The sequence below is a fragment of the Sceloporus occidentalis genome, unplaced genomic scaffold (assembly GCF_023333645.1).
Source record: "Sceloporus occidentalis isolate IW3139 unplaced genomic scaffold, rSceOcc1.0.p SCAF_1, whole genome shotgun sequence".
NCBI classification, from domain to species: domain Eukaryota; kingdom Metazoa; phylum Chordata; class Lepidosauria; order Squamata; family Phrynosomatidae; genus Sceloporus; species Sceloporus occidentalis.
Genome location: NW_028316981.1, coordinates 77,536,577 through 77,768,237, shown reverse-complemented (window position 1 = coordinate 77,768,237; position 231,661 = coordinate 77,536,577). Strand labels below are relative to the sequence as shown.

The 231,661-nt window shown below is 41.7% G+C and overlaps 3 protein-coding genes across 4 annotated transcripts; all 3 read right to left on the bottom strand.

The window, feature by feature from the left end:
• Positions 1–15,394: 15,394 nt before the first annotated feature.
• Positions 15,395–53,652, bottom strand: RHOA (ras homolog family member A). Its single transcript, XM_089526121.1, has 5 exons — positions 53,509–53,652; positions 28,004–28,161; positions 21,946–22,066; positions 20,628–20,758; positions 15,395–16,657 (listed from the first exon to the last, which is right to left on the bottom strand). Exons 2-5 carry the CDS (start codon positions 28,157–28,159, stop codon positions 16,484–16,486), a joined length of 582 nt encoding a protein of 193 aa, XP_089382247.1. The 5' UTR covers positions 28,160–28,161; positions 53,509–53,652; the 3' UTR covers positions 15,395–16,483.
• Positions 53,653–58,989: 5,337 nt separating this feature from the next.
• On the bottom strand, positions 58,990–107,340 carry TRAIP (TRAF interacting protein). 2 transcript variants are annotated; one of them, XM_089526098.1, is made up of 16 exons: positions 107,266–107,340; positions 105,327–105,481; positions 104,123–104,180; positions 102,054–102,137; positions 91,366–91,405; positions 88,042–88,169; positions 84,502–84,596; positions 78,669–78,782; positions 77,611–77,698; positions 75,359–75,448; positions 72,989–73,077; positions 70,090–70,245; positions 69,167–69,212; positions 65,829–65,951; positions 64,947–64,997; positions 58,990–63,778 (listed from the first exon to the last, which is right to left on the bottom strand). In XM_089526098.1, exons 2-16 carry the CDS (start codon positions 105,422–105,424, stop codon positions 63,653–63,655), a joined length of 1,386 nt encoding a protein of 461 aa, XP_089382224.1. In that variant the 5' UTR covers positions 105,425–105,481; positions 107,266–107,340; the 3' UTR covers positions 58,990–63,652. The 2 variants fall into 2 exon arrangements, with proteins under 2 accessions (XP_089382224.1, XP_089382234.1); XM_089526108.1 differs by lacking the exons at positions 58,990–63,778; positions 69,167–69,212.
• Positions 107,341–114,854: 7,514 nt separating this feature from the next.
• On the bottom strand, positions 114,855–215,888 carry LOC149321642 (caM kinase-like vesicle-associated protein). The gene is made up of 11 exons (XM_089526086.1): positions 215,649–215,888; positions 141,396–141,504; positions 140,035–140,166; positions 132,305–132,379; positions 131,126–131,268; positions 130,604–130,720; positions 128,839–128,914; positions 128,063–128,199; positions 125,717–125,795; positions 124,442–124,529; positions 114,855–118,815 (listed from the first exon to the last, which is right to left on the bottom strand). Exons 2-11 carry the CDS (start codon positions 141,488–141,490, stop codon positions 118,453–118,455), a joined length of 1,305 nt encoding a protein of 434 aa, XP_089382212.1. The 5' UTR covers positions 141,491–141,504; positions 215,649–215,888; the 3' UTR covers positions 114,855–118,452.
• Between the last annotated feature and the right edge of the window lie 15,773 nt (positions 215,889–231,661).

Here is a 231,661-nt window from a genome sequence, read left to right as displayed (position 1 = left end):
AGGTGACCAGATACCATAAAGGAGGACATGGCTACTTCCATCTGAGGGTGACCCAAACCTATCACGGGGGTTTCTTGGCAAGATTAGTTCAGAAGAGGTTTTGCCATTGCCTTCCGCCGACTGACCCAAATGAGGACATTCAGTTACTCCTTTCATTTCTCCATTGTGCTGAAATGAAGGAGGAAGCCCTTTCAATATTTGCATTGTGCTTCTTAGTCATGCTCAAAATGGAGGATACATTGGAACTCCTCCTGGACAGAAGGCTGAAAATGGAAAAGGGAGACATCTGGTTGCCCCAGGAGCAGGCCTTCCTTCTTTGAGCTGGCAGGAGCCAGAAACATTTTCAGCTGTTCCGGGTTCTTCTTTCTCTTGCTCTGTCTCTCTGGGTGGCAGAATGGGGGCCTCTGCTGCTGCCTAGAGAAGAAGGCCCCTTTCCCGCTGCACTGTTATAGTGCTATGGTTCCACTTTTAATTGCATAGGTCGCATCCTGTGCCCTCCCTCCTAGAATTTCAGTATGAAAAAGGAGTTGTTACACCTTTGAGAGTAACTGAAATAAGTTGGCAGCATGAGCTTTCCTAGACTTGCATGCATCTGAGCAAGTAGGCTCAAGTCTAGGAAAGCTCATGCTGCCAACTGCTTTCTTTCCGTTAGGCTCAAAGGTGCTACAAGATCTCTGTGCATACTGATTTTCCAGACTAACACAGCTATGTCTTTGGATCCTGGAATTTGCAACTTAGCCAGAGAACTCAAGGAAGTAACCATGACAGTTAAAAGCGGTATCATAGCATTACAACTGTGTCATGGGAGGCAGACAGAAGGAAAATCAACTCCTTTGAGATGTGGTGCTGGAGCGGAGCGCTTAGGATACCGTGGACAGCCAAAAAGACTAACAGATGGGTCTGGGAACAGATAAAGCCAGAGATCTCCTTAGGAGCCAAGATGATAAAATTGAGACTGTCATACTTTGTCGATACAATGCAAAGGCATAGATCGATAGAAAAGACAAAGATGCTAGGAAAGGTAGAGGGTAGAAGGAGATGAAGACTGCATGCCAGCTAGATGGACAGGCAAGGGTTTGCAGGGTCTCAGCAGAGCACTGGAGGATAGGCAGTCTTAGAGGTGTCTCATCCACACAGTCGCCATGAGTCAAAGTCACCTCAAGGGCAGATAACAACACAGTGGGAAAGGGCCCAAAGTTCCCAAGGCACTTTCTCTGGCCATGAATGGTCAGCTGAAAAAGAAGACAGAGCTTCTGTACCTTTAACAAGAAAGCAGCAGAAGGCATTTCTACAGGTGTGCCTTTTCAGGCAAGCTGCAGATGTGCTGAAATCCCCACTTTCCCACAGCTATTAAAGGTACAGGAGCCCTCTTTTGTTTTGCAGCTGGCCACCCTACTCTGCCTCCTGGCACATGCTTGCACACATGGATACACACTGGCCAATAGAAAATCAAGGGTTTGTCATGGAAGGGGTAACCACTGTGATGTCTGCTGTTAGAATCCAATCTTATAAAAATCCTCACAGAGTCCAGTCTTCAAGTAAGAGCAGTAAGTTTATTCATCCATGAGCTACAGAGCACAGCCAGTCTCAGGAGAGTGAGATGAAGAGAGAACAATCAACCCCTCTCCAACCCTCTTAATAGTATATATAGACTGCAGCTGATATCACTAAGGGCTGTGTCTTAAAGGTACCTTACATCACAACCAACGCATCTTCTCCCTTTAACAAGAAGCCCAGTCTCTCCCAGCACGGCTACTCAGTTAGAGATAGAAAATAACTGAGGAGCAACAATGTGCTGCTTCTGAACGGTGGCCAGAAGGTTCAAACTCTGTGGTGCAGTGAATCTGCTCGGAGTTTTACTCCAGAGTTTAAAGGTGTTAGTCAAGGTGTTTAACATATTTGGAGGATGGTATTCAGATAATTCCTTTATGCCTGGGGAGCAGACAGCTTTGGGCACTTAATCCACTGAACTCTGACTAGCTATATGCATATGACTCAGAACTGAAACACTGTTGAGTCGGAAAGGAAGGTTTAGAGGAAATGGAGCTCAATTTATAATAAAGCCAAAGCATTATGACCTCAAACAAATTCATATACAGAATTAGGTAATTACAAATTTCAGCATTACATCACTTATTATACCCGATTATAGTGTGTACAGATTCTTTCCAGATAATTCCTTTAATGTCTGGATCTACCATACCAACAGACATGGGAACCATTAGTTGCTAGTGCTTGGGGGACCAGTCTTCCTTGTTGAACCCCTGCCTCTGATCTCTTTCTCTCCACCCAAAAGGGAGACACACTGCAGGAACTGGAGGCTTCCTGGATGGGAGTTCCCTGACTGCTAATATCTGCCAATGTGCGGAGGAAGGAAGAACCAATTTGTATTTCCTAAAAGAAAAATGATAAACTCCATCTGGACACCACCATATCTTGAATTAGGCCATCTTGAAAATCCTGAAACACTGTGCATGCTACATGGAGAATGTTAAGTGCCCTGACAGGCTAGATATAGATTTTGGCATTTGTCTTTAGGACAAGGTATCATGTACCTTCACTTTTTAAAAAATGCTACCTACTCCCTACAGTCCCACTCCTGCCTCTTCATATTTTTCTTGCATCCTGTATTTTTAAACAAAGTCCATTCAATTAGAGATAGAATGCTGTGAAAACACGATGGTTACAGAATTGACATACAATGGACCCTTGTTATACCCTGGGGTTTGGTTCCAAGATGAATAACAAAATCCGTGGATGCTCAAGTCCCATTAAATATAATGACATAGCAAAATGGTGTCCCTTATAAAAAATGGAAAATCAAGGTTCGATATTTGAAATTTATACTTTTTTTTAACATTTTCAAACTCTGGATGCTTGAATCTGTGTATAAAAAATCCATGTATAAGAAGGGCCGACTGTACAACCATTTTTGCTCTTTTTCTCTCCTTTCTTAATACCAGAATCTGTGGTTTCTGTTTCATAGTATAAGTTGGGGCGTTTAGTACCAGATTGACTTGAAAAAAGGAAGTGGAAAACATTGCTCCATGTGTTAGTAATCATACTAGGTGTAAGATAATATCAATTATTGTGATCCAACATTTTTGAAAGAGTGTATAGTATGTAAAATTAATTTTGTCAAAGTCTTTTTTTCTGCATCAAGAGATAGCACTATCATTCTGAAGCAGCAGGGCTCTCCTTAGGTTCATATGACTACAAATCTAGGTGTCTGCGCAATAACTTCCTCATTTTGATCTGCTTTTAAAGGAACCCACATCTTTGCAGATGCGGTGAGCAAACACTTGTTGCAAGTCTTGGATCAGATGTTTGCATCACATTTTGCTAGTGAAATAGTCAGATGGGTAGCTGGGTGTTTCTAGAAAAGCATCCTTGCCTTAAAAGGGAGCAAATGTTTACTGTATCCACTGAAGGGAAAACCCACTTCCTTTGACAAGCTGTGGGAGTTGCATATTCTTAGCTTCAGCCCATGGGCCAAGGCTTTGTTCTTTGATATTGAAAGAGACTGCTTTTCAAGAGGCAGGCAAGCTTAAAAGGCTTCAATGCCAAGAGGCTGTGAGGAAGGAATAGTTGGGAATGCTTTTACTTTGAGGTCAAAACCAGTGGAAATAGCAAGGACCTACATGACCTCTTCTTAGGATGATAGCAAGCAGGGGACAACTGGTCAGTTAGATGTTTATGCTTTCTGAAACATTTGTACACTATTGAACTGTGTTTCAGTAAGCTGTAATAAATCATTGTTGAGTATCTGGGGCCCTTTCATACCTTATAATTATAGCACTATGACGCCACTTTTAACTGCCATGGTTGCATCCTATGGAATCCTGAGGGTTGTAGTTTGGTGAAGCACTAGAGCTCTCTGACTGAGAACTTTAAATGCCTCTCCTTAAAATGCAGATCTCAGGATTTCATAAGATGGAACCATGGCAGTTAAAGTGAAATCATAGTGCTCTAATTATATAGTGTGATGGGGTGTGTACTGTGGTTTCCCATCTTCAAAATCCTTCTCAAGTGATTCACAGTTAATACAGGGTGCCCAGATAGATAGAGCTCCTGTACCTTAAGTAAGACATTTCAGCAACAGCTTGCCATGCAAATGCTCTATTGAAAATTCCCTTTTCAATGCAGCTCTTAAAAAATGCAGGTGCATTCTCCTCTTTTGCATCTTGCTATCCTAGAATTAAGTGGCCATTTTTGTAATCCATTCCCAGGGAGGCCGGGATATCTGGCACTGCTCATTGGAATGGAATGACATGAGAGGGCTTTTCCCCCCAACCATAATTGATATCAAACATCATTGCATGATGTATCTATAGCCCCATTGCAAAGTCAGACTGACTGAGGAGCACTGCAGGTGCTATACTAGCTTCCATTGTAAAAAAAGGGTTCCTTATTACCATTTTAGAATTTGAGAACTGTGTAGGGTCCAAGGGCACCCCAAGGTTATATGAACCTCATGCTCTGATATGGAAATAAGAAATTTGGGGTAGTGATCAGAATGCTTGACTAGCGTGAACTGGAGATCCAGGTTCGAATTCTAAATCAGCTGTGAGGCTCATCAGGGGAATTTAGGTAACTCCATTTCCTCTCAGCTGAATCAGCTTCACAGGGTAAGGTTGGCAGACTGAAAATAGGAAATACCTTCTTGTCCCTCTAATGGTTGTGTAGTAGAGGGGATTTCAGTAGGTGATGCTTGTTACTTGGTTGAATGGCAAACAACAGCTGCTGAAATTCTCTCTTCTGCACAAACATTAAAGCCCTCTTCAGTTTTCACTTCTATATGAGAATAAAATGGTGGAGGGGGGGGGGAGCAGCACTTCTGGCCTCCTTGTAGAGATGCAAGGATGAGATAAAAAATGAAATAAATATTGTGGAGGCTTTCATGGCCTGCATCCATAGGTTTTTGTGGGTTTTTCAGAGAAGATGCCAGCCACAGATGCTGGCGAAATGTCAGGACTAAACTCTTCTAGAACATGGCTACATAGCCTGAAAAACTCACAAAAAACTATAGAAATAAATATTGTCTCCACTTAGTTCATTAAAATATATTGCAAATCAAAGTGATATGCCCCACCAGCTGTTCAGTCGCTCCAATTTCAGGCCAGATTCAAATTATAGAGAAGAAAAACGTACACTGGAGAGGATTATTAATTATTTTTTATTGGGAGTTCATAGACAAGAACTCTTAGTTCCTGGTCCTGCCACTTCCTTTGCAAGCTTAAGGGGTTTTCTCCAGTTACATCAGGCTCTGCTTATCTGCCAAGGTCACCACCCTTTCTTCCTTGCAATGTTCCCATGACTGTTAAATTAAGCAGACTGAACTTCCCTGTCTCATTGAAGGTACAAGCAGCCTCCCAAAGGCAGGGTGTTGTGCAAACATTTGTCTGAGTTGTCATACATACAACGTTCCCTGGAAGTCAAGGACTCCTTATTTTCCAATGCGCCCTCCATTACCTTTTGATGTCACCAGTTCTCCAGTGTACATTTAGCCTTTGACTGAGAAGCAACTCCTCATCTGCTAAGGGAGAATATTATCTGGGAATATGATGTGAGAGGCAGTGCGATGTAGTGGTTTAAGTGCTGAACTGGGAGTCTGGGGGACCAGGATTCGAATCTCGCTTCAGCCATAGAAACCCACTGGGTGATCTTAAGCAAATAACACTCTAAGCCTGGGACATACAAACCTCTGAATAATGGAAAGCCCTAGGTTGAGGTTGCCATAAGTTGGAGTTGATTTGAAGGCACAAAACACGAACAGTGAGGTGTAAAAATGAAAGGTAATTGTATTGAAATGTCTAAGAAGCCCTGTTCAAGCTACAGCTATATGTATATCTTATGACATTAACTTCCACAGGGTTAGGCTTTTTTTCAACCTCTCTTCAAGCTAGTGTCACAAATATGAGTACAACTCCCATCGCCCCCAGACAATGGGGCCTTTGCGCAAATGTATCTTATGACATAAACTTCCACAGGGTTAGGTTTTTTTTAAAGCAACCTCTCTCCAAGTCAGTGTCACAAATATGTTACATTTGAGTACAGATCCCATCACTCCTAGACAATGGTCCCTTTCACACTATGCAGTTATAGTGCTATTGTTCCACTTTGTCATGGCTGTGCCTTATGGAATCCTGGGATTTGCAGTTTAGGGAGGGGACATTTAAAATTATCTCCCAAAGGACTCCTACAGTGCCACTACAAATCCCAGGATTCCATGGGATGGAACCATATGAGGGAAAGTGGAATAATAGCACTATAATTGCACAGTGTGAATGAGACCAGTATGTCTGTGTCAGAAAAAAGTTGCATCAACATGGAAACCTGGCACTTTTAGAATCAAAGCCATACAGAAATATTCTGCATGGCACATGTTGCTCACATATCCTCCGGCTGCCTATCCCCAATTGCTTGTTGACTTGCAAAGATTTCTGTGATTAGCATTTCTGCTTGGAAGAAGTCGCTACCAATGTCACTTCCTCATAGGTGTGTCCTTGGAACAAAAAGTCCCTCATGTCTCTTGCTTCAAACTAACCACTGTTGAAACGGTTGCACAGAAGTCCATGGGCAGCCAGTAAAAAAGATAAATTGTTCAATGTATTTCCTGCCAGGTTTGTGCTGCAAACATGTGCCCCTCCCTTTTAAAGCCAGACTGATGTAATGAGACGGATGACAATGCAGACTGCTATACTGTAGAAACACCTTATTCCTACTCTGGGCATTCAGTGCTTTTCTGAATTATTGAGGGACAGCTTGTACAATGCCCATACAAGTACACTTCCAAAAACTTGGAAACAACTAATTACAAATAACTAGTTGCTTGTAACTGGTTCTTCTTCCCAATAGCAAAGTTAGAAATGCATTATAATTAGAATGTTAACAAGGAGATAGCTTAATTTATTTTGCGATATAACTTTGCCACTTTAATGGTGAAGGAAAATATTATATTGTGCAGCTGCCTTTTCCAGTATTGCATACACTGAAGTAACAAAGTACTGGGAAGAATATTTTATACATTAGTATCTTGTAGCACTTAAATGTGTGTGTTTAAAAAAACTATTTACTTTTTAAAGAAACTGAAAAGTAAATAGTTACTAACAGTTATTAACCACTCAGGGCTATTTTAAAAAAAGTACCAAGCAGTAAGTAGCTGTGTCAAGAACGTGTTGTCCAGTATAATACCAAATACATTTGAGGAGCATGGGGAAGCCTGAGGATGTATCTACACTCAGCCATTATAGCACTTTGATACCCCTGTAACTGTCATGGCATCATCATCTGGAATCCTGGGATTTGTAGTTTGGTTAAGTGCTTAGAAATCTTCACCACTGTGAGCTTTAGTAGCTTAGGCGAGGCTCATTTCCAGACCCAAGCTTGCAGTCCTAACCAAATGGGAATTAACCGTACCCATGGAGTTTCTCCTATGTTCTGCACTCCCAAAAGTATGGTTGGGAAGCCAGCTGCTCCTATTGGGATTCAGCTGACATCTGCAAATGCCAGTCTAGAGTACATGGTTTTTCTTCCCTCCTTCTCTATCTGTGGAAGAGAGGAGAGAAGAGAAGCCAGTGTAGGCACATTCTGGCAGAGTCTCAAAATAAGAACTTAGTTGGTGCTAGCAATTCTCTCTCTTCCTCATCTGGAGAAGTGGAGATTCCAGCTGAAGGACCAAGGTGGAGAGAGTCCATCTAGAGTTTTGTCTAGAGGCCTGATGACTTCATATCTCTTGTGTATCCACAAGGGATATGAAGGTGCCATTGATATCTTCCAGTCCATGGAGAGCTACAGGGAGCAAACCACCTTCCCCCTCCTTGCACTAGAAGAATGAGGAGGAAATGCAGTATGTGCTATTTGTTCTGTGACTCTGCAGAGCTTAGTTTATACAGTTCACCTACACCTACAAACTCTGAGCCAGCATGACATAGTGGTTTGAATATTGGCCTATGAGTCATGACTCTGGAGAACAGGGTTCGATTCCCAGCTTGGCCACAAAACCCACTGGGTGACCTTGAGCAAGTCACACACTCTCAGCCTCAGAGGAAGGCAATGGCAAACCGCCTCTGAATACATCTCGCCAACCAAACCCTATGATGCCTTAAGGTCTCCAGAATTTGAGAAACACAACGAACAAACCCTGAAGCATGTTTAATATTTATTGTAGTCTGTAGAGAAAACTGTGGTCTAGTACAATAGATGTGAAAGGATACCATATTTATATATAAATAAAAAGAATGCCCCCATGCTGATTATCTTTATTTTACAGTGGCCCCTTGGTATCCGCTGCAATTTGGATATCAAAATCTGTGGATGCTCAAGTTCCATTACGTACAAACTTGTAGTAAAATGTTGTCCCTTATATAAAATGGAAAAAGCAAGGTTTGCTTTTTGGATTTGTTAAAAAATATTTTCAAGCTGTGGACTGTTGTATCCATGAATGCAGAATCTGTGGATATGGAGGACTGACTGTATTTTATTTTTATTTATTTATTTTTTCTTAAAAGAACAACAGACCATATTCTGCTAACCCCTTTTTCTGTATGTACAGAGATCCTGTAACACCTTTGAGACTAACTGGAAGAAAGAAATTGGCAGCGTGGGCTTTCGTAGACTTTGGGCTACTTCCTCAGATGCATTTTTCTGTAGATAGGTCATGCAATGTTTTCCAATATTTTGCTACTGTAATTTTTGCCACTGCTAGAGAAATAAACACCCTGTGACATATCCTTAATTCATTCAACAAATAATAATAACAGAAATAGAACCCCCCCCCCCACACAATTTTAAGAAGTGATTTGTGAAATAAGGTTAAAAATCTGTTTTTTTGGTACTGATTAATCTTTAGACAGATCTAAATATATATGATTTAGGGTTCCTTCCAACAACTCTTCCAACATTATGGTGACCTTTCCTTAAAAACAGGTGATAATTTAGATGGGTTAATATTCCATCTATGTAGGATCTTCAAGTTAGATGCTGTCATGCAAGCAGTAACTAACATATTTGCGTTATTTTCTTTTTAATTCAAAGGAATACAGTAACTCATTGACCTGTGGCATATTATTTCCCCTTGTGATCATTTGTCCTTCGATTATTTTTTTCTTGTTGATGATTGTTAATGTCAATTGTCATCCATAATGTTATAAATAAATAAAACTCAGGTGTTTTTTTTTTAAAAAGCTGTGGTGGAGAATTTCTAAAACATGGGATAATATATAATATGGTATAATATACAAACAAGGACATAACAGGCGACTGGGTTCTCTGCATTCTGCCCCAAGATCCCTCAAAAATACATATAGGAGAACACCCTTCAATAAAAGGAAGAATAAAACAGCTGCATCATATGTCCTTGAAGGCGCCCTCACTCCCCCTTCTCCCACTCTTTTCCTGACCAGATTAGACTAGGTATTATGACATACTATATAACATGTGTTGTCCTTCAAATCTTGAACATATTTGTTTTTATGTAGCTGCTGAAGAAGGCCACTGAAATACATACATACATGTTGGGCTTTTGCCAAAATTAAAACAGCCATCCATTAAGCACTTGCAGGCAGGTCTCCCCTTTTTTCCTATACACATTGCAAGCCAAAGAGTTTGGCCAGCATCTGCAACACTCTCTAGGGTGTATCAAAGGACTTCACCAGGGAGTTAAAACAACCTTTTACCCAAGCAGTAAACTCCCATGTTGTATCAAATGCAGCGTGGGAGAGTGCTGTTGTTTACAGCCTAAATCCATCTGTTAGTCTCACCGAGAATAAGCCAACGGAGTCAGTGGAATGTATGTGCTGACTTACCATGTTCTAGTAATTTATTTAATTGGGCCTACTCTAGCAAGGTTGGATTTAGACCCAATAAACAAATTTAAAGCAAGATGTCCCTTCACCTGACTGCCCAGGTGAATGCGACGGTCAAGAGCACCTGTCATCAGCTTCGGCTTATTCGCCAGCTGCGTCCATACCTGGCCCAGAGGGACCTTGAAACTGTGGTACATGCTCTGGTAACCTCGAGACTGGATTTCTGCAATGCACTCTACATGGGGCAACCCTTATACCAAACCCGGAAGCTACAAATGGTACAAAACATGGCAGCCAGGCTGGTCACTGGTACTTCCAGGGCCAGCCACATTACACCGGTGCTAAAAGATCTGCATTGGCTGCCGATTCGCTTCCGGGCGCAATATAAGGTGTTGGTGATGACCTATAAAGCCCTAAATGGCTTGGGCCCAGGATACCTGAAGGACCGCCTCTCCCCATACATTCCGTCCCGCACCCTCAGAACATCTGGACAGCAACTACTTAGGGTTCCCGGGGCCAGGCTTGTCTCCACGACTAGGAAGACTTTTTCCATCGCCGCCCTGGCCCTTTGGAACACACTGCCCATAGAGCTCCGCTCGGCCACCTCCCTGGCCCAATTTAAAAGGGATTTGAAGACCTTCCTTTTTGGTAATGCATTCCCCGATTAAGATGTCCTATGGACCTCCTTCCTCTTCACTGGCAAGAGGACTGGCTAACTCGGGGCTTTTTTGTTTTTTATTGTAATGTTTATTGATGTTTTTAATGTAATGTTTTTAAAACTGCTGTAAACCGCCCTGATCTGAGGAAGGGCGGTATATAAATAAAAAATTTATTATTTATTTTATTTAAAAAGATGGTTGTTTTGTTAGTAAATACCCAATGTGTTTCAGCTTATGTGTAGTCTTAAAAGCCTTCTTCATTTAGCACCAAACTTCAGACATTTCTGTGCTAGGAAATTAACCACTAAATGGTCTGAGAGTTCCCAATCCAAAAATATCTGAACGTTTCTTTCTAAGTAGCCCCAAAGAAGGAATTAAGAGTATATACACACACTGAAGACTGGACTTTTAAAAAACTAATAAAACAGGCTGGCATCCTGTAGGTTAGTCCTAACTAGAGTAGTCTATTAAATCAAAAGTTGAGTGGTGAGTCACCATATATAGGTGAATCCCACCGACTGAATAGTTCTATTCTAGTCAAGATTAACAACTGGATTTAGGTCATCTTTTCAGCGTCTTGAAATGTGTCTTGTTTCTTCTGTGGATTTAATTGTACACTGCCCAGTTTCTGCTTCTTTCAGAGTGGGGCCAGCTCTGACTGATCTTCCAGCTACAGTTTTTCCTAGGTTGCATTTGCACTACAGAAATAATCGTTTGCCACCACTTTACCTGCCATGGCTGAATGCTATGGAAGTCTGGGAATTTTAGTTTTATGAGACTTTTAGCTTTCTTTGTCAGAGAGCCCTGGTGGCAAAACAAATTACAATTCCCAAAATTCCATAGCATTCTGCCATGGCAGTTAAAGTGTTGTCAAACTGGATTATTTCTGCAGTGCGGATAGCCTCTAAGTCACACTAGACCACGATCTGCTAATTTTCCTGTAGGACTGCTGTAGTGCACCCTTGGTGGAGCTGTTATTGAAGATGACTTGGAAACTACAGCTATTGCAAAAATGCATTGGTTAGATTGCTGTCAGGAACAATGCGTTACAACCATGACCATGTAATATGAGTTTTAAAGGAGTTATGAGGGCTGCCAATACAATTCTGGTTTGATTTTAGGAATGTTGGTGATGTAAATTAAAGCATCAATGTCTTGGGACCTCAGTCCCTGAAAGAGCACCTTTCTTCATATACACATAAACAGAGGATTGAGGTTTGCAGGACTGGCCTTCCCCTGTATTGCACCAGAATAAAGATGTGAGAGGGCCTCCTTTGCTGCCATATCCCAGTTTGGCATATCTTTGCTTTAGGGACCTGACTGGTGTCAACACTAGTATAATTCCAGCACCAAGTAAAAACATTGCTTTTTACATGGCCTTGGGGGCCAGGAGGCAAAATTGACCCCCCCCCCCCAATTTGTATGTGCTTGTGATTTCAAGTGGTCTTAACCTGTTTTTGCTGGTTTTAAACTTTCATAAACATTTAAAATTCTTATTGTTTTTACTTGTTTAATTGTACTGCCAGCCCTCCACATTGGCAGCTTTGACTTTTGTGGCTTTGATTATTTGTGGATTTATTTGATATGTTCTCTTTAGGAATCTCTAGGTCCTTCAGCGTGACTTAGCTGGAACCTGATCATAGAGTCATGCTGGAGGATCTAGAGATTCCTTCAGAAAATGCATCGCTAGGAATTTGTAGGTCCTCCGGTGCAATTCTATGGAAAACATCTGGCTGATGCTGACCACAGAGGTGCACTGGTGGACCGAGATATTCCTAGAGGTATTTTTTTAAAAAAGTGTTTATTTACAGTTTTCCCACTTTCATGGGGATTCTGTTCTCCCAGGCCCAGGGAATGTGGAGAGCCTGTATTTCATTGATTGTATCCTGACATCTTTAGATATAGGGCAGGATTATTTACTATTACTATTTTAGTGTGGTGTAGTAGTTTTGGACTATGATGCTGGAGAATAAGATTTCAATCCCCATTCCGCCATGAAACCCACTGGGTGACTTTGGGCAAATCAACTCTCAGCCTCAGAGGATGACAATAGCAAAGCCGCTCTAAAGAAACTTGCCAATAAAATCCTGTGATAGGATCACCATAAGTTGGAAAAGGGTTGAAGGCACACAACAACAGCAATAAAATAAAATTGAATTTTTAAAGGCTGAATGCAAATAAAATTGAAAGGCTGAATGCATGCATATAGTCTTGCAGTTAAAATGAAATGAGCAGAACCATAATCTTACAGTAGATATGACAAACTGCATTTAGTAAAGAGTTCTCAATAAATCCTTTAAAATATTCAAAAATGCATAACACTGCAAATTAGAGCAGAAATAACCTTTTTTCTAAATGTATAAACCTTCATGCCAAAGCCTAACAGTAGTGCTGCTGTGGTGTACCTTCATGTCATTTCTGATTTATGGCAACCCTAAAATGAATCTATTATATGGTTTTCTTGGCATGATTTGTTCAGTGGGGGCTTGCCATTGCCTTCCTTTGAGATTGAGAGTATACGTCTTGCCCAGGGTCACCAAGGGGGTTTCCATGGGCAAGTAGGCATTTGAATCTTGGTTTCCCAGAGCCTTAGAACAACACTCAGACCATTATATCATGCTGGCTCTCACAAATTAGCAGCTATAAATATAAAAGCAAAGGCACAGATAAATAGTTAATTAATAAAAATGGAGATGAATCCACATTAAAATTTACTTTGAGTTCCATAATGGAGGAAAGGTGAGATATACATAAAATAAATAATGATTAAATAGCAATTCAGAAGGAAATCAAACACTGTAGGAACAATTAAATAACACTGTAAACTTGTGAATGTAGAATGGGTTTTGCCAAGCACCTCAACAGTAATGAGAGCATCTGACAACCATGATTCAGAAGTGAGTCCCACAGTTTGGATGCAAGCCTCACTCCAAGAGCCATCTATTCACCCTCAGATTGGGAGAAGGGCATCTGCCAAGGATCTTAATAAGTGAGTGGGCTAATGTAGCCATGGACTCTGGTGTGAAACTGTTCAAGGTTTTAAAGACAAGTAAAATTGAGGTTGGAAGCAGACAGGTAGTCAGTTACACTCTTAAATGCTAGCACATGTTAAGGGCAGCCAGTCCATTAAAGCTGTTTGTTGACTGCTGCCATCATTTTATATGAGAAGCTAGTTGTGTACCATCTTCAAGGACCCCATGCAGAATCCATTACAGTCATCCAATCTGGATGGTACTAGTGCATGGATAATCACTACCTGATCGCTTTTCCAAGAAGGGTTGGTTCTGGTCCATAGCCAGAACTGGCTACTGGTACTGCAGGCTATTAATACAATCTGAATACCTGGAAGCAGGGTTTGATTAAGCAGTATTTGATTGTCAGGAACTGCAATCACCATCCAGTACCGACCAAAGGACATTCACAGGGATTCGTAGGAAATCTCCCAACATCACTTTGTTTTGTAAGGATAAGTAATTGATGAGTAACCAGTAATGCAGAGATAAACGACTACTGTAAAATTCCTTTGCAAATTAGAGAACATAATTTTTCACTTTTATATTTCAGTCTTCACAGATGCAACCTTGAATATATTCTTCTGTATCAACTAAGCTTTTATAAACATTTTACAAAAATAAAATATGGATTTTGTGGATGTCTTCAGTTTACTCTGAAACCCTACCTACCCCCTTCCCAATATTAACTTTGCTTTCATTAAGAATGAGGGGGAAGGATGAATGGTCCAACCAGTGAGACAACTTCCCACTGCACCTGTGTATACTATAATCAAGAGTGCTGGCTTCCACAGACTCTTTATCTTGACTACGAGAGTAAAGTCAAGGACAAAGTGGATCTCACTCTGGTCTGTCTGCATGCCAGTTTGCTATTTACTCCTCTTAGCATAGCTTGCTATTCTGTGGGCAGACAGAAATCTCTTTCACTATACTGCTTCCTCCTTGTACCTTGTTACAATGGAATAAAGCTCAAATATATTTATTATGAAATGGTAGTACTTATTTTTCCACTTTGAAGGGTTCCCTATGAATAAAAGCTTTTACACAGTAACTCTGGCCCTAAAAGCTCTTTTCCTATATGTGATTTTTCCCTATAAAGAATTATGACAAATAATACAAACTTACTGCTAAGAAATGGAATTCATATTACATATCTTCAGGAGGCGATACTGTACATCGGCTGCATGCATTCTTACTCCTTTCTATCTGTCCATAAATCTCATCAACTACAGCTCAGCCAAATATTCTGTAACGCATTATTCCCCTTCACTAGATTCGTCAGATTGGAAAGCACAGGATCAAATTAGTTTTCAGGTATGCCTTTGAGCACCTGACAACAGCTAACTAGAAACAGCTGCTGTGTTACTTCTTTTCAAGTAGGTTTTTCCCCTATCAGAATCTGTCACACAAAATACTTGAAATGCATTTCCTAACTATCAAGATATATAATTATAGGTACAGCATGAGAGTTCTTGCTCATATGTATAACTGCGGATATGCTAGGTGACTACCTGCTACACGACTGACTTTCTGCTTGGCACTTCATATAAATTACCAATGTGCTGCATAGTTCTCTTGTCAGTCATGTTTTAATTTGGAAAAATGGGGCCTTCCTAAGAAGAAGGCTCTGCCCTACTCTGTCCCACATTCCCATTAATATCTGCTTTGACAACTTTCTAGAAGCCTTGGGTGCTCTTAAGAGTCACCAGCATTCAGACTTTTTGTTTTGCCAAGAGCTCATTATGGAGCAAGTAACTCATTACCATATTGTGGTATGGCAGTTTACAATCTACAAAACAGTTCTGTTGGCAAACACAATGAATCATAAAAAATGCTTCTGTTAAAATGTGGATTATTTAAAGCTCAAGTCAGTATTTTCAAAATCCTGCACAGTGAAAAACAAACACCATACTACAGGGAGCTTAGAAAACTGCCTTTATTCTATTAGTTGTTGGAAACAGGAAATACAGAAGAGTTTAGTTTCCTGCAGAACAGCAAGATGTTCACAGGATGGGAATTTGGCCAGCAGGTAAGCAAGACCTTGCATTTTCAGGGTGGAGCTGGATCCAGCAGGGGTTAACTTAAAGCTTCTGAAACATTCAGTTACCTTGACCGTAGGACAGCTGCTTTTCCCTTGCTCCGGAAGGAGGTATTAAAGATGAGCTGTCTGGGCACGTTTAAGTAATACAAATGGATCAGACAGTTACAAATGGGGGTAGGGGGTAGGGAATAACTTGCCATTTGACTTAATTTGCAAGTACACTCTTAAAAAACCCAGAACACCTTACGCAGAAATTACAAGCAACAGTATTAGGAAATCCAATTATACAAAAAATACTACATCTAGGCTGGGATATATAGATTTATTTTTGGTAACATACATTTAAGTGGCACTAATTACACAGTAACTATAAGGTAACTAACATGAAACCACAGAACTGCCACTTTTCATAGCTGGATGGGAATTTGATCATTTCAGGGTAATCACATTTCCCAACTATAACTTTATGCATTAGAGCCTTTCAGTAAGGAGAATGGAGGGAGGGAATCAAATCCCCCTCACCTCAAGTGAAAACACTGAAGTTACTCAGGATCTCATCCACAGCTATGTCTGTTGTACCTGAATAGGCTAGAACATGTTAGTTATGAAGTAGTTACAGCCCAATTCTCAGTGTGACCAGCTTCCCCCACCCCCCATTTCTAAAAAAGCAAGAAGTTAGAGAATTGTCTTGAATTAGTGCCTGGCATATCCTGCAAATGCAGAGAAACTTTTGTTAAAGGAATGTTGAAGTTAACCGTTGTGTGCACAGATGTATTTGATGCAGACCATTATAAAAAAATCATGGTTGGCTTCTAAATACTGGTAGCAAGACTCGATTTTAAATCTTTTAAGTAAATTATAGATAAATGAAAAAGGCTGGTAATCATACACTAAGATTAATAAACAGCACTTCAAAAATTTATCAAGTGTGGGGAACTGCTTCAGCCATCTTCCCCTGGCCGTGCTTTACAAGAGAAGGCACCCAGATTTTTTCTTGCCACGCCGAGCTTGTAAAGCAGCTCTAGTGGCCATTTCAAAAACTTCCCTCACACCGTCTTTGGTCTTTGCACTGCACTCCATGTATCCGAAAGCACCAATGCGGTTTGCCATATCCCTGCCCTCTTCAGGTTTGACTGGTTCCTGTGTAAAGAGAAGGACAGACAGTTACTATGGGTGAAAAACAAATCAAATAGGCATTCTTGTTTAATCATTTCAGCTCAAATACAGGCAGCTTATTCTGTGACCATTTTGAATGGAACAAGCCTTTGGCACTTTTGTTGCAAAAACAAATATTAAAAAAACTGAGGTAAACAATTTACACAGGTTACCACCTTACCAGTAGTTTAAAGCAAACAAGCAAACAGATATTTTGAAAATCAATAGAAAATTTGAATTAGTTATGTTACAATAATACCTCTTCCATTTTCACATAGGTCACTTCATCTGTTAAGAATGTGTAAGACACCAGAGTTCTGTTAATGACTTATACAGACATATACACTCATCCCTTCCTGTTCACCTACCTCGGATCTGTGGGTTTAATCCTTCATGGACGACAAGCAGGGAGGGACAAAATGGAGCTTGTGCCAGGAGTGCCCCACAACAACAACAACAACAACAACAATAATAGGATTTATTTATATGCCGCCCAATCACTGGGAATCTGGGCGGCTTACAACAGAGGGGATAATAATTAGACGGTTATAACTAATGGAGCTTGAAAATCTGCCCTATTTCTGATTCGCGGGGGAGGGAGGGGTCCAGAATGGATCCCTCACAAATCAGAACGAGTGTACATGCATTGCATTTATGCTTGCATATGTCTTCCCTCCAGTTCTTGCAGAAGTTAGAGTTTTCTTACTCCCTCAGCAAAAACCAAAGTCCCTTCCCTTCCAGCCAGAACACACAGTTTAGCTGCTGCAGCCCCTTTCTCATTCAGTGGCTGGTGATGGAGAGTATAGGGGGGATTAGAGAGGGTCTGGTTATGCCCCATAGACAGGAGCAAAATGATCACATCATTTTCTGAGCCCTCTAGAGGAGCCTGGGCAGATCTCAGCAGATACTGTCACATCTACTTTTTGATACATTGCTTAGCTTGCTGTATGACTACTATGTATCCTCCATACTATGTTAAAATGTATCTCCTATTATCTTTCCAGAAGTTTATGTTACAATTTGAAGCAATCTACAATTGGCCCTCCATTTTTGTGGGGGACCCATCCAGACCCCCCCCACGAAAATGGAGGCTTGCGCATATCCAAGCCTCATAGGCTTGAATGGGCCGCGCCCCTGCATGCGGGGGCCGTGCGCACACATTATTGCAAATAGCGGAGGTCGCCCCTACGCAGATATTCAAGGGTGCGGATCCCAGATCCGCAAGTTAGGAGGGGCAACTGTAGTTAAGACACTTCTTTCAGCTAAATCCAGAGTAAATCAACTGAAATCAACGGGGCCTTGTGTACATATGCTTTTCATTCATTTCAATGTTTCTACTATAAATAGTACTAAAATTGGGTTTAGTTAAGAGTGAGGAAAATGCAACACATGAGTTGCAATCAGCTCCTAAATCTCCCTGACAGTACACAAAGTTCCTCAAAATTAAAAAAAACAAACACACAACAAAAATACAAAAAACAACAAACAAACAAACAAACAAACAAACAAGATCAATTTTCAAGCCATTTCCCACCCAGAACAGCTCAAAGAAAGACACTGCTTACAAACAAAACCATTTTGCCTTCTCACTGCCTCCCTAATCCTTCAATTGCAAAGGCCATTTTTTTGGCCAGAAAATGGCAACTGGAAGTTATGTGATGTTACTTCTGGTCCACTACAGGATGCAAGTACAGTCTGCAGGAATGAAATTTACCCCCCTAGCTTAATAGCTGATCCTGATTTAGACAGCACTGTGTGAGAATGCATTTTTCCACACAGAGCTTCGTCATGACGAGCAAGTTTTTTTTACTGTTGAGATGTTTCAGTCCTGAAGAGTGAGCAATATTTGCCCACAGAACACACTCCAAGAATGTAAAAACTATTAGTTTTTCTAGGTACACAATGATCAAAAACCACTCAATCCACACAGTTTTCTGAATACCACTCCAAAACTGCTCAATTTTCTATCCAGAGGCAACTTATTTGTATGATGTCAAATGCAAGAAAAGTGAAAGAACTCGGAAGAGAGAAGGTGTTCAGATTTCAGTGGCTGAAGAAATGCTGCACAGAGCTAGGACAGCTGGGAAATGAGATGAAGAAGACTTAGACAAATGAGCAAAACAATACAAGTGATGTGATCACTCCCTGAAAAACACACATACTTGCATTGCTGCTCTGAGTTTTATCTTTCGAAAATATTAGAATGAGAGAACTAGAGAGAGTACAACTAGATTTATTTCCTGTTTCAAGATCAGAAAACTCATAGAGACTCTTGTCATGTAGCTATTTCCTTGCCAGATACAATTAGGAAAGATATTCTCTTTCCTTAAGGGTCTAGTAATATGGACTAAATCCAACTAGTCTCGCCTTGAAACAATTTATAGCAGTCTCAACTATTTAAAAGTGTTCACACTGCCCTAATTAAAAGTAATACTTCAAAGTGAGTTTTAGCTTATCTGAATTATAAACCAATTAAAGAACAGAAGATGGCTTTGTACATACATCTAATGAAAAATACAAGCTTTAAAGGTTTTTTAAAAAAATGTACAGGAAATGGAGTATATGCAATACATTCCAAGGCACGTGCATGAAAAGACAAAATGTGACTTTTCAATGAACTTCAAAGTTTCACATATTCACATAGAAAATGTTTTTTTATTCAAATAATTGCTGACATAGTTTTTGCAGTGTTACAAATTACTAGGACAGAGTAATCTTGCACTCTTATAAAAGAGAGAGAGATGAATTTGATCATTCCTTGGAATATTTTTCAAGTCTACCCAAGATACCACAAATTAGCAATAACTGATGGGGAGGCAGGCATACAAGCCATGCTGTTAGCATTTTCAGAGTTATTTACCAGCAAGATGACATCCTCATATAGTCAGTGGCAAATATTTGCACCCTAATATTTTGCTAATATTTGCCACTGACTATATGAGGATGTCATCTTGCTGGTATGTAAGTCTGAAAATGCTAACAGCATGGCTTGTATGCCTGCCTCCCCATCAATTTTGCTAATTTTTGATATTTTGGATAGACTTGAAAAACATTCCAAGGAGTGCTCAAATTAATCTCTCTGTCTTTTAGAAGACTGCAAAATTACTCTGTCCATTTGTAACGGAATGCATTTTTAAAGTTGCAGAACAAAGAAATGAACAAATAAACTCTTTGAAGATTATAAGCATCACATCCCAATTTGGTTTATATTCTCCCCAACCTTTGCTAGCAAAACTACTAAAACAAAAATGTATTTATCTTGTCACAAAAGCTTAGTGTGTTAATCAGGTTAATCCTGACACTCTACCCCATACTACTTTCTTTGCTAACAAATTCACTAGACATGAAGGTATGTACAGTACTGCTTCCTGAAGACATATCACAGACTTGAATTCTCATCCTCTGACAAATCCTGACAGCAAAGAAGCCACCAAGAATGTCTTTCTACACATTCTTCATAGTAACTAAGAATACATTTTTCTTTTTTTTAAAGCAGACATCAAAGCATCTTTTAGAGTAGGTAATAGATCCTATATGCCAGTGCTTGTCAAGCTATCCCTAATATGCCAGGGGCCAGCACCATATTTTTGCTACCTGATTTATTATTGCATATTATTGTATTTAATTGATTCAGTCAAGGAAGCCACAGCCCTGAGTTTGCAAGAGCTGAGCACAGCAGCTGACTAGGGCTCTTGCAGGTTTCTCACTCTGAGGATCACCTTAAGTTGACTCGATGACAAATAACAACAAATTATTATATTCACAGTTTTCAAGGAATCTCCTGCAGCCCAGTAGTTGGAACAGGTGTGGACTAACACTAATTTGCAGACCATCACTTTAAGCAGCACAACCACAAGCAAATCAACAGCTTTATTCATAAAACGAAGAGTTCAAGCCCCACCTCTCAGCACAGCAACAAACATTCTATAAACAATTAAACAGAAAGAAAACTTGCCTGCTTCATTTTGGCCAGCTCTCGTCTTGTGTGTTCGTCATTCCTCAAGTCCTTTTTATTTCCTACCAAGATGATGGGTACGTTGGGACAGAAGTGTTTCACCTCTGGAGTCCATTTCTCTGGAATGTTTTCTGAAGTAAAACAAAATCATGTTAAGAATGATTTTTAACCAACGAGCCAAAAACAACAGATTCCTCCCCCCCCCCAATTTAAATACTAGAATAGGGAGCCTCTCTCCATTATCTCTCACCACCACAAAGCATAAGTTTTATTAACTGAGCTCGCTGGAGTTTAATTTACTGAACAGACTTGACAGCAGCTAAAAGGCAGGGCTGGAAAAAACTTTCAAATTCTTAGGCCCCAGCATCCTTTAATGGTTCCAAGCAATAGGCTACATTATGGTAAATAAAGTACTCGCCCTCAATATTTTTTAAAAATATATTTGCATAGTTTCAAAAGTATGGCTGATAAGGTAAAATACATCTCCTGAAGCCACAACCTTTTAATGCTAAAGCAAACTAATCTGATGCATGTCTCTATGGAAATACAACAGCATTATTAAACAGGACCAATGTTAATCTTTCAGGGCAAGATCCTAGGAACATCAAGTTCTGCCAGGGGAACTGCTATTACTATGATCGCCACTTAGATATATTATTAGATATGAGAAGTGGTACAGAAACTGACAGAACAATCACCATCAACTAGATCAATTTTAGTTCTGAAAAGGTGGACATTTCGTTCCTTTTCGTGTAGGTGACTGGCTTAACTGCATGAAGCACTATCTACATGCCATCCAAATGGCTAATATTACAGACTATGGATACTTTCTGTGAAGGTAATACTTCCTGGTAAAGAAGTGGATAAAAAGGAAATATTTACACAAATGTTGTATAAATGGATATACAATCTTGTTCACAGTTATAATTCATCAGTCAGTTTAAACCCCATTCCACAGAAACCAACATTTTACTAAAAACGTAGAGCTCAAACAGACAGGCCAAAATAAAGCTGCTTCAGGTCACTTTGAAGGTATGCTTTTTAAATGACACTCACATCTTAAGAGGCCAGAAGCTGCGCCAAAGCTGCGCTCCAGTCCTTAGGACTGGCGAATGGCTTTGGCATGGCTTCCGGCCTCTTAGGACGCATGCATAATTTAAACAGCATACCTCCAAAGTGACCTGAAGCAGCTTTATTTTGGCCTGTCTCTTTGGGCCCTTAGTTTACTAAAGGTTTAGTTTTAATCATGGCACTGATATTCTGCTGGCAACAAAATAATTTAAAGTATATGCTATGAATTTCAGTTTCGTCTACTTACCTAAACTATCAGGACTATCAATAGAAAAACACATAAGTATAACATCAGTGTCAGGGTATGAAAGAGGCCTAAGTCGGTCATAGTCTTCCTGTCCTGCTGTATCCCATAAAGCCAGCTCCACCTACAGGAAAAATAAGGGCATTCAGCCAACAGCAAAAGGTATCTTGATAGATAAGCTTCATCAGAAAGATTTTAGCGCTTGCTTCACTCTCTATTAGCCCAAATCTCACTTAGTACCCTGGGAACACTGTGCTCTACAGTAGTGAGAAGAGTGGTGTGAGAGGAGCAAGGCTTCTCTGTAATTGAACCTGAGGCTTTAGAACCACTTTCAAAGGATGTTCAGAGCTCCTTTTTGCTGGCTTCATGAAACAAATATAAGGACATCTATTTGTTCACGACTTCAATGGTTAGAATGATGAGTTTGAATGTGATGGTATGAGCTAGGGTGGTCAAACTCTGAAGGCCAGTTTTCAACCTTCCATAGGCTGGAGCGGCTCCAGAAAACAAACCAAAAATCATTCCAGAAGTGGCTGCAGAAGGGGCTAGGAGGCTGCATATGATTCATAGACCAGAACCACCCCCTCCGGCTTTAGAATTTATTAACTAAATTAAAAAAATATTTTCACTGGGACTGAAAACTTTCCTTACTAGTGAATCTGACATATATGAATGTTGGCTGGAATCAAATTTCACTAAATCAATGATGGGAATCATGTGGCCTTCTGGATGTTGTTGGACTGCAACTGCCAGCCAAAATGGCCAATGGCATAAAATGCTGTTGTTGTAAACAGCAACATTCGCAGAACCACACAATTCCTGCTCTTGTGCTAAAGGGAATGGAGAACAGAAAATGTAATATATTACAATAGAAGAGGAACTGTAGGCTAGAAGATGTGCTTTCCTCTGTTATTCCCTGTCCAAAAAATGTAATTTGAACAGTTCCTTAAGAAATTGTATTATATTTTAGGTCACACATAAGGAATAGTTTTACTGAAATATCAGAATAATTCAGATGCATACAACTCATCTACCAGAGTCCTGGATCAGTATGTAAATTATTTAACCCTCATCCTACCAGATTGGGCATTTTAGTAACACACACATTTAAAGTCACATTTTGTTGCAGAGTTCATAATGTAGACATTTTTTGACATTGTCACAAGAGTTTTCAATGATATCCTTAAGTTTCAGCTAAATGTCCTGTATTTTTTTTTAAACAGGCAAAAAACAATGGAACAAAACTGCTTAAATCTATTCCATTTTGCCATGGGTTTCATTTTGTTCCACACAATGAAATATACTGCGACCAAAAAATAAAAATAAAAATAAAAAAAATGTCCCATACCATTTTGTAGTTAAAATCTGATTGAGAGAAACAACTGAAGGTGTTCAGATGAAACTTGATCCTGTCCTGGAAGGACCAAGTGGGGATACTGATGTCATGAGAGACAAGGATGGAAGGCCCTGGTGGTGACATCCATGGTCCATGGACAATTTAACACAGAGCAGCCAAAGAAACCACTTAGGCCAGATCAGCCCAGAGAAGGATGAAACAAACAAACAAACAATCAAACAAATAAAAAAGCAAACCTTTGAACTACTCCTCTGAGTTTTTTACCATATAGATCAGGAAACAGGCCAATATGATGTATATTTAGGGGATAGAACAAGAGCAAAACTGCCAATCTCAAAATGCTGCTTCAGAGCAATGATAAGCCTGAAGCCATATTGATAAGCCTAAAGAGATATTATAAGATACTTCAAGTTCCATAACAGAAAAAAGAAAAAGAACTGTGTACAGAATCACTGATGAAGCAGCTTTGAACGTGGTACACAGCAGGGATGGGTCTAGCCACTGGCAAACACATGCACAAGTCCAGAATGACCATTCTGGCAACATATACTAGTAAACCAAGAATAAAATGTAGTGATGCTGCAATGCACATCATGTCATCTGAAGGGAGACTTTCATCTGGGCAAGCAACATGACACACCACTGGAATCCCAGCTTGGTTACAACATCATGGCAACATTAGTCTAGCTATATTTCCACATTGGACAAAATGCGGTGGAAGTGCCTCCCACCTCCTGTTTAGAACTGAAAGGATGTCTGTTAACCATGTCTACAGTGGACCTCTCAACAAAATAAACCATAAGAGTAGCACTTCTCCACTGTAAACTACTTATAAGTAAGCAGGGACATAATGCACCACGTCTGGGAAAATTTGCTTGCAAGTGTTACTCCAGTATCAAAATAACATGCTAAAACTATTTACAAGGTGGCTAGCACAAATAATAGCTCTTCTACAGGGGACATTTTCCTTTGTGGATACTTTATTATTGGGGTAGAAAATTACCCCATTATACCATTAATGCTGGGTCTTCTTGCAATTAAGTAAGAACTGTTTTCCAATAGAACTGTCAACTTTTTCTTAATTTTTTGGATTTTAACAAGCTATTTTTCCCCCACTTGGAAACAAGGGAAGTATTTTTAAGACATAGAAATTATGTCTTTTGCTTTGTTTCACAAAAATATAATTGTTAGCTACTCAGAACATGCTAGGTCTACAGCGCTATAAATCTACAGCGCTATATAAAGTATAATAATAATAATAAGTATAATAATTTTTTGGTGCAGTGTTTGGGCACTGTGCAATGGCCTTCACTCTACACTAGGGATTAGAACTGTGCACTGTCCCAAATGTTCTTGGGCTATAACTCCCAATAGCCCCTAAGCTAGCACAGCTAATAAGGAGGAATTCTGGGAGTTTCAGCTCCAGGACCAATTTGCACTCCTCTTCCACATTCAGAAATATTATTGTGGGCATGGGGAATATTATACCCTGAAACACATGGAATTGCTACGTGGTCAGAAAATACACCAGAATCACCTATGGATGAACTTGAGACAAATTTAAGGATCACCCTATTTTATATTTGGATATTCAATAGACATGCATACCCTGCTTCAGTTGATAATACACACACCTTTAAATTGATGCTGCTCTTGGTAAAATAATAAAGAGCAATTAATGGAAAGGATTAACCCACCACATTTGTATATAATGCAGAAAAAGGAGAATTAATTCAAACATAACTTTCTCAAATTGACATCAGGTATGCATATTTAATATTTAGCTATCCATATTCAAGTATAAACAAGTAGCAGCAAGGGGTGAGAATCAAAAGAGAGAAACGGCACAATCTGCCTCCAGATAATCAGCTTTTTCCTCTTAGCACAATAACGGTGAATATTTTTGTGCAGAAGGAAGAAAAACTGTAATCCTTAGCTGAAAGAGGATATCCCAGATATAAAAAAAATTAACATTGCCCATCTAAAAAGTGTAACTTCTGAAAGCCCTTTTCAAATGATTTAGTCCGCATCTGATTTTATCAGGAAAATCAGGTAGGACATTCAGTACTTTTTAGGAGGTTACCACCTAATAACCTAATGCTGTACAGAAAACTGTATTCCAGATGTTTTGGCCTAAACCTACCATTCTCAAATACTGATCAAGATGTCTGAGGATGATTAGAGTAAATAGTTCCAAATTACTGGAGAAACCTAGGTTGAAGAGGTCTGTCCTAGGTCTTTAAACTAGCCTTTTTCAAAATGCCAGGATCTCTAAATCAAGAACCAATTCTTATGTTTTTTAAAATGCTACAGTCTTCTGTGAAGGATACAAATACAGTATTCATGCAAGAGTTGAATTGGCAGAATTGTTCTGAAAAGTGTACTAAAGCACTAGCCCTCTCTTAGAAATGAGTAGAATAATTCATATCCTTTGAACATTTCATCCAAGAATGTATCTTGGAAGAAGTCACACTGAGCCTGAATTAATACAACTGTTCTCATCCTTACCCACTGGTGGTGGTGGTGCGGGATTAAACTAAGCTGTTTAAAAGTTATGTCCCACTGAGTTCAACAATATTTATTATTAAAATTATATACCACATATTTAATCCAAAAAGAATGTTAGAATGAAGTATATTGAACCTGTTCAATCTGTCCATGGTAACCATCACCTCACAGGTACATCTGCTAGTAACACAGGAGTGTTACGGAACTCCCTTCCCAAAGAGACTAGCCTGACCTCTGTTCCTTACTGTCTGTCCTTCTGCAAGCAGGTAATATCATCTTCATTCTGGCAGGCCTTTGATAATTGAATTTTATTTTATTTAAAAAAAGGAGAAACAGTCCTTGTATAATATGCTGGACTTTGTTTTTAATGCTTTTTGTTTTTAACTGATTTTAAATTCATGTTAGTTTAATTGTTATTAAGTATTTGTATCCCTTGAATTTTGTACTGTGTTTGTTTTAGTTGCTGTAAGATGCCTTGTGTCCAATACTGGAAAAAAATGGGTGGCTATAGATATATGAATAAGAAGAAGCAGTATTAGTTTCATCCTACTGGGACTACTCTAATGTGAACACTTTGAAAAGTGTTTGGAAAACTAAGCTGGTCAGTCTAGCACGCAACCTACATGATGCAACAGTTTCACTGATTATTGGTTGGTTTCTGCAAACAATTCTATGTGATGGTTATGATGCATAAAGCTGACACAACTTCAGACAAGGCTATGTGACAAAACATATTCTCCCATTTAAAAAGGCAGGGCTTTTCCGTTTGTTTACTTATTTTTAGGTACTTTTATTTAGTATTTTACTTATTTCAATCTATTCATATGTTTTAATTGTGACTGTGTTTGTTTGAATGTTATTACTGTTAACTGCCATGAGAAACTTACTCTTTTGGCAAAGATGGGATATACATTTAATGAATAAAAACTCAGAAGTTACCAAAGGCCTAATTAAGAAATCAATACTATTTCTTCAGTTCTTTGACTTCATCTAAATCAGCGGTTCCCAACCTTTGTTGGGCCGCAACCCCCATTGGGGACGAAAGTCCCACCCGCGGCCTCCCTGACCAGTTGGGAGGCTGGGAAGGGGCGGGACTTTTGGCCGCCTACAATCCCCAGCAGGCTTTGCGGCCAGAAGTCCCGCTCCTTCCCGGCCTCCCAACCAATTAGGGAGGCCGCCAAGGGAAAAGGGGTGGGACCTCCGGCCGCAAAGCCCGCTGGGGCTTGCAGTCCGGTCCCCTTCTCCCTGTGGTTGCCTGGCAGCCACAGGGAGAAGAGGAGGAGGCAGCCCCTACTGTCCCTTCCTCCCCGCGGGTGCTGCACCCGCGGGAAGGAGGTGAGAAGGCGGCCCCCACCATCCCTTCCTCCCCGCGGGTGCTGCACCCGCGGGAAGGAAGGGACACGAGGAGGCGGCCCTCACCCACCCCTTCCTCCTTGCGCGTGCCTGCGCCAGCACAGGCACTTGCAGAAAGAAGGGAAAGGAGGGAGCACCGCCCCCTTCCCTTTTCCCCACGCGCGGTGCCTGCTCCAGCGCCCGCACCCATGGGGAGAAGGAGAGGGAGAAGGGATTCCCAACCTGGCGACCCCCAGGTTGGGAACCCTTGATCTAAATACAGGAACAAGTCAAACTAACATTCAGCGTCAATCCTTCAGTTTAGCAAAAATCATGTTTTTACAGAGTTGTAACAATACAGGAACACTTTACCTAATCAGGGAACTACACTCAACATGAATACATATCCCTACGTCAGTCTTGCTGGTTTTAATATATCTGGATCACAGCTCGAGAAGCGAGTTTCAACCTAAAGTGCCCTTAGTTACACAGAGCTCTGAAGTTGTTTTGGTTTAGATCCAGAGTCTCTGTTCATACTCCACACTCCATTTACAATATGCTCCTGCTTAAGGTGTTTTTTGCTAACTCTTCCTTTTCCCTGGAGCTCCTTGTGCCCCTTCAGGGTCAGAGGACCCATTAGAACACTATGGGAAATGGCACAGGGAACTGTAGAAGGAAGAAAGAATTAGTGAAAAGCTACTGCTGGATCTTGGTTTGCTGTGCAACTGGATGAACCTTTATGTTTATACAAAAGATACTCTGGATTTAATCAATAATATTAAATCTCTTAAATCTCATCTGTGTTAAAACAGATGGTGTGTAGAATAAAAATAAACTATACAGTAATGATGAGTGCATACTCACCTGCTTTCCATCAACTTCAATATCTGCTACATAGTTTTCAAATACCGTTGGAACATAAACTTCAGGGAACTGGTCTTTACTAAATACAATGAGCAGACAGGTCTTGCCACAGGCACCATCACCGACTATAACCAGTTTTTTCCGAATGGCTGCCATAGCTGCCAAGGAGAAACAAAAGGATCATTAGGGTGCAGCAGAGATTCTTTTACTAAAATATTTTAGATGGATATGAGAGTCAAAGAAAATTAACATCCTGAGACTATTTCACACCAGTTTCTATAACTGTTAAACCAGGGAGTCAAATTCAAATCTTATGGAAAGTTGAACTCTCCCACCAAGTAGTGTCCTGGATTCACACCCACATTATTACACTTAAAAAAATAAAAATAAAGATTTTTCTGAGTGTCAGAGGTGGTGGTAGAAACAGATTATCACCTACCGTATATACTCGTGTATAAGTCAAGGTCAACTTTTGGGGCCAAAAATGTGGGTTTTTATATGACCCGTGGATAAGTCGAGGGTCTGACTTAAGGGGGAGTCCAGCTGGGGAGAGGCTGCTGGCGAACGTGTGCCCTTCAAGCCTGTCACCAGCTGGGCTTTCCCCCGTGGAGGCAGCCCAGCGATGGAGCAGTCTCCAGGGCCAACGCGCGCCCTGAGAAGCCTGTCCCTTGCTGGGCTTCCTCTGAGGAGATAGCCCAACGAAGGAGAGGTCTCCAGGGTGAAGGCTTGCCCTGGGAAGCCTGTACCTCGCTGGGCCTCCTCTGAGCCCAGCGAAGGAGCGGTCTTCCAGGGTGAACGCGCGCCCTTCCCGGGCTCTCCCCAACTGGGCTGGCCCTTGCGGAGGCAGCCCAGCTGGGGAGAAGCTTGGTGAAAGATCTATTGCCCCTTGCATAAGTCTACCCAGGATTCTGGAGACTATTTTGGGGCAAAAATTTCTTGACTTATAGTCGAGTATATACGGTAATCAGAGTGCACAGCCCTTTTGAAGCTTTTTGTACTTTGTAACCTCACCAGCACCATCACTGCCTCAGACTGAAACCAGGGATAAGGGGACCTCAGGCTTTTAAAATCTACTTTAAAATAATATCCAAGGGAGATATACTCAGAATTAATTACCTCTACATCCAGAAACTTGTTTTCCGTACTAGAATTGAGCTCACAACAATCCCCCATGAACACCCACTTCTAGTTACCCCAAACTGTTTTCAGCTCTACTTTTGGGAGGGAGGAAGAAAGTGTCATTTTGTTGCTGTTATTGCTCAATCACAAGTTTGGTTAATAATTTCCCACTATTGGCCATGCTGACTGAAGCTGATTAGCGTTGCGGTATGACATGCCTGGAAGACACCAGGTTGCCTATCCCTGTGTAAAATAATTAAAAGTAAAAAATCCTTACTGATCTGCAAATCAACTTTCTGAACAAGGCTGACCTAAAATATTGTCCTACAAGCCACTGCCACTCATCTTGCATTCCTCAGTGTCTCAGCCTCTTTTATCTTTGGCAACTGGCTGCTTACTACTGCCATATTTAAAGATATAGCTGTGTTAGTCTGCAGAATCAGTATGTAGCGAGATCATGTAGCACCTTTGAGACTAACTGAAAGACAGAAGTTGGCAGCATGATCTTTCGTAGACTTACGTCTACCTATTTGGGATAACTAATACTTATTAGTCTGTTAAAATTTTATAATGATTTCATGCATTTATAATTATCTTATCTTATTTTACTTTTCCCTCTTTGTCTTTTTAATATAATTTTATAAGTGAAATTTTAATTATTAACTATTGTATGTGATTGCTGTTTGATCAGTTGATCGTAATAAATAAAATGAAATAGGATAACCTGGAAAGCTGTGAATGCCATACACCAGGGGTAGGCAACCTGCGGCCCGCGGGCTGGATGCGGCCCGGCGAGGCCTTGGGACCGGCCCCAGCCCAGTCCTGCTGCCGATTGCCGCCGGGGCCTTTGGTGTCTCACGCGAGGGGCATGGTGGGGCAATTGTCTATAGAAGCCTCAGAAATATGCATTTATCTTAACATTTTTTAAAAAATCAGCAATTTTTTTCACGTGTCCTCCATTTTTTATAAAAAAAGTGCCCTCCATTTGAAAATTTTGTCCTACATTTGTCCTGGTTTATTTATTTATTTAATTTTTTTTAAAATTACTTAATTATTTATTTTTTGGCTTCGGCCCCCCAGTTGTCTGAGGGACAGCAACCCGGCCCCTGGCTCAAAAGGGTTGCCTACCCCTGCCATACACAGTTCTACTCTTCTCCACTGTACTGCACTTCTTATACTCTTCTGTACTCACATTAGAACAGTCGGCCCTCAGGGGATCCTGCAGTATCTGCAGGGGATTCCATGGATGCTCAAGTCCCATTGTCCTCAATGGTGGCATGGCTACACAGCTGTGCCTCCACTGGGGTCAATGTGACTTTGTCTTCTCACCCCCCTGAGGCCAGCCTTGCTGCTCTCATTAAGGCGGGTGGCAGGGGGCTGCCTCTTCCTCTCCCACACTGCCTCCTCCTCCTCCTCTTCCTGCCGCCACCTCTTCCTGATCCTCTTCCTCCTCTGCCTTCCCCCCATGTGGGCTTGTTGTCTGTGGATGCTGGAATCCGCGGTCTGCAGATATGGAGGGCCTACTATAATTGAAGATACACAGTGGACATGTTTGTTAATGAGTGTAATGACCACTCCTGGATCAACCTCTTTGCTCTACAAAAAACATCATTTCCTAGTACTGTAGACAAATCAATAATTATGTGGAGTTCGATAGGGTGTTACAATCAGCATCTGGAAATCCAAAATCTTGAACAGCTCTTGTATATGATGCCCCTGCTGTTCTTATTAAAATTAGAGCTTTTTCCCCCACACTCACACCAACAACTGTATCTTAGTCTGTCACTCTCCTACCCCCAGCTAGTTACACTGCATCCTCACCTCTGTACCTTTACTAAAATGAATTCAGTGCGGCCCCCAATAAGGTTCAATGGTTTGCCAGTTTTGCAGTGCTGAACATTTTTATAAAGAAACTAATTACATATTCTTTTCTGTCGAACCAAACACATTTTAGACACATATACTAAGAAATATTCCAAATAACGATGATGCTTAACAGGCACACCTTTCTATAGTTCAATGGATCACATTGCCTTTGTTCTCCCTGCTTCATATGTTTCTTTTTAGAACAAAACAATATAGCCTGGTAACTTCAAATGTAGAATGGAAGCCCATACAAAGGCAACCCAGTACAACATGAAATAGAAGACTAATTTCCAAAGAAGGATTACAGTAAAGGCATTTCCTAAATTCCAAGCAAAGTTTCTAATGTCAGCCCAAGTGTTTTAAGACACAAATCACTTTGCAGGCCACAGGAAATTACACCACTCAGTAGTTTCAATTAGATATTCATTGTGCATAAAACTCTCAAGCAACACCTTTTATACTAATGTACCAGTAAAGCTTTTTACAGAAGAAATGTACCGTGTACCATGTATTGTATTGTATTTTTAGATTGATTATTAATTCTTAACTGATTTTATGATGGATTTTAATGATGTATAGTTGTGTTTGGTTTTATTTGGGGTATTTTTCATAGTTAAATTTGTTTTCTTTTTTAATCTGTATTGTATTGTATTTGTATTGTTTGTAAACCGCCGTGATCGTGGGAACGGCGGTATAGAAATAAAATTTCAATCAATCAATCAATCAAATAAAATGGCCTTACACCTTCCTTTCTTGTCCATGAATACATTTCAGACACAATTAAACGCGCTGGATCTAGGCAAAACTGCAGGATGTTTTTGGAATAATCGTAACATTGCAAAATTATATGTACACAATTTATAAGCAAAAAAATCCAGTTAGGGAGGAGTGACTGGATTTGCAATATATAATTTTGGCAATATAAAGCTGAGCCTTCTCAATCATTTGGTGTAGTTAGCCGCAATCTACTGTATCATATATTGATTGAGATAGAACCACAACACTTATTTAGTTCTGCCTCAATACTTTAAAGGCATTAAATCTGTCTGATCTGATCTTGGAAGCTAAGCAGGGTTAGCCCTGGTTAGCACTTGGATGAAAGACTGCCAACAAATAACAGGAGCTGTAGGGTATATTTTAGAGGAAGGATCTGGCAAAACCACCTCTGAATATTCCTTGCCTTAGAAAATGCTGAGAAATTCTTGGGTTCACCATAGGTCAACATGTGACTTGAAGGCATGTGGACAGGTACAAACACAAACAGAATTACTTTTCATCTAGCCATTCAAATATCACCTCACAGACCAGGGTTTCTCAGTGTTCCTGGGAACCTTAGGATTCCATGACAGACTGTGATGGGATTAAAACTTTTTCCCCAGCTACAGATATACAGTCCTCCCTCCGTTCTTGCGGTCTTCGGACTCGTGTCCCTTGCTTATGCACGAGGGATGAACGGAGGGAGAATGAATGGGGCGTGTGTCTGTGGCGCGCCCCTGCGCCTATATTCAAGCCAATGGGGCTTGAATATAGGCGAAACTCCGTTTTTGCGAGGGGGTCTGGAACGGATCTCCCGTGCAAAAGGAGGGGTGATACTAATAGTTTTTAGGCAGGGGTTCCCTGAGACTTGAAAATTTCCTCTTGGTAGCATCCTCCCTGGTATGTACATTTGATTACTGTTCTCAGATTGTTTTCTGTCCACTTTATACCCCAAATTTAAACAACATTTCACTCTCTTCACTCTGATGTCCTCCTCATCCCCTCTTCAAGATTTCTCAGAAGATAAATTTTCCCAAGTATACATCAACAAGTGAACTCCAAGCATTCTTGGAATAAGGCTGAATGAGCGTCAATAAAATGAAGCCAAATCCCCCCAAATGGAGGCTCTCTGGACTGGCAGTTCTCAGGTCCAGGAATTGTTCTGGATGCGGTTGCACTGAAGGAACAGATACATAGCTTAGGAGTACTCCTACATCCTTCCTTCTCTGGAGGTCCAAGTGGACTCTGCAGCTTGGCATTGTTCATATCCACTTCAACTGGTACACTAGCTATAGCTTTTCTTGGATGGAGATAACCTAACCTCAATAGTTCATGCACTGGTAACCTCTAGACTAGGCTACTGCAATGCATTCTATGTAAGCCTGCCCTTAAAGATGTCTCACAAGCTGCAGCTAGTGAAAAATGCAGTGGTTTAACTGCTGACTGGAATACCATATAGACATCATATAATGATAATCCTAAAAGAATTATACTGTCTGCCAATTCACTGCTGGTATGAATTCAAGATGCTTGTGATGACATTTAAAGACTTAAATGGCTGGAGACCTTGAAATGTGAGAGAGTGGCTTTCTTGTTGGAGAGTTCGTGTGACCAGCAGTCCACACCTGTAGCAGGACACCTGGATCAAACCCCAAAGAGGCACTCTGAGCTTGTGCTGGCTGGAGAAATCCTTCTCCCACACAGAGAAGCAGCAAATGAAACCACAAGCTGAGCTCTCACTCAGAAGTATTTTATTCTTCATTCCACTGTTTACAGTTAGTGCTCAAATGGACAGAATTTCACGCCTATACAAAACACCATATGACATCCACACTGAGCACAAGAGCTCCTCCCTTATATACATTTACCATCTCTAGGCATTTAGTCCAGCCTCTTCCCGGTGTGTCACATCTATACATGTCCCCCATGTGGCATGACTTTGCACTTTCTGCTACTTGCTGATTTTACATCCTGCCATGACTGCATCAGTGCCTCATGAGTCTAAATGCTTACTCATCATGGCTTCCTTTGACTCATAGTAACCTTGTTACCTTTGTCCCACATCTGTACATTTTCTAGGATGCTTAAATCCTGACATTTCTCTACATGCACCTTCCCAAGAACTGAGGCCTGCTGAGGATGGGGGCTTCTCCATGTCCCATCAGTGAGGTCAATATACTGTGTGCGGGAGAAGGACGTCTCAGCTGTGGCTTCCCAACTGTGTAGTCCCTGATCAGCCTCTTGGAATTCCAGTTAGTATCAATGCTGGTTTCATTTAGATACCAAGTTAAAAGCATTGCTATTTATTAAAGCCTTAAGCTTCACTGATTTACTTTAAATGCTATGCATAAGATTTTAAAATTGTTTTACTATTTTAAGCTTTTATAATTTTGTTAATGTGTTTATTATGTTTTAGTGTATTTAAATTATTTTACTGTTTTAAATTATTTTAACTGTTAATATTAATTTTACCTGTATGCTGCCCGGATATCTTTTGATACAGGATGAGTTAGAAACCTATCATATAGTTTTCATGACCAGATTTGTTCAGAGAAGGTTTGCCTTTGCCTTCTTCTGAGGCTGATAGTAAGTGACTTCCCAAGGTCACCCAATGGGTTTCCATGGCTGATCCTGGTCTCCAAAGTCATAGCCCAGCACTCAAACCATGACACGATGCTGACTCTGTTTCTATCATGCATTTATGTGATACTAAGAGTTTTAGATAACCATTTTAGATTGTAAGCCTGAGGGCAGGGAGCCGTCTAATTAAAATAATAATTGTAAGCCGCTCTGAGAGCCTTTAGGGCTGAAGAGCGGGGTATACGTGCCGTAAATAAATAAATAAATAAATAAATAAATAAATAAATAAATATTATCTTGTAAAATGCTGCTTCTTTTAATTTGAACTAGTTGTCAGTAGTTCTCTTTGCTTTGTATTTCATTTTCTATTTGTATGGTATGGTTTTCCTAATAAAATACATTAAAAATAAAGAAAATACATTAAAACTATCCACTTTATCTGGCTGGTTTTAAGCAGTGAACTACTGGAGAAGTTGTATTCTGCTCTCAGTGAGAATATAAGGAATGTAAAGAAACAAATATTCAGTAGGGATTCTACTGGGTAGGGAAACATACGTTTCTCAAGTGCTATTTTATTAAATTGGACCATATTTAGACATAATATTTTCAAGAACTTTTATTTATTCTTCTGAGGAAAGCTTTTACAACACAGCCTTTAGGCAGTAAGTAAATAGGGTTTTACGTACTTAGAGGTCAGATACTCAGACATTTATTAACTGATACTCCAGAGTATCTTCAAACTATAGCTGAGAGCATTATTTTACTGCCCACTGTAAGCAATCAGTAGATATGGCTTTCTGTTAGTGTTTAACATTAAGATTTCACATTTTAAAAGACAGCTTACTTGCTGACTGCTCTGAACAAATGTATTATGCAATATCGTACTGGTTGCTGTTGCTATGAAAATTAGCATTCAGTCTGTCCTAACTATTTTTACCGTGTCATAAAGGTTATTTGATATAATACAGAATACAGTATTAAATGGCATAGCTATTACATAATATAATTCACCAGGTTTTAATCATGGCAATTAAAGTGATACATGCATGTTTGGATGTTAACAACCCCATGAGTGAACCAGAATACAGTTTTGTGATGACATAGTTTAAAAACCATAACCAACTATCACTGATGACTTTTCCTCCAATAAAATATACTAATATTAAAGCTTTTCTCAACTCCACAATACTCCTCATCCCCAGCAAGCTTGATCAACTCAGGATGATGGAAGTTCAGAGAGTCATAGAGAGATGAAAGAGTCCAAAAGAGCCACTCAGTCCAATCCCCACCATGCAAGAATACACAATCAAAGCACTCCTGACAGATGGCCATCCAACCTCTGTTTAAAATCCTTCAAAGGAAGAGACTCCATCACACCTCAAGGCAGCATATTCCACTGCTAAACAGCTCTGACTGTCAGCAGGTTCTTCCTAATGTTTAAGTGGAATCTCTTTTCCTGTAGTTGTAGAAACACTGGAAAGATTGGAGAAAGTATGAAACTCAGGGACTGCAGTTTGACCACCCATGATTGATCTGTTCCAGTATTCCATCTCTACAGTGGTCAGCCAAGTAACTATGGGAAACCCACAAATAAGGAACACCTCTTAACCTTTTCTTCCCCAGGCTAAACATACCAAGCTCCCTAAGCACTCTATTGGGATTGGTTTTCAGATCTTTCACCATTTTGGTTGCCCTTGTCTGGACATGCTCAAGCTTGTAAATATCCTTCTTGAATTATGGTACTCAGAAGTCAACACAATATTCCAGGTGAGGTCTGACCAAATCAGAAGAGAGTGTTATTATTATTTCCCTCAATTTAGACACTACATTACTACTGCTGAAGCCTAGGATCATTTTGACTCATGTTCAGTTTGTGGTCTACAACCTTGTGGCAACCCAACATCTGGGAAGGCAGATCTAACAGCTGCAACTTAATTTTGCTCTTCAGAACCTCTGAGGTAGCTCTAGCTTTTAATCCACTACTGGGAACATCCACTCAGAAGTCATGAGGGAGAATCAACAAAAAGGAAGAAATGATCTTTGTTGATTTTTCTTTGTGCTGCAGCCCATGCTATTAAGATACCTCAAATCTCCAGAGCAGATTTTCAAGCAGCTAAGAGGGAACAGTAAGGAAGGGAGAACTTAACAAAGAAGCCACTTCATTCACTAGGTGATTTATTGCTGAATCTGAAAAAATACACTGTTCCCAGAATGATACTTTCAGTTTTGGTTCATGGGCTTCAGAAAATGGACATGTTGTATCAACTGTAACAAGTTTCAACTTCTTCCTGTTTGTTTGTTCCTTGATTGTGTATATTCAAACATTTCATTTCATTTGTAGTAGGAATATTAAACTAGGAAGACAATCAGACTAAATTTCTGGATGACAAAATACTCTGTATTATGCAAAATTTAGAAGTACAGTGTGATTCCCATATCTGCAGGCTCAGTACCCATGGTTTCACTTACCCATGCTTGAAAGGGGTTGTACTGTACTTTAGAAACATCAGATCCTAATAATTTATTTGTTTAGTCAGTTGTAGTAGCAATGTGGTCAGTACCTATATTACAAGTACTGAATTTTGGATCCCAGAAATTTGCAGCAGCACAGAGTTTTAAAATCCTGCTTTAAAGCATTTAACTTCTTTCCTGTCTGAAAAAAATCTGCTAATCTTTAGAGAACAAACATCACCAGTTTAGCTGGAAATAAGACATATTATGGAATCACAGTGCCAAAATAAGAGCAAAAGGAACACTGCTGAAGAACTAAAAGGCCATACAAAGAATAGATTTATAATACTAAGACTAACTGACTGAGAACCAGAAGTGAGAGCTGAAACCAGGCACATACTGCACCAGGAAAGAATGCAAAAAGACTATACCTGTAATGTGCTTAGAAGGGGGAAAGAAAAGTAAATGACTGGAGAAACTCTTCTAACTACTTCTTAAGGACAGGTAAGAAGCAAACATTAAAAAGTGACAGATAAAAGGTTAGAATCTTGAGCACAACTATTCAGCAAAGTGTAAATGGGACAAAGAGAACTATTACAATAATCAGTGGAAAGAAACAGAAGGTAACAAAAATTTTAGAACAAGAGGCTTCTTGTAAAGGATCCAAGAAATAACAAGAAAATTAAAACCAAGAAAAGGAAAGCTGAAAAATCAACAGGGGGACATATATGATCAGGACAAAATTAAGATGGGAACAACATACAGTGGACCCTCGATTTATACGGGGGATCCGTTCTGGACCCCCTGTATAAAAGTCCTGTTTTCAATGGCGGCATGCTACTGCGTGCCGTGCCATGCTTGCATCACATGCACCATTCATTCAACAGGGGCTTGCCATCTGCATGATGTCAAGCTTACATATGCTGATCCCACGTATGGTGCAGGTGTGCTGTACTAAAGAACTATACAGACGAGGCAAAAGGATGACAGATTCTTACATAGAAGAACCTTTGGTCAATGAACTCAGAATTTTAGAAAGTGAAGTGGTAGCTGGTCTCAAAGCACTTGGGAGAAGTAAATCACCAAGAATAGATGGTCAACCAATAGGGCTCTTTCAAGCTACAGAGATATGATCTATTCAAATTCTGACAATTTACCAACAAAAAGCAAACAATTGTCCATAAACTAGAAATGCTCCATATAAATTTTCATCCTAAAGAAAGGGGACATCAGAGATTATGATAACCACCAGACCCTTGTATTAATTTCCTATGTAAGCAAAGTGATTTCACAACAAAGTTTTTTACCATATATGAAGTGAGAAATACCAGATGTCCTAGCTGGGTTTAGTAAAGAAAGAGTCACGAGAGGTAACAGTGAAAACATGTGAATATATTGCTAATCAACAAATTTAGAACAAAATTCATCTGTACTTTACAGATTGCAGAAAAGCCTTTTGACAGTATGGGAAACTATGCATCATTATAAAAAAATGTGTCAAAAATTTGACTGTCCTGTTGCATAAGCTATACTCTGGACAGAGGCTTCTGTTGTGATGGAAAATGGAGAAACAGACATCCCCCAAATGGTCAAAACAGAAATAAATGTTTAAGTTTTTACAAACCTTGGCTCAACCATCAATATGAATGGAACCTCTGGTTAAAAAATCAGAAGAAGACCAAGCCCTGGAAGGGCAATTATGAAAAAACTAGATAAAATTTACAAGTCAGAAACCATGGTAGTTCCAATTTCTGTTTATGGATATGAAATATAGACAATGAAGAAAGCTGACAGGGGAAAAAAATTCACTTCACAGATGGTACTGGAGAAAACCTTTACAGTTCCCATGGATCACCAAACAGACAAATAAATGAATCTTAGAATAAATTAAGCCTGGAAATTCACTAGAAATCAAAATGACTAAAATGAAAGTATTTTATTTGGGACCTATCATGAGAAAACAAAATAAAATATTTCATAAGAACTATTTCCGGATTTCCCCAGATTTTCAGTTTTTCTATGGGAAAAATTGGAGGTCCTTCCTTCCTTCCTTCAAGATCTGTGTGTCTCTAGGCTTAAAAGGAATATGCAGGAAGAAATACAAGTCAAAAAGGGACTTTATGAAACAGGATTATACACAGTAATGCTTCAAAAATAATCCCAGTTTTGATTGTTGTGGTATAGGATGTATAGATGGTATTAATGCTTTAAAAAAAATCAGCCGTGTCTGTCAGTAGCCTAAAACCACACACACTATTAGGCAGGCTTCAAGACATTTTGTAGCCTCTAGCAAATAAGGAATTAAATAAACTAACATTAATGACCTAAAATAATGTATTTGGACTCTGCTGGCTTTATGGAATGTTTTTTCTGTCAGGTTGATATAAAATACTAGGGAGTGGAAAGAGGTTTGTGAGAGAGTTAAAAGCTGCTTCCTGCAGTTAAATTAAGTGCATGAGGTAAGCTGTTGCCAGCTGCCAAATGCTACGTTAGCTTTCTAAATTAAAGACTGAGGACAGAACAGAACTTGCTTTCAAGTGTGGTATTTTGGTGACTTATGTCAGCTTTTCAATTACAACTGAACACTGTGACTTAGGGTTTATAAATCATTCCTTCCAAGTCACACACCAAAATACAGAGCCCTTGACATTAACAACATTTATTCAGAACAGATAATACTTATTAGGAATCAGGGTAGTTTTTAAATTACACTTAACTGAGTCACTGTTTTCCTCAGTTGTGCAAGTTCAATTTTTTATTTCACAAAATAAGAAGATATTAAGATTCTATTAAAGCCATATTTTCTTGTAATTATTCATAACTTCAATATTCCAGCACTGGAAAACATTTTTAAGCACGTTAGAAAAATAATTCACACTGGCACCTGTGCTGCCATTTCAGTTAAACATTTCAACAAAAGGTAAAATATTGAATTTGGCTGCTTCAATAAACAGGGGAATCTTTTCATGTTTGTACATCACTAAAGAAGAAAGTCAACCTCCCACGGCGCATCAAAAACAGCTTTTAGAACTCCCAGAGCTTTTAACATACGGAGCATCTATTTAAGAAGCTAGAATGTATCCTTCCATTAGACATGCACAACTAGTTAAGAGGTTATTTGGATGTGCATGTGCCCAGAGGGAGGTCTGACTTTAACTGGGCCTTCTGTGCAATTTGTATTACAGATTGGATTTCCTATTCTGTGTTGTGGCACTTACAACCTCAGCACAAATAGCTATAATTATGGCAAACTGGGGAGGCAAGAATACTTCCTAGGAATGTTGAATTTGAGTCTTATGGTCAGAGGATGGTCATAGCTTTCCAGTAGACAAATCCACTATTTCTTCCAGTAAGAGAGCTACCTTGTAATGCATGCTTTATCTGTAGGGGGAACCCCCCCATTAAATTTTGACTCAAGAGGAAAAACGATGGAAGTTAAAAATAAATGTAGTGATAAGTGACCATATTCTGAATTACAGAAGGGCAACAGCTGCTTCCAATTTTTACTTTATTGGATGCATTAAAAGGAATTAGGTTAAAGGATCTGTCAGGATATGCAAACAACATATTTCATTTACTAATCAGTTCCTGCAACACTATAATTTCTTTCTCATCAGTTGCTACTAGGATTGCCATAAGTCAGGACCTCCAAACCGGGACAAATGTAGGATAACATTTTCAAATGTAGGACACATTTTTTTAAAAATGGAGGACACGTAAATTTTTTTGATGATTTTTAAAAAATGTTAATATAAATGCTTCTTCCTCCTCCTCCTCTTCCTTATCCTCCTCCTCCTCCTCTTCCCTCTCCTCTTCCTCATCCTCCTCTTCCTCCTTCTTCCTCCTCTTACTTCTTCTTCCCTCTCTTCTTCCCCTCCTCTTCCTCCTCCTCCTCTTACTTCTTCTTCCTCCTCTTCCTCCTCCTCCTCTTACTTCTTCTTCCCCCTCCTCTTCCTCCTCTTCTTCCTCTTACTTCCTCCTCCTCCTCCTCCGCTGTCTCTTCTTCCTCCTCCCTTGGCACTATGCGCCAAGAAAGGACGCTTTTCTCTCCCCCCCGGGTCGCCATAGGTCAGAAATGACATGAAGGCATACAACAATAAAAAAACATGCATTTGCCTTTCTAGACTTCAACTTAAGATATCATTCCAAAGGCCAACACAAGAATTGGGTGGATAAATATTTTCCGTTTCTATTAATAAAAGAAATAAATGGACCAATCTGGTTCAAAGGAGGCATCATGGTGTTTATTTCTTGAGTCATGAACCTGCTGTGCCAGGTTTTTTTCCATGACACATCACAAGTTCTCAAACCAACAATCCAAAGATGAATTGTGCAGGCTCTTCCAATTCTGAGCAATCATCAGACAAGCTGCTATACCAAAACTGATATTACAGTTGTCCCTCCATATTTGCTAGGGTTAGGGGAACAAGACCCCTGTGAATATGGGAAAAACGCAAATAACAAAAACACTGTTTTTAACTGAGAGGACACCTCTCTAGGAATCTCTAGGTCCTCCAGTGCAACTCTGTGGTCAATGTCCAACATACACTGACCATAGAATGGCACTGGAGTAGCTACAAATGGTCTTTCAGTGCAACTTTTAGTTAAAGTTGACCACAGAGTTGCACTAGAGGACCTAGACAGTCCTAGAGAGAACATATTAATGAAATTCGTGAATAATCAAATCCGCAAATATAAAATCCGCAAATATGGAGGGATGACTGTAGGTTTTTTACTGGTGAGATTTTTGATAAAGATAGTAAAGAAAGCAATAGCAATTGCAAGTACATTTCTTTACTGCTCATCAGTATACGGTTCACAATGTGTAAGCTAACTGCCCCCAACAAGCTGGGTACTCATTTTAGCCACCTCAAAAGGATGCAAGGCTGAGTTGATCCTAAGCCCCTGGCTGGTATTGAACTCACAACCTTGTGGTTTGCGAGTAAGTAGCTGAAATAAAGGCATTTAACCTCTGTGGAACCTAATGCGGGAAAAACTATAGTTTGATTCTTTTTTGTTTCCATTTCGTTTAAAAAACCCAACTTCAGTCTCTCAATTTTTGGACACAGCTAAACAGGCCAGGGTGTATCCGTGTGTGTGTGTGTGTGTGTGTGTGTGTGTGTGTGTATATATTACAGTGTGCCTGTGTTATATGCGGACGCACTATACGTGGCTTTCAGCATATGCTGAAAGCTGTGAGGGAGCCACATGGGAGCGCGAGGGGTGCAAGGGGCGGTGTATCCCATTTAGATGAATGGCGCGCGCACCTGCCCCCGTGCCACTGGGCTTGAGCATACGCGGTTTTTTAATACGGGGGGTCCAGAACAGATCCCCCACATAAAAAAGGGCGCACTGTATATATTGAAAGTGGAATAGAAATAGCCTATAATAAACACACAACTTTCTGGAAAACGCTAGAACATGCCAATTCTTCCTACCAAAATAGAATTCTCCTTGGAGTAGGTGTTGGGAAAGCCTTGGTGTTCCCTAACAGCACAGCCAAGAAGTTGTCCTAGAAGCAAATGAGAATGCTCTGGCAGTAAGAGGGAAAGATAGAAGGAATCATTCCTGAACCATAAACAAAAATGCAAACAGTGTAAGACAAATCCAGATGTTTTCTAATTCATGTAGAGGAAGCAAAAAATAAAAGTCTTAGAAATGAACTTGTGAACATGAGTCATTGGTTGATGTGTATGTTTAAGCAAGGAAGCACATCTAATATTGCGCCCCTCTTGTTTCTACAGGTCTTCAGTAGTATGAATGAAATTTTGGGCGGGTATAGACTAGCAAAAAGAGATGGCTTCCCAGAGGCTTGGGGGCCTGGCGTGTACACACCGCACACCCCAAGATGCCAGAAACATGCCATGAAGCAGCTCCAAGCAACCACATGGCAGCAGAGTTGTGGTATTTAGACACCGCAAGCCACCAAAACACAGAAAAACTGCCACTGTGGCAGCAAAGGCACCTTTTTCCTGGTGCAAAAGGAGCGGCTTTCTGCTGCTTCTTTTTGCGCTGGGAAAATGCCAGGTTGGGGGTGTGGTGTGCGGTTGCTATGGCCCCAACCTGGTAATCAAAGGGATGACAACAAGCTACTCCTTTGGGGTCGTCTGTTTCATCCCCTTTTTAGATAACACATAAAGTACATTAAAAGCAGGAAAGAAAAGCAAGACCGAGGAAATAGAAACAAATACCAATACAATTCTCAGTGTGAGCTACTACAAGTACAGTAATTGCAGTTTTCCTAGATAAAACAGAACACTGCTTCATAAAATACAAATATATTTTAGTCTGATAATAGATATACAGGCAGATACAGTAAACTTTGTTTGTTTATAAACTGAGTGCTGTACACTCAAAAATTCAAAGTTAATTTTTAGTAAAATACAACATCTGCCATCATCCTCTTTTGGTTAAAAAGATTATTCCGAAAGCCAAAAAGATACTGATCAAAATACATGAGTTTTCAGGAGTATCAGACAATTCAGTAGTTGAAAGAACAGCTTTGTACCTTAAAGACTAACAAATTATGGTATAAGGCCATGGTGGCAAACCTATGACATGCGTGCCAGAGGAGGAGCAGGCTGTCCCTGGTCTTCAGCTGTCTCTGGAGGCAGCACGCCTGTTCCTCCTATTCCCTCCCAGTCCTTCAGCTGTCTCCGGGGAAGTTCTGCCCCCTGATGGGCTGCTCACCCCACAAGTCCCCCCCCCCCCCAGCATCAGATGGCACTCGGTGGGGGAACATCTTTGAGTTGGGGCACTCTGTCTCTAAAAGGTTTGCCATCACTGGTATAAAGTTTAGTGGACAGAATTCAGTACACAAAAGTTCTGTGTTGGCTTACAAATATATGTACATATATAGTTGAAGAGAAGGAACTGTGAACAATGAAATCGGGGAGAAATGAAATGCAGAAAGTACAGATAATGATAGTTAATGCTGGACATTCACAAAACAGTTGTAGGTAATTACAGAGACATTTTGTGTTACTGAGCTGACTAATATGACAAAAAGATCCCACTTTCTACTGTTTAAGACAGAGTATATTGAAAATGAAAATTTAGATTCTTTGAGCACCTTATCTCTAGTCTGGGGCATCAGAGGTTGGGGCATTGTGGACCATGTGTGTAATTATCGAGTATGTATGCAAGGCAAATAAGAATACAACTGCAAGGAAAAGAGGGGTCATCAACAACAACATTAGGATAATGGAGGCAAAATACTCTGAGCACTTCTTATGTTACAAGGCAAAGGGATCTTATAGCACCTTTGAGACTAACTAAAAGAAAGAAGCTGAAAGAAAGACGCTGGTAGTGCAAACTGTCATAGACTTGAGCCTACTTCCTCAGATACATCTTTGGAGTAGAGAGTCCAGAGACAGACCTATATAAGCCAGTTGTGTGTGAGAATGTCAGTTGAAATCCAAAGCCTTGAAGATGCGGTGGCAAGTTCAGTTTTGGGGCACAAAGACAGGAGAAAGGATGTTGTCTGAAGCCAAGGAGAGTAGATAACCATATGAATGAGTATTTGAATGTAATCTGAGCATCACCCACCCACCTTCACAGTAGGACACAACTTGATAATCAGGTCAAAGGGGAAACTTTTACCTTTAGATTTACTACAATAGGTGTATGTCATGAAGGCAGCAGATCTCTGCACAGCCAACTACTTTTCAAAATACAACGGTAGTGTAGTGCAACAATCCAAGTGCAAGATAATGATCCTGAGTATACATCATAATATTCATATCATATTTATTTCTTACCCACCTCTCCCCATTGATTGGGGAGGGGAAGAACAACAATTAAGAGACAAACAATATCTGTTAAAAAAATCTGTTAAAGCGCACATCAATTTAAACGGACAAATAAGACGAACATATATTTAAACAATCCACATTTCAAATTCACAGTTTAAAAATAATCTGGATAAGCCTGCTGGAAGAGACGGGTCTTTAATGCTCATTTAAATTCAGACAGAGTATTCAGGTATCAAATCTCTTCTGGCAGGTCATACTTTTTGTTTGGTGTGGGAAATTTATAATGGCAAAACTGAACCAGTTACTAAATTGCCTCCTCTCTTCTTACATGTTTTATCAAAGTTTTTCAATTTTATTTCCTTTCCAAGTGTAGCATCATTTATTCTGAGAAAGAAAAAATGTCATCTGAAAGAGAGGGGGCCTCGAGAAAGGTGAGAAACTGTGACTGCTGAGCATGAGCGTAGTCGGAGACGGAGTGGTCTGCTGATTCAGCGGAAGCTGACCTGGTCCTGATGCGAGCCGAGAGGGCCTGAGTGGTTACTGGTACCAGAAACGAGGGACGCACTTGCAGGGGGACAGCAGAAGTCGACTGTATGGGTCGAACTGGTTCCACTCGGGAAGCTGAGGAGAGGCGAGACTGAAGTGGAATGGATGCAGCAGATGACCTTGGAGGAGGCAAGAGAGGTTCAACAGGCTGGAAGGTTGAAACAAAATGGCCTCCACGGACTTCAGAAAGGTCTAGATAGAGGCAAAAAATAAGTGCCAGGAGCTTGATCAAAAACAATATCCTGTCTGGGGGGCTTAGCAAGGGCAGAAGATGCGTCATAGTCCTGTAAGTCCTCGAAACAAACAACCTCCGAAATCTGGGAGAATTGGTCCGGTATCACCACTTGGGTGAAAGGGGAAAACTTCCTTTTCACTCTCCGAAAGTTGGTAGGGTTCAGACAAGGAATGCAGGAAGGTGGCTGTGTCTGGTCGGGCCCGAGAGTCAAGATGAGGAGACAACTGAGGTTCAGGCGGTGGCTGGGCGCAAAGTACTGAGCTCAGTTTGGTGTCGGCGGGCTGGGTGGGTGCGTCAGTATGGGACTGGTGGTTGGAGTCGGAGTCAGGGCAGGGACGGGACTTTTTTCTGGAGTGATGGGATGAGTCCTTGGACTTGTCCCGAGACTTGTGCTTTCTTTTTTTTCGGTTTGGAGGAGTCTGAGGACTTCTTCCTCTCTGGGGAGGATGGGTGGCCAGCCACATCATGGTCTGTGGACTTCCGTTTGTCTGGGGTTGGTGACCCAGAAATTTCCGAAGAGGGTTTGCCCTCGGCAGCAGTAGCCTTGGCAGGGACCCCTGAGGCAAAAGATGAGAGCTTGCCCTTGGCAGTGCCAGCCTTGGCAGAGGCTCTAGAAGTGGAGGGAGATCTCAAAATTGGTGCGTAGAGCATGGATCTAAGGCGCATCTCCTGGCCTGCAGAGTTAAGGCCATGCAGCAGGGGCAGGAAGCAGGGACATGGCCCTTGCCCAGGCAGAGGATGTACAAGGAGTGTACATCGAGTGCTGGGATATTTGTCCCACATTCAGAACACTTCTTAAAAGAGTGTGCAGACATCTTTAGACCAAAGCCCAGGGATGAAGAGAGAGAATTGTCAAGAAGTCAAGAGTGTTACTGTTAGTCAGAGTCCAAAACCAAGTCCAAATCACAATTTAAAGAGTAGTCAGAGTCAAACCAAGTCAGACCAAACGCAATAGACAAAAGCAAAAGCTAAGGAAGGAGCGATTCCTGAGCGAGGTTCCTAAGCTGCTCACGCGGCAGACAAAAGGAACTGAGAAAGGGTGGGAAGACATCCTGCCTATATAGAGGGTGGGCGGCGCTACCACCAAAAAGTCTGTGGAATAGATTACCTTGGAGGATAGGTACCATCTTATTATTATTATTATTATTATTATTATTATTATTATTATTAACCTTTATTTATAAAGTGCTGTAAATGTACACAGCACTGTACATACAATCTTCTTTGGAGGTTGGGCACTTTTCAGGACTGCTAGAATTATCTATTCCTGGATGGCAGGAAGTTGAACTAGAAGGCTCTTGTGGCCCAGTCTAACACTAAGGATCTACCATATTTTTCTATGTATCTAATGGGGCTGGAGCATGCACGCCTTTTGCCTTACGCGGGGTGGGGCGGTTTGGAATGGATCCCCAGCATAATGCAAGGATGGATTGTATTTACACAAGACAAGAGCAGTAATATAAAATGGTTGGGTTAAAAAAAAACCTTTGGGGAAAATGTTTGAATCAATGCCTTTAGATCAGTTTATGAGCTAGTTTCCTGGAGAAAAAACAGTGGAAATTAAGGTGAAGAAAACCTGACATAGTTCATTTCACTGTTTGTTTAACTAAAAAGGGGTGATGATAACATGCAAGGAAATACTTTTTCTGGACAGGGGGCATCAGTCTTATTATTACAAGTTTTAAAAAACATCCATCAATGCCACAGTACATCATGAAAGCAATGTGGGATGCCAACACTGTACAAATCAATGTCTGTTTACAGAACAGGACTTCACCTTTCTCTCCTCTCCTTAATCTGTTATAAAGACGTCTCCAAATCTCTGAGACAATTTTAGGACATATGGAGGACTGGAGAAGGAATCTAATGTACCAGAAATTGTATTTTTCATTGCTAGATATGCACAATTGGTTACAACCCAATAACAAAGTCCAGAAATGACAGTACATACAGACAGCACATGCATATTCCATAAATTGGAATCGACTTGAAGACACACAACACACACATATCCGGGTCCAAAATATTTAAAGATTTGAAGGCAAGCATCAACATCTTGATTTGGGCTCAAATCTGAATTGGCAGACAGAACGGCTCCATCTGAATTGGTATAATGAGATTAAACCTGGATATACTGACTGTCACATTCTATACTACCTGAAGTTTCTTCATCATCTTCCAAAACAGTGTCAAGACCAATGTATTGCAGCATGAACAGATAACATAGGTGGGATACAGACCGCCCCTTTGGGGCAGCCTGCACCCACCCCTTTCCCAGACGGATCGGGGCCTCAGCTGCCACAGCGGCAGCCCCAGAGGCCCCGATCAGCCACTTTCCCTGGCCTCGGGGAAGGGGCAAAATGCCACTTCCCCACGGCCTGGAAAGGGGTGTCCTTGGGGCTTCATGCCCCAAGGACACCCTGACAGCGGTGGGGAAAGGGGCCACTCAGCCCCTTTCTCTTTGTATTGCTGGCGTGGCCATTTAAAGACTGCGCCAGCGATACATGTGGCCGAAGGAGCTCCAAAATGGAGCTCCCTCTGGCGCCGCTGAAAGGGCGCCACAAGTGCCCGCCAGGACATCACGTGATGTAGTAATGGTGGTGCCCATGTAGAAAGGGCGTCGCCATTACAACGTACTAGGGTTGCCATAATTATCCACTAACACCAGGGACAAAATGTAGGACAAATTCTAGACCAAACTGTAGGACAACTGCAGGACAAAACTCAGCCCAAAATGTAGGACATTTAAGGTCCTCCATTTTTCTGGTCTAGATTTGTTCCACATTTTGTCCCTGGTTTTAGTGGACAATTATGGCAACCCTAGTTGCGGGACATCTGGAAAGGACGCCCTGAGGCAACTCTAGTACTTATCCAGGCCGGCACTTTGTGCTGGTCTGGATACTGCCATTGTCTCTCCAGATAATATGGATTTTTAGTATGGCCAATGGTGAAGGACTGAAGGAGCTCCAGTAGAACACATCAGGCTGTCGGTCTAATTCATGGGTGTGCAAAGTGCAGTATGCCAAATGCTGGACAACTCCCAGCAATTTTCACCACAAACTATGCTAGCAAGGCCTGATGAGATGCAATTCAATAACATCTGGAGATCTACACTTTATCAACCTATGGTAAGGATACTCAGCTTCTTCCAAAAGCATCAGGAAGTGAGCTGTCACTTCCGTTTCTGAGACCTTGCCAAGGAACAGGATATTAGCAACCAGGAAGTAGGTGTTAAAACCTCTGTTCCAAAAATGATTTCTTAAACAAACAGCTTCATTTATATACTGCTTCACACTGAACTAACAGGGTCTAAGCAGTTTACAACTGTAAGCTAATTGCCCCCAACAATCTGGGTACTCATTTTGGCCACCTCGGAAGAACGCAAGCCTGAGTCGAGCTTGAGCCTTTTTGCTGGTATTGAACTCACAACCTTATGGTTTTGAAGGAGTGGCTGCAGTACAATACATTAAGGAGTGAATGTACAAACCCCAAGGTGTAGCTCCCATAAAAAGAGAAACTAATTCTTGGCCCCTTTCAGATAATCCCTGCTTAGCCATTTCACAATGGCTACATATTAATAGCCAAGATGGACAAGGATCTTACCATGAATTTTCAACCTTTCTAACATTCTAATGGGCATCAGATCCTGTCTGATATTGGAGGCTAATCAGGGTCAGCCTTGGTTAGCACTTGGATGGGAGATCTCCAATGAATACCAGGTACTGTAGGCTCAGTTTCTGAGGAAAGAACCGGCAAAACCACCTTTGAGTATTCCTTACCTGAAAAAACCTATGAAATCCATGGGGTTACCATAAACCAAAAAGTAATTTGAAGGCACATATGCACACAAGCAGATATTCTGGGACCTCAAAACAGAACAAAACACCTTCTGATGATTTAGTTTAAAACTATGTTTGCCTTTTAAACACAGAATATTGCATAAATGCTTCCTCTAACTGTAATTACACAGTTCTCCCTTCGTACACACAACATTGCCATAGCAACCCTACCAATCACAACCACCTCTTTAGAGTCTTTCAATATAATTTGACAGGTGGCTATCAGCAAAAACTATATTGATACAGAATGGGTTCTTTGACAGCATAAATGTTGACAAAGATGTAGTGCTGCAGGCCTGTAGTGTACACCTTGCTTATTCATCACAACCAGACTTGTAGAATTAGCAGTGTTTCAATATATAATTATGAAAAAGTGTATACATCTGATTGCCTACTCTTTGTCGCTTTGATAGTGGGAAGAACGCAACAGACAAGGCCATTTTGCTGGCCCCATCTTTATGGCATGCCCTAGCCCAAAACATCCCCAAATTTCCTTTCCTAACTTTTTGTTCCAGGCTGGTTTTGACTGAAGGCAGGCCCATTTTTAAGTGTTTTATTAACACTGTTATGCTGATTTAATTAATTGCAATTATATTTCATTTTTTACATTTCTTTCTGGGTGATATACCCTTGGGCTTGCCAGAGAAGACAGTGCTGAAAAAAATTAAATGTCAATACGTAAACAAAAGTCTGGCAGGCAGAATACCCAATTTTTCTATCAAATATTTTCTATCAAATATTCAAAGTGGTTGCCTTTGTTACAGTTCTACTATTTTCAAAGTTTTGTGTTTAATTTCTATTATAACTCACATATTGATCAGTACAGTTGGTCCTCCATTTTCACGGGGGATTCGTTCCAGACCCACCCCCTGCAAAAACGGAGGCCTGTACATATTAAAGCCTCATAGGTTTGAATGTGGCGTGCTCCTGTGCATGTGATCTGGGTGCGTGTGCAGGCGCATACCATTGGAAATAGCGTGGGTTGCCCCTCTGTGGATATTTGAGGTTGTGGATCTCAGATCAATGAGTTAGGAGGGGCGACTGTATTTGTTCATGGGATCTGGCACATAACTGATCTCTACATTGCATTGTTTGCATAGCTATGATAAATAGATCTCGGGGTTCTTCAACACAACAAAACAGGCCTCACAGGCCCAAAGTTTGCCTAACTTTATATTAAAAGAAAGTTTTAATTCAGTCACCTTATAGTAAGTCTAGTGACAATGAATGTACATTAGAACATATCAACCTCCACATATTGCTTAAATTAGTTATCACATCATAACTTTAATGGAGACTCATTTCAAGCTAAACACGTCTTTTCTACTTATTTTAAAGAATCCTCTACTGGAAAAACACTTCTTCAAAAGAAAGTTGCTCAGATAAAATTTGGAAGTTTGAAAAATGCATATTCAGTATCTTACTTAGTAAAATACAAATGCTGCCCAATCATACACACTGTGAATTTTCCTCCACTCTCAGAGCCCTAGAAAACAAAGTACTATACTACTATGATACTGTGTGCCTTCAAGTCGTTTCTGACTTATAGTGACCTTAATGCTCATGGGGTTTTCTTGGCAAGACTTGTTCAGAGGGGGTTTGCCAGTGCCATCCCCTGAGGCTGAGAGAGTGTGTCTTGCTCAAGGTCACCCAGTAGGTTTTCATGGTCAGGGAATCATATCCTGGTCTCCAAAGGTGTCATCCAACACTCAAACCACTACACCATGCTGGTTTGCATCATTACTTTAACTGAGACTCATTTCAGGCTAAACCTTTCTACTTAAACAAATCTGAGATTGTGAAGTCGAAGGCTCTGAAGATGCCAGCCGCAGATGCTGGCGAAATGTCAGGAAGAAACTCTTCTAGAACATGGCCACATAGCCCAAAAAACCCACAAAAAACTATACATTTGAGATTCATTTCAAGGCATACATGTATTTTCTACATAATTTTGACATAACTACTACTACCACTACCAAAAAGGTACACACATACCATTAAAGCATAAATATGTGTAGTAATTTATCTGAAACACTCATGTCCAAGCCAGGACTGGAGAAATTCCAGTATCCACCACCAAGAATGAACCATATGATGCTTCCCTCTAGAACTCTCTTCCATGGGAGGCGAGGCTGGTCCCCTCCCTGTTTTCCTTTTGCCAGCAAGCAAAAATGTTTTGATTCAATACATAATTATGGGATGGCTTTTATACAGTCAGGCCTCCATATCCATGGATTCTTACATGCTTGATCTTGCCATTTACTATGCCAGTGTACCTAATAGGAACTGAACATCCACGGATTTTGGTATCCACAGGGGCCCTGGGAACCAAACCCCAGTGAATGCCAAGGGCCCACTGTATGGGGTTACATGGGGTGTGTTATAGTTATGGCTTGTTTTGTTTTTAACGTATGTAATCTTATTCTGTTCTCATTTGAATGTTTTTAATTGCTTTAAAACTTTTAGTGTCAAGTGTTGTTTTTTTTAAATGTTTCTACTTCTGAGTTGTCTTGGGTCTCTCTCTCTGGGAGAAAGGTGGCCTAAAAATGAAATACGTAAAATAAATAGAATTACTATGCAATGTAGAAGCCGGCACACTCCCAACTGCCTTCCCAAGATTTCTTTAAACTTAACAAACACTAGGAAAAGTGGAAGAGAAAGGAGCAGAGACCAAAGGAAGGGATGGGCAGGGTGACCAGATGTCTCTTGCCGCCTCCCCACAAAGGAGGACAAGGCCCTACAAGATTTGGGACTTTTCAGGAAATTGGAGGACATGGCCAAAGAAAAGCTCTAAACACCTAAAGAGATATAAACTCCTGATTTTCAGTCCTGCCTCAAATGGAGGCCATTTGGTATTCTTCCAGAACAGGAGCCAGAGAAGGAGGCCATGCCTCGGAAAAGGAGGACCCCTGGTCACCCTGTTTCCACCAAACTGGACTGTCTCTCCCTCTGAGTTTGCTACATCATATGTGACTGATTTGTTGGTTTTTGGTGTTCTTGATGTCCGAGGATAAATTGATGCTGATTTTAATGCTTGATTTTAAATTGTTAATGTTTAATTATGTTTTAGGGGAGGGTGGGTTATGGGGATATGGGATGGTATGTGAATTTTTAACTTGTAAGCCGCCTTGATTGTCATTGACAGAGAAGTGAAATATAAATAAGTTTTTATTATTATTATTCCTGCAAGGCCCAGAGAGCCAGGGTGGGCAGATGCCCTAACAGCAAAGGAGGACAAGGCACCACACAATGTAGGACAGCCAAGGAAAAATGGAGGGATGCGACCAAAGAAAAGCTAGAAATACAAATTCACCAAAATAAAGTCCGAGTCTATTGCCTCAAGTCTTCATTTGGCTCCAAACGGAGGGCATTTTGGTATTCCTCTGGGACAGGAAGAGGAGGAGGGCATGTAGGATGCATCCTGGCCCTGTACACCCGTCCTCCACATTTGCAGCTTTGATTATCCATGGATTTGAGTAACATGTTCTCTCTAGGAGCATCTAGGTCCTCCTCCAGTGCAACCAAAAGTTGCCCCCAAAGACCCAGAGAGAATACTCTGCTCGGCCTTTGCAGCTCCTCCAGGGCAGCTCTATGGCCAGCGCCTGTCGGATGTTAGCCACGAAGTTGCACTGGAGGACCTAGAAGAGCTTCCTAGAGAGGGGCCCTCTCAGGTCAAAACAGTGCATTTTGCCATTTGCGGTTTCTCCATCTTCACGGGGGTCTTGTGCCTGGGAGGACCCTGGGATCCCATGGGGAACGTGTCAGTCAAAGCCGTGGATAAGAAAACCCACAAGTATCTAACCCTAGTGAATATGGAGGGACAACTGTGTATGTGTATATCTGCGTGTATATATGTGCATATGTGTTTATATGTATATATGTGTGTCTGTGTGTATAATATACCCACCCATAATATCTACATCTATCCATCCATCCCTCCCACTAGACCACCACCATTCCTGAGCCGGAGCCTGCGACGTAACGCAAGAAGAGGTTGTGTCAAGCTATGCTTCTTAAGCTCCTGCTCAAAATGGAGGCGCCGTGGAAGTCCTCTGGGGCAGGGGAGGGAATGTAGGACGCGTCCTCCTGGGCCCCGCCCGGGAGAAGGCTCCGCTCCCTGGGTCCTGGGGGTTTCCTGCAAGGGAGCCCCCAGCCCTATCTGCGCATGCGCGATCCTCAGGGAGGGAGGAAGGGAGGGAGGGAGGAAGGGGCAACTGCCACCCGATTCCCGCTCCCTCCGGAGACGCCCTCCTCAGCGCCAGGCCCAGGAGGCGCAGGGAGCGGCCACGCACAGGGCCCACAACAACAACAACGGCCCCCTCCTTCCTCCCCTCTCCCTCTCCCTTTGGGACCCTCTACCTGCGTCTCCCTCGCTCCCTGATCCTGCTCCGACTCAGGCCCACTCTCCGGCGGCGGCGGCGGCGGCGGCAGCCAAGAACGGAAACAGCGGCGGGGCGGGGTCCTGGGCCAAGCAGGCGCGTCCTCGCTCTCATTTACCAGAGACGCGACGTACGCACGCACAGCAGAGCAGGCGACGTGCGCGCCCCCGCCCTAGCACCGCCCCCTCCTCCCCAACGGCCAATCCGCGGCGGCACGCGCGAGGCATGCTGGGAAAAGGCGCTATAAAAGCCCGAGGTCTATTTGTGTGAGCGGGATTCTTCTTCCCGGCAGCGAAGAGCAGGGAGAGGGGCGGGGCTTGGGTGTGTATTGGCGTGTTAGTTGTCCCGGGCTTATAAGGACCATCAGATGAACCTTTTCTTGGCAAGTATAGCGTCTAGATCAAGGGAAGTAATAGTGCCACTGTATTCTGCTCTGGTCAGGACCCACCTGGAATATTGTGTCCAGTCATGGGCACCACAATTCAAAAAGGACATTGAGAAACTGGAGCCATGTGTCCAAAGGAGGGCGACTAAAATAGTGAAGGGTCTGGAAACCTTGCCCTATGAGGAACGACTTAGAGCTGGGGATGTTTAGGCTGGAGAAAAGAAGGTTAAGAGGTGATATGATAGCCCTGTTTAAATATTTGAAAGGATGTCATATTGAAGAGGGAGCAAGCTTGTTTTCTGCTGCTCCAGAGACTAGGACCCAGAGCAATGGATGCAAGCTCCAAGAAAAGAGATTCCAGTTGAACATTAGAAGGAACTTCCTGACAGTAAGGGCTGTTCGACAGTGGAACAAACTCCCTCAGAGTGTAGTGGAGTCTCCTTCCTTGGGGGTCTTTAAACAGAGGCTGGATGGCCATCTGTCCCAGGGGCTGCTTTGATTGAGATTTCCTGCATGGCAGAATGGGGTTGGACTGGATGGCCCGTGTGGTCTCTTCCAACTCTATGATTCTAAGATGTTTATCACACTATGCTCTTAAAGAGCTACTATTCCAGTGTGACTCCTCTAGCTGCCTCCTGTTGCATGCTGGGATTGGCAGTTTTAAGGAGGGGTATTTAGAATTCTCAGGCAGAGAAGTTCAGCTCCTTAAAACTGCCAATCCCAGCATGCAACAGGAGGCAGCTAGAGGAGTCACACTGGAATAGTACCTCTTTAAGAGCATAGTGTGATGAACATCTCTGTTTTGTTCAGAGGCTGTTTCCCATGGCCTTTCCCTGAGGCTGAGGCAGTGTGCCTTCTTGCCCAAGGTTGCCCAATGGCTTTCCTTGGCTGAGCTGGAAATCAAACCCTGCTCTCCAGAATCCTGAGGCTGAGAGAAACCCATCAGTGATACCTTTGTTGGTCAACCGAAATACACAATATACTCATTGCAAGCTTTCAAAGCTCACTGGGCTTCTTCATCATAGAATCACAGAATGAGAAGAGACCCAAAGGGCCAGCCAAGGAAGGAGTGTGTTCCACTGTCAAACAGCCCTTACTGTCAGGAAGTTCCTCCTAATAATAATAATAATAATAATAAACATTTTATTTGTATACCGCCCTTCCATAAGATCAGGGCAGTTTACAGCATTTAAAAACACACAATATACAGACTAAAAACCAAATCAAAATTACATAAATCACATTACACACAAAAGAAAACAGGACAAAAAGCAAACAAAACAAAAACCAAAGCCCCCGGGTTAGCCAAACCGTTGCCTGTGCGGCGAGGGGGCCTGTAGGGACTTAATCGGGGAATGCAAATTGGAACAGGTAGGTCTTTAAGTCCCGTTTGAATTGGGCCAGGGTGGTAACTGAGCGGAGCTCTATGGGCAGCGTATTCCAAAGGGCCGGGGCGGCGATGGAATAGGACCTCCTAGAGGTGGAAGATAATCTTGCCCCGGGAACCCTAAGGTCCTAATGTTCAGGTGGAATCTCTTTTCATGTTACAAACCAAACAAGAAGAAAAAAGCAATTGGGGATGTTAGATTTCAGCATTATTTCAGTCCTTAGTTAAGATGTTATGGAAGATATATTTTGTGAAGGCAGGCTCCTCCTGGCCATGCAATACGGAGATTTTCCATTTAAATTTAAAGTCCATTTGCATTTCTTTTGCAACCCAATATGTCTCCATTCCACAGGCCTCTTTGCAGGTAGAGATCAGTGAACAAGAAGTTTCCATGTTTTTGCATCAGGACCATTTGGGTGGTGTAGAGGGGGGGAAATGCGAATTCAGTCTAAATTTGGAGGGGGAAAAGGCTGAGAGTGTGTGGCTTGCCCAAGGTCACCCATGGCTGAGCCGGGATTCAAACCTTGGTCCCCAGAGTCCTAGTTCTCCAGGCCAGGGCCACAGCTCAGACTCACATCCAGCCGTCCCCTGATCAGACACATCCACTTTTGTTTGGCCACCTAGGCTTCTCTCGCAAGGCGGCATTGGAGGGAAAGGCAGTTGGGCAGCCAGGGATATAGTCAACTCTCCAATGTCAAGTCTTAGGTCCTTGCAAGATACTTTCAGTTGTTTCCCAATCACTGCTTTTAACAACACATGGTAACTGTAACCCAACCAAAGATACTTGTCCAAACAAAAAGACTTTCCCGCACACCCTGCTTTTAATGGGTTTCCCCAATAGCCAGTATCCTGCACTGGTCACTGTTTTTTCCTGGTCAGATTGTGGAATGCTCTGTCATCTCTAAAATATTCATCTGCTGCTAATAGTCATAAAATGCTACTAATAATCAGTGATGTGTTCAAGTCTCTTAGTCCAAGTCTCCAGTTAAGTCTCACATCTCTACCTTCAAGTCTCAAGTCGAGTTTCAAGTCCTTGCAAGATTCATGTTGAATCTCAAATCCATCAGCTAAATTTTAACAGAAAAAAAGGATGTGGGGTGCAGTTTTTGGAGGAAACAGCAAGTGCATTAGCCAATGGGCTTGAGGCGGGGGTTTAGGTCTGCTTGGCAGCCTGTCTCTGCTGTACATCAGAGGAGCCTTCTACAGTTTTTCAAAAGCTTTAGAAGGATCCTTCTGCCTCCTTTCAGCCACTGAGCCATGAATCTCAGTGGGTGAACTTGTGTCAATTTCACTTTTTCAACATGACCTACTTCACAGGCTTGTTGTGCAGATAAAGTTTGCAGGAGGGCCATGTGCACTGCCGTTACTTCTTGGAGGAAAAGCAGGACATAATGGTAACTAATGATGAACAAAACAGAGTTTAAGAAAGTATCCCAAAGTCTGACCAAAGGGGATTGTGGGATGGATGCCTAGTAGAAGTAATGGTGGCTCTGTCATGTTGTTAACTGCCCTTGAGTCAACCTTGACTCATGATGACCCTATGATGAGACCTGTCCAAGACTCCGTTCTCCAATGCTCTGCTCCAGTCCAGCAGGCTTGGGCCCATGACCTCTGATGGGTTTATCCATCTGGTGCATAGTCTTCCGCTCTTTCTACTGCATTGTTTCTTCCAATGAGTTGTGCCTTTTCCTGATGTGGCCACAGTATGACATGAGTTTAGTCATCCCAGCTTCCAGGGAGTTTTCAGGCTTGATCTTTTCTAGAACCTATTGGTTTGTCTTCTTGGCTGTCCATGGTATCCTCAGCACTCTTCTCCAGCACCACCTCTGTCATTTCTCCTTGCAAAGGACTTCACAGTATAATCATTGGAATAGTGCAATCATTGGTTAAAATATAAAAAGGTTCTAATGAATCAGATCTTTGATCTACCTAACTCAATACAGACAAGAGAATGCAGAATCTGCCAGGGAGGGAAACTTTTCCCAAAACTGAAAATAAAGTTGATATTCTGCAGTTAAATATGTACAAGGTGTAGTCAGTGCAGACCCCTACTTTTGCCTCTGTTGCAGTTTGCTAGTAATCCTCCTCATGAGAAATTCATGAGACTACTTCAGGTAGTAGAGACAAGCCCTCCCTTGCTTCCAACCTCTAGCTCTCCTGAGAACTGGATAACACTGTGCTATGTGTATTGAGAACTAGGATCCCTGTTTCTTGAGGTATGGATTCTGCCATTCTTTCTCTGAGGGTCTGGGATCTTTGGGATGGAGGTCTGCTTATCAGTGTCCTCTGGCCCAGGAAGTTCTGATGCCTTTATGTGAATAAAGATTTATGAAATAACATTAGCACAAAACCCCATTACTAATGATTCTGTATGATGTGGTATGGGAGGAGGTAAATAGGGAGGATGGGCAACACCATGAGTTCCTGCACTGGGTGACACCAAACCTAGTGACATCATGGCCTGCAGCCTTTGGAACATGAAGAGCAGCTTTTCCTGCAACTCCTTAAAGACTTTCAAGCAGAATTTATACAGATTCTGAAAATGATTTTAAGGATTAACAGCCTCCTATGGGAATGTTTACTTTAAAATTCCAAAAATAGTATGGGTGTGACTTGAGCAGGGGAATAATTTAATGGACTCCTAGGATCTGATATCTTAGAGTGACAATTTTCATAGAAACAGAAATGGTAGGTTCAAAATAAAAATCACTTACTTGTAAATACAGCATGAAAACAGCAAGCTAGAAAGATTGGCTTCTAGTAGACCTATTTGAGTGATGTTACCCATACTGATCAGTGCTTCCCAAAGTCATTAAGAAAGAATGTTGTAGCTATTCAGGCTTTTCCAGGCAAAGAGCCCAGTTGCCAAATAAGCCTCTTCCACATTAGTTTCTGAAGGCAAGCCTCATTAAAGAATGCTTCATATGAACTCTGAAGTCTGTTAACTTTTCAGTTAAGTCTAATAGCTAGGGGAGCTGTGAAGGCATAACTATAATGAGTGTTGATATTTTGACAAGTAGAGCTTCCCGAGACAGATAACTGCCACCTGTTGCCTTTGTCATAAGACAGAGCAGAGGTGGGGGGGATGTTGGAGTGCAGTTCCCATCAGCCATAGCCATCAATGAAGGTGATGGGAGTCACAGCCCAACATCTGGAGGGCCACATGGTCCCCAATTCTGCTACAAAGGAAACTGGGTAAAGCATCACAACTTTCTTTCATCCTTGGTTGTCTTGCTAGCTACAAGGGTGCAGTAATGTTTGAGCTTTGTAAATGTATTGTTAATAAATAACAGAATGAAGGTAAAGAACAGGGTGACATTTCCATCCCCTTCCTGCTAGCAAGCAAGGCTGCAATGAGGAATTGCGACAGAGTCCTGCTTCTGTCACAGTCCCTCTTACTGGCAGGAGGGGATGGGAAACATCCCTCTCTATATATATCCCAGTTTCCAGCTGAACAGACCTCCTTTGTCAGTGTGTCTGCACAGAGTTACTGAATACAGAGCAGTGATGGATCTGCAATTATCTGTATATGTAAATCTGTAAATGAAATATAGAATGCCAGCCTATAATTCTAAATGTTTTTAAAAATGAACATTGACAAATAGTGCTTTTGTCTTGGTATGGGGTAAATGGAAGTTCTTATGAGAAAAGGGAGACACATACAAAACATTTACTATTTCAGCCTTCTTGCAATTTTTTAATTTTGATATTTAAAACAATAACAATTATAGCAAATAATAGATATACTACATATAAACAGCCTTCTTGCAATTTTTATATGTCAAGCTGCATCTGCAGTTTGGTGGCAACTCCTCATTCAAGTAATTAAGTTTTACTTAATTCATCATTGAAAGAGCCATTTATTATGCATTTCTGATGAACTGTGTGCAGTTTTTTCAATAGAGTTTTAAAAACTGTGCCTGTTTTATCAGTACGGAGAGAATGATCCGTCCATCTCCTTAAGTGCACCTGAACAGCCTTGAAATAAAATTTAGAGTGAGCAGGTTTTCAAATCCTTGCTTTCCAGTACCGTGTTTTTCAGAAGTACTGCAGGACTCAGGGGCTTGTGTTGTTGGGATCCAAGGCAGCATAGAACAAGTGCTGTGAAAATGTTGCACAAAGCTAGCCTCCACAAAACAACTGTATCGTATTTAGAGATATATTTTACACAGCTATATCCTACATAGGCCACTGGATGGCACCAATACTTCATCATTGAAAGAGCCATTTATTATGTAGCCTCTGCCCCACTTATCTGTCAAGCTTTAAAGAAAGCTGGCCATTTCTTCATTAAATGCATTATTAAGAAACCCCCCCCCACCCCAGATCTGTTGAGAGTACCACAACCTCACACACAAATTAGATCAAGTAGCAACAGGTTGTGGACACTAGTCCACAATCTAATTTGGATATAAAATACAGGAGACCAAACAGGAAGCGCTGATGAGATTCTATAAAGGAGATAAAAAAAGTTTTAACAAATTAAAAAAAAATACAAACAAGAAGTGGAGAAACCAGTGCCAAACTGAACTTATGATCATGGCAGACAGATAAAAAAACAATAGTTATCCAGCTTGCAGTAGCAAGAAAAGGAAATTACAGGGAATATTAATTCTCATAATATCTTGATAGAGATCCAAATTTACAAAGCTCTATATAGTTCTGATCACCCTACCACAGAAGGAACTTGAACAGAGCAACCACAGAGGATGAAGCACCCTCTCTGGAAAGCTGGAGTTGGCAAATTTTGTTCCTCCTGTTTTAAACTCTCATCATTGCAATGCTGGCTGGCTTACTGAGGGTTTTTTTTTGGGTGGGGGTGCAGTGGGGTGGCTGAAAGTTGTGGTATGAAATGTAAGAAGCACAAATTGCCCGCTCCTGTATTTAAGCAAAAGGTAAGGAAGTTGGAACTATTTAGGAAAATGATGATTAGGAGTGTGAATAAATGCAATCTGCGTTTCTATCATGGCTTCTCATGATATGTCCAAAGTACAACAGTCACTTTTGTAATTACACCCATTTCTGTCCTATCTAGCTAGTTTTTTTTTAAATCAGCATCAGTACTGGGGGGAGGTGGAGCTGGAAAAATACACTGGACTGCAAAATCATGTCTGCAGTGAGCAATGCAATAAAGCTTGAACTGAACAATGGGATTCTACTCTGAGTCTACTACAGTATAGAGAGCAAAACAGAAAAACAGGGAGATGTCTCATCAGCTCCCCCAGCATGTGAAAAAGAAAAGAACCAATATCCAAGTTTGGCCACCCAAATAGAAATTATAATAAAAGGGGAGGCTGGTAAAATCAAAACAAAACATTCGAGGATGCATTTTTGAAGCCTTCATGTGGTCTCTAGAAGATTCCCATGTTTTGTTTTGTTTACTCAAGCAAGGCTTACCTGACCTGTTGTTTCAAGTCATGTGTTCATATCTTTTGTTCTGAATAAAAAGTTTTTTGGAACATGTCCAACTGCTCTTCTTTTTTTTGGAATAGGAACCATATATTCTTTCTATGCTATTCTTGCCTCCAGTACCAATACTAATGCTCAGGAGCACATTTATTTTGTTAACTGTATCTGTATTCAGCAGATTGGGATACGAAGGGAAGTATTTTCATGCTTGAGCAATATATAGCAGTGAGGGACAATGGAAACTGCAGGCCAACATCTAGAGGGTGACAAGTTGGTCATCTAGAAACTAACGCCATTACTGTCTTCTTCCCTTGAGGTTTCTGACAGTAATTCTAAGCAGACTAGAAAAGTAGTTCAAGAAGGGGCAGATAGATGCCCTTGCTCACTCACAAGTTATATGGAAAAATATTAGAGACAAAAAGTTTTAGAAGCCTATTTTGTATAAATATCTGGCAGTAATGAGCTGAGGGGCGCTTGATAAAGCAAAACTTTAGCTTTAATCAGTTAGAAGTAAAAGGTTATGTTTGTTATGCAGTTTATTCAGCTTTGGAAACATTGTTTTTCAAATTCTATTTCACATCTTCCACAGTTAAAGCTTCCAAAGGATACAACAGCAAATACTACAGACAATTCTTGTGCAAACAATAATACTAATTCCCCTCCTCACAGCATAATTGCTCAGCTCTGTAAAAATTTAAGCTTTGAGGCCAAATGAGATTTGACACTTTCCATTTAACAGAGAAGAATCAATTCTGAGAAAATATATGCAAGCCTTGGGGAAAGGGTAATGACATTTTATTAGAAGTGAAAACTAGGACTGCCCTTGTCTTTGTAATTTCCTTGCAATAGAAAATGCCTCTGGTCATTGACTTAAAGAAATGATAGCATAGCCTGAATATCCCCTTTCACTCAGGATCATTTTCTCTCAGTTCACCTTTATGCTACAATGCCTCCTTGCTGCATAAGAACTGAAGAAAAAGAGGCTGCGTGTAGAGCAGAAGCAATACTGAGTTTGATGTACATGAGCCAAAGTAGAGAAAGGACTCCTCCCAAAAGCAATACTTTCTATGCTGGCTTCTACAGAGGGACAGAGAATGCCATAATTCTCCGTAAGGCGTACCCATTGCCTATCTGGAATTCTTATGGATTTAAGGCTAGTATTTAAAACAGAAAAAGCCTGGTAATAATACTTGCTAAGGGTAGGTGCTTAATGCAGATGAATCAAGTGAAGCTTCAGTAATACTGGTCAGCGGGGACTGTGAAATAGGGATGTAGAAAATAATGTTCTGATGAATTCAATTGCTCTAAGAAATCCAAGAAATTCTAATTTTGCCACTATAATGAACCTTTTACCTAAAACCCGAGTAGACTTGTTAGTCCCGAGTAGACTCACTGAATTATATATTGATTTACCAGGTTTCCAATGACTGAACAGACCAACTCTACTTGGGACTAATAATTGGATTTAGGGCCTTTATTGGGGGGGGGGGGGGTGTTACTTTCTCTAAGTATTTCTCTGATGTACATCCATTAATTTATCTGCACAGACCCTTTGTGCCGCAGGAAGACTTAGAAATCTTACCTCTCTAGCTTCAGTTTAATAAATTAGACACACTCAGCATTATTCATAAACATAGTAGATATGTTTAATTAGGAATTTCAAGTTGTATCCATTGACCCATGTATGGGCTCTGGTAATCCTGTGCCATGGCTAGGTTTGTGACATAACCCATAGTGAAGGTGGGGCATACTGAGAAAATGCTTTTTTAGCACAAAAATTCCTTAAAAGGAAATAATTGGGTCACCTCTAAGTCAAAAGGTGTCTTCTGCCACTGTCTATTAAAGTAAACAATCAAACAAATGCCCCTGGCCATTGCTTCTGAAAAACAATAAATCTGCACTTGAAAACACTTGGCATACTTTTGAGCTGGAAATGTTAAGCATAAAATGTGATTTTGACTCCCAAGCTTATGCAAGACAGGAGCAGTAATTAAGAAGCTAGCATTTTCATATCCTGAAAAAAAGTATCTGAATCTTTCTATTTTCTAAAGTCATCTCAAGCCCAATTATATGCCCCATGAAAGCAAGGAAAAACATTCTGGGAAATAGCACTTATTTTACAGCTAACAGTTTTAGGAAGGAAGTAAAATATCTTGGGCAAGAATCAAACAGAAAATCCAGGCCAAAGTATTAGAAACAACTCATTCCAAGCATCTCTCTATTAATTATACTCCAGATCAAACCCCAGATCATGTGGAAAAATAGACTAATTCACCATTATTCTAGCATTGGATCCTGCCACTGAAAATCAGGATCAATAACTAGAGAATCTAGGAGAGTTTTCAGGTAGTAGTGATGTGAAAGGCTGGATGAAGTAAATACTTTTCCATCCATTTCTCCAACCCTTCTAATTTATAGGCAGAAGTTACAACTTTAATCCCCAATGTGACATCAACTACAAAAGTTGTTTTCCTAGGCACATAATTTGTCATCAGATACTAACACAACTTGACAGCGGCAAACAAATTTCTCTCCTTATATAAGGCAGGACTGTGTCCACGGGACACATGCTAACATAGTTACTGACATACCTTACTGAAGGAACACTTCCAAGCCATTCATAAATCCTCAGATAATTTCCAGATGCTGCTGCTGAAGGAGCTGAAGGAACCCCCATAATATAACAGATTAGATTAGAATATGGACTTGTAAAACAGCAAACATATTCTGGAACCCAGCATGTTCAAACTTTCTTTCCTCAGAGCTGACAGCATAGGAAAACCAGTGCTCCATGTTCAGTTTTGCAGGAAAGGTGTGGGGAGATGAACACAAAGTCAGCAACCTCACCCTTGGGCACTTGTTCTGGATTGTTGAAGTCATAATGCTGTTTATGGATGAGACCAGGTCTCTGATTGTTTAGGTCCAATCTACAGAATTGCATAGTTACTTAAGGAAGTTATCTAATTTAGTCTGGCTGATTCCAGAAACAGAAGACGTTGTAATAGTTCGTTTAGAAGCACTCTTTTTCTTGCTCTTCACAGCCAGGGGCCGAATTTCTCCTGGGATACTCTGAAACGAGATAGGTTAAAGAAAATAGTGGCCAAATATTTAATTTGGAAAACTGATACAGAAAAGGAAGCAGGTATTTCCTAGGATACTTCATGTGTACAGACCAAGATCTGTACACACCTGAACATCATGAACGTCAGGAAGAAACTCTTCGAGAAGATGGCCACATAGCCTGAAAACCCCACAAAAAACTACACCTGAACATTATTTGATCCTAAAAAATATTCAAGCCTCCCAGTTCAAAATGCAGATAAGAGAACAAACTGTATTTGTTCATACAGTCAAGCACTCCTAATTCCCATTGTTCAACCAGAACCTCACCGAGACATTACTAGTAGTTAAATTGATTTTTACCATTATTTCTACAAACCTATGGCAATGTCACTGGGATTACTCCATACACTGTGAAGCTGGTTACTTCAGTGCCAGCTGAAATATACTGTAGTTCCTTATGAGAACACAGACCCTTGATGACAAATCTTTGATACTTGGCCAAGTGACTCCAGGCAAAGTTAAAATATCAGCCCCAATGTGAACATAGCTGTGTTACAAACTCTATTTCCTGAAGCACATCTGCACTCATGGTATTTTCTGAAGAATTTAGCATTCTGCTGCAGAAAATGGAAGATAGAATTAGACTATATATGTTATCCCAGCAAGCGGGGAAAACAAAGTTTACATAATTAAACAGTGCATTTTTACCATTTCCACAGTTGGAGCAAAGACACAGTCTCACAATCTTGATCCATATTTCCTGGGATTGTCTCTTCTCCCCATTTCTAAAGAATCTGGCAGCAAGACTTGATATTTGAACAAATCTGAAGTTATTTACCCCCAAGGGATAATATCCTCAAATGGATTCTGCTTTTCCAGCTGCTTTTCACTTTAAAATTAACTGCAAGTCAAATCATAGAATCATAGAGCTGGAAGAGACTACAGGAGCCATCTAGTCCAACCCCCTGCCATGCAGGAACTCTCAATCAAAGCAATACCCGACAGACGGCCATCCAGCCTCTGTTTAAAGACCTCCATTTTGTTTACACCAGAGCTCTGTTTCAGGTAAATGCATCTTGTCTTTTGGTCTCATCATTGCTGATATTTAATCATCAATAAAAACTGCAGGTGGAAATTACTTTAGCTTTTATTTGTATAATATCTGAAAGGATACAGGTTGAATGAACTTGGTTCTGCCCCCTAAGCCATCATACCCAGTTCTCACCTAGAAGGCAAAGAATTCAGTAGTTACATACAGACAAATATTTTCATCCCCTAGAGGTATGTAGTCTGACTATGGGATATACATACAGATTAATGACTGATCTGGGTATACAAATTAATGAACTGGAGAATCTGGTGGTTGAAATAGCCAAAGATGTGCTTGCTTCTGGAAGATATTTCTAAACCAGCCTACTAATAATAAGCAGAGAATTTACCAATTTATGTTAAACATTTGTATCCCTCTCTTTCATAAGCATACATACAGCAGTGAAGAGCAGAGCAACATAAAACCATACAGTACACAATGAACATGCAGATAACACAACAGACAGAAACAAGGTAACAGATTATTGCAACATTGAAACAAGATCATTTTTGATAACTGTTGTAAAGCTGGCCATGATGGGGCCACACACAACCTTTGAAGAAGGTTGTTCTACTGTAGGCACCCAAATGGAAAACACTCAGTTCCTTCCTCCCACAAAATGAACCTCTGGCAATGCTGCCAATTTCTTTTTTTTAGTCAGTCTCAAAGGTGCTGCAAGATCTCTCTACTCTGTCAGTGGTGTGTGTGTGAAAGAAGCCCCAGGAACCGAGAAAAGGCTGGGGAAAATACACATGTGAGGAGATCATTACTAATAGTGAACTAAGTTGCTGAGTACTGACAAGAATATGGCCAAAACGGGGAGAAAGGAGGCACATTATTTCACATGTTCATTTCTAAAGGGGAAGGGAGAATGAGATGGAGTTTCCTAGAAGAGGGCATGGCTGGCATATTAAACAGAAATACTCCATGTTGCAACACTGTGTTGTATGTTCCATTTGTACTTACTATCCCTGTGCTCCTCTGTGGCACAAGCATGTTCATAGGTGGCCTCTTAGACAGAATTGAGTTTCTGATGAAAGCAGGTAAAAGATCTTCTGGGTGCTCATCATTTGTGTCATTTGAGCAGTTCTGAATCATTTTATAAAAACAAGTTGGAGAATCAGACCTAAAATCCTTATATATCCAAACTCAAACAACACTACAATAGCTTACTCAAATGCATTAAGCTAATCTATTTTACAAAAGGAAAATGATTCTGCAAATATATCATCTTGTAAAATTGTTAAGACAGAACAGGCACTTTTAGGCAGAGTTTTTAGTAACTGAACAGAAGTAAATAATAATAATAATAATAGTAATAATGATAATAAAATGTATTTATATCCTGCCCCAACTGCACTCAGGCAATCAGGGCAGCTTATAGCAGATAATTATACATATCTCCCAACCCTCCCCACTTTAAAATAGAATTAAGCACTTTACAATTAAAACATGTTAAAAAGATCAATAACAATTTAAACAATAAATAAAAACAAATCACAATGGATAGGCAAACAGCAACAGGATCAGTCCATTACTTTCTCTCTTTGGTGGCCAGGAGTCTATTCAGGAACGGCCTGCTGGAAAAGAGCCGTCTGAACAGCTTTTTAAAAGGCTCTCTAAGGTGGTTATATGATGGATGTCATCCGGCAGGCCATTCTATAGTCTGGGAGCGATAGCTGAAAGGGTCTTTTGGGCAGTTCTAGAAACCTGGTTTTTATTGGTTATAGATTTCCCCTAGAGAAATCTGTCGCTCTTCAGCTCCAAGTGGTCTTGGATGAAACAGATTTTCTAGATCCATTTCAAACTGGCTTCAGGACAGGATATAGGGTGGAGATTGCCATGGTCGGCTTAACTGATGACCTTTGTTTAAGCATCGACAGAGGAAGTGTGACCCTGCTGGTACTATTAGACCTCTCAGCGGCATTTGACACAATAGACCATGACATTCTCTTGGAACGCCTGAGAGAGTTAAGAATTGGAGGCACTGCTTTGCAGTGGTTCCGTTCCTTCCTCTCAGGTAGATTCCAGAGTGATGCTTGGGGACAGTTGCTCTTCAAAAACGGAGCTTAATTGTGGTGTCCCTCACGGCACCATCCTGTCCTTGATGTTATTCAACATCTATATGAAGCCGCTGGGAGAAATCATCCGTAGACATGGAGCGGGATGTTATCAGTATGCTGATGACACCCAAACATACTTCTCCATGTCTCGGTCATCAGCAATTACGACAGATGGGATTTCTCCTCTCAATCAATGTCTTGCAGCAGTAATGGACTGGGATGAGGGAAAACAAGCTCAAGCTGAATCCAGACAAAATGGAAGTACTTATGGTAGGGGCCCCCAAACCAGGTATCGGGCTGCAACCTCCAGTCCTAGACGGGCTCCCCTCAAAGGACTGTGTTCGCAGCTTAGGGGTGCTTCTTGACTCATCGCTTCAGATGAGAAATCAGATGAATGCAACAGACAAGAGTGCCTGTTATCAGCTCCGGCTGATATGTCAGCTGCGTCCTTTCCTGGAATGGGGTGACCTAGAAACTGTAGTACATGCACTGGTAACCTCAAGACTTGATTTTTGCAATGCGCTCTACATGGGGCTACCCTTGTGCCTAGTCTGGAAACTAGGCAGCCAGATTGATTACAGGAACAACTAGGAGTGACCAAATTACACCTATATTGAAATCACTCCACTGGCTGCCTATTCGTTTCTGGGCACAGTACAATGTGTTGGTCATTACCTTTAAAGCCCTCCATGGCTTGAGCCCAACCTACTTAAGGGATTGCCTCCTTCCGTACCATCCGCCTCATACCCTCAGATCCTCTGGGAGGAATTTGTTGCAGGCCACAAAGACCTGATTGACGGCAACCTCCCAGAGGACTTTTTCCGTGATCACTCCCACTTTATGGAATGGCCTGCCGGACGAGATCGGTCAAATTGCCAACCTAGAGCTTCAAGAAAGCTGTCAAGACGAATCTCTTCCGGCAGGCCCTCCCGGAATAGAACCCAGCCATGTAATGCTCCCCCCACAGACATATATAAGCGAAGACTCGACCCACCGTTATTTTATTATCTTACTGTTTTTAGATTTTATAATTTGTAATTTTAATGCATAGAATTGTTTAATCTTTTTTTAAGGGGGGGGGGAAGATTGTATATATTGTATTTTTTAAAAAAGGTTGTACGCCACTTTGATTGTGGTAACAAAAAAGTGGGATATAAATTAAAGTTTTATTATTTATTTCTGGAGGACCTAAACGTGCAGGGTGGATTATACGGAAGGAGGCGATCCCGGAGATATTTTGGACCCAAGCCATTTAGGGCTTTAAAGGTAATAACCAACACCTTGCACTGGGACCGGAAACTGATGGGCAGCCAGTGAAGAGATCTTAAAATTGGTGTAATATGGTCTCTTCTAGATGTACCCAAGACCAGTATGGCCGCCACATTCTGTACTAGCTGAAGTTTCCGGACCAAACACCCCATGTAGAGTGCATTACAGATATCCAGACATGAGGGTACCAGCGCATGAACTACGATTTCAAGATCCCTGACTTCCAGGAAAGGGTGCAGCTGGCGTATCAGCCATAGCTGATAACAGGCACTCCTGACTGTCGAATTCACCTGATTTGTCATTTGAAGCAATGGATCTAGGAGCACCTCCAGACTGTGAACACAGTCCTTAAAGGAGAGTGTGACCCCATCTAGGACTGGAGGTTGTATCTCACTGCCTGGGTTTGGGGCTGCTACTGTAAGTACCTTTGTTTTGTCTGGATTCAGTTTTAATCTGTTTTCCCTCATCCAGTCCATTACTGCTTTAAGACAGTCACTGAGAGAGGAGACGTCATCTGAAGTCAGAGCTGAAGACCAAGACATGGAGAAATATATCTAGGTGTCACCAGCATACTGATAACACCCTGCCCCAAGTAAGACAACAGTAGTAGTTAAGATTCTATCACCATTCAGTTATGTATTGCTTTAGCGTGTCATAGTATTCATTTCCCTTAAAAATAACTTTCCAGGCACTGGTTTTAAAGTTTTTTTGAACATCACAAACTTTGGTACTAGTAAATGGATCTGTAGAGAACAGCACAGAAAATTCTTTAAGAATTCAGAACATACAGTCTACAGTGAGAACACTGGCTGAAAAAACCCTCAGGACTTAGCTGTAGCAGTAAAGTCAATGCAGGGCTTGATTAAGACCGTTTGGAAAACGATTGGCTATGTTGATAGCTTTTTAAAAGGACATATGTTGAAGGGACTCTAGGCAAACTGTAAATATTACTTAAATTATCAGTTACTGTACCTCCATTGTTTCTTTCAGGGCTCTTGATAAATTTGTCACAGGTGCCCTGAAAAATACACACCACAAGTTAGCTACTGCTCCATCTGTACCTTTGAGAGGGCAGAAACAGTTAGTAAAAATCTGAATAGGAGACAATGTGGCTAGAATCTAAGGCTTTCTCAAAAATGTTATGAAGAAACTGCAAGAGTGTTGGGCCCTTTAGATTCATTCAAATAAATAAATACTATAATATTACAATAATGTATTTATTATAATGCTATAATTATAATATTGTAATTTATTAAAATAACACTGTACAGTAAAAATATTATCTCTTCCCATTTTCCCTCTGTTTTAGCTAGGCAATAGAAGAAAAGCTTCTCATCTCTATCAGGAGGAGGAGCCTTAATTTATTCTGCCTCACTGTCATTCCTCATTCATGTAATATTGCTTCAGTCATACTCTTAATATGGAGTTTAATAGACTTCTCTATAGCCTTTTATGTTCACCTAGAACAAAACTAAAGCACAGATTATAAATAACACAGTTGAAGTACAATAAACAAGCATATCAAATTGCTTAATAAGGACATTATGGCTTTCTAGTCCTTTTTCTTTTCCATTCCTTCGCCTTTATTTCTGTAAGTTTTAGATAGTGTGCTTCCAGGTCAGGATATGTCCTTTTAAAGATCTATGATTATATAAAAGCTACTTATGTACTTTATAAATGAGCTATTTTGTGAATTGTGATGGATGATGAAATGGACAAGCCTGCTTGCTGTGACAATCTTATGCAATAATGAAAAGCTTCTAGATGAGACACTTGAATCAAAACAAAATGGATATAGAATTTAAAGTGGCGAGGGAACTGTATCCATGTGAAACTGGGAAAGCCAGGCAGACCAAAAGCATGTGTAGGGAAAATAATAAATGAACACAACTTACGATTTTTTATCTAGTTTGAATTTTTTGGCAGGTGCAAGGCCTGTCTTGTGAGGCTGATGCTTTGGTGTTTCCACATCAAATGTAGCATTCAAGTCAATCTCATCACTATGTGGTGGCCGATGGAGCTTTGGGTTTAGCAATTCAGCAGGAGCAGGACTTCAAGAACAAATGCGTAAATATCATAATAAAACATTTACTGTCAGTTCAATGGTGAGACAAGTCCATATATTTTAGCTTCCAATCCATTCCACATGCAATACAGCAGAAGGCAATGTGTAGGGAATGTGTAGCTGTTCAGATGCTGCAAGACTACAATTCCTATCATCCCTCATCAGCAGCTATACTGGGAGTTGGTCCAAAAACATCTGAAGGGTCTCACATTCCAAACACCTGTCATACACCCTAGTTTCATATTAGCAACAACACTGGAAAGAGATAGCTTTTAAAGATATACAGGCATCCTATCCCTTTTGATAGCTCATTTTTGATGACTCGCTCTTTCAACACTTTCAAATCAGATTCCATTATTTCAATGAGGGGACCATTCTTTCATCAGGTTCATATGGGACTCCTTGCGCTTGCACTGCTTAAAAAACTAGCTGAGAGTTGGGGAAAGGCACCAAGCTGAGCATGGAAGCTTGCTTGGGACCTGCCTACAGAAAGAGCAGACACCTAGAATCATAGAGTTGGAAGAGACTGCAAGGGCCATCCAGTCCAAACCCCTGCCATGCAGGAAATCTAAATCAAAGCATCCTCAACAGATGGCCATCTAGTCTCTGTTTAAAAACCTCTAAGGAAGGAGACTCCACTACACTCCGAGGAAGTTTATTCCACTGTCGAACAGCCTTTACTGTCAGGAAGTTCCTCCTAATGTTGAGGTGGAATCTCTTTTCCTGGAGCTTGCATCCATTGCTCAGGGTCCTAGTCTCTGGAGCAGCAGAAAACAAGCTTGCTACCTCCTCAATATGACCTGGTCAAATTAATGGAACTTTTCTGTAAAGTTTTTTGCCTACTGTACATGGGCATATTGCATATGCACCTTCACTGGTCCTGTCAGCCTCTCCATCTCCATCCCTAGTGCTGGACAGGTTTGGGAAGGAGAATATCACCAAACTCTGCACAGTGTGTATGTCTCCATCTTAACCAGTCCACTGCCCTCACTCACCACCACATCATGTCTGGTCCCTTTCTGCTCTCCTCTCTCTCTTGACAGGGGAAGGGCAGAAATATCTCCTGCAGAATGTAAGTAGTCAGCTTATGCCATTGGGAAGTGTGGAAAGTGGGGGAATGGAGAGAGGAAAATCCCATCTCCTGCCTTCAAGGAAAGGATTCTCTCTCTCTCTCTCTCTCTGTGTGTGTGTGTGTTCCCTTCTTTTCCAGGGAAGGTTTATCCCCTACTTATTAGATAGGTTAGGGGGACAGAGCACATAATGGTACCATACTTTGATGATTTCTGCTTTTTGATAACACTGTGGTTCCTAACCTGTTGAATGGGGGGGGGGGCACTCCTGTAATTTAGCAAAATTAAATTTAGAGAGTAAATTCCCTTCTGCTATCTACTAACATATGCCGGCAATTTAGATTATTTGAAATGACTGCCAGGCTGCTTGGGATCTCCATACCTGACTTAATATTCTGGTGAATCTCATATCCTCTAAAGTTACTCACATTTTTATAGGAATTTTATTCTTAAGAAAATTTGTTCATTCATCCAATTTATACCCTGCCTTTCTCCTAGCAAGAGTCTCAAAGTGGCTTACACATTTTTTAAAAAAAAAATTCCGCTAAAATCATAACTAATTCTTTGTATTCTGCCAGAAGCAGACAGATAGGCATTGAAGCAATGGGGACAGGGTTATATGTTCCCTGTAACCATCCCCATTCAGCAGCCTGGGCGCAGCATTTTGGATTTGCTGAAGTTTCTGAACAGTTTCCAAAGGCAACCCCACATAGTGTGTGTTACAGTAATCCAAACAGGATATAATTAAGGCTCATGTCACTATAGCCAGATCTGACAACTCCACAAATGGAAGTAACTGGTGCACAGCTTTTAACAGTGCAAATATATTCCTGGCCACTGCTGAAATCTGGGCATCCAGGCTCAGATTTGAGTCCAGGAGTAAAACCAAGATGTGAACCTGAGATTTCAGTGGAAGCATAACGCCATCTCCACCATCCAGACTATCCCAAAAACATTTTATATGGTAATAGCTACAAGCTTTGGCACGTTACAGACCGCCCAGAAGGGGCAGTCTTGCGCCGCTGCTGGTTGCAGCGTCCAGGAACCGTAGCAGCCAAACGGCACGGTTCCCAGACACTGAAAAGAAGGAGTGTGAAAATCGCGCTCCTTCCTGCGCCCCGGAAGAGACGCTGCAAATGCTGAAGCGCGCACTTGCGGCGTCATTTCTGGGGTGCGACGTGCGGACGCAGCATCCGCTACGTCAAGATGGCAGCGGCCGTGTGGAACGGCCGCTGCCATTTCATACAGACTCAGTCAGTGCTAGGGTTAGGGGCGTCTGGAAGAGACGCCCCTTTCTAACCCTAGCACGGACTGAGTCCATCCTAGGGTGCCCGTCTGTAACAGGCCTTTCACTACAGTTCTGTTGGGCTGATACAGATAAATGAACAAATATATGTATTTATATATGTATATGTATAATCAAATGTGACACAATCCAATTAAAAAGATTAGAAGCAGGTGATGCAGAGGAAACCTCTAGCTAAAAACCTGGAAACTCTTTGTCAGGGCATACATTACTGAGCCAGATGGATAAATATAGTGAATTTGGTAATGAAGGAATCCCATGCATTGAACACAATAGATATGCTCAATATTTGTATGCTGTTTGGTATAAACCAATTCTGATAATATCAGATCCTATTAATCTCTTTAACCAACCTTTCAGAGACAAGTCGGTTGAGTGTTTCACTGCTCAGTGATGGTACTTTTATGGTATCTTGCAGGACTCCTATCTTCTTTTTCAAACTCTTTGGAAAGAAAGAAAGAAAAATTCAGACTGTCTACCAGGATCAAGATTTTCCTCTTGGGGAGGTATAGATAGATCCCACCAAAGTATTTTGTAGTGAAGAAAGGTGGAAATAACCCCTTACCACCAACTACTGACAACAAACAAATGTGCCACATCAAATTATGTACGGCCAACTAATTTACAAAGTTGTGGAATGCACTCTAAGGCAGGTAATGCATAATTACAAAAGTGATTTTCACTAAGCCCAAGCCCTAGATGAACAGCACAAAGTTCAAATTCAAGATAGTGACGAAAGAGGTGTCCATCAGAGAGGTGAAATTTCTGGAAATAAACCAGTTTTTTTTGGGGGGGAGGGGGGGAGGAGAGGAAAAAAAGGATTATTTTTTTTTGAAAAATTGAAAAATGCAATAGTATAAGATTGAAAGCCACTTTGTTATACCAGGAACATAAAACATATTTTGTATAACTTGATCTGGCATAAAGTGATAATGTTTGATATAAGACCTGTTTATTCAGAAAAGAATTACAAATAATTTTTTTAAAAAATGTTCTTTGTTAGGATGGGACCTCAAAGCCCTCAATTTGAACTATAAGGAACCTCTTTGGTTTTGTCCATTTATAAGGAGCAGAGAAAAACAAAAGCAATATTTTTAAAAACACCAGAAGAAACTATCAATATAACTAAAGCAAAGAAAGTTATTTTGTCTCCCCAGGTCCTCTCCTCTACAGTGCCAACCAAACATCAAGCACTCACTCCAACAAAAAGGAATCAGAAAAGGAAACCAAGACCAGAAATTGTAATAATGTGAGATATAACACATACTTTTATCCGAAGGTCTACTTGCTACATAATTTTCAGAAATAATGTGACAGAAGTAAATATAAGAAAACCTTGTCTTAAATTTGGTATTTTAAAAAAATTGTTCTAAAAGAAAATATCACATCATCCATTTTCCAGGGTTTTTTTGGAACAAAATGGCTTAAAAACAATAGCGGAAAAGGTTTGTTCTTTACTTCCACATCTCTACTGTTCTTTCATGCCTGTATTATCGATTGCATCTGCACTGCAAAAATAATGCAGTTTGATTCCACTTTAACTGCCATGGCTCCATACTATGTAATCCTGAGAAGGCTAAATATTTCACAAAACTTCAAATCTCACAATTCTATAGCATTAAGCCGTGGCAGTTAAACTGGTGTCAAACTGCATTATTTCTGCAGTGCAGATGAAGACTCAGAAACCTATCAGATACGGCAGGAGTGGGAAAAGTGTGCCCTCAGGCTTCATGCACCCTCCAGGGCATTTTTTTCAGGCTCTCAAGTGTTGCTGTGCCCATTATATCCATATCTCAATTTTGTTTCTCTAAACAGTTCAATGAAGTTTTGACAGAATGCAATTAATGACTGCCTCCAATATTCTTCCTCTGTTACCCGAGTTAGGGTCATACAGGTCTTTTTCTGAAAACAGGAATATCATCTAGTCAATTATAGTTTTGAAAAATGATGAAGATCTGAAAAATGAAAAGATCTGTACAGCTCAAAATGAAGTGAGAGAAGGAGAAAACTGGGTTGAAATCTTAATCACAACTTCCAGAATACTATCAGGTATTTTTAGCAGGGAAAATGGAGATAAGTGGACAACTGAGGGAGAATGTTGGGTAAAATGGGGGTGCAGCACTCTGGGTCTTGGCAGAACACAGATGTTGCATCGCAGCCCCTTGAAATTATCACTCCTGATCTATAGGCCACTGTATTCCAAATCCATGACCAAACTGAGTCTTCCCATCCATTATAAAAAATGTTTGCATGCACAATATCCCCCAGTAGCTGAACGAACAGATCTCCTCTACATATCTCTGCTGATTCAGAGCCCCAAAATCTCACAAATCATTTTCCATGGAAAAATCAATTAAATCATTTCCAGCTATTCCTCCGCAAACAGTAAATAAAAACAAAGTCAGATTTAACCACTTGGACAAAATCATTACAATGTCAGGTTTTCAATCCTTAGCCTTCTCCAAAGCTAACAAAATATCCATCAGTTCAGTTGTCTTTACTAATAAGACAATTTAACAATTTTTACCCTCTTCAAAGTTCAAAGCCTGGAACACAAAAAGTTTCACCCACCCAACCATCAAAGATTTCCCAAGAACCATCTGTATAGATCAAACAACAAAGACTCAACTGGATTCCTGCTATGAGAAAGATTACAAAGGCATCTGGATTGTACAATGTGAAGGCAAGGAGACATTGACTAGAAATCAAAAGAAGATTCTCACCATGATCTCTCTGTCTGCATTTCTCAGATCTGTATGGGCGTTTTTCAATTCCTCCACGTTTTTCTCCAAATCTAGAAGAGTTTTCTGTAGCTATAGATTAAAAATTATGTATCAGAAGGCCAATACGTGAGATGAGAAGCCCATTAAATAAAGTTTTAAAGGTTCTAAATATTTTTAACAATTACGTTTAATAGAGTTTTATTTTAAAAATTCAGCATTTTAAAATGTAGCCAATTATATGGACAACTGAAAGAAGGCCCCTTAGGTAGAAACAGGTTCTTTGTGAAAGATCTTTGTATTGTCAAACCACCTGCAGAGGGAGCTCCAGGGTGGCTCATCTCTTAAGATGTCAGTGAAAGGAAATTAATTTACCTGGAATAATTCAGAATGTTTGTAAGCAGCTGGAAATGGATGTAAGCAGAATTAAACTAGAAAATTTACTCCAATACATTTTCAATAAATCCACTCTCACCCTTCTACCTACCTGCCATGGCAGGGGTAGGGAACTTTTTTCAACTCAGGAGTGAAATTCCAATTTGGAATGTGTCAGAGCCAAAGAAATTCCAGATTTGGAATAGGTCTCAGAACCACTTAGCAGTGGGTAGAACTAAGGATACTGAGCATGCGGAAGGAGGCAATATGCAAAAACAAAGCAAACTTTGTACACCAGGAGCCCTGGTGGCGCAGTGGTTAAATGCCTGTACTGCAGCCATTTACTCAAAACCACAAGGTTGCGAGTTCAAGACCAGCAAAAGGTCCCAAGCTCGACTCAGGCTTGCATCCTTCCAAGGTCGCTAAAATGAGTACCCAGACTGTTGGGGGCAAATTAGCTTACTTGCTAATTAGCTTACTTGCTGTTCACCGCTATGATCTTTGGAATAGCGGTATATAAATAAAACAAATTATTATTAAAACAAATTAAACTGTGTGGAGCCAGATATAATTCTTACTAACATTGGACATCTCACCAAGCCTACAGAGCACAGCTCAGTTCTATGTATGCAAGCCCTAGTGCTTTAGCTTTCATAGCTGTCTATGAAACATGACTCAGTTCTGTAAAAGACACCATATATACTCATGTACAAGTCGAGGAAAGATTTTGGGGCCAAAATCATGGATTTTGATGTGCCCTGTGGATAAGTCAAGGGTATAACTTATGGGCATGTAACAAAGGATATAAAGGGGAAGACACCAGTTCCTTGCCTCCTTCTTCTCCGGACCTCTGCCAACACCTAAAATTACTTCCCTGGTGCTGGAGGAGAAGATTTTAACATTGGATTGAAAAGAGAAGGAAGTGAAGTTAAATGTGGTGTTTGTTTGATGGGGAGAGAAGGCTTTAACATCAGATTGGGAAGGGAGGGAAGTGGAGTTAAATGGGGTGCTTGATGGGGAGAGAAGGCTTTAACATTGGATTGGGAAGGGGGGAAGTGGAGTTAAATGGGGTGTTTGTTTGGTGGGGAGAGAGATCCAGAGGAGGATGGGGGGGGAGAGGTTTTAACATCAGATTGAGAAAGGAATCACCTCTTTCACATACTGTACTCACACACATTCCCTGCCCCTCTGCAGCTCTTTCAGAGATAACTATCAGGCACAGAGAGTGGGGCATGGGAGAGCTTCTATCAGGACCTTTCTAAGCAGTATTATTGTACTGACGCATCTATATGTCGACCCAGGATTTTAGGATCAATTTTTGGGCATAAATTTTTCTACTTATTGTCGAGTATATATGATCCTTACAATCTGAACAGCTCTGAATACACTCTTCTCTCTAATCAGTTTTCAGAAATAAGGAGCACTGTATGGATCAGATGGAGAACTTCCATAGGCTGCATCCAACCTACACACTGGAGGTTCCTGATCCCAGCTCTCATGTTTTCTGTGCTAACTTTTGTAATATAAACACCAAAGAATATTGGAGACAGACATGCATTGTGTTTTAATACAGTAAATTATGTTTCTGCACATTTTTATGTGTAACTCCACACTTCACTAATAGCTGTTTCTTGCTGTGGAAAAGGTTAAAAAACAATAACCGAGAACAGAGAATGTTATTCTAGCTGTATAAATTATGAATGTTATGGCTACATATTGAGCAAGCTCAGGGAACCTGTAAAAGGATTTCTTAGTTAAGAGGTAGCTACCAATATGGGTAAGATCCAGATGAGCAAAAGAGGAGGTGATAATTTTAATTTAGCTGGTTGTACACAGATGCCTCTATGTCATATTTGCAGGGATATCTGTAAGCCCTTTACCTTGTGATTAGCAGAAAACAACTCCTTTCTTAACTTCTCTACTGTATCATTTGATGCTTTCCGGGACTCCTTCAGATTCTCATATTCCCTAGAAAACATCAAAATTAGTTAGTTAATCTGTGGTAAGTGCTTTCATGGAAGTAACTCTTAGCTGAAGCCAATAATCTAATCTGGCCAGAAGACATCCAATTCACATCTTAAGTTGCTGCAGAAGTTCCTGTCATATACACATGTGCTATCAGTGAGGAAGCAGTACTGAACTAGTCTTTTCTCACCTGCCCTGTAGTATGCCAGTGTTTTAGCATTGACTTGTACAGTGCTAAACACTGGCACACTACAGGGCAGGTGAGAAAACATCCTTTCACAAAGCAACACTATTTCACTTGGGAGAGGGATACAAACTACCAAAAAGTAAGTACCATATCAAAATCCAAAGATTATTTAACCATCTGGAGTTAAATGCCATGTTTTACATCCTCCATGAAAGTGAAATGCAGCAGGGTCTTTATCTAAGCATTTAATGCTATTATAAAACAGTGCTGAAGTTACAGATTATAATGTAGGTACTTTGTGCTGTAGCTCATTATTTTGATTACCCACTTGCCATCCAGTGTTGCCTGTACAAGCTGTGAATTAAATGTGGTATAAATAGAAAGATCTCTAACACACTGTAGCAACTGATGACTGCACTATACTTATTACCCACAGCTGCATAACGCACTCTGCTCTGTTCAGGGGAGATATTCAGGGGCCATGCTGCCTTACTCAGAATCATGACAATCATCCATCCCCTTCATTCCCATCAAACAATCACCTCTTAAGAATGCTTGCAAAACTCTGAAGGCTGTTTCCACAGCAACGGATGTGTCACTAATGCAACAATAGTGTGCTTGCTCTGTTGAAATCTTCCATCTATGCCACCTTTATTATATTCCCCAAACCTCAGTGTTGCCTTTTGATTAATTTTTCCCACTCTTTCCACCTTGGGTACATGCATGTTAGTGCAAACACACAAGCACACATATACTCTAAAACAATAAACTATTAATTTGACACACTTTTTCAGAGAGATGCAGTAAACTGCAAGCTGTTCCATCGCTGCCTGCCCCACACCTATTTCACGGATCATTTCTTCCACCTCAGGACGCTGACCGTGTAGTAATGTCTCAATCCTGGAAAATATGAAGAAGAAAAGATTAGGGGTTTTTTTCCTCCTGATTCAGCGACACCTAGCCATTGTGACCCAGATGAGAACAGTTACTCTTGGCAAGGATTCTTCCCACAATATAGTTGGGCTCAGATGCACATTCAGGTGTTCCATTTGTATGGGAAATTTTACTGCTGCAGCACTGGAAGTTATATGCTTTAACTAAGTTTCCTGTAACAAGCTAAGACAGTTTCCAAACTGTAATAAAGGAGGACACATTGGGTATGGAAGAAGGAGACATTCTGTATTGGGTTATGTTCCATCATAACCCAATACAGGCTCGGCAAGGGTGATATGACAGGAAGTAAGAGAGATAATATCTTACTTCTGGATCCAACTCCAGTTCTGGATCATAGCCAAATTGGATTCAGATGGAAAGAACCAAAGGAAAAAGAGAATATAGGACCAGGCCAAACAAGAAGAAAACAAAACTTGTCTTAGCATCAAGGTCCTGATATCCAACAAAGTCCTCTCTATCCAGCTCATATTAGCCCTAGCAATGATAGAAGCCATGGAAGAGGCTCTGATGCAAAGGGCTAAGACATTATGCATATGGTTCATGGCAGTGTCTGCTTTTTTCCCATTGGGATTCTTACATGTGGGAGTCACTTTTCTTGGGGGCCAGGGCCCCTGAGATAAGTGCCAGAATTGAAGCATTCACCAAGGGGATTTTCAGCATGTCCATAGCCTGTGTGAGTGCATAAAATGTTTGAGTGAGGTTAATACCTTTCCTAACACAGAGAAAGAAACCATTCATCCTGCAGGAAACTATGAAAATCAGAAGGAAAGGGAGGCACTTTGGAGGAAGGCATAGCGTTAGGAAACTTGGAGGTGCCTGAAAGGTCTACTGAAGAACAAACCATGTCTGAAGATGAAGTTGACTGACAGAAGCATCTGGAACTTGAAGGTCTAGAACCTGCACTGCCTTTGACAAAAGTGGAAGAAAATTATTAGAGTCAAATAGTCTGTCATTAGTTTAATAAGCCCAGTTGGGGTATCTGACCACTCAGTCTCCTTAAGATCAGAAACACTGTGAGCAGAGATGGCCCAGAATGTTTCAAATCAATGTTGGGAATGTCAAAATAAGGAAGGCTTCTTTTGTAGAGGACTTGTTAAAGCGAAAAGTTACTGGTCTGAGATGTATATGATAATTGAAAAAATTCTGAAAAGTAGATTTTATAATGTTATCAGAAATGTTTGCTAGACATTATGGATCAAGACCTGTATAGTAAATATGGATCACTTATTCAAAATGTGACAACAGTAGCAAGAATGTTTGCTCAAAGTTGGAAACACACTGAAGTATCCACAATGGAAGAATGAATTACTAAGGTTGCTGAGGTAACTCAAATGGCCAAATTAATGCAGATTTCAAAAAGTAAGCCATTTGAGGAATTTTTGAAAGACTGGAAACTGTTTATGGAATTTTGAGCAATAGGAAATCTAATGATATAATAATCTGTGCCTATGGTTATGAGTAATTATAGAAGAATTATTTAGATGGATCTGTAATAGTAGAATAACTTGTTTATTTTTATCATTACAGTGTTAATGTGTATTAGTTATATGGCCTTTCCCCCCTTTTGTTTCATCTTCCTCTATCTTCCATCTTGTTATCTTTGATTGTACAATACTTTGATTGTAAATTAGACTGTATTAACAATGCTGAATACTACAATTCTGAAGAAATGATAATTTCCCCCTTAGTTACCCTCTGCACAGCCCCTGCTCCAAACTTTAGAACTTCCTGAGCCAAGTGAATCATGACATTCTCTTCCTCCCCCTTGTTGCCCAGATGTAAAACATCCTTGTCTCGCAGATCTGCCAGCTGGGACAAGCACAGAGGCCACAAGGGGATTTGCCTCACAGGAAATCTGAGATCCTGCTCTGAGAGTTGCAAGAATCATCCCAGTGAAAGAACTCTCTGCTGTAGCTTCTAAAGGGGTGGTGGTGGTATGGTCTACGTGGCTGCTCCACACTATGCATATGTACCTGTGAAGGAGCTGGTGCAATTTAGAGACTAGAGTCTTAGAAGATTTCCCCATAGCCTTCCTTGTGCTGAATAGGGGTAGGGGTGAAATGAAGCAAGGAGAGCAGTGAGGTATGGAGAGAGGAAAGAGGAATGAGGCTTTTATTTAAAGGAGGAAAATAATGTGAATAAAGCAAAAGAGGGACCTAACCAGGGCAAGGCAAGGGAACAAACTGGTTGTGGAGCTGGGGATCACTTATTTCCTATCGTGTAGCCTGTGCAGTGACAGGATGACAGTTACATGCAGCAATTAATAACAAAGATATTTTTGCGCAAAGATTACAATTTAGGGCAGTCTTTAAGAAATATTATGAAATCAGAGTGTTTACCAACCTGAAGATCCTTTGTCTTCATCACAGCACTTCATTTATTATGCCTTGAATTTCTTAGTTTCAATGTTTGCATTTTGCACACATGCCTGTCTTATCTATAGGTAGAGGAACTATTCCTAAATTGGGTCTCTTGTGGCCTGCTGCCAATGCCATTATAGATTTTCGGGGGAATAATAATATGGTAAACCTCAGGCTATACACACAAAGATCCAAAGACATGTGCAGTATTCTGCTATAAAGATTTCACTTTCATTTTTACTGTTTGCCTCTCTCTCTTCACACTTAGCCTCTGCAGATCTGTTCAGTTCCCAGTCTTCCAACAATCTATTCATTGAATGTTTTGAAATTTAGTTCTTAAGAGGTAAGGGGTTGATTCTGTGTACATAGATTTTCAAAAGAACCATGGGACTGTGATCTCTGCAGACACAAATTCAGTTCTGAGAACTGTAAAACTAAGCATCTGTTGTAATATCCCTCAGATAGAAAAAATGCCTAATAATCTTACAAAAACCTTTGGAAGAGCATGACGTTCTGAATGAATTAGTGGAATTCATTTATCAAAAAATGTAAACATTTCATGAATATACATTCTCATGTTATTTAATTAAAAACTAATCTCGATTTAATGATGAATAACCTTTAGACCATAATGTATCTTATACATAAAAATAATTTTAGATAGATTTTTCCTCAAAAAGCATTTAATTTAAAAAATCTGATTTAAATTTTAAAAATCTGATTTTTATTTTTTTTAAAAAAATGATTTTTATCCACCCTGGTTTCCAACTGGCAAGGTGGACGGGCAATGCTGTGTTTTATTATCCTATCTGTTTCATTTATATGCAGAACATATTATAGAGATAGTTGAATTAGACTTGGAGGAAAAAGTTGTGAAAACTGGATGACTGAACATTAACACTTTAAGTTATGCAGATGCTACTAGCTGATAATCTCAAAAACGTGGAATAACTATTGAGGAAAGTCAAGGAAGACAGTGTAAAAACAGTGTTAGAATTGAACATTAAGAAAACAAAACTTATGAGACGATTAAGTAACTTTAAAGGAGATGATGAAGAGACTGAAATAATATTTTTTTTCTATATTCTGGCTTACTCTTAAATCATAATGGAGATGTATAATTGAATACCAACGCCAAGATTATGTATATTATAGTATTTCCAGTTACTATTTTTGTTTGTGAAAGCTGGACACTGAAGAAAACTGATAGAAAGAAGATCAACACATTCAAAATGTGATATTAGAAGAGAGACCTATCAATATATGGATCGCCAAAAAGACAAATAAATGGGTCATAGAGCAAGTGACACCTGAGCGTCCCTAGAAGGCAAAACAGACCGAGTCTCTCATACTTTGGCTATGATATAAAACGACTCATTAGAGAAGACAATAATTCTTGGTAAAGTAGGAAAAGAAAACTGCCATTTCAAATGGATAGACTCAATCAAGGAGGCCATGGAACTGGTTTTACATGACGTGAGCAGGCTTGTTCATTAGACAGTATCATTCATAGTGTTGCCATAAGCAAAAGCTGATTTGACAGCAATTACTAACAACAATGCATGAGAGGTAAATCAATACATACAGTGGGTTCTTGGTATCTGCTGGGGTTTGGTTCCAAGACCCTCGTGCATACCAAAATCAGTTGATACTCAAATTTCATTAAATTTAACGATACAGTAAAATGGTGTCCCTGATATTGAATCCGTGTATACAGAGGGCAGAGTCTGGTTGCATGTGGGTGGGGGTACACACACACACACACACACTAGCTGATGGAATCAGAGATGTCTGCAAAATGGCTATTGCTTTAACTGATGAAGAAACTTTTTAAAAAAAAATTATATGAGATTAATATAACATTACTGTACATACCAACAAATTATTCACACCCTATCTCAGAAGTGTCCTCAGCTATTAACTAACCCCTCATATATATACATATTTCCTTTATTATTATTTTTGCCCCCTCCTTCCCTCCTCCCAGGAACGCTGTTTCCATTTTATTTTTTTCCTCTTATGTGGAAGATCATTTTAACTGTTTCCTTTACATTTTCATACCCCTTCCTTTCCTCAACTAACTCAGTCATTATTTTCCAGTTATTAAACCAAACCTATCCTTTCAACTGACCAAAATAAATCAGTATCTGATTCTGTTTTTTTCTAATTAAAGCTGTAGTGTCAAAAAACTATTCAATGCCTCACTGTGGGTTGGGACAACATATGCATGAGTTAATTGGAAAAGAATTAAGAATTAAATTATGATAGGCAGTAAATTCAATGGGCAAGGAGAGTTAAAAGTGAAATTGCATAGAGATCATGTAGCACCTTTGAGACTAACTGAAAGAGAGTTAGGTCCAAAACACATTGCAGAAATAATCCAGTTTAAGACTGCTTTAATTTCCCTGGTTCAGTAGGGAATCTGGGAATTGTAGTTTATTGTGGCACAGAGCTCTCTAACAGCAGAAGCTGAATGTCTCACAAAATGTCTCCCAGAATTCCTGAGCAGTGAGCCAGGACAGTTAAAGCGGTCTCAAACTGGATTATTTCTGCAGCGTGTTTTGGACCCGTTTCTACAGCACTGGGAGCCTGAAATAGGGGAGACCTTAGTCTCAAGGATGCTACAAAATCCCTTTGCATACTGGTTTTCCAGACTAAGACTAGTACTTTAATTTTTTGTACTTTAAAAATTGTTTTAATTATGCTGTGTTTTTAACTGATATATTTTAATATTAGCAAGATTTATTTTTAACTTTTATAATTAATGTTTTAGTTCTGTTCTTTTAAAATTATTTTAAACCATTTTGAATCCCATTTTGGAAGAAAGGCAAGATATAAATCAAATAAATAAATAAATAACACAGCTATGTCTCTTAATTCTATCTCCAAATTTGAAGATATTTGGTTCATCATTCTATGGTTCATTATCCTATGGAAAGTAACTCCTTTAAAGGAAAAACAAACTGAGGTGCTGTGGTGGTGACTGGATCAAAAGTATAAATATAAAAGTTATTTTATAGTTATTTTAAAAGTAATTAAACAATTTATAAAGTTAAAACAATAAACATTTAAACCATTTAAATTAAGCAAATAATCCTTTAAGATGCTGAACCACTAATTTAATTGAGATATTCACATAGGAGGTTAACAGGGCAATCCTGTCCATGTTTACTGAAAGGTTAGTACCAGTATATTTTACAGAACAGACTCCTTTGAGGTGTGCACAAAGCTGAAATCTCACATTTCTAGAACATTAACTTTTTCTATGAGAGAATAAGAGAGACAAACAAAGCTTATGTTCTCACCTCTCAACTGTTTTCAGCTTATTTCGCAGTCTCCGGGCCTCTTCTTTTGCACTCTTTGCATCCTCTAGCTCCTGTTCCAAATACTTCATTTGTTTCTGAGAAGAAACATCAGTATGTGCAGGAGGTAGTTCAATAGAAACATGCCTTCAAGCCATCTCTAATGCTTTTGGAACCCCAGTTACCCATAATCTAGGTTTTACATGATCGCAGTATCTGCCAACCGCAGTATCACTAGCCATTACACTTCTGAACAATGCCTCAAATCACTGAAGCAAGAGAAGCATTCTAGTTTCAAGATAATTTCTTCCACCACAAATCCTTAAAAACAGAATATTATTATTTTTTAAATGGCCTCATACTGTGTAATGTATATTATCTGTATTTGCCATCTCAAGCAAGTAGCCTACTCTGGCTGGAATCTTAAGGTATTCAATCTATAGGAAGAAACCTGGGTCATATAATGGGTCTTGTGATATTTGTAGAGCCTGGAAAAATTATGGGATTGCTAAAATGCTTCCCACTCAGACTTTGTAGAAGTGACTGATTTTTATACAATTCCTGAAATCCTCCAGTCAGTTCTGGGTGTTGATTCTGTTCTTAATTATAATACAGAAAGGTAAGATTCCAAGCTTGGGATGAGGGCTAACATGGAAGGAACCCCTCCTTCACTAATTCCCACCTTTTACACTTATTGCTGATGCTTTTGGTTTTTATCATCATCTGTGTATACTCAATTGTGAGGCTAGAAACAAATCAGCAGCATCTATCTTTCAAGTATATCCCTAACACACCAAATACCAGGAAGAGCACATATTTATACATCAGGAAAAGCACTTAATGTGGTGCTTCTCCCTATAAACATCTTATTCCTCCTCTGTGTTTCAGCAGTGGAACCTATACATTGTGTGAAGATGTGGGAGAGGACCTTCTGTGTTGCTCTGGTTCTGAAATGCTGATGCCAATGCCAAGTTAAACACAGCTTTTTGTTAAATCCTTTGGAATTTAACCATCCATCCATTGTTTTATTTATGCCCTGCCTTTCCCAAGTCCCAAGGTGGGACTCAAATTATTTGGCAAAAGAGAATTATAAAGAAAAACATGCATGGTTAAAAATATATAAAAAGTTGTGAGTAAAATACAGTCATTTCTCCCCATTCGCAGGGATCCGTTCCGGATCCCCCTGAACAAGAAAGCCCCATTGACTATAATGGCTACACACTCCCTTGCACCCCATTTTGTCCCTCCTGGCTTGCCGTCCATGGAAACTCAAAATTGCGAATAGGGTGGGACTGAAAACATTAACTGAAGATAAAGAATGCAAAGAAGATAAAGAATAAAAACACTAAAAAGGCCTTTTCGTGTAAAACAATTCCCAAAAGTTTGCTGGAATGAAAAGGGAGCAAAGAAAGAGTCAGTCTAGCCTCCCAAGAAAGACAGTTCTAACAATTCTGTCCAAACCTGCAGATGTACACCGTTTTAAACTGTTAAATTGTTTAATATGTTTTATACAATTGTTTAATATGTTTTATACTACCCTTTGATCTAAATTTTAAAAATTGCTTAAATTGTTTTATTTGGACACTGTCCTAGTATCTTCTGAATTAGGGCAGGATGCCCTAGGTGTTTTTTCTCTCTCTTTGTCTGTATGACTACCGTTGCTCCTCCTTTCTCGCAGACTTGACGTACGCGGTCTTGAATATTCACAGAGAGGCAACCTTCACTATTTTTGATGGGGCACATCACACTCATGCTCACAGGCACGCATACCATTCAAGACTTTGGGGCTTGAATATAAGGCGAGTCTCCATTTTTGCGGGGGAGTCTGAAACAGATCCTCTGCAAAAACAGAGGGCCGACTGTATCTCAAATTAAATATTTAAAGGGTTTAGCTCAAGTGTCTGCATTTTTTGCCTCTTTAGCAAACAAAACAAAAAAAACAGATAAACATTCGGGGAGAAGTTAGAACATGGAAAAAGAAGGAAGAGATTGCATGAATAATTTGCATATTTTTGCCTCCCTCTGAATATGTAAGCTAAAACTGCAGCTTAAGATGATGCAACTGTTAAGAAGTATCACAGAAGATAAATCTTTTCAGCTTACCAATTCATAAAACAGCATTCATTTCAACAAGAGATCTAAAAGCAAAATGCAAGTACTATAGTCATAACCAATCAAACTCGCTTTCAAAAAAGACATCTTGACATGGAAGTGCTCAATTGGCACAGTCAAATCATATTTTGTGTTCAGCCACTTGTCTCAGGTTATAATGTTTGATTATGGACATCTTGTTCATCCATCTAGAGGGTCTATTTGACACTACAGTAGCAATCTATGAAATGATTTTAATTCTTAGAACAAAAAGCCCTTTTTATTGTTCTTAACCTCTCTAGCAAGCCTGAGTTTATTCTGTGCTTTAGCTTTTCTGACTTTACCCCTACACATGCTAGCTATTTGACTGAATTCCTTTTTGGTGATTTCCCCCTTTTCCCATTTCTTATACATGTTCTGTTTAAAACTAAATTTGTTTTTAGTCTGTTTAAATTACTTCTGAAGGTATTAAATTTAAATTGTTCTAAGCTGTTTTAAATTGATTTTATTGCATGCAGTCTTGAAATCCTATAGTTCAGGGTGGCATAGAAATAATTTAATATTTATTAAAATAAATAATAATGTCTGCAACAAGTCCTATATCAGGAGTTATAATGAAAATCAGTTTAGTATTTAATGTAGTTTCTTTTAGATGAGGTAGAAGATAACACGACCAGTACTTATGTATTAAGAAAGCAAGCCACTTCTTTCAAATCTAATAGCAAACAGTTAACTGAGGTGATCAACCGTGCTTTCATTTGGTATTAGGATCATATTTCTAAATGCTGTAAAGAGATATTCTCAATAAATATGCTGTCAAAACAAATCTAGATCACTGTAACAGTGGTAAGGAACTTGTAGCTCCCTAAATGGTATTGGACTACAATGCTCATTCATCCCAGTCATTTGCCATATTGGTTCAAGATGATGGGAGGTGGAATCAAAGAAGAGCCAAATATTCTTTACCTCTGCAGTATAACTTCAGTGGGAGTTTCATCAGCTTCACAGGTGAAGCACACATTTTCCTCTCATTCTACCCCCTCAGTAAGTATGGATGACACTAAAAAGTGATTTCAACTGAATAACAAGAGTCTATTGCTGTATCTGCACTATAGTTCTATCAGTTTCATAACAGCTATGTTGGTTTGATCCTAAGGAATCTTGGAATTTTCAGTTCAGACGAGTAAACCAAGATTCTCTGGAAACATTCTCAGTACTCTATCAAACCACAAATTCCAGATTCCTTAGGACAATTCATGTGGTATGAATCTGAGATGCTGGATATTGCACATTAGAACTTGAAAGTGATACCATGAGATTTGAACAAGATATAAATTAATATAAATGCTCATATTAGATATAAACACTCATAGCTTTTCAACTGTAGAGATATGGAAATCAAAGCACATTATAAGATTATAACAAATCAAATCCAGACCATTCTGAACATACCTTGAGAGTAGAACACAAGGACTCCACTTCAGAGAGATCTTTCTGGAGTGTTTCAATGGAAGCATTACGAATATCCAGGATATCTCTTAGTGAATTCACAATAGATTGGCAATCTCGCTTTTCCTTTTCTTAAAAATAAAATAAAAAAAGCACTGATATTTTACTTGTCTGAGTTCTGCAAGCCTTTGGAAATAGTGGCTGAACAAACTCAACAGGCAGAATATTCAAAGATCTGGAAATGAGCTGGGGAAACTGCAGCCTCAAGGAAGCAAGTAGCACTTTGTCTGATTTCATGTAGTCTTCAGCATCACCCAGCTTTCCAGATTTTGACCACTCTTGTAACTTTCTTTTACACTTTGCCCACATGTGACATAGACAGAGTTGCATACAAGGAAGAAATGGGTGGGACACAAACTGAAGGAGCAATCCAGTTAACAAATCTTCTAACAAAGAAGCTCCTTTTAAAATCAACGTTTTACACATATTTAACCCCACTCTTCTTCCTTATTCTTTGTCTAGCTTGGTATTTTGTACCAGCATCAAACTAGGAAAATGGTAAAAGATGGTTGGAGAAACACAGACTTTCAGTGTCAGGCTTCAGCAGCATAACTGGAAAAAACAGGATTCTGCTTTAAGCTAATCCTACTGTAGCTGTTTGGGCCTGCCTACAACAGACACAACATACAGCAGCTGCCTCCTGAACTTCTTAGAAAGCATGAATGAACACAGAGAGAAGGAACACCAAACCAGAGAGAGCAGATAAGCCTGTCTCACCAGATACCTCCAAGCATGTTTTTTTTTTTTAAAATACAGATCTATAAGTTTGGCCACCCCTCCCCCCAAAAGAAGGAAATCCCAAGAAAAGTACAAGCTAATAAAAGAAAAGTCATTCCTGGATGTATTCTGTAAGAAGCCTTTAGATGGTCCTAGAAAATTCAGAGTTTTTGTTTACTTATGCAACACTCACCTGACCTTGTTGTTTCACTTCACATATAGTCAGATCTTTGTATCCGTGGGGAATCAATTCCAGCCCCCCCCCCCCATGGATACAAAAAAAGCATGGGACCACAAGTGCCACTGTCCCTAATAGCGGCATGATGTGCTTAACGGCCACTAGCACAGTCATGTGCATGTGCCACCACTAGGGACAATGGGGCTTCCCATCCATGGATGCTCTAATCTGAGGATGGCAAGGTCACCAATGGCAAGGTCCCACTGGACATACATAAGCTTTGAATGAAAGTTTGCTGAAACATATTAAACTGTTTTTCCATTTTTGTGGCACAGGAACCTGTACCTAGTCTTTCCATGGCATTTCTGACTCTGGGACCAAATTTTCTATTAAAGAATTACACATCTACTTTGTTAACTAAGGTATACCTGTACAGTGCTGCAGTTCTACTCACATCTGGCTCTGGCACTCACAGTCACAAACCATTAGGTCTGTAGCTGGTCACTACCTTTTTTAGTCTGCAACTGATTTGTCCTGTAAGTCAAAAACCCTTCAAAAGAAAAAGGTTCTTCAAACCTGATCTAGAAACTACATGGAACTCTGTCAAAGCTATTGAACTGACACCACTGAATCTGGTAAACCAGAAAGATACGTTGCATCAGATAATCCTCATTACAAGTTTTACTAAGCTTCAAAGTTTTTCCAGTACATGAACAACAGTGTGCTCTCTTCAGAGCTTGTTCAGTTGGCAGTGCCTACAGCAGTATACTAACCCCACTACAGAGAATCAACTCAAACACAGGCATAATGGAAGTACTGTGAAGAATGTAAGCATTATCCACAAAGGAACATTTTTCAGATCATGAAGTTCTGATGTCCAACCCTGTAAGATGTTCTATTCAGCTCTCTCAGTATGAATCCTTGTGTGCTTGGTACATGGTTAGATAAGATTGTCAGATACAGCTGAGCATAGTGAAATTCACCTGACACACAGAATGATTATATTGCTGCATATTATTCTGTATTATTTACTTTTACGACAGCTTGTGCTGTTCGGCCAGGAAATCAAATATATTTTGTTAAATTTGTGCATAAACGTTCTCTATTCCGCAAAACCTTTCTCTAAAAAACTCTGTTTTGTGTATCTGAAAAAATATAGTACCACCAAGAATGCAAAAACAAACAAACAAACAAAAAACATTTACATCTGCAACACTGGTTAGGCAGACACATGACCTTTTAATCCTCTCAAAGAGAACCTTTTAAAATATACCAGAGGTTCAGAGATTGCTTAATAAGCCACAATGTTAACATATAACCCTCATGGTACTTCAGTCGCTACCATCTTTATATAAAATCCATAGGGTAAGTTGTTCAAACTTATGCCTGTCTCATATAAACAGATCTACTGTATTTTTGGCTGCTTAATTTGAATGTGGAAAGGAAACAGTCCAATGGTAAAGAAAGCGCCTTGGAAACAGAAAAAACCTCCCTGTCTGCACTTTTCAAATCTTTTTATTTACTGCACTCTCATGTTTTAGGATTTCTGTCATTCAAACTGAATGACATTTTCCTTTCACAGTCTATGACTCACAGCTGCCTACAGACAATCCTTTTAAGCCATCAACAAAGTCTCCAGGGCTTTCACTTACCTATCTCCCTAAAGCATTTCTAAAATTAAAGTTATCATGCTCTTCAAATCAGTGGGAAAATGGAAGTGCATGAGCAGGCAAGGCTTCATGGACCATCATTTAGATTTCTGACTATAACCTCTTTCTCTGGTTTCCTACTTTTACTTGGTTTCTCAATTATGTGCAACATTCTTCTATTTCTACTACAGAACCACAGACAGTAGGCAGATATAAGTTTCTTAAAAGAGAAATTAACTGTGGCTTTACACCCAAGGTTTTCTGCAAAATGCCCTGACTAGTATAGACTTTTGCTCCAATTTAGAAAAAAAAAATCATATACAGTGCACCCGTGTCATACCAGGACACACCATACGCAACTTCAGCATATGCTGAAAGCCGCCAGGAAGCCCGCAGGAGCACTGCGTCCTATTAAGAGTAATGGGATGCGCGCCCATGGTGTATGTGCACTGCCGCGCAATGCACAAGCCCCATTATTTTCAATGGGGCTCAAGCATATGCGTTTTTATGTGGGGGGGATCCAGAATGGATTCCCCGCGTAAAAAAAGGGCGCACTGTACTTTTAATCATATGAAGGGGTGGCCAGTAGCAGCAACTTTACATCTCATTTCTAAACACAGATTTAGAAGTAAGCACCGGATAAAGCCATCATACTATCTTATCAGCTATATTTTTCTCTTTAATGGAGGGGAAAGGTCTGTTTGGTAGTTTTTTTAAACTCACCTTTCACAGATAGCTGGGCTTTCACTCTGTCCAGTTCATTCTGAAACACAGTATATATAGAACCAAATTAGTTTTTTTTTCCAGGTATTGCTTTTGCAAATTCAGAAAATATTCTAGAAAATAAATTAGCCCTTCTTAAAATTAAGTTGTAGCATAACATACAATGTTTCATCCCAGTTTTAAGAAGGGGCATTATTTAAGTGCTGTACTAGGATTCTGCAACACCTGGGTTCAAATCTCCGCTCAGCCATGAAAACCCACTGGTTGACCTTTAGCAAGTCACACTCTCAGCCGTAGAGGAATGGCACACCCCTTATGAACTAATCTTGCTAAGAAAATCCCTGTACAGGTTTGCTGCTTTAGAATCACTAGAAGTCAGAATCAATCTGAAGAACAAATTATAAAGTGTTCTTATGCTACTCCACTCAAACATTTTGTACCCAGTTGACCAATTAATCAATTAAAAGCCATCACTATTGACAAAAATGTTACTTTCTTTGACACACACATCTAATTACACTAGAACTACAGGAATGCCTGAAAAGTAGTAAAACACAAAGGGCTAATGAGATTACAGGAGAAAAAAATCTGTCTCATTTTACCCTTATAAGGCTGTTTCTCACACAGTCATTTTGTGTTTGTTGAATAACTTTAGAAGTCTCATAGGAAAAACAGTGCAGAAAATTTTCTCATAGAATCACAGAGTTGGAAGACACCACAAGGGCCATACAGTCCAACCCCCTGCCATGCAGGAACTCTCAATCAAAGCACAAAAGAGGAGCCTGGTTTTCTGTGTCCACTTTGCTTGGGTAAGAGCTTAAAATTTTAAAAGTGTCAGCCATTTCTTCTGGTCACTGGGAGGAGGGGGAGCTAGAAGATTCATTCTACAGAACAGCTCTTTTCACATTCATTTTTATTTTTTATAGTCAAAGAGAGTTTGGAGTACAGAGAAGGTCACCTGGGCACAGTGTTGAAGGACATCTCCTTCAATTTTACACCTTACTGTTCACTACTCCCTTAAGGGGCATGTGGGGACTTACTCAGAGGAAGTGAGTCAGAGACTTGCCTCTGGAAGGAGCTAGTAGCCAGGAGCTCTGTAGATAAGTAGAGTCCCAGTTGACTGAGTTCTTTAATAGAGTTTGAGAACAAAGGCCAAGCCCACAGGGGTTCTTTACACAGGTGTTTAACAGGGGAAGCCCACAGTCTTGTTCAGTGCCTCCTTAAGACTTTTCAGTATGGACACTGAAGGACCTGCTGCAGTCACCTGCAACATTTGTGGGATGTTTGTCTTCCTGCCCACAGATGTGGGGAACTTCACCTGCACTAACTGCATGTTTGTAGCCCTCTTAGAAGAGAAAGTACAGCAGCTGGAGGCCCAGGTAGCTACACTTCCGCATCATAGGGAGCGAGAGGTTTTCCTGACCAGAATGGACCAGATGGTCCTGGACGGGAAACACACAAGAGGAAGCTACTGGGGAGGAGGAGGTCACTTCACATACAACAGAAGTAGATAGTTGGAGGAAGGTCACACACAGAAGTAGGGAAACCAGGGAACGTTCTGAGAGCTTGCAGCTGCAGAATCGATTTGACTCTCTCTCTATTATCACAGATGATGAGGAACAGCAGCAGGGACAGATCTCAGAGACAGAGCAGGGGACCCTGAGAGTTTCACCAAAGGGAGCAGCCGCTGCCAAGCCTTGGAGGAGGCGTATGGTGGTGGTGGGGGACTCCTTCCTGAGAGGCACTGAACCAGTGGTTTGTGGGCCTGACAAGAAGTCTTAGGAGGTGTGTTGTCTTCGTGGGGCAAAGATCCATGATGTGACAAACAGGCTGACAAGGCTTGTCAAGCCTACTGACTGTCACCCCTTTCTTTTGGTTCATGTGGGAACCAATGATACTGCAAGCCAAAGCCTTCAGAATATCATAAGGGATTATGAGGCTTTGGGTAGGAAGTTGAAAGTGATGGATGCACAGGTTGTCATCTCATCTCTTCTCCCAGTTGAAGGGCATGGTTCAGAAAGGGAGAGGAAAATAGCAGAGGTGAATAACTGGCTCTGCAGATGGTGCTGCCAAGAATGATTTCTGAGGTTCCATGAGGAGGGACTTCTGGCAAGGGATGGGTTGCATCTCACGCCAGTTGGCAAACATGTTTTTGCCAATAGTCTCAAGAATTTGATCAGGAGGGCTTTATACTGAGTTATGTGGGGGAGGGAGACACTATTCTGGAAGGCAAAAGGGCTGGAGAAAATAGTCAAACTGTCATAGAGGGAACAAGACAAACAGTTCAAGGACCCCAAAATGGAAGGCAAAAAAACTTGCACAGGCAGCAAGTCAAAGGGACACATGGTTTAAGATGTCTCTACACTAATGCACAGAGCATGGGGAATAAGCAAGTTGAACTTCTAGCACAACAAAGCAAATTTGATATGATAGGCCTCACTGAAACCTGGTGGGATGAGTCTCATAACTGGAATGTTGAAATAGAGGGGTATAACCTTTTTAAGAGAAACAGGCCAAACAAGAAAGGAGGAGGAATAACCTTACATGTCAGGGACATTTACACCAGGGAAGAGATCCAGGACACCAATCCTGGAAGCCAGGTGGAGAGCATCTGGATAAAAATTAAAGGGGAAGGAAATAGGGATGTTACTGTGGGAGTCTACTACAGACCCCCAAGTCAGATGGATGATGTCTTTCTAGAACAGATGACCACACACTCAGATAGGAGAGATGTAGTAGTGATGGGTGACTTCAACTATTATGATATTTGCTGGAAGTCAAACTCAGCCAAATCCTTAAGGTCTAGCAAATTCCTCACTTGCCTTGGAGACAAATTCATTGTCCAAAAGGTGGAAGAGGAAACAAGGGGATCAGCTATTTTGGATCTGATTCTAACCAACAGGAATGACCTTGTTAATGGAGTGCAAGTGGTGGGATCCTTAGGTGGGAGTGATCATGCACTCCTGGAGTTTGTTATACAATGGAAAGGAGAAGCCAGCCATATTCAGACACGCATTCTAGACTTTAGGAGAGCTGAACTTAGAGACCATTCCCATAGTCAAGAATACTAAAAGAGAAGGGTGTTCAAGACGGATGGGAGTTTCTCAAAAGTTCCAGTGAGGAAGAAAAATGGGAGATGTGTCAAGAAACCAGGATGGATGACTAAGGAACTTTCAACTGAGCTAAGTTTTAAACGGAACATGTATAAGAAATGGGAAAAGGGGGAAATCACCAAAAAGGAATTCAGTCAAATAGCTAGCGTGTGTAGGGGCAAAGTCAGAAAAGCTAAAGCACAGAATAAACTCAGGCTTGCTAGAGAGGTTAAGAACAATAAAAAGGGCTTTTTTTTATATGTCCGCAACAAAAGTAAGAATAAGGAAATTGTAGGGCCACTGCGTGGAGAAGATGGCAAAATTACAGAGAAAAGGCAGTTACTCAATACCTTCTTTGCCTCACGTCTTCTCAGAAAAGGAAAAGGGTGCTAAACCTGAGGATAATGGAACAGAGGACAGAATAGGGGAAATTCAGCAAAGAAGTAGTAAAGAGATAGTACAGGTATACCTAGTTAATCTAAATGAAAATAAATCTCCAGGACCTGATGAACTACATCCAAGAGTATTGAAAGAACTGGCAAATGTAATATTGGAGCCATTGTCAATAATCTTTGAGAACTCCTGGAGAACAGGAGAAGTACCACCAGATTGGAGAAGGACAAACATCCCAATCTTCAAAAAGGGGAAAAGGGAGGATCCCAACAATTATCGTCCAGTTAGTCTGACATCTAGACCAGGATAGATTCTAGAGCAGATCATTAAACAGTCTGTGAACATCTAGAAAGCAATGCCATAATCACAAAAAGTCAACATGGGTTTCAGAGAAACAGGTCATGCCAGACAAATCTGATCTCTCTTTTTGATAAAATTACTAGCTTGGTAGATGAAGGGAATTCTGTGAATATAGTATATCTTAATTTCAGTAAAGCCTTTGACAAGGTTTCCCATGACATTCTTGCAAACAAGCTTGTAAAATGTGGGCTAGACAAAGTAACCGGATTTGTAACTGGTTGACTGGATGAACCCAAAGGGTGCTCATCAATGGCTCCTTTTCATCCTGGAGAGAAGTGACCAGTGGGGTCCCACAGGGTTCTGTCCTGGACCCAGTGCTATTTAACATCTTTATCAATGACTTGGATGACACAATTGGGGGCAAATTTGCAGATGACACCAAATTAGGAGGAGTAGCTAATACCCCTGGGGATAGGATCAAAATTCAAAATGACCTTAATAGACTAGAAAGCTGGGCCAAAGCTAACAAAATGAAATTCAACACAGAGAAATGTAAGGTACTGCACTTAGGGCGAAAAAATGAAATGCACCGATATAGGATGGGTGACACCGGGCTGAACGAAACGACATGTGAAAGTGATCTAGGAGTCCAAGTAGACCACAAATTGAACATGAGTCAACAGTGCAATGCGGCAGCTAAAAAGGCCAATGCAATTTTAGGCTGCATCAATAGAAGTATAGTGTCTAGATCAAGGGAAGTAATAGTGCCACTCTATTCTGCTCTGGTCAGGCCCCACATGGAATATTGTGTCCAGTTCTAGGCACCACAATTTAAAAAGGATGTTGAGAAACTGGAGCATGTCCAAAGGAGGGCAACTAAAATGGTGAAGGGTCTTGAAACTATGCCCTATGAGGAAAGACTTAGGGAGCTGGGGATGTTTAACCTGGCGAAGAGAAGGTTAAGAGGTGATATGATAGCCCTGTTTAAATACTTGAAGGGATATCATATTGAAGAAGGAGCTAGCTTGTTTTCTGCTGCTCCAGAGAACAGGTCCCAGAGCAATGGATGTAAGCTACAGGAAAAGAGATTCCACCTCAACATTAGGAAGAACTCCCTGACAGTCAGGGCTGTTCGACAGTGGAACAAACTCCCTCAGAGTGTAATGGAGTCTCCTTCCTTAGACGTCTTTAAACAGAGGCTGGATGTGAAGTCAAAGGCTTTCATGGCCAGCATTCATGGTTTTTTGTGGGTTTTTCGGGCTATGTGGCCATGTTCTAGAAGATTTCCTTCCTGACATTTCACCAGCATCTGTGGCTGGCATCTTCAGAGGCTGGATGGCCATCTGTCGGGGTGCTTTGATTTAGATTTCCGCCATAGAAGGGGGTTGGACTGGACGGCCCTTGTGGTCTCTTCCAACTCTGTGATTCTGCACTGTTTTAATTTGACAAGGCAATAAGGCAGAGATCCTGCCAGACCGAATTTAATTGCCAAGTATTTTTATTAATATTGTAATCAAAAGTATGGTGTAACTAGTGTTTGAATAAATCCAACCAGCAATTCACAAATGCATATGGATAGAAATATAGGAGTCATATCCAAGAACTGTTTAATGTTCATTCAAATTAGCTTGGATGTTGATCTTGACATTGAACAGCAGCTGGATGAAAGGGCAGCAATGAACTGATTGGCATCAATCTGGCAGGAAAAATGCCAAGTGAACACCAATGGGATTTTTTAACAGCTGGCAATATTTAGTATTAAAAAGGAAATAAACAGCATTCCATCTGAATTTACAATACTCAGTGCTGCTAGCAACTGCTTTCTTCTGTATTTCTGTTTAAAAACAAACCCAAAATTGATATGTCTTTGGGAAAACTCACAAGGGACTGTGAGAGCTGTGAAAAGAATCAAGGCTGCATGAGACCAGCAGACAATAAGCTGGCCATTAACTGAACATTAGTAAAACAGTCAAAACTCCCACCTTTCCTACACTGAAAATGTTTATGCATAAATATCACACCAGTGAATAAATAGCCTGTCATTCAGTGAAACCTACAATAGTAGGAATATTTATGGCAGATCTCATATTTATCAGACTCCTTTTTATTCATGGCTTATTGTTTATTTTAATACTGTTATTCTGTTTTTGTAAGCTGTTTTGATGATACCTGAATTCTAAGTTAGTTGTGGTTTGAGGCTCTGGTATGTATAAATATCTTAAATAAATGAAATCTATAAACAAAACAGTTCAAGAAACAATAAATCAAAATTAATGGGCAATAAAGAATATGCACCAAAACATAACAAGCAGTGAAAATATGATTGTGTATATACACTTGTATGTTATAAGAGCTACTGTCAGTCATAATTAAATATTATTGACATTCTGAGGAAAACATACTTCTGTATGCAGTGAGGCTTTTCTGATACGGCTTTTATTATTGTGCAGCAATATGAAAAATATGCATAGTATGCTGTCCACTTGAGGGAAGCAGAGATTAACTTTATTGGACACTCAACAATGCAGCTTACCTTACATCATAAACTCTGACAAGGCAAGGACAGACAGTTTATGTTTGCCTCTATTCATGTGTACCTGTGTCAAAGCATTATAATTCTTGTAATGTGTGTGTGTGCATATGCATACACAGAGAGAATATCTATATTTCAAAATAATGGTATGCTATCATTTTTTAAAAAAAGATTCTGATGTTAATTGTATCTGTCATTTTAGGTACATTTAGTGACCCATTATGGAACAGCACTTCAAGTGTTGGACTAGAACTCAGGGAGACATGGATTCAAATCACCACTTGGCCAAAGAAACCAACTGGGTGACCTTGACAAATCATACTCCCTTCAGCTTCAGAGAAATTTGAACAAATTATGACAAGAAAACATAATAAGCTTGTCTTACGTCAGAAATGACTGGAAAGCACACATAAAAGTATAATATTTTACATTTTTAATATGTGAGCCACTTCATTATTCTAAAGAGTGTCATAGAAAAGACCATATAAGTAAAATGGGAAGACTGGAATGTTTGATTCTAGAATAAAACATGGAAGGACAGCCAAGTAAATCTGGATCCAGAAACTGCAGCAGCAGACGTAGCATGGATCAGTTTGAATTTATGAAACCTGACCAGAAATCAAAGTTGTTGTGGTGTACCTTCAAGTTTTTTCCAACTAATGGTGACCCTAAGGTAAACCTTAGGTGGGTTTTCTTGAGTATGTACTAATTATTGGGGAAACTGGTGTCAATACAAGACTTGTAATGGGGACAGGAAGGAGAGAGTACCATCCAGTGTTGCACTGGGAGAAGGTAGTGCCAAGAAGCTAATTTATCCCAGAGTGCCCTGGAACTGTTACACAAAAAGCTAGGAAACACCCCCCCATGGGAGACACTGTAGTATGTTGCAGGGAACTCCAGATGCGTGGAGGGACATGGGGGATTCATATTGGTGACCCCCCAGAATTATGCCAGCCTGGGCAGAAGAGACTATGTTCCAAAGATCCAGCAACCCACAACTAATTTAGAATAAGGGTCATTTTGCACTTTTGCAAACTGAGTACCATATATACTTAACTATAATTCGACCTCATGTATAAGTCAAGGGCAAGTTTTGCGGCAAAAATTATGGATTTTGATATGAGCCGTGGATAAGTGAAGGGTAAAATATAAAGGCATATAACAAATAATCTAAAGGATGAAGCAAAGGAAAACATGCCCAAAAAATAACAAAATTCCAGCAGGCATAGCTGTTTGTGCTTACACTAAAAGCTTGATGGATGAGAGAGTAGAGAGGTATCAGTGCTTCTAGAACAGATTACCCTTGCCTTTCACCAGGGGGTGGTTCTTTTTGCATTTAAGAGTTAAAAGTACAGTACAGTAGAGTATCGGTTATCTGACTTCTGGATTACCCGACGTCTCATGGTTCTTTGTGAGCACGCGTGTGCGCTCATGAAGAACCATGAGACACTGGATAATGCCGCAGTTTCCCTCAGCCCGAAGGGAGTCTGCGGACTCTCTTTGGACTGAGGAAAGCCAAGCCTCCGAGAAGAGGCCTGGGCTGAGTGCCCAGACCTCTCCTCGGCGTGGCATGGACTCCTTCTCTCCGAAGATAGTCCGAGGACTCCCTTCAGAGAAGGAAGGTAAGCTGCATTGAGGAGAGGCCTGGGCCGACGGCTCGCGCCTCTCCTCGGCGCAGCTTGGACTGCTTCTCTCTGAAGGGAGTCCTCGGACTTTGAAAGGATGTCACATTGAGGAGGGAGCAAGCTTGTTTTCTGCTGCTCCAGAGAACAGGACCCGGAACAATGGATGCAAGCTACAGGAAAAGATTCCACCTCAACATTAGGAAGAACTTCCTGACAGTAAGGGCTGTTCGACAGTGGAACAAACTCCCCCGGAGTGTAGTGGAGTCTCCTTCCCTGGAGGTCTTTAAGCAGAGGCTAGATGGCCATCTGTTGGGGATGCTTTGATTTGGATTTCCTGCATGGCAGGGGGTTGGACTGGATGGCCCTTGTGGTCTCTTCCAACTCTATGATTCTATGATTCTAAGCCGCGCTGTGGAGAGGCCTGGGCCATCAGCCCAGGCCCCTTCTCTGCCCTGCTTAGCTTCCTTCTGTCCCCAATGGTGGCGCGTGTGCCATCATTGGATTATCCAACGTTTTTGGTTATCTGACGCTCAGTCGGCCCCTTTATGTCAGATAATCACGACTCTACTGTACTTACATTGGCCCATGGATAAGTCAATTCAGGTTTTGTGTCAATTTTTTGGCTACAATTTCTAGACTTATACAGGAGTAAGTACAGTAATAAAAAGGGATGTTCTTATGCATACTAACTGTTAAGTGCTTTCTAACAGCAGCAAGTATGAACCAAGATACTTAGGGTCTCCTTAATCCACACTGAGTTATAAGTACCACACTGTAAGGTTAATATAGCACTATATGAAAATAGCTGTTATTAGCTATTATCATGTAAGAATGCTATTGTTATAACATGCTGCAAAAGTAAGTACACAACATATATTCAGGCAATCCGTTCCAAAAGACCCATTTTTTCAACATCTGACAGTTTGAGGTGATGCACGACAGCCCATACCTCCTTTGTTTAATGTCAGTTAATGAACTCTGAGGCTGTTAGGCATGTTAGCACAAACCATTCTCTTGTAAGAAGTGCTTCAGTTTTCATTTTGCCAATTGCACCAAGATATTCAAGAACATGTTCTTTCTGCAATAGGCACACATTTAACTCTCTTATCAGTAATAGCTTTCCTTTGTGAATGGCTCATCTTATTGGAACAGCATACTCAAATAAATCCTTACAAGTGTAAAAGAAGATTTTACGTGCTTCAATCTATTTTTGAAACTGCACAACTACCTTGATTATTCAGCACATTTGTGGATGCTTTTTGTCTCTTCTGTGTGAGCATTAAAGCCTCACTTCCGTTGAAACTGAAATCACAGCAAATTAGGCATATATGCACTCAAACACTTATTGCCATGGCAACACTAATTATGATGACCATTGCACATACTAAATTTAAACACAAGAGGGTAGACATGCCCCATTATGTTGAGGTCAACCTAATGTGTTTAATGACTAGTGTATATAGATACACTGGGTCCTTGTTATTGGCTGCGGTTTGGTTCCAGGACCCCTTGTGGATACCAAAATCTGTGGATATTCAAGTCCCATGAAATACAGTGGATAATAAAATGATGTCCCTTATATAAAATGGCCAAAACAAAGTTTGCTTTTCAGAATTTATATATATTTTTAGTATTTTCTAGAAGTGGATGCTCGAATCTATCGATATAACATCCATGGATATGGAGGGCTGACTGTAATAGCCTTTGCTGTGGATACATTATTACCATAGTAGTAACAAGTCCAAAATTAATACACACATATACAAACAGATAACCTGTACTCTTATTCACAAAAACCAGTTCAGCAATTTAAATTTCTCTTTTTCCATTTTGGAATAGCAGGGCTGACAGTAGAAGCTGGTTGATTATACTGAGTAAAAGGAAAAATGCAACTATGGGCCAGTACACACTGGTGACAAAACACCACCCCTTTGTTGCACAGCGTTGCCGCAGCAACCAAACCGTGGGGCAATGCTGCGCAGGAAAAAAGAAGCTGCCTAGACTGGCTTCTTTTTTGCAGTGTCTCAAGCAGTAAGGGTGCCGCCAGGAAGCCATTTCCTGGCAGCAACGTCTGGTCGCTGTACGGTGGCAGCGGCATCATGGAGGCCCCCGTATGCAAGGGAGGCTCCCATGATGCCAGTGTCCATATGTATTAGGGTTCAGGAGCATGTGGTTGCTGTGCGCTCCTGAACCCTAAAATTGCTGTCGCCATGCCACAAAATGCCCATGTGTCCCGGGCCTATGTTTCAAGAAATGTCAAATGCAGAGTGTAATCTGACAGCATTCCCTTAACAACTTCCTTACAATGAGCTTTGTAAAATCTGCAAAGTAACCTCCTTTTTCTTTGTATCTAGAGACAACCAAATAGCACATATTCCTCTCAAGCTCTAGATGTTAGTACATCTAAAGTTACCTAAAGCACAGTATTTGAGGATATAAAGTTCACAGAGCAAAGCAACTGAAAAGGAAAAGGTCATGGTTCTTTGCAAGGAGTTCAAGATTGGTGAAGAGATGGAGATAATGGAAATAATTCCTTCCATTTCAGCCTACTCCTAAAATGAAAGCATTTTCAAAACGAAAGATACTGAGCTGCTCATGCAGGATTAGAGAGAAGCAGGCAAGTTAGTGCCAAAACTGTTGCACCTATGATTTCACATGAACTAGCAATGAGAGGTATCTACTGGGGAGAGTGTTTTATTAACCTAGACAACTGCAACATGCTGCACTGCAGTCAAATTTACATACCTGTAGACTTTCAGGATCCAGCGCTGACTGCTCCTCCAGAGCAACATCAAAGAACAGTTTGTTGATTATGTGCCTTTTGCCCACCTACACACAAGACAGAAAAACTGAAAGGTATGGTCATCAGATACCTACTAAAACAGTATGCTTCCCACGCAATACTGCAAATATTGTCATATTGGAAGATGAAAGAATAAAATAAGGGCCTTGAATCAAGATGATTGCTTGCACTTACTAGACGTACAAATTATATAATAGAGATAACAGTAATTTTAGGGACCAAGCATAGCAAAGGGCACTGTAACCCAACTAGTGCATTGTAGTGATACAGTTCACATGGCTACTGCCACTAAGTGGTCTCTCAACTCATCATTCCAGTAACAGACTTCCTAATTTTCAGCCATCGTTCCAACACAAAATTCTGGAATTTTGACAGAACAATCCAAGCACTTTGGCACAGAGAGCAGTGTGTTCTTTGGCAGCTTCAGCTCAGCAGCTGAGGCTGAGCTCTTGCTGTGCCAAATCCAAGTATGTGTTTCTTGCTTTATGGGGGGGGGGGGGAAGAGTGTCACTGAAATTAAATTTGATAGCATTTCCTACCTCCCCCACGGAGCTACAGCTTTGTCTTTTAAGTATTCTATACAGTCAGGACACCAGCTAATTACATAGTTACTGCTACATAAAATGTTATTTTGCAACAATGCCATGGTAACCCAGAGATGCAAGAGGCGGTGAAGAACACAGTGAATCAACAAGTCAGAAGAGCAAAGACCTGGCAAAGAGAGAAAGAAGTAGACACCAGAATAAATTGCCAGAATATAGCTTGGAACCAGCAAAATAATATTTCCCTGAAACTTTATGTAGCAACTAAAACTGTGGAAGCCAACATAAACAGTCTCAGAGTTAATTTATTTCTATATAAACAGGGCACACCACGCTAAGGCCACCATCCCATGCATGCAGAAGGACTTTATTTCCATGATGCAATGAGCACGGCTGTTCTAGAAACACAAGTCCAGAGATGACTGGAATTTGCTGGAAATTGTGTGGCTTAGGCTTAGCAATGTCAGTAACTGCAGTACTTTTAAAAAAAATACACAAAACTCTGAAAAACTTCAAAGAAAGTAGTCAGACTCAAGTCTCACTGAAATGAACGAGGCACAAAACTAGCCAAGCCCTACTGATTTTAGTAGGACTTCAGCAATGCTAGCTTTCCTTGGATTTGAGCCTTTGCACCCAGCCAAGCAAAATACTTTACCAAAGAATGCAGAATTGAGTCAATTGAAATCTAATTTCACATTACTAAAGCTGAACCAAATTAAGTAACAGTGAATCTCCTAATAAACAAACATTTCCCAGTACATAATATTCTTTAGCACAAGAGGAGCAATGGGAAAGTTTATTGTAGAGAGATACACTAGCAGTAATATCAGTCACAGCTTAATGGTAGAGTGGAGCCATCTGTCTGCATTTAATCATTTATTATTTCAGTGCCAGGTTCAATACCCATTATCTCCTGATAGGGCAGGAAACTCCAGTCCGAGACTGAATAGCCACTCTCAGTGTTGATAAGATGGATAGATGGACCAATGATTTGACAATCTTTAAGTTCATTCTTGAAGGATATGAGAGTGGTGGGTTCTCCCTCCAAAGTGGGAAGGAGTCATTCACCCAGTCATTTCTTCCCACCCTCCAAGCTGGAGCAAGCCTATTGCAACTCCTTGTTCTAAACATACTACTTTTCTGCAAATTTCAATTATAAGCATGTCTGTTTCCTTAACACTGATTCATCAGCTTTACAATTATTTCATTAATCATGCTTGCAGAAATTCTATCACAAACATTTCATATGGCTCATTAAAGATTTGCTTTACTAAAGCCAGAACATGGATTGAAGGTTGAAGAGAGATTTATACCCACAACCACAACTGATTTGAGCATGTTTAGCTTCTTTGGTTATACAACACTGCAGCTATAGTGCAGTACTGTATTGCCATAAGCAGAACTGCAAAATACTTTGTAAGCTAAAAAGCAGTTGAAGTGGCTGATTATTTGAGATAACACAAGCTTACCTGGATTCTGCATTGTGGACAAGTCCGGCTTGGTGCAGTGTCAAACCACTGAATAAGGCTAGGAGGAAAACAGATAAAAGTGATTGCTGACAAATTAATTATATCTTCTTAACATGAGCTACACAGGTAGCGTCAAGCAGAAAAGGAAGCAAATTTCAGTACAAAATGTGCCATCATGTTATCAGAGAAAGTGATAGCATTACTCATCTTTGTACTGTATAATATATAGTGCTGCAACCCACCTATTTCCATTTAACCCTGAATTGGTTCAATGTAAATATGCACCATAAGTTACTTCATACCACATTTCAGCTACCATTCAAAACAGAAGGATGTTTTTGCTGAAATTTCAATTTGCGACCTCACAGTCCTGAATATTTTTAGTAGTATTGCTGGTGCCAAGATTGCTATGGGGGCAGCATTAGTTTGCTAGACTGTGAGGGGTGCAAGACATACAGTCTTGCTTCTGAAACTACTTTTAAATCAACATATTGCTATGGTAGATTAATAGAATATAGACATGCCTTTTGAATAAACAGCTTTTACCGTTTTTAACTCTAATCTTCTAGTAAACACCTATATGCTTCCTGCGCACAAGAAGTGCTACAGTTAGTACTAGAATGGTACCAGTATCACTTTGACACTAGTTCCTCAAAGTATCTCAAACCTTTTGTATTGCAGGCTTTCAGGGAATTTCTATGTCCCTGGTCTTTTTGTCCTAATACTAACATTGAGAACATTCTAGTAATAGTCATTGAAGTACAGGCATATTAACTTGCAAACCCCAACAAAAGAGGAAGATTTGTAAAAGCACAAAATAAATGAGCTGAGAAACTTAGGCCTCTTACAGACTGTCAAAATAAAGCTACTTTGGGTCTCTTTGGAGGTATGCTATTTTAATGATGCATGAGTCCTAAGAGTCCGGAGGTCGCGCCAAAGCCACGCTCCATTCCTAAGCACTGGAGTGCAGCTTTGGTGCAGCTTCCGGATTCTTAGGATGCATGCATCATTTAAACAGCATACCTCCAAAGAGACACGAAGCAGCTTTATTTTGGCAGTCTGTAACAAGCCTTAAATTATCCAAAGTATTGTTTCACAAATAAGATGTAAAGCACAGCCTGGATAAAAGAAAGTAGAATCAAGACATTTGTTCTGGTTCTTAAAGAACATTCCTCCACTAATTTTACTATTCATTTTTACTCACCACAAATGGTGAAAGGTATGTCCACAGTGAATAGCTGCAACATCTCTGTCATTGTCAAAGAAATCAGAGCAGATAGTACAATAGGCACGAATAGGCATCCTTTAAAACTGCAGCATTAAGGGGAAGGTGCCAGGGTTGAAGAATGGAACCAGTCTCTGAAAAAAGAAACAGTAACAGCAGCTTTAAAGGTCCCACACAACATTCAGGCCATCTTAAAGATATATTTATATGTTGCATTCCTCACATATTTATTACTTGATGAACCAAATTGGCACATTGAGTTTTCTGATATACACTAAGCTGAACTCTCAGTATTCTGCATTTCAGTCCAGGCAACTGAAGATTCAGTAGTTACACAGTGGCCATAAAAGCAAAAGCAAAACGGTCCACAATATGGTACGTTTTGTTCCCCCAAAGGGGAGCTGGGAGAGAATTTTCCTGAACATTTGATGTTTGCTCTGAAGCAGGAGTGAGCAACTGCTGACCCTTAGCCTTATCTAACACAGTGGATGTTTGCTGTGTGCCTTCAAGTAATTTCCAACTTATGGCAACCATAAGGTGAAGCTATCATGGGTTTTTCTGGGGATCAGAGTGTTTGACTCTTGGCAGAGCAGGCAATTGGGAGTCTAGTCCAGTGCTCACATCATGCTGATTCTGATCTAATCCAGGCCTAAGATGAATTTCAAAAGCCCTCTGCAAACAATCAGTTCAAGCATCTCTGACTGGCCTTTGCCCAGAATCCCAAAAGGTGAAGAAGTAAGGAAGAGGAAAGTGGGGCCTTGCAGAAAGTGAAAGTGGGGCCTTGCCACATCTTGTCAAGCACTGGCTTCAGCCCTACCAATACCTGATATACAGCCCCAGACAGATTATCCGTTGCTTGAAATTATGGCTGTCCATCCTTGCTCTAAGTCCACACACAGAGCACAAACATACCCTTGTTTGGTGCACTTTTATTGGCACAGCCAGTCCACCGACTGCGATATACAATGTGCCATATACCATTGTGGTTGGGATGTTTGGTGCCAATGCCATTATCCAGCAACACATTCGCAATACGCATCTCAAAAAGGGGGCTTGCGTCCTTGAGTAATGTGTCATCATTCTTTTTTTAAAAGAATTACTCACATTGCTCAATTTAGATTTGCATTTTATTCAATGAATTAAAAGCTTATTTTTTAAAGTTCAGTTTGTTCACTGGCAGTTCAAAAATGAGAAAATAAACTTAGTCTTCAAATGTGATGTGACCTTTGTGGGGTGCGAGAACATTAATCAGGCATTTTCTTAGGGGCCCAGGGCATAAAAAAGTCAGAGAACCACTGGCCTACAGCAACTGGGATTCATGGAGCAGCTCCCCAGCCAAGTACTAACTAGGGCCAAGGCTACTTGGCTTCAAGATCAGAGGAGATTGGATGCCTTTAAGGTGTTTCCTCTAAAAGCGGAAAGCCAGCTGGTGTTGTGGGCTGAGTGCTGGACATGGAAACCAAGTGAGCGACCTTGGGCAAGTCACACTCTCTCAGCCCCAGAAAACCCCAAGATAGCAGAATTGTCTTGAAGGCGCACAATACTAAGCTAAGCAGAAGGTTTCCCCTTTGACAAAGTTGTCAAGTCGTGTCCAGCTGCGGTGCTCATCTTCGCCTTCCCAACTGCCTTCTCCTCCTCTGAGGTGAGGACACCTGCTGCGAAAGAGGGAAGCAGGGAGCGTGAGCCTTGTAGATAGACTCCAGGTTGAAATGTGGGGCAGGTCCTGGAAAAGGAGGGCGTAGGGTCGCCCTGGTTCCTCCTGGACAGAAGGTGAAATGTAGGACGCGTCCTGGAAAGGGAGGACGCCTGGTCCCTCCGGGCTTCCAGTTAGTCCCCCGCAGGCCCAGCCGCTCGCCCTCTGCAGCGCCCTTCCCTTCCCTTGCTCTCGGTTTCCCACCCAGAGGACTGCATTGTTAACCTGTGGCTCCGTCCGCAAAGCCGGGCTCGCTAGACCAACGCTTTCAAACTTGGTTCCTTTCTTCGTCACTTCCGGAAGGGAACGGAAGTGACGTTCGGGGAAAGGCGCGGGAGTTGAAAAAGCAGCGAGGAAGAGGGGACGGTTTCTTTTTATGGGCGGGGCGGGGCGGGGCCAGCGCGCGCCTGCCTTGAAAGGGGCGTGGCTGAGAGTGCCGCGGGGGGGGAGCTCGCGCGCCCGCCTTTCTTCCGTTGGCCCCGCCCCCAACGGTTAGGCAAAGCGGGGTTTAATCCTGTTTGTAGGGAGAGGTTCTAATGCAAAGGAGGACAGGGCCCGCAAAATGGAGCACGTTCAAGCAAAAGTATATGACATGACCAAATAGAAAGCTCAAAACACTCATATAAATACACAGCGCTGGTGCTTAGTCACGCACAAAATGGAGGGCGTTTTGAAATTCCTCCCGGACATGTGGCTGGAATGGAGGACACGTCCTGGAAAAGGAGGACCTCTAGTCACCTGTCCTTCCCCCATTTATTAAGGCTGCATCCACACCGCTTTAACTGCCCTGACTCAAGGCTATGGGATTCTGGGAGTTGGAGTTTCTTGTACAAACTCCAACTCCCAGAATTCCATAGCCTTGAACCAGAAAAAGAGTTAAAGCGGTGCCAAACCGGGTTATTTCTCCAGTGTAGATGCAGCCTGTCACTACTTTTTCTAGGAAACGACTCCTGATTATGTTTATTGGTTTGTGTATGAGTAAATGTTATTGAATTAATTAAAAATAATTAAATTTAAATCATTTTCGTATAATGTATGCCATGGGCAGGTTTATTTTATCTGTTTTGACTGTATCTACGGCACTTTGTAAATTTACAGCGCTTTATGAATAAAGCTTCATAATAATAATAATAACAACAATAATAATGGAGAACCTAAGAATGGGAGACCAAGGTTCAAATGCCAGCTCCCTCCGCCACATAAACTCGCTGGGTGGCCTTGGGCAAGTCACACTCTCTCAGCCTCAGAGGATGGCAATGGCAAACTCCCAGTGAAGAAACGGCGGCTTACAAAGATTAAAAAGCATATATTCCAACACCCTCAATCCCCCCTCTTAAAATACAATTAAACGATGTAAGAATTAAAACATACATAAGAATAAAATAAATTTAAAAATTTTTGCAACAAACTATAAACCGTGACTAAAGTGCGGTCGGAGTTCTTAGAGTTCTTCTGATGGCTGGAGAAACTATTCAGGAACGGCCCACCGGAAGAGATCCGTCTTTATAGCTTTTTAAAAGCTGTTTAGGATGGTAATATGACGGATCTCATCCAGCAGGCCATTCCACAATCTGGGCGTGACAGCTGAGGAAGTCCTTTGGGAGGTCATGGACAGCCTTGTTTTATAAGGCTGTAGCAAATTCCTCCCTGAGGATCTAAGTGTGTGTGTGTGGGGGGGGGGGGAGGATTTTATGGAAGGAGATGGTCCCGAAGATAGGTTGGACCCAAGCCATTTAGGGCTTTAAAGGTGATAACCAACACCTTGTACTGGGCCCGGAAACTAAAGGGCAGCCAGTGAATTGATTTTAGGATTGGTGTTATATGGTCTCTTCTGGCTCTAAATACAGGGCTTGTTGGCAGATGGTTTCAGGTGCTAGAGCAATTCATTAACTTTCTTCTGAAGATGTCCCCACCCCAAGCAAACAATGAATTAGCTGGGATTATGGTTTCAAGAGACTGTGATGGGAGTACTTCTGACAAAAATAATCTGACAGAGCTGTTTGCAAGCCTTGTGAATGGTGTAGATAGGTGTCCCCTTGTTACTTTAAGGAAAGAGCGGATGGGAATCAGTAAACATATATAATCTGGAATAAGAAACAAATATCACCTTGGGGATTTGGGCTTTGATAATTGTTTGTAGTGAAAGCCAGTGCAGTGTAGTGGTCTGAGCATTGGACTATGACTCTGGACATCAGGGTTCAAATCCTTGCTCAGTCTTGGAAACCCACTGAGTGATCTTGAGCAAGTCATACTCTCTCAGCCCTGGAAGAAAGCAAAGGCAAGCCCCCCCCCCCCCCCCCCGAACAAATCTTCCCAAGAAAACCCTGTGATAGATTTGTGCTGTTGTTGTGTGTCTTCCAGTCTTTTCCTAAGACAAACCAATCCCAGGGTTTTATTTTTTATCTGTGTTGTTTTAATTGGTTTTTATTTGTTCATTGCCTCAAGAGCCCTTCTGGATGATATAAAAATACTTTAAATAAAATACTAACTATAAAACATTTGTTGCAGCACTCATTATGCTACTTTTGAAATGTAGTTTCTAAGAAAAAGTAATGTGTTACAAGTAATTATATTCCTTATAAACACACCTCACCACTTTTCCCCTGTAGTTGGCCTTAGTTAGCCTGATAAATATAGTATAATAGTGTGTATCTATGGGCCCGTATAGACTGGCTAAAATAAAGCTGCTTCAGGTCACTTTGGAGGTATGCTGTTTAAATAACGCATGTGTCCTAAGAGACCAGAAGCCACGCCAAAGCCATGCTCCAGTCTTAAGGACTGGAGCGCTGCTTTGGCACAGCCTCTGGCCTCTTAGGACTCATGCATCATTTAAATTGCATACCTCCAAAGTGACTCGAAGCAGCTTTATTTTGGCCTGTCTGTATGGGCCCAATAAATCCAGTTTGTATCTCCATTTAGTTATTGTTCTACCTAAAGTATTAGATATGCACATCATTTAACTTTACTTGTAAGAAAGATGCTTCAGCTTTGGTCCCCCTACTTTCATTCAGAAAATTTCATGGCTGTGTGAATATAGAACCTGGATGTCCCAAGTCCTACTCCAGAATTTTAACAACTGCACCAAACTGGTTCTAACACCTCTACCTCTTTGGAATTCCTTTACCCATTTCTTCCTTTTATTACTATGGATTTCTGCAGATATCATAATCTTCACTCTCTTGTGAAACTACATGCAGGTGGAAAGTTGAGTCATTTTCATTCGTTTTCATTTTTATTTTTCCCAAAAGAGCATTTACATAGAGTAGCACTAGTGCACATGGTAATAGGTGAAAGAAAATCAATCCACTAATGAGTATGCAATGGGATCATGTAGCACCTTTGAGGAAACAAAGAAGTTGGCAGCATGAGCTTTCCTAGATCTGAGCCCATTTCCTCAGATGCAGAGGAAATAGGCTCAAATCTACAAACGCTCATACAACCAACTTCTTTCTTTCAGTTAGGGGTGGACCAGACTGGCACAAAGGAGCAGCCTACCGAAGACACCTTGGGACTGTGGCAAACATATGTCACAATCCCAAGGCACCCTCTGCCACCGGCCCAAATAGGGGCAGAAAAGATCCGCTCTTATTTGGGCTGGGTTTGGGCTGCCTTAGGTGCTCTGGTGGCATCAAAATGCCGTGCCCCCAGAACGTCTTGAAGCTGCTCCCATCTGGTTGAATGAGCGGCTTCCAGGCAACTTGGGGGCATGCGGCATCAAAATGCCACACCCCCAAGCCACCCAGAAGCCAGCTTTTCTGGCTAATTTGTTCCGGCCTTTCGTCTCAACAGTACTGCAAGATCCCATTGCATACTGATTTTTCAGATTGCTAGGTCTTTGAATTCTACCCACTAATGAGGCATTGGTATAGCTAACAACTTGATAAGGTTTTCCCTATACAGTAGTCCCGCAATTATTCGACAGGGTAGGGACCAGAGCACTGTCAAAAGATGGAAATGGTTGAAATGTGGATCCCATTATTACTGTACAGTATATATTACATTGCTGTATAATGAAAAGATGGTGCTGAGTTGAAGAAAAAGCATTCTGTGGGTGCAAAAACATTGTGTGAAGCACCCTCTTTTTGTTTAGTCTGTGTGAGCTATATAGTGTAAAAGTCATTCGTGCCCTGTGTTTACAATACAGCACTGTACAGGTATTCACACTTATATTTGTGCTTATATTTGTCAAAAGAGTCAAATATTGTCAAATAAATGGTTTTCGCTAATAATTTAATAGCACTGAAAGAGTGAATCACGGAAAAGCAATCTGTCAAAAAGTGGGGGAAGACGGTACCTTTGGGAAAGGGGAAAGAGTACTACACACTGTTGTGAAACTTATATGGCATTCCTTCTGAATCCACCTGGAGGGCTGCATGGCCCAGCAACTTGGATATGCAAGTGGAAATAATCACCTCTGTGCCAGCTGATATGGTGGCATTTAAACCATGAAATGTGTGAGTTCAGAAGGACATTAAAAAGGGGAGTAAGGCGGGTTATAAACCGCTGCTTTGAGGCGGTCTGCCGCCGCCGCCGTTTGCTCCGTGCGGGAGCCGCAGCAGCCACACCGCGCGGCTCCCGCACGGACCGAAAAAGAAGCTTCAAAATGGAGCTTCTTTAAGCGGCGCCTCTATGACGTCGCGAGGCGCCAGGGGCGGACTCGCGACATCATAGACGCCGCGACACGTGCGGACGCACAGCGTCCGATACGTAAACATGGCAGCCCCCATGTGGAAGGGGCGCCGCCATGTTGTATGAATGGAATACGTACTAGGGTTAGGGGAGTGCGGAAGCACCGCCCCTTCCTAACCCTAATACGTATTCCATACGTATTTTTTGGCGGTTTGTAACCCGCCAAAGATCCCAAGTGATCCTTAAAATCTGATCTTACCTTTGATTGATTAAATTGTTCCCTTTTCCATTTTCATGTCATGCTGAATCAAGAATGCTTCCCCCTCCTAGCAATGGTAACAGGCTTGCTGAACAGACAACCTCCCATGTTTGTCTTGCTGGAAGGAAGCAGGGGATGAAAATGCTCCTCCTTGTTCCTGCTCCAGAGCACCAAACCAGGAGATAAATATAGAAACAGCTTGCATGAAACAAAGAACAAAGATAATTTCGGAGACGCTGCTGCTCAAGAAGTATCTTGTGTATGGTGCAACCACATGGAGGATGAAAAGAGGACTCCATGGGAATGTGTAGTCTCTGGACATTTATGAACTTTAAAACCAAGTATAAAGTTGTGGTTAAGATACATCCCCTTTGTTTTGCAATAGATAAGCCAATACCATTAGCAGCCCTAGTATGAGTTGGGAAAAGGCAGTGGGGACAGAAATGAACAATACAAGAGTAAGTGGTCTCTCAAGTTATCCGTAGAAGGTCTTTATTTATTTTTTCCCAGTGATACAGTGCGGCAATAACACAGGAATTTCTGGGTGGCTGTAGTTGAAATAAAACAATTCAATAGACTGAACTCAAACTTACAAACATGCAGCTGCTTGTGAGGCAGGAAAAAGGGAAAGGAATGCTGGAGGCAGGACCTGAGGCAGGCAGGTGGCTGAGAAGGCCTCTCATTGAGGAGGTCTGTCATGTTCAGACTACTCACAACTGACAGGCTTTCTTATGTGGGGCTAAAGCTGGGATATTGGTAATGGGGAAAGAGGGAGGGGGTGTTTGGTTCATGTGAAAAGTTGACACTTATTTTCCTGAGAGAGGCTCTATGTTTTAAGAGGTGTGTAACAGACAAACCTAACAGGCATAGCATCTGTTAGCATTAAGATGCAGTGAAGGAGAAAGCATTGCTCCAGGATTTATGTGAACTGAGTTGATGTTAAAAATCAATGGGCCTCTGTCAGGAAAGGAAATGACAACTAAGCTCTCATCTATCCTTGGATATAGCTGACATGAGTGCACCTCTGCCCCATTAGTGATGCTAAGTATTACTGTAAATGTGGGTTTTACAGCTCTTTCCATTATAGGAATAGCTGCCCATGTTTCTGAGCCTGATGTAGCATTTGGAATGAATGTCTAGAATAAATGAGAGAATGAATACAACTTGTGTGCTCCTATTTTAGCTGTCATACTTAAGGCTCTTGCACATACATGGAAACAGCTTCCTGCTAAGATCAGTCTGCCCAAAGCCATCATTTCCATTTAAAATCCATTTGAAGCCAAATTGCATGTGTCTGCTCAAAAGCAGGTATAGGATTGCAGCCTGGGAAATTAAGGCAGCCTTCCTATGCACATGCACCTGAACGTTAAGTCTCACTGATCTCAGTAGGGCTTTCAGAGAAACGCACAGAACTGTACTGTCAAGCAAGGCACAACAGGAGAGCTAGGGACTATGTACTTGTGGAAAACAAGGTCCTGGTCACTACATAATATATACTATTCTATAATGTCTTTTTTTTTTTAGAGAGAGTGGGCATATATTTTTGAATAATTAAAACGTAAATACACACATAAAATCCTTACTTTCAACATTGGCTTCCCTTGAGACTTATCTCAAATCTTCTTCAGGGACAAGTATAAAATTATACTGAAAAAAATATATAAAGTTTCTGTAACCCTTTGTATTTCACCAGCAGCTGATACAAACATCAGACTCTACCATTTTAATCTTCAAAATGGTTACACATAAGACAAATCAGGGGCAAGTCACCTTAGCTGCCTTTCTTAGTATAGTTGGCCCTCCATATCCATTGATTCTTTACCCATGGATTCAACTAGTCATGGTTTGAAAATATTTAAAAAAAATAGATTTCAAAAAAGCAAACCTTAATTTGTTATTTTGTATTTTACTGCATCATTGTATTTAATGGAGCTTGAGTATCCAACTCCAGTGGATACCAAGGGCCAATTGTATAGGTCACTGTGATGATCAGATATTACAGTGGCCCAAGAAGTGGACCTCCACTACAAGTGAACTACTCTGTTTAAGAACCAAGAGTCCAGTGTGAAATATCACATTGCTTCAATTTTTATAACAGTTCTGTCATAACAAGCCATCATAGAATAAAACAGTGAATTTCAGAAGAACTAGTATTTGCCCTGTACTGTGCTTCTAAGAGGTAGTAAAAACACACACCACATAACGCTGTACATTATAACTGTCACTCGCTCTCTCACACATACAGAATGTAGCTTAATGCAAGACATGAATGTACAGACTGAGAAGTTCAGCACAATAGCATACTACAAATAATAGACGGTCTCCTGTTAATCATGTACATGTCCTGCAAACCATACTAGGGTGATGTATTAATTTCACACATACTTACTGCATGACTCTCCTAGACACTAAATGCACCCAGTTCACAGCATTTCTTTTCCCATGGCAAAAGCTATCGTACTATAATGCTCACATCAACAGTCATACATGTGGCTTGCACATTCCTTTGGAAAATACAACCACAGAGAGGGGGCTCAGGAACCAACTTGAAGCAGGAACAACTACTAGGATGGTTGATGACAGCTGAAAGTTTAATAAATAGAAACCAGCAAGACATCTCTGCTTGGGGTTGTTCTTTCCTCCACATCAACCCCTGCTGATCCTAGCTTCTTTTTTTATTGCACAACTGTGTACCAACAGGAGACTGCAGCATGTTGAAGAATAACTCTGGAGTAAAGAATCTGAATACTAAATAGGTGCTAATGGCCCCATACAGACAGGCCAAAATAAAGCTGCTTTGGGTCACTTTGGAGGTATGCTGTTTAAATTATGCATGCGTCCTAAGAGGCCAGAAGCTGCACCAAAGCTGCACTCCAGTCTTTAGGACTGGAGCATGGCTTTAGCATGGATTCCGGACTCTTAGGACGCATGCATAATTTAAACAGCATACCTCCAAAGTGACCCAAAGCAGCTTTATTTTGGCCTGTCTGTATGGGGCCAATGTTTCTTTTCCTTGTGGGAAAGAGAACCTTAAGCTTCAAAAACATGTACAGATTGAATCTTCCTCATCTGAAATTCTGAAATTTAAAATATCCCCAAATCGAACATTGTCCACACGTGTAACTGGGACAGTGAAACCTTTGCTTTCTGATGGTTCAGTGTACACAAACTTTATTTCATGCACAAAATTATGTAAAATACTGTATATAAAATTACCTTCAGGCTATGTATACAAGTTGTATATGACACACATATAAATTTCATGTTTAGACGTAGGTCCCATCTTCAAAGATAGGTCCCATCTTCAAAGATACATATGCAAATACTCCATAATCTAAAAACACATTCTGGTCCCATGCATTTCAGATAAGGGAGACACAGTCTGTATATCTAGATCCCATTATAACTGGCAAAAAAGAAGATATTTTTCATTATCTGAGACAGAGAAATGGACAAAATCAAAGGTTACATAAATCCAAGTCAAACAATCACAAATAATTTCCTTGAAACCAGCCAGACTGAAGATGTTCCATGTAGTAAATTGCTTGTGTAGGTGGCTCTTTGCATTGTTTTAGTGATTCTTCACTGTGCAATTACTAATAGCAATATAATCAAGAATTGTGTTGGCATATTGTGGAATTTTTCACATAACTACTGAATGTATGATTTAAACCTTTGTCCAAGGCTTATAGTAAGGAAAATTTGGAAAGTCAGTTTGTCTGGCTTATCTTATCATGCTATCTCTCACCATGTAACAGCAACTTTAAAAGGAATAAGATAAGCCAGACAAGCCAGACAAACTGCAAAATAGGTATGGTTAAAAAAGAGAGTGATTTGTCAGACGTTGTCAACTCAGATGTCATAGGGACCCCAGCTGTCTATTATCATGCAGCATGAATGCCTCCCATCTCTTCCATCAAGGGGCCAATATATAAGTCAGAGGTGGGCAACTGTGGAGAGAATGGGGGCCAATTTTTACCCCAAATATCTCTGTAAGGAGCCACATCGGCATACCTGACATGTCCAGAATTTATGGTTTTTAGTTTGGCTGTTTTTTGTGTGTTTTGTGTGTGTGTTTTTTTTCTTTCTTTTTTTGTTTGGGTGGGTATGTAAGGGGCTGCAGAGCCAACACGGTGTAGTGGTTTGAGTGTGGCACAAGGATTCTAGGAGGATGGCATTGAATTGGGGTTTTAAGTATTTCCCCATCTGCTGGTTCTGTCCTGAACCCTTCCGCCTCAAACTCTTCCAGTTCAGTCAAACTACAGATAGGGAAAAGACAGCATGCCTGCATATATCTCATCTACAATTGCATCCTCTCTCTCTGCAACTTTTCAGTGTTTGGTGGTAACCCACATTGCCTGACTTGGCTATTATTGTATGTTTGCCATATGCTTACCTAACCTGACACTTAGGTGCGTTACAGACTGCCCCTTTGGGGCGGCCTGTAGGCGCACCTTTCCCTGGAGTATCGGGGCCTCAGTGGCTAGAGCGGCAGCCGCTGAGGCCCCGATCCGCCGCTTTCCGGGCTGCGGGGAAGCGGCAAAAGGCCCCTTCCCCGCAGCCTGGAAAGGGGTGTCCTTGGGGCTTCAAGCCCCAAGGACACCCTGCGGCGGCGGGGAGAAGGAGAAAGGGGCCACTTGGCCCCTTTCTCCTTTGGTCCGCTGGGCACAGCCGTCTGAAGGCTGCGCCCAGCGGACCAAACCAGGAAGGAGCTCCGAAACGGAGCTCCTTCCGGGGTTGCGGAAAGGGCGCCCTAGGCGCCCTGCTGCAACCCCAATACGTCACAACTGCGCCGCCTCGTTTGGAGGCAGTGCGGCCATGACGTATCAATGACGGCGGCCGTGCGGAACAGCCGCCGCCATTTTGTGCGCACGCAGCGCGCACTAGGGTTAGGGCGGTGCGGAAGCACCGCCCCGCCTTAACCCTAGTACATGCTCTGCGCGTACTTTCCTGCCCGTGTGTAACGGGCCACAGTGCCGTTAAACTCAGTGAGATTTACTTTTGAGTAAAACATCCACAAGATGGGGGCTAGTCATCTGCTGTTACTTAAGCTACAACAGCTGCTCTCCATTTAGCTGATCTCATCTTCACTCATGAACTGGTATGATCATTTCTCACTGGTAAGAACTCTGGAAAACTACTTTGTAGTTCATATGTGTCTATCTCTTTTATAGTATGTCAACCTTTTGCAACATCTCTTGTAAGAAATATAGAACTATTACATTTCCCACTATGTAAAATATAGGGCACCATTATTTCTGTTACATAGGTGGGAGAACGGCAGTACTGAATAATATATAAAATTGTGATTGTAGTATTTATTATACAAGCTCAGGACTGCTAGTTTTTGGATTACAGTGCCAGGGTGAAAAGAACACCCTTTATTGTCATATACTAGCATGTCAGCTACTTGAGTACTCAGTTCTGGAGGCAATGCAGAAAAATGTGACAAGTCTAAAATATAAATAAATAGATAGACAGACAGATAGACAGACAGACAGCCTACCATGTGCCTTTAACCTTCCATGGCTAGCGTGCTTGCAGATGGCTTGCTTTCCATCTTAGCCCAAGGTCCCAACTGTGTCCATATATGGACAGTTCTATGGAAGGTCACATACCGCACAAACATACTAAACATGGGATAGCGTTAGCTTTGTGCATGCATATTCAGGTGGTGGATGCAGAGGTGTAAATGATGTAAACTGTTGAACACATGAATTCCACATTTACTCTGCACAGCAGCAGTGGGTTGTCTTTCTAGAGGTGACTGGACTACCAGTTTCATCAGCCATTGCCACCAGGATCAATGCTGAGGGAAGATGGGAGTGGCAATCCAACTGCATCTGGAAAGCTACCCTTTCCTCATCTTTGCTGTATAGGTATGTCTAACATAGCAGATCCATTATGGCCATGTGTGGACTTCTGTATCTTTCAGTAAGCTAGCAACCTGACTTGGATGTCTGTTTCATTCCCTGTACCCCCACCAATTGGATAGGTATGCCTTCTGTGGCTGATCTGAGTGCCCTGGCTTCTCTCAGACAGGCCCAGACAGCCCAGAACCTGGACAGAAAATGAGAATGGCTTGGGAAGAGTGCATTTTTGAAAGGCAGCTAAAGTAAGAAATGCATAAAATAAATGAAGTAAAACAAATGCCCAATTAGGAATAAGAAATATAAATATAAAGAAATCACAAAATAGGACAAAACAAAGGAAAGCTATGGAGGACAATTTGGGGAGGGGAAGTGGGAGAGAGGGAGAGAGAATATTTCATGCAATGGGTTGTAGAGGCCCAGCCATCTGTTTACCTGAGCCCATCAGGGTCACATTGGACTCTGTCACATAAAAAATAGAAACCCTGCTGGCACCTAGCTGAAGACACATAGAGTCAGACTACTGACAGCCAGACGCAGAAGGGATTTTTTGAGGAAGCTAGGACAGTTTGGGGTACCATGCCAGTGACTATTTACAAAGAGAAATACAACAAAGAGAGGTACAACCCTGCCCTCACCCAGCTCCCCTTTGACTCAGCCAGTCTCCTCATTCCAGGACTCTGGAGTGGCATTGGGAGCAGTGGTGTTTTCCCCGTTACATGTAGCTGGGGTTGCTGATGTCGTAGCCGGAGTTTCTGCAGTAACAGCTGGAGCTGTTGATGCTGTTACTTCTGGGCTTGTTGTTGCAGGAGGGAGTGCTGTTGCTATTGTAGCTGGGGCTGCCTCAGTTGCCACTGGAGCTTTGCTGTCTGCTTCTGGTTTGACCTGCGAGGTGCTGGTGGTTTCTGTTGGGGCAACACCATCTGTCGTTGCAGCAGCGGGAGGGGCGGCTTTTGCTGCATCTGTGTGTTCTGGTGCTCGGAGTCTCTTCATCATTGTGGTAACTCGGACTGCTTTCTGCAGATAGAGAGGGGCAGAAAGGTAGTTGTCCACTTGATCAAAGAGCAATTTAATACCCTCTCCATGCTTCAGTATGGAGAGAAAAGACCAATACAGTGGGCCCTTGTTATCTACTGGGGTTTGGTTCCAGGATCCCCTGTGGATACCAAAATCTGTAGACACTTAAGGTCCCATTATATACAGTGGCATAGTAAAATGATGCTCCTTATATGAAGTTGCAAAATCAAATTTTGCTATTTGGAATTTATACTTTTTTAATATTGTCAAACATGGATGCTTGAATCTGTGGATAAAGAAGTCTAACTATATCTCCATCTGGCTCTCTCCCTGCTTTACAAAATGGTATTATCAATTTAAAAGCATAGAAAAGTCTTAATAAAATAATAATAATAATAATAATAATAATAATAATAATAATTTGAATTCCGCTTTTTCACAAAGGGATCAAAGCGGATTCTAACAGTATAAATAAAATATCAAACAATTTTAACCCCCCCAAACCCCAACCCTCCCCCAATCATAAAAACAGCGATCAACCCATAAAAAGAGATTAAACATCAAAGAATTTTAAACTATCCAATAGAAATACATTGAAATTTCAGGCAGATTAGCGCAAGAAATGAGTCTTCCTTTAGAGGAGGGGGGTTGATGGGGGTGATAGTATCAATCAATTTTGGTATCGCTATCAAGAGAGGGGAGAGGCAAGTCTAATGGATCTAATGGATCTAACCTAGTCTGGAAAGGCCTGCCGGAAGAGATCCATCTTAATAGCCTTTTTAAAGGCTTACAAGGTGGTAATATGGTGGATCTCGTCTGGCAGATCATTCCAGATCCTGGGAGCAATTGATGAGAAGGTCCTCTGGATCACTGCTGAAGGTCTAGTCTTCTTAGGTTGTAGCAGATTCTTCCCAGAGGACCAAAGTGTATGGACTGTATGGAAGGAGACGCTCCCGCAAGTAGTCAGGACCCAAGCCATGTAGGGCTTTAAAGGTTAGAACCAACATGTTGTACCTTGCCCGAAAACTGATAGGCAGCCAGTGGAGAGATTTTAGAACCTGTGTAATATGGGCAGTTCTGGATGTGCCCGTGACCAGCCTGGCTGCCATGTTTTGTAGCAACTGAAGTTTCCAAACTTGGCACGAGGGTAGCTGCAGAAGTCAAGTCGAGAGGTTACCAGCACATGTACTACTGTTTCAAGGTCTCCTGGTTCCAGGAAGGGGCACAGCTGGCTTATCAGTCAAAGCTGATAGCAAGTGCTCTTGACCTTTGCATCCACCTGAGCTGTCAGTTGAAGCAACGAGTCCAGGAGCACCCCCAAGCTGTGAACAGAGTCCTTCAGGGGAAGTATGACCCCATCCAGAATTGGCTGGCATAACTCCATTCCCGAATTAGGGATCCCTACTGCAAGTACCTCCATCTTATCTGGATTCAACTTGAGTTTTTTTTCCCTCATCCAATCCATTACCAAATTCAGAGGAGAGATTCCATCCTTAGTCACTGCATCAGTCTTAGACACAGAGAAATTTATTTGGGTGTCATCAGCGTACTGATAACACCCCACCCCATGTCTCCGGATGATCTCGCCCAGCGGTTTCATGTAAATGTTAAACAGCATTGGGGACAGAATCGCGCCTTGAGGGATGCCCGACTTGAGCTTCCTCTTGGCTGAACAACTGTCCTCAAGCAACACCATCTCGAATCTGCCAGAGGTAGGACCGGAGCCACTGGAGTACACTGCCCCCGATTCCCAATTTTCTCAGGCATTCCAGAAGGATGCAGTGGTCAGTGGTATTGAAGGCCGCCGAGAGGTCCAACAGCACTAGCAGGGTCACACTTCCCCTGTTGGTACCCAGACAGAGATCATTGACAAAGGTGGCCATGGCGGTCTCAGCTCCGTAGCCCATCCTAAATCTGGTTTGAAATGGATCTAGAAAATCTGTTTCTTCCAAGACTGCTTGAAGTTGAATGGTAACTGCCCTCTCAATTACCTTGCCTAAGAATGCTTGCCTATGGCGCGTTACAGACCGCCCCTTTGGGGCGGCCTGTAGGCGCACCTTTCCCCGGAGTATCGGGGCCTCAGTGGCCAGAGCGGCAGCTGCTGAGGCCCCGATCCGCCGCTTTCCGGGCTGCGGGGAAGCGGCAAAAGGCCCCTTCCCCGCAGCCTGGAAAGGGGTGTCCTTGGGGCTTCAAGCCCCAAGGACACCCCATGGTGGCGGGGAGAAGGAGAAAGGGGCCGTTTGGCCCCTTTCTCCTTTGGTCCGCTGGGCACAGCTGTCTGAAGGCTGTGCCCAGCGGACCAAACCAGGAAGGAGCTCCGAAACGGAGCTCCTTCCGGGGTCGCGGAAAGGGCGTCCTAGGTGCCCTGCCGCGACCCCAATACGTCACAACCGCACCGCCTCGTTTGGAGGCGGCGCGGCTGTGACGTATCAATGACAGCGGCTGTGTAGAACGGCCGCCGCCATTTTGTGCGCGCACAGTGTGCACTAGGGTTAGGGTGGTGCGGAAGCACCGCCCTGCCTTAACTCTAGTACACGCTCCGCGTGTACTTTTAAACCCGTGTGTAACGGGCCTATGAATGCTAAAAGCGAGACTGGCCTGTAATTGTTTCTGTCCAGTCTTGGTATTTTAAAAGAAATAGTCATCTTGGCATGTCTGCAATGAAGGATCTCAGCTTTGTTTTGAAGTGTGTTTTCAGTGCTTCTGATTGCAGACAAACACTTGAGAAGAGAGGCTGCCTAGGACAGATCCTCAAGGCTAAGCCATCAAAAAACAAACAACGAAGTCCAGAAAATTTATTGAAAAATTTATTACATATCATGATAGCTAATTTCAACTGTATGAAGTCTACCGTGTTTTACTGAAGACCAGCAGTCTTCTAAAACTACAGTACAGGGCTAGGAATCATCTTCTTGAAACTTTGCTATAGTTAGCCAGGGCATAGGCACTGCATGTATGTATGTTTGCATGTAATTTCAAATGTAATTAGTAAAGTCTTTTTAGCTATGAAACTTGCATATACCCACTGCTACCACCATGTGAAAGTTCTCTACGATTCCCTTCCACGAAGTGGATGGGACCTTCTGAGATCACCTTTTTAAATCTAAAACAAACCTTGCTGCCACCACCCAATGAATAACCTATTACATCTTAGCAATGCATTGGGACATTGCTAGGGATTCTACTGGTACTTGCAAACCCAGGCAGGAACTAGCCAAGCTAAGGTACATGAAGAAGAGTGCAAAAAGGCACTTTTGGTACTTAAAAGAAAAGCTTTATTCTATCTAAAGTTGCTCTAGAGCAAAAGGGTATCACTGCATGCAGGACACACTTGACCTACAGGCGCAAACAGAAAGTTTAAGTTACAGAGTACAATCATTTCAGCCAAACTAGTAAAACAAATTAAAAAATCCTAATACAACTGACTAGTACATGTTCTTAATTTTACTCCCAGTGCCAGGTGTTTCTGGGTAGCTGGGAGCCTGGACTCCGTTGTTCAGCTCTATCGGCTTCTTCATGATGCACCTCAGGAGAGCCGGAGACCACTAGCCAACAGGCAGGCAGGCAGACCCCAGACAGACAAAAATTTTGTATTGCATCCAGGCTTTTAAAGACCTCTCTCTCAGAAACATCTCAAAGGTTCCTGCTTCTCCCCAACTCCTCATCTCATTGAACAGTTGCCATCTCATCAGCTGTGATGAAATCCCTCATTAAAATGTAACTCCCCTAACATTTAACTCTTTGTTATCTGGGAAGAAGGCTCTGATAAATGGAGGGACTTCCATTTAATGCACAGCCAGTTTGCCTTATTTTGCTAAAACTAGTCTCTGAGAGAACTGAGAGATTCAGTACTTCCACTTGTGAACTTTGCTAAAGAAGATTGAATCTTAATCGAACCAGTCTCCAGCTTTCCCAGAAAAGGTGCTAACACCCCAGAAATCTATTTCTAATCCAACAAGTTGGATTACTGAATAATAAGACATGGAATTAAAATAAAAGCTTTTATCAGAACAAACGTATAATATCTATTCAGATGCAAGACTTTTCATTATTAAATGCTTATTATTTTGTTATATCTTATATTATGTTGTTATATCTTTTTGTGGCTTTCAACTGAAATAATTTAAAATACATGAAACCATTTAACAATTTTTAAAAGTTAAACAAATTTAAAACCTGTACAGATTTGGGCAAAATCCTTAGACCTCAAAGGTGTTGGCATCAATCAGGACTCTAAGGAGTGGGCGGTCCACTGCCAGGGACAATGATGGGCCTCTCCTACCTCCTGGCATAGTGTAATGCTCCCACTGGTTTCCTCCAGCAGATCCCAGTCCTCAGGCAGCTGTATTTGAGGATAGGTGGCTTTTTCATGACCTTTAAGGATTTCAATGTTACTATAAACACCTTGAATTCATACCAGAAGTTTACTGAAAGCCAATTCAATTTAAAACTGGCCTTAGATGTTTTCTATGTGGTGTCCTAGTCCTAGACTAGCAGCAGCATTCTGCAGTAGGTGAAATTTTCAAACCATCTTGAACAGCAGTCTTACACAAAGTGCACTGCAGCTATTTAAGCAAGAAGTTACTAGCACATGAACTAGTGTGCCTAGATCATCCATTTCCAGGAAAGGTAATATCTGAGGAATTATGCCAGACTAACCTCAGGCATTCTGAGCCAGCTGAGGGAGATGGATCTAGGAAAGCTGCCAAGTTACATTCTTGCTCCTTCAAGAGGAATGGTACCCTATCCAGGACAGGTCATATATCCAATTCCCAGACCTGGGAAAAACCTATCCAAAATGTAAAATTGTGACCCAGCTTTAGTTAATTGGTCCGCATCCAGCCCCATATAACATCCAGGTGCTAGTCCAGCACCTGCACACCTCCTGCTGACTCTAACAGTAATATGTTTTAAATTGGTTTTAATCTTTTTCTGATTGTGTCATAGGTTTGCCATCATGGCCCTATCAGAATAAATCTACTGATTGAATTTAGCCAAGCGCTTATCAAATCAGTGCCAGTGTGGTATAGTGGTTTGGGTGTTGAACTAGGACTCTGGTTACCAGAATTTGCATCACCACTCAGCCATGGAAACACAGTAGGAGACCTTTGGCAAGTCACACTCTTTCAGCCTCAGAGAATGGCAATGGTAAACCCCTTCTGAAAAAAAATTCTGTCAAGAAAACCATGTGATAGGGTCACCAAGGCCTGTTACATACTGCCAAAATAAAGCTGCTTTGGGTCTCTTTGGAGGTATGCTGTTTAAATGATGCATGCATCCTAAGAATCTGGAGGCTGCACCAAAGCTGCACTCCAGTGCTTAGGAATGGAGTGTGGCTTTGGCGCGACCTCCAGACTCTTAGGACCCATGCATCATTTAAATACCATACCTCCAAAGAGACCCGAAGCAGCTTTATTTTGGCAGTCTGTAACAGGCCCAAGATCCAGAAACAATTTGACAGCACACAACAACAAATCTCTATTAAATCAATATTTCCTTAATATTTTGGGGAATAACATCCCCAAAAGACAATGGGCTGTATCTCCTCAAGTTCTGAGTCTTAGACTGCCTTGAGTCTTGCAGCTATTTCAGAGCAAGAGAGGATGCTTGTTAGCATCACTATTACCTTCCATTTTGCCCTGGCAAAGTTCTTCTCAATCTGAGCACATACACCATCCTTTATGTTCTTGTCTGAAGCTGCATTGCCAGAAATCCTGGAGAAAGAAAAAGTGACAGTGAGTTGTGCCACCTACTTAGCCTGATTAGTTTCTTGATTTGTTTTGCTAACTAGCTACTTGGACCTAAATGGGAAGGTTGCAGCCAGCCCTTGCTATGAAGATGAATCATCAGCTAAAACCACTCTCAGATGCCTTACTAATCACCCCTTTATCAACTTCATCCTGTGGACAAATTGTAGAGTGATTTAAGTTTCCTAAGCTTTTGGTACGGAAACAAAAAATATTTAAATATCAATAATGTCAAAGCCAAGCCTGTTGGATCCAGCTTCAAATCAGCAGACTAACAGAAATGTGCCTGTGTTTAACTATGCTTCCCTAAGAACTGAGACTGACTCAAAAAACAACACAAGTCGCTTGTAGTTCAAACAAAAGTTTACTAAAGGCTTTAATCTATACAGTGTGCTTGCTCCACATGCGGGCACAACATATGCGGCTTCCACTTTACGCGGAAGCCGTGCTGCAATTAAATGAATGGGCCGTGCAATGGTGGTGTGCGCGCCCCGCTCCGAGCACAAGCCCCATTCAATAGAATGGGGCTTGTGTTTACGCGGAATTTGCCTTACATGGGGGGTCCGGAACGGATCCCCTGTGTAAGGAGAGGCTCCACTGTATATATACATAAAGGCTATATCCTAATCTACCGTATCTATCTAAGGAGGGGGAAAGAGAATGCAAAAATCTTCCAACACTGATTAGATTTGTGCTTTAACATTGTGCTCCCCAAGAGAGGACTCAAAGTAGCTATGGATAACATTAAGCCAGCAATGGACCAAATCCTATTGTGAATTCCAAGCTGTGAATCTATCTATCCAGTTAAGATCCCCCTCTGCAGATTTGTTGCCAAAGGACTTTGTCAGCTTTCTTGCCAAAGGACTGCTGGAACAAAAAGGTATTTGCCCACTGGCTATAGAATGTTAGAGAGGGAATGTTAGAGAGGGAAGCCTGCCAAATTGTCTTTGGAAAGAAGTTCCACAGTCTCTCATTTGCCTTACTAGTCACCCCTGACCATTGAGAAAAATCTCATTCTGTACCTTAAATCTTCTGATCCTTTTCTCTGATGTATATGACCCAAGACCTACTCTGCTTACTTTTCTCTTCACTTCCTCCCACTCTACCTGAGTTCTAAGTCCACCCTGGAACAGGAGCAGTTATGGGGCACTTACCATTCATGGGAAATAGCCTCCTCTGCTGTAATCCTCTGGTCCTGGTCCACCTCCATCAGACGGGCCACCAGATCCTTGGCTGGAGAAAAGAGAGAAAAAGTTGCATACAACTGCTTAGGTTAGGATGAGTGGCACCACAGACAGTGCTCTGACTCTGCAGTGTAGAGGGATACACCTACCTAATCATGGATAGGGGGAAAGTAATTTATCTATCAAATCATTTATCTTTGGCTCAAAAACCTTGTAGTACAAAGGAGTCTGTGTAACTGTTTCCAACTTGTCTTCAAATGAAAAGCAGACCTGGGACATTGCAATTCTAAAAGAATCAAGGGGAGAGATGTCGCTTAAATGTTTTCCTCCCATTCAACATGAAGATGGTTTCCACCTGTGAGCGGAAAGTCCACCCAAATGATGGGAAATAAACATGCTGATTCTGAAGGAAAAAATTGCCATATAGAAAAAGTTGAAATAACCTTGGTCCAATAATAAGCTTTTTGTGACTGTTCTATGTTAAAATCAATGGTTTCAAAACGATTCTGGTGTAATATTTATCACAACCGTTTGTGAGTGAAGTCCTGGGATAATATACTAGGGATGCAAATTTTCATTGTCTCATGCAAGAACAAATAATTTTAGAACACCTCTCCCATGGAGAAGTAGGCAGAGGCCTAGTTTCAGGCTTCCTTTGTCTGGCCAGGCCTGGCGGTAATGATGGCCGATTGAAAGAAAACATACTGGAAATAGAACATGACAATATTTCCTCTGAATCTGGAAGGTTGCCATCTGACCACAATGTAGAATTGGAGCTCTGCTGTACAAACTACAGTACTTGGGATCTTTAAAAATATGGTACAAATACATTGGAAGATGGAAAAACTATGTCCAACAACCAAAGAGATCTATGATTTAGAAACATACCATAATGGAGAGCATGTGACACCATTTCCCCTATTTCTATGAAGATTCTGTCAAGCTGTTGGACATGTATTTAAATGAACTAAAGCTAAAGCAAACCATTGTGCAAGAGACTGCTCATACTGCTAACTAAGAACTTCTGATGGTTTACTTATCATCAATGGTTATATCAGCCATACATCTAGAACACCAGCAAAGTTCTACTAGAAAGTATGTTATTGGACAGAGGCTTGTCTAACGCTTTCTACTTGAAAATCACCTTAATGAATGTTAACTTCACCATTAAAAACACATGCCTGGAACTAAAGCAGCAGGACATGCTATATTAATGTCATTAGTGACTTCTTGGCACTGTATTTTTGCTTTTATGTTTCCAAATGTTTTTAAAAATCAGATTATTTTATTTTTTTAAGTCTGTACCCTTGGAACTCACAAAATAAAACAAAATTCCAGGGGGGGGGGGAGAACACCTCTCCCACTGTATGAGATTATTAGAGCTCTTGCACATTTAAAGTTTGCATATTTCGGAACATTTTCTGCAGAAACAATTAATGTTTCATTGTGTATTTTGGGATTTTTTTTGTGGAAAATTTGTGAAATACCCCCCTCTCCCAATTTGCTTTTTGTGCAAAAACACTATGTTCTTACACAAAACCAAATGTTTTGGAGCGTGTCCAAAGGAGCGTGTCCGAAGGAGGGCAACTAAAATGGTGAAGGGTCTGGAAACCATGCCCTATGAGGAACAACTTAGGGAGCTGGGGATGTTTAGCCTGGAGAAGAGAAGGTTATGAGGTGATATGATAGCCCTGTTTAAATATTTGAAAGGATGTCATGTTGAGGAGGGAGCAAGCTTGTTTTCTGCTGCTCCAGAGAACAGGACCCAGAACAATGGATGCAAGCTACAGGAAAAGAGATTCTAGGAAGAACTTCCTGACAGTAAGGGCTGTTCGACAGTGGAACACACTCCCTCGGAGGGTGATAAGTCTCCTTCTTTGGAGGTCTTTAAGCAGAGGCTGGATAGCCATCTGTCGGGGATGCTTTGATTTATATTTCCTGCATGGCAGAGGGTTAGACTGGATGGCCCCTGTGGTCTCTTCCACCTCTACGATTCTATGATTCTATGAATAAAAGCCCCCAACTGCAAAAATTCTTATGGTAGCCAATCATTTCCTTGGCAAGATGCTTCTGTGTGTTGAGACACCATTCCTGGTTAGGATCGGTAAATTTCTAAGTATTCTTTACATCCTTAGGACATACAGGCAGAGGCTTCTCTACATGACTTGTCCTAGAATGGTACAAATTATGACTTATGCTTCCATTCTTACCATCACAGTTTAAGTGGGGAGATAGCTCCTATAAGCCACACACAATGTGCATTTTTCTTGCTCCCATTTCCTCTCTCCTCAGCCCCTTATCTTCACGAAGCCTTACCTGCCTGGGAGATGTCATCCCAATAGGGTGGATCAAACTCATAGTCACCAGCCAAGATCTTACGGAACAGGTTCTTGTCATGATTCTCATAATCATCCTCATCCATTTCCTCATAGAAGGGTGGGTTCCCTGACAAGCTGTAATACAGGGAGGGAGGAGCGAGAGGATTAGCTATAGAATGTACATCAATTACAAGAAGTTGAAGATCTGTGGTTTCATCACTGGGTGAAGCCTCTTAGCCATATACTATCTCCTCTTTGCAATTCCGAGGGCCCATACTGGTCAGGGTGATGTAGTGGTTTGAATGTTGGACTATGACTCTGAAGATTCAGTCCCCTGCTTGGCCACTGAAACCCACTGGGTGACTTCTGGCGAGCCATATCCTCTCAAGCCCAGAAAACCTTGTGATAGGGTACCTTAGTTGCTATAAGTTGGAAATGACATGAAGGCATATGAGTTACAAGTACGAGTATGAGTTTGTTAAAAGCTAAAAACAATAATGCCCCAGCACTGGCCAAATTGAGGCCATCCCAAGATATCGCTAGATGCCAATCCTCATCATGTCTCACCATTGTCTATGTTGGAGAGGAATGACGGGACTTACACTCTCCCGTGACTTGTTCTGTAACCAAGTTCTTTCTCTTAAGCCATAATTTTCCCAGGTATGTCCTGTTTAATTTTCTGGCCTCATCCTCCCCTCATTGCCACTGCTCCCCACATTGCCAGCATGACAGCCTAGGCACCACAAAGCCTCCCCTCGCCCTCCCCTTCCTTACAGAATATACATGATCACTCCAATTGCCCAGCAGTCCACAGGCCGTCCATATCGCTGGCGTCCGACTACCTCAGGAGCTGTAAGATCAGAAGGAGAGGGTGAGTGCTCTCTATGGATATGAGACACCCCTTTTAGGATTATGCCACTTCATAAGACAGGGGTAAGAATTTATACAACTGAATATGTAAACAGTCCCTGCATATTTTAAGTGTCTTACAAATGCAAAAGAGGAGAGATCAAAAATGTAATTTTCACTGGATGTAATTTATTTAGTTATTAGTTAGATCTAGATCTTGCCTTTGGCCCCAATATAAGATTCAAGGAAACTCAAAATGATAGCAAATAAAGGAAGAATATGCTTAAAAAATAAAATAGAACCTATCACTTAACAATTTTAATTGCTAAATTTAATTATCGTATATACTAGACTATAAGGTAACCTCATGTATAAGTTGAGGACAGGTTTTGAGGCCAAAATTATGGATTTTGCCATGACCTGTGCATAATTTGAGGCTAAAACTTGGAGGCTCATTCAATGTGTGTATGCGTGCATGCGGTGAGAGACTCTAATTGAGTCTTTTTGCTTCAGTGTTCTAGCTTTCATTTCATCCTTCGCTTCCCCAGACAGCAGGTGGGAGAGGCAGCAACCAGTCACCCAGGACTCCTTCTGCTTGGCGAAAGAGAGCAATAAACTGCTCTGCTGAATGCATGGGGAAATCTGAAAGAGCTGCTATCACACTACCATACAAACTGACCTGTAAACAAGTCAACCTGGGATTTTGGGGTCAATATTTGGGCATAAATTTCTTATAGATTAGTATATACAGTACAGTGGACCCTTGTCATACCCTGGAGTTTGGTTCCAAGATCCCCCATGAATAACAAAATCCATGGATGCTCAAGTAATGTGACATAGCAAAATGTTATCCCTTATAAAAAATGGAAAACCAAGGTTTGATATTTGAAATTTAAACTTTTTTTGAACATTTTCAAACTGTGGATCCGTGTATAAAAAAATCAGTGTATAAGAAGGACTGACTGTACTATTAGATGTCCAATACCCCACTATATTTAGCTATGTTGGATTCTGCTTTTCCTATCCTGAAACCTCACAAAACTATCTCAAAAATTGTAAGTTTGCTGAAGAAAACAGCTCCTTCTACCTTCTTTCCATCTGCACAAGGGATCCACATGTGAGGTAACAAAGATGTTTAGCCAAGAAGCAATTTGGCAAATTGTCTGTATGCATCCCCTCTGCTGGAAAGCAGAGGGCTATTGCCCTCATGTTCTCCTCATCTTCCCAAAAGCGTCTGGCTGGCCACTGTAAGAAGGGGATGCTGGACTAGGGAGGCCTAGCAGGACCATTCTTAAATGATCTTTAAAGGGTTTGCGGTTATTACCTCTTTTCTCCCACTGGGTCCTTGCATCAAAACATCCCTCTGGTTGTGTTCACTATATAAGGGTAGTCATACCAGTAGCTACCAGTAGCCAGTAATGTCAGAGAGGTGGGGAGGGCAGCAGTGACAGCCTCCCAGCCAGCCTTGTAAACTTTCCAGCCATTCTATGTCGGAGGACAGAGCTATCTATGTATGTCACAAAAGCAGTCCTAAGCCCTGAAGTCAACCTCCTTTGCCAGGAGTGAAGTAAGATTTAATGCTAGCTCAACCAGCTTCTGTATATGTACTGGGGAGAGGAGGGTGCCATCTGAACACTTCCTTGAAGTGGTGAAATGTCTTGGGATGGCCTTGTATTTTGCCATTTTTTACCTAGATATTCAGGGGTTCCACAGGGTTCCTTGATGAGCCCATTCTCCAGTTTGGCCAAATGAAAGTCGCTGATCACAATCTTGGAGTTCTTCAGGCGGTTGTAATACACTAAATTTTCTAGCTGCAGGAACACAGTGAGAAAGAAGAGATGAAGGAAGGAAGGAAGATGAGAGGAACCCACTGCTTCCAGATTAACAGTCCAGTGTCAACATGATGACATCCTCTAATCCCTAAAGATTTGCTGTAATTTTTGGGATTGCTAGATACATCATATTTGGAATCAGTCTCTCTGTCCTTCTGTATGTATGTTTGTGAGAGAGACAGTGAATAATGTGAATATATGTATAACATAGATGTGTCATTCTTGCAGAGCCACAGATAACAGTGAAGAAGGGAGACAAATTGTTGTGTTGGCTTCTCTCTACTTTGAAATGGAAGCAAGAGTGAATAAGGATGGGACAGGTGGCAAGTAATTAGCTTAGGTGTTGGTGCACCCCAGGCCTAGCAGGGCAGCTGACGGACTTGCCTTGAGGTTCCTGTGAACGATCTTGAGGGAATGTAGGTATGCCACAGCTTCCAGAACCTGCCTGATGACATTACTGGTGTCACGCTCAGAGTAGTAACCCTGATCTAATATCCAATCAAATACTTCCCGACCAGTGGCACTGTGGATGAGAGAAGAACAAAGGGAAAGAAGGAAATTAGATATCTAATATTGCATTGCTGCCACAGAATGATATGATAGCATCATTCCTGTATAACAATACAAAGATTGCTACAAACTGAGCCTCAAGAACTTTTTCACACTGCACAATTATAGCATTATGATCCACTTTAACTGCCATGGCTGCATCCTATGCAACCATGGGATTGATAGTTCAGTCAGAGACTGAACTCTCTGGCAGAGAATTCTAAATTCCCCTCCCTAAACTAACAACCACAATATTCCATAGGATGAAATCATGGCAGTGGAAGCATAGTGCTTAGTATTTAGTGCGAAAGGGCCCCAGAATATAAAATAGAAGCAGGTCTGGTTCTACCATTAGGCAGAGTGAGATGGCTGCCTCAGGCAGCAGATGCTATGCACAGGTGAACTGCTGAGAATACAACAATGTATTCTGAATGGCCTACTCTCTGTCCCCTTAGCCAGTCCACTGCCCCCAGATTTGCTGCAAGATGGTGTCCCACTGTCAGTGCCAACCCTCAATCAGTTGTCTTTTATGTGGAAAAATTGGGGTGGGTAGTGGATCTTGCTTTCATTCAAGGCAGCAAAATGTTTTGGGACAGCCCTGAATGAGACATATAGAGCTGCTTAGACCAATGGTCTCTCTAGTTGGTAGACCAGTAACTGGCAGCATTTCTCCAAGGTTTCAAGTGGAAGCTTTTGCACCTACCTGTAAAGGAAGATGATGGGATGTGACTGAGATTTTTTTCCATGCTCTCCACCAATGAACCATGGTCCCTTCCCTCAAGTGAACATAAATTTATGAATGGCAAGTAGATAAAGCAAACCAAAATTATTTAAACTCCCTCCCTCTCACATTTGTTCATGAAAAATCAAAGCAGCTTCTGATAAATATTTGGGAAGACAACTTGTAAAGTGGCAATAAGGTGATTCAGAGCCGAGCAGGCTCACAAGAAGCCTGGCAGTGGAAAGGAATTACTAAATATGTGTCTTATTAGTAGAGTATGCCTACTTACAGCTCCAAGAAGAGGAAGTACTCTTTCCGGGTAACATACACATCCACCAGTTGCAAAATATTGGGGTGTTTCACCCTGCAGGGAAAGAAAAGCAAGAGAAATACAAGGGGTTGGGAGAGCTCTTGTGACCTACCTAATCCAAGGATCAGAAAGGATTCTTGTAACACAGGAGCGGGCAACACATGCCCCCTCAAGGTTGTTAGATCACACCTGCCATTGGCCCTAGTTTGTACAGCCAGTGGGGAAGGAAGATAGGAATTGCAGTATGAGAAAATCTGAAAAGCCACACATTCTCCATATCCGTTGTAGAGAGAGCCAGTGTGGTCTAGTGGTTTGAGCATTGGATTATGACCCTGGAGAGAAAGGTCTGAATCCTCACTTGGCCATGGAAACGCAACAGGGATCTTGGGCAAGCCACACTCTCTCAACTTATGAAGAAGGCAAAATGAAACCCCTCTGAGGAAATTTGCCAAAAACCAAAACCAAAACAAAACCCTGTGATAGATTCGCTTAGGGACTCTATAAGACAGACAGCAACAATAGTAGTAGCCAAATTATTTCTGTCAAGTATCTGTCCAAACTTTTGGAGAAGGAAACTTCATACAGCAGTCACATCACTCAGGGTAACTTCTTCCATTCCTTTACTGTTTTTGTAATGAGGAAGACACTTCTAACCTAAATCTGCATTCATGCAGCTGAAAGCATAGTTCTTATTTTATCCCCAGCAGCTATAGGGAACAATTCCCCCTTTCTGTAACCTGTCAAATCTACCCCCAACACATCTGATCCTTCTTTGAGGCTACACATATCAAGCTTCAATCCTTGTGCATGGGATTAGACTTCATCATTCCCAAAGGTCTCCTTTGAATCCTTTCCCACTTGTCAGCCTCCTTCATGAAATGTAGTACTCAGTGAGCACAATGACATCTTTGTAGAACAGCAGACCAGGGGATACCTTGAAGAACCACAGAGCTTTGAAACAATCATGATTAGGACAATATGCACTGCCCAGAATGAAATAATAATAATAATAATAATAATAATAATAATAAATTTTATTTGTATACCGCTTTTCCAAAGATCATGCTCCCAAGGTGCTTGCCTATGCCAGGAAAAATATCTTCCCTCATTTGATTGGATTTATTTGTAGTGTACATTGGCAATGAGATACATGTACTTATAAACAAAAGATGATGTCTACCAAAATGCTATCCAGTTAAAAAAGATTTTACATAAAATATAAAAGATTTATATCTATATGTATCTATATCTATATCTTTATCTATCTCACACTGGCAAGCATGCAAATACACAAAATATAAAAATATATTATATACATATGAAAATGTATTTTAAAACCTCGTAAAAATGCAAAACATGAACTATTTCAGTATTGAACACCGCCTTCAATCACAGCAATACAGATATGAGAGCTTAGAATGTTGGGCTTATAAACCACAGGAAGGAAACAAACAACAATGACCACTTCTGTCTAATGACTAATTAAGCAGAAAACAGAAAATATTTTAAATTGGATATGTGAACTGGTGGTCATCTTTTGTTTGGTAACTCAGTAGTAATGATAAGAAGTGTTCTGCCATCAACGAGTAACTTTGAAAAATACCCTAAGATGCAGCACTCTATTCCTGTGCGAACTGCTCACACTCCACAATTCAGTAAACCAGCTTTCTGTATTCAAACAGCAAAACGTGGTTTCATTAACTGGAGAAATTAATGATAAGACATCTGCAGACAGAACTGCCATCATCCACAAACACAAGCATAGAATAAGCAATGCTCTGCCCTATACTTTTGCTGGCTTTACCTTGATTTGTTTATGAACTGAAAACACTCCTATATCCAGCTTCATTTGTCTAACCCCCATGCACACTTTTGTTTTTGTCTCTTACTTTCTTTTCCTAGGAGAGTGCCCTGGAAAAATCCTCCTCCACACCTCTGTGCATGCTTTAGTTAGGCAGTCACCTCTCTTTGAACCAACAGTAACTCTGTGAGCCAACACTATAACTCCCATCACTCCCATTTCTATTACTTATATACAACTCTAAAATTTCAAAAATAGGAACAGTTATCATACTGCTTTAGCCAAACTAATACAACAGCAAAACATTCCATAGCAGACGCTGCCATATACTGACAACACTTCTGTTTCTCAGGCCCCTCTGGATGATCACCGCTATGATCTATTTGGAATAGCGGTTTATAAATAAAATGTATTATTATTATTATTATTATTATTATTATTATACACCAAATGCTTCTGTAATACACCACTTCTGGTCGCTCTGTTAGATATCCTCATCTCCAACCTCTACTTCATAAGATTCTAGTTAGAAGGAAACAGAAGGAAAAGCACAGCACAATAGTAGGCACTCCTAGGCACTTCCACTAGGGCACTATTCCCACAATGACCAATTTCCAAAAAGCTTGGAAGATTACTTTCAAAACTAGTTACTGTCACAAGGCTCTCAATAGTTACCATTACAGTTAGAATTTGAAGCAGTTCTGTTATTTGTTACTCAAAAGTAACTAACATCCTTACTTTTTAATTACTTTAAAGAAAAACCTCAGAAGATAACAAGCTAGTGGTACAAAACATTACCAAGAAGTGCAGCCACACAACCCTGTAATTATAAAGTAACTGACAACAGTTACAGTTGCACCACTAAATGAGTGACATTGTCCACTATGCTACATTATGCTACATTAAGAGAGTGAGCATGGTATAGTGGTTTGAGCATTAAACTACAACCCTGGAGACCAGGGTTTGAATTCTCACCAAACCCTGGAAATCTACTGGGTGATCTTGGGCAAGTCAAACTCGCTTAGTCATAGAGAAAAAGAAGGCAGACCCTCCCAATGGAACAAATCTTGCCAAGAAAACCTTGTGATAGGTTCGCCTTACAGCTGCCATAAGTCGGAAATGACTTGAAGCCACAGAACAACAATAAGCTACATTTATGATGCATGTTGTTGTGCTTTAGTTATTGCAAACTAAGACTTCTTCTTTGTAACTCATTGCATCCAAGCTCTGTGGAAATGCTCCAAATAACATATATAGCATTGGTAGCATAATGCTGATATTTGCTGGAATTCAAACTCAGTAAAATCCTCAAGGTCTAGTAAATTCCTCACTTGCCTTGAAGACAATTTCATTGTCCAAAAGGTGGAAGAAGCAACAAGGGGATCAGCTATTTTAGATTTGATTCTAACCAACAGGGATGACCTGGTTAATGGAGTGCAAGTGGTGGGATCATTAGGTGAAAGTGACCATGTTCTCTTGGAGTTTGTTATACAGTGGAAAGGAGAAGCCAGGCATAGTCAGACATGTCTTCTAGACATTAGGAAAGCTGATTTCAGTAAACTTAGAGAAATACTGAGAGTGATCCCATTGTCAGGAATACTAAAAGATAAGGGAGTTCAGGACGGATGGGACTTTCTCAAAAGGGAGATACTGAAGGCAAAATTTCAAACAGTTCCAGTGAGAAAGAAAAACGGGAGGTGTCTCAAGAAACCAGGATGTATAACTAAGGAACTTACAACTGAGCTAAGTTTTAAACGAAACATGTATAAGAAATGGAAAAAAGGGGAAATCACCAAAGAAGAATTCAGACACATAGCTAGCCTGTGTAGGAGTAAAATGAGAAAAGCTAAAGCACAGAATGAACTCAGGCTTGCTAGTGGTTAAGAACAATAGACACTATACTTTTATTGATGCAACCTAAAATGGCATTGGCCTTTTTAGCTGCTGCATTGCACTGTTGACTCATGTTCAACTTGTGGTCTACTTGGACTCCCAGATCCCTTTTTGGGCTTTTTTGGATATGTCCACATCAAAAGGAAGAAAAAGGAAATGGTAAGGCCACTGCGTGGAGAAGATGGCAAAATGCTAACAGGGGACAGAAAAAAAGGCAGAATTACTCAACACCTTCTTTGCCTCAGTCTTCTCAGAAAAGGCAAAGGGTGCTCAACCTGAGGATAATGGAGCAGAGGACAGAATAGGGGAATTTCAGCACAGAATAAGTAAGTACAGGAATATCTGGTTAATTTAAATGAATATAAGTCTCCAGGACCTGATGAACTACATCCAAGGGTGTTAAAAGAACTAGCAAATGTAATATCGGAGCCCAGCAGACTGGAGGAGGGCAAATGTTGTCCCCATCTTCAAAAAAAAAAGGGGGGGGGAAAGAGGATTCCAACAATTATCATCCAGTTAGTCTGACTTCTGTATCAGGAAATATTCTGGAGCAGATCATTAAACAGAGAGTCTGTGAACATCTAGAAAGCAATGCCATAACCACAAAAAGTCAACATGGGTTTCAGAGAAACAAGTCATGCCAGACAAATCTGATCTCTTTCTTTGATAAAATTACCAGCTTGGTAGATGAAGGGAATTCTGTGAATATAGTATATCTTGATTTCAGTAAGGCCTTTGACAAGGTTCCCCATGTCATTCTTGCAAACAAGCTTGTAAAATGTGGACTAGACAAGGCAACTGTTACATGGATTTGTAATTGGTTGACTGGCCGAACCCAAAGGGTGCTCATCAATGGCTCCTTTTCATCCTGGAGAGAAGTGACCAGTGGGGTCCCACAGGGCTCTGTCCTGGGCCCAGTGTTATTCAACATCTTTATAAATGACTTGGATGACAGAATTGGGGGTATACTTATCAAATCTGCAGATGGCACCAAATTAGGAGTACCTAATACCCCGGAGGACAAGATCAAACTTCAGAATGACCGTAATATATTAGAAAGCTGGACCAAAGCTAACAAAATGAATTTCAACATGGAGAAATGTAAGGTACTGCACTTAGGGTGGAAAAATGAAATGCACAGATATAGGATGGGTGACACCTGGCTGAACGAAGCTACATGTGAAAGGGATCTGGGAGTCCAAGTAGACCACAAGTTGAACATGAGTCAACAGTGCGATGCAGCAGCTAAAAAGGCCAATGCCATTTTAGGTTGCATCAATAAAAGTATAGTGTCTAGATCAAGGGAAGAAATAGCGCCACTGTATTCTGCTTTGGTCAGGCCCCACCTGGAATATTATGTCCAGTTTTGGGCACCACAATTCAAAAAGGGACGTTGAGAAACTGGAGCATATCCAAAGGAGGGCGACTAAAGTGGTGAAGGGTCCCCTATGAGGAATGACTATGGAAGCTGGGGATGTTTAGCCTGGAGAAGAGAAGATTAAGAGGTGATATGATAGTCCTTTTTAAATATTTGAAGGGATGTCATATTGAGAAGGGAGCAAGCTTGTTTTTTGCTGCTCCAGAGAACATGGAACAATGGATGTAAGCTACAGGAAAAGAGATTCTACTTCAACATTAGGAGGAACTTCCTGACAGTAAGGGCTGTTTGACAGTGGAACAAACTGCCTCGGAGTGTGGTCTAGTCTCCTTCCTTGGAAGTCTTTAAACAGAAGCTGGATGGCCATCTGTCGGGGATGCTTTGATTGTGATTTCCTGCATGGCAGGGGGTTGGACTGGATGGCCCTTGCGGTCTCTTCCAACTCTACGATTCTATGATTGTATGAATGCCCGCATGTCTAAATGATGGCAGGATCAGCCACAACCTTTTCACTGCCCAGAAGCTGAAGTTACAGTCTTCCTTGTCCCATCGAAAGAAGTGTAGTACACAACATTGTCCCTGAAACATCCAGATCTAAGATGGCCCCATACCCGAATAACTACTTAAGAAAAATCTTGGTGAGGGGAAAGCATATTCATTGTTGTCTGGAAAGTATAATGTCATCCTACCATTTAAATAAGCTTTGCAAAACTTGCTTCATTAAAACCTAGTGAGAGAAGCATCTGCTATCATAAATAATACATACATTCCCAAGAATGACATGTCTAGTCTATTACACTCGGTGTTACTGTAAGGCCATAGCAGAGTTGCAGAGGCATTGCTCAGTTAACCTCCAATGTGAATGACTTACAAGTCTTAGCTTCGAAAGTGGATAGCTACGTTTTCATGGCATCCCATTTTCACTCTCAAAGCTTTCCCTCCAAAGTCCTAATTATATGTGGTGTTATTCATATCTGTAGTCCCTGATTACCCCTCCATAAAAATGAATGGCAGATGTAGTGGACTAAATACTAGGGATACATCTACACTGCAGAGGTATCTGCCATGGCTCAATGAGATGGCATTCTGGGATTGGTATTGTAAGACATTCAGCCTTCCCTGTCAGAGAGCTCTGGTGCAAGAACAAGCTACAAATCCCTGGATTACATAGGATGGGGCCATGACAGTTAAAGTGGTGTCAAACTGCATTAATTCTGCAGTGTGACAGCAGCCTAGAATAAGGTACTTTTAATCCTAGTATTTATTGTGATTCCAGAAGCAAATTAACTTTTTGAATCTGTCATCCAAAATGAGAAGAAAATCAGCTGGTGCCATTGCAAATAGGAAGTGTGGAGGGGGCTGCTGTCAGCTGGGGCTGTTGTGGAGAGCAACAGATTTAAACAAGGGTGGGAGCCTCTAACCTTCCACAAGTTGCTCAACTATAACTCCCATGATGCCTCACCATCACTGTGGCTGATACCTGGAGTTCCAACATCATCTGAAGTGCCATAGAATCCCTAGCTCTAAATTAAGAACTATTCCTCACTCATGCCACGTTCTCTATATGACTCACATTCCTAGCTGCTTGTTTAAAAAACAGCCATTATCTAGTCTGGCCCTTAATTACTAACCAGTGCCTTGTAGGTGAACAAGCTGGTAACTGCCACTGAATAGGTAATAATGTTGTTACAGCTGTATTTCATGCAGGAAATGAATTAAACTGAATTCTGCCATGTGAGGTTGTTGAGTGATTTATGCTGTTAGGGAAGATACCTTGTGTTCTGCTGGTCAAAGAAATCAAACATAACAGTTCTTTCTTCCATATAATTTCAAGGAACCTGAGAAGTATATTTTCCTTGTATCTGGAAAAAGCTGGACCCAAGGAGATGCTTTCATATGTGATTGGCCTAACATATGGCAACACATATGGGACTTTGTAAAGTTCATGTACAGTGAACAAATAGGCAGGATAAGTAATTTGGTGCACTAAAGGAGTGCTGTGATGTCTCTGGCTCAATTTTGTGCCCTCCACTGATCTGCCTCCACCTACATTTTTTTTTTCATTGCAAAAAGTAGAACTGAGATCCTGGAAGCCTCTGATTCTCCTTTAAAGTAAGGGCTCCTGCCCTGCTTTTGGCCAATAAGCTTTTTAAAAAGGAACCCAGAAATAGACTTCTGGCTGTTTTTGGTTTTAGGGGGTGAAATAATCCCGGGGGCCTTTTGGTTTCTGGCAGGCAGGCAGGCAAAGGACTGGCCCCCAGACCTACTGAGCTTGCCAACCTGATATAAAGTCCGGTAATTTTAGGAATTAAATTTCATATAGACATGCTTTCAAACTGGGATAGATGTAAAGCTTGCCCAATGTGGCACCTTTCAGGTATGCTGGAGTACAATTATCTTTTGCTATTGATAAAATATTAAGATAACAATAAAGCAGATGAAAAAACCAAGACACTGGGGAGGAGTTAGGCAACTGGAGGCATTACAGAAATTGCTGGAGTGCAATGCCTATCAGTCCAAGCCAGCCTAAGTAATGAAGTGGGATGATGGCAACAACACTGTCAACAATATTTCAGAGCTGGTTCATTCACCACTAGTTAGTCAAAGGATCTGTCTTTATGGATATTCATGACTCACATCTTAAGGATGATGATCTCATTCTTGGCTGCCTTTCGCACTTTGCGCCCATCTCTTTTCAGAAACTTCTTGCACGTATAGAGCTTGCCAGTTGTTTTCTCCTTGGCACGGAATATCTCACAGAACTCCTCTCTAGGGGAAAGAAGAGCCACTTTCACATTTAAGCCCAATGTCTGGAGCAGTCCAAGTAGAGACATATCACCTAGCCTCCATGAGAAACCCACCCTCCCAAGAGAAATGACGGCATGAGTTTCTGTCAGGGTTGGGGAACTCTTTCAGGGTCGAGGAACTCTGACCTTCTAGATGTCTTGGACCTTATCTCCCATAATCTCTCACTACTGGCTGTTTTGCCGACAGTTTCTGGGAGCAGAAGTCAAAAACATTTGGCAGGACAAAGGTTCTTGACCTTTGATTTACCTCCAGCAGTTTCATTCTATGTTCAAGTACAACAAACCAAGAGGCCCCACCATTATGAGAATATTCTTGGAGCACACATCAAGGGGTAAGGAGGGGAAAAAGAGAGAAGAAACTGCCCATGTCAAACAATACAGTTCTATGGGGCCCATAGCAAACAGGTTTGACTAAAGAGTTGACACTTTCCTCTCCTCATTTTGTTTCAGCTGAATTTCAATGGAAAAAACTATTAATACCCCAATATCTTCTCCCTGTGAAAGGTGGCTATGAGAAATATATATACAAGGTAGGTCTGCTTTAGGGCAGGCAAAAAGAGTGATTTAGGAGTCAGGAAGTCCCTCTATGAAATCTCAGCTTGAAATCTCATAAACTCACTATGGAAACAGACACACTCTGTTCAGCACATACAGTGCAGGAGTGGAATCACAGTCTGTAGGCTTGCTCCCAACATGTGCATGTAAAAATACATGTGTATCAATTTGTTCAATTTGATTGGAGAGAATAAAAAAATACAGACTCCAACTGTATCTATGAACCAACATGCAAAGACACCCTAGAGATGTGAAGAGAAACATACACATATTGGAAGCGGAAGGCATTAGTTTAATATATTTCGCATAGATAACTACAATAGTCTGCATGTCATTGGAGCAAACTCTTTTTCCCACTTGTTGATCTGAAACTGGCCTACTCTTATAGTAGTGAATGCCAAATACTATTATCTCTGTGTGTATAAAGCTGCATAATATAGAACACATGGACAGGCCACTGAAAGCAACTGCCTCTCCTCATATTATACAGTTAGACCTACTTATGATGTAGTCTTACAGTGCTGTGATTTTTGCCATACCCTCTAACAACAACTAAAGATGTGAGACAGCCTCCTTTGCTGTGATATGAGAGGGTCTCTCCCCTGATAAAATCTGAAGAAAAGCCAGAACACTTACGTTTTGATGACCTGCCCCAGGTCATATCTGTCAGTCACCTCAGATGGCTGGTTATAATCCTTCTTATCTCCCAGGGTAACACATCCAAACGGCATTGCCAAGACTGGTACTGCAAAATTAAGAATGAAACATCTTTGGGATCAACATCTTTGGAATACAGATAGTTTCCAATATAAGGGACACAGGAAGACCTAGTCAATACCACATCACTGAGCAGGGTAGAACTGAAGACAGATGAGTACAAGGTGCTGTGAGAAACCATTATGTAGTTCACTCTCATTATCACCAAGTCCGTGGTGGAATGACAAGTAATGCATCATCACCTGATAAGGTCAGAACAAGGAACTACAGCCTCTCTGCCCCAGTTCACACACCTTAGAGATACTATCAGCTGACACACCGGCAACAATTCATTTCACACTCTAAAGCATGTTACATTCCATTTCTGACTATGTTAGGGTCAGAACATATGTGGTGTGAAAGGAATCTGAGAAGAGGATTCCCCATTAAAAATTAAACTAAAAATTAAGTTAAAAGCTGCTGCTGTGCCCACCCCAGTTTGGATCACAACTGTTGGAGGGGAATGTTGTTTAACCCTTTTGTTTGCATCATCATTCATTTTCATTAATATCCATGTTCCACCACAAAAGCTGCTATCTGCCTCATAGCTGGCAGACAGACATGCAGCTATCTGAACAGTATGTGAAAGTTTTTCTTGGTGGGATGAACAGCAACTTCAGAAGAGAAAGGATTTCTAATGATAAAATGAAATAGGGGGGAAATGCTATAGTGGTGGCTGCCAACCTGGATGGCTTTAAAAGAGGACTGGGCAAATTCAAATAGGACAGAGCTTCTTGTAGTTACATCATGATACCTGTATATTATTTCCAGTACCAAAGGCAATATGTGCCTCAGTACCAGTTGCTTGGAAACACGACTAGGAAGCTGTTGGGTGTATGTCCTGTTACTTTCTTGAAATACAAGCTCTGCTAGGAAACAAATTGGTCACTAATGTGTGTATATTTGAGCATGCCACTTATTGAGATTGCCAAAGGAGAGTAGCTTTTGGTATATGGAGAGATTCCTCCAGATGTGATGAGAAAACAAGATTCACATATTTACCCTTTGGTCTGTAAGTGAAATCCCTTAATGTACTATTAGCAGACCATACTTCATTCAACACCGTGACATGTCACTGGCTTTTTCTTTGTCATTTACTTCCTAATGCAATTTGGAACTAGATACAAACTGAGGGACGGAGGAAAAATGACAGGTGCTTATCATTCAAACTCAAATCAACAAATCAGAACTCTGCATGGTTCCTTGTATCTTTTCCTGTGGTCATTAAAATTATCCCCCCTCCAAAAGACTCCAAATTGTCATTCATTTTCTAGAACTGTATGTCAAATTTGGGGGGCATATGGCTGTTTTAAATTTAAGACATTTTGATAGTTCCACAAAATCTGTGTTAAGGATCTTCATACTCACCTGAGGACTATTTTGCACAAGATTTCCAAAACACACCCCACTGGCTCACAGAAAGCTGACCCTTTAACCCAAGACTGGGCACCCTGACGGCTATAATTCTTCATGGTTAATCTGTCAGGGACCACATACCAGCAACTGGAAGGGCTTAAACCCATGCTGGATGTCCTACTGCCAAATGTAGATGAGCCCCCTTCCTTCTCACTGCCCCTCTGCTCCATTTCATCCACAGTGGGCTGCTGGGAAATGGAGAGATCATGTTTGCAATCTGAACTGGGCATGTGCGGAGGATTTTTGTAATTAGTCCATAGGCTATAGATTGTCCATCATTTATTTAATCCATTTCAAAATGAACAGAAATCAAGATCCAGACAAAAACAACAACAACAAATGGTACTTCAGCCGCGACAAAGTGGATAAAATGTATATAACAGGGGAAAACAAATGTTGGAAGTGTTCTGACAATGTGGGATCCTTCTATCGCATCGGGTGGATGTGCCCAGCGGTGAAAAAATATTAGCAAGAAATCCAGTGTGATGATTAGGTTCACTGGTAAAGAGCTCCCACTACAACCAGAACTATATCTGTTGAACATGACACATGGTATAGAAGAAAACGTAGGCGGGTTACAGACAGCCGAAAAGCAGCGGCCTGCACCCGCCCCTTTCCCAGCCAGATTAGGGCCTCAGTGGTCAGAGCGGCAGCTGCTGAGGCCCCGATCCGCCGCTTTCCAGGTCCCTTCCTCGCAGCCTGGAAAGGGGTGTCCTTGGGGCTCCAAGTCCCAAGGACACCCCGCGGCGGCGGGGAGGAGGAGAAAGGGGCCGCTTGGCCCCTTTCTCCTTTGCGTCGCTGGGCGCAGCCGTCTGAAGGCTGCGCCCAGCGACACAAATGGCAAAAGGAGCTCCATTTCGGAGCGCCTTTTGCGGCTGGGGAAGGGGCGCACTATGCGCCCTGGCACGGCGTGATGACATCACGTCCGCCCCGCCCCGTATAGAGGTGGTGCGGTCGTGATGTCGTAATGGCGGCGGCCGTGTGGAACGGCTGCTGCCATTTTGTGCACGCTCCACACGTGCTAGAGTTGGGGGCGTCCGGAAAGGATGCCCCTTTCTAACCCTAGCACGTGTGGAGCGCACACTTTTAGGCCCGTTTGTAACGGGCCTTTGAAAGACAAAGTTGGAGGATAACTCTATATATGATCACAGCTGAAAGAAGCTTGTATGCAAAAAAGTAGAAAAGTGAAGATCCGCCCACAAGTAAAGAATGGTTAATTAAATTAGTCAATATGATACATATGGACAGCCTCACTTATTGGCTCAAAGATGAATGCACAGAGAAAGTAGATATAGATTGAAAACCATTTTTGCTATTTTGGAAGGAAAAATGGTCAAGCTTAAGAGACATTCTTTGAAGAAAGGTCAACATGTAGAGAAAGTTAAAGAGAATGTATTATAAAGAATTTTATAATACTCCATACATACCTAGGTGATAGTGAGAGAGAAGCCAATAAAATAGAGTAAGAACAAAGGGGAAGTCATTAAAATAAAAAGGACAATGAGATAATAGGTAAAACATTTGGAAGATCATAAAGGCTTACAGAAGTACTGACTTGATTAGATGGGAAGTTGATATAAGCAAATCCTAACAGTTATAATACACAGAGATATGTTGAATCAATGTTTGCTTGTTAATTATTCTGGTATGTGATTTGATCTACGTTAATACAAATTATATACAAAAAACATTTCAAAATATTGTCCTTATGATAGAAATACAGAGGTTACAGAAACCTGAGAAACAATTACTAGATAATTATCCAGAGGATTGTCTGTATAACATCCTATTCATAGGAGTAGTGTCAGTCATTGCTCAAAAGAGTTCTAAAAGCAGAAAGGCCTCTTTGCTTTCTTTTGAACTCAACTTTTGATGTAATTGGCCAAAAGCCAGAAAAATACTGAAGTGAGAAATGATATGACAGACTCATCTGCCTGACCCTCAGGGTTGATCTGACAAACTAAATTGGCTCTGCTCCATTAAGCAAATGTTATTTGACCTGCCTAATAGATGAACCTTCTTCTCAGAAATACTGCAGGTATAGATTTAAGAGTACTTCTACATGGAGAAGGTGTTTTTCACTTATCAAAGGGCTGGCTTTTTTTTTTTTTTTGACACCATAAATCTCATTCTGCATCAAGCAATATTTGGGACCCAGGAATGAAAGTGCAACATTTGTTACATTTTCCTTCCTTCTCCTTCCTAGAAGTGCACTTACCTTACAGTACTGCTGAGAACATTTTCACTAGCTCATATACAACGAATTGCAAGAAACACATGATCTCTACTGCTCACATTCTTTCAAATAATCAAGACTCAGCTGAACTTAAGTATGCTAGTACTCAGGATAGGCAAGACTTAAGCAGACAGAGAAGGGAAGCCTGTTGCTGGCTGCATTATTCCACCATTTTTATGTCATATGTATAGTTCTTTTACACTTCTCCTGCTTCCAGCAGCCCTGCATTAAAAAATATTTCTTAAACACATACATCTCATTCTGCAGCAAACAATGTTTTGTACCCAGGAGTGAAGGTGAAACATTTGTCAAGTTTTTCTTCCTCCCTACCAATGGTTGTGGGAGGGCAAACTATTTGGTTGAAGCCAAGGCAGTATGGAAATACAGTATGAATGAATGAAGTAATAAATAATAAATGTGAACACACCTGGGCCAGGGTTGGGCTGACTCATCCGGCAACTCACTACCTCTCAGTTGTCACCCAGTGATAGTGAGAGGTGCATCATTAATATATTTCCAGCAAGTGTAGTTAGCCACAAATTTGCCAAACTGCAGTCCAATAAATCTAGAAAACACATGCTAGTGATCATGCTCCTATTCATTGCAAATCAAGGACTGACATATATAGTTATCTTATTTTTAAAACAGCCTCTTGTTTCTGAAAGTGCACCACAACGATCGTTTCAGGGAAACAAAAGCAAGCCCTTTCCACTAGCCCAGAAATGGTGAACAATCTCATCCTAAAATGCACTCAGCCAAGCAAAACAAATCGTCTCATAACTAAGAATACTACATTGAAATGTGTAATTTTTGCCAGAACTGGTATAGGGACAGTGTGTGTTTGGCGTTGCGGGAGGGAGATGGACATTTAATAGCTCAGTAATTATTTCACAGTCCTTTGGATCTCTGCTGGAAACATCTCAAATAATGAGTGGTGACTGATAATCTCAAAGTGGATGTACTTAAAGTTCCAACTCCATCCCACTTACTACATTGTCTTTGAGAAAATGTCACCTTTTGTATCCCATCAGCTATGAAGTGGGATGACCTACATGTTCTATAGCCAATCCTTAAGGTATTGGCAAAATTTCAGAAATTGTACTGTAGTAAAAATCAAACAAATACAATTCAGAAACAACCTGGATTGCTGTGGAACTTGTACAGTGCAAGGGCTGTCTGCAGAACATATGTATCTGCATGGTATGGGCAAATAATGCTAACATTACAGAGCAGGACTGAGGAAGCTTTGGTCTTCTAGAAGTTTTGGATTTAGACTACCATAATCCCTTATCATTGTCCATGCTGGCTGGGGCTGAGAGAGTGTGACTTGCCCAGCATCACCCAATGAGTTTCCATGACTGAGTGAGATTTGAACCCTGGTCTCCATACCTGTAGTCCAATGATCAAATATTACACTATGACGACTCCCTAAACATGTAAGTACTGAGAAAAATTAGGTCATAAGCTAGGATCAAACTGTATTTTGAGATCCTGATGTGACTGCAAACAGTGGTCTATGCAAATGTAACTCCTGTGAACTCCTGCTTTGGGTGAAGAAACCTTAAAGGAAAGGTTCTATGTATTTGTTTCGCTCAGAAAGAGAGAAAAATCTGAAAATGAGAAGCACAAGGCTTACCTTACTTGGTTGTTTTATTTCACATGTGTTGTTAACTGCCCTCGAGTCAACATTTCACAAGCGCATATTATTAATTTGGGGGTTTAAAAAATGCTGATATGCATTGAACTGCTTTTATTTTGTAGGTATTGGTACCTATCCCTACACTTGTCATTTCTGCCCCTGGTACTAAATTTTCAGTTAAAGTAGTAATACCCATCATCTGCTTTGTTAACTGAGGTATACCTATAGTAGAATTTCTATTATATATTTGCTTTTGTTTTTTGTTTTTTTTAATTTAGGGCTTTAAAAATTTGCCTCCAAGGTTGCAATACTTCTGAACAGTATGTGTAGATATGTCCTGCAATCAAGTCCTGCACTGGCACATCATTGGATGCATGCAACTTTTGGAACAAATTGATTCATCATCCGGTTGAAAAGATAGTGAGAATGAGAGGCTTAGTTGTTTTTTGTGGGTTTTTTGGGCTATGTGGCCATGATCTAGGAGAGTTTCTTCCTGACGTTTCACCTGCATCTGTGGCTGTCATCTTCAGAGAATGTTTGCCTGGAAAGGACTTGGCTATATATATTGTGTGACCTGGAAAGGCAGGAGTGATTTGCATGTATATTGTTAATGGCAGGCCTCAGGGTGTGAGGGTCTGCACAAGAGGATTAATGTCTGCTTGATAGTGCTCATTGTCTGCTGGGAGAGTTCTCGTTTGCATTTGTTGAGTCTTTATCTTGCTGTCTTTCAGGACTGGTAGCCAAACCTTGTTTACTTTAAGGGTTTCCTCTTTTCTGTTGAAATTGTTCAGGTGTTTGTGGATTTCAATGGCTTTCCTGTGCATCCTGGCATGGTAGTGGTTGGCATGGTCCAGAACTTCGGTGTTTTCAAACAGTATTTTATGCCCAGGATGGTTTGTGGCATGTTCTGCTACTGCTGATTTTTCTGGCTGGCCCAGTCTGCAGTGTCTCTCGTGTTCCTTGATTCTTGTTTGCACACTGCGTTTCGTGGTCCCTATGTAGACTTGTATGGTATGTGGTAAACTCCTGCGGCTGTGAGAGGGTCTCTCTGGTCCTTGGCTGAGTGAAGCATTTGCTGGATTTTCTTCGTTGGTTTGTAAACCATTTGCAGGTTGTGCTTCCTCACCACTTTGCCTATTCATTCTGTGACTCCTTTGATGTATGGTAAAAATACCTTCCCTTTGGGTGGCTGCTTGTCCTCACTCCTCTGGGTTTTCCGGGGCCTGGCAGCCCTTCTGATGTCTGAGCTGGGATAACCATTAGCCTTGGACCGGGCTCTACAGGCTAATGGTTATTCCAGCTCAGACATCAGAAGAATTTATGTAGAAGAGATGTTTAGAAATGATTTGAAGGCATAACACACACACACACACACACACACACACACACACACACACACACAGAGAGAGAGAGAGAGAGAGAGAGAGAGAGAGAGAGAGAAGAGATGCTTAACCTTTTCTCTGCCTGCTGCTGTTCTGCATAAAATTGCTTCCTCTAGGTGCTCTTCTCTGCTCTCTGTGAGAAAAGACATAGGAAAAACAGGTAGCAGTGGAGAGAAGGTGGTGAGCAGGAAAATGGACAGAAGGAAATGGGTTGAACAGCTCCAGTTCTTCTCTACAAAAAATAAAAATAAAAATGGCAGAAGCAACACACAGCTGCATGTTCTATTTTCTTTCACACACACACACACACACCTGTAGGGAACAGTAACATCTGGCAGAGCCTGGGAGTAATAAAGAGACCTTGGACACCAGAGGGCACTGCAAGGCAAATGACTGGCCATGTTGGAAAGCTGAGTAGCGGTAGCACAGGCTGTTATGTTGCGTTGTATCACGTACATGTAGGGCCTTAATACCCCAAAGGCACCAGGTCCCATCTGATCTTGAAAGCAAAGCAAGGTCAGCTCTGGCTAGTACTTGCACGGGAGACTGCCAACAAATGCCAGATTCTGTAGGTGATATATCAGAGGAAGGAACCACCTCTGAATATTCCCTGACAAAGAAAACTCTATGAAATTCATGGATACCATATGCTGACAGGTAACTTGAAAGCAGGCACATATACATACATACACACACATATACATACAGGGTGGAAATTTGTGTTGGGAAAAAGGAAAATAATTAGCACCTAGGGCCAGCTTTAGGGACTGGGGGACAGCACCAGAAAGGAGGGGGGGGGGGAGGAAAAGAAAAGAAAGGGAAGGCGTTGACTGGCATTTTGTTGTGAATTTCTGATGTCATACGCCACCTTACATCTACGCACTTTAGAACTGCAGCATGTGCAACAGTAGTATTCCCAGGAGGACAATGCTGTCCACTGCATAAGTGAAGGGAGCAGTGTGGCCATTGTGCAATGCTGTGATGTGTAACAGTACAGGACTTTGTTGGACAAGCTACCCTTGCACAATGACAACACAAGAGGGGGGCAATGGCCCACAACAGAGCTATGAGGCTGGAAAAATTGTCTCCACCTTTCTCATTGTCTCATTGTGTGGTGCTGCAGTCCTGTCATGCAAAGGGACATCTTATATGGCTGTGTTAACAGGAGATGTTATGTAGTGCCCCATAGCTCTCCTTGTTACAATTCTCTAACACTGTTGCATATTGAGCCAGAGATGTAGCTCCATCATTATAAAGTTATGTATTGCAGCCCACATGACACAGGATCTTAGATGTTACTTTTTAATATAATGCCCAGATACACATGTGGTCATTCTGATAGGAGGAGACAAACCAGTGAGAAACACTGTGGAATACAATGCTACCTCTCCAGTCACAGAGGATATAGACACGAAGATTATTCGAAACGTAGACATGTTCACCTGGATGACAAAATCTATTAAAGCACAAAATACCATGTTTCTGAAGTCTCAGAAGCTTTTTAAACCATTAGCCACAGATGCAGAAACATTATGGAGACGAACTCCACCTTACGACCCCCTTGGAAACATTTAAAAAGAGACTTAAAACCGTGCTCTTTCACCAACCTTCCCCCCTCCCCCGATGAGTGATAACTGATATGCCCTATCTGACAATGTTATTCTGCCCTTGCCCATGGATGTCTGATGGTCTGATAAATTATTGATGTTACATTTTATTGTTTAGTGTTTTATAAGATTGTTGTATGTATTTTGATTTTAGTAGTCTGTAACCTCGCTTCAATCCATTGGGAGAGGCGGGGAAACACAAATAAATAAATAAATAAATAAATAATAATAATAATAATAATAATAATAATAATAATTCAAAGCATTAAAAGCTGCCAGGTAGGTAGGGTGTGTGGAATTAGCACCAAAGTAATGAAATATTCACTGTCCCTTGAAGCAAACGTCAAATAATGCATATTCAATACAGGTATCTTTGGGCACTACACTGGCATCCATCTGCAATAAAATATGCCAAAATATGCCAGGAAATAGCTGCTTTTTGAAAAAATATTGCAGCTCTAGCGTCTCAAATATTGATTTATATGCTATCTTTCCTGTGGAATGCACAAAGAGTGCCAGAATGCAAAACAAGCATTTTTATGCAGTATTCCATGAAAAGACAAAAATTGAGATCTTTCCTGCTCCTCTGTAACTTTGAATGTAAACTTTTCGTAGCTCAGGGAACGTTTTGTCCCCATTAATTTCATTCATCACAGCACCATGGATCAGTTGAAGGTTTGGGCCTGGGACAGCCAGTGTGGTGTACTAGTTTGAGCACTGGACTATGACTCTGGAGACCAGGGTTCAATTCCCTGCTTTGCCTTGGAAACAGATTGGGTGACCTAGAGCAAGTCACATTTTCTCAACCTCAGGAGAAGGCAAAGGCAAACCTCCTCTTGAATAGATCTTGCCAAGAAAACCCCATGATAGGGTTGTCTTAGGGTCACTGTAAGTCAGAGGTGACTTGAAGGCACACAACAACAACAATAACAACAACGGGTTGGGAAGCAACTATGTGTGTGTGTATGTATGTGTGAGTTAAGAGTGAGTGGATACATTCACAGAATCAACCATCCATGGTTTGAAAATATCAAAATAATATATAAATTCCAAAAAGCAAACCTTGATTATGCCATTTTATATAAGGGACACCATTTTACTATACCACTGTATATAATGAGGAGGACAGGGAGGGGAAAATTAACAAAATTTATTAAATAGAAAAATTGCCAATATGTTCAATAGCTAGAATGTCTGAAGCTGGATGAAATAAGGGGAAAGAACTGTTTTTGTAATAAACAACATCTTCACGGCTCTTCATGTCATTCAGGGCCTGTTTATTGCCCCAAGTGGTACTTGGATGCCTGCAATTACCCAAAATAAGGAATGCTGGGATGCCATGTTGGGACTGTGAGTGAAAACAGTCCTGATAAGAGAATTGATGATGATACTCATGTGGGGCTTTAAAATGCATATTTTTTATAACAAATGAGTGAACGAGGAGTTCCTATGTTTCATTCTATGTACTAATCAATGTATAGCTTGGAGGTTCTTTGTTTGAAACCCTATAAAAGGGTATGTCACCTGTTGATCAGCGCTTCAGACCTTTGGAAAATATTCCTTTGAAGCCAACCAGCTAATAAATACTGGTGAACTTTCATTCACTTCCGGACTCCCTGGCTTGTTTTTCTGGGATATCTGCAATAATAATAGATCTTGAGCATCTACAGATTTTGGTTTCCACAGGGGGTCCTGGACCCAAACCCCAGCAGATACTAAGGGCCCACTGTAACTAGATTGGGTATAATGCATGCATTTTTTGACTGAGGCACCTGGCATCTCTTCTTGTCCTAAAAGCAGGCAGCTGGGTAGGATGCCTAGGCATGGAAAATGGATGATGTATCTTCCTTTGCTTGCGACCCATCACCTCTGTGTTTCCCAGTGCAAATTATACATCCAAGAACGGGTGAGGAAACCAAAGGCATACCTATATTGTGATTGTATTCTGTATTGTTTCCATCTTTCCTTCCTTAAAGACATATTTTTTTTTCTGTTATGAAAAAGGATGGAAAGAGCAGTGGGGTAAATGGGAAGTTACATACTGTATGGGAGAAAGCATCACCTGGATCCCAGTAACATTCTGTGAGAGACATGGGAATTGCATAATAAAAGCCTTTTCCTGAAGCACCCAAAGACTTTGTGTTAGGGTGACCAGACTGAAAACTGGAGAGGACTCCTGTACCTTTAATGATTGCGTAGAAGAGGGAATTTCAGCAGGTTGAATTTTATGGAAGTTGTGGCATAAGAAGCAATGCCATGCCATTTTTTCTGGGTAATAGGAATTGATGGAAAGATAGCAAACATGGGTGACAAAAAGAGTCATTTTTCTCTCGAGGTTCTCAACTCCAAACCAGTGTACTATTTGCTCTTTACAGCACAGTCATTAATGACCTGGAAAAAATAAAGAACACTGAAGTGACTAAATTTTCAGATGACACTAAATTATTCAACACAGTTAAGTCTAAAGCAGACTGTGGAGATTTATGGAAAGATCTCACAGGGTTGGAGAAAAGGGCAAATAGAATGATAGATGAAATTAAATGTCGGTAAATGCAAAGCAAGGCGTGTGAGGGAAAAATAAATAAATAAAAGCCAAATAGCTGTAGGCTATATTTCAGAGACAGGGACTGGCAAAACCACTTTTAAGTATTTCTTGCCTAAGAAAACTCTAAGAAATTCATAGAGTCACCATAAGTCAACTGGCAACTCGAAGGCGTGCGCACCCACACACACACACACAGCCTTTTCAGTTAACCGAATTGCAAATTAGAAACCAATGATTGAGAAGAAGATGAGATGACAGAAAATGGATCTCTGAATCAAACCAACAGTAGCAGCAAATGGCTTCCATGAGAATGGGAGAGCGAATCCTCTCCAGTTTTATAATGGACTTTAAAGGAGCTATCCAAGGTTCTGAAGTCAATTCCCCAAACAAATTGACCACCTTGGACAGGTCTGTCAGCACTCAGACCAAAACCTGTGGAAGATTCACCATCCTACTCACAAGAGAGCCAAGAGCCATCTTTGCAAATAAATGATACCAGACAGATGGCCCTTAGCGGTACATACTCAAAGGCACTGTGCTGCTATTCTGTCTTTCCTTCCTTCACGGATTTTCAATGATAAGAAAAAGATGGAAGAAACAATGGCAGAGCAAGGCACAGTTATAAATGAAAGATGACAAGTTTGCCCTCTTTCAACTCCAACATCCCATGAACTAGGAAGGGCAAAAATACATCAAAAATATATCTGGAAGCACCTGATGTTATATAGGGGATTCTGAGAGTGCCAAGGAATGAAAACTATGAAGAAAATATAAAACTTAGAGAAATGGTAGTTGAGATGTTATTGTAGTAACTGTGTACCAATAAAATAAAATAAAATAAAATAAAATAAAATAAAATAAAATAAAATAAAATAAAATGAATGCTTTGCAGAGAAGTGAATACAGAAAATGTATTTGCTATTTTGCTCAGTTAAAGTGATTGAAATTCATCCCACAAAAACAGAAAACACAGCCAATACTTGAGATTCACTGGTTTTAACCTATAAGGAAAACATTGTAGCCAACAATGTACATAAGTGTAAAAGAGAATGAGCAAAATTTGTGGAACACAGTTATTAAGGAAGAATGAAACCGTATTAGTTCTTTGTTATGTTCTACCACTTGCTTAAAATCATATTAAATTAGATACTGCTAGAGATACTCTTTTGGGCTATTTGTCTAGGCAAATGTTTTCCTGGACTTTTTTACACTACACATCCACATCAATTTTATCAGGCTTCTTCCCCTAAGCATTCTTGGATTGTAGTTTGGGGAGGATGCTAAAGATTCTCTGTCAGAGGTCCTGAGCTCCAATTATGGAAGTATAAGTCTTTGAGCTCCCTGAAAAAGAGAGTTTTAGACAACCAACTTTGCTTGTCTGCCATCATCTTATTTGTACAATGTTTTCCAGAGTAACTGTTCTGGGTGGTGAGGAGACCATTAAATACAGGTCGGGGCTGGGAAGAAACAGGCCTTTGAAGTGACCAGTTGGCATTTGCAAACAAAAATAAATCGGAGGTGTCTCAAGAAACCAGGATGGATGACTAAGGAACATTCAATTGAGCTAAGTTTGAAATGGAACATGTATAAGAAATGGAAAAGGGGGGAAATCACGAAAAAGGAATTCAAAGAAATAGCAGGCATGTGTAGGGGTAAAGTCAGAAAAGCTAAAGCGCAGAATGAACTCAGACTTGCTAGAGAGGTAAAAAAGAATAAAAAGGGATTTTTTGGATATGTCTGCAGCAAAAGGAAGAAGAAAGAAATGGTAGGGCCACTGCGTGGAAAAGATGGCAAAATGCTAACAGAGAAAAGGCAGAATTACTCAACACCTTCTTTGCCTCAGTCTTCTCAGAAAAGGCAAAGGGTGCTCAACCTGAGAATAATGGAGCAGAGGACAGAATAGGGGAATTTCAGCACAGAATAAGTAAAGAGATAGTAGAAGAATACCTTGTTAATCTAAATGAATTTAAGTCTCCAGGACCAGATGAACTACATCCAAGGGTACTAAAAGAACTGGCAAATGTAATATCCGAGCCATTGGCAATCATATTTGAAAACTCCTGGAAAACAGGAGAAATCCCAGCAGACTGGAGGAGGGCAAACGTTGTCCCCATCTTTTTTTAAAAAAAGGGGGGGAAGGATCCCAACAATTATCGTCCAGTTAGTCTGACATCAATACCAGGAAAGATTCTGGAGCAGATCATTAAACAGAGTCTGTGAACATCTAGAAGGCAATGCCATAATCACAAAAAGTCAACATGGGTTTCAGAGAAACAAGTCTTGCCAGACAAATCTGATCTTTCTTTGATAAAATTACCAGCTTGGTAGATGAAGGGAATGCTGTGGATATAGTATATCTTGATTTCACTAAGGCCTTTGACAAGGTTTCCCATGACATTCTTGCAAACAAGCTTGTAAAATGTGGGCTAGACAAAGGAACTGTTAAATGGATCTGTAATTGGTTGACCGGCCGAACCCAAAGGGTGCTCAACAATGGCTCCTTTTCATCCTGGAGAGAAGTGACCAGTGGGGTCCCACAGGGCTCTGTCCTGGGCCCAGTGCTATTCAACATCTTTATCAATAACCTGGATGACAGAATTGGGAGCATACTTATCATATTTGCAGATGACACCAAATTAGGAGGAATAGCTAATACTCCAGAGGACAGGATCAACATTCAAAATGATCTGAATAGACTAGAAAGCTGGGCCAAAGCTAACAAAATGAACTTCAACAGGGAGAAATGTAAGGTACTGCACTTAGGGCAGAAAAATGAAATGCACAGATATAGGTTGGGGGACACCTGGCTGAATGAAACTACATGTGAAAGGGATCTGGGAGTCCAAGTAGACCACAAGTTGAACATGAGTCAACAGTGCGACGCGGCAGCTAAAAAGGCCAATGCAATTTTAGGCTGCATCAATAAAAGTATAGTGTCTAGATCAAGGGAAGAAATAGTGCCACTGTATTCTGCTTTGGTCAGGCCCCACCTGGAATATTATGTCCAATTCTGGGCACCACAATTCAAAAAGGGACGTTGAGAAACTGGAGCGTATCCAAAGGAGGGTGACTAAAGTGGTGAAGGGTCTGGAAACCATGGCCCGTGCGGTCTCTTCCAACTCTACGATTCTATGATTCTATGACTCCTGTTTATGCTTGCAAGGATCACAAGTGTTAAACATGGTTGGTGCAGAACGACTCTATTCAGTACTGATAGTCAGAATATGTGACAATGACTCTCTACCAACTGCATGTATTATTTTACGGTCCCAATTGAGTTTGGGCTTTTAAAGCTTAGGAGCCAGTTATCTGAAGGATTACCTTAAGCCATATGAATTTACATAGGAGAGCCTGCTCACTAGCCTGCTTTGAGCAACAGAAAAGTTGGATCCACAGCACAAGAAACAGAGACTTCTCAGTTATAGCCCCTACTCTTCCAAGACAGGTGGTTCCTCTGTTGAGGTTTGAATGGCTTTTAACTGATATATTTTATTAACTGTGCTGCTGATTTATTGATATTTTAATGCTGTGCCTCTTGGAATTTTTTACAACGACTGCTTTAGGGTATTGCTGGTTTTTAATTTTTTTAATTTTTAAAGTTTTATTATAATATTATATTGTAGTCTTTTTATACTTGTGCTTTTATTGCTGTCATTTGAACTTGGGCCAAAAAGGATGTTTATAAGTGTTAGAATGGTCCACCCACGAAGGCTGATGGAACCCAAAAGGTTCCAGGAAGCCCTAGAGGGGCTTATGGATGGAAATGACGGCGATTCTGTTGATGTCTTGACCGGTATTTGGGATACCGGTCTCTCCAAGGCTATACACAGTATCGCTCCCAAGCGCCCTCTCAGGCCTGCTTCCAAACGAAAGCCCTGGTATACAGAAGACCTCCGGGCACGGAAGCGGGTTCTGCGACGGCTAGAGCACCGCTGGCGGAAACACCAGCGCTTATCCGACCAGACTCTCCTAGACCATCTTTTGAAGGACTATGGAGAGGCGATACGTGCAGCTAAGAATTCGTTCTATGCTGCACGTGTCGCGTCCGCGGAGTCGCGTCCGGCAGAGTTGTTCAGGGTAGTGAGGGAGCTAACTCAGCTCCCTCCTGCCCCGAACCAGATCCTTGAACCTTCTAAGGCCTGCTGCGACCAATTTAACAACTTCTTCGCGGATAAAATCTCTCGGATAAGCGAAGGTCTTGAGGCCAGCCTTAGAGCAGAACCTAGAGTAGAGGTATCCAGGGCTTCCGTGAACTTGGTTAGTCTGGATCAGTTTGAGTCTGTCAGTACCGAGGATGTGGACAAGATCCTTGGAAGTGTTAGGAAGACAACATGCCCTCTCGATCCCTGTCCCTCATGGCTAGCGGCACAGGGGGGCCCAGCTGTAACCCTGTTGTTACAGCGGATTATCAACACCTCACTGAGGGATGGGCAATTTCCAACAAATTTGAAACTGGCCGTAGTTAAACCTCTATTAAAAAAGCCCTCCCTTGACCCCCTGTTGCATAACAATTATCGGCCTATCTCACTATTGCCATTTCTGGGGAAGGTGATCGAGCGGGCGGTTGCAATCCAACTTCAATCGATCTTGGATGAAACGGAATATCTAGACCCATTTCAAACCGGCTTTCGGGCGGGTTACGGGGTTGAGACTGCTATGGTCGCCTTGGTCGATGATCTCCGTCTGGGCATGGACAGGGGAAGCGTGTCCCTGTTAGTGCTCTTGGACATCTCAGCGGCTTTCGATACCATAGACCATGGTATCCTTCTGGGGCGCCTGGCGGAGGTGGGAATCGGGGGCACTGTGCTCCAGTGGTTCCGGTCCTACCTCTCCGGGAGGTCCCAGATGGTGCAGCTGGGAGACGTGCGCTCCGATGAGAGGGCCCTTACATCTGGGGTCCCTCAAGGAGCCATTCTGTCTCCCATGCTTTTTAACATTTACATGAAACCGCTGGGAGAGATCATCCGGAGACATGGGGCGCGGTGTTATCAGTACGCTGATGACACCCAAATAGTCTTCTCTATGTCTCCGACTGATGCAGTGACCGGGATTGGCGTCTCTCCTCTCGTGGCCTGTCTGGAGTCGGTAATGGGCTGGATGAGGGACAACAGACTCAGCCTGAATCCAGAGAAGACGGAAGTACTCGTGATAGGTTCCCCCGGTCCGGGGTTGGCGGTGGTTCCACCAGCCCTGAACGGAATCACGCTTTCCGTGAAGGACTCTGTACGCAGCCTGGGGGTGCTCCTTGACTCGTCGCTACACCTTACATCTCAGGTGGATGCGACGGTCAGGAGCACCTGTTATCAGCTTCGGCTGATACGCCAGCTGCGTCCCTACCTCGACCGGGGAGACCTTGAAACGGTTGTACATGCCCTGGTAACCTCTCGTTTGGATTTCTGCAACGCGCTCTACATGGGGCAACCCTTGTACCATACCCGGAAGCTGCAACTTGTGCAGAATATGGCAGCCCGTCTGGTTACTGGCACTGCCAGGGCCAGTCATATAACACCAGTCCTTAAAGACTTACATTGGCTGCCTATTCGCTTCCGGGCGCAATACAAGGTGTTGGTTATTACCTATAAAGCCCTAAATGGCTTGGGCCCAGGGTATCTGGAGGACCGCCTCTCTCCGTACAATCCGCCCCGCACACTCAGATCATCAGGGCAGCTATTGTTAACCGTTCCAGAGGCGAAATATAGTTCTACCATCAGGAGGGCTTTCTCCATCTCAGCCCCCAACCTCTGGAACGCGCTGCCCTTCGAGCTCCGCTCAGCCACCTCCCTAGCCCAATTTAGGAAGGGGCTAAAGACCCACTTATTTGAACAAGCTTACCCCTGACCAGTTACTCTCCCCCCCTCCCCTTGTCAGCACTGTCTTGCCGGCATGGATATTTTGTTATTTTTATTAATCTGTTTTTAATGTTTTGTATGACTTGGTGTTATATTGTTCGGAATTGTTGTTCACCGCCCTGGTTTTTAGAAGGGCGGTATACAAATAAAGTTTTTATTATTATTTATTATTAAAATAAAGAAATATATCAAACCGCATGAGATGCCAACTGTGCATTCCTACTCAGAAGCAATCTCCACTGAGTTGTTGTGTGTTTCATTAGATCACCAGAAAATGCACGGACAGTCAAACCCAACTGAAAAGTTTGAGTCATGCTCATTTTTATTTTGATAAGTTTCTACAGTATATACAAAAGCCTGGGCACATAATTCAAACACAGTTTGTCAGCAGTTCATCACTATTCATTGACTTGGCAGAAGCTTACATTATGCTAATATTGATCTCATAATAGAATAATATTTACTATCTTCTGCCAATTTGGTAAAAATATTATTTCTGGTGAACTGGATCTGTAAGAAACAATATACTCAAGTCCCAGTGAACAATCCCATCCTTCCCTACCCACAATGCAACTGTGTACACAGTCCAAATTCTAGCAAACTAATGATTGGAAAAGAAAGTCAGACCAAGAAGTACATCTAGTCCAGGAGTTGGCAACCTGCTATCCTAATATTTTGTACTACAATTTTGCTAAACACCAACCAGCATGTCTAATGGTCAGTCTTTTATGGGGGTTATAATTCAAAACATCTGGAGGGCTCTAGTTTTGTTTCCACATTCAGACTGCAAATCTTGCAACCAGTCACCTCTGGCAAACAGGTCATAAAGGCAATGCACATTTCCTGCTCCTGCACCATAGAAAATGTTGCACCTACATTTTGTCATGACCAGTGTAAATATTTAGTTAGCGTGATGAATAAGAGGCACTTCTCCAGAAGGAATTTTTAAACCTTTTTGATAGGTACTTAAAAGTACACAACTTAGGGATATGCATGAATGCTACCCCCCATTCTCTGATACCCCATTACTCAGGTTAATTTTATTAATCATTAATGAATACTTTTATTAGCCATTATTTCATTAAAATAATAATATTCAAGTTATTTTCATTCTAAACCAGAAAGAACTTATATTATCAAAGTTCAAAGTTAAGTTCAAAATTCAGTTGAATACTGGAACATAGAGAAAGAGCTGTATTCAGGAATTAAGGTAGAAATTAAATTGTTGGGTTTTTTCCTGCACTCAAAGAGCTGTCCTTTTTGTCTATCATGCATCTATATCTGCCGCTGCTGGATCAGGACAGAACAATGGTACAGTGATACATTTTAAAATATAGACAAGTGTCTGTATTTTAACTATTCCTATACCCATACCCTTAAAGAGATTCAACCCCCCCCCCCCAAAAAAAAAATAATAATCCTGGTAACTACTGTATGTTGATCCACATCAGTAAACCAGTTTCAGGGAGTTTTTCTCCCATCAGGAGGAGGCCATTTGTAAAGTTAATGAGACTTAATTCAGTACCAAGCGCATCAACAACAGGGATTGCTTATATCAGTATTTTGTCAGAAGTAGCACAGTTAGTAGAAAATGGTTAATGCCTTTAGTTAACTGTTGATAAACTTTAGAAAAATCTAAATCAGTTACATTTATGTTGATAGGAACAAATAAGCTTGTGATACATTTCCATTTATATTTTAGAAGCTTGGACTAAAAGCCTTACCAAGGTGAATCTGGAAAATGTCACACACACTTATTCCCTTTGTTGTTATTAACTGCCTTCAAGTTGGCCCTGACTCATGGCGATCCTGTAATGAGACATTTTGAAGACCCTCTGTCCTCCATTGCTCTGCCTAAGTTTTATTGATTTGAACCATGATCTCCCTAAGGAGTCTAGCCATCTGGTGTGTGGTCTTCTTCTCTTTCTACTGCCCTCCACCTTTCCTAGCATCATTGCTTTTTCTAATGAGTTATACTGTCTCATGATGTGGCCAGAGTACAACAGTCTCAGTTTTGTCATCTTGTCTTCCAGGGAGAGTTCTGGCTTGAACTGTTCTAGGGCCCTTTTGTTTGTCTTTTTGGCTGCCCACAGTTTTCTCAACACTTCTCCCCAGCACCACATCTCAAGTGAATTTATTTTTTTCTTAATCTGCTTTTTTTACTGCCCAGCTCTCACATCCATTCATGGTGATGGGCAATACTATGGATTGGACAATTCTGACTTTGGCTAAGATCTTATCTAGATGTTTCATTGCTGCCCTTCCCATCTCTAGTTTTCTTATTTCTTGTCTGTAGTTACCATTCTGATCAGTGTTTGATCCAAGGTACAGAAACTCTTTAAACTGTTTTTCCCCTTTATCCATCCATATTTTGAGCTTTGAAAACAAACAAGCAGCTGCATGGATTTTACAAAACCCCATTTTTAACCCAAACCACAAAAAATCTCTTGTTTTTCCTTTATTCCTCTCTTGTAATCTTCTCTATTTGCATTCTCCCTTTCTGAAACCCTCCAGGTTTCATAGATGGAAAGAAATGTCTGTTTTTAGTAGTACAGATCTGTTGTTATTTTGGGGCATGGGTGGATCAGTTACTGGGACAGTCAACGTCAAAAGCCCTTAATTTATTCCACTGGAAATTTTGTTGAGTATGGCATTTGTATCTTATGACCCAAACACCAATTTCCCAATTTTGAAGGAGAAGAAAAAACAAGAAGTAGTTTTGTAAAAATCCAAGAGAACTAGGCTTTGGGTAAAGAATCAGCTGAGAAATGTAAACTTTGATTACTTTTTAGCACTTATTTTATTAGTGAATAATTTAATTTTGGAATTCAGGGCATGTACAGGGCAGCCAAAAGGGCCGGCATCTGGATGGAGTGGGGCATGGCAACTGCACACCAGCCACTGTGACTCCGTCTCAATTGAGGCATCACGCCACGCACCCGGCCATTTTTGTGGTGCAGCGTTTATACACGCTGCACTGAAGAAATGGTGAAAAGCCACATCAAGAATAGCTTTTTGCCATTTTAAAAAGGAGCAGCATTTTGCTGGCTCTTTTTTGGCTGGCAAACTACTGCATTGGGGTTGCTGCAGCCCCGATCCGGCGCTGAAAGGGGTGGTGGGATGCTGCAATAGCCTAATTTCAATTCAAGTCAATTGCTTTATTTAATAATAATAATAATAATAATAATAATAATAATATGTTTTATTTATATACCGCTATTCCGCGATGATCATAGCGGTGTACAGTAAAATCATAATACAATAAAAAACACAGTTAAAGGAGGGAGAAGTCTCATCCTTCAGGCAGTCCAAGATGTTGCTGGTCTGCCTGATGGCTCCCTCTGAGGCCGAGATGACAGTTGAGGAGGGAGGGGCCTCTTCCTTCAGGCAGTCCAAGATGTTGCTGGTCTGCCTGATGGCTCCCTCTGAGGCCAAGATGACAGTTGAGGAGGGAGGGGCCTCTTCCTTCAGGCAGTCCAAGATGTTGCTGGTCTGCCTGATGGCTCCCTCTGAGGCCGAGATGACAGTTGAGGAGGGAGGGGCCTCTTCCTTCAGGCAGTCCCTGATGTTGCTGGGTCTGCCTGATCGCTCCCTCTGAGGCCAAGATGACAGTTGAGGAGGGAGGGGCCTCTTCCTTCAGGCAGTCCAAGATGTTGCTGGGTCTGCCTGATGGCTCCCTCTGAGGCCGAGATGACAGTTGAGGAGGGAGGGGCCTCTTCCTTCAGGCAGTCCAAGATGTTGCTGGTCTGCCTGATGGCTCCCTCTGAGGCCAAGATGACAGTTGAGGAGGGAGGGGCCTCTTCCTTCAGGCAGTCCCTGATGTTGCTGGGTCTGCCTGATGGCTCCCTCTGAGGCCGAGATGACAGTTGAGGAGGGAGGGGCCTCTTCCTTCAGGCAGTCCCTGATGTTGCTGGGTCTGCCTGATGGCTCCCTCTGAGGCCAAGATGACAGTTGAGGAGGGAGGGGCCTCTTCCTTCAGGCAGTCCAAGATGTTGCTGGGTCTGCCTGATGGCTCCCTCTGAGGCCGAGATGACAGTTGAGGAGGGAGGGGCCTCTTCCTTCAGGCAATCCAAGATGTTGCTGGTCTGCCTGATGGCTCCCTCTGAGGCCAAGATGACAGTTGAGGAGGGAGGGGCCTCTTCCTTCAGGCAGTCCCTGATGTTGCTGGGTCTGCCTGATGGCTCCCTCTGAGGCCGAGATGACAGTTGAGGAGGGAGGGGCCTCTTTCTTCAGGCAGTCCAAGATGTTGCTGGTCTGCCTGATGGCTCCCTCTGAGGCCAAGATGACAGTTGAGGAGGGAGGGGCCTCTTCCTTCAGGCAGTCCAAGATGTTGCTGGGTCTGCCTGATGGCTCCCTCTGAGGCCGAGATGACAGTTGAGGAGGGAGGGGCCTCTTCCTTCAGGCAGTCCCTGATGTTGCTGGGTCTGCCTGATGGCTCCCTCTGAGGCCGAGATGACAGTTGAGGAGGGAGGGGCCTCTTTCTTCAGGCAGTCCAAGATGTTGCTGGGTCTGCCTGATGGCTCCCTCTGAGGCCAAGATGACAGTTGAGGAGGGAGGGGCCTCTTCCTTCAGGCAGTCCAAGATGTTGCTGGGTCTGCCTGATGGCTCCCTCTGAGGCCGAGATGACAGTTGAGGAGGGAGGGGCCTCTTCCTTCAGACAGTCCCTGATGCATTTAATTAAATTAAATGCATTTAATTAAGTTTCCTCTTTTCATTAGAAAATCTCTAACTTAATTGATAGCTTTGATTTTGACTAGTAAATTTATGTCATTGATTGGGTCAGTGTGTTGAAAAAATCCATCTCTGCCATTCCCAGCCACTGTTAAGGATTGCAGCTATAAACGCAGAAGGAACACTTGAGAGTTTACAGATAATGTTGTAATTACTGCTCATTAAAATATCCCGGGGCTTTGATTCTGTGATTCCTGGCTCTATTACACCACTGGGACTAATGCCACAACACCAGAAAGATGAGAATTGTTCCTGTTGCTGCACAATTTTGATGGTATTTGTAACTGAACATTTTATTTTATCCATGGTAAGAATGCCAGCCACAGCAACATGGTTCTCGGTGGCAAATACTTTTCATGTGAACATACATATCCTGCCATGCAGAAGGGCTTGGACTACTGTAGCAACCTAACCTAATCTCTCTCTTTTTCACTATATTTTATGTGGTTAAAAATTGCACTTGTACAAATGGCTTGCCACACAGAACTGCCTTCTACCCATTTTTTTTCAATGTCTGAATCATGGTTAAATTGTTTGGTAAAGGGAGATAAGCCAATGATTACATTTACTGCCTTATTTTAAAAAATAGATCCTAACAGGAAAAATTCATTTTCCTGTTTTACAATGTCATGCCTGTTCCATTTCTCTGTACTTTTCTGTTTGAGAATGATAATTGGACTCACATATGAGGCAGAGACTAGGGTGAGGAAAGAAATTCAAGAATAAATAAATTAAGTGGAATTTCTTACTCTTCTGCAAATTCCATGTGACACTCTAGGAACTCAACAATGGCAGGTTACCAGTTCTCCAGTTTTCCCCAAACTCCTAATGAATATCTACATAGCACAGCCTTCCAACATTAAAAAAATTGTTAAGTTACCTTGCAAATTGATCTAGAAGAAAATACCAAATCCAGCCTAAATGTCATTTTGATTTTTTTTTTTAAATCACATTTTATTTTTCCTTCTGGGAGATATACATTCAGCAGTCACAGCCTTTCCCAGAGTAGAATACAGACTATCGTGCTGTACTGCATCTGAAGAAGTGGGTTTATATCCATAAACTCTCATGCAAAAATGAAAAACAGTTAGTCTTGAAGGTGCTGGTATGTTTCTCGGAGCAAGCTGGTTGAAAGATATTAGAGAAGAAACTAGATAGCATGTGAGAGAATTCTCTTATCACAGTATCATATTGAACAGGGCAACTTTTTTCATCACTGTGGGCTACTGTGCACAGAAAGAGTTTTTAATTCTACTAAACAGTGCTTGAAGCTTGGAAGCTGGTCTGAGTGTAGATCATAGTGCAGCTATACAGACAACAAGAACTATCCACGTGTGTTTGCAGGTCCATTGCTAGGTGGGTGCAGGAAGAGCAGATTGCACCAGGTGACATCTCAGAAGGGGATAAACACCTGGTGGGGAGGTTGCTCCCATCCGTCCCAAGACCCCTCTATATGCTGGTGGGAAGGGGGTGTTTTCAGGGTCTGGTGGAGCTGATGGATGAACAGGAAAGAGAGGCAACTTGCTTCCCTGCCCAGCTATCACACTGGCCAGACCTGGAAAAGACTGCGGGGTGCTGCTGGTGGGAAGGGGCTGCCTTCCAGATCTGGTGGGACTGCTGGCCAGGTGGGAAAATGAGTCGCCTCTCTTTGCTCCTCACCTAGCAGCTCTGCCAAACCCAGAAAAGGCACTGGGGCTGGCCTGGCTGTGGAGGGGGTGAATGGTGTGTGTGCCAGGCAGCCTGGGGTGATACCAGTCCTAGTGATGCCACTGTATGTTTGTATTTGAACAGGTACAGAAATTCAAAGGTCACCTTCACCTCTACCTTTGTGAAAAGTGATTGACTGCCAGTTTCCACAAGGATGGCTGGACAGGACTGTTGGGAGTAACATATTTTTGTTCTTTGAGAACAGTAAATTGATAGCAGGAATGGTAACTGTGGAAGGCTAGGGGGCAGCATCAACAACCCTAGGAGATCTTGGAGGCTACACACACCACTGACCCTACTCTTGCAAAAACAAACAAAAACCAAATCGCCCAATTCCCCCGAACATCATCTAGGGGACACCAGGGGGCAACGAGGAGCATTTTCACAATGTTTTTGGGCCTTCCTAGAAACATGCTAAGAAAATGGTATGATAGGTTTGCCTAAGGGTCACCATAAGTAAAAAATGATGTGGAGTCACAGAAAAGCAACAATAAAAACCCTTTAGAAGGCATTTTGTGGCAAATGTTTGTTTTTTGAAAAAAAACAACATGCAACTTTGTTGATCCCTGGGGGTATTTTTTTTTACCCCAGGGTTAAAAGATGACCTTGGATCACACCCCTAATCTATAACAAGCTTTAGCTACATCAGGTGAACTGGATGAATGCATATGGAGAAAAATGCAGACACAAAATGACAACTGGCGCAATATATGATATTTCTGGTTTCCTTTTCAGCTTCTTCAGGGGGCACTGGGGAGCGCAGGATGAGTTAAATTGCTATTTGCAGTGATTCTGACTCATTTTTAAAAAAATGTTTGAGGTTTTGGAGGCCTCAGGGGGGCTTCCAGGACCCCTCCAAGGAGTTGAGGGACTACATGAAAGGCATAGTTTAAATTTTCCCCACCTCTGAACTAGATTTGAGAAATTCTGAGTATGAGGGCCAGATTAGTCTGTGAAATTCAGCATGGCGCTATTTGTTCATGGGAAATCTGGATTAGTGATATTTATTGGAAATCTGGGATCACTCACCATCTCTCAGGTTATTATGAAGAGAAAATCAGATAACTTCATGTACCCTCCTCCACATCCCTTGAAGGGAGAACAGGATGCCAGAAGGACAAACATAAATTATGTGAGGATGTCTGAATTGTTTGGCTGAACTATGCAACTGCATGGCCCAATGGAATATAAAAACACCCTAAAATTGCTACATCTGGGAATCTGACAAGCCATCCCTAACCTATCTCCAAGAACATCTGCCAGTCAATCTTCCAGTTCTGGGGACAGTCCAATCCATTTCATCTTTGCGAGAGTACAATTTCAACTTGTGGGTGAGAGGAGAAGCCTTCAAAATGTTTATATAAAACCTTAGAATCATAGAGTTGGAAGAGACCACTAGGGCCATCCAGTCCAACCCCCTGCCATGCAGGAAATCCAAATCAAAACATCCCAGACAGATGGCCATCCAGCCTCTGTTTAGGGCTTAATCCAGCTTGCTTGTAGGTAGCATCTTCAAGTACATTATATTAATTAAACATATTACACAGTCGTAGCTTCTCAGTTCATGAAAACAGCAAGGCAGGAAAGGACATCTAAGAAGGTAAACATGTTCAATATGCACATGTGGTGATGCCTGAATGCTCAAACACCAGAGTTTTTAAATGTCTGGTGCTGGGAGGAGGAAACACGAGATGCTAAGAAGAGCAGAATTTCCTTTGAAGCAGAGCAAACCCTGCTTAGATCAATATAAATCACTCTAAGGAGAGAATAGAGTAAGTATTTCAGAAGTAATCCTCTCGCCAATTGAGTTAGTTTGCTTAATTCAGTGGAGTTGTCATCCTTAGGGACAATAAGTAGGGTGAGCCAAACATACCAGGGAATCAAAGACTTTCTTACTCAGAGATTGGAGCTATTCAAGCCTGCTAACTGAGCTGTTCTATAAGCTGATGTGGCTGAGATTTCAGTTAGAATACTGAGGGGTCCTGAGTTGAAATCCCATCGAGAGCTTATTAATACTTTATATTTATCTCCCTCATCTGTGGTCTCTTTATGATGTGTCCATGTGTGTGTATGCAAGACTGATAACTCTCCCACTCTGGAGATCATTTTAAAGGAAGGAGCTGTAAGCTCCAGCCACAGCCGAGAAACTAAGGGATACGAATGGAGCAGGTGACAACTGGCACTGGCAACAAATGTATCTGTGAAGGAAGTAATCCACAGAGAGTTCCTGGGAAGCCGAACAGTGGAGAAGGCTCAGAGTGGACAGCAAATCAGAGAGACACTTGAAATACATGTTGGAATAACAGTGACTCACAGACAAGTTGTGAAGTTTAATTAACTAATGTTTGCAGAGGATTTTGAAGATGAAATGAATTTAGTGTATCATTAACTATTAATATGGCTGGGGCTGCAAGGAAAGAGACTGGGGGAGGGTTGCAGAGTCTAGGGATGAGTTTGTAAGAACATGCAAAACATAATAATAATAATAATAATAATAATAATAATAATAAACTTTATTTATATACCGCTTTTCCAGTGATCAAAGTGGTGTACAACAAGAATATAGGTCCATACAGATTAAAAATATAAAATCCACAATCTCAAAAACACACAGCCAAGAGTCTTTTCAGTCAATGATGTGCAAGTCTATCAAGAGTAATAACTACAAAGAGTCAGACGGATATGCCAGTCGAAATAAATGTGTCTTCAGAGCCTTTTTAAAGGCATCCAAAGTGGAGCAGGCTCGGATTTCATCAGGAAGATTATTCCAGAGAGTGGGTGCTGTCGATGTGAATGACTTCTTGTGAGTTGTTGACAACCTCGCTCTCGGACATTCTAATAAGAATTTCCCTGATGTTCTGAGAGTGCGGGGCGGATTATGTGGGAGAAGGCACTCCTTCAAGTAGCTCGGGCCCAAGCCATGTAGGGCTTTATAGGTAATAACCAACACTTTGTATTGGGCCCGGAAGCTAATGGGCAGCCAGTGAAGAGATTTTAATACCAGGGTTATATGGTCTGCCCTAGATGTTCCAGCGACCTACCTGGCTGCCGCATTTTGCACTAACTGAAGCTTCCGGACTTGGTACAAAGGTAGCCCCATGTAGAGGACATTACAGAAATCTAACTGAGAGGTTACCAGTGCATGTACTACCGTTTCAAGGTCCTTTTGGTCCAAACAGGGACGCAGCTGGCGTATCAGCCAAAGCTGGTATCAAGCACTCTTGGCACGATGGATGCCCTTTTTGAGAAGGTGTGGTACTGACTGCTGATATTTCCATTTTGGTGCTAAACCATCAGAACATCCAGCCCAGCTTTACCATTAGGCAAAGTGAGGGCAGATCTGCAAATACAGTTAAATCTGGGGTGCCCTGGATTTTCCAATTTGCAGTGACTCTGTGGCTTATCTATACTATTAAAATTGACAGGGAGGTTATTTACAGCAAGGTTGGATTAAGCAGCCACACATTCCCCCCCCCCCCCCAAAAAAAAAAAAGGTTACACTGGTGTAAAATTCTGAGCATCCCTGAATTATTTCCAGCAACACAATACCTATTTTTTTAACCTGTCCATCAAGGATGCACATATGTGGAAGAGCACAGGTAAAGACAAATATATAGCCACCTTTAAAAAAATGGCCATCGTGCTGCTCACATCTCCTGCTTTTGGTTTTTCTGTTCCTCCACTGCTGCCATTGTGAATTTGCAGACCAGTTATCACATACCCAGATTTTCTGGAAAATCTGGAGAAAACTGCAAATCCCACCCCTGAGTTATCTAAGTCCTGAAGCACTGAAAAACATGGCTAATTCCTCAAATAGACAAGAATGTCATATGTCCACACTGTTGTCAATTTGGGATGAGTGAAGAGTTTTTAAATAGTATAGGTAACCCTTGAGACAGCCACCTTGGTTAGCAAGCACTTCTCTTCATGTCCAAAGCAGAAGATGACATTCTGCCGATACACATGACCCTGTCTATGACTTTGAAGGCACTCTGGAATCCTTGTACCATGGAGAATGGCAGCAGTTGCCACTGAATTTCTGTGACACTGTAATGTCTGAAGGAAGCAAATAATTCAGTGGCACTAAAGCCCCCTCCCTTGGGAGCTGCCAGACAAACCACTATCATAAAGTTTCTGTTCTCTTTCTCTTTTACCTGATACTTCTCATACTTTCTGTCTGGGGAGGAAACTGTCTCTGCATAGGCTGTAGCAGTTGACCTGGAGCTCTGGTGAACTATTCAAAAGGCACACATAATTTTTGTGCCTTTTAGCAACTGCTTTCTCACTCAATGTCTTTTTAAGAAGAAACAAACCATGAGAAGCCACTGTGATGCCAATCCTTCATACTGTGGAAATAACATTACTATGTAGAAAATGGTGGCTATTCACATCTCTTAGGCTTGAGAGCAAAGACAGAGTACTGGCAAAAACAAACAAACAAACAAAAATCAAAATCAAAACCACCAGTTTCTTGCATACACTAACTAAACTTTTTTTTTAAAGAATAAGTTTGAATTTCAGCGATGTGGTGCAAGGACAGGAAGCTTATTTTGCCTGATGGGCTATGCTACAAGTACAACATAAGCTGAAGCAGACAGCTTATCTGCACATTTTAGGTCAGAAAACTGGTCTGTCTTGCATATCATTTTCACAAAGCTGTCTACTGACCCCATTTCAATTTACATTGTTTGTTGTGCCCACTTTAAAACTTCCCTGTTGAGAAAACTGGAAATACAAAAGGAAACACCTCATCACTTTAACAAATTAACTTTGCAATCACATCAATTTACACCCAATTGATTTTGAGCTTTGTTTTTTTTAATTTAAAATACTGTTAAATTGCTTTTCAGTGTAAGGCCTCTTAAGGCAGCATGTAACAAAATGGAAAGCCCCACAACAGAATAGAACAATTATTAAAATAAGAAAAACAAGGATAAACTTAAAATGAATAATTAATATAAGCCAATGAAGTTCTAAGGACTCTTTCACACTACTCTGGGTGCATTTACACTGTAGGAATAATTTGGTTTGACACCACTTTTTAAATGTTGTAACTCCATCTCATGGAATCCGAGAGTTTGTAATGTTACAAGGACTTTATAACTTTCTCTGCCAAAGAGTGCTGGTGCTTCATAAAGGTACAAATCCCACAATTCTGTAGGATAGAGCCATGGCAGTGCAAGTGGCATCAAACTGAACTATTTTTGACAGTGTAGATGTATCCTCACTTATGATTCCACTTCAACTGCTGTGATTCCATCCTATAAAATCCAGTGTTGTATAGAGTGGGGAGGCACTAGAGGTGCTATCTGGCTAAGAATTGTAAATCTCCCTTCCTAAACTATGCATACCCCCCCTCCACACACACACAAACTCCCAGGATTCTACTGAATAGAACTCTGGCAGTTAAAACGGAATTGTAGCACTATAATTGGTTAGTATGAGAGCACCTCAAGTCAAATAGAGGCCAAAGTACCGTATATACTCATGTACAAGTTGACCTCATGTATAAGTCGTGGTCAACTTTTGGGGCCAAAAATATGGATTTTCATATGACCCATGGATAGGTCGAGGGTGTGCTCTCCTCAGCATCTCCCTCACTGTGCTTTCCTCGCAAAAGAAGCCCAGCAAGGGAGAGGCTTTGGGGCGATCGCACGCCCACTTGGCGTCTCCTCAGCCAGGCCCCTTCGCTGAGGAAAGGGCCTCGCTGAAGAGAGGCTTCTGGGGAAGGCGACCGCCCTCCCCAGCGTCCCTCCGGCGGGGCTCCTTCCCAAGGGAAGGGGCCTCGCTGAAGAGAGGCGTCGGGGGAAGGTGATCACCCTCCCCAGCGTCCCTCCGGTGGGGCTCCTTCCCAAGGGAAGGGGCCTCGCCAAAGAGAGGCTTCAGGGGAAGGCAATTGCCCTCCCCAGCGTCTCCTCAGCCAGGCCCCTTCTCGGGGGAAAGAGCCTGGCCGAAGAGAGGCTGCAGGGCGCGCGATCGTCTCCCTCGCTGGGCTTTTCCCGTTGGAGGGAGCCGAGCCAAGGGGGGGCTGCAGGGCAATCGGTCACCCTTGCCAGGGTCTCCCCAGCTGGGCCATCATTTGCAGAGGTAGCCCGGCTGGGGAGAGGCTTGATCAAAGTACTGCACTGCCCCGTAGATAAGTCGACCTGCGATTTTGGACGCCATTTTGAGGCAAAAATTTCTCGACTTACTGTCGAGTATATACGGTAAACATGGGAGCCTCTTTGTCCAGTTTGAAGGCTTGTAATGATGGAGAAAGGTGTGCATCAAGTAGGACAATTACACAAGATGACTACCAAGAATTCCTTCTCCTTCATGCTCACCAATAATAATAATAATAATAGGATTTATTTATATGCCGCCCAATCACTGGGAATCTGGGCGGCTTACAACAGAGGGGATAATAGACGGTTCCCTGTCCTCAGACTTACAATCTAAAAAGACACGACACAAAAGGAGAAGGGAATGGTGGTGATGGGGGGGAGGGGATCAGGTCCAGCATTCTTCTCTCCCTTTGAGGCCTGGACCAAGGCAGATGGACTGGAGGGAGGGCTCTTTTTCTTAATTGAGGCTGGGCCTGATGGCATTGGGCCTGTCCTTTCACTCCCTCCCAGGCCAGAAGATGACAGTTGGAAGGAGGGAGGGGAGGGTTCTTCCTATTCAGGCCCAATGGCTTTGGGCCTGTCCTTTCACTCCCTCCCAGGCCAAAATAATCTTTTGTTATTTATCTTTTGACAATGTTTTCAAATATATCTTTGCAAATCTTAAGGTTGGTGGAGCTGTTAAAATATGGAGAGAAGTGAGAAAAAGAAAATAGATTTGCCCAAAAGGAAATGAAGAGCAGAATGCCCTTTCTCTAGTATTCAACAAGCTCCTACTGTGATCAACATGATTTGCTTTCCAAAACTGAGTAAGGAGGTTTATAATTGCAAATTATAGCCTTTTGAAAAAGTGCTTTTTGGTTTCTAGGGGCAGGAGACAAAGAAGAAAATATATTTAAATTAAAAAAACGCCACCACACTTTGTTCTTGTTGTGTGTTTCCAAGTCATTTCTGATTTATTACCTATGGTGAACCTATCATGGAGTTTTCTTGGCAAGTTTCTTCAGAGGGAAAACAGGTATGAAGTGGAAAACCATGCTTTGTGTCAAAACCCATCAAGTATTATTTAGCATCTTCTTAATACTTTGTATTTTGTAAAACACTGCAACCATTTCACTTAAGTGTAAGGCATGAGCCTCACAGCTTGACAGGGGCTATAGTGTTATTATTATGTACCACCTTCCATTCCCTCTTCTTTCTTTCTTTTGTAATGCAGTATTACCACACATCCTTTCATACCCAGTTTCTTTACAATGGAATACAACAGCATTGTATTTGTTCAAGAACTGTATCAGTTAATCAATTTAATCCAAAGGTTTCTGTGCTGTCACTTATATATGTACACTGGAGATTATGCTGTCTGGCACATCTGAAAAGAAATACATTACTCTTTGTCTAGCATGTGCCATCCATTTATTATGGACGTTATGCTCTGGCCAGTTTCGTTGATTCTTGCACTCTGTAATCCACCCTTCACTAACTTGGTGCTCACCAAATGTTACCGGACTGCAACCTCTTCCAATTCTGGTCACTATGGCCAATGGTAAGAGATGATGGAAGCTGTGGTCCCAAACACCTGGAAAGCCCTGGGTTGAGGAATGTTCTCTAATCTGTTATTCAGCTGGGGAAAATCTGTTTGTTGATCTAAAATGAAATAAAATACACCATCTTATTGATCATGGAACAAACCAAACACACAGCTGTATGTCAATCTCCTTCTATGGATGGGGGAGAGAGAACTCCTGTCACAACATCATTCATCATAGGCAAAAGGCAACTTTATAATGCGAGAAAGTTGTGTGGACTTGAACCCAAGGCCGGGTTCAGTTGCATTGTTCTGGGGAGCATTCTGGCTTTGGATCTTCAGTGTTCTAGACAAGAGCTTAATCTACAATCAATTTGTATAGTGAAAACTATGCCACAGCTGCTTTGACAATGCTGTATTTTGCACAAAGGAAGCATGATTGGAAAGCAGGGTTAAGAGCTGCATTTGGTGTTGTCATCCAAACTGACTCATCCAGCAAATATCAAGAGCATGCAGCCAATACAGATTTTCCTACTAGGTATTCAATACGGAAAGAAGGGGGGGGTAGGTGTAGAGTGTATGCATTTTCCATCACACACAGAGACACCAGGACCCCCATGTTTACTACCCCTAGCAATTACAAGTAAGTCTGTAGGAACACCACAGTGATATACAGAATAACAAATATAAATTTAAAAACAGCGACAGTATCTTGCATTAGGCTGGTGCTAACATCTACATTAACTGATTAGGAACAAATTATGAGACATCACATTGAGTGTAAACAGGCCTGATCTAAAATTAGACCACTGTGGAAGTATGACATACGATTGTGTGTATACTGATACCAGAATTTCTCTAGTCTTACAGCATGGTGTAGTGGGTTTTGAGCCATGATTATGACTCTGGAGACCAGGGTTTGAATCCCCACTTGGCCATGGAAACCCCTGGGGTGACCTTGGGCAAGTCACACTCTCTCAGCCTCAGAGAAAGACAAAGGCAAGACCACTCTGAACAAATCTTGCCAACCCCTCCATGATAGGTTTGCTTTAGGGTTGCCAGAAGTTGAAAACTACTTGAAGGCAGAAAACAACAACAAGATCTGTGACCACTCAGTCAGTGAGGCCACCTGGCTCAAAGCATATTTTCTATATCCACTGATCTCCTTTTGCAGAGGAAGAAGTGTTGTCTCTCTCATTTCTTTTAAATTCCAAATCTATGGCTCAAATCTTGTTATTATTTTTCATGACATGGAGGCCTTTCTCTCCAAGTCACAAGAGAAATAACTGTGTTATGGTTTTTTTAGTGTGTCCACAGAGTTCCTTTTTTGGGATGAAATGCGGCATTTGAGGAACAGATTCTGGGCAGAGGCCAAGAAAACCCTGTGATAAGCTTGCAATAGGGTCGCCACAAGTCAGAAAGACTTAAAGGCACACAACAACAAAATATTGATACTGGAATTTCTCTAGACTACAGCACAGTGATTTAAAATAACATTGAGACACTAGTAAAAGGTGAAGCTGCCATCCATGACTTGATTTGATGTGGTATTTCTGCATAGAGAACAGCAGGAATCTTATGGATTTCATCAATTTTCTCTTTCTTGGTGCCTGGCAAGGATCAAATTACACAGCAAATTCGGTTTGCATCCATTTTAAAATGCAACTGTGCTCACAGTCCCAAAGAATATTTGCATGGGAGCAGAGCTGCAATCTTGATGGGGTATGTCCACGCCTGTGACTAAGTCAAAAGTGTTCCAAGATCAGAGTGTTTCAATGATTCCCAAGCCCAGCCCAGTTTCAAAAATAAATTTCTCTCCAATTCCTCTAAATCTTTCCCTATATTGAAGGTGGGGCACTGGGCTAGGAGTGCTTTGGATGCTCTATATCCAGAATATCCCCTGTTTTACTGATGCCATGCTCCTGTTTCTTCCTCACTGATGTCAGACATCAAGATAGGAAGTGCTGAGATAAGATATCTGAGAAAGACATGGAGTGACTGACAAAATCCAAGAATGGATCTCTCCCTCTGAGGCCGAAGCTCCATCCGCACCCTCAGAGGGAGATTTCCGATTTGTCTCCTGCAGTGCTATGCTACCAGCATTGCCAGGTCAGGAATGCCCTATGCCCTGAGTTTCAGGGCCAAAACCCGAGACTGACAGACAGTCCTTGATGATGTCACAAGGGGCTGCCTCTGGTGATGTCATTACCCATGTCAAACATCAACCGCACTTTCACAGAGTATGCTATTCAAATAAAACACAAACACACATCACATCTAAGAAATGAGAAAAGTGTGTACATGGACTTTTCACTTTTCTTGCTCTGAGGAATGAAAACTCAGGGCCAGGCTTGAGAGCTGAGATAGGTCTTCAGTCTTAATCATATCTCCGATCAACTCATTATGTGAAAAGGCACCCACAATTAACCTGGTAAAAGGAAAACAAGAATAACAACAACACCAATGACAATAAGAACAAGACAAAAAGAAAGGGAGAGGAGATTTTAAATATATGCTTATGGAAGATGAAAAGTACGTTAGAAGCATTTTCATTCACATCTTCTACAAAGCAGGCTTCCTGCATCAGAAATACTGTTTTTATCCATAAGCACATTTACTCAAAAGATTGAATCAACTAAAACTCATGTAATTAGGTGGTTAAAATGCCCTTAATTGAGATGGCGCCTGGAGATGCTAGATCCATGTGCAGTCTCTCCAAATGGTGTACCACCGAACAGCAGACAGCCCCTTATCAAGTGAAAAGATTAACTGAGGACATTACAGCATGAGCCACGTTGTTGTCGCAAACGCACTTGTTAAAGAAAATGGAATTATACCTGTTTGTAAGTAGCCATTATCACACATCTTCTCAATTGCACACATGGGGCTGCTTCCGCCATTGAGCTCTCTTCCTGATTAGCGCTTAACCGCACCTCCCTGCCATATGCCCTACCCAGCATGCCTTTGGGGGTTTTATTTTATTTTTATTTACTTTTATTTTTGCTTTTTCATGCAGTTCTAGACCTCTACCACTGTGATTTAAGGGTTTTTTTTAATTAAAAAGAAAATAAATAGAAAATAAATAAATAAAGGCAGTCTGCTTGGCAATAGCAAGGAGGAGAGGGACTGGAGGGAACATTGACACCATGTGACTGCCAACATGGCAGTGATATTTTGCACCTGCAGATTTGTACAAGTGTGAGCTTGTTGATGGATTTCCCATCAATGAAAAGGCATACCTTAACCGCACTTCAGGGACACAGCAGCTATGGGCCAGAGGCATCATTGTGCAATAAGTTATCACCAAAGCTGCTTTTTTCTGGTTCTAATTGTGGCTTAAAACCACGTGTAATAAATTCCTGAGATGGTTCAAATAAAGGTGTTTTACCTATGCCATGGGTAAAATATGGTTATTGGAAGCATCTCATTGCTGCCTTAATTGTTTCCCTCATCAGTCTTAGCCACAGTCCCAGGTGCAACAGGAAGCCATCACATCACTTGTTAGAATCTATTGTGATGTCTTTTAGCAAGGGATGGACAGATCTGTCTATTTTGTTTTTTCCTGTGTTCTCATTTTTTCAGTCTTTGAGTAAGGATCAGTCTGAACTTTGACATTTTTTTCAAATGTCTGCCTGAATATATGTATCTTTTTGTGTATCTTTCTATCAATACATAACTTTCTGTATATAATCTAATTTTCTCTAATATATATTTTTGGCAAGCAATCATATACTTTTGTTATTTTCACTCTATACACATTCTTGGGTGCATTTCCCCCTAACATATGCATTTTGTACACTTTTATTTTTGGTTACTGAATGACACTGCACAATTCAGAGAAGTGCAAATTTTGAAGGATAAATGAGTTTGAGCCTACATCGTAGTACAAAAGTGTGAAATTAGGTAAATTTGTATTAAAATACAAAATGCAAATTATTCCCTTCCTCTCCCTTTCTTGTTAATTTTGGGGCTATACAGACCACTCCTTTGGGGCAGTCTGCAGCTGCCCCTTTACTGGCTGGATCAGTGCCACAGTACCAATCCGGCCTCCGTAGAGTACAAAAAGGAGCCAGAAAAAACAGCTTCTTTTTGTGTCCTCAAAGGGGCGCCATAGTTTGGACGCAGCACTAGAGGTGCATCATCATGGTACGTGCCGTGTGGACCGGCGTGTGCCCAAATGGTGCCCTGGTGGTGGCGTTAGGGCATTGAGCGTGGGGACGCTCAGCCCTGACTCCGCCCACAAGCCGGTGCTTTTTGCCGGTCTGCCCAGGGCTATTCTCACCATTTAAACTGTATGTCTTCAGTAATAAGTCAGTTCTTTGTACCCTCCTGTCTACCTGACCCCAAAGCTGCTTTTTGAAACATCTTGCCTAATGGAGAATTGTAAAAGATCTCAAAAGCTTTAATCATTTTTGGTGAATAAGCTGGCTAATTCAGGTACTGCTATAATATGAAAATCTGACTTTTCTAAGGTAATTTAAGTCCTAGACTGACTGCTAGACTGGCTTCCAGGAAAGGAAGGAGTATAAGAGAACTTCCCACTACATGGTATTTTGCCCAAGCAAAAATGGATATCTGAGACCTCCTGCAGTCCTTTGTAAGTCTTTGATCTGAACGATGGACTACTGGCTTGTCTAGTGGCTTGGCTTCCAGTTCTCCACAGCCCACTCTGATGCAGTCTTGAACCAAATGAGTCTTACACCAGAGTAAAGTTTCTTGGGAAAGTGCTGGATAATGTTCCTGGGCTTCGTTCAGAGTCACTTGGGTCTGAAATTAGAAGCTTTTTTTCCCCAATAAAAGAAGATTTTGTTTCTTGTAAAATAGGAAGATGGGTTTGTGCCAGTTTGGAATCCAGCTTGCTAGATGGGGCAACAGAGCTCATTTTTCTCTTTGATAGAGCCCTGTTCAATTGTTCATCCCCGCTGTGTTCTAAGAATAGGGAGTGGAAGGGAATCGAAAACCACTAGCATCCCTGACTACACCCTTCAGGCATCAAGAGGAAGCTATGAAAAGGGGATCTTTGCATGCTTGTCTGAACATGCTTAAAATGTTCCACAATGCAAACAGGAACCTGTGTGACCACAACCACCATCCTAGAGGATCCTAAGCACATTTGCCCAAATGCATAGATCTCCCTTTAGACCCTCTTCCACTCAACCTGCAAGTTTTGAAGGACTGTAGTTGGCAGGGATTGGGACAGTGAAGGTAGAGCAAGTGTGGGCAACTTCACTTTCTGCATTATGAGAATATGTGAAAGCAAATGCCTAACATAGCTGATTTCTGTAGCAGAATTGTACATTTCTGAACTATTCTAACTTGGGTGTCTACCCCTTTATTCAGGAGTGGGCAACTGTGGCCTTCATGATATTGCTAGATTGCAGCTTCTAGCAGCCTTAGCCAGCAGAGCCAATGGCTGCAGTCCCAACAACTTCCATAATGCAAACTTCTGGGGGACACATATTCCCCCTTTCTGCTTTCATCGATTACATAAATATAGTACATTAAAAGAGATGTTTAACTGATTCATTTAACCATTTTGAAAGACTGTACTTATAACACAGCAGGCAGGAGACACTGGCTTTGAGGCAATACATTCTAACTCACTTTACAAAGGAGGGAACCAGACCTACTTTACTGACTTGCCTTAGAAAACCAAAATGGCTATAAATTTTTGTTTCCCCCTGTCTATATATCTATGAATATTTGGAGACATGGTAGAACCAGAAGAGGGGAGCAATCCAGCCAAATTTCAGATAAGTAATTTAGGGGAATTGTTTTGTTAGGCACTTGTAAAGTTTTCTGTTTCAGATTCAATAATGTACCACAGAGAAGGAAGAGAGTGAAAAGAAGGGTGCATCTACACAGCATAAATAATGCAGTATGACACCACTTTAAGTGCTGTAGTTCCATAGTATGGAATCCTGGGATTTATCGTTTCACGTGGTTTTTAGTTTTTTCTGCCAAAGAGTGCTAATGCTTCACAAAACTCCAAATCCTGGGATTCTGTAGGATGGAGCCTTGGCAGTTAAGTGGTGTCAAACTACATTATTTCTACAGTATAGATGCACCTGAGGATGTTTTACCAGCAGTGCAAACAGCGAGATCTCCCTGATCTTGTGCAATCTTCTTCTTCTTGTTGTTGTTGTTGTTCTGTTTATTTATATCCCACCTTCCTCCCAGTACAAGGATTCAAGGCAACTCGCTCCCATTACCACCAAAGGTACTGCCTCTTATGGCCTAGTTAGTAACACTACTTGACACTAGAAACTTTAATCTCATAGCTCCATACGTCCACCTCTTCCATGCTGCCTGCCCAGCTGGGACTTTCTGTCTTTATCCTGAGCAAGACCAAATAGTGCTACCTTTTAAGTTGTTTGAAGAGTCTGCTGGTGCTGCAGTGTTCTGACAATTCACCCCCAGCTCAACTGCTGCCTACAAAGAAAACAGACAGCCATCCTGTGACCTGCTCCCACTTTGAAGTGGTGACAGATAGTACTCTGCCTTTTCTGTAGTGACTCAGACCACCCATCTTCCCTCTCAGGGTCAGCCTCTGTCAATGCTGCTGCTGCTGCTATTGCTACCTTCTGAACAGTCTGACCTTCAGGCTCAAACAGAGCCCTCCTGTTAGTGGAAGCAGACTTCCACTATCATCACCCTGACCCCTTACATTTGAAACAGGCTGACTCCCACTCCCACCAAAGGTACTGCCTCTTATGAAACCAAATGTGAATAAAGGGAAAGTAGACTGTGTCCCTCTGTTCCTGAGGGCACCACATCAACTTGTATTATTGCTATGGACATGCCTTATGATTTATTATTAAGTTAAAGGAATGACTAGATGTAGTAGAAATAATAATTTTTAAAACTGCACATGAAATATATATTTAGCTGACAATGACAACTAAAATAAAATAAATTTAAATAAATAAATAAATAAAACTAATGGACATTAACTTCAGTGCTTTACTTGTGCAACAAAGTGGGGTATAAAATAGCCACGTTGTGATTTGCTTCACAATATGAATTTAATATACAGTATAATAATATCTGTGGCTCGTAAATTAAATAAACATGCTTCTTATCAAACCAAAATTGCACAGTCAGACATAGAAAGATTACACTTATAGACACAAACACACACACAAGACAATCACACGGAAAAATCAAATCAGACACCTAACAACAGCTAGTTGGAATTGGCATGATGGTGGCAAAAGGTCACCATCTCAAACAAACATACAGACTCATGAACAGATTAACACTCAGATTTATTAGGCAGGCAAACAGAAAATTAAACTAGGCTACTAGATGGCAATAAAGATTGAGAAGAAAAATTCAGTCAGAACAAAAATAACAATAACAGCCCGAACCCTCACCTCTTTTATATTCAGCTTTTTAAACATTTTATTACTAACAGCTAAATCTAGCAAATAAACAAAGAGATGCAGGAGAGAGGTTATTATATAATTACAATGAAATTACACAAACCCTCCCCATAACCACTGCAACTGGGAGGCACTAGTGACTGTGAGATTCTTGCCACAGACTGGATATCAGAACTGTCAAGGAGCAAAGTCTGTTGGGATATATAGCAACTTTGCATGCTGAGACCTTCTAGGAATATAAATGCATGTCTATGATAGCTTTATTGCTTATTAACAGCCCGTCCTCATAAGGCAGAAAACTTTACCGTTTGTCCCTTGTGAGAATCCTCTTCTCTCTGTTCTTTTCCAGAGAAGCATGCCCTCCCTTTCATGCTGAAAGAACTTTCTTAAGAAGCTTGTAGACAATTTTTTCTACCTCATTTTATTTGTGACATAAAGTTAGACCTGTGTCTTCACAGACATGATTTTTGTAAGTAAACTTGTTTTTATTTCAATCTAACTAGAGACTCTGTTTTAATTGGGAGACACGTGGGGCCAGCTCACCTATACTCCGCTGTGTTTGCTTTGCTGGTGAGATTAAACAATCTCTCCTACTTTCCTGAGTCTCCAATGAATCACAAGAAAGAAATTTTCCAACGACGTCTAGCTCCCTTACTCCATACTACCACAGACTTTTGCTTTTGTGCTCATTTTGGAGACACACTGTCTGGCTTTTTCTTGGTTTTTTTATGTCTAGATCTCCAGACTGTTTTGAATTTCTTTGCACCATACAATTGAAAACTGGACTGCTCTCATTTGATCTGATGCTAGTACAAATCTGTCCAAATTGGCCCAATTTGTTTAGAGTTCAGGATTTGGCAAGATTGCTCACATAGCCTTACTCTGAACTAACATTTTGTGATAGTTATGTGCAAACTGACTGAGAACTCAAGCTTCTTATGATTAACAGTTGTACAGTATATGCAATTAACCAAATGGCAAAACTCGCCATAATTATATGTCCATGTAGCATTTTATGACCAAATCAAAGTGGGCATTCTGTTTACATATGGGGTGTTTTTGTGTTCTTAGTGCTTCCTAAGGAACAACTTTTGTTAAAGGGAGGATGCATCCCATTCACCTCTAGCAATCCTGACCAAGATCAATGTCTTCCTGCTGCTCATAGCAATGGTTTGTAAATACAGGGGGTCCTTGGTATCAGCAGGGGTTTGGTTCCAGGATCCCCTGTGGATACCAAATCCATGGATGCTCAAGCCTCATTATATACAGTGGCACAGTAAAATGGTGTCACTTACACAAAATCAAGGATTTTTTGTGGATTTTAAAAAATATTTTCAAGCCATGGAATGCCCTTCCTGTTGAAGTCAAGGTCTTCAAGGCTAACCAAGTTATTTTATCACTTGAGGCAGAAAACCCCACAAGTACCTCTTTTTATTTTGCCAGCAGTCAAAATGCAACACTGATAAATTAGTAACTAAAGACTGGCTGCCTTTTCAGAGACTTCAAATCTACTGTCTCAGGCAGCTGATTCAGTCTACTTAACAGTAGGATTGGCTTTGCCCATACTGTAATGTTGAAAGCCACCTAGCAAAGCTCCAGCTGGAGATTTCTTGAACCAGAGGTTAGTTTGCATGACACATCTTGCATCAGATCTCTCATGCTATGATGCTATTCCAACAGGACTGTTGAAAATACTGTGCTGTAACAATTAAAGAAATGAGTATTCCATCCTGTCAAAGAACACAAATGCCTCCAAGCATGTATGCGAAGTCTTTTGGATTCAGTAATGATGTTGATAAATAAAACTTCTCTTCATAAATGCAAGCAAATATACTAAGGATGGGTAGCTGTTGGTAGAGCTCAGAAGTAGTTAGTTGTACATAATGAGCTTGTTTATATTATTTTTTAATTTATCTTATATCCTGCCTTTCTCCCAATATGTCTCAGGAAAGGTATAATTAAGTTATATTTCTACACAGGTACAACTTAACAAGATTAATCTTTCTCCTTTTGCAATGTATTAGTAACTTTCTAATAGTTTTTATACTTCTGGGGTTTACTAAATGGTGGGGAAGGAATATCACATGGTGCAGGTGCTATGCCACAAGCATTCAGATTTTTTCTCTAAACAATAACTAAAAGCAACTTTTTTATTTACTTCTAAGAAATGGGAATATAAAGAGTTACTTTCTAAAAAGATAACTGTAATTGCACCTAAGTACTTCATTTTCCTGGGACTGTGAAATACAACTGTTAACTATGCTGTTGTTGCTGTTAATAGTTTTTTGTTTTTGTTTTTCAACCAGGACACTGTTCCAGCTGTTTCCCCTCATCTCCAGAAGCAGAAGGCTGTTGGACAGAGGCTTTCACATTTATTCTTTTACATGTCTTTCCGTTTCTATTAAACAGGACTCACAGATGATTGTATTGTTTCAAAAAGCATCTTGACCAAAGGCAACAGGAAGATAAGGATCTGTGTACAATACAGCAGAGGAAGGAGGCAGTGTTGTGCAATGGTCAGGGTGCTGGACTGGGACTGGGGGGATCTGGATGGGGGGATCTGGGCCAATCATGATCTCTCAGGCTAATTTACAAGCTGTTTGAGAATGAATATGAGGAGAAAGATCAGGTATACTACCTTGAGCTCCTGGCTGAAAACTGTGACCTAAACACAAGAAATGAACAAGTGTATGCCTCTCACATACCATGCTCAGTTTTTATTACTACAGGTTAAGCCTCCCTTATCTGGAATTCCAAAATCCAAAATATTCCAAAAAACAAAACTGTTTTCATGGGTGGCTGAGATAGGGACACCTTTGTATTCTGATGGTTCAGTGTACACAAACTTTGTTTCATTTACAAAATTATTTAAAATATTGTATAAAATTACCTTCAGGCTATGTGTATAAGGCGTTCATGAAACAAATTAATTTTGTGTTTAGATGTAAGTCCCATCTTAGCACGTTATGTATATACAGTCTCATTATGTATATACAGTCGCCCCTCTGTTTTTGTGGACTTGGAATCTGCGTCCCTCACCAATTCATGGCCAGCAAAAGGGGGGGGGGGACAAAATGGGGCATGTGCCACTATTCAAGCCAATGGGGCTTTAATATTGGTGATTTTCCATGGGGGGGGGGGGTCTGGAACAGATCCCCTGTGAAAATGGAGGGGCGACTGTATATGCAAAATCAGGTATTCTAAAAGCCAAAATAATCAGAAATCAGAAACACCTCTGCTCCCAAGCATTTCAGATAAGGGACACTCGAGCTGCAATGTAAACCTAAAATGAATTAGTCCAGCCTTATCTGACCATATTACAAATCATCTAGAAATCTGTCTGCAGATTAAAAAAAAAGTATTGTGTTGGTTTGAGATGATTGGCTCTGAAGTGCTGACGGATGCCAGAAAGTTTTTGTTGCAGTATCTTGTTATGTATCCCCCAGGCCCTGTTGTACAATCAGTTCAGAGTGTGTTGCCTGCCATTAGCATCCCCTTAATAAAATGCTCTGCTGGTTTATGGGTCTAATAAAGGAGTCAAGGAAGCCAGAATTAGTTCTTCAGTCTCACATGCTGACCTGGGAAAAGCAGCAAACAGACCCTGTATTGGGACCTCTCAGAGAGTTTATTTACATTTGCTCCCACCTCTTAAAAACCAAATTCCATCCAGACCAACAAGCTGAGTGCTACTCTGGCCAGTGCCACTAGTACTGGGCATTCAGGAGACTTTCCTACAGTATGCCTTTGCTTCCTGATTGCTGGGGAAACAATAAAATGAGAGTGCTGTTTATATACTGCCTTTCTCCCAGGATGGCACCCAAGGTGGCTTCTAGAATGCCACTGCACCCCTCTCCTCTTTGAGGGTTCCTTGTAGGCATCTATCTGCCTCCAGAATGCTGCACTTGGGTCCAATCCAATGGGTCTCTTTTTGTGTTCTCACCATCTTTCAGCCATCAACAGAGGTAAAGAGAACAGCACATGTCCCACCTTGCATTGGTGCATGCTTCTAGCAAGGATAGATGCTTCTACTGCATTCACACAGAATCTCTTTGACAAAAGCAGCATCTCTTATACAGTAAACATGATAAAAACCCTGTTAGATGGGCCTTGTTTAGCATCCTGTTTCCTGCAGGGGCTGCCAGATGCTTCGAGGAAGCTTGCAACAGGGCATCATGGTAGTAACCTTCTCAAGTACTAGCTTCCAAGCAAATAGGATCCAATGGCAGTTCAACCTAGAAGTTCCACATAGCCATCAGTATTAATAGCCACTGGTAGGCTTATTCTTCATGAGAGGTGGTTTCAGTTAATTAGCCTACTATCTCCCCCTCCAACTATGTTTCTCTCTCCCTCTTGGGAGAAGATAAGACCAGGCCCACAGTGAATCAATTTTTCCAATGTGGTTGAAAGGTAGAAGGGTCATTCCATAAGTGGGTGAATGCTGGAATATCAAGAATGGGGGCAATCTTTCAGGAAGTAGCCTCTTTTGTACAGCGTGAATACCCCAACTGTAGTTTCTATATCATCTGTTCTAAATCCCCTGCTGATGTCCTATGAAATTAAGATCCAATTCCAATGTACCTCCATTGTTCCTGGAACTTGTCTTCAGCACATCAATTACAGAAGAAGTAGCAGGTACTTCATGAGATATACCAGGGTCACCAGAGCACATGTCTCACAAGTAGAATACCAGGGAGGCAGGACCAAGAAGACATACTTCAATGCACCTATGTCAGTGGTAGAACACCAGTCCCCAGCTAGTGGGCTTGTACAGAAAAGTTGTTGCTCAGAGGTTGAGCGCATGTTCTGCTTGGATAAGGCACCAACTCTCAACCCCCCGGCAATTCCTATCAAAGAAGGTGGCATTTCTGAGGTAACAGAGGGAAATCCCTCAGTAGGAGACCCTGGAGAGTTGTAACCAGTCAGTAGACAATACAATGTTAGTTGAACCGTAAGTGTGATTCAATATGACAGCTACATACAGTATGCCTAGGTGAGTCTTAACCTGATCATCAGCTCTCACAGAGTTCTGTCCAGAGTGCTGAAGTTGTATGTTCACCTCCCTCTGAACAAGATACCTGTGGCTGCTTCCTTTTTTCGTTGTCAATCACTTACTGCTGAAACTACAAATGGTTCTCTACAATGAAGGCTTCCATATTGTTTGAAAATGCAGTGCCCCCCCCCCCCCGCCAGCGGTCTAGGCAGGGGTCAAGCAGGCAGGGCAAGGGAGGGAGGGCAAGGCAGGGCAGTTTGCTCCCCCAGCACTGGGTAACATCAACCAAGTGATGCCACTGTCCCACAGCTTGAGGTGGTACCAGTCTCAGGTAAGTTTGATGGACCATGTCCGTGATTCTCCTCTGAGCTTAGAAAAGGTCACCTCTTGAATTACAGCTTCCAGAATCCCTTAGCTAGCACAGGCCATGACATGCTGGATAAATTTTAGGAGTTTGTCCTGATCCCTAAAAGTAATGGTTCCAAGCTCTAGTTCTACTGCATATGTAGGCGAGAGGTGTGCTTTGGTTGCTTTCTTGTTCTGCTGATGTTGGGGTTATATAGTCTTTATGCCTCTGTCATTTGAAAAAGGAACACTTAATTAAGGTAAATATTTACAGCCCTGTTAATTAAGGTGGGAATGTACTATAGCCCAGCTACAAACAAATGGTTTGTTTGTTTGTTAGGGAAGAAAAATCAATACAAGGAATGTCAGGCCTAGTAACAGTAAATTGAAAGCTCAGAAAGAGAACTTTTGCAATTGTGAGCAATATTTCCTAGGACTAAGATCCCTGACTTTACAACCTAACACACAAAATAGGGCTAAGCATTTTCTCCTACCTAGGTTATGTTTTGACTGTTTACATCAATTTGCATCTGGCACTCTGTTTTGAGGGTCCAGTGTCAGATTCAGATTGGACAGGTTGAGAAAAGGTTGGCATGAGTGAGAAAAACCAGGTGGTTCTAAATCATTAAACAGATCAATGCAGTTTCCATCTTAATCATCCTTCTGTAAGATAGGATGGGCTCCCATGAGTTATATTATCAGTCTCAGAAACACTTTGTTCACTTTATTATTGGTCCATGTATGGTGGTGGCATTGTGTGTGTGTGTGTGGGGGGGGGGGGAGCCTTGACAGTGGAGTTCTGGGAGTTCAAAAATATGCTCTATTGGTCCAACCAGATCCCTGCCTGGTGTCTTTGCCTCCATCAGGCATGCTATGCACATCTTCAGTAGTCTGAAGAAGCATCTATTGGGATGCTTTTATTGTAAATGAAAGGACTAAACAGCAGTGGCAGGAGTTTCAGTTTTGTGATGTGCAATCTATACACATTGTGATACACAGACTATGCACAGAATATCTGAAACAGTGCTCATATTCCCAGGATTTTCAAAGGATGCCACCTGACCACAACAGGTGGTTTTTCTGAACTGACAGCACTAGAAATTCACTATATGGTGAGAAAGCTACTTATTTAATTGCTTCATTTATGTGTTTTCTGCCTGAAAAATTCATACAACTGTGTGCCATGTGCTTCTTAGATCAGAAATTACAAGAAAGCACATCGTGTTCTCTCTTACTTTCAAAGAAGCAGAGCCTTGGGATTCTGCACGCTGGTTTCTATTGCCAGGAAAAATAACGGCCTCTCTTCTGTGCTGTGGTTGCAGTGCCTACTACAAAGCACCTGACCTAGAACAGAGTACTGGAAGCAGTTCTGAAGTCAAAAAGAAATTATATAGTATCTAAAGCTCTGTGCCAAGAAGGCTTTGGGTCACAAAGGAAAAAGAGCCTTGCTGATTCATTTGTGTGTCCAGTTGACAATGCAGACAGAGGCACACTAATTTGAAGACTACCAGCCAGCCAGCTAGAAAGAAGTATTACAGTCAAAAAAGTAAAAAAAAAAAGGCCTGCAGGTGGCACTGTGAGGCAATAGCAGAGCTGCCTCTTTAAAGAATAATGGTACTAAGGTTGCAGAGAATGGTTGCCACTGGGGCTCCATCCACACTGCAGAAATAATCCAGTTGATCCCACTTTAATTGCCATGGCTCAATGCTAGGGCAATGGAAAGTGTGGTTTGCTGTGGCACGAGAGCTCTCTGAGAAGGCTAAATGTTTCACAAAACTACACTTTCCAGAATTCCATAGCACTGAGCCATGGCAGTTAAAGTGTGGTCTATCTGGAATATTTCTGCAGTTCAGATGCAGCTTGGGGTGGGTAAAGAGGCATCTGCCAGTGAATGCTGGGCTGAGAGAGTGTTTGCTGCCCTCCTTCCACCTGGGCTCCACTCATGCCTCAGCTCCTGGACTTAAGGAGTAGTCTCCCCCCCCTTTTTTTTTCTTCTTTTTCTTTCTCCGCATGGTTTATATTGTTTTTAAGGATTGGGATGGGGGGTTGAGAATGGGGATTATTTTCTTTTTACTTGTTTTCCTCTATTAATTGTTATGTATTTTGCTTTGTTAACTTTATTGTTGCTATAATTGCTATGTATTTTTTGTTCTTCACTGCTATTGTTAATCGCTATTTTATTGTTATTGTTTAACACATTGCCATGTTAATTTGTTTTTTAATTCATGTATTGTTATTGCCGTGTATTATCCCCTCTGTTGTAAGCCGCCCGGATTCCCAGTGATTGGGCGGCATATAAATAAATCCTATTATTATTATTATTATTATTATTATTATTAGGAGAGCAATGCAGACTGAAGCAAGAGATGAATGTGTTGTTCTGGAACTAAGGTGGAGTACAGACAGCCCAAAAAGGGCGGTCTGCCGGTGCCTTGTTTTGCCGTGTGAGGAAGCTGCAGCGGATAAACCGTGCCGCTTCCTTGCACGGCAAAAAGAACCCGCACAAAGCAGGTTCTTTCTGCGCGCCCTTGTGATGCTGCAGAGCGCCAATGGCACGTTCGCAGTGTCACAAGGGGCGTGTGACGTGTGGACACTAAGCATCTATTGCGTCACGTGCTAGGGGTGAGGCATGTATGGGCGGTGCACCCTCGGCCAACCCCTAGTACGTGATGAGGGCGCACTATAGGCCTATCTAGATAGGGCCTAAGACAAGTTGTGAGAAGTACAGAGGGGCCTAATGGACAATGTGTAGCTGTATCCTGAGAGTGTCCTTAGAGAGGCTTGGCCAACAGCTAGAAGAGAACAATTTGCTGCCATTTTTGTTTTGCTTTTCCTATTTTGCATAATTAATTGTACAGATGGGGATAGTATGATTGCTTTCTTCCCTCTTGCATGATAAACTGCAACTGTTGAAATTCTTCTCCAATAACAGCACAAGAGCCCTGTTCACTGTGTTACTGAGTCATGCATTTACTAATGTAACATTTGTAGCTTATCTGTATTGCCATCACCAACAGCAACATCAATGGTCAGGTTTTGAAAAAGAGCAAAGAGATAACCTAGTGATGGAGGGAGGGAACCTTTCTTCTTTTAGGCAAAGACATACACTTTGACTTTACCAGAGGCCCCCATAGATCTGGAGGGCTTTCCATACAGCAGACTTCTCCATCTTCATGACACCTTGCAAATGTACCACAAGACTAGGACTGGGGAAGGGCAGCAATGAAAGAACTAGACTATATCCTAAAGAGTAAACACACACCTGAGCACCAAAGTTAGACTCATCCAAGCTATTAAATTCTTCATCACCATGCAAGGATGTGAGAGCTGGACAGTGAAAAAGGTAGATAAGAAGAAAATCAACTCACTTGAGATGTGGTGCTGGAGAAAAGTGCTTAAATGACTAACAAATGGATCCTTGAACAGATCAGGCCAGAAATCCACCTAGAAGCCAAGATTATCAAACTGAAGCTGTTGTACTTTGGCCACATCATGAGAAGGCATGGCTCATTAGAAAAGCCAATAATGCTAGGAAAGGTAGAAAGCAGTAGAAAGACAGGAGGACCACATGGCAGATGGATAGACTCAATCAGAGAAGTCGCTGGCAGGGAAGTACAGGATATGAGCAGCGCAGTGGAGGACAGGGGATCTTGGAGATGTCCCAGCTACAGGGTTGCCATGGGGGCTGATTTGAGGGCAGTTAACAATAGCAAGTCACTTCCAGCATTTCCAGGCAACTCAGCCATTGATGATGGGATTTTAAAAATTCTAACACATCTGGAGAATGCAATGTCAGGGAAGAATGGCTTACAGCAACTCTGTGAAGAAGCTGGGATTTTGGAAAGCTTGGAGAATAAACGGTGTGAATAAAAAGAACAGTGGGAGGACGTGCTAAGCTTCAGTCTGTTCATTCCAGGGAGCAGCCTCCTTATGGAACAGTGTGCTAAAAATCTTTCAAAGGGGAAAACCAAGACAGATTGTATGGATGCATGGGGGCTGAGAACACAGCCAGGGTTAGAAAGTGACACCAATATGTGAGATGGGAAGTCAGTCTCAAGGATAGGCTGTGGCATTTCCAGCTGAGAGAAACTCATGTTAGCAAAACACATTGATGCTGTTACACTGGGTAGTGAGGTGGGGAGGATGTCAGGGACAGAAGGCTGGATGATGGAAGGGATTAGAGAACTAAAACAAATGAGCTAAACACCATCAATGACCCTCAGAAATCATTTTCTATCACAACTGACTATTAGTCCATTTCAAGCACCAAGATTATAACTAGCAGGACAATGGCCTGAGAAGGAAGATGAAAATAAATGGCAGATTTCCTTAGGAGCTTGTAGGGAAGAGAAGTCAAAACATGCTGCCCATAGCTTTTATCATAACTGAAGCAGCTTTATTATCATGAGTGGTGAGAGTATGTCTCAAATACTAACTAACTCCTAGGATTGTGCAAGTTTGGCAGCCAGTTTGGAGATCTGAATATGGTTCCATTCAGTACAGTTCAGACTTAAAAGCAAATTCAAATCTGGAAACCCAAACCTTATCTCTCATTGATTTGTATTAGAAAACAAACAAACAAAAGCCATAACCTTTTTATTGCTTTCCCGCACTTGTGTACATGTGTGCGTGTGCCTTCTAGTCACCTATTGATTTATAGCAAGATCAAACCTGACTTTAAAAATAGGACCAAAATTTCTAGGTGGGGAATGACACCACCTAAGAAAACAACTACTGAAAGAACACTGAGACTGACACACAAACTGACTCAAACAACACACACAGAGATTAAGGAAGCATGAAACTGGATTAGGAGAGGAAGAAGAAAGGGACTGATATTGGGTAATGGTAGGATGAAAGACCAACTGGTAGGATGAATGACCAACATTAGGAGGAAGTTCCTGACAGTAAGGGCTGTTCGACAGTGGAACACACTCCTTCCTCGGAGTGTAGTGGAGTCTCCTTCCTTAGAGGTCTTTAAACAGAGGCTGGATGGCCATCTGTTGGGGTGCTTTGATTGAGATTTCCTGCATGGCAGAATGGGGTTGGACTGGATGGACCTTGCGGTCTCTCCCAACTATGATTCTATGATTGTATGAGAGCCGGCACGGAGTAGTGGTTTGCATGTCCGACTATGACTCTGGAGATCAGGGTTTGAATCTTGGCTTGGCCATGGATACTCATTGGGTGATCTTTGGCAAGTCACACTCTCTCAGCCTCAGCAAAAGGCAAGGGTAAACCCCACAGAACATATCTTGACAAGAAAACCCTGTGTCACCATAAGTTAGGGACTTGAAAGCAAGCAACACATGCACACACACATAATGAAAGAAGGGGGTGCATAAACTACAGTAAACACAGATTTCAACAAATCTTTCAAAATCTTTCCTTTCTTTCTGCTGAAGCAAACTAGAAGAGCAAAAGAATACATCTCTCCTCCTGCAGCAATGTGACTGGAGATGCTGCTGAGAGTTTTGAACCACACTGGCAGCTAGAGCTGCTAATGAGTAAAGTCCATGTTCTCTCCTCCCGCTCCTTCTCTTTCTACCCTGGTGTTATCCTTATATAATGCTGTTTTGCAGCATTTTGAAAACAAGTAAACCTGTTTGTTTGTTTGTTCCTATGCTGCCTTTCTCCCAGAAAGGGACCCAAGGCGGCTCACAAACAAAACCATCTAACACTTTATAATAAAAATTTAAAAGACAATTGAAATCAACTAGCTAAAAAACAATCTAAAAATCAAAATTAAAAACATGCTTAACTTCCAATGTGATCTATGCTATACTGTGTCAGCAATGCCCTTCAGCACTCTACATTGGGCAAACAGGCCAGTCCCAGCACCAGAGGATAAATGGATATAAATCAGGCATTAGGAATGGGAATACACAAAAACCAGGGGGGGGGGGGGGATATTTCAATCTCCCTGGGCATTCCATCTCAGACCTCAGAACAGCGGTCACTGAACAAAAGAACAACAAAGGTAGATTGGAAAGAGAAACAGCAGAACTGGAATTCATCCACAAACTACAGTCCCTCAGCAATGGATTGAACACAGACAATGGTTTCCTGACACACTACATGTACTTCAACACCATTTGACCCCATCCTTATGGGGGTGTCCTACATTCATCTATTCCCTTCACACAGGCTAGTCCCATTGCAAAACTGGATCTGCCTCTTCATCTCCATGCACAAAGACCTGTTTTTTTATGCCTTTGTGCACTAAAGACCATTATTAAAACTGGATCTGCAACTTCATTTCCATACACAAAGGATTTGCAATTTGAATTTACATCTTCACATACCAAAGGCATATATATGTCTGTGCCAGGGTTCCACTCCACCAAATGCATTTGAGGAAGTAGATTGAAGTCTACTAAAGCTCATGCTGCCAATTTCTTTCTTTCACTTAGGTTCAAAGGTGCTACAAGATCTCCCCACATACTGAATCTACAGACTAACATGACTATCTCTTTGAATTCAAGCTAAAATTAAAACCAATTAGCTAAAAATGTGTGTGTATCTATAGTATGTCAGCCCTCCAGCCCAGTGCTATGGAAGGTGACTTTCACAAGTGAAGAGCTTCCTCTATATTTAGAGGCTCTCCACACAGTTTAGAAAGTTCCTCCCCACATATTACCTGGTTTTCAAGCACAGTTATAAGGCTAGTGTAGTGGCTATTTTGAATATTACTCACATCTACAAACACAAACCTAAATCCAACTAACTGGCTGGTTTGTTCCAACTTCCAACTAATGCAGATCTACTGAATCAATGGAACTTTGATAATTCAACACTCCTCCTCCTCCTCCTCCTCCTCCTCCTCCTCCTCCTCCTCCTCCTCCTCCTCCTCCTTCTTCTTCTTCTTTATTTATATAGCGCTGCAGGTTTACACAGCACTGTACATACAAACAATAAAATGGATAAAGTAAACCTGCCCATGTAAAGTTTCAGTGATTTAATCTTCCACTTGATTTAGAACCAAGGTTTCACATCAAAGGTACACAACGGCCAATTCTGGCTGACTGACAAGTATCAAGCTAAATTGTATGTGTTTGCAAAACATTTATTCTATTAACTGCTTTCAGCATACATGGGAAGCTTCTTATGTGAACATTTAAAAAGCATAAGGTATGGAGTGGCTCTAAGTTATCAACAGCTATGTATAGCAAGCAAGAATCTTTATTCTGCTGGTGTCTGCAACAGTCTACAAGGAGCAAATCTACAAAGCACATTAGGTGCAATGACCTACAATTATCAAACAATAAAATTAATTACGAAAAATAGACAACTAGTAGGTTTCCCCTTCTTTATCCCCTCAAGCTACTTGAAGAATGTACACTCTAGGTTCCATTCCCAGCCTTCACTGATTTGGCAGGACCCTGTTTAACAAGGGCATAACATGTGCATCGCAGCATTGAGTTATTCAGAAGAGCACTATTTTTCAGGAAGTACTGTATTTTCTCCCCATGAGAGCTAATCAGGGATCAGAAGATCAGATCTTAGAAAGTCTGGTACTGTTTTTCAAGCTTGGGATAGACACTGATCCTTGACCATTACTGCCCTGCAAATTGAATGTATTAACCCAATTGAAAGTACACACAGAGAAGAAACAGACTCTGAAATTTAGGAGATAATGGAACCTTAAACCAAAACTAGCACAAGGGGGTTGCTAGGAATAAATCTTGCTGGTGATTTTGACAGCTTTTATTTCCCTGTAATTACAGAATTAATGACTATGTAGAAGATGTACAATGTAATAGAGCATAATTTTGCTACAGCATTGTGAGTGCCTCCAAATGAAATGTCTTGTTTTGGGTACTACCTCCTTCAGATACACCACAGTATAACTGAGATGTCTGATTAGATTAATTCTTTATGCTTCTGTTAAACTCCTTCTGTTGTGCTTCTGAGGACCGACTCAAAGTTATACAAGGTTACACAACTACAGGCTGCCATCAGTGCAACCAATTAAAGCAAAAGAATCTTACTGGAAATCAGGTTTAAGCACCAGACACATTAAAATCTTCTTTCAGCATCTGAAAATTATCATGGGTGGCACACTAATTACACTTTTGGCACGGAACAAATATGAAGGCATAAGGACTAATAGGAATGAAAGCAAAGGGACAAAAGACAAGGTAAGGAATCCTGGAAGAAACCCTTGCCTTTTTGACCTTGGGTTCCCAGAAATTTCTGGACTCCAATTTCCACTACACCTGACTGCTAGTCATGGCAGGCTCTAGGGATTGTACAAACTGTGATCCAGCAACATCTGGATATCTGAAGTTCAGAAGCATTGTTCTCAAGGAAAGAGATCAGGAGGGCTAGCAGGGTCCCCATGTAACCCTGAAGTTCTTGAATCCTAATATGCCCTCAGTGTATAGGAATTATTTGTGCACTTGTACAGTGACTAGAGTACAACATTGTAAGCATGTTCTCCTCATATGTGTGACCTCTTTCTCTCTCACAGACACAGAGCATTTGTCCTCCTCAACAGATTATCATTTTACCTGAAACAAAACTTAACAAGTGGGTGGGATAGACAATGAGAAAAAAGTGGGAGGAATTGTTAATAATGGCAGAAATGACGCAGAGCTAAGAATGTTCACAGCCTGAGGATCCCAGATCTGTGTAAATATCCTCGCAGATCCATTTAAGCTTTAAACATCAGCACCTTAAAACTGGTGGGGAACACACAAAAAGTAGAACATGGTCCAGCAGTGAATGAATGATCCATTTCTGCAAATCCACCAGTGGTGGCTGGGATTCTTGCAACAAATGCTGGATTAGGTATATTGGCATGGGACTAATCCACCAGAACACTTCTTCTTAAACTACAGTGCCTATTCAGGATGAATTAAGACATTAGCATATTCAGGATCAATTAGTTTAGTTATGCAAATTGTTAGGAAATCCTGAGTATACACGCTCATGCTTAATGAATTTAAAAATAAACCACAGACCACTGGGATTGTAATAAAAAATAAACCTGGCTCTACAAAACTGAAGGTGGTCCACTCCCAGCCTTACAGTAAATTAACAGAGTTCATGCTTATGCTTTCTTTGCCTGGTTGTGTGTATATGTGTGTGAGTGTGAGCCTGAGTTCTCTAGGTTCACCCAGGTTCTCCCAAGTCCCCCCCTGACTCCACTGGCTCCTTCTTATATCCCACTTTCCCTCCAAAATTGGGACCCCAAGCGGCTCACAATGTAAAAGAAAAATACAAATAAAACATACAAAAAGTGAGCATTGAAACAGAATTAAATTATTACAGTGTTAAAACAAATCACACAATAAAATAATAAAATGCAATTTAAAATGATAAAGGCTCTTAAAAACCTTACTCTTCCTGATTGTGGGGATGTGCTAATACTTGCCTGACATAGCTTAGGACCCCTCCCCCCGCCAATCCTTCACTACATTTCCAGAATTGAAATCTGGCTTGGACAGAAAAGTAACGGGCTGTGTCATTCCACTAACTCAGAAGCATTCCATCATAAACGTATGATACTGTGGCCTCTAAGTACGCAGCTCAAAAGGCAATGCGCTAGATATCCTGCTGCCTCACTTCAGCTGAAATATGCTGATAAACTGAGGAACAGAGCAATGAAAACTAACAGTGGTGGCAGAACTATAATCTAAATAGATACACAACAAAAGCCTTGCTGCAGCCTGGAAATCATCATGAGTCTGAACACATGAAGATAATTGTATCTCTGCAATGACTTACTATCTTATCTGGATCCAGCCCAAATCCCCCCTCACCTTCAAAGAGCCCCTCAACTCTTTGCTTTTATGCACCTCTGCAATGTTTTGCCTACAGCTTCACCACCCTCAGCTCTTTGGCTTCCTCAAACTCTACCACACCAGCTCCCCTCCACTCTTGTTATGTCTGGACCTGTATCTCCATACATCTGCATGGTCTCACCCCACCCAATGCTTGCAAACCCTATCCCAAACCCCATTTTAACTATAAGGACTCTGTCACAATCCCTACTAAAACCAGAGCTTGGGAAAAGTTCTCTACATAGCATGGCCAAAAAAACCAAGTTATGATCCTCTAAACCTGCTCATGGGAAGGCATTGCCTGTATGTGTGCATGTAAACAATGAGTCTGGCATATTGGTCAGAGGTATAGTGAGAAAAATGTAGCAGACCCAGGATTTAGTACACACCCTATGCTAGAACTCCTGCCCTGTGCCCTTGGAAAAGATGCTGATTGCTAGTTCTTCTTCCATGCTGTCTCTGCTTTGCTCGAGAGATCAGATGGGAACAGCAAGAGACAGCTGCAGAACAAACACAAACTTCTTCCAGATTGCATGTACTGAATCTAATGGCATTGCTAGCATCAATCTGAGTATCATCAATAGAAAATGAAATCTGGTGGTAGAAAGTATTAAAAAGAATAATAGCAGAAAAGGTGTCATTCTATAAAGCAGTACTATACTTGTTTTTACATCATATCCTGCATTTGGTTCATTGTTTTCTTGGGCTCAGCAATGAGGCTGCAGTTTGATACCACAATAACTGCCATGGCTCCAGCCTATGGAATTTTGGGGTTTGCAGTTTGTAGTGGTACCAGAGCTCTCTGACAGAAAAGGCTAAATATCTAACAAAACTAGAATTTTTCTAGACTAGAAACTAGAATCTAGAATTCCACAGCACTGAGCCATGGCAGTTAAAGTGATGTCAAACTGTATTCATTTTTCAGTGTAGATGTAGCCTGAGAGAACAGGCTGGGAAAAGCCAGCAGAAGTGGTGAGAGACATGGGCACAGATGATTATACAGTCAGCCCTTCTTATACACGGATTTTTTATACACGGATTCAAGCATACACGGTTTGAAAATGTTCCAAAAAAGTATAATTTTCAAATATCAAACCTTGATTTTCCATTTTTTATAAGGGACACCATTTTGCTATGTCATTATATTTAATGGGACTTGAGCATACACTGATTTTGTTATACACGGGGGATCTTAGAACCAAACCCCAGCGTATAACAATGGTCCACTGTATACCAAAAGCAGGAGCAGAAGATTCTGCTCAGGAAGGTCTGGTTCAAGTGATATTGACAGCGCGCTATAGATCAGGCCAGAGCTCTTCTCAGTTTAGCAAAGGCATTCAGTTAGCATGGAACCTCATCAGAGGACAGTGTGCAAACTTAACTTACATTCAGTAACAGACAACTGGAATCCAGAAAAACATCGAAGGTGTCTCCTAACATTTCCATACTCAAATTGTAGAAGGGGGGGGGGGGGAGAGAACATACTCTTAGCTCTGAGGGCTCTTCCTTTCCTTCCTGTAAGAGACCCAGCAAGGTGTAGTGTTGGACTAGGACTCTGGGAGACTCGAGTTCAAATCTTCACTCAGTCCTGGAAACCAAAATTGACCTTTGGGCATTCACACTCACTTAGCCTCAGAGGAAGAGAATGGCAAATCCCCTCTGAAGAAATCTTCTCTAGAAACCCCCCTTGATACCTTCGCCTTAGGGCTGCCATAAGTTGGAAAATGACTTGAAGGCACATGATAACAACAATAAAACACCATGATGCCAGGATTAGGAAAAGGTTGGACACAGTAACAACTAGTTAGAAAACAGATCTGATTTGTAACAGCCTGACTACAAAGCAAGAGGAAGAGAGTATTCTCTGACCAAATTCCTTCAGTTCTGCAGATAGTCACTTGCCTTCAGCCAGGTCTAAATGTTAGGTTTACAGCTGTTGCATATCATCATATGTAGTATTTATAGCCTTTCATAGTGTATGGCATTTTCTCTTCCCAGTTTCTGAAAAAGACATATGCATGTGTCTGGAGTTGTATGTGATTACATTTGGGAACATATCTACATGTAAAAGTGAACTGAAATAAATGTTTTGTCTTTTCTTTCTTTATCATCCACCCTTAACCATTACAGTCACTCAGAATGGCGAGATTAATAATTCATTGTCTACATACCACTTGCTTTGACTGACAACCACAGATAAATTTGGGCCAGACTGTTTCCTTAGGATTGGCCATCACATAGCCAGCTTCCTCCATTTCCACGTCTCACATTATTTGTCTCTGCTGACAAAAAAAACCAAAACAAAAAACACCCAAACCTTCCTCCCACACTGCATCCCACACGAACCTGATGTAAATATGAACATTTACTATATGAGTAAGATTGAGCAACATACTCTCATGGAATTCCTGAAGTAGAAAGTGGGAGACTTAACACACCACCCACCCACAATACACATTGCCAGTGAGCAAAGATACCATGTGAGAATGCCAAATTTCACAAGATGAATAAAATTCCATCCCAGTCTTCATTCCAGCATTATCCAAGAGACTAAATGCAGTCCTCTGACACAGTGGACTGTAGCTTGGAACTGGATGGAAGTTGGCCTGTTACAGACAGCCAAAATAAAGCTGCTTCGAGTCACTTTGGAGGTATGGTATTTCAATGATGCATGAGTCCTAAGAGTCTGGAAGCTTCACCAAAGCCGCACTCCAGTCCTTAGGACTGGAGCGTGGCTTTGGTGCGGCTTTTGGACGCTTAGGACGCATGTATCATTGAAATACCATACCTCCAAAGTGACTCGAAGCAGCTTTATTTTGGGGTGTCTGTACAGGCTCACAGTTTTCAGAACAGGGTGCTTTGTAACTCCAGAGAAGCCAAACTATTTTCTCCTTATTGCCTTCATCCCCACACAGCCTATAGCTATGGGGAGGGGGTCACTTTTCATACGCACACATTTTCTGTAACATCTAAAGCAGAATGGAGATGCTGAGATCAAAACACCACCACTTTATTTCCCCTGCTTATGTCCCCCTTGCCAAAATCTCTCCCTGATGAAGGACTCTACAAAGCTTCAAAAACTAAGGGGTTGTATTTTACATCTCGTGGTTGACTCAATAAAAAATGGATTTGGGGTTTTGCTTTTGTTTTAATCACAGTCTTCTGTTAACTCTTCCACAAGCCTTTGCCTTGGCATCTTTACAGGTGGATGAATTCAAAGACATAGCCATGTTAGTCAGGAAAATCAGTATGAAAAGATTCCAAAGACAGACCTGTACAAACAGTGTCAGTATCTGCAGGGGATCTGTTCTGGAGCCCCCCCCCCCCCCCCCCCGCCGATACCAAAATCTGTGGATGCTCAAGTTCCATTGTTCTCAATGGCGGTGCATGGACACGTCATTGGGGACAACTGCACCACCACTGGAACCACATTCACAGTTGCAGCTGTGGAAGGAACCCATGAGAGGAGGAGGACCAGGACCAGAAGGCAGCTCTGGGTGCTTCACTGGGCGCTCAATGCCAGACTCCCGGCTGACCCGGTTACGGGGCTGCCTCCCTCCCACATGCTCCATGGAGAGGGTGGCATCCACCTTGCTCCTGCCAGCCAGGTGAGGGGTGCCTGGAGAGCAGGAGGAGCAGGGCAGCTGGTAGGGGGTGCCAAAGTGGGTGCCACCCACTCCGTGGGGCATGGGGGAAGGGAGGCAGCCCTCAGGTTGGCCGGGAATCTTGCAGCAGCAGCAGCGCACCCTCTGCTGAGGGCACTGCATACACCCATGCTCCTCTCTTGGTGGCCACCCATGCCCACTAGTACCCGGCAAAGCCTCCCTTGGGGCAGTGGGTGCCTACTTGGTCAGTCCAGCGCTGCCCGCTGGACCTGGATCTCCTCCTCCTCCTATGGGTTCCTCCTGCCGTCTCAATGGCAGCATGGCAGGGACAACCAGGGATGTCCCTAATGGTGGCACAGCTGTGTGCATCAGCATTAGTAACAACGAGGGGCTTGCCATCCACGGATGTTGGAATCCGTGGATGACAAGTCTACAGATAAGGAGGGCCCACCGTATAAGCCATCTGTGTGTGAGAATGTCATTTGAAATTCAAAACCTTGTGGGTATGGAGATGAGCTGGTAAGTTCAGTTTTGGGGAAGAAATGCAAGAGGAAGGATGCTGCTTAAAGTCAAGAGGAGTAGATAACCATATGAATGTGTATTGTAAGGTATGGTGGGAACCAGAGAGGAGATGGTCAAGGGCACCTTCATGAGGATGGGGTAGGTGAATTAGATAGTGTTGAAAGGTGTGTAGTGTACCAGGAAACCATTGTCTTTCTTCAACCAACCCACTGCAGATGGACTGGAGTCTGTGGATACATTCCAATTCTGCTATTTCTCTTTCTAATCTTCCTTTTTAGTTCTTTTGTTCAAGGACCTCTCTTTTGAGGTCTGACATGGAATGTTCAGGAAGACTAGACATTCCAGTCTAGTGTATTCCCTTTCCTAATGTCTGATCTATGTCCATTTATCCTCTGGTGTGAGGACCAGTCTGTTTGTTGAGTGTAGAGTGCTGATGGGCATTGCTGACATAGTATGGCATAAATCACATTGGAGGATGAGCAAGTGAAAGTCCCCCTAATGTTGTGGGTGATGTTATTATGTCCTATGATGACATTTCTCAATAGAACTGTGGGCAGAGTTGGCAGCTGGGTTCATGGCAAGGCTCTGTACCCACACCCACATCTGTGTGGACGGTTCCTAGCTGCATCTACCTTACAGAATTAACAGTTTGACACCACTTTAACTCTCATGGCTCTATCCTATGGAATTCTGGGATTTGTAGTTTTTGTTTGATATTCATGAGAGCTCTGTTGCCACAACAAGTTACAAATTCCAGGATTCCATACGATGGAACCACAACAAATGTCACACTGGTGTATAGTAGCAGCCCAGATCAGCACTCAAAAGACATTATGCAGGACCATCTTTCCTTCCATGTTCTTTTATTTTGTGTGCCTATGCACTATGAAAAATTATGCAACTATCGATGGGAAAACTCAGTAGGGTTATTTGGACCTCATGGAAAATTCTATGGAAAAGGCTCAGAGATCACACAATATAACTCTCAACTGGAAGCACCTCTGGGGAAATGCCCATTGTACATATGGCATGGAATCCAGGAAATGCTTCATAATTCAAAATGAACATTTGGTCCCAAAGATATCAGGGTGACATACAAAATTTGCAATGCCAACTCCAATCCTACCCATTCCTCTGTCATTCAGTTTCCTGGTTTCATGGGGGAAATAATAATAATAATAATAATAATAATAATAATAATAATAATAATATATTTATGTTTCCCCGCCTCTCCCAGTGGATCGAAGCGGGGTTACAGACTAAATAAAAGCACACAGTGCTTACATAAAAATTCAATTAAAAGCAGCTAAAAATAATAAAATATCCAACATCAGACAATAGCATCAACAAGCAAGACAGGGATCATACACAGACAGGGGCATATCATTCATATCATATCAGGGGGGTATTCATATCAGGTGGAGTATGCTCAGCTAAAAAGCTCAGTTTTAACTGCTTTTCTAAATGTTTCTAGCGAGGCTGCCGAGCGGATTTCCTCAGGAAGACTATTCCAAAGTCTCGGAGCCGCTGATGAGAATGCTCTTTGCGAAGTAGCAACATATTTAAAGGTTGCTATTTCCAATAGGTTCTTACCCGATGTTCTAAGAGTGCGGGGCGGGTTATATAGGGAGATGCGGTCTCGTAAGTAACTCGGGCCCAAGCCATGTAGGGCTTTATAGGTAATAACCAACACCTTGTACTGTGCCTGGAAGCAAATAGGGAGAATTAATCAAAGTTTGGAAAAGTTATTTTTTGGAGCCATAACTTCCAGAATCCCCAAACCAGCGTGACTAGAAATTATACTAGAACTGAAGCCCAAAACTGACTTAAAGTGATATAAATATATAATGTGGGTTATACAGGCATAGTTACTGGCCTATTTCAACCAGTGAGCATCAAGACTGAGCAGGGATTTGAACGTCACCTTCACATTCAATGTATATTTTCTCTGCTACACCACTCTGGCTCTCAGTAACCTTGAAAATGAATCTTCACCATAGAAACAAGCAAACTAGGTAAAACTGTGTCAACTCATTACTGAGATCAGTGTACCAGTAACAAGTAATGGTAGCAAATGGGAAACCTATCACACTTCCTCCTGCATTTCCTCCTCTGAATCATGCACCTCAGGAGGATAAATGAGTTTGAAAAGAGTAATTGGCATGTATAGCTTGAACATGAAAGACCTCTAAAGAAAACAGCTCTCAATTTTCAAAGAATCAGTTTGAGTGTACCAGCAAAGCAAGCCGTGCCATGGAATACATTAATGCATCCACTCTCCCAAAAAGAGACAGACACATGCGAATTTTAGGTCCCACCAAAATACTTTCACTCTATTATACACAGATGGCTCCTGTCTACGTCCTATTCCCACATCACAGATTTCAGACTTACAGTACTGTTGCTTTCAGTCATCATGCTTTGCTAACATTTGTACCACTCATTATGCCAATATGTTCGTCTTTGATAACATTTAATGGCTGGATGCATCATAAAGCTGCTCTTGAGGGGATGTTTTCCAGAAGATCAGATACAGGCGAACATGTCTGATCTTCAACCTTGTTGATCAGTTATCTGTTCCCAAGAGAGAAGCCATTTTAAGTTTTACTGTTTTTCCTTTTCTTCCCTAGGAAAAAAAGTATTTCACCCTTAGATTAGTAAGCTCTACTTTCTTTAACCTTTGATTCTGCAAATCTTTTGGACTTATCTCCCTGAAGCCCTGGACAGCATGGCCAATGATCAGGAGTAGTGGGTTCTGATGTCCCACACCCTCAAACTTTCAACAGATAAAATCCAGGACAGGTGTGATCAAGTAACATCAGAGAGTGGTCAAGGTAGCAAAAGTTATAATGAGGAAGAACACACAAGCTAGGAGAGACTGCAGCAGTTTGCTTCTGCTTGAGTATACTGGGAAAGGCAAGATTCTATCTTCTCTTCTCCTTTCCTCCCCTGCTCCATGTTGGTTTAACTAAATCTACACTACTTTTACACTTTGAACTCTGTCCTTGTTTGACAGTGTTTGATGCTGAAGTAAGCTGAAGATAAGAGTGGGAAGAGGAGAGAGAACTTTAAAAGCATCTGGGAAAAAGGGGGGATGAGAGAGGATTAATTGGGACTATCCCTGTCAAATCAGGACAGTTGGAATGTGTTAAGCACTGAACACATGACCAAAGATTCAGAACCACCTCTAAACAGTTACACTGAGCCAGAACTCCCAGACTTACCCTTGAGTCGGTGTCCATTAATTTACAAGGAGGTGATGATCACAATCAAGTAGACTTTTCCCATCTCCAAGGACTGGGAACATTCTATCCTGCATACTGAAATCCATTGAAATGTAACCACCAGTGGAATATTGTTGTGGTGTGTTGTTCTGAGTTGGAAATGGACCCAGTTTCAAGAGTCTCAAAAATCTTTGTTATTAAAACTTAGCAACACTACTGGTGCAAAATAAGCTTCATGGATGGATAACTAATGCACCAGGTATTTCATAGCAAAGAAAAGTAGCCAAATCCTTCAACTCACAGGAAGCCCAATCTCACTCACAGTTGGTGAAAGACTGGGCTAAAAGCCTATGATACGCACCCCATTGGCCAAGAGTTTGAAGATTTCCATACCTGGCTGGATCGTAGCTCAAATGTCCCCGAAATGTCCTTAAAAGGTGGAGGAAGCGCTTGTCTGGAAGCCAGGCATACTTCCCCAATCATCAGGGAAATGTCGCTCCCTCCTTAGCATCCCTGAATTGTTCCTAGGGAGTGGATTTCCTATGAACTCAAAGTTTGCGTTCATAGGAAATCTGCTCCCCTTATGATGATTCAGGGATGCTAGAGAAAGCGACAATTCCCTGACAATTGAGGAAGCTTATCTGGCTTCCAGACGCACATGCTTCCTCTAACTTTTAAAGATATTTCAGGGACGTTTGAACCATGATGCAGCCAGGTATGGAAATCTTATTTGTCTAGGCTGGAATAACTTCCTAGATAGTGTCCAAGGTTTGCTCTCCTGCCCAAGGCTTAGGAAGCAGAGTTCTAAACACAGAAAATCATCTTACATAGGTATGGCCCGTCTTTATATTCTAGATGTTGTAAGAACAGCAGAAAGCAGCAAATAACAGAAAATTCATTGCCCCACATTTCTCTTAGCCAGACCAAAGGCAGAAGCACATGAGCTTTGAAGTTCTCACAGGAAAGCAAATGGTCTCATGCTCTTATTTCATGACCCAAGCTGAAGTCATGAATTTAACTTAATGAGAGGATTTTAACTTAAATGCTAATAAATAAGGTGTGGTATGAAAGGGTATTTTACATTTACTATGGTTGGGACTCATACTTAAGTTTAAAATACTCTTTTATGCCACACCTTATTTATTGGCATTACAGGGCTGAAACAGATGTCCCTTTCAACGTAAGATTGGAGTTGTGGCAACCACATGCCGTGGCCCCAATCCAGTGTCTTGCTGCCCAAAAAAGAAGTGGCAGAAAACCGCTCCTTTTTGAGCTGACAAAAAACTGGCTTTTCCGTTGCCAATGTGGCTTTGTGGCACTCCCGTGGTGTGCAATGTAATTGAACACCGCACCACTGGAGTGCCACAAAGCTGCCCTTGTATGGTTGGGTGGGCAGCTTCACAGACGCTTCCTGCCAGCTTGGGGCATGTGTCGTCTAAACAACATGCCCCCAAGCTGCTGGGAAGCCACCACAAAGAGGCTGTCTGTTTCGCCCCAAAGTTCCACATTTGTTTTCCAGATGAAAGAGTAATACCCTCCAATGTTACACAGCATGGAGTAGAAGAGTGGGAGTAGTGAATAAGACACAGTTCACTTCTACAGTCTTTAATGTAGACCTGCCTTCTCCAAGCTGGGACCTTCCAGCTGAATTGGACTACACCTCCTATAATCTTCTGCTAACATAATGGATGTTATAGCCCACACATTTGAGGGTAACAGGTTCAATAAATTTGAGCTGGGCTATATTAGTGCTAGTCAAAGTAGTGGACTGGACCAGCGCTGATTCCCAAGCCATGGGCTGCTGGTCACTCAGTGCTTCTGAGGGGAAAAACTCTACCCAATGGACACAAATACGTAACAGTTCTTGGCATTCTGGGGGGGGGGGGGGGACCACCCACTGCTCCTCCATATCAGATAGATTCAAACACTAGGCTTGATGATTACATAGTTTCCACAATTGCCAAGTCACAATGCTGCAGTTGCAAGATTTCTGTGTAGAGCAGGGCTGAATCAGATATCCCCAATCTGGTGTGTGTGTGTTTATGTGCCTTCAAGTCACCTGCTGATTTATGTCAACCTCATGAATTTCACAGGATTTTCTTAGGCAAGGAATCCTCAGAGGTAGTTTTGCCAGTTCCCTCCTCTGAAATATTGCCTATAGCACCTGGGCTTCGTTGGCAGTCTTCCACCCAACTATTAACCAGAGCTGACCCTGGTTAGCTTCCAAGATCAGACAGGATCTTGTGCCTTAGGGTATTTAGGCGGCCTGGACTTCCATTTCCATCACCCTTCACACTGGGCATCCTAGCTTAGGTTGATGAGTATTGCAATCCAAATCACCCGGTGAGCACCAGGTTGTGGAAAGCTGGATCAGGGTCCTTCAAGCTACTATTCACTTTCAAAACAATGATTCTATAAGTATATGAAATGTTGCACAAGCTTGCTGTGAATCACCATAAATAGAGGCAAACTTCTAAATTTGCTGCCGAACAGAAAATCCAAAGGATGCCAACTCAATGTTGGTAAAAAAATAATAAATTTATTTATTTATTGTTTCTCTTTAACACTCCATACCCAATCTGCCACCTGAGGTGAGTTTTCTCAACTGTCTCAACCTGGTTTTGGCTACAGATTTCATCCATCTGAAGTGCACCTTTAGTTTTTACTCCACTTTTAAGAAAAAGAAAAATTGCTCAAGGTAAAATATTTAATTATAAAGTGACTGCTAGCCCAACGATCTTATATGCAAAAGAGTGAGTATGAAAGAAATATATTAGACAATGAAGCAAACTGAGGACATCTGAAAGAGAGAGCCATCACTGGCCAGGCTCTGGCGCCTGTATTTTGCAGCTAGTCATCACTATAGTAGGCCCACTGAATCAATAACATTTGACACAACGTTCAACTGGGTCTTCTCTTGCTGCAAATGTAGCCAGAACAAATCCTCTACAGTCAATAGCCATGCACCCACAATGACTACAAATAAACAAACACAACCACCACACTGGGCTACAGTTCCCACCATTCCCTAACCAGTATGGGGATTCTGGGAGTGAGAGTCCCCAAAAGTAACCTTTCTGAGTATGTAAAGGGATCTTGTAGCATCTTTGAGACTAACTTCAGTGCTACAAGATCCCTTTGCATACTAATCTTCCATACTAAGGAGATTATGACAATGGCAAAAAAGACAGGAGCATCTCGTCAACATTGTGCAATAATGCGGAAATTATTACCCGACATCATGCAACACTACGATTATCCCATGAATAAAGAGGAATTCTAGCGCTGGTTTTTATTAACAGGGATTTTCCATGAATAAAAGTAGTGCTAGAATTCCTCTTTATTCACAGGATAATCATGGCGTAATGTGAAAATCTCCGCATTATTACATAATACCACTATGATGCTGTCTTTTTTGCCGGTGTGATAATCTCCAATCACAGCTATATCTTTTTATTTTCTGAGTAAGGCACAGCACCACTGTTTCATTTCTCTACAACAGCGTGCCTTCCTCAGTCTTATCTTAAACTATGTTAGACTCTTCTCCAGATTCCAAAGAGAGTACAACAGATTAAGATCATTTCCCTCACTGGCTGGACTGTTGGTCACTACTACTGATTGTTGGGGGGGGGGGTGTCTTAAATATATTTTGTAAACTGCCTGAAGGCATTTGACTTGGGGCAGTATTAAATTATTTCTTACTTCAATGTATTTTTCTTCTGAGGACATTTTGGACAGTTCATGCAGCCTGCATATGGTCTTGGGGCAGAAGACTGGTCCCATACCCACCATGGGTGCCACACCCTTGATTTAAATGTATTTAAATTATTAGGTTAATTGTTGTTGTTTTTGTGTGCCTTCAAGTTGCTTCCAATTTCTAGTGACTGAACCTATCATAGCATTTTCTTGGCAAGTTTCTTCAGAGGGGGTTTGCTGTTGTCATCCTCTGGTCACCCAGTGGGTTTCCACAGCTGAGCAGGGATTCGAACCCTGATCTTCCAGTGTCCTAGTACAATCCTCAGACAATTACACCATGCTGATAGTCTACCAGAACAGCCCCAGAAACGGAGTATATGCCTCATGTGAGGACCAGCCCAGAAGAATACAGAGAGCCCAATCTCAGAAGGATACAGAGAGGCTCACTCCTGAGGTGCCAACTCCATAGTGTGAAGAACTGCACAGAGCAATACTGTGCATGGAACAGAGGTGAACTGTACCAGCAGAGGGACCACCAGCACCACAGATCCTCAAGGTAAATAAGTAAAGACATGAGCAAAACACTTCTCCCTACTGATACCTCCTTCTCCTCCAAACACAAGATACCAACAGTTGTCCCCCAGTTGCCTCCTTCTGGTCCTCTACTAGGCTGGAGACAGGCGACAGGTTTTAAGAAAGTCCAGAGTCATTTTTGAGAGGCATTGCTTTTCACAGTGTAACACTGTACATGCAATTCTTCTAACCCACTCTCTCACTGCTGATCAAATCTGCTTTCAAAACAATAGAAGAACCTTGATACCCACCAGCAGAAGAGGGATGCAAATAAGCATTTTCTATTTCTAGCTCCTTTCAATGGACTGAAAAGGATTCTTTGCTGTCTTTGCCTAGAATCTGTTCCTCAGCTACAGCATTTCATCCCAAAAAAGGAACTCTGTGGAGACACCCAGCAAACCATAATGCAGTGTTTCTCTTAGACGCCTTGGGGAAAGATGTATAATAATAATAACAAGATTTGAGGTATGGGTTTGGAATTTAAAAGAAATGGGAGGGAGAACCACTAGTCCCTGTCCTCTGCAGAAGGAAATCAGTAGACGCAGAAAGTGTGCTTTGACCCTCGGTGGCCTCACTGTGTGGTCAGAGGTTGTTGTGTGACTTCAAGTACTTTCCAACTTCTGGTAACACTAAAGCAAACCTATCACAGGGGTTTCTTGGTGGGATTTGTTCAGAAGAGGTTTGCTTTTGCCTTCCTCTCAGAGAATGTGATGTGCCCACGATCACCTACTGGTATTCTATGGCTGAGCAGGAATTTGAACCATGGACTCCAGAGTCATAGTTCAACAATCAAACCACTATGCCATGCTGGCAGAGGTCCTCCCTACCAATTACCTTTTTCATGGGTTTCATGTGGACAACTCCTCCTCAGAGGATGCCCCTTGTCATTTATGTCATTGGCAGGAGTGGCTAACTAAAAATCAGATATAGAAGCATCACTCTGAGGTGACATGCCAGAGGAGGATCTCTATCCAGTGAGACGGTACACCCAGAGGGACTGGTGAGGCTACAGGGTAAGCGAGAAAGGTCCCTTTCAAGGTGGGGTGGGGTGGGCGATGCCTTCAGATCTCAGAAGTGGTCTGGGCAGGTGGCTAAGTCCCTCCACCTTCACCAGTGACACCACACAGTGATGCCACTGATCAGAAATGATTCAATAGGACTTGGCACCAAAGTAAATCAATCCTCTGTCAGAAGGAGTCCAGTTTCAAATAAATAAAGCGTAACATGAGGCATGACACCTTATAAACAGAGTGAGCTGCTGAAAAGTACCAAGTACACTGAGCTACACTGTGGTCTCCAAAGTGGTCTCCAGAGTGGTTAGTTGACTTCCTTCAACTAACATCTTGGATGTGCTATTGTTTCTTTTCCCGAACATAGCCTCCCAGCCTCTGAACTCAAATTCCACTGTGCATGGAGAAATATAATAGAGTGCTTGAGGGAAAACATGCTGTTATTTTTCAAAATCCAGGTTTTGTTTATTTGTTTATTTCATTTGTATGCTGCCTTTCTTCCCAGAGGGACCCAAGGCAGCTCACAGATAAAAAACATTTTAAAATTTCAAAACAAACAAAATAAAAAATAAAAACAATTAAAATCATCCACACACAATATAAAATCACATAAAAATATACAAAAGTTAAAAGCATAACTAAAACCCACCAGCTCCATAAAAAACAATCTGATATGAATTATATATCAAATATCTACTTAAATAAAAATGTCTTGGCTTGCCAACGAAAAGCAAGCAGGGAGGGGGCCAGCCTAGCATCCTGTGGAAGGCATTGCAGAGGGTGGGAGCAGCCACCAAGAAGGCTCTCTCTCGTGTCCTCACCAAGCGAGCCTGTGATCTTGGCAGGACCGAGAGAAAGCCTTCTCCTGAAGATCTTAGGGCTCTGGCTGGTGCATATGGGGGGATATGGTCTCTCAAACAGTCTGGGCCTAAGCCATATTGCTTGGAGTCGGTAATGGGCTGGATGAGGGAAAACAGACTCAGCCTGAATCCAGAGAAAACGGAAGCACTGTTGATTGGCTCTCCTGGTCTGGGTAAGGAAATTTTTCCACCTGTCCTAAATGGGGTCACGCTTCCTGTGAAGGACTCTGTTCGCAGTTTGGGGGTGCTTCTGGACTCATCGCTTCACCTTACTGCTCAGGTGGATGCGGCGGTCAGGAGCACCTGTTATCAGCTTCGGCTGATACGCCAACTGCGACCCTTCCTTGGCCGGGGGGACCTTGAAACCGTTATACATGCTCTGGTAACCTCTCGATTAGATTTCTGTAATGCGCTTTACATGGGGCAACCCTTGTACCAAACCCGGAAGCTTCAATTAGTGCAGAATATGGCTGCTCGGCTGGTTACTGGATGTTCCAGGGCCAACCATATAACATCAGTCCTAAAAGATCTCCATTGGCTGCCTATTCGCTTCCGGGCCGAATACAAGGTGTTGGTTATCACCTATAAAGCCCTAAATGGCTTGGGCCCAGGGTACTTGGAGGACCACCTCTCCCCATACAATCCGCCCCGCACTCTCAGGTCGGGTGAAAGACATCTTTTAAGAGTTCCAGACGCTCGATATGTATCAGCTCAGAGGGCTTTCTCTATTTCAGCCCCTCAGCTCTGGAACTCCCTCCCCAATGAGCTCCGTACTTCCACCTCCCTCGATGCTTTCAAGAAGAACTTGAAGACTTTTTTGTTCCTCCAGGCTTTCCCCCCGTGAGCCTTGTGGTCATTCTTTTCCCCATGGCAATGTCTTTGTGTATTCCATTCTACACAGCCACTTGTATAGGGTGTTGTTAGTTTTTTTTTTAACTGTTCTTAATTATTAACTTTGTATTATTTCATGCTAATGTTTCAATTGTCTTACTCTTTGATGTACACCGCTGTGATCGCTGGAATAGCGGTATAGAAATAAAATTTTATTATTATTATTATTATTTATTATTATTATTATTATAGGTCATGGCCAGCACTTTGAATTGTGCCAGAAATGAACCAGTAGCCAATGAAGCTGTTTCAACAAGGGAGTTATGCTCCCTGAAACTGGCCCCAGTCAGCATTCTGGTGCAGCATTTTGCACCTGCTGGAGTTTCCAAATAGTTACCAAATTCATATATAAGCAGGAGTGGATTATTACCATCACCACCACAACCACCATCAATATCTTGTCTTTACCCCAGAACAAGGTGTTATGATCTTGTGCCTTTTCTGATCTGTCAAGTAGTTGCATTCAAGGTTGCTGAAATGCAGGAAAAAACTAGAATGGAGCCTCACACTGAATTCTCTCAGCAGAATCATCCGGACTAATAATGGCAAAAAAGTGCATTGCTGGGAATATAGACACAGGCCCAGGGGTCCAGCCTTGGTACTTGTCTCTGAACTTTTGCATAAGGATAAAAAACCTCACAACCTACACTCTCTGCCCCTCTTTTCCGTGACTGAGCTTCTTATGTGACTTCTATCATTAGTTAGTTTTTAGATCCACTGATATGTTGCCTTTCCTCTAATGAACCTCCAGACTATATTTGCACAACAACCCTGTGTAGGGAGAGGCAGGATATAAATAAATATTTATTATTATTATGCAGTAGAATCAAGTATGAGAGAGAGATGGCAAAAGACCAAAGGACCAACTCTAACTTATGGCTATGTAAAGCCTAAAAATCTGGTTCTCCAAAGTCCAGACCCAGGACTCTAACACCATACATGCTCCCTAACATGAGACTCCATAAAATAAGCTGCACATTCTTTAATGCTCATTGTCATATGCTTGCACTGTGGATTCTGATGGACAGATCAGTCTATTTCCAGACTACATCAGTTTTACATTTGATCATTCATAAGTCCATTTTGTCCCATTCCCACACAAGTCTATAAGCTTTAAAAAAGAATACCACAAAATGCATTTTAATTGAACCCCTGACAAAATATTTTTTAAAATACATTTTGGCTTATAGTATGCATTTTTGAGCCGAGAATAGTTCTCAAAATTCAGAGAAGTGTACAGTCTAAAGGGAAAATCCTATTTTTCCCCCAGAGCCTGGAAAAGTCACGTTTTAAGACTTCAAGCCCCTGAATCAGCCAGGCAACATGGGCAATGGTCCTCAAGGCTGGGGAATCCTGGGAGTTGTAACCCAAACAGTAACATTTCCAAACTCTGGTTCTGTGGCACTTATTAGTCTTGGAACTGCAAGTTAAGGAGGTTTCATTAAAAACAAACAAACAATCCCAACAAAAACCCAGACCGTATGAAATCCTTCAGCATTTCTAACTATGGATAGTTGGTGAATTCTGTTCATGTAACTACATGGGTTTTAAATGCAGATAAATATTCACATATTTCATGACATACTGATGCTAGCTCTACAACACTAGTAGTTTGTTCAGGCATGTTTATCAAATAAGTGGGTTTTATGTATTACTAAACAAGGGTAAGATGGGGAGAATATATTTTATATTATTTTTAAAATAGCATTCATTGTTATTGCTATGCAACCATTTAAGGTTTTCTAAGACCAATTCATAATGCGTCTGAGGAGGTAGACTGAAGTCTACATAAACTCATGCTGCCAATTTCTTTCTTTCAGTTAGTCTCAAAGGTGCTACAAGAGCTCTCTACGTACTGATTCTACAGACTAACATGACTATATATCTGAATTCTACTCATAACAAGCATAATAAGCTTTAACCCTTCAGATTTTCTTATCTTCAACTCCCAGAGGTCTGTATCGGTTTGTCCAAAAGCAAGGGATTATAGCAAGTGCAGCCTAAAACATCTGGGCCCCTTACCATGCCTTAGGTGTTTAATTGTTGTTGTTGTTGTGTGCCTTCAAGTTGTCTCCACCTTGGTTTTCTTGGCAAGATTTGCTCAGAGAGGCTTGCCACTGCCTTCCTCTGAGACTGAGAGAGTGTAACTTGCCCAGAATCACCCAATGAGCTTCCATGGCCAAGCAGAGATTTGAACCTTGGTCTCCCAGAGCCCTAGTCCTACGTTCAAACCACTACGTTCGTAATGCAATGTTTCTTTTAAAAGTTATCCTGAACAGGATGGTTTCTGGACATTTAACTGAACGATGGAAATGGCAAACCCAAAATCCTGACAATGACTAGAGACCAAAATGCCCAATGGGGAATAGCAGAAGCTCAGGAAGTGCTCACTGGTTGCTCTCTCTGGGAACCAAAGAAATCTCCAAGCATCCTGGGATTCAATCAATGTAATGAGCAAACCAGTCAGCGACAGCCTTGAACAGCCAGCTGTAAGGAACGTTTTACTCAGTGGTCTTTGGATTATAGATATCCTTGTCCTTTTTGTGTGGGAGGTGGTGGTGGTGGTAGTGGATAAGGATACTTTGTTTCTGGTGTGTAACTGCAATGAAGAGTGGAAAAGGAAACATTAAAGACAGCCCTTCCTTTCAAGCAGTAGCTGTTCTCTTTATCAGCATGGAAGCAATTACCCAGATCATCTGTCTATTATAATGTTTTGATAAAATGCAAAGTTTATTTGCATAGACTGCTTAATGTGCTAATTGAAAAAGCTGATGATCAGTCAACTCATTTGTTTTAATTGGTTCAAGGCTCTACTGATAACAAGAGTGGCACCTGACATGAACAGTTGTTGGGATCTACTTTCCTCGGTGGCTCCACGTGAGGCCAGTGGCAGGTCCTGACATTTGTTCATCCCAAGAGTGGCTCCAGGGCCCTTCAGGTGTCCACTACATAAGTGGCAGAAAGGATGGCTAAGGGTCAGGGAGAGTAGGAATTATAATCCAGCAACATTTAAGGAGAAAGCAGATTCTGCACCCCAAAATATGGATGATGGGTGGCTTCTCCTCCCACTTTCACTTACCACCAGTTCAATGAATAAGTGTTAGTATTGTGGCAGTAGCCAATATGAATCTAAGGAAGGCAGAAAGTGCTTTTTGTTAGTTTTCGTTCCAGATCGTTTCGGTTCCTTTTTCAAACAGGAATGCGATTCAGTTTTGGGGAAGCTAAGGTGCACTGACTAACTTTAAATAGACTTTGTAACAACCTCAGCCCTCCGCTCCCCCCCCCCACCAGCAGAGTTCATGAGTTACAGTGGTTTCCAGAGTGTGTAGTTGTTTGCATGTTGAACTACGACTCTGGAGATCAGGGTTCCAATCCTGCCTCAGCCATAGAAATCCACTGGATGACCTCAGGCAAGTCATTCTCACTCAGCCTCAGAGGAAGGCAATGGCAAATCTCCTGCCAAGAAAATCCTGTGACAGGTTCACCGTAAATAGGAAAGGACTTGAAGGCACGCATCAAACGACAACCAAAACACACACACACACACACACACAGGGTGTAGGCCTATGGATTAAAACCTGTTCTTTTGCCATTTTGACTGATCCGCTGTCTGGCTCCTGAGCGATCTGGACATGAAACGGATATACAGGTGTCATGCTGAAGTTGTTTTTAGTGGAAGCTACTTTTGCCTTGCCTGGCTAGCCTTAGTCCAAAAAGCCCTCGTGGAAATGAAAGCCGGGGTCATTAGAATACGCAATCAAGCCTTGTGTAATTTGAAAAGAAAATGTGCAGATGGAAAAGTACTCATGAGGAGAGCTCAGAAGCGGTTTTACCAGACTCCTGGTAAGTCATATTTTTTCCCTATCCCAAGAGTTTCAGCAGGTGTTTGGACACAAAACGGCCCTCCTTCCTCTTCCTTCTCCACCAGGATGGGTGAAGAATGGAGCTTTCTTGTTGCTACTCCTTTCTGGCAGATGAGCTCCAAAGCCCAGCATCCCCAGCAGCTTCTGTTCCTTCCTCAGAGGAGTCTTTAACCTGGGCTGCATCCACACTGGAGAAATAACCCGGTTTGGCACCGCTCTAAGTGCCCTGGCTCAAGGCTATGGAATTCTGGGAATTGGAGTTTGTTGTGGGGTCCAGAGCAGAGCTCCAATTCCCAGAATTCCATAGCCTTGAGCCAGGGCACTTAGAGCGGTGCCAAACTGGGTTATTTCTCCAGTGTGGATGCAGCCCTGAATTGGAATCAGCATGGAACAGCTCGGCTGTGCATCCACACTGTAGAAATACTCCGGTTTGGCACCGAATGCCATAGTCTTGAGCCGTGGCTGTTGAAGCAGTGCCAAACCGGGGTTATTTCTGCAGTACGGATGCAGCTCTCGTCTCTTCTTTTCATTCCTCTTCCCGCCGAAACCCGCAATTAAGACTGACTTCTTTTGTGGTGACATTTCGGGTTGTCATGGAAATGAGCGCAAGAGTGTGAGTGGAAAGGCAGGGAAGAAGAAGAAGTATTTATATGAGGGAGAAAAGAGAGAGAGAGAGAGAGAAGGAAGGAAGGAAGGAGAAGGAAAGGCATAAAACCGCAAAGGATGCCACTTTGGGGGAAAGGAAAAGGGACCCCAAAGTGTGTTGGCTCTTTGGGCCTTAGGCCACCTGGGGCTGAGGGTGGCTGGGGAGAGGTGGGCAGGCCTTTCTGAACAGACCCCCACCTTCCCCTCAGGAAGCCCCTTTGGCCTTTTGTCCACGCGGAGAAAGTAATGCCGCCTGGGAATCACAGAATCGTAGAGTTGGGAGAGACCCCAAGGGCCATCCAGTCCAACCCTATTCTGCCACGCAGGAACTCTCAGTCAAAGCATCCCCATTGACACATGGCGGGTTCCGCTCTCGGTCTCTGTGTGTCTGTCTCTGGGCAAGCATAAGCTAGACTCAGGCTTGCATCCTTGTGAGGTCGCTAAAATGAGTACCCAGACTGTTGGGGGCAAATTAGCTTACTTGCTGTTCACCGCTATGATCTTTGGAATAGCGGTATATAAATAAAACAAATTATTATTATTATTATTATTATTATTATTATCCAGCCTCTGCTTAAAGACCTCCAAGGAGGGAGACTCCACTACACTCCGAGGAAGGAGGGTGTCCCACTGTCGAACAGCCCTGACTGTCAGGAGGTTCCTCCTAATGTTGAGGAGCAATCTCTTTTCTTGCCGCTTGCATCCATTGCTCTGGGTCCTGTTCTCTGGAGCAGCAGAAAACAAGCTTTTCCCTCCTCAATATGACATCCCTTCAAGTATTTAAACAGGGCTAATGAAAGACTTCTTCCTTCCAGTAGAAAGCGAGGAGAAGGGTGCCAGCTGGGTGGGGAGGAAAGGGGGAGCCACTCCGGAGCGGAGCCTGTGGGGAGGTTGAGCCCTACCCCCCCCCAAGACCCCCAGGGAGACGCCCTGCCTTTCCAGAGGAGCCCCCTTGGACCCAAGGGCAGCCAAGCGCCCCTCTTCCGAAACCCGAGCCTCTTCCATGGGTTTTGTCTTGTGGGTTTTTCGGGCCCTGATGGGGCCCCCTTTCCGAAGAGTTTGTTCCTGAGGCCTGTCGGGCCTGGTCCTCCTGGGGTTGAGGAAAGCCACCCTGGGCCCGGGCTCCATCCCCCGAGGGAGGGAGGGCCAGTCCTCTTGGCCGCTGAGGGAAGGAGGCAGCCAGCCTTAAAAGAGCAACTTTCGCGCCTCTCTCACCCCGCCAGAGAGAGTCCCTTTTGGGGGACAAAGGCGGGACAGACCTCCCTTAAAGAACTACATCCTCATCCTCCAGGTCCAGGTCCAGGCGCCTTCTCTCTCTCCTCTCCCTTCTTTATCTTCGGAGCCACACAAGGGCCCCTCCTTCGCGGCCAGGAGAGAGCTTTGCGCGCCCTCCCAGGCGCTGCTTGCCACTCGCCCACAGGCTGCGTCCGCACTGCAGAGATAACCCGCTTTCCCTGCCCTGGCTCGGCGCTGCGGGATCCCGGCGGCGGGGAGTTTGTCCAGAGCGGAGCGAGGCTCGCTTCTTCTTCTCCAGGAGGGCCAGGGCAGGGCTTCCCAACTGAGGGCCCTTCGCCTGTTTTGTGCGGCGCCTTTTTAGCTTGGAAGCCCGAGGACAGGGAAGCCTCTGAAGAACTCTCTGGGAGCAGCTCCGGGAGCCCTTGGGGCCGAAGAACGAGGGAGAAGGACCGCAAATAGAGAACCAATAAATAAACGAGCGAAGCCTAGCTACACACGCTCAGCAGAGGCTGTATCCACACTGGAGGAATAACCCGGTTTGGCAGCGCTTTAACTCTGGGTCCCCCAGCAAACTCCAACTCCCAGAATTCCATAGCTTTGAGCCAGGGCAGCGAATGCGGGGCTAAACCGGGGTTATTTCTCCAGCCACACACTCGTGCTTCTTAAGTCGGGCTCCGAATGGAGGACTTTGTGGCACCCCTCCTGGACCAGAGGGAGGCTGGATGGAGGGCGACGTGTCCTGGACAAGGCCGAGGGGCTTACCTGCAAAGCGGCTCCGGCCGCGGGATGGAGGGCTGCTGCGGCGGGGGGCTGTGTGTGTCTGTCCCGTCCTCCTCCGGTGTGGGTCCCTCCCGAGGAGGGGGAGCCGGGGCTGGGGCCGGGGGTCACTGAGGGTCCGGGCAGGGAGCCGTCGAGCGCAAGGAGGGCGGCGCCCAGAGGCCCGGCTGCTCCGCGGCTCCTGGCAAGTTGAGCATCTCACTGACTGGAGTTCCGATGGAGGGAAAGTTAGCAGGGAGGGAGGGGGAGGGCCGGGACACGCCCAGGAGGGGCGTGGTCACCAACCAATGACGCCATCCCGAACTTTAGGCCCCGCCCACCCACCCTTTTGGGGAGAAGCGCCGCGGCGAAAGGGCCAAAGCGGTGGGCCCCGCTGGAGACAGGCAAGGAGCCGGAGGTCCCTCCTCGGCCCCAAGGAGGGCAAGGCACCGCAACAATGGAGGGACGAGACAAAAGTAAAAGCTGGCACTTGAGAGTCAAGAAAAATAACAGCTGAAAGACTCCCATAAAGGTAGATGTGGGAATTCCTCCTGGAGAGAAGGCTGAAATTGTCCTCTTGGAAAAGGAAGGCCAGTCTGGTCCCCCTGCGCTCATCCCCGACTGACTCCTGGGAGACCCCCAAGCCCCCTCTCCTGGGTCTCCCTGCCCAGGTCCTGCAGGCCCAGGCCCATGGCCTCCCTGGTTGAGTCTAGCCAGCTCCCTTTCGGCTGCCTTCCACTTTTCCCAGCATCCCTGCCTTTTCTAAGAAGGTTTTCCTTCTCAGGTGTGTCCAGAGTAGGGCAACCTCAATGTAGTCATCCTGTCTTCCAGGGAAGGTGGAGGCTTGCTCTCTTCTAGGACCCATTTCTTCTTCTTTTGTTGTTGTTGTTATCCACCCGGAACTGACCTCAATCCACGGCAACCCTGTGGCTGAGACATCTCCAAGGCTCCCTGTCTTCCACTGCTCTGCTTAGTTCCTGCAAACTCATATCCACAACCTCCTTAACAGAGTCCATCCATCTAGCATGCAGGCTTCCTCTCTTTCCACTTCCCTCCACCTTTCCTAGCATGATTGTTTCTTCCCATGAGTTGTGCCTTCTCATGATATGGCCAAAGAATGACAGCCTTAGTTCAGTCATCTTGGCTTCCAGAGAGACTTCTGCTTTAATCTGTTCTAGGACCCATTTGTTTGGCTTCTTGGCATGCAAAACAGCCCATTCTGAGCCCTTGGAGCTATAGCACCCACTTGCCTCATGTGCTTTCCTGGCAAGGCATTGGGGTGTGCTGCCTACACAAACATATCTCGTTCAGTTTGCTTGCCATCACGATGGAGCCATGATCTGTATGAAAACAGCAAAGATGAGACACCTTAAAGGGGTGGAGTGGGTGAATGAATCAAAAGAAAAGAAACAGAATGAGCCAATGAAGAAATAAACAAATATTAGCAGCAAGTTCACCAACAAATTCACCAAGCAAGTAATAGTCCACACACACATACACACACATTGTTCAAACAATGTAGTAGCAATACATGTGAAGATCTTTTGGGCATGAACTTTAACTGGAGGAAGATTGATGACCTTGGATCTAAACAAGCCTTAGATACAACAAGGCTAGGTACATTTTTGAAACTGTTGTCTTCTGCAGTGGCCACTATATTAAGTTCTATATGAAAGTCTTATAGTCTTCCAGAGCCACTATGCCTCTTGCCATTGACTGGGTTTGTGAGTCAGTCCTATAGCCCCTTTTTTCTTTTGTTGTAGAGGAATCAGTGACTGAAGATCAGGTTTAATGACGAAAGGATTTTCTTTGGACACAGCAGTGAACTTGTAGACTTAGTGCAAAACATGCCACTGTGAACTCAAGGGAAGAAGAGAGAGATAACATGGGTCCTCTGCATGGACTTTGGACAATCTTTTCTTTAAAGAGAAGCAGGTGGCAGGCCAGCTTTCTAAACAGGAGTTGGGCAACCTGTGGCCTTTCAGATGCCATAGGATTGCAACTCCCATCAACCCTAGCTAGCTTAGCCAGCGCTGATGGATGATACACTCCCCACAAAATTTGGAGTGCCACATGCTCCTCACCCTTTGCCTCAAGCCATGTTTTCCCTTAGTGATCTGCAACTGCTGCAGTTGGAAGGACATGGCAAGTGTGACCTGAAGCAAATGCGACTTTATGCCCAACAGGGATCATCCTACAACAGTGGGGGCAAAGTGCACTTTGAGGCCCCTGAGATGTTTTAGTTGCCCTGATATCCCTTCCAGATTCCCCACAACCTCACTTTTCTGTCAAGAAAGGTGTTACATTTCCTGGAAGCCTCCAAGAGCGGTGATACCTTTTTAAAAGGTAGTAGCCACTCCAATTGTTTAGCATAAGAAAATACCAGTTTCTCAAATTCAGAATTAGATTTCAGGATGCTTCTAGCTTTGTTTTGTTTCTTCATGTTTTTTCCCCTTTCCTCTCCCCTTTCTCTTTTCTTTTCTGGTGACCCACAAAGGGTCCCAGAGCAGGAAAATTAATGCTGGACATATTGTAGTTGTCAATCTCTATCCTAGAATAACAACCTGTTACTTTCAATGTCATTTATTTGCACAGCCAAGTACTGTAGTAAATTTAAGGTTAATGCAAGGGGAAAAGGTGAACTCTTCTTCCTCTCTCTGATAGCTCCTTAATAGTTCTCCCCTTCCATGTAGACAGATCCATCGCCAGGATTCCTGATGTGGGACTTACTGACCTGAAATATTTTGAATTTGAAATCCCATGGTCATGGTCATGTTTGTGGGATTCACAGCATATCTCAAAGGGCCATAGTTCATTGCAGAGTGCATTGCATTCCTTCCACACAAAAAGTCTCAGATTCAGTCCTTGCAGGTCTTGGCTGCCTGAGGCAAAGGACAAGATGGTGCTCCCTCATCCAACATTCTCCACCTTACCTGATTATTATTTATATATTTACCACATATTTATTTACTGTGTAAGCCATGTATAATCTACAGCTTTGTCTTCCAGCAAAGGGGAAGAGCCATAGGACTGCTACCTTTGTATCCTCCACACCATCATTCTTTCCCCAAAGCAGCTACGTCACCCACTTTTATGGTGGGGCTGGACTGGAACCCATGGCTTCTCCAAATAGAACTGGGAAGAATTCTTATATGACACACTTGATAAAAACCTTTTGTTATCTACCTAACGGTACACAGATATGATGTTTGCAGGTCTTTTCAAATATGACCTTATGGGAGTCCTCTCTTTTTATGTATGTGTGAAGCTTACAGATGCTTTAGATTCTTATTGTTTTCAAACCTTCTTATTTGCTTGTGTTCTTCTTCCTTCCTTTGCAGAATTGCTCCCAATCCTTTTAATATAGATGCACATATTTCAATTTCATGTTATTATTGTGCACATTCTGAATGAATCACCACAGTGATATTGGCTGACGCCTAAGCTTGGTGTACTATGCATGCTTATAGGACCGAGACCCAGCAATGGCTTTCTAGTTACCATTACAAGGAAAAGAAACATTGGAAGTGGGGCCATAGTTGATTATTATAGGAAGCCCACAAGGTGTACCAGAATAAAAGGAAATCCAAAATCCACAAAAGAGTGATATTTCTATTGGACAGCCAAAAATCCACAAAAAACACAATGCAAGCTTTCAAAACTCCACCAACTTCTTCATCGGCAAAAGATGTTAAAAATCATACAGGGAGAGGAAGAAAAAGGTGATGATGTTGAAATCACTGGTCTAGCTTTTGTATAGATGTTGTCTATGCTGTAGTTCAGTTGGTTTGGAGAGATCCGAACACAGCAGAGACAGCATCTATACAAAATGTAGGCCTGTGACTCCAACTGCCACATTCTTTCTTCCTCCTGTATGATTTTTAACATCTTTTGCCTGATGAAGAAGTCAGTGGAGCTTCAAAAGCTTGTATGATGTATTTTGTGCATTTTGGCTGCCCTGTAAAGGTATCATGCTTTCATGGATTTGGGGTTTTGTTTTATTTTGCTGTATGGCGAGCACGACTACCTGTGAATATGTTTCCTGAAGGTGTACCACCATTTGCTATATATTGCAAAGTATGAAAAAAGACACTGTATGTAGCAGAGATCACCTGAGGGGCTGTAAATTCTACAGTCAATGGACAGAGACAAAATTGTACTTGGAGGTGCTTATGTGAGCCAATTACTAAATTACACAATTACTCTCCTCTGAAATCAGGGCCTGCATGTAATCACAGGGTACTATTTTAAACATGGGGATTCTGTTAATAATCCTGCTTCAGTAGCACCCAGGGATTTTCAGGATAGCTGTGGCCTGCTTACATCACAAATGGATGTCTGTCAGAGAAATGCACTTATTTGAATAACAGATTTGCAGCTCTGCAGCAAATTAAAATGTTCACAGTATAACTAGTCTTGTGCTGCTAGTCACAGAAAAATCCATCCCTGCAAGAAACTTTCTGGGCAGTAAAACAGCCCTTATTCATGCTGTAAGCTACAGACCTGTAGGCCCAGCAGTGAGAAATGAACACATCGGTAATCATCCTGATAGTGACACATGTGGATATGAGTTGTTCTACACATGAAGAGTGGTTTTTGTGGACAATGCACAATGGCTGCATTCAGGTGACAGTGGTGGGAGCAGAGTTCTGCAGGCGGAACAGTTGTGCAGGTGGATGCACAATATAGTCCCAAATACGTACTGTGCATTGCTGTTGTACTACAGTTTTCAAGCCATATACACTGTCCATTTCTGTACTTTTGTTGCACAATGTTGCTGTTCAGTAAGGGGTATGTATAATTCTGTAGGTAGTGCTGCCATTAGGGTTGGCATCACTCAGTGTGGTAACTCATGGTGCCATCCTCCCATTGACCTCCTCCATCCCACACCATACAGAATCCTTACTAATGTTTTTTGTACTAATCTTACTCATAAATTGTAATTCCCATTTATCACTGAATGTAATGGTAATAGTTGCGACATAATCAACTAACAAAATTAAAATTATACCTTTAAATTACAATATCATATGAGCAGCCTAAATGTATTTACATGTTCATAGTTTAATGTGTCTGAAGTGAAAATTTGGTAAGACGTTATGTTTTTAAAGAAAATTTAAAAATAATTATTTTTTATTTTTTTCAATTTTTAAAATTTAAAATTATTTTTTTAAACTGGTGCCTCTTCTTCCTTCTCCCACTGAGTCTTACCCTATTAACACAAATTCTTCATTTTAAAGGGATGCAAGGGAACACCACATCCTGTTTCTGCCAAAAGGCAGATGTTTGGGGAGCATTGGTGTCACCCCCCTTAAAGTATCATCTGGTGTGGCCTGAACCATCCACACACCCCTAATGACACCCCTGGCTGTGGGCAGATATAGAGTAACACTATAGGCAGATACAGTATTTATTCTACACTAAGAGGATATACACGCTCTACTGAAAGGATGTCTTTGCCCAATGAAAGCAGCAAAAGTATGCCTTGCCGGGGGGGAGGGGGATGGGTGAGGTCTCACAAGCAAGGAAGATGTGTTATTTTTGTTCCTTGGAAGACATCACAATACCATCCAGCTCTCACACCATATGTTCTTGCTGCATTGTGTACAACAGGTCTTACTGCATGGGATGTGGAGGGTTTGACTGTGAAAAAGTGTTTGGACCAAGTGTTGCTTGCCTGGATAATGATGCATTTCTGCCTCATACTGCAAGGAGAGTTGGGGAGCATCCCCCCAAAAAATCTATGTAGGCTGTCCAGCGTTCATAGTTTAGGCAGTTTGGGGCTTCCATATCAATGGGGCAGTGAATCTGTTCTGATTTTTGGTTTTAACTTGAACGAAATGCATTCTCTGAAGATGCCAGCCACAGATGCTGATGAAATGTCAGGAATAACCTCTTCTAGAACATGGTCATATAGCCCTGAAACCCCACAAAAAACAATACTCAGGTTGTTTTGCCATGTCCTTCCTCTGCAATAATAACAATAACAATAACAACAACAACAACAATTATTATTATTATTATTATTTATATACCGCTTTTCCAAAACTGATCAAAGTGGTGCACAACAAAGAATACAAAATACAATAATCAAAAATAACAACACGATATATACATAACATTAAAACTTGACAATAAAAATTCAATTGCAATTTAAAACCATAAAAACCATATCAAAGCCAGCTGAGTTGATAATCAATGGTACAAGATACATATCAGGGGGGAAACCACACATATCAAGGCACATGGGGGAAAGCTTGACGGAAAAAGAAGGTCTCGAGTCTCTTTTTAAAGAGATCCAGGGAGGTGATGGAGCGGAGCTCATCGGGAAGGGTGTTCCAAATTTGTGGGACCGAGATGGAAAAGGCCCTTTGCGAGGTCGACGCATATCTCACAGTTGGCCTCAGCAAATTCTTCCTGGCTGACCTGAGTGTGCAGGGCGGATTATATGGGGGGAGGCGGTCCACACTTGTTATTCATTGGCAGTCTCCCTACCAAGTACTAACCAAGGCTGACCCTGCTTAGCTTCCAGGATTAGACAAGATTTGGTGCCTTCAAGATATTTAGGCCTATGATGGATCGAAATCCTGAAAGAAATGAACAGAATCATTAACTTTATTCTTCCAGTAGGGCTCCCTTGTGTCTGAAAGCTGCTCATCAAACAGCAGAACAGCAAGTACAGTACTGTTTTTCCATTGCTCCAGTTCCAGACTGAACATGGTCACCAAACAGCTTGCATAGCAATACACTAAATCAAGGATGTTGACAGACCCAGATAGAAGCTGCTTGGATGCATGCTGTTCTCAGGTGTCATTGCTGGTTTTGTCTAGGGCCTCAAAGTTGACTTATAAGTCCAAAGAAACCCTAGTCCAAACTTGTGCTCTCTTCTAGCTCTAATTCTAGGATTCTCTGACTGCCTGGAAAAGACTCACAGGGACAGTAAAGAACAATAGTCACCAGCTGGTACAGACAATCCTGTTGGCTAGATTTCTCTGTAGATGTCAGTTAACAAGTGAATGAAAGAGAATGTAGCCACCTAATGCTTTCCCAAGACTCTTGCTGCACCCTCTCTTGTTATTCTGCTTTGGAGAACCACATGCAAGGCAAAATGCAGTAGTCACTGAGACGGTACTCACCCCCTCCCCTCTGGGGAGTTGCAGTGGAACTCTGGCTGCACTGCAGTAATTGCTTCTTCTGCTCCATAACGTGCTCAGGCTGTGATCCTGCAAAACAAACCAGACCACACATACATAGTTAGAAGTAGCAATGGCTGGAGTATGGTGAGCATCTTGGCATTCACCAGCAGATGAGTTTCTTTGGGCCTCCTTCCTGCCTTTTGACTGCAAACGTATGTCATCATATGCATAGGAGAGACAAGGCTAATAGATGCTAACAGATGAGGTGAGAGGGGAATGGATTGGATTGCATAGCCAATATGCTGTTGTCATGTACTGAGATAGGGAGAGTTACTTTTTTAGACTATTGTTCCCACATTTCCCCAGTGAATATGGCCAGCGGTCCTGCTGGCTAAAGGTTCTAGCTGTCAAGATAGTCCCAACTCTCTGTGTGTGTGCTTTTAATTTGTCTAATGACCTAAGGTGACCCCATGAATTTCACAGGGTTTTCTTAGGCAAGGGATACTTTAGAGGTGGTTTTCCCAGTTCTTTCTTCTGAAATATAGCATACAGCACCTGGCATTCTCTGGTGGTTTCCCATCCAAGTATTAACTGGGGCTAACCCTGCTTAGCTTCCAAGATCAGAAAGGATCTAGTGTCTTTAGAATATTTGGGCCATACTAACTCAGCTATGTCTTTGAATTGAACACTACATAATCATACATACAATAAACATGCCTATATACAATAATACTACACAATCATACCACAGTAATCATGCAATAATCATAGTGCTATGATTTCACTTTAACTGCTGTGGCATCATCCTGTGGTATGCTGGCATTTGTAGCTGGGGCAGATATTTAGAATTCTCAGCTAGATCTAATGTGCCTCTCAAAACTTCAAAATCTATGAATTCATAGGATGCAATCATGGCAGTTAAAATGGAATCATAGCACAATAATTGTGTAGTGTGAAAGGGCAACTGTGCTGAGCATGTGAGATTGGAGGAGGAGGAGCTGTACGTAGAGAGATCTTGTAGTACCTTTGAGACTAACTGAAAGAAAGAAGTGGGCAGAATGAGCTTTCATAGACTTAGCTCAATACATAGAGGCAGAGCATTGCAGAGTGCTTCTTGCAGCCTCTTACTTTCATTCCCTTCTGGTGAGGGCAACTGTTTACACAAGAGCTTCAGCTCTCGTTTTAAAGTCTAAACATTTCTGCCCTACAAAACTGCCAACAAATAGTTCTTGAAAATGTGACCTCTAAAGTGTCAAACGGCTGATGGCAAAGGAAGAAAAGAAAAGACCAGAATTCATTTAAAAGGTTTTGATTTGCAGAGGGAAGGAGCATCTTCCTCTTCAATATAAAATGCTTACTCTTTAGAATACCACAACTAGGAACTTGCTGGTATCATCCCAGAACAACTGCTTCAGTGATCTGTGTCCTTCAGCCTGAAGGCAAGGCAAATATGCTTTGGATAAGTCCAATTTCTAAGCACTTCTGGTGAACAAGGCACTGTATTTTTTTTAAAAAAATCTTTTCTTTTTTCTCCAAAGAGGACAAACTAGTTATTTTTAGAATCACCACAAAGACGAAGTGCTCACAGCTCCTCAGGCTGCACAGCTTAAAAGACCTGTACAAGTTTTGTTGTTAAGTCCACTTCTTTGTAGATAGTAATTGACCATAGTTTCTGTCTTGGCTTCTGCTTGGGAAAATTATAACCTTGGCTGCCTCATGGGGTGCTCCAAGTTTTAACTGGTGGAGATGCAAAAGAAGACTGCACTCTGGAAGTAGGTTGTCTCAGAGATTCTGAATGTGTGATATTCATTGCCTTGATCACATTCTTCTCTCCTTCCTTCCTTCCTTCTTCCTTTGCTTCTTTTTCTCTCTCTTTGGGGCTGTACAGATGGACTGCATGCAGCCGCCCCTTCTTCAGCCAGATCGGGGCCGTGGCAATCTCATGCTGTGGCCCTGATCTGGCCTCCGGAGAGCACATAAAAAGAGCAGCAGAAAGTGGCTCCTATTTGCGCCCTCCAAGGGGCACCATAGCCACGGCGGCATGGCTTTATGTTGCTCCTTCGGTGCTGCATCATGCAGATGCAGCACTGGAGGGGTGCCATGATGGTGCGCGCGAACATCGAAATGGTGTTCTAGGGGTGGGGTTAGGGCACACAACATGCGGACACTGTGCCCTGACTCCGCCCACAGGCCGGCACAAAGTGCTGGTCTGTATAGGCTTTTCCCCCTCCCTCTCTTTCTCTCCCTAATGCATTTATTTCTTTAGTAGAGCTAGATAAATGTAAAAAGAATATATTGCCTGAGGTCTTGTTTTAATTTGACATGTCAGCACTAGTCAAAGGGCACATCTACACAGGCCAAATGGAACATGTTTTTCCCCTATCCCTGTCCTCAGGCACCCTGTCTTCACAATGGGGTTCAGTGGTTAAATGCCTGTACTGCAGCCACTCACTCACAAATCATAAGGTGGTGAGTTCGATACCAGCGAGGGCTCAAGCTCGACTCAGGCTTGCATCCTTCTGAGGTCACTAAAATGAGTACCCAGCTTGTTGGGGGCAATTAGCTTACAGTTGTAAACTGCTTAGAGACTGCTTAGGTGGTATTAAGCAATATATAAATGAAGCTGCTATTGCTATTGCTGTTAACAATGCAGGCCCAAAGCCTCAATTTGAGGGTGAACTCTATGATGTGAGGCCAGTTCTGCACCAAATTCAGGCCATCTGTCCCTTAAACTAGATTAAAAAAGACTTACCCTTTGTTCTGAATTTTCCAGGACATTCTGGAACATCTGTAGTGATGCCAGGCAGCTGTTTACAGATGCGTCCCACTACATTGCCCAAGGCTGCCACGTGGCGTGAGTCAATCCCTCTGAGGTGAAGGGCGGCACAGTGGGACATGTGTGTAGACAGCTATCTGGTGTTCCTCCAGAGTGCAGAGGAATCTGGGCCAGCTCTGGAGCTAGAATATCCAGGAGTAGCCTGGAGTATTCTGGCCAGTGTAGACCCATCCTAAATTGCCATGTCCCATTTGTATGGGCTCTGAGGCATCAAAAGCAGCTACCTCAGGAAACAAACTGCTAGACAGAGTGGTTCTCTATATTTATTTTTTGATGGAACAGGCCTCTGTCCAGTGACAACTTCATCTTGGCTGGGGACAAATAATACTCCTGCAGAAAAGAATTTTATTCTCCAACTGTCCTTTCCTGTTCAGTCCTGTCTTTGGGGTGTGGGGATGATTCACTTGCCTAAATTATCAGGATGGGTTTTTACAAACAAAACCTCCTTTCTCCTAGAAGAGGCCTCCATAGCTTGTGGCCATTCTGACTAACATATTTCATCAGCAATCATATTTGCAGGACTGAAATTAGAAAAAAAAAGTTAAGGGGAAATGCTCATTTTTAGTAGTTTTTGACAGGCAGCAAAAACCTGAGGCTTAGCGTGCCTCTAGTGGGTTACTATTCATGGCAAGTGCAGACTTATGCTTCAGACACATGTGCATGCCCTCCAACTATCCTGATTTCACTAGGACCGCCCAGATTAATCCTCTGACTTCCCATTTTTTCCAGCTGCTTTTAAAATGCCCCACTTTCTCTACTTCCACTTCCCCCTTTGTTCTCAACTCCTGCAAACTGAGTTCAAAGTACAAAAGTAATTTACCCTCCATTAACTCAGCAGGGTGGAGAGAAGAGGAGGACTCAGTATCTTGCCCTTTCCTGTAGTGTCAGGCAAAAAGCAAGCTGCTGCATCATCTCCAGCTTGTGTGTGTTTCTTCGCTAATACTTTTGCCCTCTTGACTACACTCTGAGATTACTTGGTCACACATTTCCTAGTTTTCATCTGTGAACTGTTGGAGCATATATGTTTGTGTTATGTTCTGCTCAACCAAGGATATTAACTTGTGCTCAGTTTTGAAAATAGTGCTTCTGCTATGTACTCTGAACTGCATATGAAGAAGTGGGTTTATATCCACGAAAGCTCATGCTGAAATAAAATATAGTTAGTCCCAAAAGTACTGCCACATTCCCTCTTTCCCACCTCTCTCTCCTCTTTTTTCCTGCTATATCAGTAGTTCATAACTCTCTCTAATCAAAGAAGCCTTTCCATGTCAATGCGGCAACATAGGAACCTCTGTGAGAATACATCATACCAACATTTTGCAGAAGACAGGAGGTGGGTTTTGGGTTGTTCCATTACCCTATCAGAAGTGGATGAATGGAGAATGAGACTATGAACACTGCTTCTCACCTTTTGGTCCTCCAGGTGTTTTGGACTTTTTGTGCCAAATGAGGTAGTCAGCTTGTCTGGTATTCAGATATTCTAGGAGCTGAAGGCCAAAGTATCTGAAGCATAAAAGCTTGGGAACAACTGACTTAGAAAACAGCTAGTATTGTTCTATGAATGAACTGTAGTGCAGGAGTAAAAAGAGTGTGCCCTGGTGTGCCACATTTGACCCTTGGGGGGTCATTTTGGGCTCCAAGCCTGCCTGGATACCCCACAAGCCCTGGATCATCCATTAAAAAAACAGATTGGCTGTAACACATGATAGAAACATGCAAAACACTTCAGAAACATGGTACTTTGAGTCCCCTTGTCTCCCACTACCTTCTCCCCCACCCAAACAGGACATACAACTGTATCTGGGCTCATTCCCAGAATCAGAAATGACACTGCATCACTTCCAGTCATGCTGGGAGTGCTTCTTTGGCAAGGGGGACATGGGGAAGGATTGCCCAATCTCTTTCCCAGCTGCCCATCTCTGCTATAGAGACACATATGACTGTGATTGTCAGGCTATTTTTCAGCAAAAGCATCTTTGCCATAACTGATCTTTTCTACAGAGAATTCCAAATAAGCTTCTGAGGAACCTCAAAGTACCCCAAAAGGACACAAAATAAAAACCGGTGGACTAGGTAGTCTTCAGATCTCCCATACTGCTTCATTTTGTCATGTCTTCAAAACAGATGGTTTTGATGGAGGGGGGTGGAGACCTAGAAGGACCACAGAGAACAACTGGGTTATAATGCCTGTCTGCTCCATTAACAACGGCATTCAAAACAATGATGATGATTAAGAGGTGGGGGGAAAGTTTAAACTATTATTATTATTATTATTATTATTATTATTATTATTATTATTATTATTGGTTATAGTGTATACTTCAGATCTAAAAGGCAAGTGCCATTAGAGAATTTAATTTAACCTCCCCCCCCACCCCCCAAATCTGTGTTGTTTCTGTTGGTTATGAAAGTAAGGTTAGGAACAGCAGGCAAGGAGCCAAGGAAACAGGAGCCAAAAAGTAAAAGTTTGAACAGCGTTCTATATAGTCAGTTCTCCTCTGTTTCTCTGCTGCAGAGAACGTCTGTGTAAAGGTCAGAAGCTTGACATCTCACTTGCATCCTTTCCCAGAACTTCAAACACACACAACTGAGACTTCCAACATGATTTCTGGATCAGATAGGGACTTAAAAATGTAAAATAATATTCTATAAACACACACACAGAGTTAGATAGAAAGTAGCTTATACAGTTTGATTGTTTTACAAACGGAGAACTGAGGCCAAGAAATGAATGACTTTCCTAGAATATTTTTATGGGTGGAGTCTTGTGGATAGACTACTGGAGTGATAATGCTGGTGTAAGTGGGGGTGGCAGGATGGAAAAGACTGCAGGAATAGGGGCTGTGAAGGGAGTTTGGTACTGGAGAAACAGGCAGTCAGGGACAGCAGATTTTGTCTGCCTTCTCTTGCTACTGCAGTGTGACTCTGGAAGTAGTGCATCAATGGGATTCCAGTCTGGATTGTTCAAATTTGCCTATTAGTATTTCAATATTTTAGCATGGCCTGCTAAAAAGACAAACAAATGTGTATTAGAGCATATCAAGCCTCAGCGCTTACTAGAAGCAAAGATGAACAAATTGAGGCTGTCTTACTGTGGACATATCATGAAAGAACTTGCCTTATTGGAAAACATTATAATGCTGGGGTAAAGTAGAAGGTAGTAGGAAAAGAGGGAGACTGTAGCACAGGTTGATTGATTCAATCAAGGAAACCCTGATCCTGAGTTTGGATGACCTGAACAGGATAGCTGATGACCATAGGGCTCTTGGAGGTTTCTCATTCATTGGGTTGCCATAAGTAAAAGGAGATTATCACACAGAGGCTTACCGTCCTTAAAATGTGGCTAGATTGTCCCTAAAGCACTAGGGTGTGATCGCTGGTCGCGCTTGAAATCATCATGGAGGCATCCCATCATTAAAGCATTTGCAGAACTGCCCTTTCTCTGCATAATGAAATTGCATCATAGGAGAAAAGCGTGACTGGCGATCACGCCTTTATGCTTTAGGGATGATCTAGCTACATTTTAAAGATGGTAAGCCTACGTGTGATAGCAAACAACAACAACAACAACAAATTCAGTGGAAACTGTTTTAAGAGGAAATATTAGTGTTTTGATTCCATGCTTACATACAGATGCATATTTCCTTTTTTAAAATGCTTATTGTTGCTGAAATCCTATATGACTTGTTATGTTATGTAACTTTACCTAGATAAGTAGCAGAAATGCTAAGAAACCTGTTTACTAAATTGCAAAGACGTGTAATGAGACAACAGCAAGAGCACATGATGTGCATTAGGACTGATGCACATCAGTATACAATGCACATTGGTATATAATGTACAGTGTGATGCACCTTGGTGCACAATGAAGACCACTGCACAATGTACATCACTGCACAAAGCACATCACTGTGTAATGTGTATTGGTACAGCTGTGCACTGTGTACCAATACACATTGGGCACTTTGCTGGCTCTTTGTTGTTGTCTGCCTTCAAGTAATTTCTGACTTATAGAAACACTAAGGCAAATTGATCATGGGATTTCCTTGGCAAGATTTGTTCAGAGGTTTGCCACTACCTTCCCCTGAAGCTGAGGACATGTGACTTGGCCAAGGTCACCCAATTACAGCTTCATGGCTGAACAAGGAATTGAACCCTGGTCTCCAGATTTGTAGTCCAACATGCAAACCCCACACTGGCTCTCTGCTATGTATTAATGTAACATTAGCCCTCTACTGGATACTGGATATGTAACTGCACAATTCTAATTCCTGCACATGTAAGTCCACTTTATAAAGATGTAAGACCTCAAATGGATTCTGATGAGTATATATGTATTCATTTAATACATTTCTATACAGCTCAATGGCCCATGTTCCCTGGGCAGTTAATTACATACAATTAGTCATAAATACAATTACAAATTGCAGAATATGTAAAAATAGGTAACTTATTAATTTGCATCTGTATGCATGCTTTGGCTAACAACAGTCCCTCAAAAATATAAAGAGGTTTTCTGCTTCTTATTCTTATAGTTAATACATCCACCAAAGTACTGTATTTGAAAAATATGCATACTGACACTTTTCACAATGAGTTAAAACAAAATTTCATTAATCATTTGGGTTACAAAAAGTATTGTTTTCAAATACACTGCAGTGATTTTTGTGGAGATTATTTAAGACTAGTAGTACAGCCAGCCTGCTTTATTGCCCCCCCCCCTTTTAATAAAATTGTTCCACAAACAAAGGACTATTTAGATAAAAATCTGTCTCACAGTTTTATAAATTATTAACAAATAAATAAGAATGTTTACACATGCATTGTATTTAACAGGAGAATAAAAATGTACGCCAGGGGGAACAGGTACATATTTTGAATGCCTAGATCTGTGGTAAGATCAGGAGTGATACTAAATAGTTCAGTTTTCTGCAATGAGAAAGAAACTGCTGATTTATTATATCTTTGTAGTATTTTGTTTACGAATAGTTACAGAGGATCTATTGAAAGGAGGCAGACTTCTAAATAACAAAACCTGATAACAAACTCTCAAAAGTGATAGCTTCTTTTGCTCTGTGTGGCTTATTACAGGAAATGTGAAATATATATAAATGTAACAATTTGGTCATAGGAACATAGGGAGCTGCCTTATACTGAGTCATACCATTGGTCAATATAGCCCATTACCATCCATTTTGACTGGCAACGGCTCTCTTGGGTATGAAGCAGATTCTTCCCCCACTTTTTTTTCTATAAGGAAATCCCTAGTATTCCCAGGTGGTTTCCCATCCAAGTATTGGATGTGTTCAGGGTGATGTGGTGGAGTCCAGCAACCATATGTAGAAACATCTTTCAAGTCTGCTAGGTTACTCATTAGGTTAAAGTATCATTTTTAATTTTACACACCTTGCCCCATTGTTGTTGTTGTTGTTTTTGTGATTATTATTATTACTATTATTATTGTTTAAAAACCCATTTACAGTGCAACCCTACGCATCTTTATTCACAAACACAGTCCCTTAAAGTTACTCCCAGGTGAATTTATATAGAGAAAGTCAGTGTCATGAAGTGACTAGAGGACTGGGCTGGATCCTGTGAGACCTGGCTTCAAATCCACACTTTGGCCAAGAAGCTCACTGGGTGACCATAGACATGCCACCATTTCTTAGCTTACCGTACCGCTCAGGGTTATTGTAAGGACAGCAATGGGAAGAAGCTTATTCTTATTAGATGAAATGAAAGATAAACCAACAACAATGGCAACAATACTAGCAGGTTTCTGGAAAGTAGGGATCAATAAGCTTATTAGATGCAAGGAAGTAAAAAAACAAGAACAATAGCAACAATAATAGCATGTTTCAGGAAAGTATGGACCCTAAGCAATAGGAACTCCACTTGGCCCATTTTGAGACTCCCAGCTCTCCAATCTTCGAGCTTTCTTTTTTTAAAAAAACTTAAATTAAAAACGTTCCATGCCTCTTACTGGGCATAAAGGGAAATTTTGTCCTTTAAGGAGACTGGGTGGATCCAGTGAGCTGTTTTCAGCC

Excerpts from the sequence above, each read along its gene's own strand:
- RHOA (XM_089526121.1), bottom strand. The coding sequence starts at position 28,159 with ATGGCAGCCATTCGGAAAAAACTGGTTATAGTCGGTGATGGTGCCTGT. Across the intron at positions 22,067-28,003 it reads TTGAAGTTGATGGAAAGCAG|GTGGAGCTGGCTTTATGGGA; the intron begins GTGAGTATGCAC and ends TTTTTCCTGTAG. Across the intron at positions 20,759-21,945 it reads TGATAGTCCTGATAGTTTAG|AAAACATTCCAGAGAAATGG; the intron begins GTAAGTAGACGA and ends GTTTTACTTCAG.
- TRAIP (XM_089526098.1), bottom strand. The coding sequence starts at position 105,424 with ATGCCTATTCGTGCCTATTGTACTATCTGCTCTGATTTCTTTGACAAT. Across the intron at positions 91,406-102,053 it reads TGGATCCTGAAAGTCTACAG|AATGAACTGGACAGAGTGAA; the intron begins GTATGTAAATTT and ends ACTGTGTTTCAG. Across the intron at positions 73,078-75,358 it reads ATGCAGACAGAGAGATCATG|AGTTTGAAAAAGAAGATAGG; the intron begins GTGAGAATCTTC and ends TTCTTTCCAAAG.
- LOC149321642 (XM_089526086.1), bottom strand. The coding sequence starts at position 141,490 with ATGCCGTTTGGATGTGTTACCCTGGGAGATAAGAAGGATTATAACCAG. Across the intron at positions 140,167-141,395 it reads CTGGGGCAGGTCATCAAAAC|AGAGGAGTTCTGTGAGATAT; the intron begins GTAAGTGTTCTG and ends TCTTTCCCCTAG. Across the intron at positions 132,380-140,034 it reads GAGATCATCATCCTTAAGAT|GGTGAAACACCCCAATATTT; the intron begins GTGAGTCATGAA and ends CTTTCCCTGCAG.